Source organism: Urocitellus parryii, chromosome 11 (genome assembly GCF_045843805.1).
Source record: "Urocitellus parryii isolate mUroPar1 chromosome 11, mUroPar1.hap1, whole genome shotgun sequence".
NCBI classification, from domain to species: Eukaryota; Metazoa; Chordata; class Mammalia; order Rodentia; family Sciuridae; genus Urocitellus; species Urocitellus parryii.
The window spans coordinates 75,142,167-75,396,486 of record NC_135541.1 but is presented as its reverse complement, the minus strand read 5'-3'; the positions used below and the strand labels follow the sequence as shown (position 1 = coordinate 75,396,486).

The window sequence follows — 254,320 nt, the reverse complement described above, 5'->3', positions numbered from 1 at the left end:
TGGGCCAGTGTAATGACTTCCATACAGTCCTGTATGGAAAGGGCATGGGTTTGGCAGCAAGAGTAATTTCATAAAGGAGAAACCTGACAGACCCTACCTCAGCCATGTGATCAAGGTCAACATCAGTAATGATAATTGGCAATATAAACTGATCTGATGTGGATTAAATTACACCTCTCTTCTGTAGTCTTTTTTCCCCAAACCCCATAACCCTGAGGAAAAGCATCAGAAAAATCCCAGTTGAGAGACATTCTATAAAATATCTGATCAGTAGTCGTCAAAATTACCAAGGTCATCAAAAATAAGCAGACTGAGAAATGATCACAGTCAAGAACAGGCTATTTAAAAATAAACTTAGAAACATTATCATTTTAAAGAGTTTATTTGAACAGTCAATGACTCATGAATTGGGTGGCACTCACCTACAACCAGTTTGGACTCCAAGGATGAGACACCCAGTAAAAACTTATATAAGATATTCACAAAAAATGAGACAAAGGGAAATATTTGATCTGCTAAAGGCGTAGTCTCAGAGTTTCTAGCTAATGATTCATTGGCAGTTTCCAGTTGATAAAGTTACTCTGAGTTGGGTTTTGGGATTTGCTTAGATAGGAACCTAGAAGGTTGGAGCTATCTGTCTCAGCCTAACAGCTGCCTGATTATTATTATTATTGATCATGACTGGATGAGATCCAGAAAGGATATCAGATAAAAACTAAGTAAGCCCGAATGTAGTGTAGACTTTGGTTAACAATAATGTATGAACAGTTTGTCTAATTTGTTTGTTCGTTAACCGTTAACAACTATATTAGATTAATGTAAGATGTTCATAGGAGGGAACATTGGGTGCAAAAGTATCCTGGAGATCTCTGTATTATCTTTGCAACTCTTTCACAAGTCTAAATTTCTCCTTCTCAAAAATAAAGTTTATTTAAAATATAATTTTTATCTTTAAGGTATTTTAATAGTGGATCAGGCTATGCCTACTGCTCAGTTAACTTAAATTTCTAAAGAAGTAGGTGATGCAAATGAAGCTTGCAAGCCCACAGAAATCACTCTTTCTTCTTTGAAGGAACCAAAACTCCGACATCACCACCACCCTCCTGTAGCCCTGAAAGGGTAAAGTTTCTAAGCTGGAAAGCTTGAATGTAAAAGATTAGGTATTATTAAGTTCCTCTGTTACACCCAGATTCCTGAGATAGTTAAAACAACGCCCTACTGGCCATTTAGCCTAGGGCCCTGTGCAGTTCCTCACAGTGCCCAAATCAATCAGTTTGAATGTGTATCCCGCTTAGGAGTGACCAATAATCCCTGCCCGACCTGTTCCCACCAATGAATGTGCCAATCACGTCTCAGAGTTGTTGTTCAATTTTCCCGCGCCTCATGATGATTTGTTCTGATGTATGCAAAGCCCACCGCCCTCTCCAGAAAGTGTACTTAAGCTCTGCTTGACCTCTGCTCTGGGCTCCGGGCTGCTCTTCCTTCTTGAGTGAGCACGGGCCCCCAGCGCGCTGGAATGGATCCCCAATAAATCCCCTTTTGCCAATTGCATGGAGCCAGTCTCTTGTGTGGTCTCTCCCTCCGACGCTCCGCCAGACCCTTACAGCCCCTCTCACTGTCCTTTCCTTTCACAGCCAAAGCTCTTCCAAATACAGTCTCTACTTAATCTCTCATACATTCTTCAAACCACTGCAGTTGTGTGTCTACCCAACAATGACTCCAAGCCCAAAGTCAGAGGATTCTTCTCAGTCTTAATCTCAACCTGATGAAGATTGAAGATATTAATAGATCACATCTCTGAAATTCCCAGTTTCCTGACTCTAGTCGACCTGGTTCTCTTCTTAATTTCCTTCTCTTTTGCTAATATGTCAAGATGCCTACCCACCACCATTTTTTAATTTTGCCTTTTTTAAATTGAGGAACTGAAGCTTACTGGTTACCGGAAGGATTCTTTGGGTAGTACCTTAGGTAGGACAATTTTCCCCTTCAATGTGGAAAGAAGGGCCTATTTTTGCTTTGTTTTATTTCATTTTGTTGTTTGTTTTGTTCTAGTAATAATTTTTTCTTCCCTTGGTGTGTAAAGATACTCATTTGGGAGGAGGCAACTTGGATCTTCTAAGGAATTCACAGCCTTCTTGGAGAGAAGATATCAAAGCCCCAATCTCCAACCATAATGATTCAAAGTTAAGAAGGGTTCAAACAAGGAGTCCTGATCCAAGTCTGCAAGAACAGACCAAGGATTCCAAAAGTAGAATGCACCAGGAAAGAAAGAGATGTCAACACAGGGACCTAAGAATTCATGCAAGTGGAGAGGTGAGTATATTGGTTTTTCACAGGCTGGAAAAATTTCCTCTAGATTCAACCATTTCTTCATGGCTATTTGGGGAAAATACTAAACATAAGTATGAATTAAAAGTAGTGGTGACCATAACGTCCAATCTGTAGCAGTAATACAGTTTACACATTCATCTATGTAATTCATGTGTTAAAATTTCATCCCAACTGTGAAGCATTAAGAGGGTAGAAACTTAATTTGACTATGGTGCTTAGAGATGGGACCTTTAAAGGATGATTAGGATCAGATAAGGTCATTAGGGTGGAACCCCGTGATTAATCCTAATGGTTTTATAAAAAGAAGGAAAGAAACCAACACACATATACATTCCCTATCTCTTGCCATTTGATGCCCTATCCACTTGGGACTCAGCACTTAAAGTTCACCACTTGAGCCCTTATAAGCCAATGTAAACTATAAGCCAATGTAAACTTCTTTTCTTTATAAAGTATGAAGCCTCACGTATTTCATTATAGTAATGGAAATGGACTGATACACTTAATGACTTAAAAATAATGACACAAATATTTCTCTTTACTATAAAGCACTTCAGCATTACTATATTATTTTCCTTTGATTGACTTAGGTTTTGAAAGTGTACTGTTATTATGTAGTTAATATTCTCTACCAGATTTAATAACTAACTTTCATTCATTTTGTTTTCATAAGAAATGAGTCCTCAAAAATCAAACTGGTGGCACACACCTCTAATTCCAGCAGCTTAGAAGGCTCAGGCAGAAGGATTGTGAGTTCAAAGCCATTTTCAGCAAATTAGCAAGGCCCTAAGTAAGTCAGTGACACCTTGTCTCTAAGTAAAAAATAAAAAGGGCTGAGATGTGGTTCAGTGGTTAAGTGTCACTGGGTTCAATCACTACTATCAAAATTTAAAAATAAATAAACTATAATAAATCAGTATTTAACTTTATAATTTGGACTCCTTAAAATTGAGAAATAAAATGATATTCACACTCTAAATGTTTTTCATCCTTAAGTAAACCTAAAATAACTCTAGAGGTCATAATGATATTTGACAATGAACCTCATGCAAAAAATAATCTTGTTGCTACAAGTACTTTAAGAATTCTAAGTACTGTGTTGGTTCTTATCCTTCTTAGCAAAGATAAGAGAATGTTGGAAGTACTTACACTCTAGTGACCTCGAAAAGAAAATAAACAAAAAAGCACTAGCCTGGAACTTATTTAGGTTTTAATTGACGTTATCTTTAATGTTTGCTGAAGGGCAGGAAATGTCCCTAAGAAATTTAATTATTAGCTGCAGACATTTTTTCATTTGCAGGAAGTCAAAAATTATGTGAGGACTACATATTTTATAATACATATTTGTTATAGGAAATTTTATTTTTTGAAACCATAGGAAGCTTATTACTTAAACATTTATTGAAATCACTTGATCTAAAGATAGTTTAATGTATGAATTGTTCAACATTCTATAAAGGAACTTACCAGCCTTGTACAGATTATCCCACCACAATATTAGTATCAAAGGCTTGTTAGGCAGCCTTTGGGCTTGGCCTTCCACTGGCAGCCTGCTCAAAACGAAGAGTGCCCGTAGCAGATACAATTCCAAATGCACCAGAAAGCAAGATTCTTCCATAAAAGCATAATTAGGGTTATTGTTATTGATCTTTAACTTATTAAAGACTTTCTCTCCAGCCTAGATTATTTATTAACAATTAAAGAATATTTTTAAACACAGGTATGAAAATAATCAGTCTTGCAGGGAGAGCAGTGAATAAGTAGAACATAAGGCAAGTATTTCAAATCTCTTTTAGGGCAAAATTTTATATCTAATATTGTCAAGACAGGGAGGATTGTTGAATTTTGTGGGGCAGTGGATCTGGGAAGGGCCCAGGAGGGAATTTTGTTTGTTATTTCCCCTCTAAAAGCAGATTCTTTAGATCAAGCTTCTATTGCAATTCCCATCAAGATCATACACATCAGTACAGAAATAAGACAATAATTAGAACGTATTTTGAAAATTTATACTCTAATAAAATAGGAAATCTTGAAGACAGCAACAAATTTCTAGAGACATATGACCTACCCAAATTGAATCAGGAGGAAATAGAAATTTAAACAAATCAATTTCAAGTAGTGAAATTAAAGACACCATCAAAAGCCTATCAAGAAAGTAAAGCCCAGAAGCAGACAGATTCTCAGCTGAGTTCTTCTTCTTTCAGAGAAGAACTAACATCAATCTTCCTCAAATTACTCCATGAAATAGAAAAGCAGGGAAGCCATCTTAACTCATTCTATGGAGCTAGTATCACCCTGATACCAAAACCAGACAAAGTCACATCAAGGAAAGAAAATTTCTGACCAATAATCCTGATGAATATAGACACAAAAATTCTTAATGAAATACTGCCAAGTTGCATACAAAAACATTAAAAAGATAGTGCACCATGATTGAGTGGTATTCATCCCAGGGATGCAAGGTTGGTTCAACATATGATCAAGAAATGTAATTCATCACATCAATAGACTTAAAGACAAGAATCACATGATGATCTCAATAAATTCGGAAAAAAATATTTAACAAAAATACATCATCCATTCATGTTCAAAACAATAGAAAAACTGGGGAAAGTAAGGAACATACTTCAACATTGTAAAAGCTATGTATGCTAAACCCAAGGCCAACATTCTAAAGGAGAAAAATTGAAAATATTCTCTCTAAAAACTGGAACAAGACAGGGATGCCCTCTTTTACCACTCCTATTCAACACAGGCCTGGAAGCTCTAGCCAGAGCAATTAGACAAAAGGAAAAAATTAAAGGGATACAAATAGGAAAAGAAGAACTCAAAATATACCTATTTGCTGATGACATGATTCTATATTTAGAAGACCCAAAAAACTCCTCCAGAACACTTCTAGAACTCATAAATGAGTTCATCAAAATAGCAGGATATAAAATCAACACCCATAAATCAATTGTGTTCCAATATACCAGTGATGAATCAACTGAAAGAGCAATTAGGAAAACTATCCCATTCACAATATTCTCAAAGAAAAGAAAATATTTGGGACTCAGTCTAACAAAAGAGGTGACAGACCTCTACAATGAAAACTACAGAATTCTAAGAAATTGAAGAAGAACTTAGAAGATGGAAAGATCTCTCATGTTCTTAGAAGAATTAATATTGTCAAAATGGCCATGCTACCAAAAGCACTATACAGATTTAATGCAATTTCTATGAAGGTTCTGATGATGTTCTTCACAGAAGTAGAAAAAGCGGTCATGAAATACATTTGGAAAAACAAGAGGCCCAGAATTGCCAAGCAATCCTCAGCGAGAAAAGTGAAGCAGGAGGCATCACAATACCAGACCTTAAATTATACTACAAAGCTATAGTGACAAAAACAGCATAGTATTGACCCCAAAACAGACATGAAGACCAATGGTACAGAATAGAAGATCCAGAGAAAAACTCACATACGTACAATTATCTCATACTAGACAAAGGGACCACAAATATTCACTGGAGAAAAGACAACCTCTTTAATCAATGGTGCTGGGAAAATTAGAAATCCATATGTAAACAAACAGACAAAAAATTAGTCCCCTATCTCTCACCCTGCACAAAACTCAACTCCAAGTGGATCAAGGACATAGGCATTAGACCAGTGACCCTGCACCTTCTCGAAGAAAAATTAGGCCCAAATTTCCGTCATGTCCACTTAGGAACCAAATTCCTCAACAAGACTTCTAAAGTGCAGGAAGTAAAATCAAGAATCAATAAATGGGGGTGGTATCAAACTAAAAAGCTTCTTCACAGCAAAGGAAACAATCAAGAACATGAAGAGAAAGCCTACAAAATGGGAGAAAATCTTTGTCACCTGCACCTCATAGAACATTAATCTCCAGGATATATAAAGAACTCAAAAAACTTAACACCAAAATAATAGTAATAATAATAATAAGAAGAAGAACCCAATCAATAAATGGGCAAAGAAACTGAACAGATAATACTTTGCAGAAGAAGAAACATGAGTGGTCGACAAATATATGAAAAAATGTTCAACATCACTAGCAATTAGAGAAATGCAAATTAAAATTACACAGAGATTTCATCTCATTCCAGTGACAGTTGCAATTATCAAGAATACAAAAGTAACAATAAATGTTGGTGAGGATATGGGGGAAAATGTGCACTCATACATTGTTTATAGAACTGCATATTGGTGCAACCACTCTGGAAAGCAGTATGGGGATTCATCAGAAAACTTGGAATGGAACCACCATTTGACCCAGTTATTCTACTCCTCAGCATATACCCAAAGGACTTAAAATCAGTATACTACAGTGATGTGGCCACATCAATGTTCATAGCAGCTCATATAGCAGGATATATAAAGTTCTTTATATATTCTGCTATATATCACAATAGCTAAGCTATGGAACCAACCTATGTGCCCTTCAATAGATTAATAGATAAAGAAAATGTAGTACATATACATATTCAGCCATAATGAAGAATGAAATTATGGAATTTGCCAGCAAATGGATGGACTGGAGATGATCAAGCTAAGTGAAATAAGCCAAACCCCAAACCAAAGGCTGAATGTTCTCTTTGATATGTGGATACTGACTCACAATAGGCAGTAAGGGAGGGAGGAATGGAGGTTTACCTAATTTGGATGTGGGGGGGGGGGTTGGGGGAAGTGTGAATGGGGAAGGGAGAGTGGATGGGAATAGGAGACAGTGTAACTCCATACCATGTACACCACAAGAATGGGAATTTATACTCCATGTATGTATGATATGTCAAAATACATCCTACTGTCATGTCTATAAAGAATATATATATATATATATATATACACACACACACATACACACTCATGTAGATTTACTTTAAGTTAGGATTTTATTTATGTCTAGCATAGACAATTTGTTCAAATCATATGAATTTCACTAAGTGAGCTCACTTGTATACCTAGCATAGAGCCTGATAAACAGAACATCGCTAGAACCCTATAAACCCACTTTGTTCTTCTCAGCCATTATCCAGCCCCACATCCCCCTGGAAGGTCACTTTCAACCTAGCAGATTAGTTTTGCCTATTTCTGAATATCATGTGAATGTACTTATATAGTATTAACTCTTTGGTATCTGGCTTCTTAGCAACAAATGATGAGTTCAAGTGACTCAGCATATTATTGCTTGTAATAGTAAAAACATTCTTGTTTTATTCACTATTCCATTTGGGGAATATATAACAGTTTGGTTTTCCACTCTATTATTGATGGCATTTCAGTTGTTTCCAATTTGGGGCTGTTATGAATCATTCTGAGATATATATATAGCTACGGAACAAAAGTAATCAGTTTGAATAAGGAAAAGTCTGGCAGATAAGTTTTTTCTTATTATTTTCAACAATGAAGTTATGTTGGAGCAGATATAAACTTTTGGAATCTAACTTTCTAAAATCCCACAATATCTAAATTCTAGCTTTCTTTTCATAAAAAATGTAATCTCTACATAGCTAGCTCACCTATTGCCGCTGTAACAAATTACAAAATTTTACTGACTTAAAACAATCCAAATCTGTTCTTCCATGGTTCTGGAGATTAGAAGGCCAGATGGTACTGACAAAGTCAAAATCAACATCAGTGGGGCTCTTGAAAGCTTTAGCATAGAATCTACTCCTTTCCTCTTCTAGCCTACTTGTCTCCCAGTCTCCAGACAATAATCCCATTATACGACAAGACACGTCCTTCTCTGACTCTCCTGCCTCCTCTTTGTCTAAAAGGAATCTGTGACTACATGGAGCCTACCTGGATATCCAAAGACAGTCAAGATCCTTTCCTGATAAGGTAGCATACTCACAGAATCCAGCATTAATATTCACTTTGAGTGAAAACAATACCAGAATAATTATGGTGTGATGATGTGTGTGAATTTTCAAGTTTTGAGAAACATTGGACCAAATTATTAAGTTCCCCATTATTGGATTCCTATTTTGTTACTAAGAAAATAAAACTAACCATTAAGCATCAATAATCATAACTCACCAATGCCAATCAGTGGTGACCCCTAAGCTACTTACGATGGCCTTAATGTTTGAGTCCCTCCAAAATCCATACATTGAAATCCTAATCCTGATGACATAAAATATGAGGCCTCTAGGAGAAGAAAGGAGGAATTCCTCATTTGAGGGGGAAAAATAGCCTTAAAATAAGTGCAAAGGAGCTAATTGGCACCTCTGCCTCATGAGGATGCAATGAGGACACCTTTTACAAAGTGGAACCTAGAAGCTTTCACCAAATACGAAATCTGCCAGTGTCTTGATCTTGGACTTCCTATACTGCAGAATTGTGAGATATTTCTGTTGTTTATAAACTAAGCATAAGGTATTTTTCATAGTAGCCTGAACAGACTAACACACTGCTTATGTAATTCCAACCCTAAATATAGTTATTTTTATAAAACCTCAAGCAAGTTGAGCATAGTGGTGCCTGTCTATAATCCCAGCAATTCAGGAGTCTGAGGCAGGAGGATTGCAAGTTTGAGGCCAGCCTCAGCAACTTATCAAGGCTCTAAGCAACTTAGTGAGACCGAGTATTAAAATTAAAAAAAATAAAATAAATAAAACTTTTAGAAAAAGTCACATTGAGAAGACATTAAAGGGCTGGGGATGTGGCTCAAGCGGTAGCACGCTCGCCTGGCATGCGTGCGGCCCGGGTTCGATCCTCAGCACCACATACAAACAAAGATGTTGTATCCTCAGAGAACTAAAAAATAAATATTAAAAATTCTCTCTCTCTCTCTCTCTCTTTAAAAAAAAAAGAGAAAACATTTAAAAACTAAGTAAGCATGGTAATTTTTATGTAGCTAATCATGGATCATATTTCTTTCTCTTTTATTTTAGTATGCAGGTTTTATTTTTATGGAGAAAATTTTTTAAAAAAATATTTTTTAAGTATTTTAACTTTTAGAGGCTACATAAAAATTTTGATAGTTGGCTTGTAATTTAGCAATAATTTTTATAAACCTGTGTGTACACGAACATACATAATCAGAATTTTTAAGTGTTTAGAGAATATTTTTAATTCCTCCTTAACTCCTCCCTCCAAACATTCTTCTTTCTTGGTTTTTCTTTTCTTAAGATATAGAAACAACATCTTCCCTTTTGTTCAAGCCAAAATCATAGAAAAATCATCAGTTTTCTGGCTTCTTCCCACATCTTTCAAAAGCAGTCCATCAACTGCAGTCAACTCTAGTTCTAAAATAAGTTCTAAAACCATCTATTTCTCTTCATCTCTATTGCCACCACTTAAGTCTGACCCAACATTTTACAAAAGAATGAATTGCAACCCACTGATGAATTGGGAGATCAGTTTAGTGGATGACAACCAGAATTTCGTCTTTTACAGTAGAAGAGAATAGAAAATCTCAAACTGCATCCCTCATGTAAGAGTGTCTCACGAATTTTTTGTTTGTGTACTGAGTCACCACATAAAACATGTTTCTTCCTGTGATTTGTCGGGGGGGGGGGGGGGAGTGTTTGAAAGCCTAGATATAAGCCCACATTATTTCTTACCTGGACTACTTAAAACCTGAATGCTTATTCTGAGCGTGATGAGAAGCCATACACCTCAGGTGAGCCAAGAAGCCCAATATGATCTGACACTTGTTTATCTGTACAATCTTTTATCTCCCATGCTCCTCACTAACCACATTCCAATCACTCTGCTCTCCTTGTTGGACATACCAAAGTACCCCCAGGGAGTTGGCACTTGCTGTTTTCCCTGAACAGAATGTTGTTCACCACATTTGCCTCTTCCTTCTGGTATTTGTGCAAATGCTCTCTCCACAAAGTGCCTTTCAAAATGTCCCCTGATCTCCACTCTCTTCTGCCACCAATTCTTGTTTACTGCCCGTCTATTTGCTAGAATGTAAATTCTAAAACAGCAGCACCTTCCTTGTCTGCCTCCTTCACTGACCTATCCATAGAGCCTCAAATACAGCCAGAACATAAAACATACTAAATAAAAAAGTTTTTGATTGAGTGACTTACTGAAAGTGAAATACTGTGCCAGATGTGGAAATCAAAGATAAAAACACATGGGCTGGGGATGTGGCTCAAGCGGTAGCGCGCTCGCCTGGGATGCGTGCGGCCCGGGTTCGATCCTCAGCACCACATACAAACAAAGATGTTGTGTCTGCCGAGAACTAAAAAAAAAAAAAAAAAAGATAAAAACACATCTTACAGGATCATTTGACATATTCTATGCTTTCCCCTGTTCCTTATCTTTATTTTAGCCCATTAGAGCTTGCTATAATAAAACACCATAAACTGAGGGATTTTGAACAAGAGAATTTAATTTTCTCATAGTTATGGAGGCTGCAAAGTCCAAGACCAAGGCATCAGCAGATTCAGTATGTCATAGAGTCCAGCTTCCTCACATGGTGGAAGGAACAATGGATCTCTCTGAGGTCTCTTTCATAAGAGAACTAATCTCATTCATGAGGACTCCAGCCTCATGAATAATCACCTCCAAAAGTCTCACTTCCTAATACCACTACCTTAGGGAGAGGAATTCAATTTTTTAATGGGATGGATTGAATTTTATTCCCTTCCGACTCCTAGTGTCCTATGGACAAGGACCCTGACAGTTTTATTCACTGTTTAAATCCCCCACTTTTTATGCCACCAATTCTTGTTTACTGCCTGTCTCTATTTGCTAGAATTTGCCTTGCATAGAGGATTGGTGTTATTTAAGGAAATGACTGAGATCTGGAATTTGTAACAGATCCAGCACACAATAGTGAACGATTTTCCAGCAGGTTTCTGCCATCTAGGTTAAGCACAGAAAATGCAATCATTTGGTTTGGTCCAGGGTAAAGAGATTTAATAGTTGAAGCTAATGTTTAGAAAATCATGAAAGGTATCGACAATGGAGTGCAGATTTCTTCTGGTTTCACTTTTTATATAAACAAATTAGATCCCTTTAAAAACAAAAATTCAAACATAAAATTTTTCATTTTGTAATGTAGTTTAAAAAAAATTAAAATATTGGCACAGCAACTTCCTCACTTCTTTAACATATGAATCCCTGTTATTATTTGCTTTAACTCATTGTTATGCTAAGGGATTATCCATACTTTTCCCCAGATTCATTTCTTCCATTACTTTCCATCATGATATATTACCTTATGAAAGTCCCTCCATAGATTATAAAACCTGGAATGAATCCTCTATAGTAGATTGGCCTGCTAAATTTTATAAAATTTCAGGAAGTAAAGTGTACCACCCAATGAAATCACAGACAGCAAACATTTTTATGATAATAATTCCCTCATCCCTATTCATCCTTGTTTGACTCTCCAGAAAGTTCCCAGCAGTCTATGGATAGGTTCACTAAGAATAAAGAAAGCTTATGGGGTCTTGATTACCCAATACTGAGTCAACCAAGGTAACTGATCTATAAATGATGGACTGACTTCTCAAAATAATGGAGGATTCAGATGTTTTTATTTTTGTGAGAGAGGAATAAATAACTTATTACCTTTTTATTATTTATCTATTTTCCATTCTGATCATTATATTTTGTGTGGGGAAACAAAATGAGTTCTATGTTTGGATACCATCATCAAGATGTATACATCTTCCATAAGTTAACACTTGGAAGAATATTTGAAAAATCAACTTGGCCACAAGTGCAGTGGGAAAGTACATCATTAAAACTTTATCTCTTTCCCCTAAGAATGCTGAGAAGCACTTAGCAAATATTATATTCAGCCTTTTTGGCTAGTTTCATTGATTGCAAGTGATACCATCTCCTCTTACAAGTAAGGGAGATGGAATCATAAACAAGTGGACTCACTGAAGGGCATACAGTCACAATCAAAATTAGAATTTAGGCTGCCTCCAAAAATTCACACAACTGAAAACAGTATTCTGGAATTGCTATCTGATAGGAATTAAAACCTGCCACACATTGGGCTATATCTTAAACCTGCTTCTAATTACCTTAACAACGAATGATGGAATTTGAAAGAAAAGGCGTCTTCAACTCACCCAGTTCAACTTCTTAGTTTACAATTGGGAAAAAAAAAAGAAGAAGAAGAAAAGAAAAGAAAAAAAAAAACACCAGCAAGGTGAAAGTGCTTTTCTAAAATGATTGCCAGTGAGTAGTAGAGCGGGAGTTGGGGTCCCAGTCTCTAATCTCCCAGATGAAAAGCCTTCCCACCATGCTATTCCAACTATCAAAGTCTGTGCTCCAGCCCAAACAGTGCCCTGCTTCCACTACTTGTCACAGTCATTGGGGCAGTGAACTCATTTCTTTGACCTCAAGGCTGAAAGTACACAGAGCAGCTCTTCTGTGGCCAGAAAAGGTTGTTCAGGACAGGAAGTGTTAGGATATCAGCTGTCAATCAAGAGTGAGTTTATTTATCCTGGTTGTTACAGAAACTCACTTGACAATCTAGCAAACATTTGACAGATGATAAAATAATGAGTTTTTTCCTCTCCCTTCTACCTGGACATTTACTTGTTTTTGTTTTTAGAGGGGAAAGAACCAATTTTATTAATACATAGTATTGAGAGTGAGTAGGACACAGATTCATGAGTGGGGAAGGGACTACATACTAGAGGTGCAGCCAGTACACATGCCTAGGGCTGGAGGAGCTTGTGGCAGACAGTGGCACCCACCTCGTAGAACTTTCAAGTGGACAATGAGGTTGAGTAGGTAATACAGGGTGATATAGTGGAGAACCTCAAGTTTGGTTTAAGGAATTTACATTTGAATGGAGTACTGGAAGTTCTGAGCAGGGCTGTGACAAAAATTAAGGATAAATGACATGGCCAGTAGCACTGTGATGGATGGGGGAGAGGGCAGAGTCAGAGAGACCAATTAGAGACTGTGTGGTACTCAATGAGGGTACACTTTCAAAGTGCCTCTCTATTTCACCTCTTGACAATTCACAAATGAAAACCTAACAGAGTCACTGCAGCCTCCACCCATGTTCAGGACACACAGCTGCTTCTCCTCCACATTTAGACTTTTGCCCCTTCTTTCACCAACCCCAAAACTGCCTCACCTAAGGATCCAGTTCCACAGCAAAATGGAATCTCTTAGACTCTCAGCAGCCCCTAGCTCCTAGACCCACAGTTGAAACTGTGAACAAAAAAACATAGAAAAAAAATCATAGAAAACCTTATTATTTGACCTCTGACCATCTTTCTAGACTTTTCATCAACTCTTTGACTTGATGAGCTGAACTGACACTGGGAACCATGAGTTATGGGTCAGAAAAAAAGGAAACTGAGAGAGTTGCAAGGAAACCATGAGTCCGTGGCCTGTCAGGAACCTGGAATGCACCAGAGGATAAGGTAGCAGCAAGTTAGGAATCAGAAAAGGAATCAAAACTACGAGTGCCACAGGGTGGCACTTTAAGAGTGTTTTGTTTTTTTTTCTCACAGGTTGAATTCTGCACAGCCTTGCCATTATGTTAAGTCTATCACAGGCTCCACTCTGTTCTTCCAACTCCTGTACCTTCTTTTCTTATTCATGCTCAAATACCTTATCCTCCGATTCTCTCTTTCTTCTTATCCACACAGGGTCCCATGACAGCTGCCATCAGCATGCTGACCAAACTTCCATTGAGTCTGTGGCTTGCCTTGTTCTGACATCACTGCCCAGTGGTGTCTGTCTCCTCTCAGTTCAAAAGCCTTATCCTTGAGTTATGTTCAATTTTTCTAAATCCGTTTGGCTCTCTGCAATATTTATCAGAACCAGCCCTTTTATTTATCTTCCTTGTCTGGGGTTAACCATCAGGCTTTAACCTCTTGGCAGTGTTCTTTATCCAGTTTCTCCATCACTTAACCAATGTCTATACTTTCATTTATCTAAACTGGCACTGAGAATATCCCTTGAATGTTATTTAAATCACATTACTAATGAAACTTCAAAGGTACACATATTCTTTCCTAATAACCTGTTTCAAATTAATGCTCTTGCTGATAGGATGGATAGAGTAGGAAGCAATGTCAGAGAGATATTTCAAACAGTATTTTATAGATAGCAAAACTAATTCAATAATTAAGATAATTTCTTCATAGTGACCATCAGTTTTTAAGCATCTCACTCTTTCCAAATTGTTCTTTTCCAATTTACAATCCAAACAAAGCCCTTTCTTTCTTCCAGTGCCTCACCAATTCATACATCCTCTCTGTCCAAACCAACTTCAAAAACGGCTCCTTTCATCTTGTAAAATCTGTCATGATCTGACACACTGTCCTGTCTAGAAAACCTAATGACTGGGTGTTGTTGGGGTTTTGGTAGCTACTACAGATCAGGACTTATACTTCTCTGTAATCTCAGTAAACCACTAGGACTATGGCTTCACTGTGCTTCCTTCTCATTCCTTCCTCTGCATAGAGGCATCTGGTCATTGGAAGTGGGTCAAACATTGAAAAAATATGCACTTTCTCAAACAAAAGTGACTTTGAAACTGCAGGCCACATCATGAAACCAGCAGTTGAATGTGTATCTAGATACACACAGAGATACATACACATGGAGCATATATAATACATACATATTCATACATGTTGCACTTTAATATAAAGTCATAAAACTTCTTAAACACAGATACTATGTATAAGAATTTTATTTGAGAAGTTCCTGTCAACCAGAATGCAATGTGTACATACATGGAGTTTTCTTATTTTTCCTGTTTTCTGAAGTCCTTTCCTCCTTCCTTTTTTCTTTGCAAATTTCCACTGATCTTTGACCTTGATCCTTGATAGAAAGGAAGCCCCTCATCGCTGTTACCTTGCATTTCTCCCTTGCTCAGGCAATTCATGCTGGTGATCTGGTAAAATGACAAGATTAGATGTAGTCATGGAATTTAGCTGGAGGGAGGAGGGAGAGGAAAGGGCTATTTGGCAATGGTAGGGAGACCAAGGATCATTGTGCCACAAGTGATGATAGGCACAGCCATTCAGGCAAAGTAGTGTACACGGTCCTTAGAGTCCTGTTTGGGGGAGCATCCAGGAATATGTGTCAGATTATCAGTTACTAGCATGGGAAAAGTTACCAATTTACCAAATCACTTAATTTGTGCATGTTAAAGGATCATTAAAAGGGAGAAGCAGGGAGGAAAAGGAGGAAGAAGCAAAAATTAGACTTTGGTAAAGACTAGAGGATACAAGAATAAAGGGGTGAATTAGTATGAGACAACCTGAGGTGTCCACTTGCTTCAAGCAATTCTAAATCCCTGTCCTTTCACCTGCGGCCTATTCTCCACCAACAGCTGTGATTGCTATTTTCATTCTGAAATTCAGCTGTTCCCTTGCCAGTCTTGACACAACATTTTAGGCATGTTTTGAACATGACTCATGATACTCTCCAGAGGGCAAAAACAACTTCAGTATTCTATTCTATTAGTGCTCAGCTTCCTGACCTACTAGGTATTCTCAGACCAAGATGCAGGAGGAATGCCACAGGCCATTTGAGAAGGTAGGGATTACAGCCAAGACATTTGGCAAAGATCACTAGACCACATGAGAGGCCTAAGGGACAAAGGGAAGGAGATTAAAAACCTAACTGCCAAAGTTTTACTTAATCTAAAAGGGCTTATTGATTAGATAGCACCATTCCTTCCATTAGCAAGCATGACTAAAATGTTTGCAACTCTTTCTGATTTGCTATAAGCTGGGATCCCAGAGAGGAGAGATGGAGGGAAGGTTAATGAGCTCTTCAAACACCTTGAGAAATAAAAACTTACCTTTAGGCAAGACGAGATTGATTTTAGGAACATAATCTCACCAAATTCATTCATTACTATTGAAGTATACACCTTGCAGACAAACTTTTGCACTAAATAATTGATTTTATTTTTGTCCACAAAATACAAAGCTTTGCACTACATTATAGTAGTGTTCCAGCACAAGAAAATCCAAAGGTGTTCATGGGGATGTAGTTTATATAATGTGACTTCTATCATTCTTAAAATTAGTATTAAATAGTCATGACAAAGTAGGCTGACCTGTATGGCATGCGTATTATTGCTTAGAACTTGCATGTAATTTAAAATGGTACACATACAAAGTATACAAATATTTCAAAATTTTAATGAAAATATTGAAAGACATATTATCCCTTCATTCAGGCAAAGCACAATCAGAAACCAAAATAAAGAATATTATTATCATATTTTAGTTCTTAGTAACACTGATTTATAAATTATCTCGTCTTATATTCTATAAATAAAAGTACAACTTTATGGAAATAAATTAAAAAGTATGTAATTCACAAAATGTTAAATGTATTTTGAAAAACTTCCAAAAATCGTTGACAATATTGAATATTATATATTTTCAGGAAAAAATTGTATATATGTCACTATAGGTATTGCATGTACTGCAGTTTTCAAGTAGCTTTTTCAAATAAAGTCTATTTAAATGTCACTATTACAAATTCTAATAATTACCCAAAGAAAACTCATAACTTACCCTGGTTATGAGTATTATCCACATGAAAGTTCCTTAAGTAAAAAATAGACATAATCAGACCAGAAACAAACCAAGCAAGAAACAAACATACAGCATGCTTTATTTACAGCTGTATTTTTAGGTTTTGTTAGCCAAGTAGCAAATAACTGAGGCACATTTAATTGCAGAAAGCATTACAAAGGACAAAATATACAAATGATGTTTAACAAGTTTTCATCCAGAGGTATCATATTTATAAATATTTGAGATTTAGAAACATTTCTCATTGTTTTGGTCTGCATGAAGGGGCCTGGTATCAAAACTGATGCTCAGTAAGTGTAAACATTATCAGTGCAAAAAAAAAAAAAAGAGAGAGAGAGAGAGAGAGACAAGAAAATTCTAAAAGACCTTTAGGAGATGTCTACAATATATCACTGCATTCCAAAATATCTTCCAGTTAGGGTACCTATTATCAAAGCTAGTAGAGGCTGTTTGAAGTCTAGGTAAGAAAGAAGTAGAGCTCAAGTCCATGTCAAGTCAGTGGATGTTGTACTCCAGGAAACACCAAGTTATCTGTTTGCTAGTAAACTTGTTTTTGTGAATATTACCATAACAAAGATTGCTGTATGGAAGAGCAGGACTTTAAAATCGGTTACAAGTCAGATCTCCCCCTCATACCAGAGTTAGGTCAGTTCTCCACAATCCCCTTGTGTCATGGGATCTAAGAACATTTACATAATTACATGCCTACAATAAATCCCCAGCTGAAACACTTTACAAAATTTATTGCTAAACCAGTTTAAGAAAGAGATTACAGATGTTTCTTAATAAAACCATAATTAGCTTTGCTTTGTGTTATAAACAGGTATTAAATGCTCAACAGCTTCCTGTAGCCTCTTAATAAGTTGTGGTTTGTCTGATCTCTACTTAAACTTACTACAAAGCTTTTTAAAATGACAGAACCTATTTGTAAACCTTTAAATTTGCCAGCAGACGGAGGAGCTTACAGATGAACTGGAATGTCTCAGAAGTGAACACAAAGAGGTGTCAGCATGAGGAAGAGAGGTGCTGATGAAGTTTTGGGGGTAATAGGAGGAAATGATGGATGGGCTAGAAGGACTCAGAAAAACTTCTGGATCTGGGAGAACCCTCATCTTTTAAGGGAAAAGCAGTCTCAGTGTCTCCTCCAACTCCAGATCCTGTGAGCTTCTTGTATTCCTATCATATTTTTGCATCAGAATTCATTTTCAGGGCTGGGGCTACAGCCAGTTGTAGAGTGCATGCATGGCATGCACAAGGCCCTTCATTCAATCCTCAGCACCAAAATACAAACAGAATTCATTTTCAGTAGCTTTAGTACAAGTGAGCTGTGGTTAAGGCTGGGAGGTGTGTGTGCCTTCCTGTCTCTGCACACAGAAAGGGTCCTACTGTTGTGCTGGCTCTGACGTGTTGAGAGACATTGAGCCACTCCTCAAATAAAATGACATATTCGCTCTTATGGAATCCAAAACATATACCAAAATATAAGCTTCTATTACGTATAATTGGTGATGTCAACAAATAAGTGGGCTTTCAATTTCATGCAACAGAGCAAACCACTAAACGCCAATCGAGATGTATATTTACATATTTGGAGTTAAGAGCAACATAGAAACAGAAATTTATTCAAATATTTATTTTAATAGGGTCTTTTGGAACATGTTTATTTTCCTTAAAGATGAAACAAAAGAAACATGCACATTACAACAGTTCTTTCCCCTATGTATCTCCATGAGAACAATGTGTCTAAGTACATTATGAGCCACTGACAGTAAAACACATCTTTCATACCATAAAGAACATTCTCCAATCCATCTCAGAGAAGGTGTAAAATTTTAAAACTGTCACTTTAGTAAAAACCTGATTCAAGTCAAAGAAACTTTAAAATTAAGGATTTGATTCAAATACCTATAAATTAGTCAGTTTTTAAAAAACAGATCTTTAAGACAGTACTTGGTCATCCACAATATATGAATCACTCTTAGAGATGATAACAATGTAACTATCATTTCACTAACAGAGAATTAGTCTATAAAATAACAACACTTAGAATAAAAAATGTCAACATACTATAGGGTAATTTAAGCTTGAGTTAATTTCTTTGCACTCACATGTAACTTTGTTTTGAGTTTTAAAATAAATGCAAGTAATCCTTAAAAACATTTTGGGCATAAGAATGCAAACTCTTATAAACTCAAGTTCACAAGTTTTAAATTCTTACAAATAAAACATTTAATGCAGAATCTGTGATCTTGCAAGCTAACAGTTGATTTTCATTCATTTTTAAGTTTCACAAGAACTTTTGTTTTCTAGAATACAACACAGGTTGTCACGAATTTTCTAGAAAAATAGAATTGCTTAAAAATTTATACCAATTTGCATTTATTTTCTATAAATATTTTAATAGTTATTAAATATCAGAATGCCTGATAGAATCATTTAAATTAATCCATGTAGCCAAAATACTAAATATCTAAAATGTCTAGCAAAAGTTTGTCATTTAACAAATGAAAATTCGTTGTTTAATAAATGATATGTTCTGTCTTCATTTATATTTTAGGTAGATGGATACAACTGCAGAATAGCAAAGTATAGCTCCTGTAAAGATCTGACTTAAAGAAGCTTAGTAGTTTGTCGTGACATTTCCATTTCATATATTCTGTATGTAAAAATGTATAGCAATACTTCTGAATGCTGAATATGGATACTGAATTTACTGTCATGTAGCCAACCTAAGGATTCCTAAGAGAACAACAAGCCTAAGTTTAAAACTTTGATATTTTAAATATAATTATTTAGTGAATAGCTTTGCCAATCAGTGAAAGATAATGTCAGTGACAAAAAAAAAAAAAAAGTTGAAAGCATGAAACAACTATTGAAACTGCTATATGGAGACACACTAACATAGCTTTATATTTTTGTCACTTTGATGGTGGGTTTAAAATCTGTGTTCAGAATTATAGAAATATGCAAAGAGTCAAAAATATTTATTTCAACATTTACTTTCTAAAGAAACAATTTCCAAAATAGTTTTGCAATATAAATGTCTTCCTTTTTAAAAAAGCTACTTTGCTTGCAAAAGAGCAAGGACAAGACAAAAATCACTTGTTTTGTACACCCTCACCCTCTAGATAACCAGTACATATTTAAATGCCTCTGATGTGGGCAGCAATAAATTTAGTAACCAATTATCAATGTAATATTAACTGCTTTAAAAATAAATACCTACAATTTGCATTACTTTGTCTTCAAAAAATAAATGTACCAATCAACCTTATTTTATCATTTAGTTATTGACCGAGATTTCAATTTGTCTTTGAGTTCTAGAACTTATCAGGCTCTATCTGCATTGGACAGTCAAATTAAAAGTATTGATGATATTCAGCTAACCTCCTTTCATCATCCTAACATGAGCAATGAAAATGAATCAAACATTATCCTTTAAACCCAAAAACAATGGATTAGATCTTTAGGTTCGGGTTTAATTAAGTTCAAGTATTCACCACTAGTTGAACTAAATCTTTTTTTTTTAAGTAAGAACAATCATTAAAGTCAAGTACTTGAAAAAAATAAATAAAGATATTAAGAACTAAATATATAATTCTATATTTGGATTTCAAGAAACAAAGTGAACACACATATATATATACACACACACAGAAAAAACAGTCATTTATCTTCACATAAGACAATAATTTTGAAAACCAGAATGCTTGGATTAAATAACCTTATTTCCCTCCTGCTCTTTAAGAAAAATTCAAAGCAAGCATGATAATAAATCGTGAGTAAAGTAAATACTGATTTTTTAGTTTTGGTTTTACCAAAAAGAGGATTATTTTAGGGGCAGAACAAATCCATATTGCATAAAATTGGTATTGGTGATGATGGGTTCTGAACTTGGGGAGATTTTGCAAATATAAATATTTTTTCATAGAAAAAGTGCAAGGGAAGCAGACAAACAGTAATATTAAAACTTTTTTCTTAATGATTCCTCCTATCAGCCTAAGTGGTCATGTACCAAACATGCATTTCTATGAGAAGAAATTCATCCACTAAGGAGGTTTATAATGTCTGTCATAAGAGATAATTTGATAAAATACTAAAAATAGAAGAAAGTGACATCTAAAAAACTGTAAAATGCAGAAGTATTTTCTACTAATTAAACTAATGAAATATTCCAAAGTGAGTAAAATCCTTCATCATTAATAGATGAATGTATATCTGAAATGAAAAAAAGTCATTTCTAATAACCTAAGAAAAGAACATGTCAACAATTTAGAAATTACCCCCATATAGGTGTTGACATGAGAAGAGTGCAGCATAACAAAATGTTGAGTGCTATTTACAGATTTCAAAGTAGTTCCCATCCTTTCTGCAAAACTGGTGACACATCAAGTGTGCCAAATCATCACAGTCCTCTTTCCACATAGAAAAATACCAGTGTAGGCCAAGAGATTTCTGGAAAAATTCACCACACTTATAACTTTTATTTAAACCTTTAAGATTTTAACCATGCTTATAATGCAGAAGAAAAGTGGAAATCTTGGAATGAAAACTAAATTTTAGTTTCTCTTTTCTAAAGGTTAAAAAGAATGACACTGAAACCCTGAATAACAATTATAATTAATAACAAAGCACAAGAACATGCCAAGATTTCATCCTATTAGTAGGTATAATGCTGGGTAGTAATGAGGATTGCTTATCTAAATGAAGGTGTTTGACAAAGCACACCTTTAGTCAACTTTTCCATTCTGAAGACGATTGTTGGCTTTCTCTTGTCTCATGAGAGAGATGACTTTGATGCATCCTTTTGAAATTTTGATCATCCACATGACATTCATCACATCCAAAACAATACAAGTAAAAATCCAGGAATACTGGAGTAAACATCCAAGCCTTCTGTAGGGTTCTGTTCCATACACAGCAAGCATGAAGCCATACAAAGGAGGTATTGCTACTATCCGCACGACGAAGAATACCACCGTCATGAGAATTCCATTGATGACGTTGGCTTTGGAAAATTTAGAATACTTCAGAGTTTCAAAGAACCATCTGCAAAGAGAATTAAAGAATCATCATATTCTGAAAAGCTGGGAGTTAACCATCTTAATTTTATGTTTCAGTTTTTAAAGTCAGGGAACATCCTCTTAAGGTATAAACCTTAATATAAATGGAAAGGCAGAAAGCTAGAACAGCTTGCACAATAGTGGAAAGAACAAAGCTGGGGACAGTCAGCACCCACTGCGGCTCTTACTATAAAGCTGCAGCATGAGACAGCATGGCACTGGTGACGAAATAGGTGAATAAAACCACAGAACAGAAGAAAAAGCTCAGAAATAGCCTCACTCAGATATACTTGAGATGATTTTGGACAAAGTCATTTAGTGAAAAATGTGCAAAACTGTATGTCCATATGCAGAAAAAAGAACGTAGGCAGAGAACTTACAGTTCGTTCATAAATTAACCCAAATTGGCTTAAAGGCCTGCATTTAAAGTTCAAAATTACAAAAATTTCCAGAAGAAAACACAGGGGAAAATATCCACATGATATCAGGTTGGCTGGTTTTTAGATAACATCACCAAAAATGCAATCTATGAAAGAGAGACATTGGTAAGCTGGACTTCACTAAAATAAAAAACTCACTCTGTGAAAGACACTATTAAGAGAATAAAAATACAATTATATGCTGGGAGAAAATATTTAGTGCACACATATATGATAAAAGTATGTGAATCCAACATATACAAAGACTTCAAAAGCTAAGCACCGAAAAAACAAATAACCCAATCAACAAATGGGTCAAAGACCTGAACAGACACTTCTTCAGAAGAGGATATACAATCAATCAATCAAATCAAACAAAAATGCTCATCATCTAAAACAATCAGAGAAATACAAATCAAAACTACTCTAAGATTTCATCTCACTCTAGTCAGAATGGCAGCTATTAGGAAGACAAACAACAAGTGTTGGTGAGGATGTGGGGGAAAAGGTACACTCATACATTGCTGGTGGGACTGCACATTGGTGCAGTCAATATAGAAAGCAGTATGGAGATTCCGTGGAAATCTGGGAATGGAACCACCATTTGACCCAGCTATCCCTCTCCTCAGTCCACACCTAAAGAACTTAAAAACAGCATACTACAGGGACACAGCCACATCAATGTTTACAGCAGTACAAATTACAATAGTTAAACTGTGGAGCCAACCTAGATGCCCTTCAATGGATGAATGGATAAAAAAAATGTGGCATATATATACAATGGAATTTTACTCAGCGATAAAAGAGAATAAAATCATGGCATTTGCAGGTAAATGGATGGCACTGGAGAAGATAATGCTAAGTGAAGTTAGCCAACCTCAAAAAACCAAATGCTGAATGTTTTCTCTGATATAAGGAAGCTGATTAATAGTGGGGTAGGGAGCGGGAGCCTTGGAGGAATAGATGAATTCTAGATAGGTTAGAGGGGTAGGAGGGAAAGGGAGGAGGCAGGGGATTAGCAAGGATGGTGGAATGTGATAGATATCATTATCCAAAGTACATGTATTAAGACATGATTGGGTGTCAACCTACTTTTTATACAAACAGAGATATGAAAAATTGTGGTATATATATATATATGTGTGTAATAAGAATTGTAATGTAAAAAAGTACATGTATAAAGACATGAACTGGTGTGAACATACTTTATATATAAAGATATGAAAAACTGTGCTCTATATATGTAATAAGAATTGTAATGCATTCCGCTGTTGTGTATTTAAAAAAATAAAATAAAAAAAGAATTCAACATATACAAAGACTCACCAGTATGCAAAATATCCAACTAAAACTAAGGCAAAAGATCTTAAACATCTTTTTAGAGAAAAAGGGAAACAAGCACATGAAAAGATGCTTAATGTAGGGTACAGTAGCTCACATCCATAGTCCCAGCTATTTCAGACACTGAGGTGAGAGGATCATTTGAGCTCAGGGAGTTTAAGACTAACCTGGACAACATAGTGAGACTGTAACTCAAAACAAAACACAAACAAACAACAGTCAGCATTGTATTAGGAAAATACAAATAAAATGAGATGCTACTATATAGCCATAAAATGGTTAAAACAACAACAACAACAAAAACAAGCACTAATGAGGATGTAGACCAACAGGATACTCATTGATTGCTGGTGGGAATGCAAAATTGTAGCCTCTTTAGAAGATGGTTTATAGCCCCATCCAGCAATTACATTCATATTTTTGCAACTAATCAAAACTTAGTAAATAAATGTTGCTTTTATTTGAAGCATAAATGAGAGGTACTCAACCCAGCCTAGAAAGAGATGGGGATTGGTGATAAAAATGATCTCTGGGTTGAGTGCTGAAGAATGACTAAGATGACAGGAGGCCCTTGACAGAAAATGGAAAAGTTGGCATGACATCAGATTTTTGGGAAAATGTGCCAGAAAGAGGTAAGACAGCTCCACTTGGAGAGCTTTCTGTGTGATGTTAAAGACTCATACTATATTCTGTAAGCAGCAGGAGCCACTGAGAGGTTTCAACCAGGAGAGCTGCATATTATCTTCACTGTAGACAATAATAATATAAACGAGAGAAGAAAGGGGGACAAGACTGGAGGCAGGTGTATGGTCTAGAGCAGACATCAGCAAACCTTTTGTAAAAGAGTCAGAAAATGACATAAATGTCACTGCCTCTGGAGACCATACATTTTCTGTCACCACAGAAGAAAGCAGTCACGGTAAACAAAGGAACATAGATGCTGGTGCAAAACTTTATTTACAAAACAGCAGTAGGGTTAGCTCACAAGGCATAGTTTGCCAAGCTGGTCTAGAGTAGCACCGATCAAAGGAAATTTTCGCAACAATGAAAATGCTCCTTTTGATATGCTGCTCAATTCAGTAGCCTTGGACCACATGGGGCTATGAAGTCAGACTAAGGAACTGATTTTTAAGTTTTAATTAATTTAAATATAAACAGTCATATAGGTTGAACATCCTAATCATAAAAACCCTAAATCTGAAATTTTCTGAGAATTGACACAGTGATATAAGTGGGAAATTCCACATGTAACCCATGTGATGGGTGATAGTCAAAATACAGGTATACTACAAATATTATATAAACTTCTCTGTAGGCTCTGTGTATAGAGTGTATATGAAACATAAATGAATGTCATGTTCAGACTTGAGTGTCTTCCCCAAGATGTGCATATGTGCACATTATGTGCATATGCAAGTATTCCAAAATCCTAAAAAGTCTGAAATCTGAAACACCTGTGGTCCCGAGCATTTCAGAGAAGGGCTACTTTACATATACTGTAGCTCATGGTGACTCTGCTGGACAGTGCAGAGTTAAAAGCAGGTAAGGCAATGGGGGCAAGATGGTGATGAACTAGGGCCCAACAGTAGAGATGGAAAAGAGGCAACAGAGATAAGAAACATAGTGACAGAACAGATGAGGAAGAAACAGGATGATTCCCACAAGTTGAACAGGAGCAACTGGGAAGAGGGCCAGATGTCAATCATAAGACACAGGGAGAGATATGTGGCATTATTTTAGACATGCTGAATCTATTGTACCACCTAAGAATATAAAACATGTGACTATGATACAAAGACAACATATAATCATAAAAGCCTTTCCTTTGGTTTGGGGATTGGAGGTTTAGAATTTGAAGGGTAAGTAATTATTTTAAGTTTGGGGGGAGGAATGCTTAGGAGGCTGAGACAAGAGGATTACAAGTTTGAGACCAGCCTTACCAACTTAGTGAGACCCTGTTTCAAAATAAAAAATAAAGGGTTACGGGTGTAGCTTATTAGTAAAGTTCCTCTGGGTTCAATACCCAGTACCCCCAAAACAATTGGGGGAAAATAAAAGATATGGGAGAAACAAAGGAAGAAACATGAAAACAACCCTCAAGTAGTAGACAGACTATAAAACTGCGTCCGAGTACTAAGAAATGTGGCTGGAAACAGAGCACATCACAGAGAACTTCCAAAGCCAAAGCGAGCAGAATAAACAGGATGTGATTTGTAGTCAGAAAATAGGTATTGAAAGTGGAACTAGGAAAGATGACTCTGGTATCAGTGTGGATGTGATTTGTAGTCAGAAAACAGGTATTGAAAGTGGAACTAGGAAAGATGACTCTGGTATCAGTGTGAGGAGAAGGTTGAGATAGGAAGAATCTGGAATTAGGCAATTCAGTCAGAAAGCTCTGAAGTGATGGAAGCAGTGCAAATCCTGAAGGCCTAAACAGGAACCATGGACATGGAAAGAGGGACCAAACAATTCACAAAAAAAGAACTACCAGACACTGCTAAATGAGAAGCATGGTAGAGGATAACAATAAAGCCAATGTCAAACATGAACAACTCCCTCTCTCTTTCAGTGCCTTGAGGGTAGGTTATACTTCAAGTCATGCTTTCAAGAACAGGATATGGGGGGTCAGCAGTCTATAATGGAGGAATCTGGCAAAAAAACACGACCTCAACCAAGTGTTAAAGGTTAATATCTCCAGTGATATCATGGAGTTGTAAAGAATCCCTGATAAGGAATGACAAGAAGAGTCCTTCACCTCTGTGGGGGTATTTCTGAAGTCCTGTAAGTTGTGTCTATTCAGGAGATAAGCACCCAAAGAACTCAGATTGGGGAACATTCTGTGAGAAAACCTGCCAGTACTCCATTACAAGGAGTCAAGAGCAAGAAAAATAAGAAAAGACTAAGAAACTTTTCAGATCAGAAGAGATTGTGAGGACATTTCCCCAGATTGAGGAGACAACAAAATGCAGTGTGGTACTCTGGTATGGACCCTAGAGCAGATGGAGGACACTAATAGAACAACTGATGAGGCCCAAAAGGTCTGAAATTTACTGAACAGTAACATATCTTAGTTTTGACAAATGTTTTATGGTAATATAAATGTTAACCTTGAGAAAACTAGGCAAGGAGTATGTGTGAGTTCTGATCTATCTTTGCAATTTGTCTATAAATCTAAAAGTTTTTAAATGATCAATTTTAACAGAAATTTTAAAAAGCACTCATTTATAATAACATCAAAAAAGATAAGATACTCATGAATAAATTTAGTCAAAGGGGTAAAGTTGTCTATACTTAAAACTATAAGACGTGTTAAAAGAAATCATAGATCTAAATCAATGGAAAGACATTATGTGCCCAAAGATTAGACTGATTTGCACACACACCAATGGAACAGAATAGAGAACTCAGAAATAATCCCTTCCATATCTGGCCAAGTGACCAATGATAAGGATACTGAGACTATGCAATGGAGAAAGGACTGTCTCTTCAACACATGGTACTGGGCACACCAAACATCCACATACAAAAAAATGAACCCTTACCTTATATTACTTATAAATTTTAACTCAAAATGGATTGAAGACTGAAATTTAAGATCAAATTATAAAATTCCTAGAAGAAAATATAAGGAAAAGCTTCAGGACATTAGATTTGGCAATAATTTCTTGATATGACCCCAAAAGCACAGACAACAAAAAAATAAAAACAAAAAATAGAACTACAACAACCCTAAAAACTTCTGCACACGAAAGGGAACAATCATCAGAATGAAAAACCAATCTATGAATGCAATAATATATTTATAAATCATATATCTGATAATTTAAAAATAAAAATCCAAATAACCCAATTAACAAATGGGCAAATAAATAATTTTGAATTTGAATAAATAATTTTTCAAAGAAGAAACACAAATGGCAAATAAGTATATGCAGATACTTGTTTTTGGAAATGAGGTATCCCCCAAAAGCATCTGTGATAATGCAGGGATAATTCAGAGCTGAAATGGCTGAGAGCTTTAAGCTAATCAGTCCATCCTAATTTGAGTGAAATAACCACATTTGAATTTGGTAACTGTAGGTAGGTGGGCATAGTTGGAGGAGGTGGGTCTCTGGGGGCACACCTTCCCTGCAGCCCCTTCCTTTCTCCCCCTGCCTCCTGTCAAGTCAGGGGCGGACCAGCTTTCCTCTGCCACACTTGTACCATGGTGTTGTTCTGCCTCATCTTGGGCTCAGAGCAATGAAGTCGGCTGACCATGGACTCAACCTCTAAAACCATGAACCAAAATAAACTATTCTTCCTCTAAGTTGTTCTTGTCAGGTATTTTGGTCACAGTGGATGAAAACCTGAATAATACAATACTCAATATTATGAATCACAGAAAAATGCAAATCAAAACCACAATGAGCTATTGCTTCATGTCCATTAAAATGGAAGCTAGAAAAATGATAGAAAATAACAAGTGTTGGGGAGAACATGAAGAAATTGGAACCTTTGTGCATTGTTGCTAGGAATAAAAAAAAAATGTACCTACTCTGGAAAACAGTGTGGAAATTCCCTAAAAAACTAAAAATAAAACTACTATATAATTCATCAACCCTAGTTATGAATATATGTCCAAAAGGATTCAGAACAGGATCTCAAAGATTTATCTACATACCCATGTGCAGTGCAGCATTATTTACAATAGCCAAGAGGGGCAAGCAATTTAAATATCCATGGAAGAATGAGCAGATAAAGAAAATGTGGCATACAGATACAAAAGAATAGGTTTGGTTTTAAAAAAGGAAATCCTATCACATGCTACAACATGATGAATATTGAGGACAATATGCTAAGATAAATAAACCAGTCACAAAAGAACAAACACTCTATGGACCATTCAAATGGAATTTTAAAGTAGTTTTGGGGAGGGGGAACTAGTGTTTAATGAATATAATCTAGATTTTCAAGATAAAAGACCTAGAGATCTGTTACACAACAACATATTTAATACTACTGAGTTTACTTAACACTACTGAACTGTATTTTTGAAAATGGTTAGGACAGCCAGGAGTAGTGGCACATGCCTGTAATCCAGCAGCTCAGGAGGCTGAGGTAGAAGGATCACAAGTTCAAAGCCAGCCTCAGCAAAAGCAAGGCTCTAAGCAAATCATTAAGACCCTGTCTCTAAATAAAATACAAAATAGGGATGGGGATGTGGCTCAGTGATCAAGTGCCCCTGAGTTCAATCCCTGGTACCCCCATAAAAAAATGATTAGGATGGTTAAAAACATTCTCTAGCAATAGCTATCAATATTATACATTGTTAGTTACTTATGCTGTGTCCACATATGAAATAAAACTAGCCTTTTAATTTTTTTTAAGTGAAAATTAAAAAGTTGTTTTTTTAAATGAGAGTCAAAGATAGTGTTGATATCACAATTTGGGGACAGAAAAGGTGCTAGCGTCAGGAATATAAACTAAACCTAAGATGAGCCAAAATGATGCCATGAAGAACCTCCACTGAATTCTAAGATGCAGTGAATACAGTTCACTGTGCAGTGTACATCATGAAGGGTGAAAGAATGAATGTCCTGGAACCAGGCATAAAGCACAGTCTAGTGCAAAGAAAGCTGGGTTCAAAAGCTTCTACCACCACTTACCAACAGGGGAACCTTGGATAAGTTACTCAACTGAACCTTTCCCAGGCTCATTTTCCCCATGTGGATAATGGTGACAATAAGTCATACCACATCTTCTCATTTTTTATATGGTAGGTTTTGCACCTTGAGGGAAAAGTTTTTTAAAACTGAAAATAAACAGCACAACTTTTAAATAATTAATGATAGTGTAACCTACCGCTGATTTACGAAAGGGCTGGAAAGCTCTGCAAGCAGGCGGAAATTCGCAACGTACACCAGCACTCCATCTTTCTAGATGATAAACATAAAATACAATGTCAGGGATAACATGCTTATCAAAATGTCCAAATACTTTAGAAATACTCAACAGCTTCTAGACATGACACATCAGTATGGATATAGACCAAGAAGTTTTCTACCTTTTACTACTTAACTGGTTTTCCTCACAAGAATTTAGAAATGTCCTTAGAATTCAACAATATTTTTAAAAGACAGTATACCGTATGTTTAAATTTACTTATGCATTTAATGTTCATTTATGAAAACAGGTTTCAAGCAGTTTTCTCATGCTGAATGCTTAACCAATGAACTCTGTATTTAACCTTTAGGACAGCATCCTTGAACTACTGAAGAAAGAATTATCACAAAGTAGTATGAAATTGCAGAAGGTGAGGAATTTTAATAGCACTTAAGTATCTAATAGGAACTCATTTTTATATCCATTATTAAGCAGAAGTACCTTTTAAAAATCCTAAAAGCACAATTATACTAAATAAACATATTTAAGTTTGTGAGTAGATACATATTTGTCAAATATAACAACATGTCAAGTCTTGTCGACCTAAAAAATATACTATCAGTCAAAAGATCCTCAAGGTAAAACGCATACCTTGGGGACCTTTCTAAATTTAAACATAATATTGAGTACATTCTACCAAGTTAATAACATGAAGAGTACAGTAGAGTTAATAAACATTCGAAAGTAAACCAAAAGTATACGTTCCAAGAATTTTATCTAATGTGCTTTAAAAATTACCTAATTAAAAATTAGGTAAATGGAGTCACTCCAGCTCTTTTAATTAAATCATAATTATAATTACATCTCAAAAAAAAACCCAAATCCTACCTACCCTAATACAGTAGATACACACACACAACTTGGGAAATTATTTTTCTATTTTTCTACTGGATATGCCATATTAAATAGGAACAACAGGAAGAATTAAAAAATTAAGTGAACTTTTTATTTGAAGATTTTTAGTATCTATTAATGGAAACTATTTTAGAAATTTAAAATTCAAAGTTAAATTAACTTTTCCAAGGTCAACAACTTTTTTAAAAAATTTTTATAGAAATGGAGCACAACTTTTCATTTCTCTGGTTGTATATGATGTAGAGTCCCACTTTGCACTCATATCCATAACATAAGATAATAATGTCTGTCTTATTCCACCATCTTTCTCCCCACACACAGAAAAATACACCCCCCTTCTGCCCAATCCAAGTTCCTGCAGTCTTCTCTTGCCACCCCCCATTATGGATCACTTATCAGAGAAAACATTTGGCCTTTGGTTTTTTGGGATTGGCTTACTTTGCTTAGCACAATATTCTCCAACTCTATCCATTTACCTATAAATCCCATAATTTCATTCTTTTTTATGGCTGAGTAATATTCTGTTGTGTATATATCCCAGAGTTTCTTTTTTATTATTATGTTTTAGTTGAACACAATATCTTTATTTTTATGTGGTGCTGAGGATCGAATCCAGGGCCTCACATGTGCTAGGCGAGCACTCTACCACTGAGCCACAACCCCAGCCCCAATATCCCAGTTTCTTTATCTATTCATGCATTGAAGGGCATTCTAGGTGGGTTCCAATTTAGCTACTGTGAGTTGAGCTGCTATAAACATTAAGATGGCTGCATCACTGTAGAATGCTGATTTTAAGTCCTTTGGGTATAGACCAAGGAGTGGGACAGCTGGGTCAAAGAGGGTTCCAGTCCAAGTTTTTCCAAGGAATCTCTATTCTGCTTTCCAAAGTGGTTGCACCACTTTGCAATCCCACCAGCAATGAATCAATTCACCTTTTCCCCCACATCCTCGCCAGCATTTATTGTTGCTTGAATTCTTGATAATTGCCATTCTGAATGGAGTGAGATAAAATCTTAGTTTTGACTTACATTTCTCTAATTGCTAGAGATGTTGAATATTTTTTCATATATTTGTTGATCGATTGTATATCTTCTCCTGTGAAGTATCTGCTCTTTTCCTTAGCCCATTTATTGATTGTGTTATTTGTATCTTTAGCTAACAACTTTTTATAATGTCAAATTCATTCTCTTTAGTTGATACTGGAATGGATGATGAGTAAGAAGGGAGGAAGGATGGCCAAAGAGACAAAAATAGCAGACCAGGTGAACCCTGTATGACAGGAGGGCAACCAACCTTGGAGAGTCAACCAGGAAAGTTATAGCAATCCCAAAACAAGTAAGTATGAGAAAGTAGTATATCCAGGTTTATTACCTTAAACAGAATATGGTGAACAGTTAACAGTGGCAATTAATGGCAATAACACTCATAAGACAAAAACTTTTGAAAAATATTTAACAGTATTTATGTTTCTATTCCTTTAACTCAGTTGGATATAACTGAGTAAAGTATAACTTTAACATTAGTAGGTTATAGTACTATATACTTAAAAAAGAGGATATGTAACATGTTTTTTTTTAAAAAAATGTAAACATAGGGCTAACTGAAGTTATTATCTATCCATCCTAAATTAAAAACAAAGCAAAAACAACGTAATCTCTGAATTGCCACAGCCTTTAGGACATTCTTCTTTCCTTGTATTCAACTAAGACAATTCAGATCAAACATAAAATTCACTTTGACTTACAGCTCTGCTCTTCAGCCCACATTATACCAATTCCTGGTGTTTGTCCAATATGGTGAGCACAAGCTAAATATTCTCCCAATGAAGATGTCTGAGCATAGAATACTTAAGATTTTACTTCTAGCAACAGCAAGCTTTTAAAACTATAAAAAGTAATTTTCCACTTCTTCAGAAATGTCTTTCCACTCTCTATCTCCAGGCTTTCTTTGGCAGACCAACTGTTAATAAGTCCCTTTGCATACATAAATGCATCACCTTCATCATTTCTAAAACATTTACCACTTTTATATACTCCAAAGCATACTGGATAGATTCTAAATTGTAAGTCCAGTTCAATGCACTACCCCTTTCTTACCTTATTTGTTTTAGTTTTGAAGCTCTCTCACTTCTAAAAACAGTGTTTCACCATATGAGTTTTGATAACACATAACATCAAATAACTTAGGTGTAGACAGCTTCCCCTTTGCTAAATTCCTTAGGGCCTCCTCAAATATCACCAGTTTTGGAAACTGATGTTTATAAATGTCTGTTTTACTCTAATATTTTTCTGAATTCTCATCCTCAACTTATTTCCAAATAAAGGATACTCTTTTGGCCACAACTCTGAAAATATGATTTTACAACACACTAACATATAATTTCTTTTTGTTGCTGGCAACAGTGACACCTATTTTGTAGGCACGTGTCTTCAGAGGATATTCTTCCTCTCCTGTTTCCACTAACTAAAAAATAACTGCAAATTTGGAGGAAATTTAAAAGTGACAAAAAACTATCATTATGAAAGCCTCAATATCAGTAAGCAAGTCACATCTATTCTTAGCAGTGTTATGTGCAAAAGCATTTAGCAGGCAATATCTTTTTATTTTTTTAGAAAGAAAATATCATTGTATTTGCATTTGCACTATCTGCTGAATAGGAAGGCAGATGAGCAAAATCTAATTTGTATCTGAACCTATCATCAACTTTTGCTTCATATTTTCTTTAGCTTCTTTAAAATCCTTACAGAAATCAACACTTTGATTTGAAACTCCATTTTCTAAATCAAAGTGCCTAAGAGCTGGGGAGCATGTTTTTGTTGCTGTGATTTGATGCAACAACTGATAAAGAGTATTAGAAAGTATGACCACTGATAAGATCTGATAGAATCAGCTCTATATTAGAAAAGTCAACACATCTCATCAACTTTCCACCCTTTTTGCCTATAGAATGTTTTAATTGCAACCTATGAATTAGTAAAATGTAACTTTATTTCTTTTCATTCAGCAATCAAGGGAACAACAAAATAACATATGTATATTTATGTGGTATTGTCCAAGCTCATTCAATGCCTGTTATTTTCAACTATTTTTTTTTTGAAGATGACTAAAGTTCAGATTGATTTAGAAGTACTTGTCTATTGCATCCCAGACTTGTGAGATTCTGTCTCCTTAGGTGCTTTAAAAAAAAACTATATATGTAAATATATATATATGTGTGTGTAAATATATATATATGTTATAGTTGGACACAATATCTTCATTTTATTTATTTTTATGTGGTGCTGAGGATCAAACCTAGGGCTTCGTACATGCTAGGCGAGCATTCTACCACTGAACCACAATCCCAGCCCTCCTTAGGTGCTTTTCTGATTCCCCTACTATGCCTGTATTAGTTTGCTCAGAATATCATAACAAAAATAAACTGGATGGCTTAAACAGAAATGTATTGTCTCACAGTTCTGAAAGTAGAAATCCAAGATCAAGTGTCAACAGGGCCTTTAAAGGTGTTAGTGAAAGATCTATTCCAGGTCTCTGCTGGTTTCTTGCAATTCCTTAGCTTTGATAGCCTAACTCTTCACTTCACATGACTTTCTCCCTAAATACATGTCTAGGTCTAAATTCCCCCCTTTTATAAGGACATCAGTTACAGTATATTAACTCCAATATTAACTTAACTAATCAAGTCTCCATTAACCCTATTTCCAAATAAAGTCAATTCAATGTATGAATTCTGGAGGGGGCATAATTCAACTCATAATGATGCCAAATCCCAAATTCTTTTCTGTATATTGTGTAGTATGCTTTATTTTGGTTATCTATCTAATTCAATTTTATTTGTCTTTTCATCCATCTGATAACATGTCATTATATACTAACATACAAAATAATGTTATATAGATTTCCACATATAATAATAACCTTTTCCAGTGATGTGTGGAACATTCTGGATTTGGCATATAACCATTCTAATTTTCATTAACTACACTCTTAGGAAATACACTAATATTCACAGTGTTATACTAGCTCTATGCTAAAACAAATCATAACAGCTAATAGAATGAGCAAAGTCAAAGATGGACTGCTGCTGTTTACAATTACAACACACTTGAATTTCATCCCTTAGAATCATGCAACAATGGTTGACCCATTGTTATGAACTACAAGCCAACTACATTATTTTCACATCACAGGAAGATGTTTCCTGAGATGCAGAATTTTCAGTGGTAGATGATAAAAATCAGCATAGCCTTGGGCAGGCCATTCCCAACTGTTTAATTATAAATTCATTTTAATATGTAATAGAAAACACATCTGCTGCAAGGAGACAAAGGGATGAGAAAAGGGCAAATGTATGACCTCTCTAACTCATCTAGCATTAAACAGGCACTTTAGAAATAGGAAACAAATTATCATTCACATTTTAAGTTCATGCATATTTTGTGTGCTTTTATAATAAAACAAACTTTGGTGACTTGTTCACAGGTTAGGTGAGTTTGTTCAGAAGAACTGGTTGTAATATTTGGTTAAGAAGAGGTTGGAAGAATAAATAACTGAGTTCAATTGTAGAAAATCCAACTAAAATAGACAAGCTAAAATGTTCTGCTATTCTCTCTCACAGTTAAATTCTGCAGTGAATTAAGGCAAGGGAGAACTTTGAATAGTATGCAATAGGACAAGAAAAATTGCAAGGAAAATGTTATTTTAGTGAAATTCTTATTTGAATCAAATTTTAAAATCTTGAAATATTTTATTAGTATAACTTTTTATAAGGTACTCATAAATATAATAGACTTACACTTTTCTTTCTTAAAGATAAAATTCTCTCATTCATATCATTGTCCTTTTCCCCAGAGTTAAAAACAGCTCTTTCTTCCAGTCTATTTTTCCTATTTGTTTTAAGTCTATGGCATTCTACGTAAATATGTACAACATTAGAGAATATAAAAGGCCAGATTTTTGCAAAATATTATGAGCTAATATGTTCCTAATGTTGGCCAAAATCTTTGCTAAATCACTGTCCTTCACAGCTTTTCCAAAATGAGATCCATTACTAAAATTTATTCTTGTGGTATCTGAAATATTTTAAAACCCCCAAGGTTAGAGAAAACACTGAAAGTAGCCATAGCTTTTAGTCTTAAATCTTGAAAAATAATTCTGAAAATTTCTCTCTAGTTAATGAAGTTTGCAAATGCAAAAACATATTCATGAAACACACTAGGGCTAAAGCATTATTTTAGAACTTAACAGATTACTTCTTTCAACTCCTTTCATGTTGGTATAGAATTAAAATTAACAATGAACCAAGAACCAAATTAGTATGAGATAAAGATTTAATTTATGATATTCTTTAAATATTAAAAGTTACTAAGAAAAACAGTAAATGTGCATGCTGTTTGCATCTAAACATCTTTGGTCAAAGTGATAATTCTCCACACCATAAGGAAACTTTTTTTTGAATTTGTAAAAACTTGGCAAAACATCCTAGCCCTTCCCCTAATTTCTCTCTTTCTAAACACAGCTCCAGAATATATCACAGGAAGAGCTGACACCTTTCCCCAGCGTGTTTCCTCATGTTTGCTTCATCCCTACCTTTTTGTGCCAATCTAAATACACATATTTCTGAAGGCTGATTTTAAGTCCTACATATCTCATAATCTTTCTTAGAAAATACAAAGGGGCATAATACATTGTGACAAATTTATGTGCAATTTATACAGGCTGTAAGAATATATATCAAATACTGTCAGTAGTTATCTATGGAGAATCAGGCCTAAAATTGTTTTACCTCCTAAGACTCAAATTTCTGTAAACTCAGAAGTTTTTTTAATTCAAACATCTATATATGGAGGGAAAAATTAACACAATGGTCTTTGTAGTTCCTTAAGTTACTAGAGTATTAATGATTTATCACTGGGTGACATTTTGTTTAATATTTTAATAGCTTCTTATCTCCTTAAGTGAAACTGCAGGTTCCATGATACATTTCCATATCTCCTGCCCTCTGCCTTAGTTCAAAAATCACCCAGTTTTACCACTCCCATTAGTTCTAGATACAACATCTGAATTAATCCTGAATAAGTCTATCCCTCTTCCATTTAATAATCCTTTCATAATTCAACAATTCAGAGCTATCATGTATTCTTCCTGTCTTTTCCAGACAAGACATCTCTAAGTCCTTCAATTATTTGTTATAAAAAAAAAAGGGTACCTGATGTTATCTCCCTTTTGCAGTTAACTGTCTGCTTTCCCTAGTGGCTCTCCTCTAAATGTATGCAAGAATACAGACACCAAATAATGAGGATACAGGGTGTGATCTGACGAGGAAAACTATAACATGTCCCAATTAGATAGTATACCTCTCCTATTGGGGTCTTATAATTGAAGTGGCTTGGGTTTTTTTGCTTTTGCTTTAAGTTGTGATGTACTATTGGTACAATTGAAATGTAATCATTTATCACTTCTATGTCATTATTCCATTCATCTTACTTATAGATTATTAAACCTAAATACACAAAATTTATCGCTATTAAGTTCCATCTATTTGTTTCAGCCTATTATCTTAGTAGTAAGCTTTTTAAAAAGTGTAGCACATTGTCCAACATCTCCTTCCTAAGTTTGTTCCAGTCATTTGATAAGCTTTTCCTTTAACTTTTTTATTGTGGTAAAATATACATAAATTATTGTCTTGACAACTTTTAAGTGTATGATTCAGTGGCCTTAAATGCACTCATTGCACAACCATCAGCACTACATATCTCCAGAATGTTTTCAAATTCCCAAATTGCAACTCTGTACCCATTAAACAGTAATTTCCCCATTATTCCTTCTGTTCAGTCCTTGGTAACTTGGCATTCTATTTTTTGTCTCTAAAAATTTGATTATTCTAGGTACACATATACAAAGAATATGATGAGCTTGCTTTTTGAGAAAATCTAACAAAACACTAGAGTGGACATGGCAGTCTTCTCCGCTGACAACTATTTTATCATCACATCCAAAGTCAATCCACCAACTGCTCTCTTTCCTGGGATTAAAAGGAAAATAGAATTCTAAAATCAAGTGAGCTTAGAGAAAGAAAAGGAGACAACTCTGTCAAGGTAATTCCACTATACAAAGCCAAGGCAATACTTTGCCCACAGAAGAATGTGGAAAAGTAACAAAAGGACAAGAAAGGTGGGTAATGCCTGACTTGAGTTCTTAAACCAAAACTGAGGAAGGCCTTACAGGAGCTGTGCTATGCTTACAAGTTATTAGGATGATCACATCAGGTGTTCTATATCAAATAGTAAATGCTGAAGTAAATTCCAAAAGAAAACACGCACATATGTATGTGTGTGAATATAAACAAAGACATGTAGTTTATGAAACTGATCACTTAACATTAATGATATGACTAATATCTGAATTAAGAGTTATAAACTAGGGCTAGGGCTATAGCTGAGTTAGTAGAGTGCTTGCCTCACATGTACAAGGCCCTGGGTTCAATCCCTAGCACCACAATAAAATAAATAAATAAAGAGTTTTATTACTATTACTATCTAAATATCTGTGCATCTGTGCAAATGTCTGTGAGATACAGAAATACTAATAAAATAATTACTTTCCCAGATATATATCAGCCTGTCATTCTATCCTTCATCATTAGTATCCTGACCCAGGGGTGAAAGCTAAATATCAGGGGAAAAAAACTAAGATTTTTTCTCTCTCTACATAAGCAGAGGAAGATTCCTTAAACTCTAAGGTACTCTGCAAGAGAATTTAAAAACTCCAATAAATATAGCAGAGAGAGATACAAAAGTAGTGATTAAGATATTATATAACCAATATGTAGTTATTATTTTAGTTAATAAACAAGATACCGTTATCACAAGAATGATCCCTGAACGTAGCTAGAGATGGTCTTTTTATATCAACACTTGTGCATTTAGATTAATGTTTACCCTTGAGTTCCTATTTCCAATCTTGTCTACTGGGTAGGCTACAATAAATCTTGGCACTCACCATTACAAAGAAGTATGCATACAACGCTGTGCAATGGTGAATTATATAACATTTGTCACCAATCACTTTCCAATACAAAATGAGAATCAACAGATCTGTAAGAAGAAAAATAAATAAGACATTACACAGAAAGAAAGCTGCATTGTTTTTCAAGTGTATCTAGTTCTTTCTCCTGACAACTCATCACTGTCTACTCTGAGATAACACTTTGTTCACCCCTCTTACCCACTTTCTCACTATGTGTCTGCTCTATATATCTGAATCATCCACCCTGCTGTGGTCCCTCCAAGACAAGGGCCACGCTGTGGGTATCTTTGCACCCACAGAAATTAGGCACTGGCTTATAGCCTGTAAATTTTCTGAAAGTATAAATGACTAACTTATGTTAAAACAAATGAAAACACTATCAAATAAAAAGTAAATTTAAAAGTTGAATTACTGATTTTTGTCACAAAAAAATGCCAACAGATAAGATGGTGGTAGAAAAGATAGAAAAAGTTCAAAATTACCAGCTCGTTTATAACACATGTTCAACAAAAATTTTTTAAATTAACAACAGTTATAAATACTAACTTACAATAGTAAAATAATCAAAAACTATGACTATTAAAAAGATATGCAGGGGGCTGGGGTTGTGGCTCAGTGGCAGAGTGCTCGCCTAGCACATGTGAGGCCCTGGGTTCAATCCTCAGCACCATATAAAAATAAATAATTAAAACAAAGATATTGTGTCCATGTACAACTAAAAAAATTAAAAAGAAAAAGATATGCAAAGAAAGAAGTCAAGGCATCAATTTTTCTTTAAAAGGGTCTGACTAAATGCCATGATTCAGGAAATAGTTTATCAAAATAGAAACTGCAGAAAATGTTAACAACTATTTTCTTTACCAAATGGCTAAACATGAATGTAGAAAGGGAAACAAATGGTTATCATCTCTCCAGGGGAGAATTCAGATTTCATGGGATCAGAATTTATGGACTACAAGGACGGTGTGTAAAAATAAAAATCATTAACAAACTAGATATGAACATTTTGAAAAAGAAAGCAAATTACAAAATTTAAAGAGAAGTCAAATACCATAATTGTGCAAATCTAGAAAAGTAAAATAAATTATTGTTAATTAGCTGCCTGATACCCTTCCCTAAATACATTTATTTTCCCTACATATTCTGTATACTCTCTGGTCACCAACTTCTATGATAATTATTTTGTAACATGTTCTATTGAGAGAATAAAGCAAACTTTTTTCAACTTGGTTTAGAAAAGTTTATTTCAGTGCATAACTCTTTCTTGTAAGATTTTTTGGATTGTTATGTTATTTGGAAAACTTTAATCAAATTTCTTGCATATAGGATTTCCTGAGGAGTGACTATTCTCTGACTTAACACTCATTAACTAGTACATGTGGCATATAATGAATTTTGTGTTAACCTAATCAATAACATCATTTTGTGTCAATTAAACTATAAATATAGTTTTTATGAGTTCACTGATTCACTTTTTAAATTGGGTTACCAAATAATTCAACAGTCTATTCATTATTTATCTTCAAAACTTATCTCTTCCTCTTAATGAATTGTTTTGATACCATATATTTTTGTTATGATTCACTTCTTGATGGCATATAATTTTTTAGTTCATTACTTTATCATTTTGTTTCATATCCCATTATTTTTATTTGTATTTTCTTTCAGTTATTTAATATTTTAAGATTTAAAAATGGGGTTTCTATATAAATGTACAAACAATGGTTCTATTATATCTTTTTAAATTAAGATGATTCAAATGTCTTAATTGTTAATGTATTTATTTCAAAACATCCTTTCAAATTGCAGTTAAAATGACATATTTTCAACTTACTTCCCTTGGCCTCACTGTAAAAAAGGTCACTCCAATCCCATCCAACATTATAGAAAACATAACAGCAAAGAATGTAGAGTAGAAAGAGTCTGTGACCTTAACTGATTATGGCTAAATAGATTATTTCTGCAAATTCTACCAAAACAATGCAAACCATAACTATTGGAATATACATTTCAAGGACCTAACAGTGAAAGACCTTGAAGCTTAAACTTCATTAGCTTCACAGTAATTACAATGGAGAAACTCTTCAGGAAAAGGACAGACCACTAAAAAAAAAAAAAAAAAAAAAATCTTAAATGCCCTGACCTTGGTGGTTTGAGGCCCCATTCTATAACCTGGAACTTCAGTGAGAATCAGAAAGGCAAGAAAAAAATGTTTCACATTCTTCTGTCATCATGGGTATTATTTTCCTCTGGACAGATTCTGAAAGCTACTTTTCAGATAAGCCAAAAGCACAGACTATGTATTCTTTGCATAATTCCATGAGTAGTATAAAAAGAAATAAACAATGAATTAAATATCACATACCAGAAATGAGGTAGCCTGAAGCAGTAGCAATATTCATAGTTGCCAGTGATGATTGACCCCTGTAAATATTTTTTTTAAAAAAAAGGTTCTTTTTTAAGCATATGGATTATAGATGAGTTACTTAATGTTTTAAAATTTAAATAGAAATTACTTCTCTTTATTGAGATTTAAATATAATGAAAATGATTTCTATAGATTCTTGAATGGTAAGCTCTCACTTTCAATATAAATCATAAAACATAGTGGAACTGTGATGTGGCCTATGGTATTGTTACTAGCAGAAATATATTTTCCCCAGGATAGCCTGGACCCTCAACACCTAACGAAATTTAATAGCCTTCCTGTATAAGATGAATTGTTTTAATCAAGAGGTTTTCTGTTGCCTGTACTTTCAATGAAATTTACTCTAGGCCCAGGCAAATCTCTAAAATCTCCTTGTAGATCAATCATCAACTCTTGGAATGAAAACTAGGCTGAAATTCTCTAACTCACTTAAAATCAACCCATACTGATATTAGAACCCAACCCAATATTAAAATCAGGCCTCCTGATCACCTCTAAGATCACCCTATCCATTTGAAAACTATTCCCAGAACCTCCAAATCTAGGAGCACTGTACAGGGCTTGTTTTAAATTTGGAAAACATCACCCATACCATCAATGGCATTCACAATGAATTAGAAGGATAACTATAAACTTATAAGGTCATGGTTGACCTAAATGAGCAGTGTCTCTGCATCACTTCCAGATCCTATTTGAAACTTGGAAATGCCCCAAGTGTTGTGTTAACTAAGATAATACTTTTGCTACACAAGTTTGTGTGAAATTACACATACACACACACACATATGCAGATGTTAAAATTTTACTGAAGATTTATAAATGTGTTCTCATATAATTTGCTCTCAAATGGTATTCCAGATGATGATACTTTTTTCTTTATTCTAAGTTAGAAATTCAAATGCCTTAAGATATCATCTAACTCAACTCTGCTTTTGAGGCCATGTAGTACTTTCATCATAATTTTCCTGAGTACTAGATCTGCCTATTATCACACTATCAGAAAATGGTTAGAACAGGACAGTTTAACTCTGCTGTTTCCACCCCTACACATATCAAGATCATATATTTTTGCCCCAGCCAGACATCTGATTTGTAATGTAAATTACTAGTAAAATTAATACAAAATAAAACTGATAGCAACTAAACTATAAATTAAAAGATTTAGCAGAAGTTATGTTTTGTTAATAAATTTTGATCTGTAAACATGACCCAGGAATATCAGACATGGAATAAATCATGGAATATAAGAAAAAAATGTATCAAAAATATCAATTTTTTCTTGTGAGGTTAAAATTTAATAAGGCAAATTTTAATTTAATAAATTTAATAAATCAAATCTTTGTTAGAAAATTTACTTCTCAAAAGAACTGGTTCTGCTAACAATAATGTTAGTAAAATTAAAATGAAAAAAAAAAATTTAAAAAGCTAAAAATTGTTTAGGTGGATGATACAAACCTCTGATCAAGGAAATAAATTTGTTAAATTGATTCACTTTGAAAAACACTTCCTAATGAAAATTTATCAACTGGTATATCCTAATAGGAATTATTTCATATGGGCGGGGGGATCCTTAAACAATGGTGGTCAAAGTATCTCATTAAATTGCCCTATATCTCACAAACCCATAACTACCACACATACCAGTGCAGTGCTTCCACAAAACATACCTCCTTTCTCTCAAGCTAGGCTGAACTAAGCCTTCTTGTGTAATGCTGCAGAATACAGTGTGCAAAATCTCTGCCACTAGAATAACATTTAAATTTTTCAAAAAGAACCATTTATAAATGACCCTATTATTGCTAGTTATTAGTGCTTCTCATGTGGTACTAAATTCCTCTCACATGGCCTTCTATAATTCTCATTCACCTCACTGATATTAAACAATGGGTCAAACATAAATTTGAAGACAAAATCTTAAGTATATATTATCCTATCCTATCTGACTACAGCTGACTATCCTGTCTCAATAATGACTCGGTTTTACTCTAAAAAGTGGTTACCACAACTTAGTTTTACTCATTAACACAGTATAAGTATTCATGCTATCATCTTATTCTCCTGGTTTGGGACAACAACTGCAATACTAAAGCAAAATGGCCCTCAGTATTTGCATTCCAAGCTAAAATTATTTTAATGCACCTTGTTGAAGTAAGTCTGAATATAAGCATTTTAATAAAGCATAAACCATCAATATTTTCTGTTTTAAAGTAAGTGGCATTCTTATTAATAATTCATATCCAAACATAAATCAAATTCACTAGTTTGAAAAGAAACAGCTTACCAAAGTGGATCTGCTATGACAGCCTCATCAAAGAAGAAAATGTACAGGCCCAAAATCCCAACCAGCAAAGAATGGCATGTAGATACTACCCTGAAATGAAACAAAATACATATGAAGATTTTAGATTCCTTGCAATAAATTTTAACTCATCCTGGAAACACCAACATTCTGAAAAAGTTATATCTTGATGCATTAAAATATAGAAGGTGGAGAGTATAATACAAAATTGCCATTTAGATATGAATAACAAGAAGAATGTCAAATCCACAATTTTGTACTAGAAAACTGGTGATTCATTTCTTAGTTAAAAGTTCTTGGGCTGGGGATGTGGCTCAAGTGGTAGCGCGCTCGCCTGGCATGCGTGTGGCCCGGGTTCGATCCTCAGCACCACATACAAACAAAGGTGTTGTGTTCGCCGAAAACTAACTAACTAAATATTAAAAAAAAAAAAAAGTTAAAAAAAAAAAAAGTTCTGAAACAGGAGTACATGAGGATCAGTTTTATGCAGACTGAGAGCAGTTGATAAGACCTCTATTCTGTGTCCTCTGAGCTCCATCCCAGACAGCATCACTGCAGGAGGAGTCTCCTGCTACAATCAGCTAGGAATGACTTCCAAATCCATTTGCCTTAATCAGTTCCATATTCTTAAAACAATTTTAATAGGTCATGACATGAAGATTATCTTGGAGATTTTAGTTTTAAATGTAGATTCACATGCATTATTGCACTTGATTCCTATAATAAATCTGTGAAAAATATGGGCAGCTATTATTAGTTCCTCTTTATCATTATTATGAAGCACTTCCAAAGAAAAAAACTGAGGGCCATAAATTTATACAGAAAATCTGTTTTACATGAAACACTCAAGTGAAAGCAAAATCTTTACAAGATCCAGGTCAAGTTTTCTTTTATAGAAAGAATAGGGTTTAAATGAAAAACATGTTTTTATGAATATATCTGGCAAATAATTTAGTAACTCAAACAGTACTTGAGCTTTATGATATGCTACTTAAGAACCATACAGGATACTGTGTAATTATCTGAACAATGAATTTTTTTTACCTAACAATTTCAGATTTCTCAAATCTTTATTTAGAAGTTTACAAGTAATGAAGTATTTCTTTTCATAAGAAAGGATGAACAGGTTACTAGAGTATGATCCCCAAATCTTTTAAAATGAGCTATATAAATGAACAATATTGAGAGTTTGATATTAGAAAATTTCATCATAACTTGAAAAATCAATATACTCAATCTATAGATCTTAAATAGATATACCATCTTAAACCAAATCATATTTTAAATGCATAAAGATTTTCACTAATTTAGTTATTGACCAAGAATCCTTTGAAATATCCAAAAGATCATCTTGAAGTGTGAATAATTAAGCCAATTTATCTGGTTTAAAAGCTTGGAATTTTCATGCCAAGCACACCTGTATTCCATTTGAGCACAGCAGGATGAAAATGTAAAATCCTTGCTATCAAGTTAAACACTCCATCTAAATAATCAAAGACAGCTCTCTGTGCTGTTAGAAAATTATATAGAAGGAAAAAACCTCTCACCAACTAGTTTTAGTGTTTAGTAACTGAGTCAGAAAGTTTCCTTTTTGAAAAAAAATCCTTTTTATTTGTGACACTTAGGTTTCAAATGCCCTTCTCTACTGAGATGTATATGGTGAGTGGGAAGCATTATATCCTTTAGCTGATGGGAAGGGCTCTGGTGAAGAGTATTCATCAGAGCAAAATCAAATGCTACTTGGTCTGGTCAGATGGCTCCCACTGTACTGAACAGGAAAAGCAATCATCTTGCACTCACACACCACTTTGCATTTTAAAGTCTATACTTTCAGAAACTTCTGTTAGTAAAAATTTCATATTTTATTTTTTAAAAATCAGATTCCTGGCAAAGAAAAATGTACATATTTCTTAGCATGTTTATTTTTAAAACCAAAATAAATTTTTTTTTTTCAAAGAGTTAAAAAGAAGTATTTGGGCTTATAAGTGGCACTTTACAGAAACAATCAATGACCATTTCGGAACAGCAATTTAAAGTTACTAACTTAATCACAAGTAGTGTGAATATTGCCAGTAGAAACTATATAGCTCTAATAAGCAAAAGAGTTAAATTTGGGAGAAAGAGATTTTAAAATGAGTAATATTTTAACATAATCAGACTTCCTTATGCTATAAGTAAGCAATTGAATATAAATAACTCAAAAAATTTTAATTGTAAGATGGAAAATATACTCATAAGTAGGTTTGTTTCCAGAAAAAAAAAATTAAAGTAAAATTTCACCTATAATTAAACTATTATCAGGTGTTCATTTCCCAGTATTTTCTTTGTCCTTTTACTAGTAAATACCTTAGGCCACCTATTGTTCAAAGATTCTTTCCTGATTTCTAGAAAGAATGCTGTGTGCTATATTGATCTGTATGTTTTAAGACTGGAAGCTGAATCTTAACACACATATATCTGTACTTTACAAAAAAGAAAGAAAGGCCTATTTTTTCCTTATTTGCATTCTATAGTCCCATGTAAAGCTGGAGCAGGAAACAGAGGTTTGAGAGACAGAAAGTGGAGGAAACACCTTTTAAACAGCTAAATGAATCTTGTATTATCCTAGATGCCTTTTTCAAATAGAAACTCACTTTCCCAAATGGTAATTTTCTGCATCATAGAAGGACAGTGATGAGACTGAATAATACAAAATATTTTTCAATTTCATCATTTCATTTTAATCTTTGCTTCTATCTCTTCGTACCCTCATTTCTTTGGCTTGCAGCTACCCAGTAATCAAATGCCTTTACCTACCCTAACCACAGTGAAAAGAAATGAAAATAGTTTAAAATACAATCAAAGACTGTTTGTCTCCCCAGCCCTTGTCTTTCCCACCATTCCAATTATCTTCAAATGTTAAAATAATCATATCTCTAGTACACGACATGTGAATAATATTTTTGAGCTAATATTAACACAAACTAATCACATCTCTTTTTTAAAAAAATATCTTAAGAAAAATTTGGGGGTTGGGGGACTAGGAGGGTAAAAAGAACAGCAGTATACACGAACCAGACATATTAGTGTACACAAGAAAACACTAGATTTTTATTCACAGTCTGAGTTATAGAAGTGAATGACTGCAAAACAGGCTAGGAGACAGACAAGGGATTTCAGGTCAAATAAGACAATTTTTAGACATGGGTAGAAGTTCTTAATTTCTAAAAGGAAATTTCAGTAAAGAATAATGATAGTAATTTTAGAAACGCTAAATCCAGTTTATAGTTGTGTTAACTTCAACTAAATACTAATAATTAAAAAAAAAAACTTACAATGGCTGAGGCAATATTTGAGCACATGAATGCTCTAAAGCCAAGAGAGCAGTAGCAGTCATTTTGCATCTGAACCCTTGTGAGATTAATGGGTTGCACACAAAGAATTTGCAACCAATTTAAGAAAACTTCAGAAGATTTCTTCAATCATAAACTAATTCTTGTTCCATTGATTTTGTTGTTGTTAAAAAACTAAAATGCAGTTACACTTTAGAATTACATAATAAAATAATAAGTTCTGACAGGCTCCAAATTATAATAGAAGGTCCATTAAAAGACACAGATGGGCAGATCATACACTATGTTCTCGGGTTGTATACTTTAACTGCCCTGGGTCTGGATAAGCTGGCCAATACTGTATAAGCTACTCACAACTCCAGCAAATGTTTTCTCCTTTTCTCCTTGCCAAAAAAATATGTTTGTTATTACAAAGAGTTCAGAGAAGAATGCAAAATCGTGAACTTCCAGTCACTGGAGTCTACTTAATCTTCCTACACTTACTTCCCTAAGTGCAATACATTATTCCTAACATTTTTCAATATAAGAATTTTTAAATTTTTCTTGTGTGAGATCAATCTATTTGTCTTTTCTTTTATTTCTAAGGTCAAACTAAAAAATAGACCATGAATTTTTGTTAGATTCTAAATGAAAGCCTTTTAAAAACTATTTTAAATAATTTGCTTTAGAAAATCAGTTTTCTTTTAAGTCAAGTATGTTTTCATATGCTTTACCTTGAGTTCCATTCAATCTTCTTTTCAAAGCTGAGATTATTAAAACCTGGAGAAACTTTTGCTGAAAACCAAGAACTTACAAAGTGGAAAAGAAGCTGAAAGATGAGAAAGCTGGTACAAAGTGTGCTGCTGACCAGTATGGTGTTGGTATCCATATTTCTTCAACCTGTGAGGAAAAATGATGGTTATAAATTGCTATTTCATGACAAGACTAATTTTTTTAATTTTAAAAAATATGTACTTCTATTGTTATTAATATTTTTAAATTTAGCACAAGTGTAAGAATATAAACTATAAGAATTTTAATTTTTAATGATACCAGGGATTGAACTCAGGAAATGAATGCTAGGCACATATAATTACATAATAAGATATTCTTAATTTCTTCTCAGTATTTTTTGTATCGCCTTTTTACTACTATATAGGAATTCTGGTTATTTTGGTATAAGTAATTAAGATATTCACCCTTATATTTATTTTATTTCATAAAAATAAGAATAAGGCAGTCTCTTACTTACAATGCTATCTGTTCACTTGATTCAATAGTAAACAATTATTATATAAAAATAGAGTTGAATGTCCTTATAATGTATTTCTTTTTACTTAATTTTTAGGGAAAATATGGCATTTCTGGAAACAATTGCTATATTTTAAAACATATCTGTTTTAGTTGATAATTTAACTGTTGTAACTCACGCATTTTCTTTTGGTCACAGGAAAATAATAGTTAACCAAAAATGTAGTCCAATTTTAAAAAACTGCATTTGACTCATATCTGTACATTGGCTTAACTCACACTGATGTTACACATGATAATGTAGTCTTATGCTATGATTTTTTAAATGAATTGATTAAATTAAATGAATATTAAAATTTTAAACCTTTTGTATGTTTCTTCACCTTTACCATCTATTTGTCATATAGCTTACATTTATATTAAAATTTTTTTTAAAAAAACTCTTAATTTAAAAATCTCAATATTCAAAATTATCTAAGTCTAGAATTTAACAGTAAGAGGGAATTTCAAATACTATTACAAAATATTCTTTTAATAATATTATTAATTATATTTAGGACAAGTCACCTGATTTTTCTGTGACTGAATTCTCATCTTTAAGTTGGGAAAGTTAGATAATTTCTAAGAAACAATTAAGCCAAAAAGCATAGAACATTGTTTGCAATAACAAAACAAAAATTACATAATGAAAACATATTGTATAGTGAGACATTTAAAACAAAATTAAAATCTTAAGAATGATAGTCTTTAAAAAGAACCATACCACTGTTACTATTTAAATTAATATTTAACTTTTTTCCTTAGAACAAAAAGACTCCATGGACTTTTAATTTTCTTTTTTTTTTTTTAAATAAAAGAGCTTGGGCTGGGGATGTGGCTCAAGCGGTAGCGCGCTCGCCTGGCATGCGTGCGACCCGGGTTCGATCCTGAGCACCACATACCAACAAAGATGTTGTGTCCGCCGAGAACTAAAAAATAAATATTAAAAATTCTCTCTCTCTCTCTCTCTCTCTCCTCTCTCACTCTCTCACTCTCTCACTCTCTCTTTAAAAAAAAAAAAAAGAGCTTCAGGTTTTAAGGACAGAGCAGAAAGAAAAGGAATATGCATATGTATACACACACACACACACAAAGTATGTATTTTTATCTTATTGAACTGAACCTTATTTGGCTCTTAAAAATCTGTGGAACATTCAGATCAAAAAAAGACACTAAAGCATTTGCTCATATCCAGAAAATATATCATTTCTATGGCTCCATCTTTGATAGAGCTGATCCTAAAATGAAAAGGAAATGAATCAATACACATTTCCAGCTGCCTAATGTGAAGAAATAAAGTCACCTACTGGAGCCAATTCACTAGAGAAAAACCAAGTCATTGACAGCACTAGCAATAACCCCACTTCATTCTCTTCCAACCAGGACATCACACTAAGAATCAGTCTCCCACAGGGCCCTTTCCAACAGAATTCATATGTCTGTAATGAATTCTTTCCTTTTTTTTTTTTTGATGTGTATGCTTGGTAGAACTATTGATATTGCAATTCTTCTCTGTGAAACTCCATTAACTTTATTGCTCATTTACTTTTTTTTAGTTTTGTTCAACATGTGTTTATTTGGCATTAAAAAATTAATTTGTGGCCTTTTTAGTCTAGGTTTAGTATTAACCAAATAAAAATTTGTACATAAATTAAACATCATTATAATTTTCTTAGTAAGCTGTAAAGGGGAAAATTTTTTTCTAAGATTAAAGTAAAGAGGGATCTGGAGGTCAGATGGACAGTTAATTGAAGAAAACAGAATCAGCAATCAGAAGAGAGTGAGAGTCAAACTTAAATGTGAGGATGGTTTGTCCCGAAGGCTTCTGATGTTCCTTGCTGGCTCTGGAGCTGGGGATGGGCATGGGTTGCTCATGTGATGCTCAGAGAATTTCATTAGAGTTCAAGATATACAATGAGTATTTCATGAATCTTTGTTAAAAAGTGTCATAAAACATACGTCATCCACATTATCCAGTTTGTGATTTGTTCTTTTAACTAATATATTAAAAAGCATTCACATAGCCAGGCGCCAAGGTGCACACCTGTAATTCCAGAAGCTTGGGAGGCTGAGGCAAGAGGATTGTGAATTCAAACCAGCCTCAGTAAAAGTGAGGAGCTAAGCAACTCTGTGAGATTCTGTCTCCAAATAAAATACAAAATAGGGATGGGGATGTGGCTCAGTGGTCGAATGCTCCTGAGTTCTATCTCTAGTACCAAAAAAAAAAAAAATTAAATAATTCATCATTAAAAAACTTACCATTCCCCTCCCCCAAATTATAGTTTTTATTAAATCTGTTATATTGGATGAATATTTTATATTTTTAACAGACTTATTTTCAGTTAAGTCTTTGGGATGTATGCTGAGTCTTCTTTACAAAAAAAAATCTTCCATTTAAAACTAAATATTAAGCTCAATATATTCAAGCTATGGCTTCTATTAAAGGCTCAACAGACAGAAGCTAATTAAATTGTTCTACTCCCAGCTCTGCTTCTTAATAAGCAGTTGCTTGCCTAATCAGTCATGCCAAATCAAGGACTAATCTAGAGATTTTTAGAAATTTCCCCAGAAAATCAAAGTTTCTGGTAGGAAGCAGTTGTTCCTATTTATTTGTTTTAAGTTTCTGAATCAGGCAAGACCATGTTTAAAATGGATAAAACCAAATGATGCTCATTACTAACATAAATAAAGGGCCTTTGAGAGTTTGGTGATTATCAAGCATAGGAATACACATTAGGAGAAGCATTAGGCCTAGTTCATTTACCTCTACATGTGGCTAGCAGCTGGCAGAAAGCTGGGAAACTAGCTGTCCTGGAGAAAAGCAGCTGAAACAGATATGGGAAATATTTCTGGGTCAATGTACAAGAGTATCTAGACATGAACTCTATAATACAATTATCCCATCTGAATTCAAAGGACACCAGTAGAACTCTTCTAGAGACCTGCTGAATACAATGATTTTGTACTTTTCCCCCAAGACAGCATACACTTTAACTGAGGCTGATTTCTTGGTAAAAAAAGGACATGAAAAAGGTCTGGGGTACACCTCACCACCATCACCTATGAAAGCCCTCTTAAGCCTACACTAGACACGCACAAAGATAAGGGCCCGAGGCAGCATAGCCAGGCCTGATTCAGTCCTCACTTCAGTCAAGGGCCCATCCAACATCTGACACTTGTCCACCATGTGCCAGGCATTGTGTTGGCGTTCTAAACACTAAATGGGAGTCATGATTATAAGCCTGGAAGGAAGCAAAAAAAAAAAACAATCCTTACCACATAAAGTGGTAAACGTTGAGCGTGTGCTATGGGGACACTCCCTGCTCTCTAGGAAATAAATAACCAGCAGAGATGACACATAAAGAGTGAGGCGATATCCAACACTATTTAAGGTGAAACAAGACTTGGTTCTGCTGAGTGAGTTTAAAACACTCTCCCTCCAGCAACCACAACTGTTACTCTCACTTTTCTCTGTTTGTTAATCCTTTGTAAGTACAGTGATTCCCTAGCCAATGTATCAGAGTTGCCAATGCCATTTCCACATGCACACACAACTCTACCCCTCACATTCTGATACAGCTCCCAGGAAAGACCCCTGCTACAGTGTTCAGCAATAAAACCCTTAAAGAGAGGGGAAAGATCAGTGTGTTCACCTTTAAAGCCGGCAGGGAAGAGGAAAGCTGGGATAATGCAGCATTCAGGCTTAGCATTCCCTTGCCTAATGAGCTCCTTTTCCTACTTCCCTGCAATAAAAGGGAAAAGTCCAAATATATATTCACTGCTCTCAAATCTCCAGTTCTCCCTCTTTTATAAAAGATAAGGTTTCTTCCCATCTCACACACACAAAAAAAGGCTATTGGGCATGAACTCCCTCAACTTGTTAATGTTTACCACTTCTGACCACCTGAATCTCTTCTCTGTACACTACAGTCTCTACCTGGCTTCCCCATGCTCTGAACACTGCTTATGTTATGTGTAACCGTAGCTGTCATCCCCCACCACACCAGAGATGGCCAGTTAGCTTGCCTCTGGACGCTGCATGTGGGCATCCTGCAGGCTCCACAGGCTCTATCTGGCCCAAGATGAACTTAACCAAAATCAGCCCTTTCTCCATGGCTCCATAGTTCAGTGAACTGCAAGGCCTTCACTTTTCCCCACCTGCTGACCTAGAACAGCTCAGTCACTGCTAATGCCTTCTCAGCCCTTACCTCACAAACAAATGACAAGTTCTAGTAGACTACCTAATGAAGGATAATCTGATTCTAGCAAAGTTCTAAAGTTTCTCGTGATAGCTTTGAACACTACAAAGAAATGTAGCTGGATAACAAGTTAGGTAAATCCAGAGCTGGCTGAAAAACTAGAAACTGTATATAGATCAATGATCTGAAACAGACTTAGAAAGTAACTCCTGGGAGTTTGTAAGTTTTTCCCAGTAAACTTTTTTTTACAAATATTTGTTAACTATTTAATTATGGGAATAAACTTTTAAAGGCAACAAACACAGGAACTTAGCATAATAGCAACACACACACACACATAGACACACACACACACACACACAACCTTAACTTATAAATAACACAAACCAAGGAGAGACAATAGGATAATGAAGATACCAAACACAAAAAAAACAAGGCTTGTTTATATATCAGGACAAAGCATACCTTTCAATCAATGTAAGTATCAGTCCAATTTAATTTAGAATTAATCACATACTAAAATAGCTTTACAAAAGTATAAATAAGACAGTGTTTTTTTAGATGAAGATTTAAGGTACTGAGTAATGTTAGGATGGGAGCATGTCTGAGAACTTTAGAGCAGTCTTCCAACAAATCAAAAATTTTTCATGAAGAAAAATGCAAAAAGGAACTTTGGTTTCCTCAAAATGCCACAAGTGGGCAAAAATGGTAGTAAGGGAAGAGTTCAGTTTAATTTAAAGATGATCCACCTGACAATTTAGTAGTATCCAAGTATCCATCACAGAAGTGGTAAAGGACAGACAGGAGGTGGTCAGCCGACAGTGGGCATTAGTCCATCTTCCAGAGCGCTTTCAGAATGAGAATCTGGATCTAGGATTGAACCTAATTTGGGGATCTAAAAAGGCAGCTCTGTATTAAAGACTACATTGACTTCTCAAAATTCTAACACTTATATTTTTTAAAAAATCAAAATTTTCACATGTAAGGAAATGTTAAATGCATACAACATTGCCAAAAGTATGCAGGCTCACAGTCTTGAGTTGCAGTCTCAGTTCCACCATTTGTTAGCTGCACTTAACTTGCCTTAAATGAACCTCAGTTTCCTCAAGTTGGAGATGGCAACAGCACTGACAAGGCTGTTGTGGGGAATAAACAACGTAATGTGCCTTGAGCACTAAGAATAGTATGGTTTGCACTCAGTAAATTTCTGTTTCCATCATCATCTCTATCAATATGCAGGACAAGCAGTTTCTGGGCCTGTCATGACTCCAGCCAAGGGAAACAAGATCACTTGTCCCTGGGCTCCTAACTCATCCCTATTTTCACAAGAAAACACCTTAAATGTAGGCAGTTCCTACTAAAGAAATCCATCCTCTACTACTTGGGTGTCTTTGCCCTGCTCCAAAATTTCTTTCCAGCCACCTCCCCAGACTATCATCCCCTCTACCTCCCAAATCCTTTCACTGGGTTCCCTGGAACTATTACTCCATATCCAGAAAAGAGTGCTATATCCCTGGCCTCTCCTCTGAGCACTCTAATGACACCTCTCTTCTCTTTGAAGAGAGGTGGCATTGTGGCTGCCTAGACTCCCACACTCCACAGTCAGGTAGTGGCCTGAGTACCCTCTTTGATCTTTATGGTAAGCAAAGCCCCTTCCAGCCTTACTTCCCATTCCCCACCCTCTTAAACACCCACTTCCCTTTTGGTCTTGCCATTCAGTCCCCCAGCCCTCTTCCTCTCCTCATTTGTGTCATATTCTAACCTTCCAAACGTTTCCTCTCATGTACATATTGAACCCAGTTCACTGATGTCCTCTAGCCCCACCATCATCCTGAGTCATTTCTCGTCTGTGCAGATAGACCAGTATCACCTTGACAACTCAGTCCTTTTTATCTTCACCTGGACTAGCACCTCTTCCACACATCTCAACCACCCATAACCATCATCCCTCATCCTTCACTCTTCTGTCTCCAAAATAACATTTGTTCAAGAGTTTCCTTTATTGACTTAGCTTCCTTTCCTTTGAACCTGTTCATATTTCAACATTCGCAAATTCACTAACCCCTCAGCTTTTCCCCAATGCATTAGCCCTTTCCTTTTTTTAAAACTTCTTTCTTTAATCAGTTAGTTCTTAAAGCCCATCATTTCTGTAATACTCTAAGACCCTACATTCCCCTTCCATTGCCAAGAGCTGGCAAAACCCAAATCCCTCAATATGCCTAACTATTACTCAATAACAAGCCCTGAACAATCAGAGCCCTGTTGGAGAAATTCAGATGTAAAAGGGATTGAAGTTGGTGAATATGAAATTATAGAGGGATCAAACAGCCCTCAACACTGTCCTGCACTCCAACCACAGAGCTTTGGCCAAGCAGTCCTCATATTTCATAGTAAAATTTCCAAATCCTCCCTATTCTTTTTGAAACTCCAAATATCCTTCCCCTTTCTTAGCCATATAACCCTAACCCTACTTCACACACACAAAAAAATACATACACACACACATATATGAAGCCAATGTATGAAAACTTCAATATCCCACTTCCAACTCTACAAACCATGTGCATCTGCACCCATCTGCCTTCCTGTCTGAGGCCAGCCTCCCCAATATCTGCATTTTAGATTCACCCTTACCCGCTTTCTTGCGAATCTTTTGCTGTCTATTCTCCTTCTAAACTGGCTCTATTAGCTTTTAAACAGGCTCAAGTCACCAGAAGAAAAAAAAAAAGTTAATAGATCCACAGTCTTTTTCAATCCTATCTCTTTTCCCACAGTTTTCTTTCTTTCTTTCTCTCTCTCTCTCTCTCTCTCTCTCTCTCTCTCTCTCTCTCTCTCTCTCACACACACACACACACACACTCTCTCTCTCTCTCTCTCTCTCTCTCTCTCACTCTCTCACTCTTGCTCTCGCTATCTTGACTCCTTTACAAAGTTCTGGGAAGATTTGGCCATACTCTGTGATATTTCATCTCACTCTTCAACCCACTCCACTCTCATCCCCTAATAACTCCCTTTCTGTACTTTCCTACTCTGCCACAACATTAAATCTGCCATCAAGTCCTATGGATTTTACTTCTTAAATAGTTTAAGATCCATTTTTCTCAAGTTACTACATCACTTTTCTGGATTACCTCCAAATTGGCCTCCTTAGTGTGAAGAAGAGTGGAGGACTTCAGGGAAATCTTATTTTTTTCCCTAAAAGCTGTCTCCAATCATGTCACTTCCTTCTTACTCTCAACTTAAAATCTTCGTTGGTTTCCAACACTCTCGTGGGGACCCCACCTTCTCCATCTGGCACTTCCCTCACTTGCTACACTACAGACAATGTAGCCTTCTTCTATTTCTTAACAATGCTGTGTTCCCTCCTTCCACAAGGTCTTTGCCACTGTATTCCTCCACTCCTATCCCTGCCTCTCCACTCCCAAGTTAACTCCCATGCTCTTCTGCCCTCAGGCCAATCCTCACTTTCTCAGGAAGGCTTCTACAAACTCTGTCAACAGGTCAATTCCCCCATTATCTGTCTCACAGCACTGCTCCTCTTCTTTGCAGCTGGAACTTGAACAATGTCTCCTTCTCTTAGGGGAATGTGTGTCCCATGAGAGTGGAAAACATGGCCATGTTTCCCTCACCATTGTATCCCCATACCTAACCAGTGCCTGCCACACAGAAGGTTCTCCACAAATGTCTGTTAAATATTGACAGATATTCATATTCTTACATGTGCTTTCTATTCTGTCAGTACCTCATCAATTACAGGTCCTTCACTTCAGCAGTATAATCAGAACTATCAACCCTACTACTAACAGCATAAAAGTATACTGTTCAAAGATTTATATTATTTAAAGTATATTATTCAAAGATTTTCACTTCCAAAGCCCTCCAAAAAAAATCTAATGTTATAAACAACTATTGAATATAATATTTGCCCATTTCAAACTCCCTATAACACATGATACATATTCAAGTTTCATGTGTGTGTATCTATAATAATCTGCCCTGTTTTTTTCAAATACTTATCAACTATAGAAATACTTATGGCATTATTTACCACTGTCAGTAGCCATAACATTCTAGCATTTAAAAGTTTCTGCCTACAAACAAGATTTTTATATGAACACATAACTCAAAACATCAGCCATTTACCAAGCCACCTATCACAACAACCACCCTATCACAAAAGATATACATACCCCTCACCTATTCTGGTTTTTGTTTAAATTTTCACATAGGTAGTACATTGCAAAGCTCTCTAAATGCTAGTAAGTGACAATAACTGATCAGAAGTATTAAAATTCCTTAGTAAATAATAACTATCACAATACTCACTTTCAACTTTTCATTCTTGAAAAAACTGATAAGCATCTAAGCAAGTGTATAACTTCTCAATTAACTGCAGTGACAGCTTTGTTGTTTTTTCATTATGCATTGACAGTTATGTGAAAAAAAGGAGCATTATGTGCATAAAACATTCCCCACTTTTCTTTTCTGGGGACCAAGTTCAAGAACCATTAGCATTAGTGTGAAAATCTATAGAAAGCAAGCTATATAAAGCTGTCTACCCAACTTCTAAAATCCTATATTCATGGTACTACTTTGTAAACATTTGCTTGTGTGTGCATGGGCACATGTGTTCACCTGCACTGGAGAACAGACCCAGGGCCTCACACATGTTTCACAAGTGCTCTACTTCTGAGCTATACTTCCAGTTCCCCAGTCCCGAAGGTATTAATTTTTTAACTAAAGCAAATGGGAAGAAAATGAAGACAACCAGGTAAAGCCAAGGAGCCCAGGGAGGGGCTTAAGAGATAGGTTAACCCCTACCCCCTTGCTGTGTCACAACCTTTTGGTAAGGACTCTGGGATCTTTAGAAAATCTGTATCAAGGAAACTACACCCACCTCCCCATAACTCTAAGTTACACTCCCTTTCTGAAATACATGATCTTCTTTAAGGTTTGACAAGGAAATGCTCAAAACTACAGAATTAATAACTCTCTATGGTTCCTCCCTTCCAAATACAACACTAAACTTTGAATAAGGATATCCTTTATATTTTTATTCTCTATTTCCTTGTCCTTCAACCTTTTGTCCAACAATAACATGTAACAGAACTCAAGTTAAAGAGAAACTGTTCAATCCTTTCTGCTACAAAGTCTGGCTATTGATACTTCCCTGGAACAACATATTTGGATTAAAAGTTGTTTTGATGATAACAAAGAATAAAATATTTAAGGTAAAATATTTATACATGTCTATCTGGTTTTTGTTATCACATAATTCTATGAAATAATTACAAGTACAGGATGTTAGAGTAGAAAGGGGCCTAAACCCTGTCTCCTAAACTGTGTTCTATGAGTCACCACCCCCAACAAGAGAGTACCCTTATACAAAAGTAAGAGTGGCCCCACCTTGCTCCCTTAGCTCAGAACATTTTTGAGTTACTTCCTATCTCTGCTACAAATCTCTTTTAAGATCTCCTTTTACCTGTAACAATCCTATTCTTTACATCTTAGATTAAATGCCTTCTAGGATTCTTCCTCCAATCCCTCTAATTCAATGTTTTTCAACTTTCCATATCTGAGACTTCTACCACACACACACACTTTCTCTGTCTTGTCTCTTTATTCCTACCAATCAAGGAGATTTTGTAGTCTTCCCTTTCACAGTTTGTTTTATGAGCTGGGATGAGAGGGTGAGGTTCCTTGATACAGATTTTTCTCAAAGAGCCCAGCATCCTTACCAAAAGATTTTGACACAGCAAGGGGGTGGGGGTTAACCCATCTCCTTAGCCCCTCCCTGGGAATCCCTGCTCCCTCAAGAAATAACTTTTCCCCCTGGTTACCCATAATACCCGATCAGTTTTCCCTTCTATTAGAGATATTTTTTAACTGGGATTATAGCAAAACTTTTGTTCTCATTTTTCTACATTAAATTTAAACTTTTTATATGTTCTAGCTTTTAACTTAAAGAAAAACAATCTAGTATAATTAATGTATTTTGTGTCAGTTTTTTATCTTTGTCATATTTAAACTTTATTTGGTTTTGCACTTAATTTCTTGATGTGGGGTTTGTTTGCAATAATGCCTACCAAGCAGTGTGGCCACAGGAAGCCAGCAAAGGGGAAACGCCTCCCCAGTTCACCCTACTGCTCCTCTGCTTCTCAGCTCCCAGCTCAAGAATTCTATCCTTAGGAAATTCAGGAGTTCATTTTCTAGGCCCTGAAGGCTCAGAGTATAGATGGCATGTGTGATTTATGCAATAAATGTTGCTTCCTCACATCTCACTTAAAACTTAAAACTTTCATAAAGAAGGCTTTGTCTTTTAAACCCCCAAGAACCAATTACAATCACTGGATTTTGGATAAACAAGAGCCTCTTAGGCCAGGAGACTTCAGTAATTGGAAGGTCACTAATACAGTAGCTGGCACAAATAAAAAGGAAGGGTTTTGACACTGATACAATTTTGAGGACTCTTTTTTTTTTTTTTTTTTTTTTTTTTTTTTACAAAAAACTAACATTTCAAACGCAACACTAGATTCAGGCCTTAGAAGGAATCTGTGCTGTAAGGGGCCTGACCCTAAAGGAGGGACCAGGTGGCACTGAATCACCTGAGGGGTCTCTCAGGAAGAAGTAAGAGAGTCTGCAGCCAACCATTTCTTACAGGCTTCTAAAGTACTTATTTCCATATCAGTGCTCTTCCCTTCCTGGAGGGATCACAGAAGGAGCCTCTTGGCTTAGAGTACCCCTTGGCTTTCTGCCAACCAACACAGTGAAATCAAGGAAAATCTGGACAAAGTATGATTTTTTCCCAAGTATATTTTGCTTTTTTTTTTTTTTTTAAGGATCATTGGGACATTTACCAAAGTACCTAGGAAGTCAGAACCTAAGGATACAGGAAAGTTTTTCTCACCTCCAATCAACAATCTGATTACCCACTTAGAACATCCTTAGCAAAATGGCAAAGATAGGGCTTTGCCTCCTACTTTCTGTTTTCCCTCTCTTTATACATGCTTCCCCCAGGAAATATTAGTTTCCGAAGGGTTAGAGGGGTTAGAAGAACAATTTAGCAAATTTCTGCCACTTGTTGGGTTCTCAAGATGAATTCCATTCAGCTAGAGAGACCTGGAATGAATACTTATCAGTAGCTCTGGAAAGGAAGACTGTGACTGATCTCCACATTCTCTACAACAGGGATAAGAATGCCTACCCTGCAAGATGAGTGTGTGGCTTAACTGAGATAATGCCTTCGGTGCACCTACATGTCTGGCATATGTAGCCACTTATGGTAAATCATTTAATAGCCATCCATTTCTTTGCAAAGTGACACTGCCACTTCACCTCTATGAATCTGGGCTGGTCTAGCCATCTGCTGACAAACACAGCAGAAAAGAGGACATGAGAACCCAGGTGGGCCTTATGAGACCTTTCATTGCCTGTCTTTTTCTGTTCTGGAATGTTTCCCTCCATAGTGATCCAAGAAAACCAGTCTAGTCTATTGGAGGAAGAGAGGCCATGAGGAGGAGACTGAGGCTGCAGGGCTGACAGGCAACACAATACCAGCCAGGCTAGCAAGCCATTTTGGACCTGCCAGCCCAGCTGGACCTGCAGCTGAATGCATGCACTTGGTGAGCCTGTAGTCAGAAGAGTAACTGCATAGTCAACCCCCAAATGATAACAAAGTGTTGTTTTAAGCCCCCAGGGTTTGGGATGGTTATTTGGCAATAGATGGAAACACCACTCAATATTAAGAACAGTGCTCCATACTACCAGCTCTTTCCTAACCAAGAAATGTCACACCCATTTCTCTGGAGCACCAAATTGTAGAAGAATATGACATTTCACATCTGAAGCAATACAATTAATTTCCCTCTTTTATTTTCCCTTTACCCAAGGACCCTGCAGCTTGTCTACACCTTTGATCTGACTGGGTATCCAAGGACTTCATAAATTCTCTAGGTGGTTTTCTATTGTTTTAGTGAAGGGCCACTTAAAACTTTACCCAAAGCCCTTTGAGAATGTATTCTCTTCTAACTGCTTCTTATAAGACTGTCATCACCCGATCCTGGTTCCAACTATACTATTGCCCAATAAGTATGATGATATTTACCAACTCAATTCAGTATCTGGTGGATACTGTCGGGCAGTCAAAAGATCTAATCAGAATGATGTTGTTTCTTTGAAACACTTCAAGGCTAGTGAGATGAGTAATGCAAATCAGATGTGGTTTTATCCTTTCACAGACTTCAGGCAGCCTTAAGTTTAACACGTTTAAATACAACCCTCACGTTTAAATTCAAGCATGGTCAAAAAGCATAAAAAGACTAAGGTTTACCCAAAGACTTAGTAATGAAGACCTGTTCTGGAACAATGCTCCTGAGACAAGAATTTGGTGAATGTAGCATGAAGCCCAGAGCCAAGTGCCTTTGAGAAGTGAACTTTTCCCAGCTTCACAAATGGGTGACACTCTCAGACTCCACAACCTATCAACAATTTCAACCTTGAAGATGCTCTCGAGACTTCTTAGAGTGGCGACTCTGATTCTTTCTAATCATTGTAATAATTCTAATATATTAAGACCATCTAGAGCAACCTCGTTTCTGGCTTCATAAATTTTAGCCAATATCTTTGGGCAAATCAGTTGTGCATTCTGTGCTACATTGTGGAAAAACTGCCAGAGAACAGTATCACATTTCTGTTTATATGGCTCATGTGTCCCTTTAGGTCCTCTAAAACCTAATTCTGGGTTAAAGCCATGAACTTACACCTCATCCTACTGACCTTTCACTGAGCTGCACCGAGGCATGACACCCCTGGCTAGCACTGAGGAACATGATATGAAATGGCATCATAAAACCAAGTCTCTAGGTTTACTGTATGATCCTGGGAATGCTGTTGAGAATGTTAGTCATTGAAAAGGCAGGTGGGTTTTTTTTGTTTTTTGTTTTTTCTTTTACAAAAACGAAAAGGTGAAATTTTCTCAACTTTTAGAATCAGGAATACATGGGCTTTTCCAATCTGGTTTTCTTTCTGGACATCCAGAAGCTGGTTCTGGATTACTTGTCTCTTTTCTTTGGCTGCTAAAAAATTTATGTGCTAGAACATATAGCAAGAGGAGAGAGCCTCAAACTACAAAATAGGACCTCAAGGTATACAATCAGGCCTCACTTAGCCTTTCATCCCTATTTCTTCTTTTATACTAAATTTACTTCATCTTTTCAGAGTGTGTGTTCATCTTTGTAAGCCAGTCCAAATCCCTTTCAGAACAAGCATGGGGTAAAAATAAAACTAAAGATAAGAGTCAAGGTGCATGTTATTATTACCCCTACTAAATAGTGAGCTCTTATAAGCAAGGGCCAGACATTGCCCCACTTTGAAATTCCCATAGCACCTACTACTGTGCTTTCCTTCTGAATGATACTTGGAAGTTAAGCAGCAGATTATATAAGTTTTGATAGCACTTTGTTGCCTGAATTATAAAATAAGCACTATATCAATGAATTGATCTTCTGTCTTCAACACAATTCACACAATTGTGAAAAGAGGTAGGTACAGGTGTTTACTATAGCATTAAGAGCAGTAGCCTTAAGGCTCAACCACAGGGAAATGGTTAAACATATGGATACAGCTGTACCATCACACATACAGACATTTAAATTAACAAGATGATATGAAGGCAGACTGCAAAATAATCAGCTGTTCATAATTAAATAACTCTGGGCATGATTTTGTAGAGAAAAAGGTCTACAGGCCTATAGCTCAAAATTGGTAACTGACAGTGTTTGGGAGTGAAATCAGGGTAAGTGGGAATGGGGGAGGGGGAAAGGGGAAATTCCATTTACTCTCCTGAGTACTGATTGTTAATATTTTTCATAATAAGCTAGTTTCACTTTTGTGATTAAAAAGCACTAGAGAAAACATTTATGATTTTAAGCTATAAATCATTCTCAAATCCTCCAACTGCACGTGTTAAGGATTGGTTCAGAGAGATGATGCTGAAGTTGTCAAATATGAGTCTTGGCTCTGATGTCAGGCCTGCCCCCTTGACCACCTACGCTTCAGCCTTTACATTGCCCTGATTCTTCCATTTCCCCACAAAACATGTAAGAAATCTGTCTGGTAGCGCTGACCGGGTTCTAAAAATATGAAAAGGCAAGGAACCTTAATATGAAAAAAACTGTAGTCTTTATAAGGCCTTAAAATAGTATGTAACAAATTATAAAAACATTTAAGTTAATTCCTAATTGTCTCAATATTTTTACATGTATTAGAGCAAACATGTTCATCAAGCAAGATTAATTTTAAGAATCATGTCATATAACACTCTGTAAAGGGGGCATTTAAATTTCTTTAAGCATTTTCCTCAAATAAAATGTACTTCTTCCTCCCAATCCCACTAAATAAATACATATCAAGTAGGGAGAAGTTTTCCTTGTCTTTCAAATATACTTTTATGTGTTTGTATGGCACTAGAAATTGAACCTACAACCTTGCACTAACATGCTAGGCAAGTGCTGTAACACTGAGCTATACATCCAGCCCCAAAATGTCCTTTTTAATGGATTTTTAAGTCTATTTGGAAACAAGTAAATTAACTTGACCAAGGTAGTATCTCCATGTCTAAAAATTTAAAGTTAAATTAAAACCAATACATTAACTCATTCTAAGCTTCAGGATCCAAAATCGGGCTTCATGGGAATAGTCAGGTGGACACCGTAAGTCTGGGAGGTCAGAGATAAGATTAGAGAAGCCAGGGTAGAAAGCATTGAATAAATGCCTAGACAGCATTTGGGAAGATGAAGAAAGAAGGGTGAAAGAAGATAAGAGAAAGCATTTAGGACAAAGGATGACAAACACTGAAAAAAAAAATTATCAACTAAGGTAAGAAAAGCAGACAAGGGAGCAAGATAGGTCAAAGGGAGGATCCAACTAAGTGTAATGTCAATGATAAAAAGCAAGCAGTAACCAAGCAACATGCTGGGTGAACTCTGATACCAGTGTACTTTTTCTACAGACCTTGTTTTACTTGCTGGTGGGAGTATTAGTGCTGCAGTCAGATATTAATTGTTATGAAAAGGAAATCAAAAGCCTGCAGATAGGCTCTGCCCTTGATTAATTAGCTCCCAGATGCTGGTTGAGGCAGAAGCTTGAGCTTAGTTATAGATCATGAAACAGACTTCTAAGGAAGTCTCGATAGCCTAACCCTTTAAAAAAAAGGAATGAGGATCCTTTTCCAATTCTCAGTGAGGCAAGCAGCCAACTTCCTAACATGTTTGATCAGCAAGTGGGGTTTAGAAACAACACGTTCTATCCACTTTTTCTGCTCAAACTTCTCAAAGCTGGAAGGGGAGGTGTGAGCCTCCCACTTCCATGACACTTTGCATTACAAGCCCATGCTCCCTACCCAGCCTACGAAAGTGGACATGACCTAAATCCATCAGCCAATTTGTTCAGGATCCATTTGTCTTCTCACTTAGCCAGCAGAGAAAAGTCTATTGCTCTTGTGAAATCTGTTTTCAAATCTGAGTTCACTTCTTCCTCTTCCATCAAAACTGTTTTGCTTTGAAGTATACAAAACTGGTGGGAAGTCCCCATTTTTGCATCTACCCCATCCAGCTGCCGTTCAGTTATATGCATCCTATACCTCTCAGGCATCAGGTGTGCTCTTCTGTCCCACCAACAGGGATCCAGCCTAAATGAATTCTTAATATGTAAGATATGGGATATTAATCTGGAAGGAAAGGTGAATGGAGACACTGAGCTCTCTATCAACTGTATACCTCAGAACAGAAACAGTAATAGAATAGAAATAGAAACTTGTTTTGAACACGTATACTTAATTATGTTCTGGGTCTCAAAATAAAAATGTATTTTGTACTGTTGTCATCCAGAAATGTTTGAAAAACTGCTTTAGAAATAACCTTTTTTTTTTGTCATTTCGTCAAATCTGCCCCCCGCTTGACATTGGTCCCATTGTTAAGCATCTCTTTGCCCCCATGCAGGATATCAAGCTCTGAGAAGACTCCCAGATATCTTCATTGGCTATTTTCAAAAACCTTGGCCTTTTACACAGATTTCACAAGCTCCTTCTCATGTATCCAACAGGACTGCCTTCTCCCTGAACAGTCTAGCATTCTGAGCAAAGAAACATCTTTTGCTATTTCTGCCTTATCCTGCTTCCTCAGGTCTGGGATCTTCTTGTAGCACATCCAACTGTCTCACCAGGAATAGCAGGCCTCAGAGCAGTAGGACTTCATTTCTTTGTGTGCTACCTTTCATCCCCACAAGAAAAAGTACCACCAAAGTCACTCTTGAAATAACCTCAGGCTTTCTTGCAAAATTAGCCTCACTTTTCCTGTCATGATGCATTCTCTGGTGTAATACATACCTCCAGTGCCTGTTACCGATGCCAGGTGAACATAGTCATCCCTACTGTTCAGTTAAAGTCTGTTTCCCTTTCTGTGAACAGATGGTTACTTCCACCTCCGTATTGTTAACTTCTTCTGCTCACAGGACAAATGGAAGGAGGAAAAGCACAACAAGGTGACTATACCAGCTTAGTGGGATCCTTTCCTCTCTCAAGGACAAGGGTACAAGCTGTCTAGCACAACTCCACCCCTACGCCTGCCCTCCCTTGTCCAAGTGCCCACAGTTCTCACCAAGACAATTAACTCATTATCTTTCTCAAGAAAAACTAGTTTTCTGTATCTTAGTATAGACTATTCAGCTTACTTTTCTCAGCCAAACTAAGTATCCCACTTCTTAACCTTCCAAGAGATACTGAAGCCTAAATGAATTCTTAATCTGTAAGATATGGGATATTAATCTGGAAGGAAGGGTAAATGGAGACTTTGAGGGTTTCTTGCAACTTAAACTGATTGGTTTCCTCTATTAAAGGGAAAGCCAGCTTTGAAAGGAGGACATAGACACCAGACCTCATTCAGAGCATGGAGGGAAGAGAGTGAACAGATCTGATAACTGTAGAATAGGTGCATTTGATACTGAGGGCCAAAAAACACTCTCTAAGAGAAAGGGATAGGGTGCCCATCGCACCTTAGGTTCACTCTAGAATTTGCCTCAAAACTGTACTATATCCTTTTTGACACCTGGCCCTCTCCCACTCCCAATCAGGAATCCAGGGCTCCTTTACACTTTAGTTATCTGGCTGTAGAGGGCCTTCCATCCCCTCTGAAGCCCATACTTCCTCTTTCCCACTCCTTTGCAGGAATGTTCCCAATCAGTTAAGGACTGAGTTAGACTTCAGATGACTCCCCTTGGTAATCAAATTAATCTCTCCAAAGGAGATTTCAGAAAAATGAAGGAAAAAATATGCCAACTCTTCCATTTGTACCCTGGGTTCTATTCAGAAAACCCCGACAAAGATTCAGCTTCTCTGGAGTTTAGAAAACATTTCAGCCCCATGACCACAGCCGTACCTAGACACTTCCAAGTAAGTATAGAGCTTTAGCAGCCAAAAGCTATAATTCTTTCCACCAGGGTAAAGAAGGCTTAGAAGGAAAAGAAAGAAAAATGATGATAATGACTAAGCAGCTGGGTTCAAGGCAGTCAGCCTAGACAGAAAACTCATGCAATTTGACACAGTAAAGATTCAAAACTCTGGAAGGAGGCGATGTGGCAAAAGGAGTTGCAGAGATAGGAATAAGAAAAAAAAAGCATCATCAAAATAAATTATCCTCTGGATCATCATATGGTGCAAGAGAGGGATGGCAAACTAAAATCCATGGTTCTTCAAGTCATTCTTTCAAAGTTTCTAACATGACAAGAGTTCACATTTCTAATTTAGTTCCATCCATTTAGGAAAAACAAGGGGAAAGATTATTTACCTCATATAAAGCATACTTAAAAGGGAACTGGAATTCTTCAATTCATTACATTGGCTACACAAAGGTAAGGCTATATTCCACTCCATATGCTTACATAGCAGTTATCTCATCTAAAACACCCCCATAAAAGGTTCACTCTTCTCAAACCCATTTGTGGCTACATAAAAGGTTTTATTAAAATGACACTTTTTTTGGTCTACTTCACACTTCAATTCCCACTATCCACACAAACTAATTCCCACTATCCACACAAACTCTTCCATCTTGCCCCTCAATTGCTCTCTGGATATAAACACTTGTCAAAGATCACTCTTTAAATTGTACAATTTTATATTTTAAAAAGTGCACATTAACTCTCAAACATTGTATAATTAAGAAAATACAGACCAGCCACAGTGACCCTTAAATGAACCTAGACAAATAAAAGTGCTTTCACAGAGGATTCCTACAGTTTTGGAACTGGCATTACAAACCCCATTTCAAGGTCGGGTAAACCGAGGCACTTAGTTTTAATAAACTTGGCAGGGGTTTCAGTGGTAGAGCTGGAAAGAGAAACCAATTTCTCCCTGACTGAGCTGGGTCCCTTTCCCACTGGACTCTTCTGCACTCGGGTGGCTAAAAATGGGACCCACTTGAGAGCTGCAAAGGTAAATAAAAGCTACTTGTTTGGGAAGAAGATCGGGGCTGCGGGAGGCTGGGGGGGGCGGTTACCCACTTGATGCGCCTGCTTGTGTGCAGGTCTCCAGCAAAAAAAGAGCTTTTCCTGGATACCCAAAGGTTGCACCCACCCGCTTTGGGCTCAGACCCCGGAGACGCCTCCGACAGGGAGGGGATCCCAGATCGCGCAGCCGGGAAACGCAAATGGAACGCGGGGCGGCGCGGGGGCCGTGGGCCCGGGACTCCATCTGCTCCCGGAGCGGCGCGGGGGCCGGCGGGCGAGGAGGATGCTGCGGCCGCCCCGCACCTGCAGCAGCCCGCCCGGGGCCCTGCCGCCTCCCGCGCGGGACGCCCCCCCAGCCTCGGGGCGCGGGAGCCCTCGGCCGCGCTAGGCCGGCTGTGGGAAGCCGCGGCGACCTGCCCGGGTGGCGCGAGGCGAGCCCGCCCTTGTCCCCAACCCCTTCCAAACGGCGTCACCTGTGCCGGGTCCCGGGGCGACTTGGGCACGGGCGGCGACAGCGCCGGGCCGGGAGTGGGCGGCAGTGGTTACAGGCTCCTGGTCATTCGGCCCGGCCCGAAGGCTGGTGCCGGCCAGAGCCACCCCCGCGAGACGCTCGCGGGAGCCAGGGAAGCCGCGGGCTCCGGGCCGCTTGGAGGAGCAGTCGCCGAGGCTTCAGCTGCCGCGCGGCCGCCGCGCCCGCCCGAACTGCGGGCTCGGGTTACCGCAGAGCGGCTCCTTAAAGGGGCCGCGGCGGCTCCGGCTCCGGCTTCGGTTCCCCACGTCTCCGACCCCTGGGCCAAAGTGGGCGGGGCCCCGAAGATGTCCCAGGGGCCCACCTCCGGGTCCTGAAACTGAAGTCCCTGAAAAGGACTCCAAATCGCCCACACCTGAGGTAGGCTGCCGTGGGATCCTGGAAGATCACACCTCACCAGCGGCACAGCATGTGGTTCCCGGGATCTCCAAAGCAAGTAACCAAACTCAGGAGTGGAGAGAACTGTGAGTCCGCCTCCGCAGCGGTCTGCACCGGGACTAGCCACAAAACCAGAAATCTTTTTAGATTATGAATTGACATTCTGCCCTAAATATCCAAATACTGTGTTAATGAACAGCATGATTTGATCACCAGAAAGGAGACGAAAGGGCAGCTGCTGCTTCTTCCTGCCACGTCTGTCATGGCCAAAGTCGAGACCCGCCCCATTCTCGTTTGGGGCTGCAGGTGCATTCCAAACTGGGTAGGAGGCATGTGGTAGAGGCCTGTTCTCACTGAGCAGCCTCCTCCAGAATTCCTGAAAAACATTCTTTATGGCTGCACCAGCGCTCTACCTACACCGACCTGGAGCCCCTCAGTTGTCTGAAGCAAGATTTGAAATTTTGAAGCTGGCTAAGAATCCCAAATTGCCCAGAGCATAAACTTTGCCTTTAAATATATTTTCAACCTTTTATATATGGCAACGAAAACTGGATCAACCACAAAGAATTGTGTGGAATAAAACAAAATAATAAGTGTAGTGGCTATTATAATTTGCAAAGAGCAAAGTCTCCCCCCCCCCGCTTTTTTTTTTTTTGAAAGAACATAAGTTCTAAATAAGTAATTTGTAAACATCACCGTTAACGACACAGGATAGTTACTTGTGAGAAATATCCATTAATAGAGCTAACATATTTGACCTAATATATACATGCAGATCTACTTCAAATTTGGGCCAGAACACATACACACACCCACACACACACAACAAAAAAACAAAAAACCTCACACACCCTGTCCATATTTATTTTCAAGGGAAAAGCAATATAATTGAAATCAAAACCTGACATTCCATCTATTTATTAGAGCTGTGTGACTTTAGCTAACTGAATTTTACTGAGGCTCAATTTATTCATCTACAAAATGGTAATAATAATTCAGTTACTTCTGAAGACCCAGTCTTAGCAAAAGAAGCTCAGACTAACTTGGAAAATACAAAATGTGCTATAGGGACAGAAACCTGTCCTGTATTCAGGAAGGGAGGAAGATCCATCCTGCAGGCCCCCAAATGCATATTCCCTTTTTCCTTCCTAAGATTCAGAACATACCAGGCAGGGCAGCAGTGCTCTTTGACCACACTTGTTTCATCATAGTTGCTTCACAATGTGTGTAGTACCTGACAATTTTGGTTATTTCTTAACTCCTTGGGCAGGATGGTTGTATGTGGACATACATGGGGTCAGCCCACAGAGAGGATAGATTTCAGTGTCATCTCAGGACTCTGGATCAAAACTACCCCCCTACAGACAGACAGAATGTCAGTGGTGGCTGTTAGTTGTTTGGTTCTATTCTGTTAGTTGTTAGTTATTCTGTTATTATTATTATTAATAATTTGTTAACAATAGCAAGAACTCAGGCCAAGTAAACCCACAGAATACACTATATGTCCCACTGTATTCCTTCATGTTAGGCCTCTATAAATGCATCACCAAACTGCAAGAAAGACAAAGCCTGAGATTCAAAAGGATTATTAGTTAAATATTAAATGTAAATATTACTTAAATGTTAAAATTTGAAAACTAATCAAAACTCAGTGACCTTGAGGGACAGACTATATCAACTACATTTTTTCCTGAAAATTTTACTGCAGCATAATTTCTTTAAAATATCAATTTTGTTATTTACATTTAGATCTTTAATTATTCTTACCTTTGTTTTACCAATATTCCCTTTCCAATGATACTTCCTCAAAATTCTGTATTTACTCCGAAGTTTTTCTGCATTTTAAATGTGAAGTATGAAGGCTGAATTGCACTTTTTGTATCTTTGTTCCTAGAAATGGTTCAAGGAAACAGTTCAGAAAAATTAAATTATTCATCTGCACTTCAAAAAGTACAAAAATTCTCTTAATTGAAGCAAATTTTCCTGATGAACTTCTCTTTCCCAAGGTTCTTAAACTTCTAAATAGAGTCATTTGTTTGAAAAACTGAGACCAAAAGCTACTCCTTACTAAGATAGCAAGATAAAAGTGTTTTGGAAAACTGCCTCAATTCTTCACTAGGCTGTTAGTGGCAGCCGAACACTTTGATCAGAAAGGTTTGAGTAGTAAAAAGTAAATAACCTCAAGTACTACACTTTTTCCTATGTTGGAAAAAGTGTATCAAGAATTTTTATGAGACTTTATGAGCATTTAAAAGTATATTCATCTGTGTTTTTGAAATTTCTAGAAAGAAACTATTTCAGGATATTATAACAATTAATTATTTTATGTGATTTTCCCCATAATGAATATGTGTTGCTTTTTCTGCATTTTATTTATAAAAATAAAATTTTTCTATTTTTCTATATGGGTGAAAATTCACATTTTCTTTTTTCTCATTTTTTATACTAATTATTGTGCATATTAATTGTATAAAATAATTGGGTTTTGTGATTTCCATATAAGCATATAACATTTTGTATCCTCAAATGGTTCTTAATGGCTTATAATAAAAACCATCATCCTTAAGTCACATCAGTCTCTGTCCTACTCCTTTCCACCTATTTTGCCCCATATTCCCTACAACACAGCTGTATGTTCTTCAATTCCTAATGGAACCCATATTCCAATGTTACTTAATTTTCAGTTTTAGATATTGCTTATTGACACCTTGTCATGGTATTGGAAAATAACACGCTGTTTACACACCAGCATCACCACCACTTTGCCCACACCCTTGGCTTGACACATCACATTCAGTAAACAATAATTAGAGTTTACATCATTCATAACAAAATGTAAATATAATGGCATTGCTGAATCAAGTAGTGTGCCATAATAATACTTTTCTTGAAAATCTGTTCCTGGAGTTAACAATTGCCTTGCTTTTTCACTTTTAAAATAATCTAAACCTAAATTTTGTCTAAAATCCTTCATATATCTATCCAATGTCCATTAATAATACCTTTCAATGCCCAAACATGACTGAGTTTACTCTTATTTTGCTGCAGTAGACTCCAGTGGTTTACTCAGAGGGGATACATAGGGAGAAAATATTTACTTCCATGTCTGAAAATGCATTCTGTTCTTATTACTGATTGATAATTTAGATAGGATTGAGTTCAATTTCCTATAGACTGTAAAAACATTATTCCACTTTTACTTTTAATGCTGCTATTGAAATGTCTAATGTCTTTCTAGTTTCCAATTCCTCTGTATTTGATCTGTTTTTCTTTCTAGAATTTTCCCTGGTAGTCTAAAGTTTCATAATGATGTATTTTAGAATAGGTCTTTAAAAAAACAATTGTATTGAACATTAAATGGTCTTTTATCTGCAATTTTTTCTTATATTTCTTTAATAATTTCCTCCCTACCTTTTTTCTCTGTTCTCTCCTTGTGAATTCTTGTTAATAGGCTAGTAGACTATCCACATTAATTCTCTAAATTTGTTATCCCTTTATTCTACTGATCATCTCTGCATCTTTCTTTCCCATGGTCTGAGACAGAAACTGTCAAAGGGAGGAGTTGAAAGGTCGATTTCTCTGCCCTAGGGCAATGTGACAATGTCTGTAGATAATTTTGGTTGTCACCACAGGAAAGAGCAGATGCCTTGGCATACAATGAGTAGAGGCCAGAGTGGTTGCTAATCATTTTACAATGCACAGAACAGCCCCCACAACAACAACAACAAAAATTCCCTGCCCCAAATGTTCATAGTGAGAAATCCTGGGCCAGGAGAATGCCTTAACTTTATCTTCTAATCTTCTACTAAAGTTCTGTTCCAAACATATATTTAATTTTCAAGGGTTCTTTCAATTCTTTAGTTAGCCCTTTTATTGTGGGAACTCTCCATGGAATAAATCCTTTCTCCAGAGAAGAAACATTAATCTCAGAGGGGTATTATAATGATGGTGGTACCATTAGGGTATAGTACCTGAGTCCAGTCTGGCTATATGAAGGACCAGGGGGTTCAGAGTTTAGTAAAGCAATCACTTTAGAGCAAACCTCCTTCAGTTTAATGCCCCACCCCTCCCCTCCACAGTATACCCCACAGCCAAGTGCTATCTCCTCTAAACACTTACTTTAGTCCCTCTTACACTTGGCCAAGCCAATTACCACTAATTAACCCAACTTCAGCTTCCAAAATACATTGAAATCTTTCATCTCTTGGAGATTTTTTCTCCATCCTTAAAAAGAAAAGTAAATAATTCTTATAAATGAAACAAAGTTTTCCGATGAATACTCTCATTTTATTGCTATTTGCAAAGATCACTTCCATAATATTTAAAAATGAGGGTCTTATTTTTGTATTATAAAAAATTAATAACAGAAAGGAATCCAGAACGATGGCATGGGAAGAACCACAGTTCTGTTTTTATTTTTAATTTCCAACTTATTTTTTAATTGTGTCAAAAATTATTATGTTTTTTTTAGATTTATTTATTAGTTGAAACTGATGTTACCAATCACTATTTATATGATGTGTAACTTTTAGATCAATTTGTTAAATATCCTTCCAGATACTTTTCTATACATACTTGCAAATACTATAAGGTTTCATAGGAAAAAATGGGAGGGGGGATTAAAACAGTACATTATTAGACATGTAGGAATTTTACCATTGGAACAAATTTTCAGTTTTCAGATAAGGCAAAATAGTAATGTGTTGAGAAAGTAAATTTAAAACTCAAAGCCAGCTCCAGATTTAATGGGAAACACTAGAAGAGCCTGGCTCAAGTCAAGAGAAAGACAAAAGGGATGCCCATTCTTCCACTACTAATTTAAGGGATACTAGAAATACCAGTTGTGGGAACTGGATGAAAGAGAGAAAGTGACCATATCAATACTAGGAAAAAAATGCAAAATTGTCACTATTGATAGATGATGATATGATTATATTATGAAAGTCAACTAAAATATACATGCATATTTTAATAAATAAGTATGAATATATCAAAGAAAATCAACAAAAATACATAAATAATAGAAAATTAAGTATGGATCAGGATATAAAATTAATTTAAATACATACATCCTTTCCTGGAACTACTTTAATTGTATATACATGTGTACACCTACATGTATATATACATACATACACACATACATGTATACATATGTACGCACATAGAATACTTCTTTACAAAATAAAAGAATGAAAAGATCCTGTTATAACTGCAATAAAGAGTGCCTAAGCAATTACCAAGAATATAAGTAACAATAAATGTTGGTGAGGATGTGGGGAAAGAGGTTCACTCATATATTCCTGGTGGGACTGCAAATTGGTACAACCACTCTGGAAAGCAGAATGGAGATTCCTCAGAAAACTTGGAATGGAACCACCATTTGACTCAGTTATCCCATTCCTCAGTATATACCCAAAGGACTTAAAATCAACATACTACGGTAACACAGTCACATCAATGTTTGTAGCAGTTCAATTCACAATAGCAAAGCTATAGAACCAACCTAAGTGCCCTTCAACAGATGAATGGATAAAGTAAATGTGGTGTATATATATATATATATATATATATATATATATATATATATATATATATATATATATATATATAGAACTGGAGACTATCCTTCTAAGTGAAATAAGCCAATCCCAAAAAACCAAAGGCCAAATAGTCTCTCTGATATGTGGATGCTAACACACAATAAGAGTGGGGGAGAATAGAAATTCATTTGATTAGACAAAGGGCAATGGATGGAAAGGAGGAGGCATGGAAATAATAAAGACAGTAAAATTAATCAAATGTAACTTTCCTATGTTCATATATGAATATGTGACCAGTGAAACTCCACATCATATACAACCACAAGAATGGGATCTTAATTAGAATAAATTATACTCCATATATGAACAATATGTCAAAATATACTCTTACTGTCATGTATATCTAAAAAGAACAAATAAAAACAAAAGCAAGTGCCGCAGTCTGGCTGGGCACAAGATCACGAGCCACTCACAGCTTTGTAGATTCAAACAGCAATTCTTTATTCCCGAACTCACACCGGCCCTCTACAAACACGTTCTGGGGAAATCCAAGTTCTGCCACCGAAATACACCTACTCCCCCAGGCTTTTAATCCCAAAATACCTTCTGAATTCCACGAGAACTCAACGGGAACTCAGGCAGCAGGATACGCCCTATTCCCAGCAGGAATAACCTTAAACCGGGAACTGCCCTAAACCCAGATTATCTTAAACCGGGAACGCCCTAAATTTGTCTTAAACCAGGAACGCACTAAACCCAAATTGTCCTAAACCGGGAATGCCCTAAACCCTAGGAGCGGGATACTTCCTAAAACCTGCAGGATACACCCTAAACCTGGATCCACCCTTGTCCTTGAGCAGGGTCACCTTTCTCAAACATACATGCAATGTCACAGGGAATGTCCAAGGCAAGTCCATTTCCACGAGTCCTTCCTCTAAGCAACATGGGGTACGCTGGCAAGGAAATTTCAATGCGTCATTCCTACTTGGCAATGGCCCTCAGCAAGCAAGGGGTCTGGGCTTGTGGCTCAGCAATAGAGTGCTCACCTAGCACGAGTGAGGCACTGGGTTCAATCCTCAGCATCACATAAAAATAAAATAAAGGTGTCCAACTACAACTAAAAAAAATATTTAAAAAAAAAACAAAAGCAAGGAACTGGATGAAAACCTTAATTCAATGGTGAACTACAATTTTTCACATTTTCTTGAGAAACAAAATCCAAGCCTTTCAAATTAAATTTAGAGTGAAATTGTGGAGAAGTGACATAAAATAAGTAAATATAGCATTAAAATGAGGGCTTCAAAAATTTTGAAGAACTCTAAATTTTCAAGGCTAGACAAAATAGTAAACCAAATTTGCAAATAAACTTATTCAAACTCAAAGAAATAGTCCCTAGGAATAAATTTAATAAGGAATATGCAAAATTTATGAGGAAAACTTGAAACATTCCTTCATGACCCAAAGTAGAATCTGAACAAATGAAGAGTCAAACTGTGTTTGGGATTAAAAAAAAAAAAAGTCAATGTATACCAATTCTTCCTAAATTTTAATTAAAAATTTTTCACAATCACATTGAAAATGCCAACAAATTATTTTCTTGAATACGGCAAACTGATTCTAATGTCCATGTATAAAAATAAACAAGCAAGAATAATTTTTCTCAAACTCTTGTAAAAAAATCAATGAGGGACTGGAGTTATAGTTCAGTGGTAGAGCGTATACTTGCCATGCACAAGGCCCTGAGTTCATTTCCCAGCACCCAAAAGAAAACAAATAAAAGATTATGGAATAACCCTCTCTATATTAAAAACATACTACAGGGGCTGGGGATGTGGCTCAAGCGGTAGCGTGCTCGCTTGGCATGTGTGCGGCCCGGGTTCGATCCTCAGCACCACATACAAACAAAGATGTTGTGTCTGCCAAAAACTAAAAAATGAATATTAAAAAATTCTCTCTCACTCTCTTTTAAAAAAAAAAAGAACCTTGGCAATTTCTTTAAAAAAAAAAAAAACATACTACAGAACTTAAATAATTACATACTTGAGGATTTTATAGGAATAGAATAATGGAATTAGTAGAAACTCTAGAAATAAACTCAAATAAGCAGCATCTTAAATCCATAGGATAATATGAATTTTTAAATAAACGCATCCAGACAAAATGAAGTTAAATCTATATCTCATACTGTACACTAAGATATATTCGAAATGGGTCAAAGATTTAAATATAAAATGTAAATACACAAAGGTATATAAGACATGGGTAAATTCCTTTCTTGCCTTAGAATGGGAAGATATTTATAATTTTATCTCAAAATCCAGAACCCATAAATATTAATAAATCTAAAAATGAAACACTATTAATGGCTGAAAAATAACAGTAACATAAGCAAAGTAAAAATACAAATTATAAGCTGGGGAAAATATCTGATATTCAAATCACACATAAAGGGGTGCTTAATATGTAAGAAGCTTCTAGATAGCTAGAAGAAAAAATCCAACCACTGAAGAGAAAAATAGAGGGCACTAACAGACATCACACACACAAAAATTATAATTTGCCCTTAAACATTAAAAATTCATAAAATATATTCCAATTAAAACCAACAAGCTCCACCCCATAAACAGATTGTTATTCTATTTCCCCCACTACTCTGATTTTGGAGCATTTATCTTTCAGTATAGCTCTACGGATTGGTTCTACCTTCCACCATTTTTTGAAAAAGTAGCAAATTTATGAAACTGCCTTTTTTTCTTAAAATTCTAGATCAAAATGCCTATTAACAAGGCAAATAGACCTTACTGGGTAATGCTACAAGTATCATTGTTTATCAACATATAAAATTCATGCCTACTGTTTTGTAACATAAAGAACTCATATATCAGTATAGCAAAAAATTAGTTTGTACATGTATATCTTGTTCCTTTGAACAAATTGTTCTTTAAAAAATAAAACTGATAGTTGAATCATTCATGAGTAATTTTCATAGACCTTAGAGCTAAAATACAATTTTAGGAAATTAGAAAAGTTCCTTTGGGATTAGGAATGGAACCATCATATGACCAACTCTACCACTCCTTGATACTTATCCAAAAGAATTATTCATCTGCATACTAAAGCAATACATGTATACCCACAGCAGCACAATTTCCAATAGCTAAGTTATGGCACCAGCCTTATGTTATGGCAGAAGTGGGCCTGCAGATCCATTGAATCTGCTTAAAGAGTCAGCTTTTAGGCATAAGAATCCTGAGGGTAGAAGACAAAGGAAGCTGAGATAATGAACTTTTAAACACCAGCAGGATCCCTAGTGCCCTGACCCAAGGTGACTTTAACACAAGGTGGAAAAGACTAGCATGGATATTAGTTTGAATAGGGCAAATGAGAACTCTTTCTTTGAGCTCAAAAAGATGCAAGAATTAAAACCAGGATTAAGTGCCCCAGTCTGGCTGGGCACAAAATTATGAGCCACTCACAGCTTTGTAGATTCAAACAGCAATTCTTTATTCCCCAACTCACACCGGCCTTCTACAAACACGTTCTGGGGAAATCCAAGTTCTGCCGCCAAATTCACGTACTCCCCCAGGCTTTGAATCCCAAATACTTTTTGAATACCAGGAGAATTCAACGGGAACTCAAGGATCGGGCGTGCCTGAGGCAGCAGGATACGCCCTATTCCCGGCAGGGTACACCTTAAACCTGGAACCGCCCTAAACCCAAGGACTGGATACTCCCTAAAACCTGATCCGCCCTAATCCAGTAGGATCCTCCCTAAACCCGGATCCACCCTGGTCCTTGAGCAGGGTCACCTTTCTCAAACATACATGCAAAGTCACAGCAAATGTCCAAGGCAAGTCTATTTCCACAAGTCCTTCCTCTAAGTGAAAAACCAGCCTCTATCTCAGAGCAAAGCCTGTCCAAGAAAGGGACATGACCTTTGTCCTTGGAAAAATTCACAGATCACTCCTAAGCACATTCCCACCCTGCTAAGTTGTTTATATACAAATAACAGGAGAGATCTGCTGCCCCAGGTGTCCCTGACTCAGTCAGGCTAGGTGGAGATCCATAGCAACCCCCTAGCAGCCACCAATCAGCATGAGACAGAGAAATACCTGGGATGCCAGATGACCCTCCCAGTAGTTTATGGTGGTTGATAACATATTGGGAAACCATGTAGTTCAGCACATACTCCCCTCTTGGCTCAAACCAATCAGTTCAAACCAATACCCCTTTTGTTCTGACCAATCACCCCTACCCAACTTGTTCCCGCCAGTGAATGTGCTAATCATGTTTTAGAGTTGTTATTTGATTTTCCCGCTGTGTGTGATGATTTGCTATGATGTATGTGAAGTCCCTGCCCTCTCCAAAAAATGTATAAAAATGCTGCAAACCCTGGGCTTGGGGCCTCTCAGGGTCACCAGTTGCTGTATGTGCACGGGGAGGACCGAGCTAGCTTGCAATAAACACCTGTTTTCTGCTTACATCGATCTTGGGTCTCTGGTGGTCTTTGGGGGTCCTGAATTCGAGCATAACATAAGCAACATGGGGTACGCTGGCAAGGAAATTTCGATGCGTCATTCCTACTTGGCAATGGCTCTCAGCAATTAAGTCCATACAATGATTTGGTGTATAGGGGTGGAAGAGAAAATAAATACCCTAGTAACCCACATATAAAGAGACCATAAACAAGGGGACAATATTTGAGGTTCATGGAAGGCCACCTTGCTCATCCTGCCACAGAGGACAACAGTGCCACATGGGCACCCACAAACACATTGTTCTATGTCCACACTCAGGAAATTGGCATTTACTTCAAATTACTCATCTCCGGAGTGATGTCAAAAATGACATTTATAAAGTGAGCGATGGGAAGATCTTCAATTTCCACCAAGACACCCTTCCCCAGGAGCTGGGCAGCAGTGTAATGAAGAAATGACTGCTTCTTCCCCTTCCTGGAACTCTTGTTGCTGGGGGCCAGGTGGTCCGGGCAGGCCCGGATGTACTGGTTGTCGCAGTCGCCCTGCTCCTCATAGAAGGTAGTCTTAGAGCTCAGGGCCTGGAATGTGGCGTGAAGCTTCACCAGCTCTGCCTTCTGCTGCTGCCAGTGCCTGTGCTGGCTACAGATGTCTTGCTTTCTGGAAGCTGAGAGGGTCAGGATCTCCTTGAGGGAGTCCCCAGTGTGGAACTGTATGATATCAACCAACATCTGCTTGGTGCTTAGAAGCAGGCTCTGGGCATTGATATCATCAGCATCTGCCTCTAGCCCTTTGAATTTATTGGTGAGTATCAGGGACACTCTGAGTTTGCTTTATCCATGTGACCATCTGCAGCTATGTTCTCCCTGATGAGGTCAGGGATGGTGGGCAGCTCCCCAAGGTCCTCTAGGAGCTGGTACAGGGGGTCCCAGTGATTAGGAGTTATTCAGTCCTGATGCTCCAGCAGCAGCCTGTGCATGTTAACCAGCTTTCCCACCATGATGTGCACCATGGGTTTGGCCACAGCCACCATGTCTGAGTACTCATCCTTAGCAAACTGCTCTTCCAGTTCTGGCATCTGGCAGACTCTGCAGATGTACTTCCTGAACTTGAGGTGTGTCTTCTACAGATAGTCATTCAGGACCCACAGGTGCCAAGTCTCCCCAGAGAAGGCCTTGCCAGCCGATGCATGCTGCAGGAGCTGGACTATAGCCCCTAAGGCATGGTGCTGTGGGGTGGCCAGGGCATCACTTACTTCCAGGATCACAATGTCAGAAGCCACCATAGTGGGGTTCAGGAAGCCATAGTACAGCAGGTTCCCCACATTCTTATGGACCTCACTCCCTGTGGCATCAGGGAACTTATTTGCCAGTGTTGTCTTCAGAACTTTGACCACATACCACAGCCCATATGGAATTTGGCTCAAAAATGAAATGATGGCTACAAGAAACTTATCAATCATTGCAAGAAAGTTGCCAAGGAGATGTCCAGCCATCTCTGGACCTTGGGGTGGCTCATGGGCTGCTTGGGGGTGACATCATAGGGAATATGGCTGCACTGCCCTGTCTGGGCCTCAGTCTGGTTGATCCAGCTCTAGTAGATGTGGACAGGGTCTGTGTGGACACTAAGCACCTTGTCCTCCAGCATGTCCTTGATAAACTTGCCTAGGATCTCCCACAGGGTGCTCTGTCCCCACTCATTATAGCAGCAGGTAGGCCTCCCAAAGGTTGGAGGCATAATTGTACAAAACAAAAATCTCTGCCTCCATGAACTTGGTGGTTCTATTCTGTGGCATCTGAAAGATCAGCTTATCCAGGTAGATGGGTTGAGTCTGGAGCAGGTAGAAGAGGTGCTGGTAAGCTTCTAGTTTCTGCAGGTTCTCTTTGCTTAGAGACTTTAATCCCTTCTGCTTATCCAGAACCATCATATTTGACAGCTGCTTCTTCTTCATCGTCTTCTTTTTGTTGTTGTTGTTCTTGTTGTATTTTTTTTTTGCTTTTGTTTTAAATTCATTCATTCATTCATTCATTCATTCATTCTAATCAGTTATACATGACAGCAAAATGCTGTTCAATACATTGTACACACGGAGCAGAATTTTTCACTTCTCTGGTTGTCCCCAAAGTAGGATCATACATGTACCTGTGCTGAGAGCCATAGCCGAGTCCGAATGATGCATGGCATTTTTGCCAGACCAGAGTGGTTGAGAGTTGACCCCAGCAAGCCATTGAGATGATAATGGTTATGTTAAGCTGTGTATATTAGACCCCTGCTGTCCGCCTCTGGCCTGCTACTTTGGAGTTCTGTGGGGATTCCAGGAGAGTTCCCATTGGTTGGGGAAGTGCCCGAGGAGGAATTTCCAGTTGGTGTGTGGTTCCTGGAAGAGCCCTGTGGCCTTGGGGAGAGTTCCCAGGGAGCGTGTGTGGAGTGTGCTGGTGGAGTTCAGAAATAAAGTTTGTTCCTGCTTCAGTGGCTCGTGATTTGTGCCCAGCCAGACTGCGGCATACCTGGTAATGTTGACCATCTCATTCCACCATCTTTCCTACCCCCCCTAATCCCTCCTCCCTCCCCTTTGCCCCATCCAAATTTCTTCCACTCATCCCTTACCCTTACCCCATTATGAATTAGCATTCATTTATCAGAGAAAACATTTGGCCTTTAGTTTTATGGGATTCTTCTTGGTCAGTTTCTTTCAGTGGGAGACCACTTCCTGTAGGGTGATCTGGTTTTTCACCAGCAGGCCAATCTTGATGTCCATAGGATGAGGTCGTGCCCCAGCTGCTGATTGGAACAGATCTTTCTGACCATCTCTTCCTGGAGCTTCAGAAGCTGGGCCTCGGCTGACAAGTTCTGCTGGCTTTGGTTCAGGAGGTAGGCAAATCTGTGCACCACACTGAAGGGAGGATGGGCTGCATGCTAATATGGAGCAGAATTTTTCACTTCGCTGGTTGGCCATGGTGGGGTTGCTCAACATTTGCTCTGTCTAGGCTGCCTTGCCTTCCTTGATAGCTTGATTGATAGCAGCCACACCAAGGACCATTCTCAGCTGTGCTTGTGTTCTAGTTGGCTCTGACCACTCCCTGGTGGATCTCCTCCGGCCACAGCACAGCTCCATGATTCCCTGTCACCTTGGCCTTCTGTCTTTTGGCTGCCACAAGGAAGAGATGATACCAAGGAGCAACAGGAAGGCTGACAAGTCTTCTCAGAGCTGCCTTGGTCCAAAGCCTCATTGATAAGGCTGACCACAAGGACCTGATTGGTATCTTCTTGGACCTGGGCATTGTTCCCTGGCTCACGGTGCCCTGCAGATCATTCCAGCGAGGAAGGTAACATCCACTCCATGCATCTGTTGCAGCTTCACCAAGACATCAAAGTAACACTGAGCATTTTCTCCTTCTACCTCTGCTAGGCCAGTGATGGGATTTGCCAGACTGTTCCAGAAGCCACAGGCATCCCTGGCCTCCAGGTTCCTGTTAATCAGGACTATGGCTGACAGCATCTCCATAGCCACGAAGAACTCCTCCTGGAAAAGCTCTCCCCGCTGCTGTCGCTGGGGCACTGCTAGCTCCTGCTGGTACACAGTAGCAGCAAAGGGGTACCCTGGAGGCAGCTCCTTCACTGTGTCCATGGCCACTCCCCTCTGAATGGCTTTGTTGACCTACCTCACAGCCTGGAGCATGGCTTGTTCTGACCACTCTCCCTGTTGGCTGCAGCCACAGCAGTCTGATCTTCCTCCTTTTCCAAAAGCTCTACCAGGCCCACCTCCTGTGCTTTCTGCTCTCTGTGTGAGGTCACTTGTTTCAGATACCAGTCAGCAAAGTCTCTCCTCACCTCTTGCAGGGTCAGGGCAAGGTCCTTAAGGGCCTCAAGCAAGGCTTCTGGGCTCTCTTTCCAGGGCTTCATCAATGACTTCTAGAGCTTCACGGACATTGACATGGTTGATGTTGCCCTGGATTTCAGTCTGGGTAAGGTAGCAGTCATAGATGTCCTGGCTTTCTCTGTCATCGTGGTTCCTGGCACTGGCAGCCTTCTCCATCTTGGCCAGGGCCAACATTTCCTGGTAGATGGCTGTCAGAGGCTCTCAAAGATTCCCCAGAAGAGCACTAGGATTCTGCAAGGCAGCCAGGGTGTCCTGGACCACCCCTCACTCCACTGCTTCATCGATGGCAAGGATGGCTATGTGGACTGCAGTCTTATCCACAGAAAATTCACTGGCCAGGATGCCCCCCATCTTGCTGAAGGCAGTTCAGAGGCCATGTTGTGGAGTTCCTCAGCTGTTGAATTTCACTTTCACATATAAATCATGTATGTATCTGAGGGGCCAATCCCAACTAGGAGAGGAAGATATTGAGAGCATGAATGCAGTAGATAACCTGGGGCATGTTCTTCTTGTCATAGATGTCTGTGGTCTCTGGGAAGAAGGTCCAAGGCAGACTGATGTGGGCTATTGCAGACAGCAAAAGTTGAGGGTGTCTGTGTGGTGGAAATACAAGCCTGCTGCCTGGTACTGCAGCTGCTCCACATCACAGATCTTCTTCAAGGGAACCACAGAGGGTGCAAAACAGTGGCCCCATTTAGCCAGCAGCGCTCCATTGCAGAGGCTGTCCTTCAGGTATACCAGGGAGGGAAAGCTCCTCCTTCAAGTAGGCCTCCATTTAGCACTTGGCTTCTTCTAGCCAACAAAGGTACTAATAGGAAACATTCTGCCTCCTCTGTTCATCCATTTCCTCAGCTCTGAGGTGTTCATAGGCTACCCAGTCCCAGCCCACTCTTCCCCCCTCCATGTTCCTCCTTCTTATAACCATATTTTTAATATACAAACATTTTCTCCCTTAAATATTTATCACCCAAAATGATCTCCTATGTCATTATGACTATTGTTCATACAATAATAGTATTACTATAATCAATTTACTCATCAAATTTGAATCATGTTCATTACCAATTGTTGTCCCATTTTAGATATTCTATATGAGAAGTCAGAAGCATTAAGAATAGCAGTTATTATTTACCTAGAAAATAGATATGCTAATTCACTTCTCCCACTTAGTCTTTGGGCCTGTATTCTGTTCTTTTTAGTAAAAACAAAACATTTTTATTCTCCAACAAGTAACAGTTTTGAAAAATTACCCATCCCATCCCTTTTAAAAATATACTAAGAATATTTTAAAAGAAGAAAAACTAGTTTTAGAGAGAAAGATATTTTATGGGGATTTATTTTCTACAAAGAAAAGTATGATTCTGGTCTCAGATTTTAAAATTCTCCTTGTAGTAAATACAAGATAAAATATCATTTTTGAAAGACAGTTATAATTAAATTTTAGCTTCAAACTTTGTTATACATATTCTATAATAAAATGTGTATTATCCCTAAATGTTAACAATATTGAAAAATCAAAATGTTGAGAGAAATGGGTTGTGGAGTAAGGAAAAAATGAAACTACTAATATTCTCTATGTAGCATAACTATAATATCATTAATGAAAACACTATAAGTATAAGGAAATTTAACTTGATATATTAATTCTATCTCTAATCAAATAAAAAGTGAAGAAGTTAACAAACAAAAAATAAAAGTGAATGTCAGAATTTTAAAGCATAGAAATTATTTCTTTAGACATAAATAAGAAGCTCATTTTGTCTCCCAACATTTACAGTGTGGAAGCATATACTAACATTTATAATAGATAGAAATTGAGGTCGTCAGAATTCAGATGACCTTTGGATAGAATCATTTTTCAGATGGAGTATTATTTCCAGGGGTTCTCCATCTCTCCACATGACTAACAAGATCAGCCAAGCCACCACAGAGACCTGGAAGTCACCCTTGACTCTTTCCTGTTCCCACAGCACCCAGTGTCTACATTAGGACAAGTGCACCCAAACTAATCTCCTTTGCTCAGTCTAGTTCCCACACACATCTCTTCTCATTAGCCTCTATTTGCTGCCACCAATAAGAAAATAATTTTTTTATTTAGAAACAAATAAAATCATATTCATTCATTCATTCATTCAACTTTGAATGAATATATTATTAGTTTTAGACAAGTGACTAGTTATCAAAATCTATAACCTATAAAAGAGGCAACATTATGAACATAGGAATCAAAACCACAATTTTGAGTCTCACAACTGTGTTCTGAGAGCTAAATCGCTGAACACAGCCAAATTTTAAGATGTTCAAAGACCAAGTTTCTATATTACACAACTTTTCCCCAGACATTGCACCCTGCAGCTTTGCACCTTACGTTGTACCATGAGTGACCTCCATGGATTCTCACCACTTTTCTCAGCTTGTCAAGGAATTAATTTAGGAAGCTCAAAGCACATGGCTAAGGAAGAATCTTAACTGACAATTGACATTCTAGAGAGGGAAAAAGTGAGAGAATGATATTCCTGTTTTTTGTTTGTTTGTTTTGTTTTAATCCTGAGCAATTAACTAAATAATAGGAGGGAGTCAAGTGACTTAAAGGGATACTTTGCATTACATTAAAATACAAGCATCCTCTAAAGACCCCTTCCATAGAAACTCTCCTCTGACTTGTACATGAAGTCCTGTACTAAATGACATTTTAAAAACTGCCAGGATTTGGCTTTAAATATTGTTTTTATGCACAAGGTATTTTCACTAGTATGAAAGGGAAAGTAGTTCTCCCAATGTACCAACATAGAGGTGAAAGGAACTCAGTTTGAAATCATTTTATTTTAATCTGAAGTATTAATTCTTCCAAAAAAGAATGTCCATTGTAAGAGCATCATGGGATGCTTTGAAAAGAATCATGCAAATTTGGATTACTGGTCATATAGTAAGTGCTTGGAAAATAAGTAATTATAACCAATACCTAAAAACACCAACTATCTAGATTCAACATTTGTTATGCTGATTTGGGCAGAAGAGGATGAACAAATTAAGCAGAAGATTAAAACCACTTGTCTCCTAAATAATTCAGATATGGTTTTTGTGCTTTTTAAAATCTTCTTTGACTTGTAGTGAATATTAAAACAGTTAAGACCAATCATACTTTGACTGTAAGAAAATAAACATACAAAGAATTAACTCACTGATATCCCTGTATGGCTTCATTACTTTAACTCAGAAGTCAACTCTTTAATTGCCTATAGGAAATTATCTCCAAGTATTTCAATATTCTCTCTAGGGAGAAATTCCAGAGGAACTGAGTAGAGTTTTCTATGCTACACTTTCTCTTCTTCCCTACATTGGAGTTGAATGAGCATCTTCCATTGCTTAAGTCCCTTTGAGTTTCACTGCCTACCAAAGGATTTCTTCCAAACAAATATAGTACATTCACCAAAAGAAGTTCTGCAAAAAATCATTCTTCAGCTCAGTCTATTACCTTTGCTCATATTTCTCTGTAAGCTCTTGCCTCATTCCTCCAGCCCGTGAGATTTTACTATAAGTCTTGAACTTGAGAACATGTAAGCTTTCTGTTTTGATTTTTAACTCTGTATTTTGCAATTAACCTTTTGCTCATTTAAAAAAAATTTAAAATTGTATTTATTCTAATTATACAAAGACAGCAGAATGTAATTCAATTCATATTAGACAAATAGAGCACAATTTTTCATGTCTCTGGTTGAACACAAAGTAGAGTCACACCATTCATGTTTTATACATGTACTTAGAGTAATGATGTCCATCTCATTCCACCGTCTTTCCTATCCCCACCCCGCTTTGCTCTAAGTTCGTCTATTTCTCCCATGATCCCCACCCCCCACCCAACTCAGTCACTTCTGACTACTTTGTATTACCTACTCCAGGTAATAGCCTCACCCAACTTTAACCCTATCTCAGTTTTGTTTTAATATCCCTATTTTCTCCTCGGGTTTTCCTCATTCCACTGAGATATATGTTTTGTAAACTCCACTTATATACTACCTAACACTCTCTTTCTTGAGCTCCAGATCTATATTTTCAAGATCCTATCAAGTTTCCCAGGTCCTTCAAATGCATTGTCCCCCATCCTCTTTGTACTGTTCATTCTCCATCTTTCTCCATTTAAGAGTCATCATGCCTCTTGTTACCAACTCAGGAGCCTCAATTTTCCTAGATTCCTCCCTCTTGTTTAGCCCTCTATGTCCAAGCACACACCAAATTCTGTGAATTCTACTCACCAAATTTATTTATTTACCTCCTCTGCTCTTCCTCTTTCATTTATTATGTTTCGGCCCATATACTATATTTTACCTCTTACGTCTTCCCAGCATTAAACCAGGAAAATTTCCTTTGTATCTTCTCCCGCTGCCTACTACCACATATTTCACATACAGTAGACTCTCAACAAATATTTATTAATTGCAGAAGAGACTTCAAACCCTTATAATCTTACACCTTCCCTTGTCATTCATAAATTTCCTTTCTCCAACTCATACCTCTGTAGAATTCTTCTGACCTGCTGTTGGTTTTATTCCTTTCACCTCAAGTCAAAAGCTTTTTATTACTCTTTATTGCCTTTCAAACAAATGCAGATATAAAAATCCTCCAGTCTAGCTCAAACCTACCTTTCCTGTTTTTCCTCTTCATATTTTCTATTCTGTTCTCTACTCAGTCTAGCTAAATCCAACAACTAGTCATTAAAAAAAAAAAAATCTTTTCCTGCCCCTATACTTATGCTTATGCTACCCCAAAAACATAGAATGCCTTTTCCTCACTTCTGTCTTAGTTAAAGTTCAAGTCCAATACTGTGCCACCTTTTTCATGAAACTTAGATTCCAGATGGAATTTCTCTCTTCTTCCTCTCTCCTTTGAGGGTTTGAGCAAGTTTATGCATTGCTTTATACAAGTATTTCATTTCTCCTACTAGGAAAGCAGTATCAGAGTTATTCGGGTGGTATGTTTTAAGACCACCTGCAACAGAATAACTGGAGTTTCATTATGGACAACAAAAAAACGCTATAAAATCGTCTCTTAAGGAAGCTCTCAGAACTCTGCGCATTAAGAATAAGAGTCCCAGGAAAGTGTGCAATATGGGATGGGGGGGGGGGCATAGTTGGAGACTGAGTTGAAGAAATGGGTCTTAAAGTTAGTCAGAATGGGAGCTGCTTTCTAGTTACAGCTCTGTTAATGTTTTTCAGAAAAATCTAGAAGTCATGACAATCATACAGATAGAAAAGAAAAAAAAATGTTAGAGATGTTATTTATTAATTCATGTAGTAATTGACCTAGGGAAATGTTATGTTCTTTTTTAAAAAGAGTCTGAAGACACATTTTATTTATAAAGAGTTGGAAAATGTTTCAAATACAGTGAAAGGCAGGTATCTCTTAAGAAATGCAATTTTCTATTGAAATATGAAGTTTTGTATGCCTCTTGCTAGCTGTGTGACTTCGAGTATGATACTTAACATCTCTAAGTTTCAATTACTTTATCTGTATATAGTGATAATGAAGTTTCATAATTTTTAAAATTTTTTCAAGAGGAGAATACTTACCTAATAGAGTTATTGTGAGAATTATATGAGTTAATGAGTGCCAGGACTTTCGGAAAGTATAAAGAAAACTGTACTTAATAAACATTACCCAGCAGTGTGAAACTACAAGTAGTACTAATACTCATTGTTAGTCCCCTGAAACTGACTCATTCTCACTTACTAATAAATGCATCCTTTCAATAAATTAACCCATACATGTTAAATACCAATTTATGCTAGGTTTGGGTGGATAATAAAATAGTCCCTTGTCTTTAAGGAGTTCAGGGTAACAGAGGAGATGAGGATTTAAACAAATAATTGCGTGGATATAATTAGTGAAATCAGAAGTATGCGAGCAAATTGACAAAATGGCTAGCCATGTATAGAAAGTACAGAATACTTACAGGAAAGGATTACAAAAGTGAATTTGTGAAACACAGCATGGTAATAATTATTATGGTAGATTATTACTCATTCAATTTGCACAAGAGTCAGTAAAAATTTATTCTAGCCTGGTGTGGTGGTGCATGCCTATAATCCCAGTAGTTTGGGAGGCTGAAGCAGGAAGATCTTGAGTTCAAAACCTGCCTCAGCAAAAGTGAGGCTACTAGAAACTCAGTAATATCCTGTCTCTAAATAAAATACAAAACAGGGCTGGGGATGTGGCTCAATGGTTGAGTGCCCCTGAGTTCAATCTCTGATACAAAAAAAAAAAAAAAAAAAAAAGTTTGTTCTAATTAAGTACTAACTGTGTCAGGCACTATTCTAAAGTTCCATCAGTATCCTACTTAATAAAAATGTTTTTTTTAATTTTTATTTTCTGACTTTCTTAATGGTAGTTGGACACAATACCTTTATTTTTATGTGGTGCTAAGGATCGAACCCATCATCTCGCACGAGCAAGGTGAGTGCTCTACTGCTGAGCCACAACCCCAGCCAATAAAAATGTTTTTAAAAGCATAAAAACCTGAGGCTTAAAGAAACCAACCAACATTCCCAAGATGATCAACCAGAGAGTGAAAAAGCCACAAGTCATCCCAGGCAGCCTGTTTCCAAACTGGGGAAATATAATCTCAATTTCCTGATAGGAGAACCAACACCAGAGATATTAGGAGATTGCTCACTGATTAGAATCTGGGTATCTAGTTTTAAAACTCAGGCAGATAAGGAGGAAGAGTACTACAGAAAGAGGGAGAATATGAAAAATTGGGGAAGCATGGGAGATCTCAGCATGTTCCCAGGAAACACAAGCTCTTGGAATTCAATGCCAATATGTAAATAGCAGCAGAAGCTGAGGGCATTAAATTAGTCAGGGATTATGAAAAATAAATATGGCACACTAAATTATGTAGACTCTACTCAGGAGGAGATGAGAAAACAAGGAAGGATTTTAAGCAATGGAATGAGGAGATCAAAGGCTTAGAAGTAAGAGGCAGAGGGCTGGGGTTGTGGCTCAGTGGTAGAGTGATCATCTAGCACGTGCAAGGAGCTGGGTTCAATCCTCAGCACCACATAAAAATAAATAAATAAAGGTGTGTGTCCAACTAAAATATATATTAAAAAAAAGAAAAAGAAATAGGAGGCAGAGCAACTTTTTATGAGACGGCAAGGGCTAGTATTATTGAGATCAAGAGTTCTGAAGTCAGACAAACTGCCACTTATCATGACCTTAGGAAAGAGAACATCTTTGAGCAAGAGCCTCCTCATCTGTAAAATGAATATAATAATAGGGTTTAGGAAAATACGAAAAGAACACAGGCCAGTATCTGATACTGTATTTCAGATCTAGGAGGCATTCAATAAATGCTAGAAGTTATTTTGTTGTTTATTGCTGTTATTATTGTGATACAAATACATTGAGACCTGGTTTAGGTCTTCTTGAAGGAAGAACTTGTCTAATATACTTACTGATACTCTTTTACTTAAGCTGTTTAGAAATAAAGCCACTGCTGCTTGATTTGTTCAGGCCTAATAAATTATTCTACATCAAAACAGCAAGTCCGAGGGCCACAGGAGAGCTAAGTTTTAGAAATAACATTAGATTAAGTGTTTGGCATATCAAATATTTCTTGTGTCCCTACTGTATGTTTAACACTATATAAAGATATATATGTTTTTTTTAGTTAAAATATTCTCTCCTTTCAGTGATGACTAGCAGAAGGAAGCTAGCTCACCGGGGGTGTGCCCTTGATGGGAATATTGGAACCCTGACTTCATCCTCCTTCTCTTTGCTTCCTGGCTGTCATGAGGTGAACAGTTTCCTCTGCCATGTGTTCCTACTTTAATAAACTACCTCACCACAGCCCTCCAAACAATGGGTCAACCACCCTCATCTGAAATCTCCAAGATTGTAAACCAAAATAAACCCTTCCTCCTTTTCATTTAAAAAAGGTGAATCTCCTTTCATGAGGAGTCAAAAGTCTACAATACATTTTTTTGGGTGATTTCTTTCACTCTGGACCCCTGGTATTCTCTCTTATTTACAACCTTATACTCACCCTGAGCTATTTACACTACTGCTAAGAAGTAACCTTGGTTTCCCCACTCTATTGCCCCTTTTGAACTACCTCCTTGCCTGGCTACTTGAGCTGATGCATCAGATTACACTTTGTGTGATCTTAACCTGCTCTGGGTATACTTGCCCTGGTTCCAAGACACCTTGCTACTATACTGAAATTAAACCAGTTCTCTCAATAGCTGGTACTAAAATTCTTGTCAGAGGAAAACACCCTAACAAATCATTATATGTAGATAATTCTAGAGAACTGGAGCTAGTAAGAGGTGTATAACAACAAAGGAACTATTCTACACCAGAAATCTTGGGGGTGTGGAAAAGCACTGGGGATCAGAGAGAAAAGAGATGGAAGCTAGAGTAACTTCAGAGTATGTCTGAAATACTCCTTAACATATATAATATTCTAAGTTATTTGTATTTCTTTAATGTCCCTCTTTGCTCCCAAATTGTCAGTAAGCTTTCCACTACCCCTAAATTCTCATACCTCCCCAGGATGCATGAATGAGTGGAGGAAGCAGTGAGGTTAAGAGGAGAAATATCGTGGCACAGGGCCAAGTTATACCGCTAAATCAGAACAATGAGATAGTCCATAAACCAAACCCAGTAGTAAAGGTCAAGGTAATGCTAAAATCAGATGCCCAGAAAATGGACAGGATATCTCAGGATGTGTTGTACTTTATAAGAGTTGCATAACAACTCTTATTTACTTAAAAAACAAAGCAGATGATTCCAGCTGATATCTGGGTCACGATTTCCTCAGAGTCATTGACTAATTGGCATACTTTTAGGTCTGCCTTGCCAAAATCTCTAACATCCATTCCCCAAAGCTAGCCACCATTATCATAGTTGTGGTTACTTCTACAGTTTTCCTGGGATCAACAAATATTTGCTTTAAATTACCTGGTAGTAAATAGGTCAGGTTTTGTAGACCAGATGATTAGAGTTAGTCAACACCTAATGCCTGGAGACAACTATAGACAACACATAAGTATGGTTGTGTTTCAATAAAACTTATTTACCAAAGCAGGCAGTAGGACTTCTGCCCTGTCCCTTCTGTTCTCCACATTGTAGTCAATTGCTATTTCTAAATGTCACTCTTTTGTTAAACACTTGAATAACTTCCCATTATTCTTAGAATGAAGTACCAATTCTTTAACTGGGTAAACAAATTTCATCCCATTAGCCTCCTGTATAACTCAGAAGCTCTGTGAGAACTTAAACTGGTCTGTCATTCATTGGCATATTGCAAAGTGCTCAATAAATGATGAATAAGTGAATTCTTGAACTATGAGTAGGTTAAAAAAAAAAAACAAGGACAAATCTGAACGTGGAGGGGACTTTTGAAAGCTAAGTGGTAGAGAATAAACTGAGATTACTTGAACAGTTCCATTTAACCTAAAGTCTACTGCTAGAGCACTTTCTGTTTGCTTTTGTGGCTTACACAGAAGGTTAGGAAACATACATCTCTACACCTTTCTAATGCATTGACCAATATAAAGTATATTTGGTAATTTCCCTCTCAAAATGAACTTGACTTGCCTGTCTGACCAATATTCACATTTTAAATGTAATGTAGCAGGCATATTCTATGTACCAGGCCTACAGGCTTTAATTTTTTAGTTCTCCTTCAATCCCCGCAATAACACTATGTGAGTCTTCCTTTTATTAATCTCATTTACAGTTGATAAAATTAAGACCTAAAAAGTCAAGAAGTGTGCCAAAGAAACAGAACAAGTGGCAGAACCAATACTGAAGGAAGAAAATCTGACTCCAGAGCTCAAGTTTGTAACCTCACTCTACTTTATAGTTATTCTAGGACATTATCTGTTTTATACCTCTCTGAACACTGTTCCTATACAACCCCAGAAATCTTCTATGAACTTCCTGCAACTTTCATCCTGAATCTCATAAACAGTGTGGTTGATTTCAACATACTCACAGCATTTAGTGAGTACAGTCATTGTGATTAGTGCTATTCAGGTATTACCTCGTCTTAACTTCACAGATATTAATTAAAAAGATAAGGTTATGTCCATTTTACTGAGGAGGAAATAGAAGCACAACAAAGTAAAATAATGTATTCAAAGTCACACAATTAGTAATCGAAGGAGCTAGAATTTAAATTCATGCAGTCATACTGACTTCCACAACTCACACTCCTAGTAAGAAGAGAACACATGTGGAAGGAGAAAACCCAGAGCATTCCTCAGTCCTTCTAAGATGAGCTGGAAGGTATAGTGAAGTTGAAAGGTTCAGACTTTAATTATCCTGGATGGGAAGTAAGGGGGGGGTGTCTTACATATATATTGCTGCATAATAAAGTATCACAGAAGTTAGTGGCTTCAACCAACACTTAGTATCTATTTCTAAAGGTCAGTTTTGGGCTTGACTTAACTGGGAGACTCTTCTGCTTACACCTGGACTCACTCATGTGACAGTCAGCTGGAAGCTTGGTGGAGGCTTGATGGTCTGAAGGTCTGCGGCACACGTGAGTATCTGACCTATGCAGCTGCAAAGGGTTCTCGTTCAGAAGGGGCCTGTGCTTTGTTTATTGTTTTGCTATTGCCATCTTTAATTTCTTAATGTTTATGGAACAAGGGGCTCCACTGGGCCTAGCAAAGTATGTTTCCAGTACTGTTGGCTGTTGCTATAGGTTATCAGCTTGGCATGTTTCTTTATATAACCTCTCAATCACGGTGACACCAGCCCATGTTTCTTCATGATTATAAGACCTTTGGAAGACAGTGAGAGCAAAGCCTCTCAAGGTCTAGGCTCAAAATTCCCATATCATCACTTCTACTGCATTTATTCACCAAAGGAAGTTACAGGCCAACCCAGACACAAGAAAGTGGAGAATCTGGGGTCCACCCCTTGATAGGAAGAATAGGAAAGTCACATGGCAAAGAGGCCTTGTTATGGTTTAGATATGAGGTATCCCCCAGCTCATGTGTGAGACAATGCAAGAAAGTTTAGAGTTGAATTAATTGTGTTATGAGTGTCTTGACCTAGCCAGTGCATCATAGAATTAACTGAGGATGTGCCATTTGGGTATATATTTTGTCCTTGTTGAGCAAAACTTGCTTTCTTGCATTCTCTCTCTCTCTCTCTCTCTCTCTCTCTCTCTCTCTCTTCCTGGCGCCATGTTCCCAGATGCTTTCCTTCCCTACATTGTTCTGCCATGATGTCCTGCCTCACCTCGAGCTCTAAGGATTAGAGTTGGCTATCTATGGAGTGGTGAAAAACCACCCTCTATCTCAGAGCAAAGCCTGTCCAAGAAAGGGACATGACCTTTGTCCTTGGAAAAACCCACAGATCACTCCTAAGCACATTCCCACCCTGCTAAGTTGTTTATATACAAATAACAGGAGAGATCTGCTGCCCCAGGTGTCCCTGACTCAGTCAGGCTAGGTGGAGATCCATAGCAGCCCCCTAGCAGCCACCAATCAGCATGAGACAGGGAAATACCTGGGATGCCAGATGACCCTCCCAGTAGTTTATGGTGGTTGATAACATATTGGGAAACCATGTAGTTCAGCATGTACACCCCTCTTGGCTTAAACCAATCAGTTCAAACCAATACCCCTTTTGCACTGACCAATCACCCCTACCCAACTTGTTCCCGCCAGTGAATGTGCTAATCATGTTTTAGAGTTGTTATTTGATTTTCCTGCGGTGTGTGATGATTTGCTATGATGTATGTGAAGTCCCTGCCCTCTCCAGAGAATGTATAAAAATGCTGCAAACCCTGGGCTCGGGGCCTCTCAGCGTCACCAGTTGCTGTGTGTGCACGGGGAGGACCGAGCTAGCTCGCAATAAACACCTGTTTTCTGCTTACATCGATCTTGGGTCTCTGGTGGTCTTTGGGGGTCCTGAATTTGAGCATAACACTGGGACCTCTGAAATGATGAGCCCCCAAATAAACTTTTCCTTTTCTAATTATTCTCGTCAGGTCTTTGGGTTGCAACAGCAAAAAAAAAAAAAAAAAAAACAAACCTGACTAAAATAGGCTTATAGAGAAGAATGGAACAAGTTTGTGAACATACAATGTACCACAGAAAAGATACATGTTTATGGAGAAATGAAATGAAATAATTTCTTTTTGCACTATTGTGGTTAAAGTAAATCCATGAGAAAGAATTCCATATTTGGATAGTATAGGCCTAGAGAATAAAAGAGAAGAAATTTCCATTTGAAAAGAAAAACATGGGAAATGGGCAGCAATCTGTAGTCTTTAGTTTAATTAATTAATTATTTTATTTTATTTTATTTTATTTTTTTGTTCTTCTTTCCAGGCAAAAATCCTTTGCCTGGCCTTGGAAGTTCCTTGAATAACTCATCTAGATGCCTTTGTTATGCTTTCAAGTTCCCTGGATTCTACCTTCTGGGAGGCTCTTCCTTGCTGATTATTTTCAAAGTACAAAAGTGAAATGGATATAGAAGAGTAGCTTTCCTGGAAACAGCTTTAGAATATGAACAATAGCTGGCTTTCACATGTTAGGCTAGTGGCGTTTTTTAGCAATACAATTTCCTCAAAAGCATAGCCTTCTATTACTTGTTTCCAGTTCCTTACAGGGTAATCCCCAACTTACAATGGTTCAATTTATAATTTGTGTGTGTGTGTATGTGTGTGTGTGTGTGTGTGGGGGGTGCTGGGGATTGAACCCAGGGCCTTTCGAATGCAACACAGTTACTCTATGAACTGAGCCCAGACCCTAACTTATAATTTTTTGACTGTACAATGGTGTTAAAGCTATTAATACTTTGAAGAAATTGTATTTCTAATTTTGACCTTTTCCTGAGCTAGTAATATGTGGTACAATGTTCTCTTGTGATGTTGCTGGGCACAGGCAGCCAGTCATGGCTCCCTTTTGGCCACTTGATCACAATGGGAAACAGTTGATAGAGACCTACAGTGTAGATGTTCAGTATAATTAACAGTTTGAATCTGGAATGTGCTCATTTTTTGAAGGCTTGATCCCCAGAGGGTGGCACTCTGGGAAGTGGTGGAGACTTCAAGAAGTGTGGCCTAGTCGGACAAAGTAGGTCACTGAGGATGTGCCCTTTGATAAGTATGTTTTGTCCTCTGTCTCTTCTTTGCTTTTCTGGACACCATGAGACGAACAGCTCAAGATTTTACCACAAGATTCCCACCATGGTATTCTACTTCTCTAAAAGCCCCAAAGTAATAGGACCAGATGACTATGCACACAAATAGGTTGGGCATATAAAATGCATTTCCCAACTTATGACATTTTTCAACTTAACAATGGTTTTCTCTAGATGCAGCCCCCTTCATGATTCAGGACATCTGCCCAGGACCCATACCCAAAGTTCTTTTCTGAACCTACCTCTTAAACATGCCTATCCTGTAGCTTCTATGAACTATTCATTCCTCTTCCTATTGTGTCAATGGTGGCTACTTTCATATAATCTTTAAAAAATAAGTGAGGCAACACTCTTAATCTGATCTTTACTGGGTCGTGGATCAGAAAACAATACCCCCATGACTGGAACTTTGACTTGCCAAAAAATCTTAGAAGTTGCCTCAGAATCAAGGTCTCTCTGAGGTCCTCTTGCTTCCCTCCTCCTACCACAGGGAAAGGCTTTCCCCAAACTTCCCTTGTCATCCTGACTGGCTCCACCAAGATAGGGATAGAAATTGCCTTCCAAATGCTTACGGAAATTTCATTAACCAGAAAGACTAAAACTAGTATCACAGGGAGGAAGACTAGAAAGTCAAACATCACATCTAGAGCCCAGAATGTTGTCCAAGGCCATTATCTATTCTTCTGACCACATTAATCTTTTCTAAAAATAAATTTACTATTCCTTTAATATCACCTATATTCCTACTTCCTTCTTTCCTATAAAGAGGGTATTTAAGCTTCAACTATCTTACCTTCTCTTTGAGTCTCTGTCTTTGTGTTCCGCATATTTATAAATTTTGTATGCTTTTTCCTGTTAATCTATTGCCAATTTATTTCATGCACTAAAATTATCATATCATCAGATGAAACTTTCCTGCACCTACAAATCTTTATCTCTTTTTTTGACTGAAGAATGTCAATGGGAGAACTTTAATAAAGTCTTTGGCATAGGAGTCTTACCTTCTCTTTAGATTTTTCAACCCTACACAGTCAAAATCCTTTATTTCCTTTCATTCATGCTTGTAAACCCAGCATTTCTTATGTGAACTCATTTCTTGAAAAACCTTGCTGAATTTAGCACAGAGAAAAAAAAATTGATACACCTAAACTCTGGTTCTTTTCAAAGGCTTCTCGTGGAGGTCAGTCATAGAAGGAATGTGATCAGCCTTACAAGTTAGATAGGTGAGATTTTTACCAAATATTATGGCAATGGCAAACAAGGACCCCTAGTTTTCCAGCCTGACAGATGTTTCCTCACTGCCAATTGTCTGACTGCTTAGGCAATGTTTTTTGTTCTTGAGTTTTGATATAAGTTCTCCATTGCCAGGTTATGTATTATTCAGAGCAAAGGCTATGCTACTATAAGAAAGAGACACCAGAATTCAGTGACATCAAGAAAATGTAAGATTCCTTTCAACATAACAGTAGGGCCTGGACTGGCAGGGCAACTTTTCTATGAGGTTCTTTCATCTTCTTTTCTGCCCTCTCCTAGAATGTCTTCTTCATCTTCCTGGTTGCAGTTGGTCATAGACATGCCCATGAAGGAGAAAGAAAGAAAGAAAGCCATCTTCCTTTAAAAAGGTAAAGTAAAAATTTCATTCATTGTTTCTAGTTCCATTGGTAAGAACTCATCCAAAAAAACTCATGTAGCTGCCATAGAAGGATAAGAAATGTAGTCTTCAGATAAGTGAACATGTGAGGAGCTGTTAGAGTCTGTAAACAAGTCAGGATGGCACCTGGTATTTTGCCAGAGAAATGTTAGAGTTCGTAAACAAGTCTGGATGGTGCCTGGCAAAATGCCAGAGGGAGTGGTTTGAGAAGTAACAAAATCGAGCCATTAAGTGTGGAGATTCCTTATTGGTTGACTGATGTATCTAGTTTATGCTAATTAAGATAAGCTGTGCAAAATGTATAAATAGCTCTGTTGTCCTACAATAAAGGGCTCCTACTCCTGCTGTATCAATCTACACAAGTTGTTCGTCACCACCCCCCCCCCACACACACACACACACTGGTTATTCTGCTGCAGCCGGACCGGGCAACGAGCAAGAAAAGAAGAATAGATTTTGAGGTGATAAACATTAGTCTGCCATAAAAAGTGAGCAGAAAAAGATACTCAAGGTAAATAAATCTTAGAAATACAAAGAGCAGAGGGAGAAAATAAGGATTTTGTTTTTGAGAAGCAAAGAGAATAAAGGTCTGAAAAAATATATGGCAAAATCCATCTGGTGCGTACCCAAATTTCCATGTGATTATTTTTAGTACTTTTGGAAATATAATTTACAATTTTTTTATTTCAAGGAAAATAGAAAAAAATGCTTGAGAAGAATAACAAGATACAGGAGCTGGGGTTATGGTACAGTGGTAGAGTGCTTGCCTAGCATGTGCGAGGCACTGGGTTCGATTCTCAGCACCACATGTAAATAAGTGAACAAAATAAATGCCAACATCTAAAAAACATTTTAAAAAAGAATAACAAGATATAACAACAATGGTATGAAGAAAATCAAAAGCAAATGGAATAATTATAAGTTATTGGAACAAAAAAATTTAAGAAAAAAAATTTTAATTGCCTGAGACAAGAAAGAAGAGAAAGTGTTCTTTAAATTTGAAACTCTAGATGCTACTGGAAAATAATTATGGCAGAAGCTAGATATCAGTGAATTGAGAAGAGAAAATAAACAAGGAAAATGAAACTGCAAGTATAGACTAGTGATTTTTAAGAACATTGGCTTTCAACAAAAGAAAGAGGATGATAACTAGTTACGGCTAGTTTCACTTACATGTGGACTCAGATGTCTGAGTACCACCCCATAGGACTGAGTTGGGGCAACCAGTCCTAAAGACTAGGATGGCCCACACTGTGTGTGTGTGTGTGTGTGTGTGTGTGTGTGTGTGTGTGTGTGTGTCTGTGTGTGTGTAAAAAGTGTGCATATTGAGCAGCTGAAAGTACACAATACTCTGCATCTTAGGCTGGTAACCTTTCCAAATTTAAGAATTGCTATTGGATGTGGGATTTGTATGAGATCTTAAAACCACACCTTCTCAATTTCATAGTCAGTTACTGCCACTCCTGTGTGAAATAGATGGCTTGTTCCCTGGAGAAACAGGGGATTCAAGTGAGGTGTGAGAATAAAGAAGGATCAGAAACACCTTAGTCATAGCTGCAGTGTGGGAAAAGGCCTTCCCCTTTAGAACATCAATTAGATGGGAGTGCAACAAATGAATGAGTCTGAATGGAGAAAAGGAATATGAATCAGCTATAGTAAAACTTACAAACTTCCAGTACCTCTTGTCTGGCAGACTAAACTGGATATGTGATCACCTTCCATTCAAAGCTCCCATCAGAAGAGATATAAAGCCAACAAATTCTAATAAAATTAGTGCTATTTCTTCAACGTGGCAGGGAAAGCAGGAATCCCTTGTTCTTACATGTTAAGCCCCAAATTCCTTTAAGAAATATCAATTCATAGAGAAAGGATTGGATTGAGTTGTCTCTGAGGGAACTGAATGCGTCTGATAGCAGTGTGACATTCTAAGTGACAAAGCTTGCAGTGGAAAAAGGGCTGAACCACCACTGAGAGGTTCACCTTTGACTTTATTCATAAGACCTGGGCCCATATCCTCTGGAATCCCTAAGACTGAATACTTAGATGAAGTCTGAATACTCATTCAAGTGAAGTCTGGGCCATTATGATAACGAAGAGCAGACCAAGGAATGAGACCTCCTTTGGTGGGAGGTAAATGTTTCTGAAGAAGATAGACAAGGCCACCAATCTGAGAGCTTTGGAAGAAAGAAATGCAAGGCTGGGGGAAGTATTCAGGGAGTAAATGAAATGTTCTCCTTGTGAAGCCTGGGTCTGGCAGGTGCCTCTCTCGAGTGGTTTGTCACCCCTTTTAGAAAGACTGCTGGAAAAACGTGGTTCAGGATGACTCTCTCTCAACATCTGAAATACCGTTTTGCTCCATGCTCAGCAGAAGGCTTCAAATTCATGACAAAGTCCAACTGCATAAAAATAGACTTAACAGTAGAAAAGCACTCTGGCAAATAGGGAGAAGGTGTGGTTAAAGACTGCAGTGCCATCTACATGTGGTTGAGCTGTGTAGTTCAAAGGAATTATGCTGAGCCAGACTGATGAAGGGATGGTTTTATTGATTTTGCTTTTATTTTTTTTTTAATGGGAAAGACTTAAGCTTATTTTATAGGCTAAGTGTAAAGACAGAGTGAGAGTCAGTGGTTCAAGATTGAGGGCAGAGCATAATTGAAGGAAGAAAGACATAGTTGTTCCACAGTTCTATTAGGAAATATTTTTAAAATATTACAAAGTATTAGGATTTTCTGGGTTCATTAACATTATCTTTTCACTTATCCAAAACAAAATCAGCAAAGAGCCCACCTGAATATGGTATATTTTAACTTTAGAAAATAGCTAAATCACCTGAGATTTTTTTTTAAATGTCAGTAAATTAACAAGCCTATTTTTAATAAATTGAGAAGGAATTCACAATGATTAGGACACCTAACATTTACTCATGAGAAATAGGATATTGAATACTTCATGGAAGAAGAAACCAAGTTAAATTCAGGATACAGGAAGAGTTATCTATCCATTTGTAAAATATATTCATTGGTTATTTACACAAAACCTCTGAGATAGCACTAACCTTTAAATGGACCCATCTGCAAATTTCATTTTTCTTATTCTTCTTTCTGTAAAATGTTTTCTGCACCAAGGATGTTGCCCAAGAATCACTGTATCCTAAAGCCACTAGATGACCATAATACATCCACAGGAAGTCAAATCAAAGCACCAGGAGAGTTGATTGAGCATGGGAAAGTCTCCATTTTCTTACCTATCAAAGGGAATGATAATAGTGTTCAAGTTCTTAAGATGGCTCTGAGAGGTGGTTGAAGAAGTACATGCTTGCTAGATGGTAGGCAATGTATTATTATATCTTTGAATTTCACACTTGCCATACTTTTTCTTTATAAAGTTAAGGAATAACAAAAAGTCAAATGAGAATGAAGGCACAACTTTTGCATTCCTATCAAGGACAAAAAAGCCTTGAGGGGAAGGAAGGATTGGAGAAAATCAATTCCATGGACTACAGAGGCAAGCAGTGCTTCTTGCAGAAATATTGTTTCTTGATTTACGGGTCAAAAACTGAAAAGTCTGATAACTTGAAAAATTAAAGCCACTATAGTAATTGTCATTAATGAACAATGTAATGTGTATGGGACTTCCAATGATAGGGAATGTATTTTAAATAAGATTTCAATGTCTTGTTATAAATGGACATAAAGTGAGAAAGAATAAAATTATGCTGTCTTAATCATTCACTATAAATTCACCTTAAATAAGGTTTGACATAATATAGACATAATTAATAGACCTATAAATATGTAGTATCCTTTTGGAGTACACTTGGAGAAAAAGCTAGAAAAAGGAAAAGTAATTCTTTACTGGAATGTTAAAAAGCCACTTAAAAAAAACTTTTTCCTCCTAATTTTATAAATGAATAGTCAAATATAGTAAATAAAACCATATTTCTACCATGCTTTTTTTTATTATTTAGCACAGTAGCTGGTATAAATATAAAATGAAGAGTTTTAATGATACTGTGGATGATAAAAATGTGAACAATAACTAAGATTGAATCCCATTTCTATCAATTCCTAGGGTCATGATTCAGAACAAAGATCATGATCTTTCTGAACCTCAATGTCTTCATTTGTAAAAGGAGGACAACAGTATCTATCTCACAGCATTGTTGTGAAAATTAAATGAGTTACTTCATGTTCTAAGTGCTTGGCACATAATAACCATACAATTTAATACAGCTATTATAAGTATTGAATAATTGCCTTAGGCTTCAAGGGTAGCATTCAAGGAGTCCTGGAAAAGGCTGTGATGCAGATATTAGTATATTTAATAAGTCAAAAATCTTGGCTATAATTAAGATTTTTTTGAATTATACTGGGATGATTTCTGTCACCTTATCTGATCCAATGTACCAGAAATCTTCAATAGTGAGGGGTATAATCAATAGTCCTGGTGGTCACATGGTTCTAGTTCTGTCTCTGACCCAGACTAAGAACCCAGCTTTATCCTACCTTGTCATGGGTAGGCATTATATTGATCAAAGTGGTCTCCCTGGTTGTTGCAAAAAAAAAAAAAAAAAAAGGACTTCAGTCTTCTTTGTCCATGTTTTTCTGCCTTTATTAGGACTGATGGTCGAATTCTGATGGAATAGGGGCCTAGCTTACAGGACCCCTAGCAGCCCACACTCCCTGGAAGCCCAGGGGTGGGGTGGCCTTTCTCTAGGAGGTCTTGTCAAGAGGCCAGTGCTTCATACAGTGAGGCTCATTGTTAAGTCACTGCTTGGGTGTTAACTGTTATTACCTTTCCTGTATACCCAGTAGCTATTCTAGTACACAGCATGTAGTATCTCTTGGAGAGGCCATTTGTTTCTCACACCCCCACAGGAGGTGGGAAAGGCTTCCAAACCTTTTCTCCTTCTCTCAAAAACTCCAGTTCCTTTGAAGTTTTTGTCACATAGTTGTACACCCTTGGATTAGTCAGTGTCCCCGATAGGATACAGATAGCACAATGATATTAGGTTAATTTAAGGATGATTTAATAAAGGCATAATTTACAAAGGTATGAATGGGGTAGGGAAAGTACAAGCAATAGTGAATGCAGTATCCCAGGGCCAGTAACAATGGAGCTAGTATCACTTTGGAGACAGAAGGAACAAAGGAAGTGCTGGGACCCAGAAGGAGAGGTATGTATAGAGAAAGCCATGGAAAGAGCAGAGACCTTAAGTTCAGGGATATAACCTTCCCTCTCGAAAATCTTCTGCTAAAGATCCCCACTGGCCAAACCCAGCCAGATGCAGAGAAACCTGTTGATTTTAGTCCACTGATTTCAGCTAACATGGCATGAGTTGGGAAGACAAGCATGGAGAATCGATCTGGTGGGACAAATGGCCCTATGCTCTTCTTGTTTGCTGTCAGAGCTCCTAGCTTATTATCATCCTTTCCACCCATCAGATACCCCTATTGATGTTTTTCATTCATTCTAACAGTCATACCATAAATACTACACTCCTCCACCTCTACTCTCCCATCTTTACTTCCTATTACACCCACAGAAATTTTCACACACCTCACTCCCTTGAAAAGAACTTTCTCTCTCTCTCTAGTGTCCCACTTGTCAAAATTCTAATTGTTTAAAGCCAATTATGTGTCTTTTCCATTGGGGGGAAATACGTAAAATTATGCTGATTGACTTCTCAGTACATTTGTTATCACAAGCTTCAAATGAACACTTTAATATTATCCTGGTCCTGGGGAGTATGCCAATTATTCAAGATTTATTACTTTACACCTTTGCTCTCTTCAAGCCTCCCACACTCTACACCCCCCAGTCTCCACACTCTCCTGTATTTACCACCAATTCTACAAAATCCTTTGTATCTTCACCCATGCCCATGACCTCTATCCTTACCGTTGAATAAGAGTCACTCCTTCTATCAGTCTCATCATCAACAAACACTGCTATGTCAAGAAAATCCCATCTTATAAAATAAGTTTTCTCAATTTCAAATTCTCCTCCATATTCCATCCAATTCCACCCTGTTGTCCATCAAAGAAAAGCTTGGAACAACATTCTAGAGAAACTTCTGATTGTCTTCACCCCCCATTCTCTCTTCTGCTCGTGGTGCATCACTACCATGCTCTGCTTTCCATCCCCACCATTCCATGGAATGATGCTTTTTAAATCCACAGTGACTAACCTGCTCCCAAGTTATCTAATATCACCTTTCAGGAACAGGTGACATAATTGACTGCAGTCTCATTCCTAAATCATTTTCCCTTCTTAGTTTTTGTGGATACCATTCTTTTCTGTTTTTTTTTTTCTCTTATCTCCCTGGTTTTCCTTCTGCATCTTCTCTGCGGCCTCAATGTCTTCTTACTAAATCTCAAAATGTTAGCAACCCCAGTCTCATCTTTATCCTGTGCTATCCAATACAGTTTCGACAACCCACATGTATCTGTTCAAATTTAAAATAATGTAAGTAAAGTGATATTGAAAGTCAGTTACTTGATTGCAACAGCCATATTTCAAGAGCTCGATAGTCACATGTATATCACATATAACACAGATATAAAACATTTTCATCAACAATTGTACATGACTGTCCTAAACTCTTTCTTCAGGTTATCTTACCCTACTCCATAGCTTTAAATACTATCTGTATACTAATAAATTCTAAATTTATACCTTCATGTCTGACTCAAGCTTCAGATATATACATAAAATTGCCCATTTAATATAATCACTTGGATTTCTAACAGGCTCTTCAGACTAAAATCCAAAACAGAACACTTCATTTTCATCCTTTCCTCCTTTCCCCACAGAAGTTTAGTTTTACTCCAGTCCATCTATTAGCAAATTATACCATCTAACCATTTCTAAAGCCAAAATATCCACAAGTCATCTTGATTTCTCCCTTTTCTTCATCTCCAGTATCTAACCCATTAACAAGTCTTATTGACTCCACCCATAAAATGAGTCTCAAATTTGCCCTCTTCTACCTCCACTGTCATCTCCCTCGTCCAAGATTCTTGGCTGGGTTACTGCCCTACTTATACTATATCCCTTGTGCCTAATATAGTGTCTAGCACATAGCATATACTCATTAAATATGTTGAATAAATTAACACACAAAAATCCTACAAAAAAATGAAAAGTCTGAACTTCTAAATAAACTTAAAAATATGCATGAATAGTAGATATTTTTCATGGAAACGTTGGAAAGGTGTAAGAAAATAATAATCACTTCCCAGATAGACTACTTAAGATTGGTTATGAACCACATATCATTAATTTTGTCAACTATTGTATTTTTTCATGCTTTACATAGCACTATAATTTGCCTTCATGAAATTTTTACCTTTTACTCATTGTCTCAATTTTAGTTGCTGATTCTTCTGGCTCTGTCTTAACTTTCCTGATTAACCCAACACAGTTTCCTGACCTCTTGATTTTCTACACATTCTGTCACAGCCCAGGACTCAGCCCACCCTGTAGACAGTTTTATTCAGGGATTCTCAGCTTTGCTCCTGTCTGTGGCCTGTTACCTAACTCCTCTTTGCAGACCTCAACTGCTTTGACAGGAAAACCAAACAGTTTGACTTTCTCATTAATTTAGAGTAACTTAATAACTCCAATGTTACCTATTCCATCATCCTGATTCTTGATATTACCTGGCAGCCCCTAAATACTTGATTGCCCCCATTCAATTCTAGCTCTATACCAAGTGTGAGCAAACTGATATTTTTCCTACAGATATAGGTGATTATAGTAATGAGGGGATAGGATAATATTAGATGCAACAGTATCCTCTCAGTATTAAGTCTTCCCTAATATGGAACTTGGAGCTTGAAGCCAAGTAATTATTATAGTCCTGACATCCACATTGCATGTGTCAGTTTACAAAGAAACATTATCTTCACAGCAATTGAGACACTATTGCCTCCTACATTCAACTTCCTGTTCTCCAAAAGAATTTCCATTTTGTTCACTACCCATCCTGCACCTAATGTTATATGCTAGAGCAGAATTGTATGTCATCCTCCATTCCTACCCCTGCCAGCCTTTGGGGTCTTTTTCCTTTTTATTCATGGGGAAGTGATATGAAAATGGTATAAACGAGTGAAAAACAAGTTTTTTGTGAGGGATTCTGGGAAAGATCTCTTCGACCTTAAGGAGAAACAAAGGATCCAATGACAAGATAACCTTTTTTATGGCTCTGGAGATTGCTCTGTGTGGATGTAATTTGTAGGGCCACTTATGTCTTCTTTTAAGCATGAAGGTAGAGAGTCTTAGGTTGAAGCCATTTCTGAGAATGGCAGAGACGGTAAATGAAAAAAATGACATTGTAACATTCTTGAACTGTTTTTCATATTATTCTGGAGACCCTCTTCTGGAGACTTTCAACAATGTATTTATTTGTTAAGTCCACCAAGGGATTTTGATTTCCATCAAAATTTGAGACACTGACCTCTAAATCCACAACTACGAACTTTCTCCATTATTTATCAACTAAGAAATCTTAGGCAAATTATCTAACTTGTATGAAATTTGCTTCTTTATTTATAAAGAGAGGAATAATATCACCTTACTGGCCTTATTGTGAGGATGCAGGGTCAAGAGGATTGGATGGAAGAATACATAGAGTGCTGAGATTCACAAGCCAGAAAAAGATGTAGCCAAAAAGATTCCCAAACTTGCCTGCTAATTCAGGAATTAACACCTGGTTTTATAAACTGATCCCATCACCTCCCCTGAAGATTCAACTACTGGGCACCAAGCACTATCACCAGTATTTCTTTGGTGGACTCTGGAAGGCTGTCCCTTCAAATACACATTCTAGGCTCCGGGTAAATGTGACCATCAGGCAAGTCTGAATTGACCAAAGAAATACACTATATAGTACTCATAGGCTACAGGAGTTAGGATTTCTGGTTTCTAATTCTGGATATGACACTATTCCATTTAGGCAAGTTGTTGCACCTTTCTGCACCTGTTTTCTCACCTGCATGCTTGTTCTATCTAAACTACAAGTCTGTGGGCGTCCAAAGGCAATCACATTTGAGGTGAAGGGGTTTCTCTAACTTTAGGGTTTTTGATGTTGTTGATGTTGTTGTTGTTGTTGCTGTAATGTGGATTAAGCAGACAAAAATAAGCAAAAGTGGGAGTGAAGGAAGTATTGGCAGATAATGATTTTTCTTGAGGCCATGAGGAACAAACTCGGAATGCTTTGAGGTAAAATCAATTGAATAATAATTGTAGGACTCTGACTTCTCTCTCCTGCTGCCTTGAGCTACTGGGCTTGCAATCCTCTCCGGAACATGGTGTAGCGTGAGGTGATCACCCTCAACCACTCTGGTCCGTATAGTGAGATCACCTGGAAAAATTCAAGAAATGCGTGTTGGGCAAGAGCGGGTTCACACAAGAACCTAAATTCATTTTGTTTTTCCCCATTAGGATATCTTTACTGACAAAACATTCTCAGTGATGTTGGTATGTGCAACAGAAACAGTTCAGGAAGGGAAGAGAAGAAAAGGAAAAAGAGGATGGAAAAAGCGGAAGGGAGGAAAGGAAGAAAAAAGCGATGTATGTGTTAGTTTCAGGCCAAAGTTGGCAGGCAGAGCTGGAACACCTCCTAACTTGGGAGCTTGGGGGGTCTTTCGGAAGTGCAGGAGGCCTGATCTCATCACTGGCGGAAAACAAACTTCTCCAGCGTTTAACATCCCGAATTTCAGTTTATGCCTGGAAGGAGGCCTAGCAGAATCAAACAGGGCAGCCGCAAAAGTCCGCAAAGCCGGGACTTTTCCCTCCGGCCTGCAGCCACGCCCACCTCGGCATAGCCACGCCCACCGAGAATGCCTTGCTCGAAGTTTGGGTCTCCTCAGCGCCTGTAGTTGTGAACTTTGACTGCTCCTGCCAGGAATAATGCGCATGCGCCCTTCCTTTGCATGGTGTGTTTTCAAATTTTAGCTGCAGCGTTCGGAGCTGTGGCTGTGGTCCTAGTCCTACGACTATGGATAGTGCTTCGGCCCCAGGACGTGACGTCCCGGGAGTCTCTCAGTCTTCTGGTGGTGGCAGGGTCCGGTAAGTATCGCGGCGGTGCCTCTTGGGCTTGGGTCGGTCACTACACACCCCAGAGTACACCGCGACGCTTTCTCTGGCCTCCTTAGCGCTCTTTGGAGCGATGCATGCTGAGATTTGTAGTTTCTCCGCGGTACCGGAATCAGCCCAGCCCGGGGGGGGGGGGGGGGGGGGGGGGAATGCAGTTTTCTGACGCGGCTCCTTCCCTTTTAATAATAAGTAATTTACACTTGTCTGTAATTAAGCCTCTCCTTTGTAACAAATAATTAGTGAACAGAGAACGCCGACGCTTTTGATGCTAACATACAGTTTTCCTGTTTGGCTGTTGTGCATTATTAATGTAGGCACTTTGTCTTTCGTTTAGGAAACACGAATACTAAATAGTAAATGAAGCAAAGTGAATTGTTTCATTTCTAAATATACAACACCCACAAGGTCAAAATCATTGACTACAGATCGTAGAACTGTGCATACAGGGTGGCAGAATATGAGCAATAAATTGTCCTCTGTCAGGTAAACAGTCCATATCTACCAGCTCTGAAGGCATTTACGATTTTAAATGGACAATTTTGGTAGGAATATATTCCTGTCCCTTATAATATCATACACACACACACACACACACACACACACATATATATATATTCATAATCATGCATGGCTTACCTTTTAAGAATGTGCCCTTGTGCAAACATCATGAGAGATCCTTACACAAACCCAGAAGTTATAGAATACTACACACCGAGGCTCTCTGGTATGCGTATATATGGTATAGTCCTAGGGCCATGGTGAACAACACAACACAAGATTAAATCAAACACAACAGAAAATGATACAATTAAGAAGCAGTAAACATGAGATAGGTGAGGCTTCTGCTGCTGTTAACAGGATATATTTTATTTTATTTTTTAATAAAAAGAATAGTAAATAAACCAGTAGAAGTCACTTATTATCTAATATTATGTATTAGATAATACATAATATTGATTGTATGTGCTATGCTTTTATGACAGGAAGCACCACAAACATGTGAGTATTGCCTTGTAGCTACTGTGTTATGACAGCTACCATGTCACTAGATGATAAGAATTTTTCAATTCCCTTATAATCTCATGAGACCACTGTCTTATAGCTGTTAATCATTGACCAAAATATCATTATGTAGTGCATGACTACACACACACACACACACACACACACACACACATTTGGAAATACCAGGAGATTGTGTGCAAATAGAATATTTAAAGTATGAACAAATTTATAAATATAATTTATTACTTTATTCATTTAACGTGTTTATTTTGAGCTGTAAGGTAGGCCAGGCACTAAGCTAAGCTTTGGAAATAATAAAACTGACTAATATTATATGGAGTGCTATGTGCTAAGCATTGAGAAGTACACAAAAATACAACAGTGGATGAAATAGAGAATACAGAAAGACTAACAAATAACAATACAAAATGAGTACTTGCCACAATGAGGTAAGTGCTAAAAATCTTATATAATTGTAGAAGAAGTGCACAGCTGTGCTGTGGCTATGCAATCTTCAGAAAGGGCACCACTTTATCTGAACTTGAGACAAGGAAAGGCTAAAGGATGATGTCCAGGTTTCTGATTTAAACAAATGGATAGATGTTAAAGCTGTTCACTTGGAAATATTGGACTTGGTGGACTAGAATCCAAAATTGTTGAAAACTCATCTGACAAGTGGTGTCTTCCCTCATTCAACACATTCAGGGTAGGGAGGGATCAAGGACCTTCAAGAATCATGCAAGTCAAAAAAACCACTTGTAATCAAATAAATTTAATAATTTATGCTGAATTTTTTTGAGGAGGGAAAAAGTATTTTCAAAGTTCACCTTGAAAACCAAGCAACATTTGATCTCTAGGTACCATAAAATATTATTAGTCAAGCACTTATATTCAGAGGACATCTCTCAAAATATACTACTTTTCCTTTGATACACAGTGGGTTCTCCTTGGGCAAATTTTAGATTTAATATTGAACTCATTCTTTCAACAATAGGAAGGCATAGTATTTTATGTTCACTGGCGGTACAGCAGTAACAATGAACAAAAACCCCTGCCTTGGTGTTTGCCTTCTAGTGGGGTAGACATTGGGGTATGTAAAAGGCAAAAGAAAGAAATAAGACTACATAGTAAAGTTATGTAGTGATAAATACTAGGACATGGGAGGAGAAGTAGCATTTAAAAAGAATTGTCAAGGAATACCTCCTGGGAAAATGACAGATATCCAATAGCAAGGAGGTCAGAGGTAACCAGAGTAGACTAAATAAGGGGGAAAGAGGCAGGTGATAAGGTCCAAAAGGAGCAGAAATTGCAACCAGATTACAAAAAGCCTTTTATTCCACATAAGACACAACACCATTGGAGAGTTTTAAGCAGAGCTAAATAATTCAGTCAACTCTTCTTAATAGGATCTCAACTGGATGCTGTGTTGAGAATACCCTGATGGAGAAATGAGGGGGTAGGGTGGAGACCAGGAAACTATGTTTATAATCCATGTGAAAAGTGACAGTGGCTTGGATCAGAATGGTAGCAAAGGAGTTGGTGAGAAGTGATTAGATGTTGTATATATTTTAAGGTAGAATTGTGATGATTGTATTCCTCAATAATATATCTACTAAAATAGACCCAGAGTTCATCATTTTAATGACTTCAGTAGGAAAGTTAAATTTTCAATGAATGTACTTACTGAAGTTTTCCTTTTGAGAGAGAAGACTATTAAATCAGGTATAATGAAGTTTCCATTGCAGTGGAAGTTGTTGTGAATATTAGGTTTTATCCTTAATTGTTCCAGCTTGAAAACAAGTACCCACTTTGCAAACCACAACACTTTTCAAGGCTAAAAATAAAAATACCGAAATGAGTATAAACCAGATGTGTAAATTACATACCCCTGTCATCTCTTACTTTAAAATTCTATGAAGTCAGTGTGTGATTATAATTCTTTTTTTTTTTTTTAGAGAGAGTGAGAGAGGAGAGAGAGAGAATTTTTTTTTTAATATTTATTTTTTAGTTCTCGGCGGACACAACATCTTTGTTGGTATGTGGTGCTGAGGATCGAACCCGGGCCGCACGCATGCCAGGCGAGCGCGCTACCGCTTGAGCCACATCACCAGCCCCGTGATTATAATTCTTGACATTCACACTAGTCTGTGTCACATTTCTTTCTATGTATAATTCCTTCTAGAATCTGGAAAGAAACTACTCCTTTCCTACTGTTAAAAAAATGTTAGTGTAACCTTGTCTCTAATTAAAATACAAAATAGGGCTGGGGATGTGGCTCAGTGGTCGAATGCCCCTGAGTTCAATTCCTAGTACCAAAAAAAAAAAAAAAAAGTGTGTGTGTGTGTGTGTGTGTGTGTGTGTGAGAGAGAGAGAGAGAGAGAGAGAGAGAGAGAGATATCTTGGGCTGTGTTTGTAGCTCAATGGTAGAGCGCTTGCCTACCGTATGTGAGGCAGTGGGTTCAATCCTTAGCACCACATAAAACTAAATAAAATAAAGGCAGACTATTGAGTATGCTAATAATTTAATTGTCCATACACAACTAAAAAAATATATGTGTGTGTATATATATATATATATGTGTGTGTGTGTGGAATGGAAACCCATACTTAATTTGTTTGATTATATTTCTTTGTATTTATTATTATTAAAAACTCATTCTTAGAATCATAAAGGAGGTGGGATAAGGGGTCCCCCTCTTGATCAAAGGAAAGAGGAGGTAACAAACAAGATGAATGTAGAGAATGATGAAGACATCAACCTGGCTGAAGCACAGAGCTTGTGACATGAACCTAAAATAGGTGTAATATAGTTCCTTATTGAGCTTAAATGGTTTGTGATAGATATTCTTTCATTGCTGTTGTTTGCACGAAATAAACCACGGTGAACATGCAGTTAGCTTTCCTTCCATGTCCAGTGGGTTCTCTATCCTTGCATACAACCAATGGCAGATCAAAAATATTTTTTAAAAATTACATTTGTACTAAACATATACAGACTTTTTTCTTGTCATTATTTCCTAAATAATACATTGTAACAATGATGTAACATTTACATTATAATAGACATTATAAGTAATCTACAGATGGTTTAAAATATGCAGGAGTAAGTATGTAAGTTGTATGCAAATACTATACCATTTTTTCTAGAGGACTTGAACATCTGTGAATTTTGGTTTCATGTCTATTCTGGAAATAATCTTTCACAGATACTGAGGAAATGATGGTAGTTATCTTTTTAAATTTTATTTTTATTTATTTATTTATTTTAGTTACACATGACAGTATAACGATCTTGACATATCATATATTTGAATCAAATGGGGTATAATTTCTCATTTTTCTGAATGTACAGGTTGCAGAATCACATTGGATATAGTCACGTATATACATACAGCAATACTAGTGTCTGTTTTATTCTGCTTTTAAATTCATGCTTTTAAAATTAAGGTATTAAAATTTTGGAGATCATATGATTTTAAAAACTGAATGTTGGGACTGGGGACTCAGTAGAGCACTTGCCTCGGAAGTACTAGGCCCTGGATTCGATCTCCAGCATCAAAAATAAACAAACAAAAAATCCAAAGTAAAAAATAAATATGGTGAAGCTGGTAAATATTTGAGGATCTGCAGTGTGCTGAGACCTCTGTTAGGAAGTGGTGAACAAAAAAAAATCTTCCTTAAGAAGATCCAAGCCCTGCTGGCCAGGGCTCTTGCCTTTACTTTTTTCTCTATACAGAAGTCTTCAGTAACTGCTTTCATTTTACTTTCCTGATCTTACTTCATCTTCACCTTTCTTTCCAGTATTCACATCATTCCATGAACACATCTCAGATCTTCATCTCATGCTCTAACAATCCCTATCTCTTCCCAGTAGCCTCCCTACTCCTGTCAGTTCATTATCTTTACCTTTCGAGTTACCTGAACCTTTACCAGATCTTCCAAACTCTTAGGACATTGATATCTACTTGCTTTCATTCCCATTTTAGTTTTTCTTGCTGTCTTGCATCCTTTTTATCTTACTCTATGGTGTGTGTCTTGACCTTTTCCTATCAGTCTTCTTAATTACAGGAACTATATCTTGAACTTTGTTATACCTTCCTCGGTACCTACTGCTAATGTCAAATTTATTTTTATACATTATCTTTTCCCTCTATAACAGTAGTGTTTATACAATGACAGATTATTGTTTTCAGTGTCTTCCTATCTTTTAAGCCCTGTACCCATCTTTGAAAACATGATATCAGTATAACTTGGTCAAATGGATATGTCCATTGTGTATTTATTAATCTTAGGCCTTCCAATATTTTTTCCAGGTGGTCATACCACAGAGATCCTGAGGCTGGTTGGGAGCTTGTCCAGTGCTTACTCACCTAGACATTATGTCATTGCTGACACTGATGAAATGAGTTCCAATAAAATTAAGTCTTTTGAACAAAATCAAGCTAATCGAGATTGTAATACCATGGTAAGTGATTATTTCTATTTCTGAAAAAAAAATTACAAGTTGTACATTGAGTTTAGGTTTCTCTGAAAATAATTTTATGACACTTTAGTGCCCTACCCACAATGGGCAGTCAAATGTTTACTGATATGATGAAATTTATTTCTTTTACTCTCTCACTCAGACTCACATTTTTTTTAGTGATCCAAACTTTATTAGCTTTTTTCTCTTTTTTTTCCATTAGTACATTATAATTTTACATAATATTGGGATCTATTACATATTCATACACACACACATACACTTTTTTAGTGTTTTTTATTAAACCATAATTATACATAGTAGTTGAGTTCATTTTAACAAAATCATACTTGCAAGGAATTTGATTTCAATCCCCATTCCCCCTTCTCTTTCACCCTATTCTTCCTCCTCTACTCTACTGAACTTCCTTTTACTCCTTTATTTATTTATTTTTGATTGGTACTTTCTACACATACATAAGGTGAAAGTCCCTTTGGTACGTTTATATATGTATATAACATGATTTTATTAAATTTATTTCATATTCTTCCTGTTTCCTTTCCTTTCTCCCTCTCTTTTTCTCCCTGTACTCCACTGATTTTTCCTATATATTTATAATATCCCATTTCTCACCTCCACTCCCACAATGCTCTTCTTTCCCTTCATTTGCTCTAGCTTCCCCATATGAAAGAAAACATTCTATCCTTGATTTTCTGAGTCTGGCCTGTTTCACTTAGCATGATGTTCTCCATTTCCATCCATTTACTAGCAAGTTTCATTATTTCATTCTTTATGGTTGAGTAAAACTCCATTGCATATTTATACCACATTTTCTTGATTCATTCATCTGTTGATGGGCATCTGGAATGATTCCATAATTTGGCTATTGTGAATTGTGCTGCTATAAACATCGAAGTGGCTGCATCTCTGTAGTATGCTGATTTTAGTTCTTTTGGATAAATACCAAGGAGTGAGATAGCTGGGTCATGGTGGTGTCATCCCTAGTTTTTTGAGGAATCTACATACTGCTTTCCAGAGTGATTGTACTTATTTGCAATCCCACCAACAATGTATCAATGTACTTTTCCCCTACATTGTTGCCAGCATTTATTATTTGTGTTCTTGATAATTGCCATTCTGTCTGGTGTAAGATGAAATCTTCATATAGTTTTGGTTTGCATTTCCCTGATTTCTAGAGATGTTGAACAGCTTTTCATATATTTGTTGGCCTTCTTTTGGGGAAATTTCTGCAAAACCAAACAAACAAACATTATTTCTTTTGCCCATTTATTGACTGGGTAATTTGTAATTTTGGTGTTGAATATTTTGAATTCTTTTTATATTTTGATTATGAATACTCTGTCAGAAGAGTAGCTGGCAAGGTTCCCCCCTACCTTTCTGTAGGTTCTCTCTCTACATTCTTAATCATTTCCTTTGCTATGCAGAAACTTTTTTAATTTGGTGGCATCCCACTTATTAATTCTTGGTTTTATTTCTTGAATTTTAGGGGATTTGTTGAGGAAGTCAGTGCCTGTACCTATATGATGGAGTGTTTTCTTCTAGCAGTTGCAAGGTTTCTGGTCTAATATCTAAATCTTTGATCTACTTTTATTTGACTTGTTCAGAGTGAGATAGGGATATAATTTCATTCTTCTACATATGGATGTCCAGTTTTCCCAGCACCGTTTGTTAAAAAGACTGTCTTTTCTCCAACATATATTTTTGGCACCTTTGTCAAGTACAAGATGGCTGTAAGCATGTGGGTTCTTCTGTGAGTCTTTTATTGTATTCCATTAGTCTTCATGTCTATTTTGATGCCAATAGGTAGTTTTTGCTACTATAGCTCTGTAGTATAGCTTGAGATCGGTTATTGTGATGCTTCCCACTTAACTTTTCTTGCTTATAATTGCTTTGGCTATTCTTGGTCTCTTATTCTCCCAGTTGAATTTTAAGGACTGTTTTTTCTAGTTCTGTGTGAAGAATGCCATTGGAATTTTGAAGGGGATTGCTTTGAATTTGTGTATTGTTTTGGTAGTATGGTCATATTTATTTATGTTTTCAAAGACCAACTCTGTTGCATTTATTCTGTGTATTTTTTATTCTCTATTTCATTAATTTTGGCTCAGATATTTATTATTTCCTGTCTTCTACTGATTTTGGAATTAGTTTCTTCTTCCTTTCTAAGCCTCGAAGTAGAACATAAACTTATTTATTTGGAAATCTCTCTAATACTTTTTAATGTAGGCATGCAATGTAATAAATTTTCCTTATAGTACTGCTTTCTACTGACCCAGAGATTTTGATATGTTGTATCTTTGTTCCCATTTGTTTGTAAGAATTTGTTAGTTTCTTCTTTCATTTCTTCTTTGGTCCATTTTTCACTTAAAAGAATATCATTTAATCTCCATGTATTTATGTGGTTTGTATTCTTTTTCTTGCTGTTGATTTCTGGTTTCATTCCAGAAGGACTCATGGGATTGTATCAGGGGTTTTTGTTTTGTTTTGTTTTGTTTTTGTATTTGCTAAATCCTAGAATAAGGTCTATTTTGGAAAAGATTTCATGAGCTGCTGAAAAGAAAGTAAATTTAGCTGTTTTAGGGTGAAGTATTCTATAACTGTCTATTAGGACCATTTGATTTATAATATTATTTAGTTTGGTTATATCTTTATTCATTTTATGCTTTGATGACATACCTGTTGGTGATAAGTATATGTTGAAATCATCAGTATTATTTTATTGGGATCTGAAATTTAATGTCAGTGAGTATTTTCTTTGTTTATGTAATTGGGTGCACTGACATTTTACTGCACTGGCATATATATCTACTGTTGTTAAATCTTCTTGTTGGATTGTTCCCTTTACCAGGATGTAGTGGCCTTCTTTGTCTCTTCTGATTAATTTTTGCTTAAAATCTATTTTGTTAGATATGAGAATAGCTTCTCCAGCTTGTTTTCAGACTCCTGTTTGTATAGAATATTTTTTCCCATCCTTTTACCTTTAACCTGTGAATGTCTTTGCTTATGAGATGAGTCTCTTGCAAACAACATATAACTGGATCTTGCTTTTTGATCCATTTTGATAATCCATGTCTTTTGGGGGGAGTTGAGACCATTTATATTCAGTGTTATCATGGATATGTGATTGTGGTTTACTACCATTTTTATTTTTTGTTATTTTAATTCTGTCTTGATTTTCATTTAGATGATTAATCTTCTATTGATCTTCATCTATTTGGGAGTTCTGGGATTTGGTTTTGGGTTTCTCAGGGTGCAGTTTATCTGTGAGTATTCTTTGTAGTGCTCGATTGGTGGCCATATATTCTTTTAGTTTACTCTTGTCATGGGAGGTTTTTATTTCCCCATTGAATATGAAAGAGAGCTTTGCTAGATGTAGCAATTGTTTTTTTTTTTTTTTTCAGAGCTTGGAATATCTCACTTCAGGCCCTTCTTGATTTTAGGGTTCAAGTTGAGAAGTAAGAAATGAGCCTTTTTGATTTGCCTTTGTGACCTCTTGCAGCTTTTAATATTCTTTTCTTATTTTCTATGCTAGGCATTTTGATTATGATTTGTCTTGGAGAAATTTTCTTCATATCTGGTCTTTTTGGGGTCCTTACACCTCCTGTACTTGGATGCCGATCTCATTTCTGTTACTATCTTATTGAAAATGTTCTTAATGCCTTTAGCCTGTATCTCTATGTTCTCTTCTGTCCCATTGACTCTCAGGTTTGGTTTCTTGATGTTGTCCCAGAGTTCTTGTATATTCTGATCATGTTCTGTATTTTTTTTTTCCATTTACTGCATACTGTGTACTCAAGTTCATGTACCCTATCTTTTAAGGCCTGAAGTTCTGTTTTTCAAGGGCTGAAATTCTACTTTTATGCAATATAATATGTTGTGATGCTTTCAAGTGAATTTTTAATTTGATTGTTTGTGACTTTCATTTCTAGGCATTCTAATTGGTTTCTTTTCAATATTTCTATTTCTTTATTGAAATAGTTTTTCGTGTTTGTGTTTGTTCTTGTAATTCATTCCTTAGATCTTCTTTTAGTTCACTGAATATTTTAATAATGAGTTTTTTATAATCTTTCTCTGGAGTTTCATTCACTTTCTTATGCATGGGATCCTTTGTTGTGGGATTGTGAATTTTGGAGGGAGGTTTGTTTGTCCCTTTCCTTGTGTTTTCAGAGGACTTAGACTTGGGCATCAATTGAGGTTTGTTCCCTTTCCTGTTTTATACATGTGTCTTTACATGTATAGTTCTTTTTTGTTCTGGGATTGCTCTAGGATTGGGTTGTTGGTTTAAGGTTTTTGTCTCCTCAGTTATATGAGTTGAAGTAATGTTAAGACTCAGTTGGGGCTAGATAATGTACACATTTAAAAAAAAATCTGTTTGAGTTTTGGTCACTTGAAAACAAACTAAAACACTATTAAAATGTATTCTTAGGAACTCCATATTAAATAAGATCAGAATATGAATCTACATTCTGTCATTCAGCCATAGAACAAAACGAATATAAGGTACTTTTTTCTGGTGAGAGATGAGCCAGAATGTTTACATTTTGTTTTGGTGATCAATAAATACTACATTAATTTCTTAGGGCTGCTATAATAAAATACCATAAACTAGGTGGCTTAAAACAACAGAAATGTGTTTTCTCACAGTTCTGGAAGTTGTAAATCTGAAATCAGTGTGTCACAAGGCTATGCTTTTTCTCAAGGTTCTAGGGAAGAATCTTTCTTTACCATTTCCTAACTTCTAGGGCTTGCCAGTTGTCCTTAGCATTCCTTAGTTTGCAACAGCATCACTCCAGGTTCTGCCTCCATCATCACATGGCCTCTTCCAAGTCTGTTTATTTGCTTTTTTTTTTTTTTTTGAGGATACCAATTATCTAATGTAGGGACCACTATAATTCAAAATAACCTCATCTGATTACATTCTACAAAGACTCTATTTCCAAATGAGATCATATTCACAGGTTCCAGGTAGACATGAATTTTGAGAGGATACTATTCTCTCTGTGCAAATATGTACACAGAACTACTTCAGTAGAGTCTATTTGGCAAATATAGCAAGCAAATTTGAAAGAAAATAGTAGAGACTATTGAGTATGCTAATAATTAGCCCTTTCAATAATTTTAAGAGAGATAATAGTATTCCATTTGCAAATGAGAAAATCAAAGCTCAAAGGCATAAATAATTTGACCAGGGTCCCATCAAATATATGTCACTTAGTTATACTTCTTCAAATCCTCTACTTCTTTTATTTTTTTAATATTTATTTTTTAGTTGTAGGTGGACACAATTCCTTTATTTTATTTTTATGCGGTGCTGAGGATCAAACCCAGTGCCTCATACTTGCCAGGTGAGCACTCTGCCGCTGAGCCACAACCCTAGCCCCAAATCCTCATTTCTCCTACGTAGCTACTCTGCCGCTTTTAAAAACTTAGAGAAGAATGCCCTGGGAATTCTTGTCTAGCGTATCAGAGACTAAAAATATCATTTAATCTCTTATTCTAGAGTGCATCTGAGAATTATTAGGAGAAAATTATGAGGAATTTTTCACACCAAAAGAATGTCAAAAGTATTATAATTTGCCAGGGACATTGAGCACTTAAATATATATATATATATATAAAGTTCAAAATCATCTCAAAATTCTTGCTGGTTTTTCAATTTAAGGTACTGGTATCTTTGGTTTACCCAATTATTAGTGTATATATTATTCTTTCTGAAGTTACATTCAAATTAGAGGCTCTAATTTTAATTTAGCCTATTGAATATCCCTTCTAGGTCTCACATTTGTATTGTTTACTTGCTGAATAGTTTCATAGCTTAGTGAAACGTTTGGACATTTGCTGTCAAACCCATCAAGTTGTGTTTGATTCACATTGATAAGAAAGCCAAAGATTTTAGATTTTTTAAGTGCCATTATTTTTTATTATCAAAGTGTTATCACAGTGCAATACTAAGCATCTCTATTTGGCATTCTTCTGACAGTTAATTTTGTGCTGGAGCAATGCAACTGCTGTTAGAGAGAGAAAAAAAAATCCCATTCCTGAAAGGATCTGTTGTCCTCTCCGCCTTCCATTCTTGTTTACCACAATGCGTATACTTGTATGTGTGTGTGTGTTTAGGCGGGTGTTGGAGTATGAAGGTTAAGACCCAAAGACTGGGAGAGATACCTTCCCATCAAGCCCTGTTAAAGGAAAGGGTCCACCTATAGGCCTTTTTCTGCACTACAGCATAGGGAACTTGGCACCTGTTACCCCTAATAGCCTCCTTTGTACATTCCATGGAATTCTTTACCAGACTATGAACAGGAATACAGTTGCTGTTGAAGTAAGTAGTGATCAGTACATTTGCTTAAAATGCCCATTTGAGCCAAGAATACTGAACAATCTATACCTGCACTGTCCATTATAGTGGCCACCAGCCATGTGTGGCTATTTATATTTCAGTTTAAATTAATTAAATTTAAATAAAAATTAAAATTTGGTCCCTCATTTGCACTAGCCACATTTCAAATGCCCAGTGGCCACATGTAGCAAGTAGCTATTACATTGGACACTATGGAATAGAACATTTTCATAATTGAAGAAAGTTGTGTCAGATGACACTTAACTAGATAGTCATTCATACTTACAAACTGAAAATGAAACATGATTAGACAGTTTGAAGAGAATCAACAGGTTAAAAGCAAAAGGTCCCTGCCAAAACATTTAATATAAAAACACAAATAACTGATTTCATATTATTGAAATTCAAGTAGATAGTCCATTAATTAAACAAGAATAGTCTATTTTGCAAAAGAAGCAATCTCAAAACAAAAAACTGGAAAACTGGAAATGTTTTTAAAATTATTGTCACAATTAAAAATTAAATGGATAAATACCACTGAAAACCTTATAAGTGAATCAGAAGTGAGCTAAAGCAATTCTCTTCTGGCATTCTTTGCTCTAAAAACCAAAAATGAGGAAATGGGAAAGAATAAGGGAAAATAATCACGAAGTGTCAGGAATGAGAGGAAAGTCTTTTAGAAGCTAGAGTGAATTTTTTATTACCCTCTCCTATCTTAAGTAACTTATATCTCCTGTGTCATCAATGGTCATGTAGTCTTACCACTGCTGCTTGTGTACTATGTCTTCTTTTGAATTCATTCTGTCTTCTCTTTGGCTCAACCTTTTTCTAGAAAAGTTACAAGGGCAGTGTATTTCCAGGTTGTGACGTTCATACCCTGATAGTTGTTTGGCTTACTAAACAGTTCTGATTATAATGCCACGATTTTCTTTTCCCCTCAGAATCATTCTCTTCTAACCATTAGAATTTCAGAAAAGCTGTTTGATGCCAGTTTTGACTTTTTTAAAAAAAAAATATGAAATTTAATCAGGTCATGTCTGTTTCCTCCTTAGTTCTTTCTGAAATTCAGTGAACTCTTATGATCTTCCTTCAGATTAGGACCATTTTTTCTGTCTATTCTATATACCAACCTTTTGTGTATAGGTAAATGGATAGATAGCTGTATATTCTTTCTAAATGGATAGATAGCTGCTTCTTCTGTTGTTTTATGATGAAGAGAAGTTTTAGGTTTTAATGTTTATATTTTCTTTGAAGACTCCATATTTATATTTTCCCTTAGGACTTCAAGGTCAGAGTTATACTATGTTATTTTCTGAAAGTTTTAACATTTTCTTTTCCACATTTGGCTTTAATCCATCTGAAATTGATTTTTCTGTATAATGTTTGAAAGGGATCTCATTTCCATATGGTAAAACAAGTGTCTCAGGCTAAAATAGTCCTTTTCCCTCTGATCTTCAGTGCCATCACTGTATGTCAAGTTTCTGAGTATTCAGTCTCTTAGCTCTCAATTCTGTTAACTGTGTTTTAATTGTTCTTTTTTTTTTTTTACATAAATTTGTAACTTATCTCTGACAAACTCACAAAGAACTTTGTTGGTGTTTTATTTGAATTAAATTGAATACATCATTTTAGAGAGAACTATATAGGCATCTTATGAGAACTACCTCTCTACAATATAATTAATTCTTTAATTTATTAGCTTGTTACCTATGAAGATAATATCATCGTCTGCAAATAGAAACAATTCTGATTTTTTCTAATTCTTATAACTTTTATTTCTTTTTCTCATTTTATTGTTAGAATTTTCTGAATGGTATCAATAAAGGCAGTATAATGGTCATCCTTGTATTACTTCTAATTTTAAAAATATCCCAAGAGTTTTATTTTAAATCACATGTTTTCTTTTTATGAAATGTCTTTTCTGCATCTGAGATGGTAATTTTTAAATTTTTTTTATCTTTTTATGTGGTCAGTTACGTGGTATGAGTTGTTATTGAATTCCTGGAATAAACGCAGCTTGTTCATAGTATGTTCTATTTTAAGGCATTGCTTGATTTGGTTTGCAAACATATTGTTTCATGTTTCTTCATTTATTTTCATGAATAAGATTGGCCTGTACTTTTCCTTTCTGGGAGTTTTCTTTGGTTATGATATCAAGGTTACAGCAATCTGATTACGTGAGTTGTAGAATGCACACAATTTTTTGTTTTCAGGAAGAATTTATATTAAAATGGAATTGATCTTTTAAAGTTTTTAGAACTTGTGTATAAAACCAATTAGGCTTGTTATGATCTTTTTTGCTATGGTTGTAGGATTCTTTGGACTTTGTTTCTTCTTCCTTTTTTGAGGGGGGTGAGTACCAGGGATTGAACTCAGGGGCACTGAACTATTGAGCCACATCATCAGCTCTATGTTTGTATTTTATTTAGAGACAGGGCCTCACTGAGTTGCTTAGTACCTCTAAAAATATTTTAGAAAAATATTTTTCTAAAATGTGTTCATTTTATATAAATTTGCAAATGTTTTGACATAAATATTTTCATAATATTCTCCTGACAAAATTTTTGTAAGTATGTGCTACAGCGATAAAGATTTATTAGTAATTTTGCTTACTTGAAGTCAGACATTTAAAAGTTTAATATTTTTTTCCATGTTTAGCTTTTTGATTTCTCTGTTGTATCTTTTCTGTTTCTTTAATTTCTCTTTCCATTTTCACAATCTTCTTTCTTCTAATTTTGTATGTTTAACCTGTTGTTCTTTTTTGATATTTTAAGTCATGTATTTACCCTTATCTTTGAATATAAGTATTTATAACTATGTATTACTCTTTAACATTTTTTAACTGCATCTCATACATTTTTATATAGATGTCAAAAAGTTCCCATTAGGGATTTTTCTTTAATTATTCCAAAGTATTTTTAAAATTTTAAACATAATTATCTTTTTTTAAGCTTTGTTTATTATTTTATTCCATGTTGTTTGTTTATTTACCTGAAAATATGTCTTGTTTTTGCCCTTTTTATTTTGTTATATATTCAACACTTAGAATTCCAAGTTGAATTTTATCTCTGCTTTCTGAGGACTACTTTTTAATGGGGGTGGGGGATAATAAACAAGGCAATTAAGTAAAATTTATGATGTGTTAGTAAGAACTTAAGGAGGTAAAGAAACCAAGGAGAGGGAATGGGCAGTTTTAGGAGGTTGAAAGTGGGGTTGCAATTTTAGGTAGAATGACCAGGAAAGATAGTGTTGGAACTAAGACCTGAAAGAGGTAAAGGTATCAAACCACCTAAGGAAATAGAACCCTTGGATGACTGCATAGAAGACCCTAAGGCAGAACTGTGCCCAGTGTGCTTGTGAGATAGCAAGGAGATCAGTGCGGCCAAAGCAAAGGAAATGAGGGAAAGCTGAGTAGGATGCTAGGTGAGGCCAGGGTGAGGGTGTTGGCCAGGTCTTTTAAGATCATGTGGTCGATTTTTAGGCTTAGAGTTGTTCCCAGTGAGATTGGGAACCACTGGGTTTTAGGTAGAATAGTGACATGATCTGACTTCTGTTTTAACAGGATCACTTTGCTTGCTGAATAACTAATGGGGAAAAAGGCAGAAGCTGGGAAAGGAGTTTAGAAGTATGTTAATAATCCAAATGAGACAAAGGTGTGGCTTGGACCAGGATGGCAACAGTGGGTATGATGGGAAGTAGTCAAATCCTGGATATATTTTGAAGGTAGAAATAGTAGAATTTTCTGGCAGATAAGACTTGGAGATTGGGACGGTGGGGGCCAGGATGGAGGGAGGTGGATAGAAGATGACATCTATGTCTTTGGCCTCAGCCACTAGAATGATGGAGTTGTAAGGTTACAGTGGGGAACAGGAGAGCTAAGTGTGAGACATCTATAATTATACCCATAAATGTGTAGCATAAACAGCTGGATCCATGAGTCTGAAGTTCAGGAGGGAGGTCTGGTCTGCAATATAAATTTGGGAGTCATCTATGTATAAATGGTTTGACTTAAGAAATTGGATTATATTATCCAGTAATCGATTGATAGAAAACAGAATAGCACTAAAAAATTGGGCCCCAGAGCATTCTAACTTTCAAATATAGGGAAGCTGGTATTATTATGGAAATATCAGCTGTCAGTTTGTTCCTTTGTAGGCCTCTTTTCCTGAAATTTTAGGGGCATTGTATATCTGGCATAATTATGCAAGTGAGAGGTTTGAGCTACCCTCTGTGTGGATGTCGATTCTGTACAATTTATGGAAACAGTGCTCCTTCCCTCCTCCAATTTTCCTCACTTGTTTTTTTCTGATATAATCTTGCCAACTGCAATTTTCTTGCTATCAATAATACTCTTGTGGTTATAGGCCTTGACTTACTTCTTTATAATTGAACTTTTTCAGACTTCTTAAGTGAGTCAGAACATGTGTACCATTTTAAAGCACTGACAATAACTACATTGTGTGCTTGGGCAGGTGTCATATCCATATCACCCTGAGCACTTCAGGAATAAAAATGCATTGATTCATACTTGATTCGTGAGAAATTAAAACTCATTCTTTTTGTATTGGCTTGTTCTAAAAAAGAAGACTATCCCAGACATCAGGGCTGGGGTTGTGGCTCAGCAGTAGAGAGCTTGCCTAGCACATGCAAGGCCCTGGGTTCAATCCTCAGCACCACATAAAACTAAATAAATAAAAATAAAGGTATTGTGTCCAGCTACAAATAAAAAATAAATAATAAATATTTAAAAAAAGAAGACACATATTACCAGTATTAATCACTTACTCAAGTAACAGGAATTTTTTAATTTGGTTTAAAGCCCATTCAGAAATAGAATTATTCAATAAATTTCTAAAAGTCTTGATAGTACTAGAGTCTTGGCAGTATATGGAAAAAATTAATATTTTTTATTAGTAGAATTAAATTGTATAACAGGATTATTACTATTATTAGTAGTATTTATTCATGATAGATATAAATATATAGCATTTTAAGCTAAATTTTTAAATTTATAATATAATTTTACTAATTTATGTTAGAGGAAATCTACTTTTATTGTGCAAACTTCTTTCAGCTGGTATCGTGGTACATGCCTATAATCCCAGTGACTCAGGAGTCTGAAGCAGGAGGATCACAAATTCAAGACCAGCCACAGTAACTGAACAAGAGCCTATCTCAAAATAAAAAGAGCTGGTACATAGTTCAGTTGTAAAATGACCCTGGGTTCAATCTCCAGTACCAAAAACAAACAACAACAAAATCTTTATTCTGATTCCCTTGATTCTGTAATTTTTTTAGTGCTATGTAAAATCTTTACTTTGTTTAGTTTGCCCTGTTTATAATTATATAAGAGTAAAGAGAAATAGTCCTGTTACACAATTTAATTCTACTAGTTAACCTATGTTTCTCTGAGTAGTTTAACTACATTTTTACAAGAAATAGGATTCCTTTTACTAACAACAACTGAGATCAGTAAGGTGAAGAGCTAAGAGCTAAGGGGTGAGGGATGTTTGGCTGTGAAATTACTTAAATGAAAAAATATCTTGAAAATTCTTCTAAAGAAAAAGTAATTTCCACTGGGATTAGTTCTAAAGTAAAGAGTAACTAAAGTAATATCTTTCAGTAAAAATTGGATAGTAACCTTTCCAAATAGAACCAATTACCAGAGTGATATGAAAGTAAATGATAACTCAAACCAGAGCATTCTTCCTGAATAGCGGTAGTCTTCTGATGAAATAGAGCCCCCCCACCACCACCCTGCAAAGTCTGGAAGGGAATCACATGTGAATTTTCCTTCATCCTTTTATTTGCTTTGAATCTGAACCTTGTTTCATAGCGGCCTCCCTTGATAACCAGCCATTACTCCTGTTAACTTCTGTCAGACCATGAGTTGGCCACAAACATTTTTTTTAAAAAACTGCATCTATATAGAGTAGTCTCTTTTATACATAAAACAACAATAGAAGTTGTTGAAAACTGGCTTAAAGGGTTAAAAATTGGAGCCAACCTTCTTTATTTTCAAGCCTTTTAAATTTCTCAGTACTCTATAATTAGGCTTCCAGTGTTTTCCCAAGAAAGGTTATTTATTTGTTCATTCATTCCAAAAATACCCAATCTAAAGATCTTTGATTCTTCCCATTGAGTACTGATTCTGTACAAGACACTATCCCAAGTGGATATTTCATCAAATCTTCATTGAATATATCCTAGAATTTACAAGTTGTGGCTCAATGGTAGAGCGCTCACCTAGCACTACAAGGCCCTAGGTTTGATCCTCAGCACAACATAAAAATAAATAAATAAAATAAAGATATTGTATCCAACTACAACTAATAAATAAATAAATAGGTAAATAAATAAATTAAAAGGTGATAAAGTAAAAAGTAGAAGTTCCTCATCACCACCCCAGTCCCTCTCTAGAGGTACTACTGTACCACTGTACCAGCTGGAGTTACAGCCTACCAGTGCTTATTCCCTCCTGTTACATCTGTGACATAACCAAGTATTATGAATTCTATGTACACATATATATGTGAGCACATAGGCAGGGTTGGGGGTCTTTGGAGAGAACCGGGTATGGGATATTTCATAAATCAAACCTTATATAATACCTATAATGCTTTTCCTTTCAACTCTACATCTTGAGTTGGGGGTGTAGTTCCATGGTAGAACACTTGCCTAGCACATGTAAGACCCTAGGTTTAGTCCCCAGTATCACAAAAGCAAAACAAAACACTATACCTTGATAACTCACCATTGTTGGTACAAATAGATTATTATACTTTGTAATGACCACCTAGTAATCCACAATAATGATGTACCATTTCCTTGATGTTTGTAGTCTTTCACTAATTGCCGCAGTAAACACTTTTGTACTTACACACATTCTATAAATATTCTTCTAACTTGCCAGATTTTGTATAATAAATGTGAATGTTACTTTCATTAGGAAGAAGCTTAAGAAATGAAGAAGCCCAACTTGCTCACACTAAAGAGCCTGTCAGCCCTTTCTTACCATAGCATTCTGGCAGATTGTTGATTGAATTTGAAGTATCCATAATAAAACAGTATAAATGTATGGGGTAGAGACTAATGTAAAAGATACACCAAACTATTTTGGGGGGGCCTTAAATAAAATTCCTTCCCTCCATTCGTATTTTTTAATAACTTGCCAGCAATACTGAGAGATTTATTACCTGTAGAACTTATAAATGCTGCTGTTGGTTTGGACTCTAGTCTTCTCTGTATCACATGCATCCCGTGGCTGACCACATTTTGCTTCTTAAAACTGTGTGTTACAGGGGCTGGGTTGTGGCTCAGTGGTAGAGTGCTCATCTCGCATGTGTAAGGTCCTGGGTTTGATCCTCAGTACCACATAAAAATAAATAAATAAAATAAAGTCATTGAATCCATCAACAACTAAAAAAAAAATAAAAACAAAAAAACTTTGTGTTACACAAATAATCCATATCCTAACATTTTCAATGGTTTTCTTAATATAAAAAAGTATATTAGAACCAAAAGCCAATGTCTGTAAGAGGCATTCTTTATGTCTAAAATCAAAGCCAAAATAAGAACATTTGCTACTAGTAACACTATTCTTTGTTTTGACCCTTCATCTAAGATGAAGTAAGAGGTATAAATATTGAAAAAGAAAAAATAAAGTCATGTATTCTATAAATAATTACATCTAGAAAAAAACAGTTAAAAGATTACCAAATATTAGTTTAGAAAAGTGTCATATGCAAGCTGAATATGCAAACAACAATAACTTTCTTATGTGATATCAAAAACTATTAGAAAAATAATGGAAAAGATACCTTATGTATTAAACACTAGGATAGCTTCTTTTTAAAAAAAAAATTTATGTTTTAGTTGTAGTTGAATACAATGCCTTTGTTTTATTTATTTGTTTTTTTATGTGGTGCTGAGGATTAAACCCAGGGCCTAGCATGTGCTAGGCGAGCATTCTACCGCTGAGCCACAGCCCCAGCCCTAGGATAGGTTCTTCAGTAAAAAGAAACAATATGGACACAATAGTGAAATCTTTCTAAGAGCCATTAAATGTGGAATAAATACAGAGGCATGTTCCTAATGTTTAAAAATTTACTTTTCTTTTGCCCAAATGTATAGTGCAGTAACAGTCAAAATTCAGTGCTTTTTTTTTTTTTAACTTTGTGTTTATTCAACAAGAAATGTTTGCTTTCCATTTGCCAGACATTTTTGTGGGCAGTTGAGGTACATCGGTGAACAAAGCAGACCTGCCATCAGGAAGCTGACTCAACCCAAGTGAAGGCAGTCATACTAGGAATAGGAAATTGGAAAATCTGAAGCTCATTAGAAGGTGATCAGTGCTGGGAGGGCGATTACACAGGCATACAGGGACTGGACATTCTGATGAGGTGGAAGAGTTTCAGTTTCTCATAAAGACTTGAAGAAGATGGGGACAATTGGGATAATTGCATTTCAGGCAGAGGGATCAGTTTCCCAGCAGTCCTAAAATGGGGCATTCCTGGATATTGGAGGAATGGCAGAGTCCTTGGAGCAGAATGAGTGGAGGGAGACATTGGGGACAGGGTGAGAACATAGGGCAGGGAGCCAGATGATAGAGGACTTTGTAGGAATTTCCTCTCTTACTCTGAGGAAAACAGGTAGCTACTGGAAGGTTTTGCTGGAAGTTTGATCACTGTCACTGCTGTGTCTCAAAGCAAAAATGAAACCAAGGAAACCAACTGGGTGGATGTTTGAGCAATCTGAATAGGAGATAGTGTACTTTGCACCAGTAAGGATTAAAAAAAGGAGGGGAAACTGTTAGATTTTTCGATTTTTTAAAAAGTAGAGTTCACAAAATTTCCTGCAAATTGGGTTAGAATTTGAAGAAATAAAGAGAAAGAAGAGCATGACTTCAAAGTTTCTGTTCTGGATAATCAGAAGAACGGAGTTACTTTGTTATCAGTGTCCCTGGGTAGTCTGTAAGTGGAGCATCCCTGTTTTCAAGTGTCATTATAGTGTTTCATACACCCAAATTAATAGCAGCCTCCACCATGGCTACAACTCCCTAAAACCTTCCTGGAATTCAAAGGGACTTCCCCAGGCTCTCCTTGCACTGATTCCAAACCATCTTAAGTCCTAACTATTTATTTCCTGTACCTCTATTCTATCCTTTCTCCCTCTCTTTTTTATGCTTTTCCTGTTCCTCTCACTTTCCAGAAAAGTCTTTCAGGATTCAGAAATGGTCCTGGAAAGTCCTTCCCTGTGCTAAAGAACTTCTTTTATTGTGCTTTTGTATAACCTTCCCAAATCTGTGTTGATGTCATTCCTTCATGCTGCCACCGGGTGGCAGCACACTGCTGAACTTTGAGTAATTGGATCTAACTTAGAACTGCCAGTGGTGTGGAGATTTCTAGTATATATTAGACTGCTCTGGCAAATGGTAGTGGTGGGGTAGAAGTGGGGAGGTTTCCTTCACTTCTTTTTTAGGGAGTATCATATGCCATTTCCAGAGGAGATTTTCCTTTCTTGAATTTGAAAGAGCTTTATATAGCTTTGGAATAGTCTTTTTAGCCTGGAGAATGTTTTATTTAGACTTTTTCTACTGTATACCTTGCCAAACTTGTTAGTACTGTTATATTTGTCCAAAGTGCTCCTTTTTGAGACAGATAGAACAGCTCACTAGAAGCTTTGCCTTTGCAAAGGTAAAGTACTTCTTGAAAACCAAAAGTAGATATGATTAGCCAGTTTCTGGGTACAAAATTTATACTAAGTTTTATGAGGAATACAAGTAATGAAAGAAAGTGCTCTTTGATTCAAGAAGTTTTTGGTACAGTTTGGGAGGAAAGATCATAAATATTGTAAACCCTAAGAATTAATTAAAAGCATCACTGGTGAACTAGTGAGGAAAAGATAATATAGGTATTAGGTGCCTCTGAAGCCTGGGCTACAGTGTGGAGTTGAGGGCCTCTTGGTTGAAGTCTGCCTACTGAGCAGTTAGACTGCTTTGGAAACACCAAGCCAAATTGAAGATGGGATAAACTACTGCCCTGAAAATAGGGACTTTGGAGGAGTTAATACCTGCCCTGTGCCCCCAACATGTATCACTTGGGTTCCTTTCTGGGTCTGTTCTTTTTTTTTTTTTTTTTTTTTTTAAAGAGAGAGTGAGAGAGGAGAGAGAGAGAGAGAGAATTTTTTTTTAATATTTATTTCTTAGTTCTCGGCGGACACAACATCTTTGTTGGTATGTGGTGCTGAGGATCGAACCCGAGCCGCACGCATGCCAGGCGAGCGCGCTACCGCTGAGCCACATCTCCAGCCCCCTCTGGGTCTGTTCTCCAAATGCTACATTTATATCCTCCAGATTGAAAATTCAAAATTAGTTTTGAAGAAATTGATTTGCTCAGAGACTAGAACTGTATATTCTAACATGTGGGCCCTGAATATTTTTTTACCCTTCAATCAATATATTCCACCTAGCGCAGAGAGCTTCTAGTCTGCCCCTAATGCCAGTGTTGTTACTATTGACATTTGGGGGCCAATACATCTTTGTTGTGAGGGAATGTTCTGTGTATTCTCAGATGTTTAGCAGCAACCTTGGCTTCCATCCACTAGTTGCCAGTGCACTCCCTACTTAATCCCTAGTCATGACAACCCTGAATGTCTCCAGACCTTGCCAAGTAGGGTTAGAAGGAGTCTCTCCCTCCTCTTCCCCTTGAAAATCATTGGTTCAAACCAACATCTACAGACTCTCAAACATATGAGGAATGCCTGTACCATGAGAGAAATCAAAACTGCAGTCAGCAAAGGAACTTAGAGAAAAAGGATCAAAGAAGAGGATACTATGGGGTGGGGTGCAGGGCTTAAAGAAAAGTTACTTTCAGAGAAATGAGAGGACATTAATTATATCCTTAAAAAAAGAATACGGCCTGTTGTTTTTAACTTAGAAATACAAGGCTATTAAATTTTTGATTGCAGGAATTTAAAAAAAAAATTCATGAAGGATCACATTGAAGAACTCTGCCAAAAGCTTAAGAAAAAGGTTGAAACCAGAGAATAGTAAGAAAGCTAGACCATCAAACTGGATGTTGAAGGTTGGTTATCCAGAACAAATAAGGAAACAGAAGTTAAAACAAAACAAAAAATGATGACCCAGGAAAAATTCCCAGAACTAGAAGGACATGACCTTCAAAAGGACTCTCCCCAGCCCAATTAAACTGTAGCCTCAACAGCGTAAGTCATCTACAGTTTCACAACTAATGATAAAGGGAAGATACCAAAACTTCCAGAAAGAGAAAGGAAAGAAGTCACATTGGGCCAGTGGGGGTGGGGCTGGGGGTGGGGAGCATTCCAAATAACATTCAGAACAGTGGACTCAGTGGAAGTAATAACTTGTTGACATGAAATATTTGTTTACTGAAGAAATAACCCAGACATCCCATAAACCCCACTATTTTGAGGCTACTATATTTGTATTTTGGAAGCAGAAGTTTTGCTGTTACTTTAATAAGTAAGGATTCTTTTGGTTTACTTTTTGTTTTTGTTTTGAAGGGGTGTTTACGCTGTTGGTTTTTATAAATAACTGACAGTTGAGTGGCTGCAGGATTTATCAGGTAAAACTAATATGACATACTTCCACTTAACATCACCTACTGTTTTCCACAAGGTGGGGTGCTAACTTCATACAACAAACTAAGACCATGTACAAGTTCCTGGGACTTCTAAATTTAATGCATTTGATGTCTATCTTTAACAATTCCCAAGAAGTTCTAAAATAAATGTTTTTTTTTTGTTTTTTTGTTTTTTTGTTTTTTTTTTTTAAGAGAGAGAGAGAGAGAGAGAGAGAGAATTTATTTATTTATTTATTTTAGTTGTCGGCGGACACAACATCTTTGTTGGTATGTGGTGCTGAGGATCGAACCCGGGCCGCACGCATGCCAGGCGAGCGCGCTACCGCTTGAACCACATCCCCAGCCCAAAAATAAATGTTTGTAAACTACATAATTACAATTGTGGGGCTGTTTTAGTTTGTAAACTACATAACAACTCAGGGTTTAACTTCATTATATTTTTAGGGTGTGACTAAGGTGTATGTATTTACTTTTTCCTCATTCCAGTGACTTTTGATACAGGTGAAAATAACTCTAATTTGGAAGAAATACAGTTGTGAAATTTCTGATTAAGAAAATATAAGTTTTGCAAATAGAAATTCTGAAATGGCTGTTTCAGTAAATAGATGTTTATTTTCAAAGTAGTATATTGGGTAGACTTATACATTCTTCTGAAGTATTTTAAATAGCTTAACTTCTTCAGTTCCTTCTAGAACTACCTTTCTTCTGTCTCTGAAACTAATGGAAGGTAGGTTGAATCTTCTTTTAATCAGATTCTGATTTGATGGAATTGAAAGCATATTGCAGTTACTTCAACCTTCTAATAATTTTATCATTTTCCTGTATCACTTAAATTTGTATGGAATTCTTACAACATGCAGAGCATTAATATTTTATAATTCAGCACTGTTGTTTCTCCAGTTTAAAGCAAATTATTTATTATCTAATAACAATGTTTCGAGTGAAACAAATAATTTTTTAAAAACTGCTATATATATTGTGAGTATAAACATACAACTTCTTTTTGTTACTATAAAATTAGGATGCAACCCACTTGGGAATTCTCTATATACTTCCTTTTGCACAAATGGAGGTTCTTTGATCTCTTGAGCCACTAGACCTCAAGAAATGCTTCTGGAGCATGGTGGTTACAGTTACACCAGGGACAGCATAACTCCAAGCCCTGTACGTGCAACACTGTGACTGGTGATGCACTTCCAGTTTCAGTCAGGATTGACTGAGGAACTGAAGATGAAGGAAGGGAGAGGGATACAATGAACACCAGGGGTGTTCACCTGTCCTGCACATACCTGAGGTGCTCACTTTACAGTAACTGATGAAGTACTACATGCCTGAGGAGCCATAAAGTTCCAAACTGAGTGCTGCTAACAACCAGCTCTGTGAACTTGGACAAATCAATCTCCCTAGACCTCAGTGTCCCACTGTGAAATACCATGGCCTGGCTGAGATTCGGGATCTAGCTGCCACCATGATATCACATTTGGCTTAAGCCTGGTGTTCCAGGCCATCCCCTTAGGCCTTCCAGCATCTGCCTAGAATCCAGATTTTGAATATTGTCTTCCTGAATTACCAGTTGGCTTGCTCTGTATATCCACCTGCCAGTCAGCCCATCAGCCCAGTTGCAAGTACAAACCCATATTTGCCCCATTTCATCCTACAAAGTACCTATACATATTTTCTAACATTCATGTTTTTTGTGCTTAGACAATGTTTTGCTGACTCATAAAACTATGCTGAGATCCAGACCCTAATAAATAATGATATGCCCTCAGCCTATTTCTTTTTTTAGGGGGATTGAACTCAGGAGCACTCTACCACTGAGCCACATCTCCAGCTCTATTTTGTATTTTTATTTAGAGACAAGGTCTCACTGAGTTGCTTAGCACCTTGTTGTTGTTGAGGCTGGCTTTGAACTAGAGATCCTCCTGCCTTAGCTTCCCTAGCCGCTGTGATTACAGGTGTGGGCCACCCGACCCAGCTGACCCTCGGCCTACTTCCTCTTGCATCCTCTCCATAGAGCAGGGTGATGCCTTTCACCCCAGCTAGTAAGTTGAGAGTTGCTTCAGACTCTCCTTAAAAATCCCTCCTCCCCATTTTTTGACCTCTTCATTTCTCCACCTTAGTGTTGCAGCTGTCTTTTATGCCTTCAGCATTGTTCTTCTGTTCTCCCCAATAATTTCCCTTCTTTGGTTGTATCTCTACCCCTTCTGTCCTCCTCATATTTATCAGAGTGTTATTTCTTGAATACATATCTGGTAACATTACACCCTCTTTTTAACATCTGTTGGTATCTTCTTGTTGCCTCTAGATTCAAATACATATTCCTTAGAGTGACTTCGAAGGCTTTTCCTCTTCAATTTCATCTTCTAAAGCTCTATGCCTTCTTCTTATGTGCCAAAATATGTTCCCCAAATATTCCATGCTCTCTTGTGCCTGGCTGCTCTGAACATGCTACCTCTTCTTCTGGACTATCCTTTCCCCGCTCTTCTATACCTGATATATTTCATAGTTCTCACAAATCAGATCAGGTATCTTTTCCAGGAAGTCTGACTTATCAAAGTATAGTTAATGGTATCCTACTTGGTGCTAAAATTGTTTTTATTTTTTATGTCTCATATTGTATTTACCTCTTTGGTTGCACTTATCAGTCTATCAGTTTTCCTGGGCTGCCCTGCCAGACTATAGTGAGTTCCCTGTGAATGTCTTATTCACTTTTGTAAAGCCCAGTTCCTGTCACTTGGTAGGTGCTTATTGGATATTAAGTGAATGGATGAATATGTGAATGAATCTGTGCTTAAATGAAGCATGTAGCTCTGAAATCAAGTGTTATAAACAGTTGTTTATACAATAAAATGAGCAATCAAAGAAATTTGTTAACTTTCACAATGGTCTTATTTCTGGTAAACCTGTAAAGCTGCACAAGTATAACACTAACAATAGTCTGTGTCTCTTTACTCTTTATCTTTGTTAATGGTCCTTCATAGGACTGCCACAGTACTGCCTCCAGCAGCTCCAAGCTCTCCCATCAGGGTTAAAAACCTGGCTTAATACTATGTATTAGACTGGCTGAGGAAAAGTAGGTTTCTTATAGCATGCGGGAGATTTGAAGCCTCCTTTTCCCAGATCTTTTCCAGAAGCTCCAAACAGATCTCCTGTTTCATGGTCTCTACTGAGGTTATGCTCCCACCTTTCATCCAATCATTGTGGCTAGTGATGGCTCTGTGTGTGTGTGTGTGTGTGTGTGTGTGTGTGTTTTAAATTATGGTCATTTTGATTTCAGAATGATTCACTGAGCCATTTAACATAAATTTGAAAAGAAAATTCTCCATGTTGCTTAAGGTCTTCTAGGCCCACTGTTAGAGCCAGGGTTGGGGATGAAGGAGATGAAATGAATACCACCAAAACCATTTGGCAGAGAATGTGAAAAGAATGAGTTGTCCAAAGGAAAATTGGAGTATTATCAAAAGAAGGGGTCAATAAAGGCTAGAAGAAGACAACAAATGTTCTTTGTAAAGAGCTTTAAAATCTTTATAGAGCCAGAATCCCATAATTGTTTCACAAACAAACTCCTTTTTTATTTTCCTGAATCCTGAGACTGCCAGGCAAGAAGGACTTTGTCAAGGTGAAGTGAGGAGTGACTGTAGACCTTGGGGTAGAGCTGGAGTGGCAGCTTTGTCTTTGACAAGTCAGACTTGAAATCCAGTATGGGATCATGGTGGCTAATTGAGGGTCAGTGATCAGAGCCAGGTCTTTTTGTTCCACAGTGAAAGATGGAGGTCTAGAGAGGTTGATTTGCTCAGGGTGACAGTTTGTTATTGGCAGGACTCCATTTGAAACACAACTTCCTCATGCATATGTCACTTATGGTACTTCTTCAGCTACCATGAAGTAAATGTATACCAAATAGTTGAAGGACATGCATATTAAAAATTTTTGTGGTAAATTATGATCATCTTGATTTTAGAATGATTGGTTGAACCATCCAACATTCATATATGTGTGTGTGTGTGTGTGTATACACACACACACACACACAATATATGTAAATAAACACATACACACACAGCATTATTTTTCAAATGTTTTGAAAGAAAGCTGAAACTATTTTTGGTTAAATGAAATTTTATTATTTTAGTTTTGTCTTGATTCCAAGATTCTGCAATAGTGTGGCATTCATTAAATAATAAATGTATTGTATGTTTCAATGTGTGGTAACAGCAAAGAATGACTTCATAGACCACTTGATCTGTTCTATTGTGGTTTATGATGCCATCTGGATTCTTTGGTGGAATTATTTCCATCTAAATCACTGTAAACTTCTATTTCATTTTCACAAATGTCAAGCCAGATATATTTGTGGCTTTTAGCAGTGGTGCAATTCTGGAACATACTTTGAAAGTTATTAGTTGTCATATACTATTAGTATTTAACTCAGTATTTCACATAATTTCAGACAAACTAGCATCCTGAAGAAAAAAGCATTTCTCCACTTTATATTTTTATTCAGCAGAATCTACTTTTCTTGTTTATCTTGCCACTATACATTGGGTTGTACATCAGTCAAATATGCGCAGGGAGTATTGGGAGGCCCTGTGGGCATATAGAATACTATAAGACATGGCTCCTACCCCTCCTTAATAGGAAACTCAGATATATTGCCAGGATGTCCTCACTAGGATATATCTTTTTCTTTATGATGGTGAGAGAGAAAGTCCTACTTATTTGTCCATTTGTATGAAAGAGACTGGATCATGTTCAAAATATGAATACATGTTTAGTATATACACATTGAACTGCAAAGAAAGAAAGGACTCAATTAATGCATCTTTTCTAGGAGTATGTGAACCCAGTTGGCTGCAAGAACATAATAAAACCCCAGAACTTGAAAGAAGGAACTTGGGGCCTAAGGTTCAATAGAAAAGTCTGAAGATTTCCGAGGTCCTATGGTCTTATTCTGGTTTTTCTTCTAAAAGGCTCTGGGAATAGGGCTGGGGGCTGGGAGGTCATTGGTAACAATGTAGATGGGGTTGGTAGACCAAACCTACACAACAGAACAGGACACAAAAGACAAACAGAAGGAGACAGAGAACCTAGTTCCCCTAGAGCCAGGGGAAGAAACAACAAACTCTATGGCTGTGTGTTTGTAAATGTATAGAGTAGGTGAGTTTAAAAACAAAAGAAAGGAAATGAGCCAGAGCAATAGGATGCTAGGAGTAAACTCCATAGGAAGCTGGTACAGCTCCTCAAGGACTGGGTAAGGTGTACATCTCAGAGAAACAAGAAGCATCTGTAGAAGTTGAGTCAGTAGCACATTTCAGGACATGTAGAAAGGAAGACCTGGGTTGAGGTCCTGGCTCTGTTACCTTGATAGCATCCATATTTCTCATATGTGAAGTGGGCATTTTGGATGAGTTGGTCTCTTGTAACCCTGAGATACAATGAGATTCAGAGCCAGCATCTTCTTCATTGCCATCCCGCAGCATGGACCATGGACTTAACTTCTAGAAATGTTAATGATAGTCATTATCTATTCAGCAAGTATTCATGGAGTACTCATGATGTGGAAAGCACCTTTCTGGATCCTGGGATGAACAAGATGAAATCCTTCTCTCATGGAGCTTCCATTCGTGGAAAGGAGGCAGGATACACACATAAAAGAACAGATTAATTCAATGTACTGATAATTGCCCTGAAGACTATAAAATAAGACAGTGTGGTAGAGAGTGACCATGTATTGGGGGAGAATGTCTTCCCTCTGAGAAGATAATGTTTAAATGAGAGTTGATTTGTAGGGAGAAACTAGCTGTGAGACTATCTGGGGACAAAGCAGACTGGTTAGAATGAACAGAAAAGGCCATCAGCAAGGAAAGTATTTGATGCGTTGAAAGAACAGACAGAAGAACAGTCTGGCTCCAGGGAGTAAACCAGGAGGGATTAGAGAGGCATCAGATTATATGGACCTTGAGAGTAATAAGGAATTTGAACTTTATTCCAAATGCAATGGCAAGTCTTTGGAAGGTTTTAAGCAGGAAAATGAAGGGATCTGCTTTATATTATAAAAAGATAGCTCTGGCAATTTTATAGAGATTAAATTGTAATAGAATGAGAGAGAAGCAAAGAGTCTGTTGTAGTAGTTAAGAAGAGAGATGGTAGTGACATGAACCATGGGAGTAGTAGAGACGCTTGGAATAGTGGATAGCTATGGAATGTGTGTAGACCGTTTTAGAAGAAGGAAACATAGGGACAACACGCTCTCTACCTTTCTCTCTGCCAACTCCAACATAAATCTTTATTTCTCTGTGGGAAATCTGATAGATCCTATTCTTCATTTGTTGATTTATGTCCTGAGAATATGATAGTTCATTTTCAAGTCACTGTAGAAAAGCCTAGTGGATAGGGGAAAGCAAACAAAAAGTATATCTTTCTTAGCCCTAGTAGAATAGATTGAGAGAGCCAGTTTAGCAGCCCACAGTGTCCTTCAAAGGAAATATTTCTTTCCTAGGTCTCTAATAATACAGGAAAAGACTACCCTACTTGGGCCATATGGCCATTCCCAAATCAAACAGTGGTTCTGGAAGTCAATCAGGGTGATTGTGGTAAAATGATGGCTATGGCTTCTTTTATGTACTACATTCCTTTACAGAACATTAAGGAGGGTCAGGAACAGTCCCCTCAAGGAACAAGTATAGACTAACAAAACAATATGTCTATAAAGATGCCTTTCATTTGGATTTCTCCAGATACCACAACCCCCAGGGAATTCCTGGCCAAGGGTCATAGCCAGACCTGAATTGTGGCTCTCTGAACCTCTTGTCTCATTCCTTTGTCTTCAAAAGAACTTTTGTTAAGACCAAAATACAAGCCTTCTATTAATAGTTTTTTTTTTTCCTCACTGACTTCTTTATATATGTGATTATTTTGTAAAACTTTAAAAAACTCTCTCAATATTTTGCCAAGCCAGGTTCTCAGCATTTCCTTTAGGGGTGTCATCAGACACCCAGGACCCACCTCTATGGGTCAAGCATGGGAGAAGAGTTAATAATTTAAATGGACTACTGGGTGGTAACTATATGCAGGTAGATGGCTGGATGGCAAGGCGTCATTTGGGATGTGGCCTTTGGAACTATACTTGTCTCCTTGCTTTCTCTTTCTCTGCTTCCTGGCTGCTATGAGCCTAGCAGCTTTCTTCTACCATGCCCTTCCACCATGATGTTTCTGCCTTGGATCCTGTTGACCATAGACCCAACCTCTGAAACCATGAACCAAAATAAACTTTTCTTCCTCTAAGTTGTTCTTGTTACAGTTGTTTTGGTGACAGTAACAAAAAGCTGATTAACACAAAGAACAATCTCTTTTTGGTAGGATTTCCAAATACCTGATTGATTATTAGATTAATAAAAAATAATGTGAGGAAGATCTGTATGGAATTTGGAGGTGGAGACTTCTCTAGTATAGAACTGCAAGCCAGAGAGTGACACCATATGGACTCTCCTGTTCCCATGGCAGTTGTGTTTACCTCACTGTTAAGACTTTCAGCTTGACTTCATCCTAGCTACCACTGAAACTCCTCTTCCTGTCCTTTAATGCAGAGTTTCCCATCCCATTGACTCTTTTTTTAAAACATTTTTATACATTTATTTATTCATTTTTATTGGTGCTGAGTATTTTAAACCCAGTATCTTAAATGTGCCTGGCAAGTGCTATACCATTGAGCCACAACCACAGCCCCCCCACCATTGACTCTTCATACTGTTCTGAATAAATACCTTTCCCACTGACTTAGAAAAAGCTACTCATTGCCCTCCCCTGTAGATACTTCTGAGAGCAGAATGGGACACTGTTAATTATACTGAGACTACAGGTATTAACAGGCCACCTCTGCACACTGAGTGATCACTGTAAACATGTGGTCACTGACCCAGTTAGCTTTTGCACACAAGTGGAACCAAGACACCTCTCTCCAGCTAAGCATCTGGTCTGGAAGTTGGAATGTCAGGTCCCTTGCCTGGTGCAACCAGAAGTCAAGAGAGGCCATAAAACTTGAGTTGCTAGTCTTACTGTCTTACCCTCATGCCTCAGTTTATGTCTCAGAGATCACTTAGTTCCCATCTAGAAATGCCTCCTCTAGTTTCCATTCTTCTGAGAATGAATTGAAACTTCCCAAACCTACTTTCATCACTTTTTCAGGCTGCCTATGGGGGGATGAGATGTAGACTCTTTGATGTCCAGGTCAAGGGAAGCTGTCTTCAGCCCCAGACACACTTGCCTTACCAAGCCTGGGTGTGCTCTTCCTTGAAGCCAAGATGAAATCAGAGGAACCAGACTCAAACTGATCACCTTTCAGTTCCCATGGGACACTGTTCACATATAATCCAGAAATATTGTTCATTACTTCTTTATGAAATTTTAAAATTATGCAGCTTTTTTTAAAAATTAAAGGAACATGATAAATACTTTTGGTTTTTTGAAGGAAATATTACAGATATTGAGCTTAGGCCACAAAAAATTAGATGGAAGTAACATAAAATACTTACAATAAGATCCTACTGGTTTATTTTTTTTTCTTATAGGGATTATTTTTATTATAATAATCATAATAACAGGGCATCTTATTGGATTCAAATGTATTTTGTAATCTAGGTCTGAAATCCTAAAAACATTGAAGACTAGAGAAGATTTTTTTGAATTTTTCACAAGCTTATTTAATAGCAAAAACTATTTGATCTGGTTTGAAGCTTATGGTCTACCTTACTCAGTATAGCTGTTCATATTTTACTGCAGAAATATTATTATTTGATTATTTCTGCAAACTCCAGAGGAGGACATTATATATGATGTATATACCATGTTACCTATCCACACTCTCAGACCCAAAAGGTTTCTGAAAAGGACTTTTGGCTCTGAAGAATTACTCAGCCTGCCAATTAATAGTCCCCGCACATTAAGTAAACACAAACCTCAAACAAGTCTGCCTCTACTTTCTTACTGCTGCCTATATCATCCATAGTTTGAAGACTATCAGAATTAGCTTTTAGTTCAGTATTGAACACCTTAAGCCTTTGGAAAGAAGAAACAACATTGATTGATAATGATTGGTAAGTAAATAAAAATAGTAAGTTAAAAAATTGAGCCCAGATTCCCCATTCTCTATTGATACACTACAGAAAGAGGAGAACATATCTTTTGTCATCATACAAAGAAATAGAGTTATTACATGTGCAGTCCATTTTCACTTAGTGGCTGAATATTTAAGAACTATACTCATTCCCTCATTCCCTCTTTGAGCATGTCAGAATCCTCCAATTTCACACATTTTTCTGATTGGAAAAAAAAAAAAAAACACTTAAGACTACTAGTTTTCCTTATATATTTTCCACTACTTTAGAGAAAGGCTTTTTTGTTTCTTTCTCAAGGAACATCTTGTTCCTCAAGACCAAAGGGGGAGGGAGTATTATTAAATATTTGGTTCTTTACTCTCTGACTTAACTGTGTGGAAGCCAGGCTCTAAGAAAGTCCTCATTGATTTCTCCCTTTCCAGTATCACACCCTTTGTAGGTTCCTTTTCATATAGAATAGGTTTGGCCTGGGTAACTATTCGGATTTTGCAGAAGTGACAAAGTATGACATAAAATTGGGTCATAAAAGACATTGTGGTTTCTGCCTGGCCCTCTCTTAGAACATACACTTTTTGGAAGTTTGCACTTGTGTAATGAGAACACTTGAATAGCACTATTAGAAGATCCCATGTGACAAGGAACTAAGGCCACCAGTCAACTACTAGCACTAAATTGCCAGACAACAACCAAGCCATTTTGGAAGTGTATTCTCCAGCCCCAGTCAAGCACTCATATGTTTGTAATCCCAGAGAACAACTTGATTTCAAGTTCATGAGATATTCCAAGCCCAAGTTACTCAGCCAAACCATTCCTGGATTCCTAAACCACAGAAAGAGGGGGGTGGGTTGTTGTTTTAAGTTGCAAAGTTTTGGGACAATATGTTAGTCAATAATAGATAACCAAACACCTGGAACTTTGATACAAGGAAAATGTGTTGATTTCTCTATGAAAATAATAATACATTCTTATGAATTTCAAACATATATATAGATATATGATCCAGCAAATGAAAATATCCTGTAATATCATCTTCTTCATAATTTATGGCACATAGTTCCAGATTTTCTTCATGCAAATGCTAATATATATGTGTATGCCTGTGTATACAAATACATGTGTATAAAAGTATGCATGAATGTTTTGTTAAGACAGTGGATCACAGTGAACATACTTTCCTACAACTTGTACTATTCACTTACTGTGATAATGTCCACATAAGTACATGTAGATCTATATCATTTATTAATATATTTTCATATTTTATTGTACTGACTTCTCCATTCCCTATTGGAGAATATTTGGTCTGTTTTAAATTTCCACAAATATAAATAATGAGATAGTGAATGGACATATGTGGGCTCTATTTCTGGAAGCAGAAATGCTGGATCAAAAATAAACAGATTTAGGGGCTGGGATTGTGGCTCAATGATAGAGTGCTTGCCTAGCACGTGTGAGGCACTAGTTCGATCCTCAGCACCACATAAATAAATAAATAAAGAAAGAAAGAAAGATATTGTGCCCATCTACAACTAAAAAAAAAATTAAAAAAAAGAAAAGTAAACACATTTAAAATTCTGACAAGTTCTTCCAGAATGACCTCCCAAAAGTCGTACCAATATATCTGATCAGGAAATGGAAATGTCTGTTTCCCTACACCCTCATTGATACTGAGTATCCACAATCATTGTCGAATGAAAAATTGTTTTCCTTTTGTACTTGGTGCCAATTTTTCATATATTTCTTATACATTTGTATTTCTTCTGTTTGAAATTATCTGTCAATCTTTTTTGTACATCTTGATATAACGCTTTCTTATATATCAATTTATAAGACCTCTTTGTATATCAGCATGTTAAACTCTTGGCCCATAATATATAATGTATAGAAAATCTCTCCATATTTACTGTTGAAACTGACACATATTTTTTTCAATTACATTTAATAACTTTTCTGTCAAAACCCAGTTAGGTGAGTGCTAGTTAAAGCGCAAAATAGGCTTTGTAACTCTAATTTAAAAGTGATTAGAATGGAAATAAATAAGAAAACATTTCCTGTTTCTGCAAATGTTGCTTATGTTTATCTTTGGTATCAGTAACTCAATTGGTTTTGATTTCTACTGTTTTATTCTAGTATCCCCAATACTACATTCACCAAATTCCAAGGAGCCGGGAGGTTCAGCAGTCCTGGTTCTCCACAGTGTTCACCACCTTGCACTCCATGTGGGTCTCCTTTCCTCTGATTCTCCAAGTAAAGCCAGACTTGGTAAGCAAAACCATCACGAAGGAGAGGGAAGGTGTCTCTCCTATGGATCTTTCATTTAGATTTATTATTTTCTTAAACAGCTAACATTTATCAGTGTGCCAGGTAGTATACTGGACTTTTTACTAATAAGTGCTAAAAATCATCACTTAAATGTACTTTGCTGAAAGAGGTAACAATTTTTTTACCTTCCTTTTCTCCCTATGACTTCAACTCAAAAGTTGCCCTTTTGTCCTCCTTGTCTTTTGTCATAAACACTAATACAGCAAGCAGTATCTTTAACCAGTTTATGTGCCAGTTCATCTGTGTTTCCTAACCGGCTTCATGTGCTGGTCAGCAGTAGTCTTTTTGTTTTTAACAAGACTCTATAGCCAGATATGGATTTAGTGGGCAGAATGTCATACATGTTCAGGTGTTCATAAGAAAGCAGTACAGAAAATCAGCAAAAAATTGATTAGTATTCACTGTATTCAACCTTCCTTTCCTTACCTCTAAAAGTCTTAAGTTCTCTTGTGGTTTTAAAGATGAAGTTCTATTATTAAATTACAAATGTACTTCAGTAGACAATGTATATCAGTGTATTTATTATCACAGTTCTTAAATAATGCCCTCAATTCTGTTGAAGGCAGAATCCATTAACTGGCAAAGCCTGAAAGGAAACTCTTACTTACTTCCCAGATATATGAGTTCTGGAAAGGTGTGTATTATTCTCATGAATAGTTGAACAGAAATGCATTTAGCTACAATGATTTTGAAAGATAACTATTAGTTTTGTCATTGCCTTTCATCAGTTAGATTACTGCAGGATCCCTCTTTTGGATAAGAATTTTAAAAATCTGAGTTTTCTACATGTGATTGTTTTTAAAATATATTATTTACATATAGTAAAATGCACAGCTTGACCATATCCCTAGCAAAATATAGAACATTTCCATCCCCTAAAATGTTTTTTCTTGCCCCTTCCCAGTCAGGCCCTGTTCTCAAGCAACCATTGTTCTGATCTCTATCACCATAGAATAATTTTACATATATTTCCTTTTAAATTTTTGTCAGGTTTATCTCATAGTCTGCAACCGCATTTTTAACATGTGAAATTCAGATGTTCTCCTTAAAGATTACTACTGTTCCAAAAGGATTAGTTAATTTATTTCTAAAACTCAAGAGACATATATACGGATAACAATGGTCTTTACATTAAAACTGACGATTGCTATCATATACTATTACTGATACTTACATCACTAGAGAAGCATGGCCATTTTCATGGGCAATAGCTAGCTTGAGTGCAGTGACATTGATAGAAATGGTGACAAGATGATGTCTCTGGTGAATGCAAAGGAGCTCTGTCTATCTTAAATTTTTGGTATACTTGTAGTGGAACATTTTGTGGGGCATGAAACGTTTGCCTCCAGGACCACTTTGACTTTCCCTATCCTGGGGATTGAACTCAGGGCCTTACACATGCTAGGCAAGGGCTCTGCCACTGATCTTCATCCCCAGCCCTCACTTTGGCTTTCATTTTATTTTAGTCAGTTCCCTTCTGGATCTCATTCTTCACCTTAAAATGAAGAAATTGGACTAGATATTCTCTAAATTTTCTTCTAACTTCATCTAAATTTTTATGAGCGCCATAAATTTGCTTGTAAAAAGTAGAAGAAAATATTATGTTTCTGAGAAATTGGAGAAGGGGAGTAAATGTTAAGTATTTATTTTCATTTTGAAGTAACTTAATTAAAAACATTATATCAAATCTGAACATTATCCAGTCAATTCTTTTCTTTTGGATGGCTTCACCAGATGAGTTCTCACTTAATGAAATCCCTTTTCTAGAGAAGAAAGTTAATGATTAAGAGGTCTCTTTTTACTACACTGAAAGAACTATAGCATGTAGATCTCTCCTATGCTCATCTGTAATGGACTGAATATACATGTCTCCACCAAATGCATATGTTGAAACCCTAACCCTCAAGATGATAATATTATGGGCTGGAGATGTGGCTCAGCGGTAGCGCGCTCGCCTGGCATGCGTGCGGCCCGGGTTCGATCCTCAGCACCACATACCAACAAAGATGTTGTGTCCGCCGAGAACTAAAAAATAAATATTAAAAAAATTCTCTCTCTCTCCCTCTCTCTCTCTCTCTCTCTCCTCTCTCTCCTCTCTCACTCTCTCTTTAAAAAAAAAAATTTAAAAAAAAAATGATAATATTAGAAGGTGAGGCCTTTGGAAGAGCACTTCCCTCAGGAATGAGGTTAACCTCTTATAAAGGAGACCCCAGAAAGTATCCTTACACCTTCCACCACGTAAGGCCACAGTGAGAAGAAGGCTGTCAGTGAGGAAGTCGGCCCTCACGAGGAAATGAACCACTTTGCTTTGATCCTGGGTCTTCAAGACTCTGGAAGTATGAGAAATGAATATTTGTTTTTGGTTTTTTGGTGGGAGTGGGAACCAGGGATTGAACTCAGGAGCACTCAATCACTGAGCCACACCCCCAGCCCTATTTTGTATTTCATTTAGAGACAGAGTCTCACTGAGTTTCTTAGTGCCTTGCTTTTGCTGAGACTGGCTTTGAACTTGGGATCCTCCTGCCTCAGTCTCCTGAGCCGCTGGGATTACAGGTGTGTGCCACCGTGCCTGGCTCAAATATGACAAGCACCCAACTTGTCATATTTTATTATAGCAGCCAAGATAATAATCCTTGGCTTTTTTTAATAATTTGTATCACAAAGCACCATTCCTTCTTTATTTCTTTAAAAAGATGAAAGAAAACCCTACTCTTAGAAAGGATAGCAGCATGATGGTCTACATTATTGAAGTTGTTTGATCAACTTCTTTTTCACTGTGTGCACCTGAGTTATAAGTCTGCTGATTCAAACAACTCTGTCCCCTACTTTGTCATCCATATAATATAAATAAATATAATTTCCTTATTGTTCCAGAGGTAATGCTGAATGATAGAATACTTTAATTCTTTTGAAATGAAAACTTCATCTGTTATATAACAGCTAACATTTATTAAGTAACTAAAATGTGCTAGACCTGATACTAAACAATTTGTAGGGATGCTGTATGGGATAGGTGGGTAGTACTGCTATTTGCATTTAATGGATAAAGGAACTGACACTGTAAAACATTAAATTACTTGCTCAGAGTTTGAACCAATACATAACAGATCTGGAAACAGAGCCCAAGTCTTTCTGATTACTAAGCCTAAGACCTTAACTGGTAAACTGTATGTCACTATTTGTGGCTCACACCTTGGAAGATGATTTTGTTCATTTAAAACAAAAAATGAATCAGTTAATAAATTACCTTATCAGTACTTTAAGCACACTCCCTGTATATAATAGGTAGTAAAAACGAAAATATGTTCTAGCAAATATTTCACAGGGAAGTATCTGCTTTCAAAGTAGATGTAACAGAGACTGACCTACTTGAATAATAATAATAGTACAGATTTTAAAATTAAATCATGTGTTTTTGTCAAAATGTACATATATATTTTACAATTCAAAATGGCTGTGAAACAAAGTGATATTAAATAATTACTAAAGAAGTATTGCAGAATTCTATAAATGAAATTATGTAAGAAAAATTAATTGAATTCAAATTTTCCAGTGTCTTATTAAAGAAAGTCATATGTAAAAATCATGTGCTGTTTTTCTCTCTTAATTTACTTTTTGTATGAGATGGTAATGTAAAAATCTTATGTTATTTTTGAGGAAGAAGCATGTAAATTTGTTTATTGAGTGTATAAATCATGCTTGTTTTGTCCAAGCTAATCATGTAGAACTTGTCCTAGAGAAAAATTATAAACCCTGTTTTGAAGACCTGAATCTAATCCTTGACAATTAGAATAGATGGTTTCTGGGGGCTGGGGATGTGGCTCAAGCGGTAGCGCGCTCGCCTGGCATTCGTGCGGCCTGGGTTCGATCCTCAGCACCACATACCAACAAAGATGTTGTGTCCGCCCAGAACTAAAAAAAAAAAAAAAATTAAAAAAAAAAAAAAAATAGAATAGATGGTTTCTTCTCTTATAAAGTCATTAAATACATTTTGTGTGATTCTAATATTTCTTACATCGTATTTTTCAAGAAGTTTTATTTTTATAGGACTTTGATAGGCATCAGTCAATAAAAGTTACAGATTCCTAGGACTGTGCTTCAAGTTAAAGCGAGTAGTGGACCGTAAGCAGATCAGTGGTTCCTAGAGTCTGGTGCTAGGGGAGAAATTTACTTCTGAAAGACTTAAGGAATTTTTTGAAAGAGGAACTATTGTGTTGTTTATGGAAGTGGTTATTTGATGGTAAGTGGTTATCAAAATTCAAATCTGTATAATAAAAGATAAATTTTACTGAATGTAACATATCTTTTATAATTAATTTTATAATTAATAAATATTAATTATAAAATAAAGTGGATTAAATGTGTATCATTGCCAAAAGCATCAACATTTTTCCTCCGGTAGCTTTGTATACAGCACTTAGTTATCTTTTAGTGAAAGTAACTTGATGAGTCACTACTCACTTCTTACTTGACACTTAACCACTCCAGTGTTTATAGGCCTAGAGAGGTGGAACAGTACTTGAATTGAGTTAATAACATTCATCTAAAGTTTCTCACATAAAATTCAACATCCTTTTATTAAAAATATGGTTCAGAGAGCATTAGTGACTGCCTAAAATCTTGTTTTTTGTTAAATGAACTGAGATACCTGGTTATTTCCACCACTGTTTTTGTTTGTTCCTGGAAGCAATAGACTAACATCTCTACCACGCGGCCTGCGCAGTGGTTTCATTAATGAGGTTCTAGGCATAAAGTTAGTTAGACGAGATCGAAATAAAAACACAAGACTCAATTACCTTAATTCTATTGCTAGGTCCGAGACGGCTCCCCTCTCTGGTTCGCTCCTCTAGCCGCCCAGCAGGGCAGCAAGGATTACTCAGGGCTAGCAGGAGAGAGAGAGAGAGCACGCCGGGGAGTAGCCTTTTATTAGGGAACCAGAGATTCAGGGGAGAATTCCACCCAATGAAGGTTGAGGGGGGGCTGCACTCCAAGGTCAGGGTCAGCGATTGGGTCCCCGGGGTCAGTGGTCAGGCACACCCCCACACGGATGGGCTCTCTCATCAGGAGAGGGACGGGAAAAACTTCGACATGTGCCAAAGTGCCTCAGACCCTCAACGGGAGGCACCCGATCACGTGTGAGAATGGCTCCCAACAAACATCAGATTTTGAATGCTCTCTTATATATTTGTAGATAAATTTGTAATTGAATTTATTATCCTCAAAGGAGTGGTATTACACGTATTTATCAAAAGCCATCTATGCTCTACTTCTTCACTTGGATGAATAAGCATCTGAAACTTGGCCCATAATAGTAGGTATTTCCTTCCCTTCCCCATTTTGGTGAATCTGCTTATATCAGGAGTCCTCTTTAATTCTATATCTGTCATATTCTACTAATTACATTCAATAGAAAGTCCTGATAACCATGTCTTTGAAATTTAACCCCAGTCTGTCCTGCCTACTTCTGTCAGTTTTCACTGCCACTGTCATCTGACCTTTGACCTCCAATTGCAGAGTGTTTCTAATTTATCTACCTATGGAAGGAGGCTCATTGCCCCTGATTTGCTTTAAGTGTGTCCTCCAAATTTCTTATGTTGGAAACTTAAATCCCCAAAGTCATATGCTAATGGTATTTGAGAGGTAGGACCTTTGCAAGGTAATTGGTTCATGATGGATTTGTCCTTAGGTGAATGCTTATACTGTGGTAGATTCTCTCTGGGGAATTGGGTAAGGCCTCCTGCTAGAAATGATATTTAAATTTAAACAAATTGGGCAAAGGTCAATTAGTTAGAGAATAGAAAATGGTTATTTTAAGAAAAGTGAAGGGCTGGAAATGTCACTGAGTAGTAGAGCACTTGCCTAGCATGCAAAAGGACCTAAATTCAGTCCCCGTGGTTACCAGATAAAATAAACAAACAAAACAGTAAGAAGAGTAAAAGACTAATAAATCCTTTGAGCAAGAGAGTCACAAAATGCACACAAAGTTCACAACTTTAGACCTTATGTTTATTAAGTGGCATTTTACATATAATATTTTATTATTAGAAACCAAGGGTATGTAAGGCCTCAAAGCAGTAGTAAGATAGTCATTTTTACAAAGCTAAATATTAGAGTTACTTTTAAAATGGTATAATGTGCAGGTTTTTTTCTTTATAATCCCTGTAGACTTGTTTTCATTAAAATCCAAAAAAAAAAAAAGTTTAAGAAAATCAATAACCACTTACACATTTTGCTGATCATCATTTAATTCATGTGTATAAATCCATCCAAAGCTCCTAGAAAAATAGTGTTTACTGAATTTTTTCTGTTTGTGAGGTACTATTCTCAGTATTTCACATATGTTAATTCATTTGATTCTCCTAACAGTCCTCTGACATAGTGCTGTCTTTACCTCCATTTTATCCATGAGGAACTCAAAGTTCAGAGAAGTCTAAGCAGTCCAGCTCACCTATCTATCTATCAGTGTAGCAGAACTCCAACTTTAACTCAATTCTGCAATTCAATTAGATAATTCAATTATCTAACTTGGTCAGTTAAAAAGTTTATGGTTTTCAGGCTGGAGATGTGGCTCAAGTGGTAGTGCACTCGCCTGGCATGTGGGCAGCCCGGTTCGATCCTCAGCACCACATACAAACAAAGATGTTGTGTCCGCCGAAAACTAAAAAATAAATATTAAAAAATTCTCTCTCTCTCTCTCTCTCTCTCTCTCTCTCTCTTTAAAAAAAAGAGTTTATGGGGGTTTTTTTCTTTAAAATATCTGTAATGCTGCAGTCATTGAAAGGAATAAATAAAATACAGCTCATGTTCTCAAGAAGTTTGCACCTAACTTCAGGAAAAGTAGAGTAAAAGTGAGCATGGTGGCATGTACCTGTAATCCCAGCCACTTGGGAGGCTGAGACAGGAGGATCTCAAAAGTTTGAGGCCAGTCTTAGCAACTTAGAAAGACCCTGTATCAAAATAAAATGAAAAGGGTTGAACTGCGTGTAATAGAAGGAAAAGTAGGCCCAAATCTTCACCATGACAGTTTAGGAACTGACTTCCTTAACAAGAGTCCTAAAGCGCAAGAAGTAAAATCCAGAAATCAATAAATGGAATGGAATCAAACTAAAAAACTTCTTCACAGCAAAGGAAACAATCAAGAATGTGAGAAGAGAGCCTACAGAGTGGGAGAAGATCTTTGCCCACTGCACTTCAGATAGAGCATTCATCTCCAGGATATATAAAGAACTCAAAACACTGAACACCAAAAAAACCCAAACAACCCAATCGGATAAATGGGCAAAGAAACTGAACAGACACTTCACAGTTGATCAACAAATATATGAAAAAAAAAAAAAATTCAACATCTCTAGCAATTAGAGAAATGAAAATTAAAACTACATTGAGATTTCAATTCACTCTAGTCAGAATGGCAATTAACAAGAATACAAGCAACAATAAATGTTGGTGAGGATGTGGGGAAAAAGGTACACTCATACATTGCTGGTGCAACTGCAAAATGGTGCACCCATTATGGAAAGCAGTATGAAGATTCCTCAGAACATTTGGAATGGAACCACCATTTGACCCAGTTATCTCACTCCTTGGTTTATACCCAAAGGACTTAAAATCAGCATACTATAGTGACACAGCCACATCAATATTTGTAGCAGCTCAATTCACAATAGCTAAGCTATGGAACCAGACTAGATGCCCTTCAACACATGAGTGGATAAAGAAAATGTGGCATATATACACAGTGAACTATTACTCAGCCATAAAGAAGAATGAAATTATGGCATTTACCAGTAAATGGATGGAACTGGAGGCTATCATGCTAAGTGAAATAAGCCAATCCCAAAAAACCAAAGGTTAAATGTTCTCTCTGATATGCAGATGCTAATTCACAATAAAGTGTGGGGGGGCAGTAGGAAAGAATAGAAGTATTTTGGATTAGACAAAAGGGAATGAAGGGAAGGGAAGAGGAATGGAAATAGTAAAGATAATACAATGGGACTGGAGTTGTGGCTCAGGGGTAGAGCGCTTGTCTAGCACGTGCAAGGTGCTGGATTCGATCCTCAGTACCACATAAAAATAAATAAAAATAAAGGCATTGTGTCCAATTACAACTAAAAAAAATATTTTAAAGAAAAGATAGTAGAGTGATTCAGACATTACTATCCTATGTGCATATATGAATACACAACCAATGTAATTTTACATCATGTACAACCAGAAGAATGAGAAGTTATATCCATATATTTATAATGTCAAAATGCATTCTACTATCAAGAATAACTAATTAAAACAAATTTAAAAATCTATTAAAAAATGAAAGGACTGGAGACATAACTCAGTTGTAGAGCACCCCAGCACTACAAAAAAAAAAATTATACATATGTGTGTCTGTGTTGGTATGTATATACATACATATATACACACACACATATATAGATAGATAGATAGATAGATAATGAAAGTACACTAAAGAAACAACAGGTAAGAGTAATTTGGCTGAAAAAAGAGGAACTATTTAAATAAAAAAAAAATAGTCTTTCCATCTCTGTTGCCTACATTGGAGTACTTTTAACTTGTTGGTGTATCTGAGATTGTCTTCAAAGACATGGCACACATTCCTTTTTTTTTAAGCATTTTTAAAATTTGAAATATAGGACTCAAGAACTTGTAAAAATAGTAAATAAGTCCCATGTACCCACCACCCAGTGTCCCCTAATGATGACTTTTTATTTAATGGCAATATAATATTGAAACCAGAAAATCAATATTAGTAAAATTAACTAAACTGTAGAACTTATTTACATTTTTATTTCATTTTCACTACTTCTAAATGCATTCTTGTGTATGTGCACTTACTAAATCTAGGAGCTTTTTAAATAAATTTCCTGGGATTTTCTATATAAACAATCTTGTCTCTATAAATAGTGATTTCCCTTTTCAACTGGTATACCATTTGTTTCCTCTCTTTTTTTTTTTTTTTTCAATAACTGTACTAGCTAGGACCTCTAACATTATGTCAAATAAGAGTGATGATAGCATATTTCTATGCCTTGTTTCCAACTTTAGGGAAAAAGCATTTATTCTTTAGCCACTAAGTATAATGTTAGCTGTAAGTTCGCTATACATGTTCTTTAATAAGCTAAGGAGGTTTCCCTTCTGTGTTAGTGAGGGTTCTCCAGAGAAACAGGACCTATAGGCTATAGGTATCTACATATCTATCTCTAACCCTATTGAGGTCCAAGAAGGAAGGAGAGTTTTAAAAAATTGCCTCACACAATTGTGGAGGCTAAGAAGTCCTAAGATCTGCAGTAAGTGAGAGGGAGACTCAGGAGAGCCAGTGCTATAAGTTCTAGTCTAAAAGCTGATAGGAGACCCATGAAGAGCTAGTTTTTCATTTCATGTGTAAAGGCAGACAGGGACTGATATCTCATCTCTCAGCTCAACTAGTAAGGAGAAGAATCTCTTCTGATATTTTGTCCTAGGAAGGTCTTGAATAGATTGGGTAAGGCCCACCCACATTGGGAGGGTAATCTGTTTAACTCACTCTAAATGTTAATCTCATCCAGAGATATCATCATAGACATACTCAGAATAGTTTTTGACCAAATGCTTTGGCACCCCATTACTTAGTCAAGTTGACACATAAAATTAACTCTATTCCTAATTGACTGAGATGTTTTTAATCATGAAAAAGAGTGTTGAATTTTGTCAGATGCTTTGGCATCAATTAATGCAGTGGTGATATTTTCATCTTTAGCATGTTGATATGGTAAATTACACTAATAAATATTGAAATAGCTTTGCATTCCTGGAATAAATCTCACAGTCATGGTATCTAATTCTTTTTATACGTTGACTAATTTGATTTGCTAGTAATTTAGTGAGGATTTTTATGACAGTATTCTTGGGGAATACTGGTCTTTATCTTTCTTTAGAGACTAGTTAGATTTTTTATCTTACACTGGGTGAATTCTGGTAGTTTGTAGTGAGGAATTGTTCCATTTCTTTTAACTTGTTGAATTTATGTGTGTAGAGTTATTGATCTTTTTAAAGAATCAGCTTTTTTCAGTCTTTTTTTTTCTTTATTCCACGGAATCAAAAACAGGGCCTGGCATGTGTTAGGCAAGTATCCAGCCCCAAGAATCAGCTTTTGTTCCATTGATTTCTCTCTCCTATTATTTTCATTATTTTTTTTCTTTCTTTTTCCTCCCCTCCCATCACTTCCCTCTACCTAATCTAAGGTAACACTATTCTTCCCTAGTGTCTTCCCCCACCTTATTGTGAATTAGCATCCTCATATTGGAGAAAACATTGGGCCTTTGGTTTTGTGGGATTGGCTTATCTTGCTTAGCATGATACTCTCCAACTCCAGCCATTTACTGGTAAATGCCAGAATTTCACTCTTCTTTAAAGCTAAGAAATATTCCATTGAGTATATATATATATATATATATATATATATATATATATATATATATACACACCACATTTTCTTATCCATTTATCTACTGAGAGACACCTGTATTGGTTCCATAATCTAGCTATTGTGAATCGAGCTGCTATAAACAATGATGTGGCTGTGTCACTATAATATGCTGATTTTAAGTCCTTTGGGTATAAACCAGGGAGTGGGATAACTGGGGCAAATGGTGGTTTCATTCCCAGTTTTCTGAGGAATCCAAAATGGCCATGATACCAGAAGCATTACAGATTTAATGCAATTCCTATTAAAATCCCAATGACATTCTTCATAGAAATAGAAAAAGCAATCATAAAATTTAATTGGGAAAATAAGAGACCTAGAATAGTTAACACACTCTTTTCTGGTTTCTTAAAGTAAAAACTTCTATGATTGATTTTTAAGTTTCCTCTTTTCTAATGTAAGTATTTACCTACAGATTTCTCTCTGAGTACTGCTTCAGCTTCATTCTATAAAGGTCGATATGTTGTATTTTCATTTTTATTCTGTTCTGTGCATTTTTTGAGACCTCATCTTTGACCCATTAATTACTCAGTGTGTTTTGTTTAATTTCCAAGTGTTGGGAGATGTTTTTATTATCTTTCAATTAATGGATATCCAGTTAATTTCATTACGTTCAAGTAATATATTCTGCTTTTAAATAGGTTGAGGTTTGTTTTATGATCCAAAATATGATCTGTAGTGGTGAATATTCCATGAATGCTTGAAAAGAATGTATATTTGACTGTTGTGTGGAATGTTCTATAATTGTCTACTAAATCCTATTATTTGATGAAGCCATTGAGTTTTCTGTATTTTTGCTGATTTTTCTAATAGCGTTGTTGATTGTTGAGAAGGTTATGGAATACTTTGTTAGCCTTTCTAAAACTGCCTCTAATTAATACTGTTGATCATGGTCTTTCAAAATCCCTTTTATGCACTTCTTCCCCTAATGTAATGTATACACCCATCTCACATTACAATCCATATAAGTCTATGGTTTTGTATCTCAGAGCCCAAAGATTTCTTCACTATTGTCTTCTTTAATTTCTCCTAAAAGTAGGAGTCTTTGAGTCAATAAGCTGACCTCATATTCTCTTAAAAATATTACTTGTGAAAAGAAATTAGTTTGTTTCTAGGAGAGGAAAAGAGTTTTAATTCCAAGGTTGCTGATCAGTAAAGTAAGAAGACTACTTATGTGTCGGGATTGGGGGGAGGCGGTGGGGGCGGGATCTGTGAAGTTCTTAAGGGTAAAGGCCAAGTATTTTTGTGTTTCCCAAGATCCCTTCCTAGAAAAGTGCTTCCACATATTTGTAGAATGACTTAAAAATAAATGAATGAATGCTGGATGATGTGAGTCATCACAAAAACAAAGACACCCACTCCCTAAACTGGTGTTCTTGTTAGGCTTTATTAAGAGACTGAGAAACCAGTAGGGTTTCCAGAATCTGCAGTATTTGATTAGTGACTTCATTCCAGCCTGGCAGTTGTTAAGATTCCAGCTCTGCATACAAAAAAAAAAAAATGAAACCTGATTTAATTTTTGATCAGGTAAAAAATAAAGTTCATATTTTCAATGTATAACAAATTGGGAAGAAATGGACCATTCCAGCCTACTATTCTGCCTCTTTGCCTGAAGCTGAAGTTGATTTAATTCACCATGACGAATTTAGATGTATTTATTACATCTGTGCTCATACTTTGAATGAAAGAAGGCCATTATTTTACTTACACATTTTTTTCCCTGTTCCATACCCAGTTCAAACTATGAAATGTCAAGTACATAGTAGTAGCAAGTTGATGATATGGATAGTGAATTATTGTCCATACGGAGGATGCTGTGTTTTGTTTTGTTTTTAAAATAGGTGTTTTCTGTGGTGAGTCACAAATTAGGTAGTAGGAGGACCAATAAAATTTTTATTGGTCTACTAATTAACATGTGTTTGAAACAATAAAGAGAGTCAATTAGCTTTTTGTTGATAGCCAGAGCTCTTAGAGGAACTTGGTGTTTCCCCTTGTTGATTTGATTCTTTGTATAATGACCTTCATCTGTTATTATATTTTTTGGTGATCAAAAACCTTTGTAATTTGTAAAGGAAATTTAGCTAAACAATGAAAAGGTCAGCTGTTCTGAGATGGTATCTATATACATGCAGTTAAATGATAATGAGATTTATCAAACCAAATCCAATGAGAAACAATTAGGCTACATTCTCTGCTACCCCATGTTTTCCAAGATTAATGAAATCATACTTGGGAGCCATTTGTTTAAATTTCTTCAGTTCCTTTTCCTCTGTTGCCTTTGTAATGAATTAAGATAATGCCAATATTTCTCTTTCCAAGCTTGTTTCCCCTTATATATGCATCAGAAGTTGACCAACTTTCACAAAGTCACAGGAGAACCAGCTCTGGATTGTATATGCATTTAGCAAGTCTAATGATGATCAGAGTCCACTGTGAGAAGTGACTTGATGTGAAAATCTCCCCAAATATCTGATTTCTCATGACTGACAAACTGCTTTTCCCAGCTGCATGGTGCAATTACCAGCTGTGCCACTGACACATTGGCTGGATGACAACCTGTAGCTGCTTTCATCCACAGATGAGGTATTTAATTTAAACGTTATGGCTTCTATTTCACATTTTGAAAGAGCTCAGAACAAAATCCATCAAAATTAGGCTGTGTATTATCAGTTAGAGATTGGTTTGAATTGCTTTGATTCTCCCTTTTCAGGGACTCTCAAAAGCTTGAAAATGATTTTCTTTCTAAGTCAATCCTTTTTTTTTCCCCTTGGCAAGCATAACATTTTTCCTCTCTGCAGAAACCAGCGTGGCTTTCCCTACCACTTTTGCTCTCTCATTTGGCTTTGCTTGCGTCATCCTTTGAGTTGTCACTGTTCCAGCACAGCAGGCACATATTAGATCTGGGCCTAGGGGGCCTCTTCTTTTCAAGGTGAAATCTAGTGTGTTTTCCTAAGGATAGTGTGACTATAGCAAAAACAAAAATGAAAGTGGAAGGAAAGGAATTCAGTTGTGAAAGGATAAGAAAAAGGGAAGTATGATGGAAACAAAAGTGTTTTTAAAGAAGGGACTGGTGTGTAGTCAGAGGGTGTGAACTTGGAGAGACATGGCCTTGTGGACAAGGGTGCTGGTGGCTAGGTGGAAACAGAGGGTGGGTGTTTCAGTCAGTTTTTAGCTGCTGTGACCAAAAGACCTGACAAGAATTTTGGTTTTTCAGAGGAAAATTTTCTTCTTTTTTTTTTTTTTTTTTTTTTGGGAGAGGAAAATTTTCAAGGAGGAAACATTTATTTGGCACTTGCTATTTCAGAGGTCTCACTCCAGAGACCTGGGCCCAAGGTGAGGCAGAACACCATCGTAGAAGGGTGTGGCAGGGTAAAGCAGTTCAGGACTGCTCATCAGGAAGCAGAGAGAGTTCTGCTCACCAGGGCACACCTTCATCAACCTTCCTCCCCCAGCCACATCCTACCAGCCTACTGTTACCACCCAGTTAATCCGTATCCAAGGATTAATGCATTGATTAGGTGAAAGTGCTGATAACCCAATCATTTCATCTCTAAACTCTCTTGCATTGTCTCACACATAAGCTTTTGGGAGGCACCTCACATCTAAACCATAACAGTGGGGAAACCTTTGAGATGATCTGAAACGCTTGACTCTTCCTAAAACCAGTCTACCTGATAGATTTTCAGTGCCTATTATAAAAGTTCATATAAAGCAGTAGCTGTATTTGTATAACATTTGAAAATCAAGAAAGTGATGTTTTGGCTTAGAACTTTTTAAATCTCCCTTTGAGCTGAAGAAAAAAGAAGGGGGCACAAATAGCAGATATAATTGCACATGTAATGGAAGAGCTTAGCAATGACTGCTACAATCCAAGTTAAGTGGGATCATTGAAGTGGGAGATTTTACAACTCGAGTTATTATAGAATTAACATGAGAAATTTATAAAATTTGAATACAGACCATGAACCCCCTAAGGAAAAGTAAGGTGTCTTATACATCTTGGCAATCTTGGCCCCTATCAAAGTGCTTGGGACATATAGAATGGAGTTCAATAAATACTGGGAGAGAGAAGTTGGGTATAAAGGAGATAGGAAGAAAGAGTCAGAGAAGTGATTAAAACTTGACAGTGACTACTCATAGCTTTAGATGGGGTAGAAAAAAAGAATAAGGGAGTAAATGCATTACTTCTCTTTGATTAACTTTTGCTCCCTCTGAATTAATCCCTGGAATTCATCAAAGGATTTTTATAGCATACTTTTGAAGTATTAAATATTCTCTTTCTCAGAACAATCAAAAGGAAAGGACAAAAGTTTCCCATTCATATTAAGCTGAGTACAATGGATTTTATTTTAATTTTTTTTGAGGTAAAATTTATGTACCATAAAATTAACCATTTTTATCAGGCACAATGACACATGCCTAAAAATCTCAACTACTCTAGGGACTGAGTCAGAAGGATTATAGATTCAAGGTCAGCCTGGGCAATTTATCAAGACAGTCTCTCAAAATAAAAAGAAATAAAGATGTAGTTCAGTGATAGAACACTTGCCTAATGTGAAAAGCCCTGGGTTTAATTCCCAGTAAAACACATACACACACACAAATAAAAGCTGAATTAACCATTTTAAACTGTACAATTCAGTGGCATTTATAGTACATTCACTCTGTTGTGCCACTACCACCTAACTCAGGTTCCATTCAACAGTTGCATTACTTTAATGTCTTAGTGTGGTATAACCACTTAGGGTAGTTATTTTTTTAAAACCTTATTTAGAAAAAAGATTGAAACCCAGTGTTTCCTCACAGACTCTGAAGATGAAAAACCATCTCCTCTTCATAGTATGTTTTTAGAATTTTTTATTTTCCTTTTTCCACAAGTCGTGGGTAAAATGTTCCTTTATAGGTTAGCATTTACTCTTTGATAATTTGCTATCCAGTGACTTCTTTTTCTCCTGCCCTTCTGGTATTGTTTTATATTTTTTGTAACATGAATACAATGAAGTTGGCTGGTAATGTTTTTCTAGTGTAAAACATAAGTGAAGTTCAATCAACTATGGAAAAACGTATCACTTCTCTGCTCGTTAGGATGCAATTTGAGATTTCATTTATACCAGGACAGGATTTTATGGGAGATGTAAGGCAAGCTGGTGCTTATAACCTTCCATGGTGCCTTTTCTACTTCATTAAAAGGGTAAATTGATTTTCCCCAAGGTACCTAGGCAAATGATTATAAAATTATTCTTCAAATGGATCTTATAATCAGAAATAATTAACAAAGGTTTACTAAGAGGAATAAGCATACACCTAACACATTTCAAATATTTCTGTGGTTTACAGAAAAAGATGTTATGGTGTTATTGTTTAGAGGAGTTAAAAAGGTCTGATTAGAAGCAGGATAGAGAGTGTACTTATATTATACACTCTTAAAAATAGCAAAATAAACCTTCAAATTATAAAAAGAGTATATTGTGACTGATCATTTCTTAAAGAAATGTGAATACCAGATTTATAAGTTTCACATGTTTACAATGATAAAATTTCCATATTCTGCCATGAAGAATGAAATCCTGCAGTGGAATCAGCTACAAAATTGCAAAGGACAGCAAATTCCATTTGTTAGCAAAATACCATTTTGCATTCTTGGTCTTTCTGAATTCACATTTAAGCCACTTACACAAATCTTTGACACAAGCAATTTTTTAAAAATATTTACAGCTTACAGTTTGAAAACAGGTTTGTCTTTGTGAGCTAAATAGTCACTTTTCTCTAAAAACAGATATTGCATGCTTAAATCAGTTGTGTCCATATCTTCAAAGTTCCAGATGCAGTTTTTCAAAAGATTTTTTTTTACACAACACAGTATTTTGTAGATAAGTCTTGTTAGTGGAAGCAGCACTTGGAACTCAGGAGACCTGGTTTGTTGTTGCTTTATCATTTCTAAGTAACTTTCTTATTTGTATTTTTCAAGGAGCCATGTTCTCTGTGAATTTACATAGTAGGGAAGAAATTCCTCATTGATCATTCTATTGTAGAACAGAATTGGGAGAGGATGAGGTTGAGGAAATTGTGGGTACAAAGTGGATAAGGGGATGAATTTCCCTCCTCTGTATGGGAATTAGGTGAGACTTATGTGAGGCAAATTTTCAGTCTTCAGATCATAGAGTTTTTCCTCATTTTCGTTAAATAGATTTTGTTGAGAATTCATCCTGAGTATTTGCTTCATTTTTTTTTTCACTTAAAATTCCAAACTATTTCTTTCTCTGGTTTATATCTATTATATTTCAATTGTGGTATTGTGGGGAGCAAGGGATGCCATCAGAGGAGATTTGAGATTCACTATCAGCTTTGTCAACAATTAGATGTAGTAACTCAGCCTTTTTTCTTTACTTTTCTTTCTTTCTTTTCTTTTCTTTTTAGGAAAAGGGAAAGGAAGGTTTATTGCTTTGCTAGCAAAGGAGAAACACAGGGGACTCCTTTCCCAGAGGCTGTGATTCTGCCCATCAGCAGGAGGGGGGGTGGGTGGGTTAAAGAGATGATTCAAGGGCTGCATTCCACGTGTTCTCTGTTCTCTGTTGTTAATTTGGGAGATAGTCATTTCTGAGATCTTCTGGTACCATCCCCAAAGTCTGGATTACTTCATTCCTATGGTGGGTGAGTGCTCAAGGACAGATAAATCTGTCTAGAATGGGGAGGAAAGGTAATTCTGTTTTCCCTGAGATTAGAGAGTGGGAAGAGTTAAGGGAGGAGCAGGGAAAGAGGAAGAGAAAGAAACATGTCCATTTTAAAAATAAATTACAGTAGCAGAGCAGCAAGGGCTATATTCAAAGCATAAAGTGAACCACTTATATTTCTCCACTGTCAATTTCTACATTCTATTTCTATGGAAAAATGGGTGATGACATCTCCAAGCTGCTTCCTGCTGAAAGAAGGTGAAGTTGAGGGAAATAACCCAAAGTCCTTATTTTCTGTAAGGATGAGTGGACATGTAAGGGTATTCAGTGTCAGAGCAGTCCAGAGGTCCACAGTGGCAGACAGCAGGTGACTGGACAAGGCATATATAGGGCAGGGATCATGCTGAGACAATAATAAACAAGATAGCAAAGCATTACTTTTTTCATAAACAAAAGCAATTAGTATTTAAGCCATGAAGACAGTAACTCATAATAATATCAGTGAAAAACAGTTTGAATTTATCAATGTAGGAAGTTAGGAAGATTTGTAAGTCTAAGAATTCAGGCTCAAATTAACTCAGGACAGACTTCAACTCTTGAGTCCTTTGTGATCACTATTATTAGGCACTCCCATATAAAAAGCCTTCCTCTATGGCTTTACTTGCTTTTGATAGGGCTGACACGAGTGTACACCTGAAGTTTCATTTTTTAAAAAACATTGTTTTCTTTTTGAATGTCCATTTAGGACTGTGCTTAGGCTATACCCTCCTGCTGGGTGTTTAAGACCAAGTTGATCAAAACTGACTTTGTTCCTATCTACTCTTAAGAGTCAGCTGAGGTTTCTCAGAGATCACTCTTGGAGATGTGTGTGAAGCCTCTTGGCTCATTTAGCATTCCTCTACCAGTGGTGCCATCTGCCAGGATGGGTCAGGGTTCTACTGACCATACATGGCTTCCCTTGGAAACATCAGGGACATTTCCTTCTCCAATGACCCTCCTTTTTGTAGAATGTGCACTGGTTGGCTTTCTGTTCTCTAGGGTCCTCTCCATCTCCCTGATCAGCAGATCAGGTGACTTACTGGAGTTGCAAGGCAGGTGCCATCGTTCTCTGGGTCCTTGCTGACCTCAGAGGGCAAGGGCCAAAATGTTAGCTGCTTTTTCCTTGGCACTTTTACTTCCTTGACTATGGTCTACAAGTTTTGGGTTTTAAATACCCAGCAAACCAGTTTCACCAGTCTTAAAGAGGGAGTAACAGATTATAACTTCAGTATCTCCAATTTCACAGTTACCCCTTTCATTTAATTGGGATTAGTATTAGTACTGGAAGTCAGTATTATACTGTCTATCCTGTAGGTGATGGCTTATCATCTCAAATTAACTCAAGTTTATTGGAAGCAGTACCTCTGCAAAACACTAACAGACAACAATTATAAAATTTATAAGGAAAATACAAAATGAAATTCATAAAACAACAAAAAATTCAAATTTTGTAATAGCTATGAATCAAGAAAAATTATTTTTATAATCTAGAACCTTTACTTAGTTATATCCCATTTGAGATCACAGTAATCTTTTACAACAAAAATTAGTCTTTTGAACACAATTTTAAATGAGCTCAAGTCTAGCCCATTTTGGAACCATTCTAACATGGAGTAAGGGAGGCAGAGCCTTATCTCAGGTAAGTCAGGGCTCTTCACAAATAACACAATATTACATCTGAAACCTAAAACAAAGAAAGGCTAAGAGAGCATTTAACTTTCTTTTTGTGGAAAAAGTGGCAGAATGCTTCCATGTTTTACAATGTCACCATTAAACAGATAAGGCTTTCCTTATTAATCTTCCAAAAATGCATTTAAATTCCAATTCCAGTGTGAAGAGTAATACAAAATTGTATATATAATTCATTAACAACAGGTTTCTTTTTTTTTTTTAAAGAGAGAAAGAGAGAGAACTTTTTAATATTTTTTTTTTTAATTTTTTGGCGGACACAACATCTTTCTTTGTATGTGGTGGTGAGGATCGAACCTGGGCCGCACGCATGCCAGGTGAGCGAGCTACCGCTTGAGCCACATCCCCAGCCCAACAACAGGTTTCTTTATCCAGCTATAAAACATCAAATGACATGGATAAATACCAACCAAATTTGTTATTACTATACAAATTTAAGACTTTTTCTACAGATAATTTTAGTTTGGAGAGTACCTACTTGGACAAGTGTTCTCTGAAGCTTTATGTTTAAATTTAACTAAGTTTAACTTTTAAAATGCAAATTAGAATCCTGAGTGTACGGTAGTAATAATCACAGGTCTGCATGGGTTAACAAAAATCAAAAGATAGCCTTAAATGTCTTGTACATTTAGAAAACAGTGTTAATGATCAGAAATTGACTTAGTCAAAGCAAACAGATGTAAAACAGGTCTTCATATGTCAGTGTGGCTTTTCTATGTCAGAAACAATGTATAAAAGAGAGCATTTATTGGTTATCTTGCAGGTAAACTTAAATAAACTTTTGTCTTATAAACTTTTACATAACACTTAGACAAGGCTTAGACAGTTATAGTTCTCAGATGCATATATATCCCTAGTCACATATATTTAGGGTGTCAACTATTTTGTTATAACCTAAATAACAATTGTTTGTTTAACCAGTTACAAAGTAATCATTTATGACTTTAAAATAGGTATAAACCCTAATTCCTTTAAGACTTAGTTTCCCCAAGTAATAAAATCTAACAAATACAAGAAAAAATTATCTTAGATTTTCTTGAAGATTTAGATTTTCTTTAGATTTCTTTCTGGGTACAGTTATTTATTCTGCTAGTCAGTCTCCCCAGGCATTTAATTTGATGGGATACTGTTTTAACAAGAATTGTTGTACCCCAGTGATGAATATCCTCTGGCCAAATGGGGTGTCCTATAAGATCTTTAAAGGAGAGACTATTCCTGTCCCCAGGTCACAAACTGACAATGATGGAACCTACTGCCACATCCTTTGTGGCCATCAGCCTCTACCCGCCAAGGGTAAAAGGGGCTAGAAGACAGGGCAGAGGCCAGGTTCTCTTTGCCATTTTTCTACAGCCCAGAATCCTTTTCTGGGAATTTTTTTTTCTTCACCAGTTTAGGGATGATGACCTTGACCCACAGTGAGATGATCTGTGGCTGCCTGAGGCCAGGCTGAGAAATAGTGCTAGGAGTGCCAGCACTGGGTTTAAAAAGATTTAAATCTTTTTTAACCCTTTCTTCTGGTGTCCTGCTATCCTTGCACACCACAGGAAGTGCCTTTTTGGCCCCATCAGATTAGTTCCTGCCTGTTCAGACCCCTTTTCATGCAACTGCATAAATGCCTGGATTATTATACGTATCTGTTTTATATATTTTATCCCAACAAACCAACTTCAACGTCAAGATTGTTTAATAATCCAAAAAAATTAAAAAAAAACATTCAAAGGCCAGATTGTGTTACAGAGACCGTCTTTCTCTTAGACAAGCTTATACCTATAGGTGGCCCATGTAGATCTCCCTGCTCAGGAGGCCACCATTAAGATCAATGCAGCATGGTCCATGTCTTAAAGGTTCAGTAATAGACAAAAAAAAAAAAAAAACAAGACAAGAGGATAGAGGATCACTGAAACCAGCACTGACAAACAGGAACCTCTAAAACAGACAGACCTGCACATACAAATTTCTTTCACTTACTTTACCTATGAAAGACCAACTCCAACTGTAAGATTGTATAAAATCCAGAAAGCTATGTAAAACCAGATCATTATGGTAAAACATTACCTTAAATAGACTTATATCTATAGATGTCCCTTTAACTTACTGTCTGACAGATCAACTGCAATTGCAAGATTGTACAAAAAAGAAACACAGAAATAGATCATCAGAGAGGAGCCCCAAAATCATGGCTAACAGACAGGAACCTTTAAATTTACCAGCCAAAATCTACCAAGAGATTACCTACAGGATCAGTACAGTATTTGTCATGTCTTAAAAGGGGCAGTTAGAGATACAAACAAAACAGAAACCAGAGGGAATTTCCAAACCAAGGCCAGCAAACACATGAAAACCTAGAACAGATTAGAAGGGAGTAAATATCTCTAGGTTCTAGAGTCCCGCTTAACCATGACTCCTACACCAGTAGCACTACAGATGTCCCCAGAAGGAGGGACCAAATGCTTCCAAAAAGTGGAATTAGATGTGTGGAATCGAGGGTCTGTGTGTGCACATTGGAGGACTTACTATATGGCCAAGGGTGTCACAACTTTACTGAGTTCAGTTTCCTTTTTCTCAAAGTGGATCATGATGCATGATGAAGCAACCTGTATTGTCCAAGGAGTGAAGACAGGAGTTCCCCAAAGCAAAAGAAGCTTAGGCAGCTGTTGGGACAGTCCCTCAGTTCCTCCCTTTACTTACAGGAATAGCTCCTTCTATTCCACTTCAGTTGATGTAGCATGTTTGCCAACACCACGGATCCTCAGCATGAAAGGTGAGGTTCCTTGAACAGCCAGGCCTACTCAAGAAAGCTGGAGTGGGGGATGCTCTTGGATCCCATCTGGATCTCCAAATTTGTTGTCAAAAGCCCAATTCTTGTCCCCAGTGCCAGTCCAATAACAAGGACATGGTTTTGAGAAAAAGGAAAAAGGCTTATTGCTTTGCTAGCAAAGGAGAAACATAGGTACTCCTGTTCCAAAGACTGTAATTCTCTCAGTTAGCCTTTCTGAGCTTAGCTTTTTCTCCGTCTCATATAGGAACAAGCTATGGTAGAAAAAGTACAGATGTCAGATCCCATTGCTTTTAAACAGGCTAATCCCTCTGCTGAGAAGGTGATTTCCTGCCATTTAGAACTGCTAAAAAAGACTGTGCCAAAAAAGACTTATGCTTCTTGGAGCTTCTGCTCCTTGTTGTATCTGAGACATTCATGCCCATCAAATAGGGCTTCCTCATGGTTTACTTAAAGAGCATCTTTCACAGACACCTTCTAAGGGTCATCCAAGAATTTGGCTGCTCTTCTCCTGCCCTGCCCTATGTGTGGGCTTAGTGGCCCACTTCTTCCTTTAGTCACTTAGTATATTTTGTCTGTTTTTACTCTCTTCCTCATTCTCACCTCTGCCTCCCCATTGAAATCCATATTGAAATACCTGTATTCATCTTCTCTTTCACAAAGGTCCTGGGGTTTGGCCTGTTTAACCTCCAGCTGCCTTGATCAGCCTCTATTGCAGTCCCTCTAGGACTTCTAGGAGATAAGCTTAATTTTAATTCTTACCAGTTCTCCCATTTCTTTTTTTCCTTAGCACACCAACTCTTTGTGATTCATCTTTTTCCTCTTCAAGCATCAGTTCCATCATGTAGTCCAGCTCTTTGTTTTAAGGACTTTATTGCTGTTGATTATAGGCCAGGGATAAATACTGGAAAAAACTATAAGCATCATGGGAGTTAAATATACAAGAGCATTTGGTTTACTGATGGACTTTATTCAAAGGTCCAGACAAGGTCTTCCCCAGTGCCTTTTGTCTGCTCCCATGAACCTTTTTTTTAATTTTTAAAATTTGTTCCTTTTAGTTACACATGACAGTAGACATATCGTACATACATGGAGAATAACTTCCCATTTTTGTGGTGGTACATGATGTGGAGTTAAACTGGTTGTTTATTCATATATGAACATAGGAAAGTTTTGTGCAGTTCACTCTACTTTCTTTCCCATTCCCATCTCCATTCCCTTCTCTCCATTTTCCCCTGTTCAACCTGGTGAACCTTCAGTCCGCCCCTGCCTATTGTGAGTCAGCATCCGCATATCAGAGAAAACATTCAGTCTTTGGTTTTGGGGGATTGGCTTGTTTTACTTAGCATGATAGCCTCCAGTTCTATCCATTTACCAGAAAATGCCATCATTTCATTCTTCTTTAGGCTGAGTAATATTCCACTGTGTGTGTGTGTGTGTGTGTGTGTGTGTGTGTGTGTATCACAATTTCTTTATCCACTCATCTGTTGAAGGGCACCTAGTTTGGTTCCATAGCTTAGCTATTGTGAATTGAGCTGCTATAAATATTGTTGTGGCTGTGTCTCTGTAGAATGCTGATTTTAAGTTCTTGGGTATAAACCAAGGAGTGAGATAACTGGGTCAAATGGTGGCTCCATTCCAAGTGTTCTGAGAATATCCATACTGCTTTATATAGTTGTTGCACCAATTTGCAATCCCACCAGCAATGTATGAGTGTACCTTTTCCCCACATCATCATCAACATTTATTGTTGCTTGTATTTTTTAAATTTTATTTATTTATTTTTGTGTGTGTGTGTGTGTGTGTGGTGCTGGGGATTGAACCCATGGCCTTGTGCATGTGAGACAAGCACTCTACCAACTGAGCTATATCCCCAGCCCTGTTGCTTATATTCTTGATAATTGCCACTCTGACTAGAGTGAGATGAAATCTCAATGTAGTTGTAATTTTCATTTCTCTAATTGCTAGAGATATTGAAATTTTTTGCATATATTTGTTGACCAATCATATTTCTTCTGTGAAGTGTCTGTTCAGTTCCTTTGCCCATTTATTGATTGGGTCATTTGGGGGTTTTTTTGGTGTTTAGTTTTTTGAGTTCTTTATATATCCTGGAGATGAATGCTCTATCTAAGGTGTAGTGAGCGAAGATTTTCTCCAATTCTGTAGGCTTTCCAATGCACCCTTTTTATTTCTAGGACTAATGTTCACCAGGCCTCCTGGCCTTCTCTTTTTTTATTAACCATTTCTGACAATCCTTGGGCCACAGTCAACACAGACATGTTTTGTCTGCTTCATGTAATTGGTCAGTATTTGAACCATATACTTGGTTGAGGGATTTCACACTCTACAAAAACCCATATTTCTGGCTTCTTTTGCAAAATTGGAAGGTCTGGTGACTTCAGGACAAACATCAGCCAGAACTAACTATTAACTGTCTTGCCTGCTGTTGTGTGGTCTCTCCCCTCTGGTTGCATCATTTATGTAGGTTCCCTCACCAAAATGGGTGTGTGTCCATCCTTCAAGCCCTTTTCTGAGGTCCTTCGTGGGCAGTAGCAGTGTGAAGGTCTGGCTTAAAGGTCTAATAGAGGTTATAAGGACTAAATGCACACGTAAGTGAAGGCAGTGGCCTTAATGTACACAATTGCAAGACAAACTTGCTGTCACTGAAGCCACCTTTAAAGTCCTGAAACTGCCACTGCCATTGTGGCAGAATAGTTAATATTTATGTTATTTATATTTTGGTGGATTTCTAGATATAAAAATTATTATGCATCTTCATATCCCCTTTCTGTTTTTATTCCCTAATGGGGAATCTGCTCATACACTTGAAATCATAAGTGTATACAGATAATACCTTAGCAATAATATAATCCCATACCTCCTTCTTAAAGTTTAGGTAATAGAACCTAGAGAAGGAGAGTGGGGCAGCATATCTTGTTCAGAACTCATAGCAAAGCATGAATCAAAACCACTTCTTACTCCCAACTTCAGGCTCAGCTCTAGACCATACTATAAATAAGACATATCAATTTCTCTTCTCCCTAAAGGTAATCAATTATATACGCTCTACGTGGAGCAGAGGAAATGGCCTTGAGCCCTATGCACATCAGGATTTAAAGATCTGCTATCCTAATATTTGGACAAACTTAGATAAGCTCTTTAGTCTCCACGTATTTCCTTTTCCTCATCTGTAGAACAACAGCCATGATACCTATTTTATAATCACATGAACAAACCTACATTGTCAGTAAAGAGCCTCCTGGGCCTCCCTCCCACCACCTAATTATAAGAGCAGGGAACTTTTTATCATTAGGTTAAATATTTTCTTCCAAAAATTTAGTGACTAACAAGGAGTTAATAAATATTTTAAAAGTTAAACCAAGGAATGTCTGCACAGTGGCCAACTTGGATGATGTGGTATGTCTGTTTTCATGTTGATTTTCATGCCACAGTGAGCCCCTTCAGGCATGAAAACAACCAAGGATTATTTGCTCCTCTGTTCTTTCTTTTTTGGCCCTCTTGTGCTGTTTTCTTCACAGACTGTATTCCTTCCAAAAGCCTGAAATTATCAGAATTGCAGAATTACATTTTAATGCCATTTTTCTAGGATCATTAAACCTAGGTGTCAAAGCTATCTTTTAAAATTACTTATTCCTGAGTTTGTTACCTTCCAAACTCTTTGTTGTTTAAAAGTAAGAAAATATTTATAAACAAATTTTAAAATAATTACAAAAAATTAATTATTTACAAGTTTGTTTTTATTTTGTGTTGAGTAACTGCTATGGGCTGAAACCTAAGCTCCATGGGAGAGGGAGATAACTACTAGACATGGCATTTATGTTTAGAAGAGTGTAATCTAGGATAACATGTCCCAAATCTAAGGCTGGAGGAGAGTTCTGTGGACTGGGATTGGACCAACCTGCCTCAGGGTTCCACACTGAAATGTGTGGATGATTCCTTGGAGGTGTTTTAAATCCCAGGCCCTCTTTTGGAGGTGAGAGCAGGTTAATGAGGCCATCCCATTGTCCCAGGCTCTTAAACTACATAATAAAGAATGTGGCATGAGGCTTCAGAATTTCTGACAGATAAGCTCCAGAAGACAGGAACAGTAGATGCATTCAAAGGTCCCAGAACAAATAGCTTTTAGGTCCGTTTTTAAATCAATAAAGATCAGGCATCAGAAAAGGAAGCCTGTTTCACAGCTAATTATTGAACAATACTGAAAGCAGGATCCCACAGACTCTGGAGAGTAATTAGAACTTATTTGGTAATAGCCAATTTGTATTTCTGAGAATGACTCCAAATACAAAAATGATAAAAGTTGGGTAAAGGGTAAACTATAAACTATTGCTTCATAATAGAGTTGCATAATTCAATTGGAGAATCACAAATTTGGAAATATTGGAGGAGGTTTTGCTAATAAGGAAAGGTAATTTAAAGGCAATGCTAATCAAATTTAAAAAATGACTAAAAATACATATTGAAGCATTTTATTTCATTGAGAACCGGAGAATAGTAAAATATCCAAGTCAGAGTCTAGTCCTCACTAGGCCATTGAATTTGTTTTGGGACTCTGAAGTAATAATTGTTTGATTTTCTTTATCTTCATAGCCAGTGTAGATTTGGGGATTATTTATTTGTGTTTGTTGTTGGCAAAAAAAAAAATGTAAATATCCAGGTTCTGGTTGCTGAATTTTTATAATGAAAGAAAAAAAATTTTAAAGATGGAAGGTTAGGATACATTGTGGTTAAACTATTACTTTGTCAATTTGAGATATGATCTATTATCCTGCCCTGGAAAAATTAGACAATTCTGTATTTAAACATGTATAGCAATACCAATATTTATGATGAGGGAAAAATGCTTCTGAACTTTTTGTTTATTTTCTTGCTTCATCAACAGAGCAAATGCAAAAAGGTGTAAACCACATCTCCTAGGTTATAATTTTTTCCATGATACTAGTTTTGATATTTTTAAAGTCCTTTCCACTTTAGGAGTTTTAAATTCAGTGATTCTTAAGCTGTGTACTAAAAAGTTGCACCAAAACAAGGTTGCCTGGTATGGATGAGCCTCATTGATAGATCATGGAGGAAGCCCACATAGGAAGACAAAATATGTGATTAACCTGCAGAGTATTGCATTATAAGGAGTACCTTAGAACTTTTCCTAATTCTCCTAACAGACTTCATGACTACCAAATCTGGCAATTGTCTCTTTCAGTAGCATATGTAGGGAACAAATTATTATTTATTAGTAGCAAAAATCTTATTAAGCTTCATATCAATAACAGTAACTTGCTCTAATAAGACAAAACAACTGTAAAATAGTTCAAGAAACTTTCATTCTGACTCCACTTCTGATGGAGTTGAATGGCATTTCCCTAGAGATTTCAATTTATCATGATGTTCATCAAAAGATCCAAATTCTCTTTACATGGAAGTTCATATGATGAAAATTAAATAATTAAGTAAATGTAGTTAAATGTTGTAGATTTTTACTTTTCATCATTTTTGGTCATTAAAAATGAAGAGTAAAGCACTATTGATCAAATTTAATTTATAGATTTCAGTAATAAAGAATAGGGAAAAATTTTAATCCTGTTTTGTATAGGTGCATCTAAATCCAGTCAGGCTGCTATAACAAATACCATAACCTAGATGCTTATAAACAACAAAATTTTATTTCTCACAGTTGTAGAGGCTGGGAATACTAAAATCTAGGTGCTGGTAGATTTGGTATTCAGTAAGGGCCTGCTCCTGGGTTCATACACTGTCACCTCCGATGATGAGCTCAGGGAACTTTGTGGGGTCTCTCTTTATAGGCATTATTCTGACTAGGGAGGGCTCTACCCTGACCACCTAATTACTTCCCAAAAGTCCCCATCACCTTGAAGATAGGATGTCAATACATGAATTAGGGGACCAGGGGTGGAGCACACAAGTATTCAGTCCATAGCAGGAAGTAATTGTAATCTGGTTTCTTTTCTAATCTAGATGTGGATCACCACATAACCCTACCCTACACCTTTGTTTTTTTCTGAGTTGTCTTCCAGATCATAGTGTGAGTAGATCAGCATACATGTGATCTAAATATATGGTCAGAACAATTCCTCCTGACTTTATTCAGTATCTTTGTTTATATAAGGAAGAACTTTACTTGTTTTTATTTCTGCTAAGCCTTATTCTTTCAAACTTGTAAGACTTTTTACTAAATTTGGAAGAGTATTCTGATATTTTTTCCCCTTTTAGTCAAGAAAAACTCTCTTTTTTTTTTTTTACAGAATTTAGAAATGGCAAAAAATAATTTTTTTTAAAACCTTCATTCATGTGGTATTTTCTAAATCCATAGTACAAAAACAAGTAGTCACAAAGTTACTAGAAATGTAAATATATAATAGCTTGTTTCTTTCACTTTTAAGTAAAATGAAAAGAGTATTTTCACCATCAGAATGTTCAGAATTCACCTGTAACCATTTCTTACCACTTTAGACCAAAATAATATTTTATCTTTTATCATTGATAGATAATATCTATGCCTATCAATAAAAAAGATGACTGAATTTCAACTGTATACTGCAGTGAATAAATATATTGGATTTTGTACTACAATATATTCCTTGGGAACAGATGGTGTGGGTGGTTGAGGACACGTCTAAGCTGAGTCCTGTGTTTCTGACTTGGGCAAATGAGTCAAACTAAAGCTGCTTTTGGAAGTAGGGATATACACTAAGCCAGTGAATATACTGTCAGAACTCAAAACAATCTGAACTTCAAACATGATTTGGCAACAGTTTAAGAGGATAATTATTTGAGAAGATAAAAATATTGGGAAGAGCCTTGCTAGGTAAAATCTATTCTAGGGCTGGGGTTGTGGCTCAGTGGTAGAGCGTTTGCCTAGCATGTGTGAGGCACTGGGTTCAATTCTCAGCACCACATATAAATAAATACAAGCCAACAACTAAAATATATATATATATATTAAATTTTTTTAAAAAATTTTAATTAAAAAGATAAAGTTAAGGGGCTGGGGTTGTGGCTCTGTGGTAGAGTGCTTGCCTAGCACATGTGAGGCGCTGGGTTCGATCCTCAGCATCACATAAAAATAAATAAATAAATAAATAAAGGTATTGTGTCTAACTACAATGAAAAAAAGTAGATATATATTTTTTTTAAAAAAAGATAAAAGTTAAAAGCATTGGGGTAATGGATCTAGGAAGAAATGTATGGCCAGTGTGGCAATCAGGAGTTCAGAAGAGAATTGGTTATTTGAAGCAGTAACTTATAAAATCTGTTTTCATTTGTGAATGTTGGCAGCTCAATTAAGAATTAGACTTACAACTTCACATTTATTACTATTATTTCTAATTATTTGAGCTTATAATTTCAGATGCCCTTTAAAGTCTAGGAATCATAAAGTGTTTTAGCTTTTTATTTGAAAATTACTTTAAACTTAACACAAAAATTATAAAAATATTAGAGAATTCCTGTATAACTTTCATCTAATTTCCATTAGTGTTAACCTCTTATATAATGATAATATAGTTAACAAACCAAGGTATTAATGCTGTTACAATACTGTTAACCAGATTACACACTTTTTTCCAGTTTTACCAATTTTTTCACCCTTGTCCTTTTTCTTTTCCAGATCCAATCTGGGATTTACATTGCATTTAATTATCAGGTCTCCTTAGACTCCTCTAATCTGTGATAGTTCCTCTGTATTTGTGTTTCATTACTTTTACCCTTTTAAAGAATACTATCTCAAACACAGAGACTACAATTGTATAATCAAATAACAGGATTCATTCTTACTTTATTTCTAAATAAAATCAACTTTTCTAGAGAGAACCGTATTTGTTTCTCAAAATCCTGGTGTTTACATTTCAGCTAGGCACAATTATTGTGACTTCTTTCTTGGGAATCATTGTTACTTGGAAATGTGTCCCTCCTTCACCACAAGGAAATGACACAGTCTCTGTTCTACATATAAAGGAGTCTCCATATCTCCATTAATGATAAGTGAATTGTCAAGCAGAGAATAACAATTTTTTGCTGTATATACTTCCTAAATCAATTTTGTTATAAGACTTCTTCAGAAACCTTATATAGGTTTCTCAAAAAGTTAAAATACCATACTCATATGATCCAGCAATTGCATTCATAGATTTATTCCCAAGTAATTGGAAGCAAAGACTCAAGCAGATGCTTGTACACCAATATTCATAGCATCATTATACACAGTAGCCAAGAGATAGAAACAACTCAGTTATCCATCTAAAGAAAAATGGATAAACAAAATGCATCATGTGAATGCAATATTGTTCAGCCATAAAAAATGAAATTGAGGCTGAGCACAGTGGTACATGCCTATAATCCTAGTGGCTCAGGAGGCTAGGCAGAAGGATGGGAATTCAAAGCCAGCCTCAGCAATTTAGCAAGGCCTTAAGCAACTTAGTGATACCCTGTCTCAAAATAAAAAAATAAAAGGGCTGGGGATGTGGCTCAGTGGTTAAGCACCCTGAGTTCAATCCCTAGTACCCCCCCCCCAAAGAAAATACATACTACAGTATCTATGGACCTTGAAAATAATATGCTAAATGAAATAAGCCCCTTAGTTGAGATAGCAGAATAGATAAAATCATAGAGAAAGTTTGAATAGAGGTTACCAAGGGCTGAGGAAAGGAGGAAGTGTGGAGTTTTTATTTAATGAATACTGTCATGTTTGGAATGATGAAAAAATTCTGGAAATAGATAGTCGTGTTTATTACACAGTGTTGTAAATGTACTTAATGCCACTGAGTAGTAGCTACATGCAAAAAAAAGGTAAATTTTATGTTACAGTATGTTTTACTACAACTTTTTAAAAGTCTTATATAATCATAGTTTTCTTGCCCTTCATTTGTTGGATTTTTCTAGTTCAATATATATTATTTGGGGGGTAGGGTGGTACTGGGGATTGAACCCAGGGTTGCTTACCCACTAAGCTAAGTTCCCAACCTTGTTAATTTTTTATTTTGAGAGAAGAGTCTCACCAAGTTGCTTAGGGCCCCCCTCATTTGCTCAGTCTGGCCCTGAATTTAACAATCCTCCTGCCTCATCCTCCTGAGTCACTGGGATTACAGGCATGCTCCATTGTACCCTGCAGGAATTTTTTTTTTTTTCGTATTCCAGAAATGAAATTCTTTTCTGAGAATCCCTAAGTAGCATTATCATCCCAAAGCTGACCTTATAAAAAGTCTATTTCATCTATCAGAAATTTTGAAGTTTCATCTCAAATTTATTTGAAGAAGATAATTTCTAATGTTTATATTGGATTAGTTATGAAATTCAATAGTAAAAACACAAGATTATTCTTCCTAGGGTTCACTTTATCCTATTGGTCTTAGTTTTTTGATATGAATGTTCACATGAAGTTTAGCCTCTGTGTGAGCTGCCTGCAAAATGTACATCCATATTTATCAAAGCTCCTGACCTTGTGCTTCCAATTCTATAGGAATGGGAAGGAGTACAGATACTTTCTTACTGTTGGGAAATCAGGGATTATAAATTTGCATGTTCATGAATCCCCCAAACTCATGACACCATTTGCTAGCTTGTTCCATCTCATGACTGGCAGCTTCAACAGAATAACATGGAATGTGGAAGAGGTGATTCTCAAAATAAGGGAATATTGAGCAAAACAAAGGTAGATGTCTACCACGCTGAGTCATTTCATTAATTCATTTAGCCAATGTTTGTTGAGTACCACTTATATGCTGGGCAGTATTCTAAGAGTGAAGGATAATGAGCTAACAAAGGTTCCTGCTCTCTTGTAGTTTACCTTGAAGCTGATCTGTTCAGCTGCAAAAGTATGTTGAAACATGGGCAGCTGGAAGATATAACATAAAGATCTTAGGCTTCCATGGCATGTCTGTTTCCTACTTATTGAAGTCACTACATTCAAGGTGCATAGCAAACCAGTGTTTGCGCTAGAGTGACATCCTTATGCAGAGGTCTGCAATAAGTTCCAAAGTTTCAGACCAGTGGATGCTAGACTGTTTTAAGGACCCCCACTGGCATGTTGAATGAGGAGATGAACTAATACTGTTTTAGCCACTGTGGACAACATATAGGCGAGAAGTATTCAAGTTACTGCTGGTCTCAGACTAAAATGGGATGAAAAATCATAAGCTTTGATAGAATTATGCATTTTAGGGCTAAAGCCGAGGTTCACTAGACACATAGGAATGCAGGGGCTTTCCACACTCATACTAAATTCAGGCTTAAGGCAGAAATATTAATTCTGTTTTATAGACCAGACCCCTGGAGAGAGTAGTGTATGCCAATCTTGGTTAGATTGACTGGGACATGGGCAGGGCAGAGTCTATTAGGAGAAAAATGTCTTCAGACAGGAAACAACTATAGGATGCCAGGGGATAGATGCCATCAGCAAATAAAAATAATTGTTATCCAAATCCACATTTTTTTTTTTACTCTTTGAGTCAAAAGTCTAATTCTAGGTATTTAAAAAAAATAAAATAGAACTTAAACAAAAAGGGAAATTTTTCAGTACTGGAGATAAAATGAATGTTAAGTCAGATCCTCCCCCATCCTGATCTCACTGTCTGCATGGGGGAATGACATTTTATCCTTGGGGAATATTAGGAAATATAGTTATATATTTTTGCTCTGGAAACCACATTTGGTTCTGGGCACCAGACTTTTAAAGGGCCATTGACAAATTGGAGCATGTTCAGAGAAAAATGACCCAGATGGTGAGGGAATATGAAACCAAGTTATATGAGAAACAGTTGGAGGAAGTAGGGAGATTTAGTCTAAAGAAGAAAAGATTAACCAGAAAGTATTACAGAGCCATAGTTTACAGATTCTGGAAGAGACACCAGAGAAGTTAGAATTCATCATGTTGTACCCTTTGGAGCTTCTCCTTTATGGAGAAAATATAAAAGAGCATGAGACAAATGAAAGCCATGTCAAAAAGAGTGGGCATCACCTGAGGCAGGTACTAAGCCACAAAATTCTAGAGTTATCTACAAAGGCTATTTGTCAACACCTGTTTGTATCATACTTCTTCCATGGGCCTTCCCAGATTTCCCATGGGAGTACCTTTCTTATTTACTTTTTTAGGGTTAATAACCTTCCCTTTGTAATTTTTACCTCTCTGAAGTGCTTTAGGTTGCCTTGTATTCAGTTCTATTACATGTCTAATGTATCCTTTTCTATCTAATGTATCCTTTTATTACATATCCTATCCTGAAATGAAAGTCACTGTGACCTTCCTTTGCACATAATTCTAGCAATGCAATATAATGCTCTAATTGTAATAGAGCAGAAATAAAAGGAAAACAACTTGTAATCAAATTACATGTTTTTCAGTAAATAAGTACCCCAGGCACTTACTATGACACAATCAGTAGGTAGGAAGATTTTGAATGTATAATTATCATGAGTAGTACAGCTACACTGATCCAAGAGCATTGTGTTGATAACTCAAAACTGTGAGTACTTTGGTACCCATGATGTAATGATCTTGAACAGTGAACAACCTCTTGGTGACATTCCAAACAAAACCAAGTTTACAGTCTTATGTGAGTGTTCATGGAGGCTCTATTTAAAACAATTTAGTATATATGTAAAACATGCCCCCAATTTTTTGTCTATGTAAAACAGAATTAAGTTTTAGGCTGAGACAGTTATAAACAGATACACAGTTGTCCAGTGGGACATTTGAAAGCCAAGAGGGTTGTAGGACAGGGCTTTGTTATATTAGTCCCAAGTATTACAGAATGATCACATACCTGACACCTGTCCACTAAGTGCAAGTAGCACCTTTCAGTCACTGTAACAACCAGAGATGTTCATGTAAGTTTGCCTATATGGTGCCACAATCGAGGAGACTATCTGGTACATGAATTCCAAGCGGGCAGGAGCCAATTTTATTCTTTTTTAATTTCCTTTGTATTTGGTAACAAGAGGTACTTGTAGTTTGTTAAAGTAGAGAATGCAATGGAGCGTATGTCCAGATGTCCCGTAAGTATCTCATACTCATTTTTCTAAACTTGAACTAAGTTATCACCTTCCCGTTTCCTAACTTCTTCCCTCCTTAATTGTTCATCTCCTTAATTCTCAATCTTAAACTATATAGCGTTCCAAAAATATAGCAACTATGGATTCATCTCCTTCACCGCCTATGTCCAATAGGTCATTGGACCATTTTTCTTCCCTGACTCTACGTTCTCCATTTCTCTGCTCCAACCTTCCTTTTTATCTCACTTGAGTTGTCTTTACTGTCCTTGTCTTCCTTCTTCCTTTCAAAACCACACTCAATGCTGAATTGCAAACTTTGGTACATGCAGCTTTCTTTGCACAGAGCAACGGTTGCCTTTTTTTTTTTTTTTTTTACATGCATGGAAACCTGGCTTAACTATCTCCTTTGTGAGAATTTCCCAGGCCTGAATTACTTCAGTGCATCTCTCTGTTCATATCTTGGTCGAGGCATTTCTTTAGTTAAACTATGGTCGCTGTTAGATTGAGAGTTTTTCAAATAGACGGTAGTTATTCAGGCTTTGGATTCAATGGCTAGAATTTAAATTCCACATAATTCAGTAGTCCTGTGGTCTTGGGTAAAGTCTTTAATCTCTTGAGGCACCCATTTTATTATCTGTAAAGTGGGGATAATAGTAACGACCTCATAAAGATATTGAGGAGTAAGTATGTTGCTTATAAGATGTTTAAAGCAAAGTTTGAAATGTTAATCATCATCATTAGCTTTGTATCTATCCAACACCCCATGGTAAGCATAATAGAGAAAGTACAATACTAGCTGATGGTGAAGGAAGGAATATTGTCAAGTTCTAAGGTTTTTCGACTTAGTCACAGAATTGGATGTTGTGTTTGGAAATTATAGTGAGTTTTGTCAAAAGTAAATTTATCCATGAAAAATATTCATCAAAGGAAAAAAATGATGTATTTTACCTCTTAACTTTGGTACATTAAAAGGCATTTATTCTGAAACTATAATGTTAAAAAAAGTTAAAAAAAAAAAAAGATCTTTAAAGTTCATGTCCACTGTGGAAAATTATATGTCTGGAAACATCTGTGTTTTAGATTTTGACTTTTGTCTTCCAAAATGTGACGTGTGAGGATTGCTTCTTTCTCTTCTTCCATCTGGAGTGGTGAAGAATAGCAAGCACCTCTGGTGTTGCTGAGTAACCTCAGTAACTGTCCTACAGTTCAGTCACTTTTAGCTGAAAAATATATATTCTTATTCATCCTGTTTCAGTTGTTTCCTTGCTTTAAAAAAGTCTTTTATGTTTTAGTGCTGTTTGCAATATAAAACTGAATCCTAAATTTTTAAAACTTCCATAGTTAATACTTTGCTGAATCTTTAAAGCCTGACATTTAATCTCCGTGAACTGGAACGCTCTGATTTCACTGTTTTCAGCTAGTAAATGTCACTCTAAACATTGTTGCTTTCACTCACACTTAAGCGCTTTCATCTGTAGTGGGTGCAGTGTGTCAGAGAATTCTTCGTGTGCCACTCTAGTGAAGGGGAAAAAAAAACCTAAGCCCAGCCTTTATGTAGGGCGGAAAAACTGCTTGGAAGGCAAAGATGATTCTGTTTTTATGTGGTGTTTGTGAACACAAAATCCTGAGTTCTACCAGATACTCTTAAAAAGCAACTATATGAGCTCAGTTAGAACAGGGTCCTGCTGAGCTCCTACATGATTTCCAGCCATACAGCTTACCCCTTTTGTGTAACTGGGGTTGAGGAAAGTGTAATAGATACTGCTATTACTTTAATTTCACTTTTGCCTGCAGGAAGAATCTGGTCTTCTGCCTCCCCAAACTGTTTTTCAACCAGGGTGTTTATTTCTGAATTTCTGAACATTACTGGCACACAGGCTGGCTCTCGCTTTTCATCATTTTGCATGAAATAGAAAATAGTTTGTGACAATTTTCATAGCAAGTAACTTACTCCTGTTTGGGGGGTTTTGTTGTTTGTTTGTTTGTTTACCTGTCTCTTCTTTTAATTCTTTGTTTAGACACACTTTTTTTTATCTTTAACTTCCTGAGATTTTTTTGTTGTTGTTTGCTCATCCTTCACCCACCTTCTTCCTGCCCCACAACCCTGAAAATTCCTTTTGGCTCCTCATCCACTTTTCCTTGGTCCTCAGTCCCTTGTCCCAAACCTTTGGTGCTCACACAGCTTCTTGCTGGGCTGCCTGCCTTTCTCCTCCCCATTTGTTACATGCTGCTGTGGAGCCACTTCCACTACTCCACATCTAATTCCCTCTCATAAACCTAGAGCTTAGTCAGTATTGGTTCATGATATAGCTGACAAGAAGACATGCTAAACTCATCCCTCATCACTGTTGTAGACAGATTATCAGCCAAGTTCTTAGGCATACATGTGTTTTTAAGGTAGTTAATACCAACATCAACCAATGTCTCCAATTTTCTGGCAGCCATATTAAAGCATGAATTGAATCCTAGAAATAGAACATCATAGACAAAGCACTCAAATGGAATTTTAGAAAGCCATGGACTTTTCTGTTACACATGGATCCAACTCCCTACTCTGTTACTTATTAACTATGTGGCCTTGGACAAATTAATTCATTCATTTAACAAATGTTTATTGAATATCTATATTTGTGCATTCTATTTGACTTTTAGAAAGCTTATTAACCCTCTGTCTTCCCCTCCTGTATTCATAACAAATTCAGAAATAAAAGATAGAAATCAATTTATTATCTTTATCAATTCATAAAAGCCAGATTGGAGGACACAGTTTATATATGCAGACATCATGGACTTACTAATACTTCTCTCCTAAATTAGACTGCGGGCCTGCCCCTGTTCTTCTCTGTTCAGCATTCCAGTCAGGATGTAAAGAATGGATACATGTTAAAAACAGGCTGAATTAAGAGGGAAAAAAAAAGTGGAAAAAATTAGTGGGGGCTAGCTGAACTGGGTAACCTCAACCCATTTTTTTTAAACTCACTAATCAGACAAGCTATACTTTTCCCTAGAGAAAGACAGAGTGAGAAATCTTAAATCTATATGGGGTCACCTCCTGGGACCTTGAAAGTCTTTATCTTTCAGGGAAACAGGAACTCTTAAGTGTTATACATATCTAATAATTACTATAGAAAGCAAAATAAATATGGCTAGTCTACTCCCTCACCTGTAAAATATGGATAATCATTGCTACATCCTATTGTGGCTATAAAGAAATAAAATATAAAAAAACATGAGTGTTACCCCTACTCAATAGAGTTCTTGAAACCCTAGCCAGAGCTATCAGGCAAGAAATGGAAATTAAAGGGATACAAATATGAAAAGAAGAAATCAAACTATTTGTTTGCTGGTGACATGATCATATACTTAGAAAACTCAAAAAAATTTCACCAGAAGACTTCTAGATCTGATAAGCACATCCAGCAAAGTTGCAGAATACAAGATTAACTTACATAAATCCTATACTTCAGTAATTAATCTGCTGAGAAGGAAATCAAGAAAACTAGTTTATTCATAGTAGCTTAAAAAATAAAATATAGTACTTGGGAATAAATCTAACTCATGAAAGACCTCTGAAATAAAAATTATAGAACACTGAAGAAAGAAATTTAAGAATTTAGAAGATAGAAAGACCTCCCACATTTATGGATTGGCAGAATGATATTGTCCAAAAGGCCATATTTCCAGAAGCAAAGATCTAGAATAATTTTAACAATCCTGAGCAATAAGAGTGATGCTAGAGGCATCCCAATACCCAATCTCAAATTAGACTACAGAGCTATAGTAACAAGCACAACATGGTATTGGCATAAAAACAGATATGAAGGCCATTGAAAAAGAACACAGAAAGATGAATCCACATAGATACAGTCATCTGACCCTCAGAAAAGGTGCCACAAACATATGTTGAAGAAAAGATAGTCATTTTAATAAGTCCTGAGAAAACTAAATATCCATATATAGAAGAATGAAAATAGACACCCCCCCTTCCTGTGCACAAAAATCAACTCAAAATGGATTAAAGACCTAGGAATTAAACCAGAAAGTTTAAGTGCTAGAAGAAAATTTAGGGGCAATATGCCAACATATTGATGTAGGCACTTACTTCCTCATTAAGACTCCTAAAGCTCAAGAAATTAAATTAAGAATCAATAAGTAGGATGACATATTAAAAAGCTCCTCCACAGCAAAGGAAACAAGAATGAAGAAAGAGCCGTACAAAATAGGGGAAAATCTGCCAGCTACTCTTCCAACAGGGGATTAATATCCAGAATATATAAAGAACTCAAAACAGCACCAAAGACTTAATAACCCAGTCAATAAATGAGCAAAATATATAAATAGACACTTCTCAAAAGGAGGAATACAACAAGCCAACAAATATTTGAAAAAAAAATGTTCAACATCTTTATTAATCAGGAAAATGCAATTAAAAACTACATTGAGATTTCACCTAATTCCAGTTAGAATGACAATCATCAAGAATACAAATAAAAATTAATGGCTGGAAGAATGAAGGGGGAGGTACACTTGTGCATTGTTGGTGGGAATGCGTATTAGCACAGCCACTTTGGAAAGCAATATGGAGTTTCCTCAAAAGATCAGGAATGGAACCACACTTCCCAGCTGTGTCATTCCTTAGTATTTATCCAAAAGAACTAAAAGCATACTATAATGATATATGCATACCAGTGATTATAGCAGTGCAGTTCACAATAGCCAAGATATGGAACCAGCCTAGTTGTCCACAGATGAATAGATACAGAAAATGTGACATATATACACAATGGAGTTTTACTCAGCCATAAGAAGAATGATATTGTGTCATTTGGAGATAAATGGATGCATTTGGAGAACATAATGCCAAATGAAATAAGCCAGACTCAGAACATCAAGGGTCGAATGTTTTATTTTATATGCAGAAGCTAGAAAGAAAGAAAAAAAAAAAGATGGAAAGTGGGAAGAGTCTCCCAGAAATATAAGGAAGACCAGTAGAGTATTAGAAGTGGGTTGTGGGAAGGGAGTTGGGGAAGTACTGGGAAATGAAATCTACCACATTGTGCTATCTATGTTTATTCATGAATGTACCACAGTTAATTATATACATATATATAATTATAATACACTAACTAAAATAGCAATAATAAAAGGGAGATTTGTAGAGAAAGCAGATAGGGAAGGAAAGGGAAAGGGGAATGAGATTGATCAAATTATATTATGTGCATGTACAAATATGGCATAATGAATCCCACTATTATATATAATGTATCAATTTTTTAAAAAATGATTGTGTATTAACTGCTATTCTTTAATCAGGATTAGGTTAAGCAAGAATTGACCATTCAATCAGCCTGTTACCTCTTTTTGCCTTTCTTCTCTTTCTGAATCCCCCAATTTGCTCTATTTTCTTCCTGCTCACTCCAGTTTTGTTTTGTTTTGAATGTGAGAATATTGGGCCTAAAGCTTTTGATTTTCAGTAAGCATGGATTGAATTAATTCATACTTGCCAACTCGTAGCTAATCCTGGCTTATGTGTTTCAAAACTCATTAATTTGGACCAAGAAAGCATTTTAAACAATTTAGTCTGCTTTGGAACTACAAAACTGGTTATACTTGAATGGTCACCAAAAATACATGGTTACAAATATATTATGAGAATGTATTTCTTGGTTCCTTACATTTATTGTTGTTATATTAATGGAAACAATACTTACAAGTTTCTTCATCAAACAGAAAATATTTCAGGTGGGCCTGAAACTACAGTAATGAAGAACAACTGTGAATCCAGGGTATTTAAGCCTTATTTTGGAGACAGCAAGAATCCACTAAAAATAAATGATGCATTATTTTTTTAATTTTTTAAATAAATAACAAATGAAAAAGAGATTGCCATCTAAAAAATAGGTTGAGAAACTTCCAGGTTAAAGGAGAATAAAGATACATGCTAACTAAATAGATGCTAGATTAGGTTCTGTAATGGAGAGTTAAAATAAAAATGAAAGCCAGAAGATACTACTAGATAAATTGACAAAAATGGAACATGGATGAGAAATTAGTTAAAAGCTTTGTGCTGGTGTTAAATTTAATAGTAATTTAACATTGATAATTGAGTATTAAGAGAATTTTCTCAATATGTAATAAAATATTCAAGGAAAAAGCGCATGATGTATATCAGATATTCAGGTTTGATTGTATTTTTTTTGTTTGTGTGGGGAGAGAGGATATTGCAAATAGATCAAAATGTTAAAATAGATAAATCTGGTTTTCCCATCTATGCAACTTTTCTGCAAGTTCAATTACTTTCAGATAAATACATTTTAAATAGAAAAAGAAAAAAGATAAATGATGACATGACCAGATATGCATTTTAAGAAAAAGTCTTGTAGCAGCACTGTGGAGAGTGAAACAGAGGAGAGGAGGAGGCTAGGAAAGCTCCTAAGAGTTCTGGGTGAGCCAGATGAGAGGGAAAATGGTTCCACACCAAGTATGGGCAGTGGAGATTCAAGAGTAGGGCCCATTTTGAGGAGATTTTCAGAATAAAATGGGTAGAGTCTGGGTGAGAAAGGAAAAGAGGAAATCAGATAGGAGGCCTGTTTCTAGAGTTAAAATAATAAGATTTCCAATGACAATGCTGCCAGAGGCCCTTTGCCCAAAGAATTAGAGAGTTGCCATAGAGAACCCAGCCTGGGCATGACAGAGTCAAAGGCAAGATGGAGAGGCTGGGGTTGCAACTCAGTGAGAGAGCACTTGCCTAGCATATGTGTGGCACTGAGTTCAATTCTCAGCACTACATATAAATAAATTAATTAAACCAAGGTTCATCAACAGCTAAAAATAAATATATTTTTTAAAAAAAGGAGAGATGTATTTGGGAAGTAAGAGGAGCTGGACTTCCCCACAGGCAGCTGGAGAGGAAATCCCCTGGCAAGGTGAAGTTCCTGGTATGGTATCACCCAGAGTTTTGTCTTTCATTGAAAGAAAGAAAGAGAGAGAGGAATAGATGGGGAGGGAGAGAGAGGAGGGAAGAGGGGGTGGAAGAAGTAAGCCAATGTGTTGGGGACATTTGGGGGCCACATGTTTTCAAGAATATCAGTGTGTTGTGTAGACTCTTCTGTCTTATGCATAATTATGTATAATCATTCAAATAAAGCACACGAAGCCCCATTTTTTGTCCCCCCTACAAAGAAAAATCTAACAAAAGTGTATACTTAATTAGATGCTTATGTTTTGGACTATGTCTTTATTTTCTTTGACTTTTTAAAATTGCATCCTTCTTTGGCCTTAAATTACCTGGGACAGAGGAAATTTGATCCCTGGAATGAGTTCTCTCTTTGTAGTCTGTCTTTATAGGATATTATAAGAACTTTCAGATTTTAAATCAAGGGTCTAAAAACAGTGAACAAGAAGGCTGGTGAATACTCTTTTGGAGAGTGGAAGGGAAAAAAATGGGGCAGATTTTATAGCTTTAGAATACCTATGCTATTCTTTGTTCACCCTTTCCTATCTATATATTATCCAAAAGTTACGTTTATTGGACTTAGCACTCTGTGCCCCTCATAGCAGAGCATTATTGGGTACATCAATGGTTAGCACATGCTTTTTAAGTTTTTATAAACGATTACATGAAACAAGGAAAGCCTATTTTTTTCCTGTTTAAAGACTGAAGCATTTCCCTCTATTTCATAGTTTTTAGAGACTCTCAGAATTGATGAGTGAGTATATAAATAGAGGAATATTATAAAAGCTTTTGTTCACATTTGTATAAAACCAAGTGTTTTCTGAGGTATTGTGATATTAAAATGCCTAGCACTTTTGGACATTTAACAGTGAAAGAACAATTTCTGCAGCTTCCCTTGAAACTTTTTTGGCACCTGTTTTTGTACAAAGCACATGATAAGGGCTGAATTCGATATCACATTGCTGGATTGTAAGCCTCCTGGTAACTTAACTCATCTTCCCAGGTCTTAGTGCCAAGAAAAATGCTAAGTACCACTGTAATACCTTATATATACTAATTTATTTAGCAACTCTATAAGTTAGTTACCTGCCATTTTTTTTATTGTTGGTAGTTCAAAACATTACATCTATTTTGATATATTTCACAGTTTGATTCAAAAGGGTTATGAACTCCCATTTTTACCCCGTATACAGATTGCTGAATTACCTGCCATTTTTAATCCCCATTTTGCAACTAAGAAAACTGGGGCATAAGAAAGAAGATTGACTTGCCCAAAGTTTGTTAGCTAGGCAGCAGAGACTAGATTCAAACCCAGAAAACCTGAGACTGTAGTAACAAAGTCTAATAATTATACTATGCTGTTCCGCTCAGGATATGACCACTGAATTCATGAATAAATTTCATAATAAAGACATAGACATGAGACAACCCAGAGTAATGAGGTGGTGGTGGTTTTTAGAATTACAGCTTGGATTTTAACACACTTGCTTATCATTAACATTTAAGTTTGTGTCTGTCAAACTTGTGAGTACCTTCCTTTCTGTTCTCTTTCATGCCTTCCAACTGTCAACATTTCCCCCAACCAAAAGGGGCCTGGTTTTGTTTTCAGACCCAGTTCTCAATTTCAAAGACTCATACCATGGTGGGCTGGTAGAGAATGCTGAATGGGGTTAGATGGTCAGTGGAGGTAGGAGTCATGAGCAACAATGGGCTGCGTGGCATTGAAGCCGGCTTGACACTTACTCTCCCTGGAAACACTGTCAGACTCAGGAAGTGTGATTTAATTCTGGTTGAGATAATTCCATTTTATACCCTAGAATGGGCTGTCCAAATTCTTTAACAGAATTTTATTTTAAATCTTGCCCTGAGAAGTTCTACCAATAAATAATTTGGCATGCATTATATGATTTTTGGCTGAACCACACAAAATAGGAGCTTATTCTCTAATCCCCACCTCTTTTTCCCTTAAAAGACCATCAAAAGAGAACCTGAGAACCTTCTGCCCCAATAGAAGATGCCTGGACTGTGGCCCAGCAGCAGTACCCTCAGCAGGATTTACAAGAGAAAGGAAGACTGCAGTTTAATCAAAAGAGCCACTGTCATTCTTGAAAGAACATCAGCCATACATAAGCTACAAAGATTCTGTTCCCAATTGAATTCCCAGAACCATCTTTTGGTTTTGTCATGAAGCAGCCCTAAAATAGAGAAACTAAGAATAACAGTAGCAAATATACATTTGGAACTGGCTGTGATCCAAGTGCTTTGCAGGTGTTACCTCCTTCCATGGGGAGGCACCACTCAAGTACTCATTTTCCAGATGAAGAAACAGGCAGAAAGAGGTAAAATAACTAGCCTATGTCACACAGGAAGCAATGAAACCAGGAATCCATCCCAGGAATTCTGGCTCAGAGTCCATGTTCTCACCACTGTCTTTTTCTTGGACTATCAATACCTTAGATATTCCATCTTGATTGCAATTAGGCAGAAGCTATTGTTTCCAAGAGACAGAAGGTTCAGTAATTGAACTTGAAAACCTGGAAGTTTAGTATTCTCACTACAGTGACTGAGAATCTTTTCCTTAACAATCTTGGTCAGACAAGATATTTCCTGAATTACCTACTGGATTAAAACCTGTTGCACCTGTTTTAAGACTACTCTGGCAGAGGCTTCAGTCTACTGCTGTTTACAGACTGAGCTCTGTCAATGAGGCCCTGCTTACCCAGCCATTACCTCCCTAAAATCCCAGGTAGTGTGTGATACCAAGCATGAGCAGCAAACCATTCCCTTCTTGCTCTTTTAGCAAGGATGGGACACCTTGACTTTGAGTGACTTTGAGTGGCAGAGATGTGGTACCTTATCACCTGCCACCTCCATATTAATGTCTTCCTGTCTCCACCCATCATGTGCCTTCTCTGTGTTATGCCCAAATTCTGTGAATACCATCAGCTGCTCCTCTTTGTTTTTGTTTTTGTTGTTTTGTTTTTTGAATGTAAAAGAGTAGGATTTTTCCAAGTGGGAAGAAAAGAGAGTTAACACACACAGGTTGAGAGAGGACCCAATAGTAGGTTGCCCAGCTTCTCTTTAAAAAAGTCATTAGCAGATAATTAAGGAGCTGTTAGTCCTAAAGATAGGACTTCTCCCAGGAATACTTGCTTTCTAAGCGAGAAGTAGAAGTCTTAACAGAGGGAGAGGTGCTCTGGCTGAGCTTCCCAATATCGGGCAGTTCTCTCTGGTACTGGGAACCTTGGACTCACTTAATGTTAGCCCATCAAGAGTTGCTCAGCTGAGCTGCTTGTCCCCAAAGTGGTTTTGATCAAGTCAAGAGCATGGCTCACCAGTACCTTTACTCCTCACTGTTGCTTTCCTCCTTAGCATACACAGACCCCTTTTGCAGGAATAAAAACAGACTGGAAAGGCATGCCTAAAGATAGCTGGCCACTTCCTGTAGTAGAGAACAGAGGTGTTCAAGTGCTACTATGTATCAGAGTCATCTGGGATCTTGTTTAAGATGCATATTCCTAGGCTCTAGGCTCGGGAATTCTGATTTAGAACAATATTTTTTTATTTGTTTTTGTAGTTATAGATGGACAGCATGCCTTTATTTTATTTGTTTATTTTTATGTGGTGCTGAGGATCGAACCCAGTGCCTCACATGTGCAAGGCAAGCGCTCTGCCACTGAGCTACAGCCACAGCCCCTAGAACAATATTTTTGATAAGCACCCCTGAGTGAAAGTGATGTAAAATCCTGAGAAACACTATCTAAAGTCGCTTCTCTACTTGGTGGCTTCAGTGATATCCTCTCTGAGTAAAACTGGGATAAACTCATTGTGTCCCCCAGATCCTACCAGTGCTGCTTGTCTTTTGAGGCCACAGTAGTAGGGGAGTCATCAGTGCAGCCAAGCATTCTTAACATAAATCAGCTAAATTTAATAAGAACCTTGAAGAAACTCCTAATTTTGGCAAGCAGTATTTTCTGCTTCTGAAACTTACTAATGGTCTGAGTACTAGGAATTTGGAAAAATGTGGTGGACAATTAAAGGAAAACAACTTTTGAAAGCTTGAGTGCACAGAATAAAGCACATGTTTTCTGGAGGACCTTAGCAGCTTATTCAAGATGTGGAATGCAAAATTGGCTCCAAAGTACATGTTCTTTGACCATACCAGGAACACAGCTAATTAATGCATCTCAGTTTGTCAAATTCTGTCTTCTTGCCTCTGTTTCATTGTCTTTAAGTATATGTACTTATCTTTTTCTAAACCTGTATATTTATATTTCTGTCTTTAAGTACATGTATGTATCTGCCTTTTACTCTATATTTCTCTCCCTCTCCCACTCCTTCTTCCCCTCCCTCTCCCCCTCTTCCCCTCCCCCTTCCCTCCTCCCCCTCCCTCTCTCCTCCCCCTTCCTTCTCCCCCTCCCCCCTTCCCTCTCCCCCTCTCTCCTTCCCTCTCCCCCTCCCCCTTCCCTCCTCCCCCCTTCCCTCCCCCCTCCCCCCTTCCCTCCCCCCCTCCTCCCATCAGGCAACCAGAATCTCTCAAATGTCCTTATATATCTGATTCATAATTAAGGAATTAGATAATCCTCTATAAAAATGATTGAACCTTTTTATAGTCAAAAATAGTCTGCACATAAAATGCTCAAGGACAGCTGCAGACCAGCAGCTTTCAACAAGATAGAAATATAACAGGTACAAAAAGTAAGGAAAGGATTGGGAAAGGGAGGAAGGGAGGGAAAGAGGACATACTGGGGATTGAAATGGAACAAACTATGTTATATGCATTTTTGAGTATGTCAAATGAACCCTACTGATATATATAAATATAATGTACTAATAAATATTTTTTTTTTAATTTAAGAAGGGTCACAGGGGAAAATATCACTTTCCTACTTAAGAAAGTTCCTTGACAGAAGTCAGTTATATAATCACTTTGAATTTAAGCCAATTCTTCCTGTTTAGAAAGGATATTCCCTTTTCTTTTGAAAATATTAACTATTTCACTATTTTTGGAAAAGCTTTCCTAGTCCAATATCTTGTGACAATCTGCCACTGAGTTCTCTATCAAAACTATAAAATGTTAACAGCAATTGCCATGATGTAAACTTCAATTAAATTTTCTGTGTCATTATCTGCCCTGGAGCCTCTTTGCCTTAAACTTCTATCCACTAACACAGGATGGTTGGTGAGCTAGTGTGGTATAGAGGAAAACCCTGAAACAAGTTTGGGTTTGAGTATCAGCTAACTCACTAACCAGCTATGTGATTTTGCATAGATGACTTAATTTCTCTGTGCCTTAGTCTCTGTGTCTAAAAAATGATTTTAGCAATATCTACCTCACAAGACTATAATGTAGAGTTTAAATGAGATGTGGTAAAGCCTCCCCACCCACTCATCTGAGGTTTCACTTTCTGCAATTTCAGTTACTTGTGGTCAACTACGTCTGAAAATACTAAACGGAAAATTCCAGATATAATCCATAAGTTTTAAATTGTGTACTGTTATGAGTAACATGATCAAATCTTGCATTATCCCCTTCTGTCCTGCCCAGGACTTGAATCATCCCTTTGTTCCAGTGTATCCATGCTGTATACACTTCCCCCTAATAATGACTTAGTGGCCCCCTTTGTTATCACAATTACTGTTATAATATTATAGTGCTTGTGTTAAAATAATACTTATTTTTCTTAAATTTGGTCCCAAATCTCATGAGCTGTGATGCTAATATTTTTGATATGCCAAAGAGAAGCCATAAAGTGTTTCCTTTGAGTAAAACAGTAAAAGTTTGACTTAATAAAAAAAGAAAAAAACTTTTGTTCTGGGGTTGCTAAGGTCTACAGTATATTGCTATAATTGTTCTATTTTATTATTAGTTGCTGGTAACCTCTTACTGTGCCTAATTTATAAATTAAACTTTGTCATGTGTTATGTGTATATAAGAAAAGCATAGCATATATAGAGTTCATTACTTTCTGTGGTTTCTAGCATCCACTGGATGTCTTGAAACAGGTACCCACAGATAAAAGGGAAACTACTATAATTATGCAAAATGCCTCACTTTAGGCTCTGTGCCTAGCAAGTAGTGGTGCCCAGTAAATGTCAATCTCTTTCCTTCCTCCTCAAGCTAAAGGGAGTAGATTGAACTATATGATTCTTTGAGACTGCATCTAGCTTTGGATCTCTGCTTCTGAGAGCTCTGCTTAATATAGAGTGTGGAGAAAACAAAAGGAAGAAATACTGGATTTGTAGGGTTCAAAGACCTTGGTGAAAACATTTTAGTGGCTTGAAAATACAATGAAAACAAACAAAAAAAGACCAAGAAGGCAGGAAATCGTCACTTGGACCATTTGGTTCAGAGAACAGGAAAACTGAAAGATTGAGTTTCCTCAACTGAAAGTAGAAGGTTGGGAAAACAATGGTTTGCCTGACAATGGTCTTTAACACTAATGCTAAGCAGGCATGGTCTAATTTTATTTTTTGGAACTGGGGATTGAATCCAGGAGTACTTTACCACTGAGCCCTCACTTAATTGTTGAGGCTAGTCTCAAACTTGTGATACTCCCACTTCAGTCTCCAGAGTCACTGTGCTGACCCTTCTGACAAAAAAAGTTTTTTAAGTTTTTATTTTATTTATGTATTTATTTTTTATGATAGAACTTCAGGGTAAGGAAATGAACTACCGACTTAATATGGGCCCTGTTTCCCATATAAGAGCAAAATAGCCCGTTTGAAATTAACAAGATCAGGCTTGTTCATCATGTTATGGCCATAGACTTTCAAGGCTATTTGGTTACAGGCTGAGAAGTACACTACAAAGGCACCACAGATACGGAACTGAGAAAGCTCCTGAATCCTTCAGTCATCTACCATCTGTGGAAATTCAGAAAATATTGTTCTTGGAAATCAAGTGCCTTTTATCATTTTTCATACAAGTATCACTTGGAGTTGATCAAACAGGGAAAACATATGGCTGGAAGATAAAGAGACTAAAAAGGATGATTGTCTTACTTTTATCCAGTATTTTTAGTTTTGCTCTGCATGGCTATTAGCCTCACCTTCCCATGTTTTCTCTTGGCTCATCTTCAAGTACATGATCTCTGACCTATAACCAACCCAGATCTCAAAAGTCTTGGCCCAGATTCTGTAAGGGGGGGGAGGGTTTCTACTGGATAAGGAATTTAGTTCAGACTATTCAAGTTAAATATGTCTTTTCACACATGCAAATGTTTCAGCCAATGGGACTTGACCTGTGGTGACCCAAATCTACAGGACAGCAGTCCTGTTATAAATGTTCTTAATCCTTGATCTGTCTTCATCTACAACCCTGACTTCCTGTTTGTAATACGTAACCCCTGTCCTCCTGTTTTCTAGGTCCATGACTTACATTATCTTTAGTACATCTCTTAGACTTCCCGCTCTGGGAGAAGTTTATTTATTGATTTGATAATTCATCCAACAGATACATATTGAATACCTACTGGTTAGTATCACAGATGGTCAGATGCCAGTCAGAGGTAGACAAAGAACTGTGTCGATTAGTATGCTCTTTATTGCCAGTGATAGAAATCCTGATTCAGAATGGCTTAAGCAAAAATGGAATGTATTCCCTCACATACCTGACAAGTCTACAGAGAGATCTGGTTTCCTTCAAGCACAGCTGGGTTCATGGATCTTAAATACTGCCTTTTAGACATGGCCTGTCTTCATCTCTCTGCTCTCTGCTTTGTAATGGCTTCATTTTCAAGCTCTCCACATGGTCACAAGCAAAATGTTAACAGTGCCAGGTTCACATCCTCCTGGGTTCCAAACCAATAAAAAAAAGGTGCTGCTCTCTCAGAAGCCCCAGGAAATGGCCTACTAAGTGTATGAGTTTCTGACTGGATTATGTACTCTTCCCTGAACTGGAGACTTTTGATGCTGTGATTGGTCAGACAGGAGTCATATGTCCTCTCATATTGGTCAGATGAGGATTCGAACACCTACATTGGGAGCAAGGGATGTAGTGGTTCTCATAAGAAAAAGGTGTTCAGATGTGAGATGATTGAAGGAATAAATAAAAACTGTGAGTTAACAGACATTATGGCAGTCAGGTGTTTATGTTAAGTATATATGGTAGAGTTTCAAATGGTCTATCAAAGGAGGGATGGTGTTGGACTCCATATAGGATAGGCAAAGAAAGATTCTCTGTTTCGTTACCAACTTGCTCTTTTCTATCCTTACTTTTTTTTCCAGCCTATTTTGTTCTACATGCAGAGTATAGATTGTTCTAGAAAGGGACCCTATCTATAAGTAGCTTACAGAGTAATGAGGAAGAGAGATGGCCAGGGCAGTGGTCCTGTATTCATTAAGAATGTATGTCTTCAGAAATGAAAATATGAAGAAAAATTGCTTTGTTTTGTTTAATAAAACTAAAGAGACATATCCAACCTTAATGTTTAACATCATCTTTACCCAGGCTGTCTCAATGAACATTTTTGTTCAATGCTTGGACTAAGTCGCTCTGGTATGTTTCTTTGAATAACAAAAACTTCACAACCCACATTTTTTTATTTAATTTGCCTTCTGCAACTCAGAGTTAAAACCTGTGCTTAATTAAAAGTGGTTTTCCTTAAGATTAGTTGGTTTTTTTTCTTTCTGATAGTGCTGAGGATCATGCAGTGCATGCTAGACAAGTGTTCTACTACTGAACTACATACACATCTACCCGCCTCTTTTTTTTCAATTCTTGATTTGTGATTCTGTGGTTTTATCATAGCTGGGACTTTCATAGTAAGGTTCCTCAAAATATGGAAACATACAACTGAGATAAACAAGAAAAATTACTTTTAATTTCTACTTTTACCTTAACAGTTTCTACTTTTGTTCTGTCCCAGGTTGTTGATGTATCTCCCACCAATACCCAATCGTGTACCATCGTCTTCATCAGTATATATATAGCTTGTGTATAGGGGGTCAACCAGTTGTTGAAGTGAACACATATGGATATATACACTTTTAAAAAGCAGTAAATATGAAAATATTTTTGTGACATTCAAGATTCAACAAGCAGTCCTTATATTCTTATTTAGCTGTAGTTTTTATTTTGTTCTGTACTATTAAAAAGAAGATTGAGAAGAGCAACACAAATAATCCAAGGATTAGGAAATACATTAATACAGTGGTTGTCAACGAGAGACATTTGGCAGTGCTTGGAGTAATTCTTGATTGTCTCGACTACTGGAATCTTGTGGACAAGAGCCAGGGTTGCTGCTAAACATCCTGTGATGCACTGGACAGGCTTCACACTAAAAACAAACTACCTACATAGTCCAGAATGTCCTCATTTTCAGAATTCTAGCTTTGAAGAATTTAGAGCAAGTTTGTAATTGAGACATAAGACAAATTAGATGCAAATTAATTATAGACTCATAGAATCCTGAAACTGTCGGGGAAGTTATTTTAGTTCAGTCCTCCCCACCCATCCCACCCCACCTTGGTTTTTTAGACAGGATAACTGATTCACATAGGAAAAAAAGTACCCTGAAGCAATGTAGCTTCTTCATCTCCTAAACATGTGATCAAGCAACTTGCCCAATCTCTGTGTGCCTCACTTTCCTCATCCGCAAAAAAGAGCTAATAAAACATGTTTCAATGATTTCCATGAGAATTAATTAAAATAGAATACATGTAAAGTGTTTTAGTACAGTAACTGACCATAGTGAGTTGCTTATAAATAATGCTGGTGATTGTCATTACTTCTGTTGGCCAAAGTCACAGAACTAGTTTGCTCTCTAACACCGCTCTTCCAATTGTTCTATGACTTATCTTGAAAGTCTATTAACAAAGGTTATAGCTGGGCTTAGTGGCATCTGCCTATACTCCCAGCTACTCAGGAGACTGAGGCAGAAGGCTTGCCAGTTCAATACCAGTCTGGGCAAGTTAGTTAAGACACTATCTTGAAAGGAAAGGTTGCGGGGTGGAGGAGGAAAGAAAGAAAAGAAGAAAGAAATATCATAGGGAAAATTAAAGATATGTCTGGAAGGCAGCATTGAGTTGCTGTAATTCAAGAGAAAGACTCTATAAATGTTCTGCATGAAAGAAAGGGGGTTTACAGTGAAGATAGAAAGATCCCACCTAAAACTGTCTCTTTCCAAAGCTGTGTGAATGGGTTCCTCCATGGAGCCTGGACCAGATGACCTTTATCGAACCTTTATAGTTCTGACCATGTTCACAGGGAGTCAGGATGTCTGTTTCTCTGTCATTGGTCAGTCTGGGAGAACCCCTAAAATGCTGGGATGGCTAAACATTGTATCTGAAGACCCTTCCCTCTGTCAGATTCTCTGATGTCTGATAAGTTTTGTGGACTATGTACTGTAAAGATCATGTGCCATTTTAGATCATGCTCAATAGGCATGTTGCAGACAACCACAAACCTCCTGTTTTATGGTTTGGGACGTAAAATGCTTTATTAGGTTTTACTAATTTAGTCAACAGGAACATATAATTAAGATATTGTATAAATTTTTTCCTCTGAAAATAGTAATAAATTATCTTACCTGCAATTCTTTGAAATAGGTTTTCTCTCATTTCCTCAAAGACATAAAAATTCTTTGCAGTTGCTCTAGGAGTTGAATTTTTATTTCCCTTGTTAGATTATTCAACTATTTTTTAACCATTAGCTTTCTATAAAATTAGCAGAATTCTATTTGTTTGACATTCAAGATCCATGAAGCAGAGAAGAGCAACACATACATTTGTCCCCTGAGTGCTGAGTGAGCCCCAGGCACTGGGCTAGAAGTTAGAGGTTAAGTTATCTGCCCCAAGACACACAGTTGGTAAACAGGAACAACAAGACCGTACATCTCCACAGGGCTCCTCAGTGCAGAGGCTTCAACACACAGTTTGCTACGTCCTGGTTCTTCACAAGGAAAGACTTATTAGACTAATAAATCCCCTTGAAGATCAGACTGTTCTTAATACAGAATGCCTCACTTAAATTAGTCTTCTGTATTTTAATTTGACTTTCCCCATTTTTTTTAAGGTGTTGTGTAATGGACCAGGAACATGTATTCCTGTCTGCATATCTGCCCTTCTTCTTGGAATACTAGGAGTGAAGAAAGTGATCATCGTCTATGTCGAGAGCATCTGCCGAGTAGAAACTTTATCCCTCTCTGGGAAGATTCTGTTTCATCTCTCAGATCACTTCATTGTTCAGTGGCCAACTCTTAAGGAGAAGTATCCCAAATCTGTGTATCTGGGGCGAATTGTTTGACAAATGGCAAGTTACTTTAGAATTTTGCATTTAATAATAATTACCATAAAATGTTTATGGTAAAGTCTTCTGTAAGTCCTGAGAATTATTGATGGTCATGAGTAAAAAATGTACAGATAATTCAGTGAAGAATCTGAGGCTTCTCTTATGACAGATATTAATAAACAGTACCCATCAAAAGTTTATGCCTCTGTATATCAAGTAAATTTTAGATAAAAGTATATAGTACTACCTGCAAGCTTTCTTTTGACTGTAAATAGTGGTATTTTTTCCCCTCAATCTAAATATAGTTTGTATGATTAACAACATTTCCTGTTCTATAGCTTTAAAAAAAAAGTTTTCTGTATTATATAAAGAAAAGAAAAATATATTTCTTCTTTTTTTTTTTTTTTTCAGAAACAACAGACTTTATTTCCTGTATGGAAGCAGTGATGTCCCCAGTGAGTTCTTTCAGCGTAAAGGAAGCAGTAATATTAAATTGGCTTCATGACAGTTTGCACTCCACAGGCTTCCAGAACCTTGAGCATAAACCAGCATTTTTTTTATTCTTCAGTCTTATTTTATGAGTAGTTGGCCTCAATCCACAGTATCTTCTTAAATCTCTTTTTTAATTGTTAAAATATATTAAAAGGTGACCATTGTTGTAGTAATAAAAACATGATTCTACTTATCAGGAACCTAAATTCAAAACACTGTTTAAAATGGTTAAGTAAATTCACAATGTTATAACTGTAGCTTTCTCTGTCATTTTGACTTTACTTAGTCCTGCTACCGTCTATATTTACTATATACACTGATAATGTATGTGCTATATGCCAGATATTCTTCTAAGTACTTTTCAAATATGTCTTACTAATAAAAACTTGATGAGTTAGAGACTATTATTATCCCCATTTTACAGATGACTTCTCCAGGATCACATTCCTAGTAAATGGCAAAATCAGGATTTAAGCCCAGATAGACTGGTTTGGTCAGTTTCATAGGTACGTGGCCTGTGTAGTCACATAGGGTCCCACACTTGGTTTAATACTCTGCTATCCACTCTCTTAGATTTCTTAGAAATTTGTCTTTTGTTAATTTGTTTCATTGTTATTTTGTGGTGCTGGGATGAAACCCAGGGCCTTCTGCATGGTAGTCAAGCAAGCACTGTACCACTGACCTACATCTCCAGCCCACTTAGTAATTTTTAAACATGGGACTCACAGATTATGTGGCTGGTCCTGCCTGAGATTTTGTGCTCCTAATGGTGCCGTGTCTTCTACAACAGAAGCTCCTCAGTAACCAGATTCTTGTCCCCTCCCTATAAGCTCTGCTCCTTTAATAAAACAGAAAAACATGAGAAGACCTTCACTTATAATATTTGTGTTCATATTTTTTTCCTCTTAAATCTTTTTTTGTCTATGATATAAACCTAATAAAGAATTGGTCAGTGATTAATACAGAGATTGAATTGTACTTAAAAGAGGCATTATCACCCAAGGTGATATAAACTTAAAATGCTGAGGTGATCTAGAATTTCTTATTCTATTAGAAAAACTTCTCTGATGGGCTGGGGATGTGGCTCAAGCGGTAGCACGCTTGCCTGGCATGCGTGCGGCCCGGGTTCGATCCTCAGCACCACATACCAACAAAGATGTTGTGTCCGCCGAGAACTAAAAAATAAATATTAAAAATTCTCTCTCTCTCTCTCTCTCTCTCTCCTCTCACTCTCTCTTTAAAAAAAAAAAAGAAAAAAAAAAAAAGAAAAACTTCTCTGAGTCAAGTAATGTAAGCATATCTGTCCTCAAGATTTTTTCCTAGCTTTTTAGCTAGAGAAATGTAGCAGAAGACATCTCAGAATGGTGAGAGCACTTTGCCACCTAGATTCAGTTGCCATGGATAAGCCAAATGGTGAGATATTGTACTTAATTTTATTCCTCAAATCTTAGATGCTGGCTCTGTTTCCACTGACCTACAGACCTGGAGTATCATACAAGAGAAAAACAGGGATTGAGACAAAATAAGCCTCTATTTTTCTAGAGAGAAAATAATTTTTCAGTAACAACATGTGCATTTGATTCATGCCTGAATCTTTCTCTGCTCTGTGCTTTGTTCCCATATGGCCCTGTATAGATGGTTAAGGAGAGAAATTAAACTGTATTCAGTTCAGTTAATGTTCAGTGCTGTGGGACAGCTTCCCCAGCCCTACAGGTAATCTGACTACAGAGACTCTAGAAGCCAGAGTTTAGAGTGATCAGACCAGAGAGAATCGTACAAAGGATTTTTTCCAGAAACATATACCCCAGATGTTTTGCAGACTGTTAACTCAGACAGTGGCTAAGCCTGGAATGTCAGAGAAAAAATCTGTGTGTTATATCACTAAAAGTTTAGAAATGTTTTCTCCAGTTCAGGCTGCTGTGCATACATTCAGAGCCAACTGAGGCATGTATTAAATCTTCCTGGCTCAGTTCCAGGTTATTTGGTAAACAAGTGCATTCTCTACTCTGTGTTGTTGTTATAGCTAGTTCAAGTTTTCAAGGTCACACTAGTAGAGGGGGCTGGATTTAGGTTACAATAGGGGGCATAGTTTACCTGCTCTGCATCTCTGTGCCATTCAGAAAGACAGTGCTCTCATCTCAGCTCACACTGAAGATCAGCAGTTAGCATGGAATTTCCAATTTCACTTAAAACACTGTGGGATGCAACTTTACTGTAAGAGACTATTTATGAAAAATTAACTGAATCAGCCTTCAAATGAGAGGCAGGGAAACCGCACATCCTGCCCACACCTACTTCCCTGGAAGATTTTTATCTACAGTTCAGCTATCCAAAAAGGTCTTAGCAGATTGCCAGGTCAGAAGGTCCAGTTATTTCAAATAGGATGCCCTAAAGTCATGACAGGAAGCTTTAGCCTGGAACGAAGAGTGCTGTGAAACCATGTCAACAAGAGAAATGTGGTACAATTACAAATTGAATAGCAAGAGGTCTTGTTAGAAGGGGGATGACCCAGGCTTCCCCTCATAAAGGCAACTTGAAACACATTGTTTATTTTACTTTCCGAAAGTTATATGATAGGTTAAATTGGCACACATGCCTCCTTACTGTGTGTGGTTCCTTATACCAAATCAGTGCTTTATTTTTCAGAAAATCGCTATCCCCTAAAAGGCATTTGAAGGCAGTGTATATTAAGAATCTCTTACCACTGATAAGAACATTGTCATAAGCGTTCCAGAAAATTGTCCTTCTCCATGCAGGTCCGTGTTTGGGATGTTGTGGGGTTTCTTCCCATGATTTCAGCCTTAACACAATGGGCAGACACCCAAATCTGGTCTGTCCTGAACCCTTTCTTCTATTCAGGACATCGCTCCACTCTAGCACTCTAAAAACAAATATCTGCAATTGTGTCCTTGTTGCCAACTCATTTTAAACATGGATTTGACAAAACTCCGCCTTTTCCCTCCGGAATAGTTAACTGGTATCAGCTCACTAACCTCTGTCATATCCCTCAGATAACAAACTTTGGAATCATTTTATTTTCTCAGTCTTTCCTTAATCCAGCAGTTTCCCTTGTCTTTTCTTCCTTTGGGATTACCTTTACTTTTCCTCCCTTGTCTGATTGCCTTGTTGATTCTGTCATTAACCTAGTGATTGACCTCGTGCATATCTACCCTTTCCTTTTCAGTCCTGGTCATAGCTTAAGCCAGATACACACAAATTCCTTGATTGATTAACACTTTATTAAGGAATTGAGAGAGGTTAAACATTATGTAATAGAATACTAAACACTATATAAATAGTAAACATTATATAATTAGAAAGTAGCAGAGCTGAGATTTGAACCAAGATACTCTAGCTTCAGCCAGACTCCTCTTAACAGCTATGTTAGGATTTAGGGGAGAAAAAAAAAAGTGCTAGGAAGGAAATAAGCACATTGCCATGTTGAAATGTAAGGTGTTCAGATAGGGTTATCAGGAGAGGCTTTGTGTTAGCCTTTCGTCACTGTGACAAAATATCTGAGAAAATCAGCTTAGAGGAGGAAAGATTTATTTTCAATCACAGTTTCAGGGGTTTCATTCTGTGGTGACACACATCATCTCACTGTTTAGTCAGTTAGAACTTCAGGGGCAGTTTTCTGCTCATAAGGCTGAAATCAAGTTGACTGCCAGGGCTGAGTTCTGATATGGAACTCTGAATCCTCTTTCAAGCTTATTTGAGTGGTTATAGGCAAAATATTCACTTCCTTGCCAGTTTAAGACTAACGGTGACCTAGTTTTTGAAGGCCAACCAGAGCGTTTCTGTCGCCACTTGACTTTTTTAAGGATTGACATGATAGGTGCAGCATAGCATAACTTCCCTTTTGATTAACTCAATTAACTGATAAGACCATCACTGCCTCCCTTTTGCCACATTAAGAGAATGTAGGGAGCATATATCCCTGATATTCATAAATCACATCCACACTTAAGGATAGAGGTCTTATACAAAGCCACTAGTAGTTGGGATGCTGAAAGCCATACTAAACTCCTGCCAAGCACAATTTGCCAGAAGCGTTTTGTTTGTTTTAGGGGAAGAAGATAGTTTTAACCTCATTTGGACCATCAAACTCTTGCTTTCATATCCAAGTTCTCTGATTGTTTTTTAATATGGGAAATTCGTGTCTCCCAAACTCCATCCCATTTTCTATCAAGTTACTTAACCTTTCTATAGAATAAGCAAAATAATGGTAACGACTTTAGAGTTGTTATTGTGAACATTCTACTAGATGATCCATGTACTTCTTTAGCACAGACCCTACTGCATAGTGAGCGCTCCATGGGCTCGTATCCCAGTGGGGGCTTCCTGAATATGTAAATGGCCTAAAGAAAGGCTCTTCTTAAATTAATCACAGGACTATTTCTTACCCTTAAGGACAGTAATAATCAAAAAAAGCAGAAAAATTTATTGCCAAGGGTGTAGAGAAATTAGAATCCTCATACATTGCTGGTAGGAATATGGAATGGTACAATAGCTGTAGAAAAGAGTTTGGCCATTCTTCAAAAACTCAAAGTTACCATTTGACCCTGCAATTTCGTCCATAAGTATATGCCCCAGAGAATTGAAAACATAGTCACACAAAAACTTGTACATAAATGTTTATAGCAGCCTTATATATAATACAAAAAAAAAATGGAAACAACCCAAATGTCCAACAACTAATGAATGAATAAACAAACTATACCAGGTATATTTATAAAGTAGAATATTAATCACAAAAATGGATGAAATTCTAATGTATACTTTACAATATAGATGTATACAATACACTATGCTAAGTAAAAAACAGCCAGCCACAAAGCCTACATATTGAATGATTCCATTCATTTAAAATGTCCAAAGTAGACAAATCCAGAGCCAGAAGTAGATTAGTGGTTGCCAGGGTCAGTGGAAGGAGGCATGGAAAATTAACTCCCAACAGGTAAAGGGTTTCTTTTGAGGATGATGACAATGGTCTAGAGTTAGATGATAGTGATGATTGTACAACTCTATGAATATACTAAAAACCACTGTACTGTGAATTTTATAATATGTGAATTACATCTCAATGAAAACTTATCAGTAGTGATCTGTTCATACATATTTGTGAATGTTTATATAGATGAACAAAGATGAAACAAAAATCAACACAGCAGCCAGGAAGCCGCTTTCAGGATTGTTTATATTGATTGTGATTTCCATCTTTACCCATGGCCAGCGACAAAACAAAGACTGGGGATGTGATCAAGACAAAGAATGGCTCTTTTGGAAGGGCTGAGTAAGAATGGATTAAAAGCACCTAGTAAAGGCCCAGAAGACAATGACTTAACATGAAATAGCCCCCTCCACCACCTTGCTAAACACTTCATTAAAAACCCTTTTGCCCCTCTGAGCCAATATGACTGAGGTGAACTGTATTTTTAGGGTCAGCCTTCCACGTGCTTTTCTGCAATCAGAACCTGGCCAGTTTCCCATTAAGAGGTGGAGCGTGATTCCTCTCCCCTCAGTTTGCTCTGACTTTACCTAAATCTGAACTTGCTTGGCCACTAGAATACAGGTGAAATGACATTCTGACTTGGTGTCTTGCCATGCTTGCTGTCTGGAGGGATGTTTCTTTCAGAACCCAGTCATTGCATCATGAGAAACCCAAGCCCCATGGAGAGGCCATGTGCTCAGTTGATGCATCTTACTACAAGTCATCTTGGTATTCTCAATCCAGACACTAGACATGTGATGAGAAAAGCCCCCAGATGATTCCAGCCCTTCCACTTGAGTCACTCCCAGCTTTTCTAGTCTTCTCAGCTAAAGCTCAGACATCATGAAATGAGAAAAGTCTTCCTCTGTGCCCTATGAATTGCTGATCCATAGAATCCATGAGCGTGATTAAATGATGATTGTTTTCCACCACTCTAAGTTTTGAGATGATTTGTTACAAAGCAATAGGTAATTAGAAAAATAACTTTTCAGAAGGAGTCAATTTCCTCAAAGTTTGGTTGCTTTGGCTTAATATTAGAAGCGGAAGAAATTTCTTACCCCTAATGCAGGAAAAGATGTATTTCTACACCATGGATAGGAAAAGGATTTTTTTTTCCCTCCTTGCTCCTTGGCCAGCATGCAGCAATGAAACAGAAACCAATGGATTCTTTTAAATCTCTTAACCATATGCAGATGAATAAGCAAATGGTTGGACTTGATTCCTAATCTCTCTTCCTTTCCTGTAAAACTGAGAATTTTTTTCCACTCTAATAAACTTGAACACTTAAACAGAAGTCGTGTGTCATATGCATGACGATTAACAATAAAAATATTTTAAAAAGAGGTAACTGCTAAGCATGAATTCTTAATTAACATCCAAGCCATTCATCTGAAAATAAGAACAATATTTCTGACAGGGAAATATGAATTTTTTTTTTTTTTTTGTCTAACTTGGAACCCTCTTTTTGCCTCTGTAAGTCTTTTTAGGGTAATGATTTAAAATTCAATGACCGTAAAGGAACTTTTCAGCTTAGCTCCAGTGACTGAGATGCAGTAATCTTCCTATGACATCAGATAGGGCCATCCTCCCCATTTCTGGGCCCCCATGTGCATTGGCAACCCTGAGAATGTACAATTGAGACTAGGACAAGAATCAACAAAAAGTTAAAAAAAAAAAAATGAGCAGTAGCAGCAGGGATCAAGGAGTCTGGAATGACAGCACCTTCTTGCCTCTCTTAAAAAAAAAAAAAGAAAAGAAGTTTCTTCAAAGAAAAGTGAAGAAAAACAAAAGACTTTTATGGAAATACCATATACAGAATTGGCAGAAATTCAGCAAGGAATAAAAAGTGCCTAAAATGTTCCCTTGTTCAGTTCCAGTCTGGTGCGCAAATTAAAAGAGGTTCAATTTTCAAACTGATTTCCCCTGAATTATCTGGACTTAAAACCATGCAAAGCATCTAAGAGGGTCTATGTTTTAGTGCATTGACAGCCCGATCAAACAAGCAGACCCCAAAGCCGCCAGATGAAGAGAGAGCCTAAAGGTGTGTTCATCAAAATCTTAGAGAAGGGTTGGGGATGTGGCTCAAGCGGTAGCGCGCTTGCCTGGTATGCGTGCGACCCGGGTTCGATCCTCAGCACCACATACCAACAAAGATGTTGTGTCCGCCAAAAAACTAAAAAATAAATATTAAAATTCTCTCTCTCTCTCTCTCTCTCTCTCTCTCTCTCTCTCTCTCTCTCTCTCTCCCCTCTCTCACTCTCTCTTTAAAAAAAAAAAAATCTTAGAGAAACAAAGTATTAAATGATTAAAAAGGTCTGAGATTTGACCCCAAGTCTGTTGCCATTGTGAGCAAGGAAGAATTAATGCATAGATGAAACAGGATAAGCTATGCATGATCCTTTGTGGCAGCTGGGTAGGCAATGTGTACACATGGAAGCATGATACTGAGCAAACCCATTATGAAATAGTATAACTTTGTGTATGTTTGAGCATTTCCATCATTAAAAGTTCTAAAAGTGCAGATCATGTAAGAAATCTTCAGAGATTAAAATGCCAAAGAATGTATTGATAACAGTGAAATTAATTTTTTTTTTTAAAAAGAAGAACAAGAAGGCCATTAAAAAGATGTGGTGGAAGGCTGGGGCTGGGGCTCAGTGATAGAAGGCTTGCCTAGCATGTGTGAGGCACTGGGTTCGATCCTCAGAACCACATTAAAAAGAAAAAAATGAAAGATACTATATGTCCACCTACAACTAAGAAATAAAGATTTGAAAACAACAACAACAAAAAAGGTGTGGTGGTGCCTTCCCGTATTCCCAGCGACTCTGGAGACCGAAGCAGGAGGATCACAAGTTTGAGGCTAGCTTGGGCAACTTAGTAAGACGCTGTCTCAAATAAAAAACATAAAGGGTTTGGAATGTGACTCAGTGGCTAAACACCCGTGGGTTCAATGCCTAGTATTGGGAGAAAGAAAAAAAAAAGCCATTTAAAAATCTTTTTTACTTTTCTAAGTTTAACTGTTTAACTCATGGAAAAAAAAAATCAGTCTGCAAATCTGATTCCTGAACCTGAGTAAGTTTTTCAGACTTAAAATTCTCAGTCTTGAGCCTTTTACTACCCTGGAACAAGTACAAAATGTCACCTTTGTGTGAGGGCCATGATTTCCATTGTATGGTAAATATTTGAGGTGTTCCAACATCAACTTGACAAGACCTTTATAGGAGGCTTATGGGCACTGAAAGCTCCTTTTCTCCAAGGACACATTCCCTAACTCAATTCAAAAGATTGCGATAACTCAGGTCACCTCTGGGGATGGATATAAAAGTTGGGGCTGATCCCAAACTCACTCTCTCTTTCTCTCTCTCTCTCTGTTTCTGCGGCTGGAGATAATGTGTTGTGTGACAGAGGAAAGGCAGCTAGGCAGTGGTTAGAGCCCAGGTACAGCTCCTGACTTTGCCATGTGTGCATGTATTTAATCATGGTTAACTTTCATTTTTTTGGTGTTTTGGTTTCCACATCACATAACAAAAGATATCAATGAGATCATCCTTAAATCCTTCCTACAACAGTATCTGTTTTCACCACAATAATAGTAATAGCCACCATCATTTTTTGAGTGCATGCAGCAAGCCAGGTACTGTGCTAAGTACCTATGAAAACAGGTGAATTGCACCCAAAGATGAAAGATAGCAAAAGTTGCTTGCAAGGGGAAATGTGTGGAAGGAGGGTAGGACCTGCAGGTTGAGATGTGGACACTGCACTTGAGAGTCCTTTAACAGAACAAGATAGAGCCAGGTGGAAAGAAGGGAGGTGGCTGTAAGCTGGGAGTTTTGTTTATATTCTTGCCTGGTAAATGCCAGGGGTGGGGTAAGTATCATTATTACCACTTATTTTTAGAGAAAATTAAAACAGATGAAAGCTTGAGTAATTTGCCTAAGGGTGGCACAACTGATTGGTGGCCGAGTCAGAACTTAGACAAGCCATTCTTACAATTCCATAATCTTCTTTTTCATGCTATTCCACAACAAAATTCAGAGACTGCATATCCTCAAGGCCGTCATGGACATGGAGACAGTCCTGAAAAACTAGCTTCCATCAGTTAAGTTGCTTTCCACCCCATACTACTTTATTGGTGCCAACTGACAATGTGGCAGACGGCAGTAGTAGAAAGGCCTCATCCAGAAAAAAATTACCATGGGATGTTGATTCAACAGAAAAATATTTGATACAAGAGTATGACAGTTAATCCTAGGATTTCACTTTTTGTTCTGAACTTCTGACCTACAGCTGCTAGTCCAATAAAAGAATAGCAAGAAGGTAACTTATTTAGATTTTAACCTTGTTGAACAAGTATTTAGCCAATCAAATAAGTAGGTCTTTGTTTATTTCCTTTAAACTCTAAAACCAGGAAATTACTTCTGATATGTTAAGACCCCTCCCTCCCTCCAAGAACATCCTGAGGCACAGAAATAAAACCTAGCCAAATATACTTTCAATTACTATTCATAATGAAACATCTAGCAAATTATAGGTAATTTGAAAAAAACAAATTTCTGAAAAAGAGCTATAAAAATATTACAATATTTTTAGAAGGTATAATTTAATATAATTAATACCAAGTAGTCAGTTTAGCTATGTTTTGGATACTAACCACAAATATCTAAAGTTAGTAATAAGAATAGTAGCCAATAGTATCAAGTGCTGTGTACCAAGCACATCTTAGTCTTTTACAATTATTAACTCAATCCTCACATCAATTTTAGGAAAAAGTAGTATTATTTCTTATTTACAGATGAGCAAACTGAGATAGAGAGAATAGTAAGCTTGGAAGAAAGATTATACACAAAGGTGGGTTTTCTTTTTTGTGTGTGTGTGCCATAACAGGGATTAGACCCAGGGTACTCTATAACTGAGCTACACCCCTAGCCCTTTTTAGTTTTTGATGCAGAGTCTCACTAAATTGCCCAAGCTGGCATGAAACTTGCAATCCTCCAGCCTCAACCTCTCCAGCTGGGATTACAGGCATTCATTACTGTGCCCTGTGCACAAATGTGTTTTTCAATTACTATTTACAATAGAAAAAAATGAGAGGCTGAGGATATAGCTGCATGGTAGAGCATTTGCTTGACATGAATGAGGCCCTGGATTCAATCACTAGCACCACCAAAACTAAATAAATAAATAAAATGAATTTCAATATAATACAAAAATGGAAACAATCTAAATTGTAAACTGTTTAATAAAATGTCCCTATAACAGACACTAAAATTATGTTCTTAGCATGCTTGTAGTCCTAGCTACTTGAAAGGCTGAGGAGGGAGGATCCCTTGAGCCCAGAAGTACAAGACAGGTCTGAGGCAATGTAGTGAGACTTTTTTTTTTTTTTTTGGTTCCAGGGATTGAACTCAGGGGCACTTGACCATGAGCCACATCCCCAGCCCTATTTTTTATTTGTATTTTATTTAGAGACGGAGTTTAGAGTTGCTTGGTGTCTCACTAAATTGCTGAGGCTGGCTTTGAACTTAAGATCCTCTTGTCTCAGCCTCTCCAGCCACTGGGATTACAGGCATGCACCACTACACCCAGCCAATGCAGTGAGACTGTCTAAAAAATAAATGAAAAATCATGTTCTTGAATATTTATGGCATAGAAAAATACCTAAAATGTAATTTTAAATATAATGAAACAAAATATAGTATCAGCACTATCTGAAAATCTATGCAAAGTTTAAACTGGGCTGAAAGTATATGATATATTAAAAATGCATAACTCTGAGTTAAGGAATTATGTACAAAATATAATACTTAATGTTTAAATTCTATTTTGATTTTATGTATTACATGATGAAAGAAAAGATTTTTCTTGTGAGCCAGATCTCAGGGAGTATAAAAATGGGAAACATATCTTCTAAGAAATACTGTACTGGGAAGTATAACAAATAATAATAGAAATGATCACTTAATAGACACGTCTAGTATTTACTGTCTTGCATGCAGCTTACACAGCCCCACCCTCCATCCCAGCAATGGCATTGAGAGGGTAAGGCAGCCTTAACTCCCATTTTCCACCTGTTGAAAACAAAGTTCAGAGAGGCTGTGACTTTTCCAAGGCTTCACAGACACCACGTGGTCAAATCAGGGCTGGAATTTTTGGACACTCAATCACAACGTAGCATCTGTGAGCACAGGCTCAGTGTGCAGGCCCAGGCAGAAATATGTTGGACTGACCACATTCCAGCTTACTCAACATGGAGAGTAAGTATGGATGTGGGCAAAGAGGGTCCAGTGCCATTTTGTAGAAAGATCCATGGAATAGGAATCAAGATATCTGAGTAGTCTTGGTTCTGCTGTGAATTAGATCTATAGACAAATCCTTAAGCCTCTCTGGGACCCTGTTTGTTCATCCAGCTACAACACAAATGGAATCAGGCTTCCTGGGCCCAGGATCTGCCCAAGAGGTCACTGGCCTGTATTGTAATATGCCAAACTCCTTTAGAATAATTACAAAGACTTAGAATAGCAATGGTGATCTTTACTGATAATTTTTTGGGGGCAGGGGTAGGTTGAGTTGCATTACATATCATCTGTAAAACATCCTTAAAATATCTTCAAAACACTTTCCTGCCACACCCAAACTCCTTTTTTCCTCTACCAGATGCTCAAATCTTTTTCTCGTCCCTTTGGAAAGAACCTCTCTGCCTTTTCCTTTCTACAGGCACACTCAAGACCTATATTTCCATTTAATGAATATGATGCCCAACATTTCCCAGGAAATTTCTAGAATATAGAACAGGACTGTACATTCCATCCCCTTCTTATACAGAGGAATCTACCCTGGTCTCAGCTTCTTAATTTGCATCCAACCAAAGACAGGCTATGGGGACCACAGGAGTCTTTAATTTCTAATATTTGCGGGGGGCGGGGGGCGGACATAAAATGATAGGTAAGTACTTCTTGCTTTCAAGGGGTCTCCCAGCTCTGTTTTTTTAAAAAAATAATCCTAGGATTTTTTTTTAAATTAAATCCATAACAGTATCTCTTTCAAAAACGCTGGTAATTATAACCAGACTGTGCTGGATACTCACAGCCCCCCACAACACTGTCGTCATTACCTTAGATTCAATCCTCACGATCCAGAGAACTATGGATACTGTTGCTATTTCCCTTTCCTCTAGGAAGAAACTGACACATGGTTGTTCTGAAGTCAAATGTCAGGCAGCAGACATAGGATACAGACCCTCCAGTGCCTGCCTGGAGAAGCTGTGGTTTGTCACCTCTGTGCTTACCCCATCTCCCCCTTCCTGCTCCACCCTTACCCAAATGTGTGATATCATGTGAGGATTGATACAGTATTAAAATATGTTTTCCTGATGCTTTTTTGCCATGTTTTCTGAAGATTTTTGTCTGCTGCTAGGGTACAATGGCAATCAGTTTTATTAATAAATCATAATTCCAGAAACAGACACCTGTGGAGCACTTGCCACATGCCCAGCACCACAACAATGCTGTAGGTTCATTATGAGCATGAAGAAAGCGTCTATGTTAAAATTCTTAAGGTTAAGATAATAGAAACCCAATTCAAAACAACAATTTTGATTCATATAAACAAAGGCTAGGAGTCAATCCAGTTTCAAAGCCTGATGGATTCAAGAGCTCAAATAACATCCCATTTGCCTGTCTTTTTGGCTTTGCTCTTCTCTTCCTGTCTTCATTCTATATGGGGGCTCAGGCTTTCTCTACTTAGCAAGCAAGAGGATTACCAAAAGTCTCAGGTTCATATCCTCTCAACTCAGCAACTCCAAAGGACAGAGAAATGCTTTCTCTCTCTCTCTCTCTCTCTCTCTCATATATATATATATATATATATATATATATATATATATATATATATATGAACAACTTTGATTAGCTCTACTTAGTACCATGAGCCATCATTTTGATCCCAGCAGTAAGGGAAATGTGATTAATAGCCCCATCAATGCCATATGGAGAAAGGAGAAATTACAGAAACCAAAGGAAGAGAATAGGGAAGTGGGTAGAGCAGGCCAAAGGTATGGCTGCAATCTTCCACCACCTAGTCTCTGCCATCAAAGAGCTTTTAATTTAGCTGAGGAAACAGAGACATATGAATGAAAAGATAATTCAAATAAGCGTGTCCAATGAATGGTGCCCTGGAAGGAGAAATCACTGTGGGTTGAAGACGGAAGCCAAGGAGTCAGAAATACAGATCTTCACTGCTCCCCAAAGGCCTTCTGGAGCTAGCCCAGGTATAAGCCTTCTGGTTTCTCTGTAGAACCTGTTTGGCTTCCTTTCTTCACCAGTTTCCCGTCAACTTTTCCTGGTGTCAGTCCCACTGATGGTGATGGGAACAGGAAGGAAGATCACTGGACAAAATGGTAAAACAGTGAGATTCCCACTCATAGCAGCAAAGACCTTTCTCATTAGAGCAAGCGGAGCAAATGGAAACTGGCCGTGTGGTGATGCATGTGGTGTAAGACTCAGAAAGAGAGCCCTAGCTTGTGTGAGCCCCTGCACCCCCTCCCCTGCCACACACACACAGGAATAAGGAAAGCAAAGAGGAAGGTAGAAAAAAATTAATTCTGAAATGAAACTGCATATCTTTTTGCTGAATTTGTTGAGTAATAATACAGCCTTTCTTTGATGGAGAAAGCTCCATTCATGATCCTGCTTAGAGAAGCAGCTTGTTCGCTCTCAACATGGGTTTAATAAAACCTTGCCACACTCCTAATGCAGTTTCTTTCTCTTTCTTTTTAGTTCTCTCTTTATGTACCTCACATTCCACAAGATTACTACAGCCTCCTGTTACACTTTTTTTTTTTTTTAAACAAAATCTTCTTAAAAGACTGCCTTTTAAGAACGGGTAAATGGCAACATGTCTTTAATGAGCTGCCAACACATTCCTCCTTTTAACATTAGCTGAAGTGATCTGCTTTGAGCAATAGAAGTCATTGGATTCTTATAAGCATCGGTGATTCTTCTAAAGGTTCTAACTTGGTATCTGTTGAAATAATTCTGGAACAGAGAGTGTTCCATGAAATTCTTGTTTCTTCTATTGTCCAACAATATCTTAAAGGTGAACATACTACATAATTAGGTAGCCAGGGGCCACCACATCTCCCCAGCCTTACACAGGATGTTGAATATATAGATTTAGATATACAGCGGTGTGTGTTACACAACAAGTTCCAGTTCTGAAAAGGAAATGAGTTAGTTATACAATGAAAGGATTTCCTTGCTTTTTTTTCCCCCTTCTGTTCTAGAGAAGGGTACAGTGGTCTACAGATTTATTTAACCAAATCTGTTAACATTTTCTTCATAAATTTATTGAAAACAGGAACTTTGAAGATGTTAGTATATAACAGAATTGATGTTTGTTTTCTGTTTGAATTTAAACAGAGAAAATAAAAGGGGTTACAGCTCCTTTCTCCTTTCTTTTTTTTTTAATTTCATTTCAAAGTTGCTACCAGTTATATTCAATGATGGACAACAGAGAGACATGTTATAGAGTTTTTGCCTAGTTGACAAAGTTGCTTTTGAATGCTGATGGTTCTATTCCTTTGACACTACACACTTTTATAATATATGTTAATGCTATATGACAAAATGATCTGATTCCAGTGCCAAAGGTTAAATTCAGTGTGTATAACTCAACACACTCATCCATTTGTGCTTTTTTTTAAAATGGTGCTTAACATAAGAAAACCATCCTTCGAGAGTCATTCATGTTATTCCTTAAGCATTATATCTTTGCTCCAATTTTTGAAGAATGGTGGCTTTTTTTTTCCTACCTTTACTTTATTTATTTATTTATGTGGTGCTGAGGATCAAACCCAGTGCCCCACACATGTGAGTCAAGCACTGTACCACTAAGCCACTACCCCAACCAAATGGTGGCTTTTTTGATGGTATTGGTTTGTGTTTCTATGCACATTTTAACATGACAGATGCAATGCATTGTATAGCTACAATTTTCTGAAAAAGTCTTTTAGGAATTGTTTTTCAAATCTTCAATAATTTTTTTCTTTAACTTAAAAAATAAGATTTAGTTTACTCCATACAAAAATTATGTATTAAATATTTTGGGGGCTGGGTTGTGGCTCAGAGGAAGAGCATCCCCTATTACCACTATTAGATGTGTAGCAAAGTCAGAATCACAATGTTCAACACTTTTTTAATTAAATTACTTATTTATTCTAATTTGTTATTTATGATGGCAGAATGCAATTCATTTCATATTACACATATAGAGCGCAATTTTCAAGTCACTGATTATACACAAAGTATTTTCACACCATTCGTGTCTTCTTACATGTATTTAGCGTAATGATGTCTAACTCATTCCACCATCTTTTCTAACCCTATACCCCTTTCCTTCCCCTCCTTCCCCCTTTGTCCTATCTAAATTTCCTCCATTCCTCCCATGCCGCCTGCCCCCATTGCCATTGTGAGTCAGCATCCTCATATCAAAGAAAATATTTGGCCTTTGGTTTTTGGGGATTAACTTACTTCACTTAGCATTATATTCTCTAACTCCATCCATTTACCTGCAACAGCCATGATTTTATTTTCTTTTAATGCTGAGTAATATTCCATTGTGTATATATACCATAGTTTCTCTATCCATTCATCTACTGAAGGGCATCTGGGTTGGTTCCACAGTTTAGCTATTGTGGATTGTGCTGCTATAAACATTGATGTGGCTGTGTCCCTGTAGTATGCTGTTTTTAAGTCTTTTGGGTATACACCAAGGGGTGGGATAACTGGGTCAAATAGTGGTTCCATTCCAAGTTTTCCAAGGATTCTCCATACTGCTTTCCAGATTGGCTGCATCAATTTACAGTCCCACCTGCAATGTATGAGTGTGCCTTTCCCCCCACATCCTTGCCAACACTTATTGTTGTTTGTATTCTTGATAGCTGGCATTCTGACTGGAGTGAGTAGAAATCTTAGAGTAGTTTTGATTTGCATTTCTCTAATTGCTAAAAATGTTGAACATTTTTTCATATATTTGTTGATTGATTGTATATCATCTTCTGAGAAGTATCTGTTCAGTTCCTTGGCCCATTTACTGATTGGGTTATTTGGTTTTTGGTGTTAAGGTTTTTGAGTGCTTTATATATCCTAGAGATTAGTGCTCTATCTGATGTGCTTGTGGTAGAGATTGGCTCCAATTCGGTAGGTTCTCTCTTTATTTTGCTGTTTCTTTTGCTGAGAAGAAGCTTTTTAGTTTGAATCTATCCCATTTATTGATTCTTGATTTTATTTCTCACAATATGGGAGTCCTATTAAGGAAGTTGGGGCCTAATCTGACATGATGGAGATTTGGGTCTACGTTTTCTTCTATTAGGCTCAAGGTCTCTGGTTTAATTTCTACGTCCTTGATCCACTTTGAGTTGAGTTTTGTGCATGGTGAGAGATAGGGATTTAATTTCATTTTGTTACATGTGGATTTCCAGTTTTCCCAGCACCATTTGTTGAAGAGGCTATCTTTTCTCCAATATATTGCTCAACACTTTTTCATCTCCACCACAACACCACAACTAAATTCTTAAACTGAAGTTTATGGAATGTCTACAATTGGGGGGACTTAAGTACATCTATAAACTTTCCAGAAAGACAACTCATAGCTTTCATTAGATTCTCTGTAAACCCTCCTCACCAGCGCGTGCACTCGAACACGCACACGCGCACACACACAAATTATACAAGAGATACAAAAAGATTCTGGCTCTTTTAATTATTTTATTTTATATGTAATTATTTATTCTACCTCTTTTATTTATTTTAAAATCTTTTTCGTTTTTACTTTAGTCTGAGGTTTGAAATTTAATGAGAAAACACAGCAAACTTGATTTCTCTCCTTCTGTGCCTATTCAATCATCCCATTCCTTCAAAACTGAATAGTACATGGAAATTGTATGTATTTGTGTGTGTGTATGTGTGTGTGTGTTTGTGTTCTTAAAGCTGTATTTGAGGGCAGCAGGATGCAAGATAAAATATAGGGAAAAAGATAGTAACCATTTCTTTTTTAATAAAATGATATTTAAAAACAGAAATCTGCTTTGGATTTTTTATTTCTCTCTTGAATTTCTTGGCTATTGTTTATTGTTATTTAGTGTTCTTCATTGTGAATTTTTTTGTGGGTAACTGTAAATTACTAGATTCTATTTTAACTAGAGGAGCCAACACAGCAAATCTGTGTTCTGTTATAAATTAAGTGATGTGATGACATATGCTTAGTGGTTAACTGACATACAAAACAAATCAGATGTAATCATTTGAATATAAGTTCGAGATATGAAATAAACCATTTTGGGGTTGAAACAAAAGACAGAACCATAGAAGTAGCAATTTGCCAAAGCACAAATAAACTAATTCTGCTTACAGTCAGCAAAAGACAATAATTTCAATTGGATATTTTTCTTCTTCGAGTATCATTAAAAGAAGTTAACTTCAATATAAAAACATAACAATAAAAAAAAAGAAAAAAAATATTAAAACATAGAATTTACGGTTGGGGGCTTAATGGTAGAACACTTGCCTAGCATGCTTAAGGCCTGGGGTCAATTCCCGTACCAAAACAAAACAAAACAAAAACAAAAACCATGGATTTAGAACTGAAGGATTTGGAAGGTTCTCCCCCTCCCCCCCCAGGGGCCAAGGATCAAATTCAGGGGTGCCACGAACTAAATCCCCAATCCTCTTTTTTTTTTTTTTTTTGGTACCAGGGAATGAACCAGAGGTGCTTTACCACTGAGCCACATCTAGACCTCTTTTTTGTTTTATTTAGAGACGGGGTCTTGCTGAGTTGCTTAGGGCTTCACTAAATTGCTGAGACTGGCTTTGAAATACAGATCCTCTTGCCTCATCCTCCCAAGTCACTGCAATTAAAAGCTTGCACCACTGCACCTGGTCTCCTTTTTCTTTCTTCCTTCCTTCTTTCTTTCCTTTCTTCTTTCTTTTCTTCTTCTTTTTCTTAACTGGAAAGGACACAGGACCAAAGACTCTTTAAGAGACAGGGTGACTGGTCACAAAAGCTCTAACCCAGGTGTTATAACTCGAAGATCTACTTCCTTCAGTGTCTCTTATTCAGAGCACTAAAGAGAGAACAATTGACTTGCAAATTATTATACAATGCTATTAAAGAATGCAAGTTAAATTTATAATGCCTGCCACTCAGATAAGGGCTTAGTTATCAGGAGAGCTGAAAAGATACTGCCTATCAAGGAATAAATGATAACAAGAAAAAAAAAAAGGTAGAACAAAAGATTAAAAGGTCATTCTGGTTCTTAGGACAGAAGCCAATTTTTAAAGTCAACTTCATTAAAATAATTTTCTTTATTTAAAGTTATACTTACCCTATGGAGGAGATAGAATTAGAGAAGTGAAGAACTCTGCCTTTTTAGAGTATGAATTTCTGTGTGTTTGATTTTTCTCTCTGGTCAGGTAATCATCTGTTACTTGAATACTTCTTTCTTCCTTTTTTTTTTTTTTTTGTGTGTGTGTTATTGTTGTTACTGGGGATTGAACTCAGGAGAGTTCTACCACTGAGCTACATCTCAAACCCTTTTTATTTTGAAACAAGGTATCCCTAAGTTGCTCAGGCTGGACTTAAACTTGCAAGAGTACTGCCTCAGTCTCCCAAGTCTCTGGGATTCTAGGCATGTGCCACTCCACCTGGCTATTTATATAATTTTAATTTTTTTTTTAAAGGAATCCCATCGCTTCTCGGCTTTTTGGCTAAGATCAAGTGTAGTATCTGTTTAAAAAGTAGTATCAGTTTAAAAAGGAATCCCACACCCTGAGGTTTTTATTTGATGTCCATGTTTTTCATCTACATGTCTGACCACTGGCAGTTGACTATTTTACATGTTTAGCCTATCAATAGAATTCGAAACAGAAGAAAAATTGCTTCACTTTATTTGTGGAGAAATTCAGTTGTTTCTTTTGTTCCTCTCCAAGGAAGAATGGAAGTCAGGAAGTTGATTAAAATAGGACTTCCAACTGGAAGACCCCTTGGTGTCTTTGGGGCCAATCTGCAACTTACTGTACAGGAGGGAGCAGACTCCCCTGAGAGAGGGACTCCCAGGCTTACTGCATCTGCCTCCCACTTACCCACGGTGACTGAATGCCTGCAGCAGAGCAATCCTGGGCATAAGTTACCCAACCTTACTTCCTGTTGCATTTCTGTAGTTTGCACTAGGCTGTCAAACAGGGATGTTTTCATTTATTTTGTCTACGTGTCTTATCTCCCTCTTAGAACCTAATGGTTACTGTGTGCCTGCACTGCCTTGGGCACTCTAGTGACATGCATCAGTACATTTTCTCTTCAGGACAACCCCTAAGATAGCTGCTGTCACCCTTATTTTTCTCTCTTTTTTTTTTTCTATGTAAGGAAACTAAATTCAAAGAGGTTAGGAAATTTGCACAAAATCACACAGCTCATAGGTGGTGGGAATAAGACTCAAACCTACCAACAGAAGGTATGATTCCAAAACTCATTAGAAATTCTACTGGGTTGGCTTATGCTTTATTTGCCTTTGTGTTCCTGACAGGTATTAGTACATTGTTATCCAAATAGTAGGTACTCAATACATGATTTTGAAAAGAATGAACAAATGATAGATTCAGTAAGAACAAAGCAGAAAAACTTTTTTTTTAAAATGTTGTTCTTACTAAGTCTATCCTTTAGTGCAGAGTGGTTTAACACCTGGATGCTGGGACCGAAATGCCAGGGCTCAAATCCTGTCTTGCTCTCTCCTTGGGAAACTACTGAGCTTCTCTGTGCCTCGGTTGTTTCATTTGTAAGGTGGGGGTTATAGCTGTGACTTCTTTATAGGGTTGTTTTGAAGATGCGGCCAGTTAGTAAGACATAAGGCACATAGGAACACAGAGTAAACACTCAATAAAAAGTTTTATGAACTTAAATACATTTCTTCATAGCCCTTATAAAATCCTTATCATCCTTCTTTTGCAGTAGAGCATTTTCAAAAAGTCCTTAGTGCCACAGATCCAGGGTTCTCTGTGTGTGCCTTTCCTCCGTTCCTGAGTGCATACTGTGTGCACATCGCCTTATTAATGCCTCGTGCTGCCTGGACAGGCAAGGGACCATTTTTCCATGCCACCTCAAATCCCATGGGTCTGCTGCACTTCACTGCATCTCCAAGAGCAGTAACAGGAACTGAAAAGCAGAAACTGAAAGCAAAATAAACTTCAGTCAGAAAACACTTCTCTATTTCTCCCTTTGCCACTTACCAAAAAAAAAAAAAAAAAGGTAAATTGAAATTGAAAACCTGTGAAGTCCAGTATGTGTTTTTTGTTTTAACTATCTAGATGTTAAGTACAAAGTTTTCATTCCTTCATTCAGCAGACATCTATTGAGTGTTCCCTGTTGTGTGCTTTACTCTGTCTGTACATCTGGTGACCATCTACCCTGGATTTTCTACAACAATCCGAACTTTGAAAGCCTTTAGTGTCTTTTCATGGAAATAAATTAACAAGGAGAGGGGAGCCTTTCTCAGGCCCTAGGGCCAAAGTTTTCTTTCTATTTACTTTCAGTTGTGTTGCTGCTTGCCCTGAGGTTAGGAGCCACCCAGTAAAAAAATTTTTCACGTCTTGAAGGATTGAGTAAGCCCAGACAGAGGAATTATAAGCAGCTACTCTTGGTGTCTCCTTTGCAGAAAGAGTTTTCAGTGTTAAAAAATTCATCTGTAATTGTGGTTGTTTCTTTGGGATAGGCAATACTGGAAACTATATTTATATTATGCATTCTTGCCATTTTTTTTTTTCATTTTACAGTGGCTGCGTTACTGTGATAAGCAGTGTTAACTCTTAACTTCCTGCCATAAATAAAATAAAATAGACATTCTCTTTTTAAGCATGAGTAATAAGGGTTGGAGAAAAACTATATGCTACCTGAGGGCAGGGGTCCTCTGTTTTTCTCATCTTTGTATCCCACAGAGGTTCACTCAATGAATATATATCAAAGGAATGAACAAAGTCCTCTTTAATGTTTTTTAATAATATTACTTTCCCAAATAGGGATATTGTAGCTCACTTTAAGCATGCCAAAAAGCAAATACTAAAATGTGAATTTACACAGAATGTAAACATTATTTATTTAATGAAAGTATTCACCAGATCCCTTTACACAGAAAATATCCTCCATAGGTTTTGTTAAGATTTGATTCACTTCATTTTGCTCATGTGATAGTGGAGTAGATTAAAAGAGCTTTGATAAACCAAAAACCCAGGATGTGAATCCTGCCTCCACTGTGACCTATTGTGTGTTTGTGGACAGATATATATAGTTTTAGGTGAACACAATACTTTTTTTTTTTTTTAAAGAGAGAGGGGAGGAGAGAGAGAGAGAGAGAGAGAGAGAGAGAGAGAGAGAGAGAGAGAGAGAGAGAGAGAGTTTTCAATATTTATTTTCTAGTTCTCGGTGGACACAACATCTTTGTTGGTATGTGGTACTGAGGATCGAACCCGGGCCGCACACATGCCAGGCGAGCGCGCTACTGCTTGAGCCACATCCCCAGCTCCACAATACTTTATTTTATTTTTATGTGGTGCTCAGGATGGAACCCAGCGCCTCACACATGCTAGGCAAGCATTGTACCACTGAGCCACAAGCCAGCCCTGAAAGTGTTTTAATACTCATTAAAACCCCTGATACAGGGCCACCAGCATAAATATAAATGTTAGCTGCTGTTATTATTATTGTTTATTAAAGCTTTTCAGAACACCCAGTGCATAAATCGAAGCATAAATACAGTAATAACCACAAGCCCCCAAAATGCATTATGGAGACTCAGGCCTAATTGGTATGAAAAAAGAAAGTTTTTCATGCTTAATGCCAACCAAGTGATTTGAATGCTTGGACTCACATCACTTCGTGCTTAGAGTTCTGAGAGCACAGAGACCTCCCTCACTTCCTTGTTTATGTGACATGAGGGGAAATCCCACCCTCCTCCAGCCTCTCTAAGCAAACCTTTTGAGGTTCAGCCAGAAAGAAAAGAAAAAAAAAAAAAAACAGTCAAACTTGGGAGCAAGGACTGGTAAGCTTGGAGGCTGGAATTACAACATAGCCAGAGGATTTAAGGACAGTTCAACCCAACAAAAACACCTAAACTTCAGCATAAACTTTGCACTTTGATAAATAAACTAAGAGCTGCATCTTATGGTGGGGGTAGGAAGTCTCCTCCCCACACCAACCCTCCTCTTTGAGGCATGAGTGAGCCCAGGGACTGACAGGCCAGCTGGCTGAAGGCCCAACACTGCCAAATGAGGAGGATTTGCTCCAGAGTCTTGGTTCCAACCTCCACTAAGCTTTGAGAACAAGTTGGGGGTAGGGTGGTGGCAGCAGATGGCTATGTAACATGTTCTAGACTCCAGTCTCCAGGAATTCTGGGTGTGTGTGTGCACCAACTAAGCCATGCCTGTGAGGTGGGCTTCCCTGTGGTCCTGGAGTGCAGTAACTCTGGTTCTCTGCTGAGACTCTTTGCAAGTCAACAAGTCAACGTGCTTCCTACCCATGTCATGCCTGCCATTCATTACCTGCTTCTAGAATCAGAGAGAGGCCCTTGGGAAGCAGACACAGGCCACTGGGCTGCTGCAGGATACTCTCATCTTGGCCTCACAAATGAGATCTCTTTGTTCCATTTTTCCATGTCCCAGGTCCCCCTATGTAATTCCATTATAATTTAAATGTGAAGTTGTTTTTTTTAAGAGCAAAGTCAGACTGTCCTTTTAAAGTGGAGAGCCATAAAACTAGCCACTCCTGCTAGTCACAGAGAGTTCAGATACTCTAGATAAGAAAAATTCATGAGGAACACAGAGAGTTAGAGTGGGATTGTGTTATCCTTTAAGCATGCACACATGCTGTCAGTGTACATGGAGATTATATATTAAGAGTCATTGAGATGCAGTTAACCACAGCTTGCACTTCTGAGTTCCTTAGAAATCCTGTTATTTCGGTAGTAGATGCTTATTTATTGAACAAATAAGTGAATGCCTGTGAAATAAAGAACCCTGGAAAGGTGAGGGTGGGCTTCATGGAGAAAGTAGGAAGTTGTCTACAGCATTGCAGGGCACTGACCAGAATGCTGGGTAGAGTGAACTTTTCAATGTTGTTGTCAGAGCTAAGAAATAATAGACATTGAAATAATAGTAATTCCCGGGCTGGGGATGTGGCTCAGCAGTAGCGCGCTCGCCTGGCATGCGTGTGGCCCGGGTTCGATCCTCAGCACCACATACCAACAAAGATGTTATGTCCGCCGAGAACTAAAAAATAAATATTAAAAAAAAAATTCTCTCTCTCTCTCTCTCTCTCTCTCTCTCTCTTAAAAAAAAAAAGAAAAAAAAGAAATAATAGTAATTCCCTTCTACTTCTTAGAAGATTATGGTGAGGGGCAAGGGAGATGTTTTGCTTTCTAGTGCTCTCTTTGAGGCTGAAGATAAGGAAGATGATTTTCCCGGTTGTTCCCTGATCAGTTTCAGTTCTACTGGGCTACCCTCTTAGATCTGAGATTGAGGCCACCACAGTGACCATGACAAGTGGCAGGGTTGTCCTCCAAGAAACCATGCTTGAGCTCTGCTGAAGGTGGGAATGTGGGACAGTTTCCTGGTGATTGTCTTTCCAGTGCTGACTCTCCTCCTAAGCACTTGTTAGTTATTAGACCTCGGGTGACCATATCTTCTCTATGCAGAGAGCAGATTACCGTGAAATGACTATAGTCTATTCTCTAGGGCTTTTGCAAGGAACCTTTCATTAAATCTTTGTAGAAAGTTTGATGTTTTTAAGCATACTTTTAAAAATAACACTGTTTTTCTTGACCAGGGTAGGAACGACCTCCTAGTCAAGACAGGGGTATGGGAAATGTGCCATTTCTGCATGGGTTAGATTCGTCTCAACCCATCTTGGTGTAAATTAGGGAAGTACTAGTGGCTCGAGATGGTTAATTTTATATTTCCACTTGGCTGGGCCACAATGCCCACATATGTGGTCAAGTATTATTTTGGATGCTTCTGTGACGAGATTAACATTTGAATCAGTTGATTTTGAATAGTTTCCCTTCCATGATGTGAGTGGGCCTCACCTAATCACTGAAAATCTGAAAAGAACAAAAGCCCCACCTCTTCCAAGCAAGAGGGAAAGAATCCACCAGCAGCAGGTGGCCTTCAGTTCTTCCTGGATCTTCAGCCTGCTGGACAACACTGCAGAGTTTGGACTTGCTAGTGTCCATGATTACATGAGCCAATTCCTTACAATAAATCAATCTCTCTCTCTCTCTCTCTCTCTCTCTCTCTCGTGTGTGTGTGTGTGTGTGTGTGTGTATGAATACATACGCACAATCTAGTATATGGTGTGTGTGTATATATCCTAGAGGTTCTGATTCTCTGGAGAACCCCAGCTAAAACACTGATGTAACAAGTAATTCTCCACATTTCACTGGCTGAACACAACAGAATTGATAATTGTCTCAGGGTACAGCCCAATGCCAAGGTTCCTTATCAGGGGGCAGTTTTTCACCGTGTGGTAATTCAGGGACCCAAACTCTTTCATCCTATGATCCATTATCCCCCAGCCCCAGGCCCACCCCCACCCCCGTTCTTCGTGTGCAGCCAGCAGGCAGGAAAGGAAAATGAGAGCAGAGAAGGCACATCTGTGTCCTCACCACCTCCGCCCAGATGGGACACTGTCATTTCCTTTCACCCTCCACTGCCCAGAACCAGGGGAATGACCCGTTGACAGGGATGCCTGGGCTGGGGAATGTGCTCCTCATCAGGACAGCCGCTTCCCAGCAGTGATTTTTTTTACCATGGAAAAGGAAGTGAGGATTGGAGAGCTTCCACGATCTTCCTCATACATACTCACTTTCTTGTGTTTACTTTTTAGGTTTACTCCACCTCAACGCTAATTCCTTTTGTTTTCTTTGACCAGAGTCTCCATCCCATTTATTTCCCTCTGACCTTGCATAGAGTGTTTTCTGTCAACTTACTGAGCGCTGTGGTTTGAATGTGTCCCCCAAAAGTCCTGTGTGGGAAACTTAATCCCCAATGCATGGTGTTGGGAGGGGGCCCAGGGAGAGGTGATCAGGTCAGGAGGGCTCTGCGCAGTCAGTGGGGATCGCTGTTGTCACTGAGAGCAGGTTGGTGCAGGTTCAGCCCCTGGCTCTCCCTCTACATGTAGTGCATGCTTGCTTGCCCTCCTGCCTGTTGTGACACAGCAGAAGGCCCTTGAGGGATGTCAGCACCATGTATTTGGACTTGCCAGCCTCCAGAACTGTGAGAAATAAATTTTTTAATTTAAAGCTACTCAGTCTGCAATATTATTATAGCAACAAAAAACAGACCAAGAACTGAACGCTGAACCTGCATCAGTAAACATTTCATAGATTTAACTTTTAATAAGGAAACCAAATAAGGGAGAGCACACCTGTAATCCCAGCTACTCAGGGGACTGAGGGAGGAGGATCACAAGTTTGAGGTCAGCCTCAACAATTTAGAGAGACCCTGTCTCAAAATAAAAAGGGATGGGCATGTAGCTCAGTGATAGAGCATTTGACTAGCATGTACAAGGCCATCACTGAAAAAAAAAAAAAAAGAGCTTTTTTTTTCATAAGGGAAACAAAGTGAACACAAATCAAAAGGTTAGATAACAATAGAAGACAGTATAGTAGTATGTATGCCAAGAGCAGGACAGATGGTAAGTACAATAGGTGTCCAAAAGAGGGAAAGAACTCTTAGGTTGTCATGTTCAGAGAAAGCACTTTAAAAAGTACAGTTGAACTGGGGCCTTAAGTATGAGAGGAGTCAATGGCAGAGGGGGATGGGAGGGATTTTCAAGGTGGGCAAATAGGTGAAATGAGCAAGAAAAGAAAGAAGGGAATGAGAAAGTAGTCTTTGAGGTTGAGTCAACAAATCAGTCTGACAAGAGGGAAAACTAGGAGAATATGGCTTTTTTTTTTTTTTAAAAAAAAAGGCAAGTTAAATCTGGATTGCATTCGAGCTGAATTAAAATAGTATGTAAGTAACAGAGGTCCTTAGAAGATTTTTGCATGGCAAAAGAAATATTTTGGAAAAATAATAGAGTGGTGTGCAGGATGGTTCAGAGGGAACAGAACCTTTAGGACCCTGATTATTCAGTCTTGTGGTTGTGTTTCTATCATTCAGAACGTTTCTAGTTTGCATGTGTAAGAAATACAACTTAAAGTAGTAAAAAAGGGAAGTCCTTGGTTTATGTAAGAGGGAAATCTGGGTTGCATCTGTTTTAGGTATGACCCAATCCAAGAGCAATCACAGTGTTTGCTCTCTCCATCCCTCACACTCTTGACTGCTTGCCACCTTTGCTACACGTTGGGCCGGCCGCTGGACACTGACAGCTCCAACCTCACATCCCCATGGCTTTGCAAGTGTAGCAGAAAGAGAGAGACTTCTGAGGTAATGCCTGCAGGGAAGTTCATGGCTCTGATTTGGGTCTTATGTGCCTCCTTGGACCAATGCTCTGTCCATAGGGATGAACAACTGTGGCCAGCACTGTGCCATGTGCCCCAGGGTAGAAAGTTTATAGTATTTGGGGGGAGTGGTATAAGGACCTTGCTAGTCCCATAAGAAACATTAAAATGAGTCCACCATGAAAAAAGATTCTGTGAAAGATTCTGTTATCAGGCAAAGGAAAGAAGCACAAGCCAGTTACAATCTAAATTTTTTAATTTGTTTTCCTTTTTTTAAGAATTCAAGTTCTCATTACCAAATAGCTTGAGTACTTTTTTTTTTTTTGGCTGCATGATGTTATGCTAATTGGTTAACCACATCCTATGGTTAACACATCACCTAGGCTAGTGCTGAGCTTACACTAAACACTCAATTCTATGAATTCTACTTCATCCTGCCATTTGAATTCCCCATCCCTGTCCTATAACAATGCCTTCTGCTTCCTTGCCTGGCCTATTGAAACAAGCTCCCTTTGGGGACTTCTATCTCCAATCTCTGTTTTTTCCAACTCATACACAAACTACTAGAGTTATCTTCCTAAAACAGGTCAGGTTGTGACAGACCTTGAATAGAACAAATTCCACGGGCCTTAATATGGTAACACAGTAGTTTGTTTAATGTCAATAAATTCCTCTCTTTCTGGTACCAGTATGCTCCTCTGCAATGTGACCTTGCTGCTTCTCCCAGGAGAAATGGAGAACACTTTCCCACCCCTTAAGCCTGGTCTGACCTTGTGACTTGGTTTGGCAAATTAAATGCAGTAGACATGATGTAAGAGTTCTGAAGTTTAGGCATAACAGGCCTGGCAAGTTCAGGCTCTCTGGTTTGGATAGCTGCCCTGTCTGAGTCGCCAATGGAAGGAAGCCATCCTGGCCTACTGAAGGACCAGTGGTTGTGCAGAGAAGAACCGAGGCACTCTAGCCAATAACCAATAGCCAACATCAACTCCCAGACATGTGAATGAGGCCACCTTGGGCCTCCCAGCCCGGCTGACATGAGCAGTTTGCAGGTACATTAATGAGCTGAGGAACACACAACCCACCTATAGCATTATGAGAAATAAACAAATCATTGTTTTAAGCCACAAAGCTTTGGGGTGGTTCATTCTACAGCAACAGATAACTATGCAGGTAGATGCACAGGATTTGTCTGAAAGTGAAGATGTTTAGAATGAGTCTCATCCATTGGTTTAAGGAAATAGATGAGTTCAGACCAAGGTGGGATAAGCCCCGGGAGCCTTTGGGGCAATCCAGTAGAATGTCCAGGGAGAGGTGGAGGGTGGATCAGAGATGTCTGGATCCGGTCATCAGTTTCAGCAGTTGAGAGTAGATTAAGTTAGTAGGACCACCTAGGGAGTGAGAGGAGGCAGAAGCCAAATGTCAGAAGGCAAAGCCTTGGGGAACGCTAACATTTAAGGATGGGCCGAGGAAGGGAAGCCAGTAGAGGGGATTGAGTTTTGCAATGCAACTAAAAAGGGATAGGATATATTTATGTACTTTGGCTTTATCCTTCACTTTTTCTCAGTCATAAAAGGAGGATTAAAAAAAAAAGTCAGTAGGAGAAGCAGAGAAGATACCCAGGGTGATATGTAATGCAAAGAAGTCCCCTAACTACTCATTCTCAGGATGTGAACAGCCCTGGAACACAGCAGGCCAGTGATGAGACCTGTAGTTGCCGTCCAGGTTTCTGGGGAAATGCTTAGCTAAGAAGCAGAGCAAACCACATGGAGAAAGCGACCAACCAGGCTTGCTACCCACACTCTGCTTTCCCTGAGACAGAGGTCTGAGAAAAACCCAAACAAATGAGGAGAAAAATAGACAACTTAGACACTCTAATCCATGCCAGAGGAGATAGAGACGTGCAGAGACAGCTCCCAAAAAGGCAGAAATCAAAATATACAGAACAGAGACAACACAGTGAGGGCTGAGATAAGGGTGCATGAAAAGGTGCGTTTCTTGAACTGTCTCACCCCTTCTTCACCTTCTTGTCCCCCACAGTCACAACATCAGTGTAGCTTTATGGACAACTTACCATCCTATGGGAAACTTGATGATCCCATTTCTATTTCAGGGCATAGGTATTTAATTATGTATTTAAAGTAGCAGAGCTGTTGTGCTGTTTATAGTATGTGGGGTGTGTGAGTGTGTGTGTGTGTGTGTACAGTAATCACAGTGTATCCATATAAAAACTCACCTGTCCTGGATCTAGTCTCCTCATTTTACAATTTGTTTGACTTTAGGTTTTTTTTTCTCTTTTTTTCAGTTCTGGGGGTCAAATCCCGGGGCCTTGCACACGTTAAGCAAGCACTCTACCACGGAGGCGCATCTCCATCCTCATTTGACATTTTGACAGGACTGCAGTATTGTTGGCAACTCTCTGCCTCTTAACTAAATATTCCATTTCACAAACACAAACTGGGTGCGCACAATGTAAGGCTCTGCAGGGCACACACAGGTGTGGGCGGTGGCGTTCAGGTAAGCCAGCCATCCAGAGAAAGAAGATCTGAGTTACAGCATTGGCAAGTTTTTGTCGTATAAATACTCCCATCATGACTGATGTCAAGCTACCAGTGGTTTAATAACTGGCTCATATACATCCTAAGGACTCAGCTGCCCTGGGACAAAACTGAAGAATGAGGAAATCTAAGAGACCCCAGACAATGACCAGTGCCAACTCCCAGCTGTGTGTGAAACCATGTTGGTCCTTCCAGTCCAGCTGACTCCCAGCTGAAGTATGCCCAGGGGATATCAGCATAAGATCTTCTCCCCCAAATCAAGGAATCCTAAGAAATAACAGGTTGTTGTGTTATGCTACTACGTTTTGAGGGTGGTTTGTTGCCCGGCAATAGTCAACTTGATACCCACATGGTGCAGGATGCATGAGGAAGGGTCTATAGTGATACAAGAGGCTTTGAGTCTTTCCTTCCTCTTTTATGCTTTCCCGGACCTACTCACAAGCTGTCATGGGAGGTTCAGTCTTTCCCTTGGTTTCACCAAGACTTCCTGGACTCCTGGTACTGAGGGTAAGCACTGACGGCTCCTAGGCTTTTGCCTTTTTGAGTATGCTGCCAGTCCCATCTTTAATCAGACTGGGGGCTAGACAAAATGAAGATCCATATTTTCAGACAGCTGCTTTAGGAAACTTTGTTTATTGAAAAATCAGGACTGTTGGTTTCATCCAGTGAGGGGAATTGGAACCCCTAGAAGCCAGACCACTCAGGTAGACGTCACGTCGGAACACCGCCCTTGTCTGTTTTACTGTCTCCTCTAGAGGCAGGTGTTTCCTATCGGTTCTGCCATCAGTGATAGACTTTGAACAACTATAACTGATTTAATAAATAGTGACTTGATACAGTAATGAAGATCTCAAATCCATTTTTTCAAAAATACCTTGTGCTGGAAGTCAGTATTTGGTGTGTGAGTCATACCCTCTCTTCTGAACACTTGGACTGAGCAGGCCCTGGTGAGCCTCCTCTAGGGGATTTTATCCTATCACAGATCTCAAAAGACAAGATCAATTCCTTTGGATTCTGTACCTTTACCAGATGCAAAACACTGGTGATTCCAAAATAGGAACTTGGTAACAAAACAAAACAAAATCTCTTCAAAACATCAATTTCCCAGAGCAAGTGAAAAATTATCACAAAAGTCAAGATAGTGTCTTATTCTGGGAAGAGGAATAGAGAGGGAGAAGAAGCCTTTGGGTAATATTCTAATTCTTACCTAGTAGTAGGATTATAGGTATTTTCTCTGTAATAATTTTTTTCAGTATTTTGTAGTTGTAGATGGACACAATACCTGTATTTATTTATTTATTTGTTTGTTTTTTTATGTGGTGCTGAGGATCGAATCCAGTGCCTCACACATGCTAGGCAAGTGCCTGCCACTGAGCCACAACCCCAGCACTTCTGTAATAATTTTTTAAAATATTCATGCAATATTTTTTCAGCAGTAGGGATTGAGCCAAAAGGTATTTTACCACTGAGCTACATCTCCAAATTTCTTGAGAAAAGATCTCCCTATGTTGCTGAGGCTGAGCTCAAACTTGTGGTTCTCCTACCTTAACCTCTTGAGTTGCTGGGATTACAGACATATGCCCCAGCACCTGACCAATATTCATGCAATTTTTATGCTCTTTGTGAATTTTATATCACAATAAGAAAAAAAAGTCAAATTTAAAGTACAGATGCTCTTTGACATAGAATGGGGTTATGTTCTGATAACCCATAGTAAGTTGAAAATGTCCTAAATTGAAAAATTATTTAATCTACCTTATCTATCAAACATCATAGCCTCACCTACCTTAAACATGCTCAGACATGATTTTATAATGGAGACTTAAACTTCTTATACAATCTATTAAACACTGTATTAAAAGTGTAAAACAGAATGGTTGTATGGGTATGTGTCATGCCATTGTACAGTCAAAAAATCACATCTACCCATTATGAGTCTAGGACCATCTGTAATGAATTCTGCAATCATATTTCTTATGTGTATCAGTTGAGAGCTTATTAGAAATGAAGAATCTTGACCCCACCCCAGACCTAGTGTACCTACTGATCCCCAGATGTTTTGTCTGCCCATGAAAGATTGAGAAGCACAGTCCAAGGTTAAGAGTTACTAGTTACTAGCCTTAAGATATGAGGAAAGTCTCATTATCCTTGTGCCTAAGTTCTATCTTTGAAATAGCACAATAAATTCAGATCTGTCCTACTTCCCAGGCTACTGTGAAGATGATGTGAGATGATAAATGTGAAAACACTTTGGGGTAAAAAACAAAAAAAAGCAGCGAAGGTATTGCCATCACCTGGGGATACAGTTGAAAGAATCAACTGCAAAGAAACAACTGTCACCATCCTCTAAATTTCATGCTTTCTGAAGTATTTTCAATTCTAATTTCTTGACAGTCTTGTGCTTCTTTGTGCTCTGTCCAAACTTGCTTCCCTCCCTGCCTTCAGGATATTAGCAACCAGGTACAGGTCCTGCTTGCCCTTGGTAAGGTCTCTGAAGCAGACTATGTCCTTCCGAACAGCAGAGGGTCCTTGACTTAGCTTTCTGACAAACCAAACCCACATGTTTGGCTGTGTCTGCTGTGTGACAACAGTGTCTGACCTCACTTGGGTAGCAATGAGCTCCAATGGGAACAGGGAACACCAGGCAGGTAGGCCACAGATACTTTGGGTTGTTTGTGATTCTTTTATTCTATTTTTTAAAAAATATTTTTTAGTTGTTGATGAACCTTTATTTTATTTATTTGTATGTGGTGCTGAGAATCGAACCCAATGCGTCCTTCACACAAGCTAGGCAAACACACTACCACTGAGTCACAATCCCAGCCCCTCTTTTGTTCTATTTTTGAAGTTTATTTTTTAAATGTACCTTAAGTACAAAGAGCTAGCATATGTCTTTTGCTGAGTAGATATCATAGATAACCCATTCCAGAATGACTCCACCCACTTGATGAAGCCTGTATTCTGTGCACACTGACAGAAACAGAAGCCCATTTCGAGGCTGTGTCTACCAATCCAACCATATGGGTTTGAGCAGAGGTGGCAAGAGTGAGAACCTTAGTCAAAGTTTTAAAGGTGAGCACCAGTGGACCTACAGGTGACCCATCTCTTAAAAGAAAGCAATAGGTGGACACAGTCTTCAAGGTGCCATTTTGGTAGCAGATACCAGCTCTCACTAGACCCCAAACCTACCAGTACCTTTGTCTTGGGCTTCCTAGCTCCCAAGAACAGTGAAAAATAGGTTCCCATTGTTTATAAATTTCTTTTAAAAAGTAATCTGTGCTTTCCACACTGTAAAAACTAAAAAAAAAAAAAAGTTGATAAATATGGGTATTATTTCAAATCAGACATTGAGTCTTCTAAACTTTGAAAAACACTTAAACAATTTACAAAAATCTAAATGAACAGCAATTAAAGCACTTATTGGTGGAGCTGGCCCAGGTTTCTTGCATTAGAATCCTTCTGCTGAGTTTCGAGAGTTAACATACTGTTTACATTTTAAGGATGCAGCATATAAAGGCTAGACAATCAGTTCTTGGGCCTAATTACACTTTCATCTTAACACAGACTTGAGGGCCAGCCTGCACCAGTTCTAAACTTCATTGTATTTGTGTTCTGTCAATACAACACAGAGAGATGTGTGTGTGTGTGTGTGTGTGTGTGTGTGTGTGTGTGAGAGAGAGAGAGAGAGAGAGAGAGAGAGAGAGAGAGAGATTATGATTATATTAAAAAGAAAGAAGAGGAGGAGGTGAAAAGGAAGAGGTGTTTAATGAAATTGCTCAAAACCCTTTTCCAGGCCCATGTTTTAGAGTTACCCCCTTTGGTCCAATCCTAGCACTACCAATTATTAGTTGTTAGACTTTGGGCAAGTTATTTAACTCACTCAACTGGATCTACATGTTCACATTTGTACAATGGGGGGGGAAACATAGGATCTGTTCAATAGGCTTATTTTAATACTTAAATGATTTAAATCATGGTGCTGGCATGTGATACAAGTTCCATATGTATTAATTACAAAATGATTTAGGAAAGGGACTAGATACCAACTTGTTGGGGAAAAACCCCATCAAATTAGGATCTGGGGTTTTTAGCTTAGTGGTAGGGTGCTTGCCTAGTATGCACAAGGTTTTGTGTTTGGTCCTAGCACTGTAAGAAAGGAAAAGAAGACAGGAAGGAAGAAGGGAAATATACAGAGAGAAAAGAGAGAAAGAAAGATCAAATGTATTAATGTCTCTATCATGAGTACTGGTACTTAATGATAGTGTTTGCACAGAAAAGAGTTAACCCAGCAGCCTAAACTACCATCCCTGAGAAGTCCTGCTTGCAAGGTTGGCCGTTGGTTGGTGTCTGGGAATATAGATTTTGCAAGGGTTCCCATCATTAACTGATAAGAGTGGCTCACTGTGCCTAAGCTGTTTGTGCAAACAATATGGTTTATGATGAACACCTGCTTTCCTTTGAGGAGTCTGGAATTTGCATGTGTGCCAAGTAGAGTCTGCCTGCATGACTAGTCCCCAATAAAATCTTGGGTGCTGAGTCTCTAATGAGTGTTTCTGGTTGACAACAATTCTCACCTGTGCTTATTGAAGAACTCATTGCTGGACGTGTGTCCTTTGTGACTCTCCTGGGACAGACAGGGCCCTTGGGAGCTTGGGCCTGGTTTTCCCCAGGCTTCACCCCGTATTCCTTTTTTGTTTGCTGGTTGTTGTGGCCTCTTTTTGCTATAGTGAGTCACAGTTGTGAGTGCAATTGCATGTGGGTCCCAGGAGTCCTCCTGGGGAATCAGAAAACCTGGGGTTGATAGTGGGGGTCTCCCAGTGTAGTGCTGAACTAGTTACCTCTGCATGAAACATTTTTTTGGGGGGTGGGAATGCTGGTATAGAAGCATTACCTATGTAAGTGAACATATCATTTCTATAAAAAGACTCAGAGGATCTAAAATAAATATTCTTGAGCAAGTAAAAAATGCTGCCCAGCAGTAATATCCTGTCATCAGTGAATCTTTTTTTTTTTTTTGTACTGAAGATTGAACCTAGGGGTGCTTAACCACTGAGCCACATCTTCAGCCCTTTTTTATATTTTATTTAGTGACAGGGTTTCATGGAGCTGCCAAGTGCATCACTAAGTTGCTGAGGCTGGCTTTGAGCTCACAATCTTTGTGCCTCAGCCTTCCAAGTTGCTGGGATTACAGGCATGCACCACCACACCAGGCAGTGAGCCGTCTTTAAAATTATAAGGACATAAGAACTTCAATGCTATAAAATTTAGCTGTGTTGCCTAGAGTGAAGCAGAAAGTAGCAATGCTGTAATTTACAATTTTTAGGTAATTATATATTAAAAGCTCTGCGGCTCAGTCCTCCCACCCCAATGTCATTTACCCTTCCATTAGGGCTTGATTTCCTTCCCAGGGTAAGAGAAACTAATTGCAATATTCAGTCACAAATCCTGTAAGTTTTAAAAGTTACATGTTAATGTACCATGTTATAGAAATTTCTAGTCTATATTGTCAGCATCCATTGAAACATTCAGCAAAAATCAGTTGAATACCTTCCACATGCCAGGCAAACATGTAAAATTCTTTGGTTTAACATGAATCCTGAAGTTTTTATTATAATACACGGAAGTCGGTTTAAAAGTCCTTGTGAAGCAAACCTCTCACATCCCGGTATTTTATTTTCTGTTGGAGATGATCAGTAAAACCATGTATTTGAGTTGTGTTGTACTGGGCTTTGTATCAATTGAACTAGTCAAGAGTATTGTTTTTCATTCCGTTGATGGAATGCAGATTTCCCATTAAAAAGCAAATCTTCATTTTAAAACGTTTTAATAAAATGGTGCTTCTCTCCAGTTGGTTAAATTAAAAAAAAAAATATTCTATGTGAGACTCTTCTCCAGATCTCGGCAAAGAACATTTTCATTTGAGGGTGAGCTGATTGCATTGGTATTTAACTCACAAGCATTTGTCCACTCTGGGGAGGGAAGCAAACCCTGTAGCCTTCTGGTTTGCATAACAGTGCGGTGAAGATCTGATGTTGAGTTTTTGCTGGGCAGACAGCCCTGCCCTGGGAGTGCTGACAGATTTCAGGGAATGCCTGTGCCCAAACGGTTAATTTTTTCCTCTTCAGTTTTGGAACTGAGACATTCCCGATTGCCTTGTTACTCCACCCTTTCTGGTTTTTTGAGGCAAATTGGAAGTCTTATGTTATATAACTGGCAAAAATGGTGGAGACAGATGCTAAATTCATCCAAATTGCCACAAAAAGCAATGCATTAAATAAAACAATATTCTCCTTCTGGGCATGGGTACTACCAAAACCCTGGGTCAGGAATAAAAAATTAAAAGGTGGTCCTCGCCCTCCAGGAGCAAATAATTGTTTTGTTTTTTTAATCAATGTTTTTTAATCAATGTTTTTTGGTGTCAAGAAGCAGAAGGCACTTGGGCTGGTTCATGCAAAGCCAGGGATTATTATAAACAAGGGAAGAAAACCTTTTGGGTCTCAATGAGGGATTGAACACAAGAAGTGAGTGCCAACAGGAACCCGTATTACCGTCCTTGCCTCCTGGAGGCCCAACTCTTTCTCTGCTGCTTTTTCTCCGAGTCTCTGCTTGATGCTCATTCCCTGCTGACCAGCTAAATCAGCGTCAGCCTAATTCAGACTGCATGTTGAACCTGTCTATCACTCTTCCTCTTCTACGGGGAGGAGAGTTTTAGCTGGACAGATGGGGTTACTCGGCTAAAGAATTTCTTCCAAGTTTCCTTTGCCACAACTGTAGACATTTATTCAACTCTGGCCAATGCAAGATGTAAAATTTCCAGGTAATGTTCTTAAATAAAGAAGAGTGAGATCCTCCTCTTTCCCCCCCCCCCCTTGCTGACTAGTTGTAAGCTAACATGACATGAGAAGTTACTGTTTTTGACCTAGGGATGGAAGCTGCAGGTTGAGGATGGCAGAGCAACAAGATGGAAGGAACCCGGGTCCCCAACTCCGTGGAGCTCATGTGATTATTAACCCTTCCCAGTCTATTTAGGTTCAAACTATTATACAAAAGAGAAGATTTGTATGTCATTTGAGCTTGAATTATATTGGGTTTTGTTTTAAAAGTTAGAACCTATAATTTAACTAATACACCTACTTTCTCTACTTTTCTACGTATGAGATGGAAAATGATAGCTGTGTCCCTTCTAAGTTTACCAGGACTCAATAGAAGTGATAAACAAGAATTCCAACTTCAACTATCCAGGCAAGAGAATTGACTGGCTGTCTTCCGTCAATTCTAAACTAAGAGGGGTGAGTTGGAGAATATAAGCCTAGCTACTGGAGCTCCCCCAGCCTCTGGGGGGTGTGGAGTGGAGATTCCATTTCTCTATAGAGTTTCATCTATGTTATGGACCCATATTTACGTACTGAGACCAACCATTTCTAAAGGCATATATGTTGTCTTAGAAATAAATAATTTATAACACGGAAAAGCCAAGCAATGCATTAAGCAGATAAGTGAGTGAGAAGGGAAACTTGGAAATTGGAAAGGAAACCTCTCTCTCTTTTTCACCTCCTTTGGATGTGAGAGTAGAATGGCTAGCTAGGGAATGATCGTGTCCTCTCACATAGACCTTCCAAAGATGCTGTTTTGTCAGAGGATGACAGCTGGAATAATCTGCAGCGTTGGCAGCAGTAGGAGAAGAGATTTAATCTAGTTGATTTTCTGTGGTTGTTCGCAGTCTCGTGGTGATGGAAGGTGCACGTTTTTTCCAAGGGACCAAGAAGCTGCTGGAGGTTTAGTTCTCTCAGCAGCAATATGATGCAAACCAAGGGTCTGGGGATCTTCGCACTATCCCAAGATCTGAATGAGATGCACTTTTGAAGGATGTGCAATGTTCAATCACAAGTGTGACGAAAACTGACAAGCAGGAAGCTTATATACTCAGCGAGAGCAGCATGTTTGTCTCCAAGAGATGTTTCCTTTTGAAGACATGTGGTACCACCCTCTTGCTGAAAGCGCTGGGTCCCCTGTTGAAGCTTGCTAGGGATTACAGCAGGTTTGACTCAATTCAAAGCTTCTTTTATTCTCGCAAGAATTTCATGAAGCCTTCTCATTAAGGATGCCCACACCAGAATTTCTGGGAAGAAATAGATTTTTTTTTCAAGTGGAGCAGCATTTTGTATGGGACATATGAATTCTGACTGTTGCTACTTGTATACTCTGGGTTTCCCAGAGAGTAGGGCATTAAGTCAGCCAGATCAAACCCTGGAAATTTTGATAAGTGAGCTTGATGCAGTAGTTATGGACCAGTTCTACATGAAAGATGGTGTTACTGCAAAGGACGTCATTCATCAGCATGGAATTTGTGATCTGATGCCAGGTTCTGTCATTGATACCACAGTGTTCAATCCTTGTGGGAGTATTCAGTGAATAGAATGAAATCGGATGGAACTCATCGGACTATTCACATCACTCCACAACCAGAATTTTCTTATGTTAGCTTTGAAACAAACATAAGTCAGATCTCTTACGATGACCTAACCAGGAAAGTTGTGGAAGTCTTCAAGCCAGGAAAATTTGTGAACACCATGTTTGTTAATCAGAGTTCTAAATGTCGCACAGCGCTTTCTTCACCCCAGAAGATTGAAGGTTTTAAATGTCTTGATTGCCAGAGTGCTATGTTCAATGATTACAATTTTGTTTTTACCAGTTTTGCCAAGAAGCAGCAACAATCGCAGAGTTAATTAAGGAAAATGAAGAAAAAAAACACAAAAAGAGAACACACAGAGAAGGTGGTGGCTGCTTTATAGATGTTGGTACTGGGGGCCATGTTTTCCATAACCACCACCTGTAGTTGCAGAAAGCCCTAGATGTTGTGATCATTTTGGAGTGCATGCATTATTATATCAAGGAGTTAGATATCTTGCATGAATGTTCTCTTCTACGTTTAGGTATTCTATGCCACTCTTGTCGTAAAATTGAAGTGCATGTGGAAAAAAATTTTTTAACTATATGAGACTTTACAACACTTGTGAAAACAATTCAATTTGGTTCACAGTATACTATTTCTGCAAGTGTTGTCCAAAATTCCCCACAGACAAGGCTTTTGTCCTCATTAGGTATTGGCCTCAGCTTAACCATCTGGGACTGTTCTATTAAATTGCTGCCAGAATTTTATATCCAGTTGCCTCCACTTTCTAGATCATATTCTCTACTAATGTCATTGAAGCCAGTTTCTACTTCATACAGATGTTTTGTGCAACATCAATTAAATTTTTCTTTCCCAAGACAAGTCTTTAGAAAATGGATCCCATTACTCATTTTGTGTATTACTATTTTAATAATTGTTTCTGCATTTGGAGTCCTTTGATTTCTTCTCTCAACCTGATATCTTCCCCTCCAGCCCCACAAATGAAGCAATACACTTATATTGTGGTTTATATACTAATCTTATACCCCAGGTGGGGAAATGGGGAAAAGTCTCTGGGCTTAATTTTCTTTGAAGGGCATATTAATTTGGCCTCTTTTTTTTTTATTGACATAGGATCTTTTGGAAGATAAGTGACAAAATTAAACATCTCCCACAAAAGATTTTTAAGCATCTCCAATGTTGACTAGCAGGGAGGAGGCATAGAGTTATAGATCGAGATTAGGGTCTATGACTGAACTGTACACTGTGCTCTGTAATAAATGAGATTAGCTTCTAATGGAGTACCATGCCTTTACTAACTTGATAAGATGTGGTATAAAAGGGTTTTTATCACTAAGTAAAATAAGTAGGGAAATTTAACAGATAGGTTGCCTGGATTCATTAAGTCCTGTCATCTTGGATCATCGACTTAACTTTTAGTAGCCATTTCCAATAATTTCCTTTAATAGGACATTGTAAACTTTGGTTCAAAGCAGAATCTGTGGTTTTCCATCTTAAGGCAGAAATTCTGTGATTGACACATGTGAGTACTCTGACTTCATTTGTTCCTGTATCATCTTTCTTCCACCATGACATTCACAGGATAGAATGAATGACTGCCCAGAATGAAAACTGTCCAGGTTATTCAGATATTACCATGTAGCAGAATGGATGGATAGATTAAAAAACATTAAAATCCTAAAAATATTCAGTGGAAAATGACTAGTAATACAGTGCCGATGTCTTGGGGGGCACCAGAATCAGGAGGCACCACACAGCTTTGTAGGTTCAAACAGCAATTCTTTATTCCCGATCTCACACCAGCCTCCACACACGTTCAGGGGCAATTCCAATATGTCCGATCCCAAATCCTACTCCACGAGGCTTTTTCCAAATCCCATTTGAATCTCACGAGAACTCAACGGGAACAAGCAACAGGAACACCCTAATCCCAGCAGCAATAATCTTCAACCTCAACTTCCCTAAAACCCATATTCTTAAACCGGGAAACGCCTTAAACCGGGAACACCCTAAGCCCAAGGACCGGGATACTTCCTCAAACCTGCAGGATACTTCCTCAAACCTGGATCCACCCTCAATCACCTTGAGCAGGGTCATCTTTCTCAAACACACAAGCAAGGTCACAGCAAATTTCCAAGGCAAGTCCATTTAACATGGGGTACACTGGCAAGGATTACGATGCGTCAATACCTACTTGGTAATGGCCCTCAGCAATACAGGCTTTTAAGAGTTGGGATCTTTTAGCTATATTTGCAAATACTGTGATATTTAAGCAACTGAGAGAACAGCAAAATTGACTGTATTTTGTCTTTCTTAAATTCACAATATTTTCTGGATAATTTCTGGATTGATGCAGTGATGCTTTGTTCCTTGAATAATTACAAATAAAACATGTTTTTTTTCAGTGTTTCTAAACATAAAATATACTTGTTTGAAATCAAGTCGTTGGACATTGTTTTGACTTATATCTCAAGCATACTGCTGATGAAATGTTTCATTAGCGAAGCTTTCCATCAACTTGATCAGTTTGATTCTGTAATGAGCACAGCACCTAATGTTTTGCTCTGTTGTGAGGACCTATATTCAAGGTGGATTTTGTTTCAGAGCAGTATCCCAGTAGTTTGGTAACATTTGTTGGCTTGAGGTCTGACTTTTATTTTATTTTAATTTTTTTTCCCTTTCCCCTCATAGACTTAAGACTTCCAGTGTTGAAATCTTACACAAATTTGTGTGGAACAAAGCCTAGAGAAATGAAAACTGTAGAGTTAATAGAATTTATTCTAGTCTGATAGAAAAAGGCAAAGTTTGGTGCTATAATTTTTCTCTTCATTGGTGTTGGACTTAAATCAGTTGAAATGTATTTCTGTATCACAATTAAACTTAAATAAGAGTTGGCTCACTTAATTGTCTAGTGATATTCAGAAATTTTCTGTTGATCTGTTTTATGTCTACTTGACCAAATACTATAGATCTTTATAGTTTCTGCTTTTAAACCATGGGGTGTAGAGGATTTCATTTATGGTTGGTTCTATGAAACAGAACAAATTTATAAGCTTAATCATTTTTTCATGCAGGTATATTTTGTCATGTTTTGTTCTATGTTTATTTTGTGGTGAGACTGGAGATCTAACCCAGGGCCTCTTAACTAGGCAAACACTCTACCATTGAGCTATACCCCTGACTCCTCTCATTTTCTTGAATTGACAGAATTTCATGTCTAGGGCTGGGGATATAGCTCAGTTGGTAGAGTGCTTGCCTAGCATGCACAAGACCCTGGGTTCAATCCCCAGCACCACCACCAAAAAAAAAAAAAAAAAAAAAAAAATGAATTTCACGTCTAGTTTCCTGATACTAATAAGCTGAAAATAATTTTATGAAAATGTATATATTCTTATCTTAGAATAAACTTAAATTAGAAAATACTTAGCAAATTTTCCATTAAGAACAAAACAAAAATCCAGGTTTGGTAGAGTAACCTATAGGCCTATCTGAAAGGTCGAGTTAGGAGGCTTGCTTGAGCCCTGAAGTCCCGGACCAGCCTAGGCAAGATAGCTTAACCTTGACTGATGGATAATCTTATAAAAGCAAAATACTACATTTGTGTGCAGTACCTATTTAACCAGGTAAGTGAATTTTTACATTCGACAATGAGCAGTCATTGATTTTAAAAAGAGGTTCCTGTGTTTCCGTCATAAGCACATAGGTGGTAATATTCTTCCAGACAAATTAGCTGCCGCCAATTACTTCAAACTTGTCATTCTCATCCACCTTTCTCTTGCTGTCATAATGGAAGAGGGTTTAGATTCCATTCCTGCCTGCCTTCAAAGACTATTCAATGAATTCTTTCTTTATATTTCTGTCTCTGACATTGAATTGTGAGTTTTGCAGATATTCTGTTGGTCACAGTTAAAACATTTCCATCAGTTCGTTTTATTTTCCCAGTGCCCACCCTCCCTCCCTTTGACTTCATCTCAGGCCTCTGTGTTAATCTTTGAAAGAAGACCAGTTATTTAAAAACAACCCACTATCCATGGTGGCACACACGTGTAATCCCAGCAATGAGTCTGGGAGGCTGAAGCAGGAGAAGTTTGAGGCTGGCCTCAGCAGATTAACATACCCTGTCTCATTAAACGTGCCTTTGTTTAATTATTACTAAGGCAATACGTGGTCCGTCTTTTATTCTCAAAAATGGAGATGTAAAAACAAACTGTCCAAAATTCCACTGCTGATTATGATGGACATAGGAAAAAAGTCTGAAAGAATATGCAAATATTAGGGGAAAAAAGACAGAGCTGCGTGTGGTGGCATACACATTTAATCCCAATGACTTGGGAGGTTGAGGCAGGAGGATCACAAATTCAAAGCCAACCTTGGCAACCTAATGAGACTCTGTCTCAAAAAGTAAAATGACTGGGGATACAGTTCAATGGTAAAGTACCTCTGGGTTCAGTCCTGTTTGTGAGGGAGTCGGGTGGAACCTGAACTCAAACCAACAAATGTTTACTGGTTTCTTGGAGGACACTGAAAACCTATGAATATGATGAACTTGATGCAAAGTCAAAGCTAGAGACTTCTGACTTCTAGATAGAAAGGCACTTATCGATGGATGTCTAGTACCCTGTTGGATATCTGGCCTCAGGGGCTAAAAGAATAAGTTGATATTTATAATGTCTTTTCTGGAGGTTTTTTTGTTTTTTTTGTTTTTTACTGGGAAGTACTGGGATTCGAACCCAGGGGCATTCTACCACTAAGCTACATCCTTAGACCTTCTTATTTTTTATTTTGAGACATAGTCTCACAAGGTTATCCAGGCTGGCCTTGAATTTGTTCATGTGGAGTCTTTAAACGCACAAAGTAAACAGAACAACAATGAACCATCATATGCCAACTTTAACAACTCAACATTCTCCATCATATCCATCTACTCACTACATGCTCTTTGTAGATAAAATCTGTTTAAATTGCAATAAAAATTGTAGCTATAATTTTAGTAAAAGGATATACCTTTGAGCTCACATCCTCTCAGGACAAAAGGAGCTCCCCTAGTCCCTTCCTAGGCAATTAACAATATTAATCCTTTTCCCACCCCTCACCTAATTAACCACTTCCCAGTTTTGACATCATAGACTAATGTTGCCTTTTCAAATTTTTCTTGGTACATTGTATGATGCTTTAAACTCAGCAAAAACTGATATTCAAACAATCTTAACTGCTGAATAATGAATGATCCATTGTATGAATACATTCATGATTTGTTTCTTCTTTTTTACTGGGTATTATTGGTTTCCAGCAAATATAAATAAAGCTGCTATGAACATTAGCACAAGTATTTTTTTGCGTGACGTCTGTGTGGGTAGTTGATATCTCAGTGTAATTTTAATCTGCATTCCTCTAATGAACATTCTCTTATGTTTATTGGTTATTGCTATATCTTTGAATTTAAGTGTCACATTTAAAAAAATATTATTGGCTGTGTTTGTTACCCAGTTATAGGCATTCTTGTATATTGGAAACAAGTTGCTTGTCAATTATTTTGCAAATATTTTTCCATTGTGTCTTGATTTTGTTACATTCAGTGTCTTGATGAGAAGTTATTTTTTAACAGCCTTAATTTATCCATTTTATAAATGGACTTTTTCTACCTAAATAAATTTGCCTACCCTGCCCCCAAATAAAGAGTATCCAAAGAGCTGCGTTCTGCTAGGCCCTCAAATCATAAATAATAATATGCTTATATAAGATCTGTTGGGTAGGTAGGAAAGAGTTTTATATGAAAGGAAGGTGTCTTAGTCAGTTCAGGCCACTTCAATAAAGTAGCCTAGATTGGGTGGCTTATAAACAACAGAACTTTATTTTCACAGTTCTGGAGGCTGGAAGTCTGAGACCAGGGTGCCACATGGGCTGGTTCTGCTGAGGGCTGTTTTCCTTGCCCACGGATTGCATATTTCTTATATCCTCACATGGCAAAAAGAGAGCAAGCTAGCTCTCTTACCTCATGTAAGGGTACTAATCTCATTTATAAGAGTTTCACTCTCATGACCTAATCACTTCCCACAGACCCAAATGAGGGATTCAATCTCAACATGAACTTTGGAAGGATGCAAACATTCAATTCATAACATGGACACCCCCCGCCCGCCATTCATGTTCTTCTCATAAACAAAACACAGACATTCTAGCCCAAGAACCCCAAAATTCTTAACTCATTTCTAGCACCAAAGACTCATCCAAAGTCTCATCAAAATGTCACCTAAATCAGGTATGGGTGAGACTCAAGGTACAGTTCATCCTGAGGCAAAATACCTCACTGTCTATGAATCTGTGAAAACAAATAAGTTACGTGATTTAAAAATAAAATGGTGGGATGGGTACAGGATACTACTTCCCTTTCCAAAGGGGAAGGAAGAAATAGGGAAGAAAATCCTAAGCAAGTTCAAAACCTATCAAGGCAATCTCCATGCGTTCTTATGGCTCTAGAATAATCCTCCTGGGCTGCATGCTTTGTCCTCCATACTCGGCTGGGGCAGCAGTCTGCCTTTGGGACCCAATGGGGTGGCAGTCCCATGTTCCAGACCCTCTGGGTTCCAGTCCCTACCATGTAGCTCTGCCAAGCACAGGTCCTGTCCTGAGGGTTCTACCAAGCAGGGGTTGAGCCATCACAGCCGTGAGATCATCTGGCCTTTTGAAAGTGGGCAGTGGTCCCTCACTGTGACAACTGGGGAGCCCTGACAATCTCTAAATTGCCTTCAGAGTCACTATTCTCTAGTTTTAAAGAATAGTGTATTTTTGACTCCAAATAGCTCTGTGGTCCTGTTCTATAAAATACACGAAGACCGGGCACTGTGATGCACACTTGTAACTGAGGCTGAAGCAGGAGGATCATGAGTTCAAAGCCAGCCTCAGTAACTTAGTGAGGTTCTGAGCAACTTAGCTGTAAATAAAATATAAAAAGGAGCTGGGTATGTGGCTCAGTGGTTGAGCATCCCTGAGTTCAATTACCAGTACCAAAATAAATGAATAAATAAAGTAAAATATGCAAGTCTGCAACTTTCCTTTATTCCTTTTCTCTTCTTTCTTCTCAGTTCAAACTAGCGAGATGATTAAATCAGGAGATGATTAAACCCATGGTTTACCCCTAGCTAATCTCCTTACTGAATGGTTGCTTGGCCATACTCTGAGTGACCTCTTCAGAACACACCTTCTCATTTTTACAATATGGATAGGTTGAGAAATTTCTCTAGTTTTAAATGCTAGTTCCTTTTGCTTAATATTTCTGTCTTCAAGTAATTTCATCCTTCTCACATACTATTAATAGTTAGGAGGACCCAAGCCTCTTTTTCAACACTTTGCTTAGAAATCTCCTCAGCTAAATATCAAATTTCACCACTCACAAGTTCTGTCTTCCACAAAAACACGAGAACATAAAAACAATTCAGCCAAATACTCTGCTATTGCGTGACAAGGATTGTCTTTTCTTCGTTGTCTAATAACCTGTTCCTCAGTTCCATCTGAGATCAGAATGGCTTTACCATTTCTGTGTTAGTCAGCTTTTCATTCCTGTGACCAAATGCCTGACACAAACAACTTAGAGGAGAAAAGGTCTATTTTGACTCACAGCTTCAGAAGTTTGAGTCCATGATCAGCGGGCCCAGTTGCTCTGGGACTAAGGTGAGGTAGAACATCATGACAGAAGGTCATGGCCCAGGACAGCTGCTCAGCTCATGTGGCCAGAAAACAGAGAGAAAGAGAGGTAGAGGGAGAGGGGTCAAAGGAGAAGATAGACCCCCTGGGGAATGCCTCCAGTGATCTGCTTCCTCCAGCTAGGTCCCACCTTCCACTAGTTCATTCAACCATCAATGGATTAATCCACCGGTGAGGTCAGAGCCCTCATGATGCAAGATCCAGAATAACCAAAGCAATTCTAAGCCCGAAAAGCAATGCTAAAGGTATCACCATACCTGACTTCAAATTATACTATATACTCTGTAGTATAATTTGAAGTCAGGTAACTGCATGGTACTGGCACAAAAGCAGACACATAGACCAGAGGAAATAAACAGGAGACAAAAAGAAAAACCCACACAGATTCAGTCACCTGATCCTTGTTGAAGGTGCCAAAAACATAATTGGAGAAAAGGCAGCCTTTTTATTAAATAGTGCTAAGAAAACTGGTTATCCATATGTAGAAGAATGAAACTATATCCTTATCTCTCTCCTTGCACAAAAGTCAATTAAAATGAATCAACTAACTGGAAATTAGACCCAAAACTTTGGAACTGCTATGAGAAAAATGTAGAGTCATCTCTCCAACACAGTTGCAGGCAACGACTTCCTTTAGGACCCCTAAATCTCAGGAAATAATACCAAGAATTCATAAATGGGATGGCATCAAATTAAAAAGCTTCTGCACAGCAAAGAAGACAATTAAGAATGTGAAGATAGAACCTACAGAGTGGGAGAAAATCTTGGCTAGCTACTCTTCTGACAGAGGATGAATATCAACAATATATAAAGAACTCAAAAACTTGTCATCAAAAAATCAAATAACCCAATCAACAAAATGGGCAAATAAAGTAAACAGACAATAGAAGAATACAAATAGCTAACAAATAAGTGAAGAATATTCAACATCTCTAGAAATCAGGCAAATGGGAATGAAAATTACACTGAGATTTTTATCTCACTGATGGCAGCCATCAAGAGAAAAAAGTAACAGTAAGACCTAGACAGGGTGTAAGGAAAAGAAAACACTTCTACACCATTGGTAGGATTGTAAATTAGTACAGGCACTGTAGAAATCAGTATGGAGGCTCCTCAAAAGACTAGAGACAAAAACACCATATGACCTAGCTATACCACTCTTCAATATTTATCCTAAAGACTTAAAATCAGCATGCTATAGTGATACATGCATGCCCATGTTTATAGCAACACAATTTACAATAGCCAAATTATAGAACCAGCCTAGGGGTCCACCAACAGATGAACAGATGAAGAAAATGTGGTACATATACACAATGGAGTTTACTCAGTCATAAAGAAGAATGAAAACATGTCATTTGCTGTTAAATTGATGGAAGTAGAGAACATCATGCTGAGTGGAATGAGCCAAAATTCAGCAAGTCAAGGATTATATGTTTTCTCTCATATGTGGAAGCTACAGGGGAAAAAGGAAAAAACAAAATGAAACAAAAGGTGTTTGGGGGGAAATCTCATGAAAACAGAGGGGAGACCAGTGGAGTAGAGGGAGGTGACCAGGGGGAGAAAGGAGGGAAAAGAAAAGGGAATTGCAATGATATCGACCAAATTATACTGTTGTGTGCATGTACTAATATGTAACGGCCAATCCCACTGTTGTGTGTATTTATAGTGTAAAAAAAAATAAAAGGGGCCTGGGGATATAGCTCATTGGTAGAGCACTTGCCTCACATGCACAAGGCCTTGGGTTCAATCCCCAGCACCACCAACACACACACAAAAAAAAAAAAAGAAGAAGAAGAAGAAGAAAGAAAAGAAACAAAAAAAAAGAATAATAGAAAAAAATTGGTGATGCTAGGTTTGGACCAAGTGAATTTGACTCAAAAAAATGGGTTCTGTGGAGAATTCTTATCCACTTTACCACATACTCGCTTGCTCTTCTTTCTTTTTTCCCTTTCTTTTAATGTAGTCATTACAAATACAAAATAATTAGTGTACAAGTTTAAGGGGTATACAGTGTTAGTGAAAAGACTGATGAGACTATTATAATGCACTAGCTTCAATGATAGAGATTAAAAATAGGCCTGGGGATGTGGCTCAACTGGTAGCGCGCTCGCCTGGCATGCATGCGGCCCGGGTTCGATCCTCAGCACCACATACCAACAAAGATGTTGTGTCCGCCGAAAACTGAAAAATAAATATTAAAAAATTCTCTCTCTCTCTTTAAAATAAAATAAGATAAAATAAAATACATGAGAACCCAGAATTGAGTATTTAACCAAACTAGGTAGATGGGCGACAAGGACACCTCCCTGGAGACGATGGCTGGTGGGGTCACTGAGGTGGGTGAGAGAAAGCAAGTGAGCAGGAGAGGACCATATGGAACAAGGCTGTCTGGACACCAATGCTTTACTAGATTACTAAAAGCAAGTCTTTGACTAAAACACAATATGAAAATGGAATAGGAAGGCTCAGAGACTCTGTTTTTCCCATCCTACTTACCAAAGGGATGTTCTAGGTGAAGAGGGATTTTTAAACTCTTAAATATTCAGAGTTCATCCTGGAAACCCAGGTGAGTCCTGCACTGGAAGGACAGGTTTGTTGTGCTGATAGCCTTGGGCACATGTGGTTTGGGTTACATCAAAGACGTAAAAACAAACATCTTGACTTTTTATAGTTTGGTTCAGATAATAAAACCCAAGCAAGAAAGCCATGACTTTCAAGGTATACATTTTGCCTTTCTGGCTCCTGAGTCCTCAGAGTTTAGGACAGAACCTGACACGCGATAGACACTCAATGGTTATTTGTTGAGTGAGTGAATGAACTGGACAGAAAGATGTATATATTTTAAGATGTGTATATTGCCAAGCTTCGTTCCTCCTTTGTGGGGTTGATGCTGACTAGAACAGTGTTTTCTACATCTGAAGAAGCGAACATGTGATAATTTTTAATTAACCAGTCTTTTGGGAGGTTACATAGATGACACAGCAATCCTCAAGAGGACTCAAGTCTACAGCAAGTATAACCTCAAAATAATATGTGGGCCAAAATAATAAGTCTGCTGTGTTAGCTTTGGGTCACTGTAACAAAGTGCCTGAGATAATCCGCTTAAAAGGAAAAGAGTGAACTGGGAATGTAGCTCAGTGGCAGAGCATTTGCCTGGTATGTGCAAAGCTCTGATTCATTCCCAGCACCTACAAATCAAAAAGAAAGTAAGTAAGTAAGTAAATAAATAAATAAATAAATAAGGAAAGATTTATTTTGGCTCACAGCTTCAGAGGCTTCAGTCCATGATTGGTTGGCCTATTTCTTCTGCACCTGTAGTCGAACAGAGCATCTTGGCAGGGAGCATGTTATAGAAAAGGTGCTCAATGCATGGTGGCTGGGAAGGAAAAAAGAGAGGAAGGGGCTGGGGTCTCAATATATCCTTCAAGGGCATGCCCCCTGTGATCTAACTTTCTTCTGCTAGGCCCCACCTCCTAAGGTCCACCACCTCCCAAGAGCCTTTGGGAGACATTTCAGATCCAAACTATTGCACTACTTGTCCTCAGAACTCAGGAACAACCGATTTAAGATGTATGTAAAGATGGAAATAGCATGCATAAAACAAGGATTGGTCTTACCAAGGGTAGTCATGTAATAATGACTGGCATGAATTAACTTGTATGTGTTAAGAATTCAGGAATAAATGGAGTGTAAGAAAAATAATTGAGGGTTAGTTTTTATAAAGCAAGTGCAATTTCGCCTTGAGAACATATGCTTAGAAATAATGATACATTATCACTTAAATCTTACACAACCAGATGAGGTAAGCATTCTCCTTTTATAAATGACACAGCTGAAGCTTACGAAGATCAGATGAAAAATATGCCTGAGGTCACAGAGCTAGGTGTTTTCAGACTCAGGTCAACTGGAGGCTGCTCTTAACTCCTCTTCTGTACTTGCTACTTAATTTCAAAACTTTTATTAAGAATCAGCTCCAGAAAAATGTGTCTAGGAGAAAAAAACCAAATAAACTATAGTGTATGTACACTGTAGTTTCAAAAAGAATCAAAATCAGTAGCTAGATTTTTTTTCTCTTTAATTTTAATTTAACTTTTTGAGCCAGGATCTCACTATGTTACTCAGTCTCATCTTAAACTCCTGGGCTCAAATGATCCTTCTGCTTCAGCCTCCCAAGTAACAGGGACTACAGGTGCATACCGCCATACGCAGCCAGTAGCTAGATTTCTTGACTTTTTTTTTTCCACCTATGTATAACTTTTAGTCTGTTTATGTTACTGTAACAAAGTAGCTGAGACTGAATAATTTATAAGCGATAGAACTTTCCCATTGTTCTGGAGACTGGAAAGTCCAAGATCAAAGCACTAGAAGGTTCAATGACTGCTGGAGTTGCTTTCTTCACTTCCAGACTGAGCCTTGTTGTTACATCTCCTATGGCATAAGGCAGAAGAGCTAAAAGGGCCAACTGCTGTGTGAAACCCCTTTCTTGACAGCCTTAATCCCATAAACAAGGAAGTAGCTCTCATGACCAAATCCCCTCCTAATGTCCCTACCTCTTATACTATGGCATTAAAGAGTAATCTCAACATGAATTTTAGGGAGGCATATTAAGACCCTAGCACCTTTGGTAAGACAGCAGTAAAACCAGGCAATTCAAAGGCAAGTTTTAAGAGCTGAAGTGTCTTTTGTTTTTTTGTTTTTTTTTAGGGTGTGTGTGTGTGTGTGTTGTGTTTGATGGAGGAGGCATTTGGAATAATGTCTATAAATCATATCCGTACTTTTAGCTGAGAGCTAAAAATTGTAAGTGCTCAAGTCACATTACAAATTTTTCCCTAAAACTTTTGTTTTTTTGGAGGGGGGAGTTAGAGGAGGTTATTATTATTATTATTTTTTTTTTCAAATCCATGATCATGATCCAAGCAATTTAAAATGCAAAGTCGGGGGGAAAAATGGAAACTAGTATAGTGGCCAATTCTAAATATACAAAAAAGGAGTGGAAAAATTCTTTCCTATTATTTAGACCACATTCCTCCCTTAAATCATAAGCTCTCAGATGAACAAGTATTATAACATAACAGAAGCTTATTTATCCAGGACAAACTGGACAATGGGCCCACTTGCTTAGTTTTATTTATTTATTTTTTTAGATGAGTTATCAGATACACCACTCAGAGCTTTCCTTTTTTTTTAAGTACCATTATTTTATTTATTTATTTTTATGAGGTGCTGAGGATCTAACACAGTATCTCACACATGCTTCCACTGAGCTACAGTTCAAGTAGTTTCTATTTTTAAATCATCTCAATATTAAACTAGTATCAATATTTAACTAATCTGGACTTATTTAACTTTTCTTTAATTCAGAAACAAGCCCAAGGATTTTTTCCAACCTAAAATCCCCATTGTTACTTGTAATCAACCTGTTTTCTGTTGCTATAACAAAATAACCAAGGTTGGATACTTTATAAATAAAATGAGGTTTTTCTTAAGCACACTTTTGGAGGCTAAAAGTCAAAGACAAGTAACCTCATAGAAAAGCCCCTAATGAGGGTCTCCTTGGCCACATTACAACGTGGCATCAATGGCACGAATAGTCAATGGCAGATGCACATGTAAGAAGGAGAGATCACATGATGAGTCAGGAAGTCAGATGACAGGGAGGGGCCGATTTTGCTCTTTTTATAACAGCTCACTCTTTGGGAACTAAAGAGAACTACATCAGGGTCCAAAGAGAACTCCATCAACCCTTAGAAGGTTCATTCTCCCAATGACATAACTACCTTCCACCAGGCCCCTCCTTTTAAAGGTTCCACTACCACAGTTCCACCACACTGGAGACCAAGACTCCTGTACATGGACATTTGGGGGACAAATCCCACCCAAATCACAGCATTACCCCTTTAATGCCCCACTCTTCCCAGCTTCAAAATCCTGCTTGATGTGGCCTCTCCTTACCCCTCCCACTTCATCCTTCTCCCCCTTGCTTAAGGCCTCCAGCTACTTCTCTCTGTTTCTTTGTTTCAAGATCATGATTCTCTCAATAATTTGTTTTTGCCAACTTTTTCGCTAAAAACACATTTCTCCTCTATCTTTCCTGCATTCACATCTCCACTTGAGCATTCCCTCTTCCCAGACCACCTTCTCTCAATCAGCACTTTCACACTTGTGAGCCATGTTGATTGACGGTCTTCCTGGTGTGCTTGGCTCCCTGAAATAATCTTCCTTATAGTACTCGATCGATTATGTCAATGCCCTGCCCCCCACTCGACTAAAAACTCCTACAGAAGGATTTTTTATTTTATATTTTTTGGTGCTGGGGATTGAACCCAGGGGTGCTTCATCCCTGAGCCACATCTCCACTGAGCCACATTGCCAGCCCTTTTTATATTTTTTATTTTAATACAGGGTCTCACTAAGTTGCTTAGAGCCTCGATAAGTTGCTGATCCTCCTGCTACAGCCTTTTGAGCTGCTGGGATGACAGGCATGTGCCACTGTAGCCAGCCAGAAGAATCTTAACCGCTTCATTCCCCATGTATTCCCAGGGCCGACAAGAGCTCTGCACCGAGTTGGCACCCAACAAATAAGTTAATGAATAAATTGAATGAAATAATGTTAGCCAAATGAAGTAATGCTATGCCTCTAAAGATGTTTTCTGTAAAGTATATATTCTGTTATCTGTTTTTTTATGTTCATTTACTAGATTTTAAAAAGATCAATTTAGGCACATTAAAATTTTAAGGGTTTATTTGAGTAATCTGCAATTCATGAATTGGGAAGCAGCAAACCACAGGGAGTTCAGTGCTCCACCAAGAAGGTGTGAGGGGAGAGTTGTACAAGCTGTTTGCCAAAGCAAGGCAAAGAAAATATTTGATTAAAGTGGGTAGTACCTGGTTAGAGGATGGTTGGTGATTTTCTGATTTCTGATTGGCTCAGCTTATGTCACATTTACTCCTTTTATCGAGTTGAGATTTTTTTCTTAAATATTTATTTTTTAGTTATAGGTGGACACAATGTCTTTATTTTACTCTATGTGGTACTGAGAATTGAACCCAGTGACTCACTCATGCTAGGCGAGCGCTTTACCTCTGAGCCACAACTCCAGCTGAGTTGAGTTTTAATGGCCTCTCAATTATTTAAGCAAGATACTTATTGAATGATTACTGTGTATAAAGTGTGGGGGGTACCATGCTGAAAAGAATGATTCCTGACCTCTAGTAGTTTATAATCTACACTTGATCTAGCCAAAAGGCTGAAAAGTGATTAGGGGTTTATAACCTAATCAGAAGTAAAAATTTTAAAAATTTAGTTAGTTGATTTTTCTGCTCTTCTTTTAATGTTCTTAATACCATTGAACTAAGTGCCTATTTTCCCAGCATCTTCATTATCAAAAGGTAAACACAGTTTTAGTTTTGGTTGTTTTGTTTGTGTGTGTGGTTTTGATTTTGGGGGTTTTTTTTGCTTGTTTGTTTTTGGTGCTGGGCATGGAACCAAACACATTTGTTTCAAAAGAAACAGATACTGAACTAGTTTTAGCACTTCTCTTCTTTGTCAGAACAGTGCTAAAGGAGCTGCATTTCAGTAGGGATCTCTGGCCTTTGCATTTCAGCGTAAACAAGTTTACAAAGGAATTAAACTGCATTAGTATTCTGATAGGATCTTAAATCAAATTACCTAAGGTTTCCGATAAGCAACCAAGAAGATTGGAATGTCACACTGGAATTCAAGTTGTTTTGTACTTTAAAAGAGTTGTTTAGCTGAGATTCCTGTTGTTCACCCTCCTCTTTACCAGCAAAAGCTTTAAGGTATGTCCTTATGAAAATCAAGGACATACGTGATTATGAAAGAGCTGAAATTGAGCAACTGTTTGACAGAGGGGAAAAGCAGTAGGGCTGAGAAACTTTTTGATCCTCTTTCCTTCTGGGAATCCATAAAAGCAGTGGAATCTCCACCCCCCCCCCCAAAAAAAAAATGTACATGAGCACATTCACATACACAAAATCATTGCATCAGAGTCTTGAGAAGGTTTCAAACACCAGACAAGATAGCCCTGACCGGGGCCTTCCCTTCAGGCTAAACTTACCTTTCAAGCTGTCAAGTCCTGGGGCATTATGTGTTTTGTTGTTTAACACCTCAAGTAGATAAGTCTGCTATTTCTTGGATTCTGAGTGACAGTAAAGTTAGTAAAGTTAATGGGGTTATTACCAATTGCTACAAGGAAGAATGAGACAAAAGTAAAAAAAAAAAAAAAAAAAAAAAAAAAAAAAAAAAAGAAGAAGAAGAAATGAGAAATGGGACTGAATCTATGAATCAGTATGGAAATGAGGAGACAAGGCAAGAGACCAAGAAAAGGAGAGCAGGCAGTGGGTGGGAGATGGGGGAAGTAGCTTGTTCTCCCTTCCGGAAGTTCAGGATAAGTACTGGACTTCCTGGGCTCCTGATAGCTCCCTGGAATCCAAGGACCCCTTCTCTGCCCTCCTGCCCGCTTCCTTTAGGACCCTCTGGATTCTCCTCTCAACTCAGCTGCCTCCTTAAGGACCTCCCCCTTCTCTACCTCCTCCTCCTGCCATGGTGTTGTAATCTGCTGCCTCCATTTCTTTACCATCTCTTCCCTCCCTTATTCAATAATTAGATTTCCGAATGGACCTGTGCCCTGGAGGTTTTCAATGAGAAGGACTATACTGAAAAATAAAATAGTCTTGTCTTCTGTCTTTGTTTACCTTGTATGGTGACTAGTTCTCCTTTAAAATGTTCTTCTTGCTTGTTTCCTGGGTTCATATTAGTGATTTTTTTTTTTTTTTGGTACTTTGCGAATCTATTTGCTTTCTTTTTCTTTTCCTCCCAATCTGAGTAACCCCAGGATTGAACTCTCACTTTTAAATTTTCTTTACACTCTCTCTATGAGGAAACTATTGATTATAATGATGTAATATGGTGTGGAAAGAAAAACATAGATGTCAGCTAGGCATGGTGGTGCCTGCTGCCTATAATCCCAGCAACTCAGGAGGCTGAGGCAGGAGGATCACAAGTTTGAGGTCTGCCTCAGCAATTTATAAGCAAGGTCCTAAGCAACTTAGTGAGAGCCTGTTTGAGAATTAAAAAGTAAAAAGGGGTGGAGATATAGTTCAGATTAAGTACCCCTGGGTTCAGTACCCAGTATCAAAGAGAGAGAGAGAGAGAGAGAGAGAGAGAGAGATCTAAGAAACAGAAACAAAAAAAGTAAGAAATTATGATTCTGATCTCACTTCTATGTGATCTTAAATTACTAACTTTTCTGAACCTGGATTTCATCTGAAGAAAAACAGGGCCGTATTATAGTTCCTTATAGCTGTAGTTTTGAGGATTATGTGGCATAAAATTTGTAAAAATATCTAAGGAAGTGCTTGTTGTATTGAGCAAACCTTTGTTAACCATCTACTTTATGCCAGATTCAATATAAAATCCTAAGGAATGAAGCAATGAGTAACAATGCCCCAAATCAGCTTGCAATCTAGGAAGGGGCATGGAAACCCATACCTTACGTGACACCGTGTGAGAAGCAGAAATAGAAACATTTCCAAACAGAAAGGATGCCTACAAAGGGGGGTGAAGACATCTGTTGGAGGCAAGGAAGTCTTCTGGGGAAAGGTGATGTTTGAGTTGGATTCTGAAGGATAAATGTTAACAAGTAGAAGCAAGAAAACAACCTGTGTGACACGTATGTGTGACACTGCATGACCCAGTCAGCACTCTTGTTGAAATTGAAACATAAGGTTAGAAGTGGCAGAAGACAAGACTGGAGAGGTAGGGAGAAGCCAGATAACACGATAATAATAATGGTAATAGCCTCCAATTATTGAGCACTTACTCTGTATTTGATGGTGCTACATAATTAAGCACTTTGCATTTATGATTTTAAGATCCTCATTAGAGCAATCTTGAGATCTGATGAGCTTGGGCTTGGTTCAGTGGCCAAATAAAGAGCCACTGGGCTTTTAAATGTAGGGTGGATACCACAATCTCATGTGTATTTAGAAAAGTTATCAGGGCATCAATTTTGGGTTTCTTTTTTTAAATCATGGCAAAACCTACATACAATTGACTATCTTAGCCACGGAAAAGTGTGCAAGTAGGTGGCATTGAGTACATTCACACTGTTATGCTACATCACCACCATCCACCCACTGAACTCTTTTCATCTTGTAAAACTAACACTCTGTCCCCATTAAACAATAACTCCCCTGGCTGAATCTATCATATTTAGAATGCTATGTAGTATGGTATAGTGGAATCATTTACCCTTTTGTGATCGACTTGCTTCAAGGTTCATCATATTGTCGTGTGTGTTACAATTTCTTTCTTTTTAAGGCTGAATACTATGCAATTGCATTTATATTCCACCTCTTGTTACTTGTGCACCCATCAGTGGACATAGTTTGTTTCCACCTCTGGCTATTGTGAATTATGCTGCTACCAACAAAAGTATATGAATATCTCCTCGAGATCCTGCTTTCAATTATTTTGGGTATACGCCCAGCAGTGGAATTGCTGGATCACATGATAATTCCATGTTTAATTTTTTTTTTTTTTTTTTTTTTTTGAGGAATCAGCAGGATATAAGGCTTCCGTTCTGGAGATGGATCTGGGAGAGGATGGAGGTAGGATGCCGTTCTGTGACAAGAGATGATAAGAACCTCTGTTTCAAGCTGTTGGGTGGGAGGAAGGCAATGTTGTTAGGCCATTGGCAAGAACTTGGTGCCTGATTGGCTATAACTGAAGGGGATATGGACATGTGCCGCAGTCTGGCTGGGCACAAAATCACGAGCCACTCAAGCAGGAACAAACTTTATTTTTGAAACTGCCGCCAATGCCCCAAACACTGGTGGGGGGGGGGGGACTGCCAACCTACACATGCAGCGTTCTCTCGGACCCCAACAGGAAGTCCCTCCTCTGGAATTCCCTCCTACCGCACTTCCCCAACCAATCCCTTAGCAGGCCGAGGTGGACAGCAGGGGTCTAATATCCATAAGAATGCAGATCTTAACATGATCATATCATCTCAATGGCTTGCTGGTGTCACCTTTCAACAAAAAATGCCATGCATCCTACTACTTGGCTATGGCTCTTAGCAGACATTATAGGGTAGCTCTAGATTTAGCGAGTTCTGGAGCTTGTCTAGCTTTAGGGGTCCTCCTTGAGCAAAAGAATGGAAGAAAATAAATAATAAAAGATGAAGTGCAGAACCCTAAAGAGGCCCATGGAAGTGAGGGGCCCTTCTCCTGTGGACCTGAGGAGGAAAAGCAGTGAGCATCTTTTCATTTGCTGGCCACCCCTTCCTCCCTCAAGTTTCTTCTGGAATTGTATTTCTTCCCTCTCTCAGCTCCCATGGAGCTGGCAAAGCTGCCTATGCACCTCCCACACCATTGTGGGTCACAAACTCAGACCCACCTCCCTGTGGCCACTGTGATTAGTGTGAAGATGTAGGTGTAATGGTTTGGGTCTGAAATGAAACCCAAAAGCCATGTGTTCAAGGCTTGGTTGCCCACCTGTGATGCTATTTAAAGGTGGTAGAACTTTCAGCAGGTACGGCCTCATGGAAGGGAGTCAGATCATTGAGGACTTGCTGTGGAAGGGGATATTGGAATCCCAACTTTTCCTCTCTATTTACTACCCACTGTCATGAGGTAAGCAGCTTTTTCTCCACCATGTTCTCCTGGCCATGATGTTCTGCTTGGCCATATGTCCAAAGCCATCAGGCCAAGCAACCATGGATAGAAACCTCTGAAAGCATGGACCCAACCAAAAGATTTCTCCTTTGAAGTTGATTTTCTTGGGTATTTTGTCACAGCAATGGAGAGTTGACTAATACAGAAGGTGACCCAAACCAAGCCATTTCTGGTGCTTCTGTTGGAACTTTGGGGAAAATCATTCATTTTTCTGCTATGCTTATTCGTTTGTTGTGCTGCTGAGAGCTAGGGGGTAGGCCTAGACCTTGAAATGGTGAATTCCACACCAACAGGGAAGGGTTGAGGAAGTCAACAGAAGAAAAGAAGTATGTGGAGACTTGCTTATTGAGTCCCTGAATCCCATCATGGTAGAAGCTAGAAGCTAGATTTCCTAGCTTTTCTGTCTCATGAACCAATTGAGTCTACTCTTTGCCTAAGTCAGTTTAACTTAATTTTCTAGCTGCTGTAACAGAAACATTAAGCTTCTGTATCTGTTCCATAAAGAACTCTGGTAGGACCTGCTTGGTAATCGGGCCTAGGAGGAGATGGTAATTGCTTTGATTTTTTTTTTTCTTTTTTTAGAGAGAGAGGGGAGAGAGAGAGAGAGAGAATTTTAATATTTATTTTTTAGTTTTCGGCGGACACAACATCTTTGTTTGTATGTGGTGCTGAGGATCAAACCCGGGCCGCATGCATGCCAGGCGAGGGCGCTACCGCTTGAGCCACATCCCCAGCCCTTGCTTTGATATCTTCCACATAACTCCTCTGTAGGAAAGGTGGAGTGTGATTGAAGTACCATAGATAGACCCCTATTACCTATGGTTTCACTTCCATAGTTTCAGCTACTGGCTTGATCTGAAAATATTAAATGGAAAATTCTAGAAATAAAGTCATAGGTTTTCAATTGTACACTGACTGAGCAGCATGGTGAAATCTCACACTGTCCTGCTCTGTGCCTCTTGGCATGTGAATCATTGCTTTGTCCAGCATATGCACACTCTCCTTTAGTCATTCAGTAGTGGACTTGCTTATCAGATCTACGAGCATACCACAACCCTTGTGTTCAAGTAACTCTTACTTTACTTAATAGTGGCCACAAAGTGCAAGAGCAGCAATGCTGACAGTTTGGATATGCCAAAGAGCAGTTGTAAAGGGTTTCCTTTAAATATCTTCTCACATATTCACAAGAAGAAGGGTGAGTACAGTACAATAAGATACTTAGAGACCACATTCATGTAACTTTTATTACTACATAGTTTCATCTTTTATGGTTGCTGTTAATCTCTTACTGTACCAATTTGTAAGTTAAACTTTATCATGGGTATGTGTATACAGGGGAAAATACAGTATGGTCTTTATAGGGTCCTGGGTTTTAGGCATCCCCTGGGGGTCTTGGAACCTATCCAGGGGTGTCAAAGGGTACTGCTGTACTAACGTGTCACCTGGAGTGAGTGGCAAGCACTCTCAAAGAGGAGAAATGAAGTGAGGGGATAGGGGTAGGAGCAAATGTGCCTTACAAGAGGGATCTCAGATAAAGTCCAGAGAGCTGACCACAGGGAGGCTCCTGAAGGATGGTGTGCCTGGAGAAAGCATGCAAGCTCTCAGCTGCTTCTCCCTGCCATGCTCTCTGCTTCTCCTTCACCTGGCTGCTCATCCTTTGGGGAAATTGATTTCACATGAAGATGAACAACAGCAGAAGATCATGATCAAATCCTGTACAAAGTTGTTATTATAAGGAAAAAGACAATAAAGAAAGAAGCATTTTAATAATGAATTCCATTAAGCATTATCCCCGCAAAAAAGTGATTCAGATTTTTTCAGGGCTTTGGGAAATTCGTTTTTGAGAAATCATCCAGGTTTCAAATCCCAATTCTGCTCTCTGTTATTCATCTTACCTTGGCCAAGTTGTGCATCCTTCTTCATTAAATCTTAATTTTTTTTATTATAAAAAGGGCATAGGTAATATTCACTGTGACAGGGTTGTTATGAGTGATGCTTATAAGTGGGGTGACCTAGTGCTTGATCATCTCAACAAGGACACTTTTGAGGGTGAAAGTGAGCACTCCTTATAGGGTTTTATCTGAACTGCCTGACACTAAAAATGATATTATCATTAGCACCTACTCCTGGTAGGGGGAGTTGGCTCATGCCTGTAATTTCAGCTATTCAGAAGGATGAGGCAGGAGGAATCACAGGTTCAAGGCCAGCCCTGGCAATTTAGTGAGACCCTGTCTTAAAAATAACAAATAATAATAATAATGATAAAGGACTGGGAATGTAGTTCATTGGTAAAGCACCCCTGGATTGAGTCCCCAGTGCTTATTTTGCTCACACAAAATAGTGCCTCTTTCACTCTCAAAAGTGTCTCTGTTGGGCTGGGGTTATTGCTCAGTGGTAGCGCACTTGCCTAGAATGCATGATGCACTGGGTTCAATTCTCAGACTGCATATATATGAATAAATAAAAAATAAAGGTCCATCAACAATTAAAAAAATTTTTTTTGAAAAGTGTCTCCATGTCTCTTTTTGGGTGATAATCTCACCACCCGTAATGCTTAGTACACAGCAGGTGCTTAAAAATCTCTTAATCTCTGAACTTTCTAAGCTCTCCTCTGCCTTTATTAAAGCTGATCAATTCCTAGTTCTTTGTAACTCTTGGACATTGTGGATTTACTTGGTGTTATAGTTTGAATGTGTTCCTCAAAATTTCATGTATGCTAGGCGTGGTGGCACATGCCTGTAATCCCAGTAGCTCAGGAGACTGAGGCAGGAGGATCATAAGTTCAGCCTCAGCAATTTAGTGTGGCCCTAAGCAACACAGCGAGATCCTGTCTCTGAATAAAATATAAAAAAGGGCTTGAGATGTGGCTCAGTGGTTAAGTACCCGTGGTTTCAATCCCTGTTTTTTTTTTTTTTTTTTTTAAAAAAAAAAGTTCATGTATTGGAAATAAATTTATATCTTGATGGTATTTGGAGGTAGGGCCTTTGGGAGAAAATTAGTTAGGATTAGAGAAAGTCATGAGGCTGGGGACCCTGTGGTGACATTAGTGGCTTTATAAGAAGAAGATTAGAGACCTGAGCAGACACATTTTGTCTGGCAATGTGGTTCCCTCTGCCATGTACTGATGCTGCTGGCACCATGAGTCTGGCACTGTACTGTTGGGCTTCCCAGCCTCCTAAGCTGTGAAATAAAGAAGTCTCTACTCTTCATAAATTACTTGGTCTCGGGTACTTTTGTTAAGACACAATGTAATCCCCCAAACATTTGTTACTATTATCCTGGTGGCAAGGGATATGAAAATATCATCCACAGATTTGTATCTGTGACAGAATACTTTCTCACAATTCTCTAATACTTGCATTTGATTAATGGGAATTTGGAAGAGTTGATTTATTTAAGAGCATTTATTTCAATCTGAAGTATTCAACATATTAAGGAAACTTCCCATGAAAATACTTAAGGTTATTTTGCTACATGCTGGTATTATTTTACTCATAACACTGTATTATTAGAATTTGGTCAGGATTTCATATATTTGTCTCGACAGTGATAAGATAAAAGATATGTACTATATTAAGAAAACACACATCCCAATAAAAATGGGCAAAAGATTTAAACATTTCATGACAAAACAGCAAATTAGCCCATGAAAAGATGTTCAACATCATTATTTATTAAAGAAATATAAATTAAAACAATAATGAGATACCACACTCCATCTATTACAATGACTAAATTTAAAAAGATTGACCATGCCTGATATTGACTAGGATAAGACGTACAGGAACTTAGATTCCTACTTGCTGGTGGGAGTATAAAATGGCACAACAATTTTGAAAAGATAAGCAGTTTCTTTTTTTTTTTTTTTTTTTTTTTACACAACAGGAATATTTATTATAAAACTGATTATGTTAATAAAAATATATTGGAGCGTGTCTGAGTCAACATTTATTTAGGTACCTGAGATTTTAATCGATAGCACTTTTTATTTATTTATTTATTTATTTTATTTTA

The 254,320-nt window shown here is 37.3% G+C and overlaps 2 protein-coding genes, 1 non-coding gene and 3 pseudogenes across 3 annotated transcripts; 4 read left to right on the top strand and 2 right to left on the bottom strand.

The window, feature by feature from the left end:
• Positions 1-18,433: 18,433 nt before the first annotated feature.
• On the bottom strand, positions 18,434-67,188 carry Tlcd4 (TLC domain containing 4). The gene is made up of 7 exons (XM_026409624.2): positions 66,973-67,188; positions 47,246-47,411; positions 43,183-43,272; positions 40,839-40,897; positions 38,447-38,541; positions 29,510-29,583; positions 18,434-21,894 (listed from the first exon to the last, which is right to left on the bottom strand). Exons 2-7 carry the CDS (start codon positions 47,398-47,400, stop codon positions 21,576-21,578), a joined length of 792 nt encoding a protein of 263 aa, XP_026265409.1. The 5' UTR covers positions 47,401-47,411; positions 66,973-67,188; the 3' UTR covers positions 18,434-21,575.
• Positions 67,189-77,756: 10,568 nt separating this feature from the next.
• Positions 77,757-82,208, bottom strand: LOC113197344 (ras GTPase-activating-like protein IQGAP3 pseudogene; annotated as a pseudogene).
• A 23,827-nt stretch (positions 82,209-106,035) lies between these two features.
• Alg14 (ALG14 UDP-N-acetylglucosaminyltransferase subunit) lies at positions 106,036-192,995 on the top strand. The gene is made up of 4 exons (XM_026409616.2): positions 106,036-106,196; positions 111,542-111,693; positions 140,916-141,047; positions 192,759-192,995. The coding sequence occupies exons 1-4, from the start codon at positions 106,061-106,063 to the stop codon at positions 192,987-192,989; spliced, it is 651 nt and encodes a 216-aa protein (XP_026265401.2). The 5' UTR covers positions 106,036-106,060; the 3' UTR covers positions 192,990-192,995.
• A 19,201-nt stretch (positions 192,996-212,196) lies between these two features.
• Positions 212,197-212,279, top strand: LOC113197358 (U2 spliceosomal RNA; annotated as a pseudogene).
• A 17,940-nt stretch (positions 212,280-230,219) lies between these two features.
• Positions 230,220-231,215, top strand: LOC113197357 (S-adenosylmethionine decarboxylase proenzyme-like; annotated as a pseudogene).
• A 2,912-nt stretch (positions 231,216-234,127) lies between these two features.
• Trnaa-agc (transfer RNA alanine (anticodon AGC)) lies at positions 234,128-234,200 on the top strand. The gene has a single exon. It is a non-coding gene; the product is annotated as a tRNA-Ala (tRNA).
• Positions 234,201-254,320: the final 20,120 nt, after the last annotated feature.

Bases quoted from the DNA above. Each gene is read 5' to 3' on its own strand.
- Alg14 (XM_026409616.2), top strand. From the start codon at position 106,061: ATGGTGTGTTTTCAAATTTTAGCTGCAGCGTTCGGAGCTGTGGCTGTG. The intron at 106,197-111,541 runs GTAAGTATCGCG...TATTTTTTCCAG, and splicing joins TCTGGTGGTGGCAGGGTCCG to GTGGTCATACCACAGAGATC. The intron at 141,048-192,758 runs GTAAGCAAAACC...ATTTTTTTTAAG, and splicing joins TCCAAGTAAAGCCAGACTTG to GTGTTGTGTAATGGACCAGG.
- Tlcd4 (XM_026409624.2), bottom strand. From the start codon at position 47,400: ATGGATACCAACACCATACTGGTCAGCAGCACACTTTGTACCAGCTTT. The intron at 40,898-43,182 runs GTAAGCTGTTTC...AAATATTTACAG, and splicing joins GTCATAGCAGATCCACTTTG to GGGTCAATCATCACTGGCAA. The intron at 29,584-38,446 runs GTGAGTGCCAAG...TTTATCATCTAG, and splicing joins ATGCATACTTCTTTGTAATG to AAAGATGGAGTGCTGGTGTA.